The 244,172-nt window shown below is 42.1% G+C and overlaps 1 protein-coding gene, 3 long non-coding RNA genes and 1 pseudogene across 15 annotated transcripts in view; 2 read left to right on the top strand and 3 right to left on the bottom strand.

Moving 5' to 3' along the window:
- Positions 1-66,148: 66,148 nt before the first annotated feature.
- Znf438 (zinc finger protein 438) lies at positions 66,149-207,540 on the bottom strand. 9 transcript variants are annotated; one of them, XM_040755345.1, is made up of 8 exons: positions 207,442-207,540; positions 169,805-169,881; positions 166,655-166,741; positions 131,558-131,775; positions 105,534-105,601; positions 68,205-70,002; positions 66,801-66,966; positions 66,149-66,545 (listed from the first exon to the last, which is right to left on the bottom strand). In XM_040755345.1, exons 5-8 carry the CDS (start codon positions 105,568-105,570, stop codon positions 66,393-66,395), a joined length of 2,154 nt encoding a protein of 717 aa, XP_040611279.1. In that variant the 5' UTR covers positions 105,571-105,601; positions 131,558-131,775; positions 166,655-166,741; positions 169,805-169,881; positions 207,442-207,540; the 3' UTR covers positions 66,149-66,392. The 9 variants fall into 9 exon arrangements, with proteins under 9 accessions (XP_040611279.1, XP_021091653.1, XP_021091654.1 ...); XM_021235994.2 differs by adding an exon at positions 130,012-130,143 and having other exon boundaries at positions 66,149-66,966; positions 207,442-207,539; XM_021235995.2 differs by adding an exon at positions 130,012-130,084 and having other exon boundaries at positions 66,149-66,966; positions 207,442-207,539.
- On the bottom strand, positions 79,862-105,041 carry LOC121143487. Its single transcript, XR_005880694.1, has 3 exons — positions 104,603-105,041; positions 91,063-91,067; positions 79,862-79,872 (listed from the first exon to the last, which is right to left on the bottom strand). It is a non-coding gene; the product is annotated as an uncharacterized LOC121143487 (long non-coding RNA).
- Positions 102,200-104,417, top strand: LOC121143486 (annotated as a pseudogene).
- Positions 207,541-232,805: 25,265 nt separating the features above from the next.
- LOC121143485 overlaps positions 232,806-244,172 on the top strand; it is a 25,317-nt gene continuing 13,950 nt past the window's right edge. For both annotated transcript variants that reach the window (XR_005880693.1, XR_005880692.1), the window contains exon 1: positions 232,806-232,898. This is a non-coding gene — a long non-coding RNA (uncharacterized LOC121143485). The remainder of the gene's footprint in view (positions 232,899-244,172) is intronic.
- Positions 234,314-244,172, bottom strand: part of LOC106022416 — a 10,733-nt gene continuing 874 nt past the window's right edge. Inside the window, exons 2-7 of one of the 3 annotated variants that reach the window (XR_005880689.1) lie at positions 243,954-244,070; positions 240,668-240,730; positions 240,158-240,239; positions 238,649-238,732; positions 238,504-238,535; positions 234,314-234,821 (exon numbers count right to left, since the gene is read on the bottom strand). This is a non-coding gene — a long non-coding RNA (uncharacterized LOC106022416). The remainder of the gene's footprint in view (positions 234,822-238,503; positions 238,536-238,648; positions 238,733-240,157; positions 240,240-240,667; positions 240,731-243,953; positions 244,071-244,172) is intronic. The other 2 variants (XR_001197410.3, XR_005880690.1) reach the window with 2 other exon arrangements.

Genomic DNA, 244,172 nt, shown 5'->3' with positions numbered 1-244,172 from the left:
TAGACCTGGTGGCCAAGAGGACGCTCACTTTAGTTTGAAACTGAATATTTTTTAAAAGATTTATTTAAGTGTTATGTTTAGTGTTCCACCTGCATGTATGCCTGCAGGCCAGAAGAGGGTGCCAGATCTCATTACAGATGGTTGTGAGCCACCATGTAGTTGCTGGGAACTGAACTCAGGACCTCTGGAAGAGCAGCTAGTGTTCTTAAACTCTGACTCATCTCTCCAGTCCAAAAATGAATATTCTTGATAGTTATTGTGAGTACCATTTTTTTTCTTTTTAGGACAGGATCTCCCATAGCTCAGTCTAGCTTGAAAGCTCTGTGTAGCTAGGATAACTGTGAACGTCCTTTCCCTCTTGCCTCTACGTCCTTAGTATGGGGGTGAGAGACTATGCCTTTTCTGAAATGCAGCTGGGGAGGACCAAGGTGTGCCCTTTCTGTTGATAAACAAAATGTGTGATTCTGCTTCCCTGCTTCTGTTCCACAGATAGCGGAGAGGCATCTTCTCCCTAGAAGCCCGCCTTTTGCCCTGCTTCAGGTAGGGCACACTTTCTGCCTGAAGCATTGTTACAGGGACATGGCAGCCCTTGGTGAAGCCGTGGTTCCAGAGCCCACACGGGTCCAGAGCCTTCATGGGTCCAAAGTACAGTCTCGCTCTGCTCCAGCCCTGGGAGACAGCCACTGCTAGACACACTGTCTGACCCTAAAAGCAAGAGGCCATCCTGGTTTGTGACAACAGCAAGTGCTCTGTGTGCAGAGTGTCCTGAACAACAGTTACCCAGGGTTATCAATGCCCCTCCCTCTATATGAGTAGATGGTTGCTTTAGGAAAACATTGCACAGTGTCATCTCCTGGCTGTAGTGGATCCTATCCTATCCTCTCTATAGTTCTAACCGGCAACCACACCTTTATTAATGCCAGTAAACTCCCGGGTGCTGATATCTACCCCTGTAGACTGGGGTAAGTGTGTTCTCAGAAACACAGGCTTGACTCTGTCTGGAACACCACTTGGAAAAAAACTCATAAGTTCTATAGAAAGACATTTGCTCACTTAGGAAAAAGTTATGAATAGCAAGTAAAAAACAAGACTGTGCGCCAGCTCCTAGTGCCTGTGGCCCCCACCAGGGCTCCCCACTCGCCTTCCTCTGTCTGCCCCTGAAGGTTCCTGCTGTCCTAGTTCCAAAACTACTAGAGACACACAGCCATGAAGAGGGACGAGGCATTTGATAGCCCCCCAAAGGAGCTATCAGTCCCAGACCCTCCAAGTTTTACTTTCTTTGCAGAGCCTCTCAATGTTTAATTCAAGGCAGTTGTGATTGTGTCACGTAATTCTTTTAATGCAGTTACTTAAAGGGAGAGTTGGAGAAAAGACACCGAGTCACCGTCAGAGGGTGAGAGCGGGGACACAGAACCCCCCAAGACAAGTGAGACCACGTTTAGGGACTCTTCCACATGTGACCTCCTCTACACAGTGGAATTCATGTAGAACCTGACCATAGGGCTTCAGTTATTTTGGTTTCACGTTTATCTCTCTATTTTTATATCCCGACTACAGTTCCCTCCCCTGCTCCTCCCAGTGCCTCCCCTCACCAACCCCCCTCCATGTCTCAGTTTCTCTTCAGAAAAGGGCAGGCCTACCATGGAGATCAATCAGCCACAGCCACAGTATTGTATCAAGTTGCAGTGAGACTAGGCACCTCCTCTTTTATTAAGGCTAGATGAAGCAACCCAGTATTAGGACCAGGGTCCCAAAAAGCAGACGGCCAAGTCAGAGACAGCCCCTGCTCCCACTGTCAAGCTGCACAACTGTCACAAATTTCAGAGAGCCCTGGTCAGCCTTAAGGTCTTAGTTTAACCGTCAGTTCTGAGCTGTCCTTTGGAGAAAGGGCACATTAGTCTGGGTGCCACCAGAGAGCCACAAGAGAAGTGCAAGGTGATCTGCAGAACAATGGGACTGGTACACTGGGCCTGTGGCAGGGTCTCCTCACCCCCAGGCCACCATCACATGATCCTTCCCCCTCCTGTGGATATGTCACTTCCAAGATAAGCCCGCTGGAAGGGGAATTGCCACTGTTTCTAAGCCACTTCTAGAGCTTGTCCCCGGAGCCCATGGAACCACTCAGGGAAGAAACTGGAAGCCACAAGATCTCTCTGGCTTTCTGTTACCAATGTGCAGTCCCGTCCCATGTATGTCCCTGCTCACAAATGTCTCCTTACCCAAGGGTCACAGTGGATTCCACACAATGCACTCTTTCCTGCTAGGAGCAACTACTATAGTCACAACAGGAATCTCTTTTCCTAGCTGGTCATGCTACAAGCTTCTCTTCAGGTATTTTAGGAATCTGCCACTAGAGTCTGGTACTGGTGGTGATAATGATGGTAGTGTGTGTGTGTGTGTGTGTGTGTGTGTGTGTGTGTGTGTGAAATTATGGCCTCCTGTATTAAAATAAAGATATTTAAAAACACAAGCCCATCCACAATCAATTCTATTGTATAGAAATCCCATTTCTTTAATTTTACACTGTATTTGTCTTTCTAGTTCAAAACTGATATGACTCCTTTGTTTTGTCCTATTTTATTTTGCTTTTATTAATATTTTTTGTTTAGATACCTGCTTATTTTCTAATGAGAGAAAGAAAGAAAGGGTACGGATTGGGGTGGGTGAGAAGGTGGAGAGGATCTGGGAGGAATTGGGGAAGGAAAAATGGAAACCAAAATATATTGTATGAAAAAAATCTATTTTTAATTAAAGATATGAAAAAAACAAAACACAAAACTTGAACCTAAAAAAATAAATAAAATAAAAACATTGTGGGTTATACATGAAGCCATGGACGGATGGCCAAGTCCATTAGCCTGGGATCTTATTTCTCTCCTAATTAAACAACTGGTGGAGGGGTTACACTCAGTGCCCTAAAATTCTTGTTTTATTCAACAGGGTTTCATGTTGTACCTCAGTCTTGACTAGAACTCACTATTTAGCTCAGGCTAGTCTCAAATACACAGCACCCCTCCTGCCTCAGCTTCCAGAGTCTTGGGATTAAACATTCAGCTTATTTTTTTATATCTAAGTTACATTTTTATTTACTTGTTGCGTGTATGTGTACGTGTGTGTGGGCATGCATGTCATGACACACGTGTGCAGGTCAGAGGACAGCCTGCAGGAGTCAGTTCTCTCCACAAGAGTCTCAGAGATCAGATTCAGGCTGTCAGGCTTATTGAAGAGCACGATAACTCACAGCAAAATTGTTAAAGCCCCGTTGTCTGCATGAACAGATCCATGAGATGTCCTGTTAAGACTCTCGAAGGCCCCAACATGTGCAAAGCTTTGGTACTCAAAGGGTGGGGAAAGTCTTACAGCCACGCCCATGAGAGGTTCGCCCCGTGTTGTCGTCGTTCCTTACTGTGCTGCTTTTGCAGGCGAGGGCGTGAGAAGCATCCATTGCTGCCTTTGGAAAGCCCCGGTCCCTTCATTCCTCAGTGCTCTGACACCCACAGGTCCTCTCCCTGTTCCCCTCTCCCTGTAGCTAAAGAAGATCCTGGTGCCCCCTACCTCCTGCCTGGGTGTCCTCAGCCCAATCCGTGTATTCACTAGCCACCTTTCTAGTTTCGAGGCAGCTAAATGGTCAAAGTGTGGCGGACACGTTGCTGCAGCCCAGTTCTGCCCCACGGAAGCTCCTGCCAACAGTAACTTGGAGGCTCATTTCAGCTTCCACTAAGAAGTCTCTCAGGGTCCTTTCAGGATTGCCCATGCTCCAGTGCAAAGCCAAGGCTAACGTGTGATGTATTATGGCAGCTGTCCACTAGCAAACACTGACATCTGCTCTGTCACCTATTGCTGGAAAACTGTGTTCAGAGTTCCAGAACATTGTGTCTACAACGATCTTTTTTTTTTTTCTTGCTTTTCCAACATTGTGGATTGGAAACTTGAAGAGAGCTTTTTATAGTCTGGGTCTGAAATGTTGATGCCAGGCTAATGTTTTAAACTCTGGGTTCTCAGCTCATGGCTTAGGAACATTCAAAAGGAGGGGTCTGGCTGATGGAAGTGGGTCACTGGGGAGTGGGGGTGACAGTTATACCTGCCCCTGGTTTCAGTCTAACTTCTGTTTCCTAGTCTGCCACCATGTAGTCTCTGCCGCTACACCCAACTGCCACGAACAAAGATACTCTGGCTACCCACCATGTTGAACTGGAATCCCTGTGAAACTGGGAGCCAAATGCCTCCTTAAGTTGTTCCTGTTGGATATTTTGACCATAGTGATGAAAAAGGAAGACAGAGAGCTCAGGTGGGTAGCACCATGCTCCCTCTCCTGTGGCACCGGGTGGTACTCAGAAGGTAGCTTCATTTACACATACAGCACTTTGGAAAATGGCAGGAAGGCATGGCTCGACTAAGGAACCCGGCGTCCCTGACATGGCCCCTTTTTATGGCAGCACAGTCAGGTGCCCCTCATGGTTCAGTGTCTGTTCTGAATGAGTGCAGAAGCTGGCATTTTCTCAAGATTTGGTCTAGAAACTTCTATAACAGCCCTTCTGCTGTCTTCCAGAGGGCAGAATAGTCGCAGACTCGGGGAAGGGGGCAACGGCCATGCTTCTCAGTGAGAGAGCTTATATATTTTTAGTCTTCCATATTCCCATTCCAGCTCCTCCTTCTTCCTGCTTGAAGGGACAGTATAAACGCTGTCTCAGGCCATGAGAACTTGTTGACTATAAAAGATACACTGCACAAGAACAAGTTAGAAGTCACAGATCTCCAACTATAAGACATTGTATACTTCCTAAATTTCAATGTATGAGAGAAAACCATTTGAAGGCACTTGTATCCTAACACCTCGCCCTCACGGTAGCTTTGGGGACGGTAACTTCTGCTATCACAGAGTCAGGAACTGAGGGACTGTTCTAAACTTTTACATCATCCTGTGCCTCGGAGTCAGAGTTCCTGAAGCCTCACATGTGACAGAAGGCCTTCCACTGTGAGTATCCTAGATGCACAGTCTCATCACCAAGCCTAATCCGTCAGATGAAGGCAGCTACCAAGGGGCAGCCACCCAGACCCTGACCCATCTCTGAAGCTGTGCTCTCTCCATCCCTCTTGTACACTGTTTGCAGGTCAATCCAGAGCCCTGGGGCTGCTGTGCCACTGAATGTGCACGCGCGCGCGTGCGTGCGTGCACACACACACACACACACACACACACACCTACTTTTCAAATTCTTCCATGTCTGTGCAACAAAGCTCAAATCTCAATGCCTCTGTGACAGATTTTTAGGATTATAAAGTATTAGGTCACAGACTCTCCAGCTGCTGGGCTTTCCCTGCAAATTGGGCCATGCCCTCTCCCACCCCCAGCCTTTCAACCACCTTCCCACAGCTTTTTCTGCACTGCTGTGGCATGCCACAGCCCACCAGCCACCTCCCCTGATCCCCTCTGGCACACCTGCCTCCATGTCAGGCTCTTAGCTGCTCAACTTACAGACTCCCTAATCCTGTCCACTAAACCACTTCCCCACAAAGAGTCCAGCTTGCTGACCCATACACAGTCCTCAGAGCTTCAGATGACTTAATTTCTGGGCTTAGGGATGAGGGCAGTGTCCATGCTGCTTGATTTTGTGTTCCCACAGATTTTGTCACATAAATCAGGAGCAAAGGAAGAAAAAGTACAAAAATGAGACTCTCAGCTTGGCTTCTTCAGGAGGGAAAAACAGCAGTGCACCCTGTCTCCAGCTCCCTGAAGCAGCTTGCGGGACACTCAGCTGTGACATACATTGATCCACAAATCAGAAAAGTGGCCTTGAGAGGGCCAAGATCCTGGGTGGGAATTTGCTCAAACTTAGCATCGCATCTGTGGGCACTAAGCATCTGATGCTGAGCTATGCAGACTCCAAGCAGGCCCCATTAAAGGAATTATCTGGCAGGGGCTATTTCTGATACAGATTCTAAATCACTTCCAGTTATTTCTGAATGGAGTTATTAATCCACAGGCTTGGGAGCTGCTGTTGTGGAATGGTATCTCCACTGTCCTCAAGACCCACACTGAGGGACAGGTAGGTTCTGCCCAAGGCTGGCTGGCATTTCCCAAAGAACAAAGAAGGGAGCCCTGCATCCCCTGCCTGTGGTGACTGAGGGGCAGATCTAACCCGTGTGTGACATCAAAGCACCATGCAGGAGCTGGAAGGGGAAGGCCCCACAGCAAAGCCAAGCCCGGCAAACCCAAACCCTGACTGCAAAGCCATGTCCCGCAAGCCCAAACCCAGACTGCTTCTCTTCTGGCTCAGCCTTGGTTCTGGGTCTGATTTTACCCCATCTATTCCAGCACACCTGAAAAATCTGACCCGGCCCACACATGCTTCACCTGTGTAGGCTAGACCTTGGTGCAGCCAGCTACAGAGAGGCAAGCCAGAAGGAAGCAAAGGTGAGGACTTGGCCGCTTCCAGGCCGCAGCTGTCCCAGCACAATTGCCCCAGCACACCTGTCCTAGCATTCTTTCTCAGCACAACTGTGCCAGCATACCTGCCCCTAGAACACATGCCTGCCCTAACACACACGCCTGCCCTAGCATACCTGTCCTAGGATTCCTTCTGAAGTTTACCTGACCCAACACACCTATCTAGAACATGTTCTAGAGTATCTACCTCAGTACAGCAGCCCAGAGAGCAGACGAGGCTCCTGGTGCCAATCTGTCATCTGAAACCTCCAACGGCAACACCCTGGGCCTCCCTGGCCTACAGGCATTTCAGTTAGTGCTGCAGGAACAAGCAGGTTACACACATGGTAACTTGGTCGAACATCCATATGGGAAGGAGCATAGACCATCACCCCTGGTCCCCGCATACCTTCCTAGTGATGGAGAGGAGGGGGCAGCTTTCTCAGCCCTTACTGCTTAGTTATTCCTCTGACAGTGTTGTTCTTTAGAAAGTACAGCATGCCTCCCCCACAAGGGCATTTTCTGATGCACTGGTGCTCCTCTCAGGAGTAGCTCTGTCTCACACACGCCACGGGCAAGCACCATGACCTGCCTCCCCGTTCCTATGGTCCTCGCACTCAGCTCAGTGTGTGGCATCTGGAAGGTGCTCAACAAGTATTAGGTTAATAACAACAGATGCTCCAGGGCCGCCTGCCATGTGCCTCATCTCAGCCCAACCAGCTATGGTGTTTCAGGCCCCAAGCCCCATCACCCCACTCTGGGGCCACTGTCACGGAAGATGTGGAAGGGAGGGATGCTGTCCTCACGCATACATCCTTTTGATCCTCATGTATTCCCAGTTGCCTTGCAGGTTGGGATTACTTTCCCAGAAATTTCACGCAGATGTTTCAGTAGCTGCTCAGCTTCAGTGTGGGGAAGAGGATGGCCCCGACTAGGTAACTCTTAAAGATGTGTTGAGTCTCCATGTAAAGTGGGGTGGAATTGTGTCAAAATGAAGCCTCTGCAACTGCCTGGGTGTGGGTGGACGCTTGAGAGGCAGGATTTGCTTGTCCCTGGTCACCCAAAGGGAGACGCCTGAGGCTGCAAGAGGCCATCTCAGTCTCTTGAGTGTGGGCCTAAAATGTCCTCCAGCAAAAGGCTTGATGAAGGTGAAATGTCGATTATGGCCTTTGAAAAGGAAGCTTCCACATGAGATGAGGACACATTTTAAGGCTGTAGTCAGTTCTGTGACTGGTACCTGAGGTAAGGGGGACAATCTGTGTGCCAGGTTAGAAGGTGGGGCATCATGTGGGTCTCCTTATTTTCCTGGAGCACAGGCTCAAGGAAGACTGTCATGGTGACCTGAGTCCATTCCTGACCACTGACTCAGATGACCTCAGAGACATGGGTGATAACCAGACTCACACACGGCCTCAGCTTATCTGGGTGTACACTAGATACCTGGAACCCCAGCCTTTAGAGCAGGCTTGTCCCTCCTGGGGACACATGGCTTTGGAGCTTGGTCTGTAGTCACACATCTTCCTACATCCCTCAAGGCTTCAGGACTCATATACCAGGCTGGCCACGAACTCACAGAGATCCTCCTGCCTCTGTTGAGATTAAAAGAGTGGATCACCACTGCTGGACTGATTCATTCTTAATATCAGATATTGGTTGAAGTTTTGTCCTTTAATTAGTGATGTTCTAACTGGCAAACAATGATTTTCATTTAGATTATGGGCGCAACTATGGACAGACTAAGGAAATAGATATTGGCATTTAGGAGGCTTGGGGTCCTGTTTTAGCTGCTATCACCTGGCCAAATGACACCACACAATATGTTACTATTTAGATCATTGCTTCCACACCAGCAAAATGAGAGCCCAAACAGACTTTTGTCTTTGATTCCCACCTAGGCTTACATGCCATGGAGCGCTAACACAATAGCACTGGCTTCAACACCCCCTACTGGTGGGCACATGAACTGCTCGCCCACCTTCCAAACAATGGCTGGTTAATGGAACAATTTTTACTGTCAGGCAGAAATGAGAACGGAAGAACACTAACAGGATGTCCTGGAGAGACGGATCTATTGCTTTAAACCCAGCTGCAGCCAGTTCACATCTGAAGCTGCACACAGCACCTCATGAGCATGCTCATCAACATATGCAAAGTTCAATCTTTTCAGACCTCTGAGGGATGTGCCAAAGGGTCCACACCAGCCTTGGGAACCACAGACTGGAAGGTAAGGTGTAGCACAGACCTCTGAACATCCTTCTCCAATAGCAAACTGGTCGTATGGCACAAATACCTGAGCCTGAGACCCACTTACACTCAACACCTCGGTCATAGCAGGGCTGTGAGAGCAGTGCCTGCTGGGAGGGAGGGTCCACTCTCAGTCCCTGGTCCTATTCATCTTCAGCACAAATGGTCTTCGTGGCTGTTGTTATCACTGCTTCCAGCTTGGCTCTTACGTCTTCTACCACGGAGATGGTGTTTATTGGTACCAAACAATGCCCCAGCTGCTATGCAGAACATCTGTGCAACAGCTGCCGGGCCCCAGCTGAGATTTTTGTAATCGTTTGGGGATGATTCGTGAGCACAGCACATACAGTACATGTTCCGCTACTCAAAAGGATTTGAGATAATTGGAAATTTCAGGCTTTTTAAGGCAGTTGTTGGGTGTGGGTCCAGGAGGGAAGTATTTCTTGTTTAGGGGTATGTGTGGATCAACTGGAAACTTCTGTAAATGTCACAAAGATCCATGCACAGGTTTCCCCTCCTGGTGCCTCCACAAACCACCTAAGCATCATTCTAGAGAAGTGTGCCTTCCTGTGGCACCCTCAGTTGGGCATTGGAAGGGGTTTGTTCCTTATCGCCACCATCCCCTTCATAAGTACTACTGCCCTGGGTCTAGAGGGGGTGTCAGAATGGCAGCCACAGCTGTGGGTCCATGAGAAAGAAAGAATACTGCATAATAAAATGCTCCCCACAGAGAAGATACCTCTTCAACCCCTTAAAATGCGCAAACATCTTCCTCCTTTCCCTACATTTGTTGCTGGAGAAGAAACTCAGGAGGACCCAGGACTTGCTCAAGGCTACAGAACAAACCAGTTGTCTTGACCCAGTTGGGTTGCTATGACAAAATACTGTAGACTTCACAATTTATAAACAATGGAGAAGTTCACTGCGCGTGTCCAGAGGGAAGGAAGCCCAAGTAAGGGTCAGCAGCCTGGCGTCTGGGGAAGGCTCATTTTGTGCTTCAATTTTTTAAACTTAAGTTAGTTTTTTTTCTGACCATTCTTTATTTCCCTCCCACGAATATCATCCTCCCTTCTCTCCTACCAGCATTTTGTTCCTTTCTGGGACCCATTTAACTTAAACAGAGCCATCGGTGTGACCACTGGCTTGGGACTGCCCATGGCACTTCACACCCGAAGGCAATCCCTCCAATTTTTTCCTGAATCTCTCAGCAGCAGGAGCTCAGGAGTGAAGGGGGGTTCCGTGAGCCCCTCTTCCATCCATGTCTGGCTATTGCTGGGCCCACTTCCTGCAGACCCAGCACAGACATCTGCAGCCGCTGCGTGTTCATGATTGCAATGGCTCTCTTGCCCAGGAGACAGTGTTTTGCAGCTGGGATTACAGGTGTGCATCACCACACCAGGACAGGACTGCCAATAGCTACTTGGGAAAGAGGCTCTAATCCATTAGCAGGGTTAGCACATCACACTAGCTATTATGTTTCAAGCCCTGGGTGGCTTGGATAAGCAGCTTCTGTGTTTGACCCCTCCACTTTCCACAGTAGTTTGACCGTCAGTCTTCTTTAAGGCACCCTGACAGAAACCTTGATGCCTGCAAACAGCCCACACTTAGTGCTTCATGATTTGCGTTCTGATAAGTGGCCAGAGCATGCCCAGAACATTCCATCCCCGGTGCTGGAGCTGTTGATGATCCTGTGTTCATGACTGCAGAGCTCCTGTGGACTGGGCCTACAGTGGCAGATGTGATGTCAGTAGGGTCTCTTGGTTCTCCTCTTCTTGGAGAAATGAATTCAGGCAGTTTAAATTACAGGTAGTTTAAGCAGAAGTTTGTTCAACAGAGAGGAAGTTTAGTTAGTAAAGCTAAGCGGAGCACCCCACAAGAGAAGGCAGTAGGCCATTGCAACACCTTGGTAAGCAGCGAGCTGGGTTCTAAGCTGTAGATTTTAAAGAAGAGTATATGAATATTTTTGCAGTGGGTAGCATATTCATGAAGTAAAATGACCTATTTTCTCTCTCAAATCATGGTGGATGAGATCTTCCTTCTGGGGTAGTTCCTTTCATGAGGTCCACAAAAGGGCAGGGGTATCAAAACTAACAATATAAATGATGCCAGGCCTTAGAGGATACAGGCTTTATATTAGTCATGTGTGGGCAAATGTGTCTAGCTGTAAAGAGGTATCGAACCAATTGTCTGGAGACACAACTACCAAGGCACACCTGCATTACCTTGGTTACCTCATCTAATTCCCTGTCTGTGGGGCCGTCTTAGAGTGGTCTCCTTCCTGGAACAGGTAGGTGCAGGCTTTCTTAGAAGCCAGGTTTCCTCAGCATTTACTCTCTTGCCATTAGCTGCATTAGCTGCAGGAGTGTGTGAGGAGGCAAGGTGCCAGGAAAGGTTCCTCAGGGAGGTCGCAGGGGCACCCGCCAGAACCTGCCAAGACCAGGACTGTCCAAGCCCTGTCCTTCCTCTTACTGGCCAGCTTAGCTCTCTCGTACCTAACGCAGGCCCTCGTCTTTACCTTCCTGGGGGTCTCCACCTCACCATTCTGACCCTAACATTCATTTTAACTCAACCATTTGTTTCTTATCGTAACAACACTGTATGCCAAGCATTGTGTTAGGGACATAGCAGCAACCAAGACAGACAAGGAAGGCCCTGAATCTTTAAAAAAGTGTCATGGAGTACACATACATGTAAAGACAGCCAACAGTGACAGGGAGGGACATGAGAGTGCAAAACTGAGGAGAAATGTCTGGAAAGAGAGTAGGGACGGTGGGGAGCAGAAGGCCGGGCTCTGTGGGCATCTGCACCGAGACCTGAACTGCAAGAAGCAGAGGACTTGGAAGTTGAGGAGACATGTTCTAGAGAGACAAAATGTCCTAGCATTAGGAGAAACTCAGCTCGGTCAGGGTCCAGGGATTGGAGCACTGTGACTGGGTGCCCGCTGATTACAATAAGGTAGGCAGAGCTTGGTGAGCCAGGGTTGCCAGCTTGAGTGTAAGGGCAGGCCCCTCATGAGTGTGGAGCTGTGAGGTGTAGTGCTCAGCAACTCCTTTCTGAAGAGAACCCATCAAGAGCCATCAGTCTCCAGCCCTAGTGCCAACGCCATCCACGCCTAGTGTTTGACTCAGGGCACACTATGCCTCCACTGGCCTGTGCAGGGTTGGAAATGCTGTGGCCTCAGTATGGGGCTCCCTCTGGACTGGCCATGGCTCCTTGGTTGCACTACAGAGCAAGGTTCTCATTATCACCTTGCTCCTGCCTTCCCCTAAGAGGTGTCATTTGCATTCTGGTCTGCTGTTTCTGCTCTCCCTTGCTGACTCCAGCACTCCATCTTTAATACCACCTTGCCTCCTACTTCCCAGAAAACTGGCCCCCAAGAGCAGGTTTTAAGGAGAAGAGTGCCATATTCTAACTCGGAGCTGCAGAGAGGACTTTGGCCAGAACCCGGACAGCCCCAAAGGGCAACCTATGGACTTGGTGTGGTTTCTGGAAGTAGAGCTGATAAAGTGTTTTGAAGGATTTGATGTGAGGTGGTGAGAGAAAACCAAAACCCACGTCCAGATTTTACCTAAACCTCAGAAGTGGATGGGGACAGAGGGGACACAGAAAGGGACACATGTGGGGACAGATCCCCAAGTTTGTCCATGGTCTGTTGGAAAGGCCTTTGGGATGCATGGCTGGAAATAAACGTGCCATCTGGCCCACGGAAACCCTCCTGGATGCTGCTGTCAAAGAAACAGGGCTGCTCTGCTGTGAGTAGCAGTTCTGCAAGGGAAGCTCACCTACAGCTTCCCTACTCTGGCTAACTCGGGTGTTAAGCGCTTCCCGACTCTGGCTAACTCCCGTGTTAAGCGCAGAGGTGTGATGCAAAGGTGTTCTCTCTCCGGGTATTTTCAGTCTCACCGGCACTTCTGTTTTAACCCCTTTCCACTCCAAACAGCTTCTCGCCCCATCTTCAGACTCTCCAGTACCCATCGCCAGACTTTGACACAGAAGAGCCTAGACAGTAGCAGAGTCCCCAGCAGCTGGGAGCAGTTCTCCTTTTCAACCAAGAGGCTGCAGATGCCAGCGTGAGCCCTCGGGCCCCCCCCTCCCCGCTCCCCCCCCCCCCCGCCCTGCGCAGCCCAGCTGCCTTGTACAGTGAGGATTTCTGAGCAGTTCCCCAGTGCCTCTTTTCTGCTTAGCTTTCCTCTCTGTTCTCAGGAGCCGTGTAGCCTCATGGGAGATTGCTAATGAGCCTCTGCCTAGTGCAAACAGGGTATGAGGGGACCTGCAATGGCAGTGACCCTTAGGTCCTTTCTCTTCCAACAGGAGGAGGAAAAGGAAGTCTCCAGGCACCACAGACCTTGGCAAAGACAACTTTTCACCTCCTTGAAGGAGAGTTGAAGCCCACTGGCCCCCGGAAGCCTCTGGAAGCTGGCCTGGAGAAGCTGGGGCGTTTTGGCGCCATCCTCCCCGGAAGAAAGCTCCCTTGTTCCCAGTGCACAAAAGATGGACTCTGGGCGGGCGACAGGCCCTGAATGCTAATGGCCAAGGGCGCTTGCAGGCCCTGGCTCTGCTCGGCGGGGAGGCCAGCCTGCTGCCATGGCTCCCCCCTACCCCCCGGGCCTGCCGGCCCTATCATTCACCCCATGTACTGGGGGTGGGGGCTGGGGGGAGCTTTCCAGGCATCGGATCCCCAAGCCGCTACAGCCTGCTGAAATGGGCCTGCCCCCATTCACGTGGAGACACCTGGAACCCGGGTGAGCATCTGTCGCAGGCAGCGTAAACGGCTAAACATCCGTGCAAACTTGGACCAACAGGTCCTGCAGGAATGTGCTAACCATCTGCTTTTCCTTAGCCCTTTTTGGGAGCAAATTATGTTTATTATGCTAATTTATTTTACTGTCAACAACACCGAAAGACACAGTTGCCGCTAAACAACATCATTATATATCTCGTTCTGGCTTGTTTCCAGCGACGCTTTTTTTCCCTACTGTGAATGCAACAGGAATAAATACATATCAAAAGGTGGATTTATGCACAGTTGTGCCCAGGATATAAACCCCTGGGTTCAGGAACTCAGGAGTGCCTTCTCTTCCAGAAAGCACACTGTGGCAGAAGGAAAGGCCATCTGGGTGAGGCCCCAGGCAGCTGTCAGCTCAGGCCCTTAAGGGATATCCTGGTCACAGACCTTCACTGATGTCTGTGCATTCCAGGGGAGAGGCCCTCGGGCATGTGCTTTTCTTCCTGAACTCCTACTCTCTGAAAAAAAAATCCTCCCATTCTCCATATGATCCAGCCAAGGGGACCCTGAAGAGGACTGAGAGGGCCTGTGCCCACTCTCCCTAGGAACTGCCCTGCCTTCTCCAAACCAAAGGTGCTGGAGGTGGAGCGTGCTGTGATTACGTTTATTATGATGCCCGTACCCCACTCCACGGAGACCAATAACATTCGCATTTCCTGAAAGGTGGCACGGAGACCAATAACATTCGCATTTCCTGAAAGGTGGGCGGAAGAGGAGGGCTTCTGGCTGAGGCTTGGCAGCGAGGCCATACCCTTCACAACACCCCACCTCATTGCAGTGGGCACAAGGGAGCCAAACACTCTCCACAACCTCTCATGCCCTGCCACCAAGCTGAGGGAGTGCCAAGTAGCCCTCTGCCCACTCAGATAGTTCATCAGTTAGGTAATAAGGCACGTGTTGTTTCCTGGGAGGAGAACCGGCCCTGCCGAGGCTGGGAACAGGGACCGGAGGCCACCTGCAGGAAGGAATAGGATTCTTCATTCAGCTTCCTGTGAATACAGGAGCAGATGCGGGTGCCTGGAGGGACTGTGGCCCCCCGACCCCCAGGAATCCCAGAAAACCTCCAGGTGGCCTTTCCACAGCAGAGATGACAAACTGGCTAGATGGGAAGATTCTGTAGCCAGGGGCCCACCGGGCATCCTTGCAAATATTTGGTTTCAAAGAATGGGTCTTGTTACAAGATTTAATATTTGGAGGCTGAGAGGATTGCAGGAGTGAGCCTTTGTCCTCCACTAGTAGAGAGTCCACCACCAAGCAGGTTCATGTTCACAGGAAGGACTGTAGGTTTTATGGCTTGGGGGAGAAGGGGAAAGATGACCAGAGTGACCTGAGTTGTAGGGAAATGGGTCTCAGCTGCTGGGAACACGGTGACCATCAGGACCCACACAGCTCTTGGAGACCCAATGAAAACCGGGCATTTTTCTCCATCCCTGAAATGTGTGCAGGACTCTGTCGTTGTGTCCTGCCTTTCCCCCTGACCACCCCCCTCCGCCCCCGCAGGGCCATCTGTGGTCCCAGGAAGTGAGTAGCACTGCCCTTCAAAGACTAAAACTGCCTGTCTTGTGTTTCTGCCCCCTCCATCTCTGTTCTTCCCTCTCTCTGGAGTCCTACTCACGCTAGGGAAAAGATAATTAACCAGTTCGCTGTAAAATAGGTGCCTGGATCATTTAATCCCGAGCCAAGCCTTAACTAAAAGGATTGGATATGTAATTGTAGGGTGTTTTAGGAAAGGAAATGAAGGGAGAGCCACAATTCTCTGGTGTTTTCGGATCATTCCAGGAGGAAGAAAGGAGGCGGGCCTCTTCCAGCCCCCTCCCCGGCCCCCGCAGGGGCTTCTGTGCTGCGGTGAATTCAGTCGTGGACAGGTCCTAGAAAAAGACTGAGTAGGAGCTGGGGGGGGGGGGATGAGTGATGGCCACAAGGTGGCGCTGTTGCACAGGACGCACTAGTTATCCACGGTCCTAGGGTGGAGGGTGAGGGCTGGAACCGCCACAGGAAAAGCTTGGGAGCCGGCGGGGGGTTGGGGAGCGCTTCTAGCTCGTGGCAGCCCTAAGGCACGAATTGAAACCCATATCGTAATTCCTTCCACGTCATTTTCAATCTTTGTTAGTGCCCAGCTGTTCTCTGATGATTGCTGGGGTGACGTTTCGGGGTAGGCTGAGAACAGATTTGGGGAGTGTGACTGAGTGGCGAAGACTTTTGCTATAGTCAGAGTGTGGGCGGCGATCTTAGGGCTCGACGCTGGCAGTAATTCCCAAGGTTCGCGTTCAATCTGGCAGGGTATTTCTGCCTCTTTCCCCTGCGTGCCTCGGGAAATGGTTCCCACCCCAGAAGGGACCCTGCTCCACGCCCGGACCACCCCCGCCTTTCTAGGCAGGCTCCTTTGCTGGAGAAAAGCAAAAGTATCTATTGGCACCGGGTTTGCTTCACATGGAGAGATTACCACGTGTCAGAAATAAACCACGTTTCTCTTGTAATCACAGCCCACTTTGGAGAACAGTGACTTGGGGATCAAAACAGAAAGCTATTTCAAAAGCAAATGCCGCAAGCTGGTCTTTTCTCCTTTTTCTTCTTTTTTTGGGGGGGTGTGGTGGGGTGGGAGGAGGGAAGGATTTTTAAAAAAATAAACAAAAAAAGTGAGTCAGTATCTTCTCACAACTGCAGCTGATTTCCTGTGTAAACGAAGACCATGTGATGTTCCATAAACGCTTCCAGCTCCAAATTACAGGAAATGAAAACCATCGTGGAAGAGGGAAGGGTCCAGAACCCATTCCCAGAGCAATAGCATCGCAGCGACATTTCGGTGGGAGGCACGGTGGGCAGTCCCGCACGTACCTGTAGGTAATTAGGCCCTGCTCCTGGGCGGCCTGGTGGCCGAGGGTAGCGGCCCCAGCCACTGTTCCCTAAGCGCACAGAGCCTGGGCGGTGGCGCGATCACACCCACCGCGCGCAGTCTACAACTCAGCCTTTCAATTAGGCGGCGAGCTGAGAAAAGTCCTCTTTTCTTTCTGTGCGCCTCGCCGAGGTCAGGTTATGACCTCTCAACCGTTTTAAATCGGCGGTGGCATCCATATTCATGAGGGCTAATTAACTCTGAAAGGCGCGGCGGGCGGGGACCCCAAGCCCGGGGCCAGTCGTGTCTTCCCGGGCGGCCTCGGCCTCTGCAGCTGCTTCTGGGGCGCAGACCCGCGGTTTTTCCTCTGCGCAGGGACCAGCCGGGCGAGAAGAATTAGCTGCGTTATTTGTTGCCAGCCTAGCAACACGTGCTTACTTAGCCTGATCGCCCGCCTGGCTCCTGCGCTTGGTTGACTAAACGAAAGAGGCTTGGGGTTTTGCTCAGCCTGGCAGCTGGGAGGTTCTGGGAGTTCAGGGTTCTAGACCCCAGCCCCTCAGGCTGTAGGATGCTAGGAAAGTCTTCCCACCTCTCTGCTCTCACAACCTGAGATCTGACACAAGGTGAGTTGTTGGATCAGAGAGTCTCTCAACCCCTTCACTTGTAGACCAAGAACAGACTTTCCAGCCTCCACCTTCTCAGGAGTTCTCAGTGTTTTTAGGTTTCCAGTTCTCAACAGTCCACCGGTGCTGAAGTTCCCTGGGGTGCTGAAGTATGAGTTCATGTTACCTACTTCTTCTGTAGTCAGTTAAGGCCTTCACACCCCAGGTTTTACAGGCAAGCTGGGTCGAGCTCCAGCAAGCTAGAGAAAATGTGTTTTGTGGATGGAGGGTCTACTCAGTACACAGAACTGGACCCCAGTGGCAGCTTTGCTCCCTTTTTACCTTCAGGGATGCTGCTTTCTTTCTTCACAGGCTGCCTTCCCCCTAGGCCTGTTTCCCATGAGGTACATTATGACTATGTGCTTGCTACAAGACCTACCCCTTAGTATCAGCACCTAAAAATGCCCTTCAGAAACTGGAGGTCTGATCACATGGTACAAACTTACTACTGCCCCAAGCCTGCCTTTGAACATCCAGGGGTGCTTTTCTGCCACTAGAACCAAGACTTTCAACTCCTGATGGAACCAAGGCTTTCAACTCCTGATGGAACCAAGACTTTCAACTCCTGATTGGCAGCTGGCTTCACATTGTCATAAAGGGCAGGGATCATGTGCCTGATACACAGTTCAGGGGACTGGGAGTTTGGGCCTGTCTGCCAGGTTCCAGCAGGGAACCAAGAGGGGGAGCAGAGACCTGCTGGGTCACCAGAGCACCAAGAAGCTGCAGAGAGCTAACTGTCTCTCAGGCTTCAGAAATGCAGGGCTCAGTGAAGTCTGGCTTGTCTATGTGGGCCTCTGGCTCGATCCTACTCCATTTGGAGGGGGAGATAAATTAAGGCCTGCGCCTCCAACCCTGAGGGAACCATGGCCTATGTCACACCTGCATGTGATAAATTGTGTTGGAGAATAAAGCATTGATTTCAGAGTCCCCAAAAGTGCAGTCACTTTTGCTTATAGACAGAAGGGACAGTCATTGTGCACTAGTCAGCATGTCCCAAGGGTATCATAAAGATGGGGCCACCTGGGACCGTGGGACATTTAGTTCCTGTTCTTGTCGTCTGGGACTCCTTCCTTTCAGGGATCTGTTTGTCTTCCACCATGTCCTCTATGCCTGGATGGAACTCAGGAACATAGAAGATTGCCCCAGAGTTAAAGGAGCAAGCCTGGAAGTCTGTGTGTCACCTTTCACCGCCTGCTCTTAGAACTCAGTCACATGGTCATACCTAAAACCAAGGCTGGGAAAGGCCTCCTCCTCCTCTCCTTCCTTCTTCAAGACATGATTTCTCTGTCACCCCAGCTGTCCGGGAACTCACTTTGTACTCAGAGATCCACTTGTCTCTGCTGGGATTAAAGACGTGTGCCACCACCCTGTGGCAGGCCAGGCTTCTTGCTCTGGGGTGCTCAAGGCAGAAAAGAAAAACAGCTCTCTGTGGGTTCGGGTGACCTTAGGAAGCTCAGACGGTCACAGCAAGTGCGACTGAAGTGGAGGCTCAGGTTCCAGGAGTGGTCCTTAAGTCGTACCAGGAAGCTCCAGGCACAAACGAAGCAGCCCCCGCTCCTGGTAGGCTCTAGGTGCCCGCACCTGCTCCCTGGCAAATGCCAACAGTGCTGGAATTAAGGAGTGCTGGCGTCTGAGCTCTAGGTTTTACTGTGTGAGGACTGACACTGTGAGCCTTTCCTGTGACAAGGGGCTAGAAGATAGCTCTAAGCACGGGCAGTGTCCATCCCTGAAGGCAAGCAGCCCTGCCGGGGCTTCTCTAAACTGTCATGAGGAAGGATCACAACAGATAGACCCGAAGGAGAAATGTCAAGTGGTAGAAACTGTCAGGTGGAGGCCTGAGGCTTTTAGTCTCCAACGTAACACCAGGACCCTCCACCAAAGCTGCCCAATGGTGTGGTGGTACATCGTTTATGATTTAATAAAGCCACTGGGATCAGCAAAGCTAGACACAGTCATACAGCCAGGCAGTGGTGGTACACACCTTTAATCCCAGGACTCGAGAGACAGAGGTAGATGGATACCTGTGAGTTCAAGACCACCCAGGGCTACATAAGAGTGAATCAGCCAAAAAGAATAACAGAGCTCATGCCTTTAATCCCAGCACTAGGGAGGTATAAAAGGAGAAGCCAAGGATTGCAGTCTGAGATACAGTTTCCACACAGGGAGAGCATTGCACTCTGAGGGGTTGTGGGGATGGGATCACCCATTTCAGTCTGAGGCAGAGGTAAGAGCTACTTGCTTGACTGCTTTGCTTTTCTGGTCTTCAGCTTGAACCCCAATATCTGTCTCTGCGTTTATATTATATGTGTTACACAACAGGTTGGGGGTGTGACTCAGGGGGACAGCACGTGTCTAGCATGCACAAGGCCTGGACTCCAACACTGCAAAAGCAGCAAAACAAATGCCCAGCACTGCTGTGATCTGCCAGCTATCTTGCAATTCTCATATAGAATAGTGACCTTACAAAGCAGCCTTCCGTTGACTGACTTTTTTATTCTTTAGCTATTACACACACACACACACACACACACACACACACACACACACACACACACACAGACACACACAATCTGTCTCCTGCCACCAACCCAAGTTTCGAGTTCTGCACTGGGACAAATCTGTCCTTTGTGTACATGACAATGTTTACATTCAACCAATCTGTCCTCATCCTGTCTTCTCTGGTTCTTTCTACCTATGAATGACCAGTAGACACAAGGGAGAAAGGTGTGTCAGCTCTCTGTTACTATAACAAAATACCCAAGGTGATCACTTTGAAAACGGAAATGGTTTGTTTTAGTTCATTTTCAGAGGCTCCAGCCTTGTTGCTGTGAGCTAATTGGCAAGTAGCGTCACCACAGGGAGAATGTGGTGTGTCATGGTGGCTAGGAAGCAAAGGAGACATGAAGAGAATGAGGCTCTTTATATCCCCGGAAAAGGCACATCCCCAAAGACCTCAACCCCTCCACCCCAACTCTCAAGGTTTCCTTCTACCGCCTCCTCAGAGCCTCAAGTAAGGCACCGAGGTTTGACACAAGGTTCATACCATAGCATGTCCTCAGTGGTAAGGCTGAAGGTGTTTCACTGCCCCTTGAAAATACCGGGATGGGTCTGGCAGCATTCCACCAAGGCAGACGGTGAAACTGAGGTACTGAGGAAGCCAGCAATAGAAGACACCCAGAGCACATATCGAAGACTAGACACCCTCTGAGCTGCAGATGCTACTTCCATGAGGTTCCCTCCTCGGGCCCATCCAAAGGCCCTTCCCTGTGTGCAAGTTTCAGAGCCACACAGATCTCAAGTGCAGGGAGTCCCAGCTGTTACCAGCAGTAAAAGATGCTAGAGGGACAAAGAGGCAAGCATCCTATAAAGACCTTCCGAGATGTTACCTGGGACATGGAGTGTGGAGTGGGGGCGGGGAGGACTCATTCAGTCTGCTTTTCTGTTAAGTAACATAGATTTATTTTCCCTCCCTGTCATCTCAGCTGCACTCAGTCTAATGGGTCCTTAAAAGGAAGGAAGTGCCATTGCCCGGTCACTGATGATTGCGCAGAGATGATCTGGAAGCAATGGCTGTAATAGACATGCATCATGGCCAAGTTCAAATGTGGCTATTTCTCAGGATGCTTCAACCAGTCAGACCCTTGGTTCACGTTACAGTTCATTCCAAAAGGCCCGTATCCCATGCTGTCTCCGTGTGTCTTACTCACCCTCCACAATTATAAAGGAAATGGGTGGTTATTTTTACATAGCTGGAAAATATATTCATACATAGAGGAAAAAATAAAAGTGGCCATGACTAAGCCTGCGAGCAATTTAGTGCCTCTCATCTGGGCTTTTCCACATGTGCTGATAGGGAAGAATATTGCTGTTATGCTGTGCCTATAATTTTGCAGACTCTTTTCTCATTTAAGACTGTGTTGTTGAGCATTTCACCATATGGGTTCTTGGAGAGTACTGTCGAAGACTGGATCCTAGGGCTGGAGAGATGGCTTGGTGGTTAAGAGCACTTACTGTCCTTCCAGAGACCTGCGCCAGGTTCCCAGCACCCACACTGGCAACTCCCAATCACCTGTAGCTGCAGTTCCAGGGGCTTTGATACGCTCTTGTGGCTCCACAGAGACCTGTGTGTGTGCTGTACACAGAAACGCATGCTATACTCCCTTCCTGTGTTCATTCCTCTGCAAGGGAAGCAGCCTGCTGTGTTCTGGGCACTGCCATGCCTTTGAGGACATGATGGCAGACAAGGCAGCCAGCTAGTGTCTCAGCCTCATTGGAGAGAGTGGTCTGCTTCTGAGACAGGTGGCAACCACAGGACTTGCCTGTTTACGGGATGTCAGAGAAGAGGCAAGGAAAGCTTCAAGGTTGAGGGGCCAGGCAGACAGCCGGGTGCCAAGTTTCTCGAGGCTTTCCCCATCTTCCTCTTTGTGCTAATCAGAATGCTGCAGTAAGTGTCTTTCTGCACAGACCCAGGAGCACCTTCATTGCACATGTCCTCAGGGAAAAGGGATTGTTGGGTCAGGGAAAGACCAAAGGACTTTTAAATATAAATACTTCTGAGTTCCCTTCCCAAGAAGCGCTCCACCCACAGCAGCATATGAGCTGGCCCCTGGCTCCTTCTGTGATACTTCAGTTATAAGAGCGATGTAATGATAGCGGTCAGAGTGCCTGGGATGGACTTGGTTCACCCAGCAAGTGTTGCAGCCAGCTCTATACGGCAGGCACTGTCATCCCCTCTGGGGACAGAGCCCAGCCCACTGCCCCACTCCAGCACGTGTGTTTCCAACTATTCTACTCTGCTGCTCAACTGTATTCATGTAACCGATTCACAGTTTGAGTTCCCCTTTCATTTTACTGACTCTAGGAAGTCGGACTACACATTCATGTGCATGCGTGAACGTGTACATGTGAGTGTATGTAGGTGGGTGCATGTGCATATATGCACGAGGGGGATGGAGCATATTCTCAGACGTCATCTTCACGACAGCCATCTACCTCTTTTGAGACGAGGTCTTCCATTGGCATGGAACTCACCAATTTGGCTATATTGGCTGACCAGCAAGCCCCAGGGATCCTCCTGTCTCTGTCTCCCCAGGTCTGGGATTACATACATGTACCCATGGTTTTTACAAGTCTTCAGGAGACTGAATGTAGGTCTTCATGCTTGTAGGTAAGCACTTTACCAAATGAGCTATCTCCAGCTCAAATATGAACACATTTTGAACAATCATTTTTTCTCTTCTGTTATGTTTTGGGGAAAGTATACTATACACATGTGATGAGGTGTTGGTGGTACTTGGTGAGGTGTATTATATGAAGGTGTGTGTTGGGGGTATGTATGTATATGAGAGACCTTTGTAATGTGCACATATATGAAGTACATATTGGCAATATGTATAATTCATATGTCTGAGTGCATGTATGTAGGTGTGTGGTATACATAGTATGTGTGCGCATGTGTGTAAGAGACATTTCTACATGCCTTTAGGGAGTCCACATGTGTATATGTAATGTAAATATCTATGCTCTGTCTATGTAATGTATATGTGCTATCCATGTAGATGTGAGGACTAGGGGCTGCATGTGTGTGTGTGTGTGTGTGTGTGTGTGTGTATACAAGTATGTGAAGGAACTCAGTGGGAATTTAGGAAAATTGCTTTATTTCTTAGGGAGTTTCTCCCTTTGTGAACTGTGACAACCGAATCCCTTTGGGTTCTAGAAGCCTACAGGGGCCAGGAGACATGTGTCTAGCTTGATCCCAGGGACATTTGCAGCCTCTGTGACCTGGGGCTTGGAGCCCTCTGGACACTGCAGTTCCACTCTCTGCTGGGGTCTGGCTTCCAGGGAAAAATTTCCTCTGCTTTATGGGGAGCTCTCAAGGACAAGGGGACAAACGTGCTTCCTCATATTTAGGAGTCTTGCCAGAGACAGGCTCCCTCTCTCCCTGAGCTGTGCTCACAATGGCCTTGGAGGGGTGCCTGTCCCTTCCAGCTGTCTCCCCACTGAGGTACCCAAGGAGCATGTGCAGGTATCTTTGCCCATGAGTTCACTGTATGCCTGAGCTTCAGCATGGGTGGAGGAGGCCAAAGAACACCTGGCAGGAGCCACACAGCACAGAACACATGTGTCTCCAAGATGATGCTGTCTTAGGTCCTCATAAGGCTGAACAACTTAGGTACCTCAACAGCCCACTCTTGTATGCAGACCCCTGGGAGGTTTATTGACGCAGGCTCAAGCAGGTGACCTTAGATGGTCTTCTGCCTATGATGAGGCACCATTCCATCCTGTGGGGAGGAGACTGCAAAAAGACCTGTGTCCCTTCCACCTCAGCTGCAGAGAGCATGGCTGGTGGGGGGATTTCAGGGCTGGACAAGAAGTACAGCCATAAACTCAGTGCGCCTTTTTACTTTACCAGAACCAGATGTATAAAAGTACCAGGGAAGACAGAAGCCAAAGGTTACAAAAACAGACCACTGCCATCAGGAACAATGAGATTTTATTGGCCTGCTTGTCAATGCTGTAAGAGTTCACATGTTAAAAAGCCTGGCGACATACTGCAGGACACAGTAAGTGTCTCCTGCTAGGAAGAGCAGAGCCACTGAAAGGTGACAGACTGTGTGTGAGCCTAACACTGAGGCATCCACTGGGCACCTGGCTCTCTCCACCTGGACCATCTCTGCAGTCTGGAAACTCACCTGCACCTTGACTTCCCCACAATCAGCCCCGTCTCTGTGACAAGGTTGCCTCACTATCTACACTGCATCCCTGCCTCCTAAGGTTAAATTGCTGTATCCACTGGACCCAGGAGCATTCATGCTGATGTGGGAGTATGCACAGAGTTCAGACACAACACCCACATCACTTTAAGCTCTGTTCAAAACTAGTGACCCCCTGCATCCCCACTCCTAGCAAAGACAGTCCTATGCCTCTTAGTAATCCCATTGTGTGGCTCTTTTAAGCCCTTGGCCTGCCTGGACCTGGATCCGGACATGTACATATCTCCCCTCTGAGTCTTTCCTTGACACCCCCTTCCCAGGAGGCCCTCCCTGTGATCATGCTCACAATTCAACCCCTCCTGCCTGTGGCCCCTCCCTGTCTTCTTATCCCTTCATATTTCTCCATAGCACCCCTTAATTTCCTAGTTTTCTACTTAAAGTCATTGTTCTATTTTCGATCATCTTTAACACCCACCATGTAAGAAGTTTTTTTCTTTTTTGACCAATGCTTGTTCTGGCTAGTTTTTGTCAATCTAGACATAAACCTAGATCTATTTGTGGAGAGAGAACTTCAGTTGAGAAAAGACCTTCACCAGATTTGCTTGTAAGCAAGCATGTTGGGCATTTTCTTGATTAATGATTGATGTGAGTAGGCTCAGCCCACTGTGCTTGGTGCTATGCTTGGGCAGGTGGTCCTGAGTTGCATAAAGCATGCAGAGGAAGCCAAACAAAACAAGCTAGTAAGCAGTGTTTCTCCATGATCTCTACTTTAGTTTCTGCCTCTAGGTTCCTGCTCTGAGTTCCTGCTTTGGTCTCCTCTGATGATGGACTGTAACCTGTAAGCTTAAATAAGCCATTTCCTTCCCATGTTTCAATAGAAGGAAAAAAGACATTGCTATAATCTGGATGTAGACAAGCTCTTACCTGTTTAATGGATGAATTATATATGAATTTTCCACACATGACGTTTAAAAATGCAGATCATAGGTCTGGGGAGGCAGTTCAGTTAGAAAGTGTTTACTATGTAAGCATGAGGACCGGAGTTCAATCCCCAGCCCTTGTATAAAAAACTAGGCATAGTGGCTATGCTTTTAATCCCAGCACTGGGGAGGTGGAGGTAGGTAGATCCCTGAGGCTTACTGGCCAGCCAAACCCTGTCTAATCAGTGAGCCCCAGATCACAGTGAGAGACCTTGTTTCAAGAAAACAGGCATTTGGTCCTAAGAAATGTTACCCAAAATTGACTTCTGTCCTACACACACACACACACACACACACACACACACACACACACACACACACACACGTTACACACATGTTACACTTTCCTTAAATCCCAGTTTGGCTGTCTGGTTGTACTTGGAGAATGAATTTCATTTAATGTTATTCTTTTTTAAGTTTATTTTTATTGCGTGTGTGTGTGTGTGTGTGTCTGTGTCTGTGTGTGTGTTTTTCTTTGCACCACATGCATACAGGTGCCTACAGAGGCCAGAGGAGGGCATCAGGTCCCTTGAGACTGGAGGCAAGGATGATTGTGAGCATGTGGGTGCTAGGAACCAAACCCAGGTCTTCTGCAAGAGCAGCAGGTTCTCTTAACTGCTGAACCATCTCCCCAGCCTCCATTTAATGTTATCCTGAACCCAAAAGAATTGTAAAAGTCAGGAGTTTTAAAAAAGAAGTGCCAAAGTAGCCTCAGATCAAACAAATCTGTTGTTTGTGATGCTCTACTTACCTAGCTCCATGCCAGCGCCTTAGCACTTTTGTGTGTGTCACTTTGCATGCTCTCAACCACACATACACCCAACTGCCTCAGCTCTGTGGCAGTGGCCAGTTCTTTGTACAGCTTGTCACCTTTTATAGCTTGTAAATGTGAGAACTCAATTCCTGTGGGTCTATTCACAATAAATGTGGACAGGAATTAGGGAATAAAGGCCTTTCCCTTTTGTCTCTTGGCAGATAGCAAAGAGCAGAATGTGCTGAAAGTTAGACCCATGATCTAATTGTGAGACTGGTCAAACCACACAGGACATTAAATGTATGGCTTGGAGAGGTATCCCTCAGCAAATTCAGAGTCCTGATAAGGAAATTCTAGAACCTTAAAGTCTGGGATTAGGACAATGCCCCAAAGTCTTAAACCCAGGTTATCCACTCTGACTCTCTCAAGCTCCCATTTACTAGAGCGGACTAGCCTCTAGATACCTGGGAATCTTGCAAAGACCTTAACTGGGGATTGTAGCTAGCAAGGGAACAACTTTCATTTCCTTTTAAAGACTCACCTCAAAATCCTTCTTTTCCTTCTGGGTGCTACTTATGGCTAGATCTCAGCCTCACCCAAGTGGGAAAGCAGTCTGTGCATCATGAAAAAATAGCTTACTTAGCAGAGAAATTCTGAAAAAAATCTTACAGAAACTGGGGGAAATGGTCCTGAGGGAGCTTGTGGTGAAGTTAGACTTAGTGAGTGGAGCAAATGCCTTAGGAGAGGCAAATTCATTGGATTAAAGGTGCCATTCAAGTCTGACATTCAATTCTCGGTAACATGCAGATCCAGTCCTCACAGAGCCAGGACAGGGTCTAAAGATTATAAGGGTGGACTTCAGTAATTGAGGTAGAGATGCTAAATGGTCTTTTCATGGTACTGAGGAAGAAGCTGGAAGGGTCATATGTGTGGGAATATTAGGATGGACTTATTAGGCAATGTTAGTGAACTGATCACTGGCTTGTGTGCTCTGGGAAGGCCCTGTGAGCACCCCATACGTGTAAGCAATGAGGATTGCCCTGGGGGCAGGTGGAAGTGGCTGGGTAGAAGATTGACAAGTTTGAGACGTTCTCTGATAGAGCTCCTCTGAGGGCTGTACATTGCTGTGGATCTTGGGTTCCTATTGATAACAGGCTTGCTAGGATTCTAAAAGTATGTATGTAGATACAATGTGAATGTAGGTACAATGTGACTGTAGGTACACTGTGAATGTAGATACAATGTGAATGTAGGTACAATGTGAATGTAGATACAATGTGAATGTAGATACAATGTGAATGTAGGTACAGTGTGAATGTAGGTACAATGTGAATGTAGATACAATGTGAATATAGGTACAATGTGAATGTAGGTACAATGGGAATGTAGGTACAATGTGAATGTAGGTACAATGTGAATGCAGGTACAATGTGAATGCAGGTACAATGTGAATGCAGGTACAATGTGAATGTAGATACAATGTGAATGCAGGTACAATGTGAATGCAGGTACAATGTGAATGCAGGTACAATGTGAATGCAGGTACAATGTGAATGTAGGTACAATGTGAATGTAGACACAATGTGATCAGAAACTGCAATGGAATTTCACAGTCCCTTGCAAAATCTCTGCTCTGAGTTGGCTCACAGTTTGCGATGGCTGTTCTTGATTGTCAACTTGACTTTGTCTGAATTAACTAAAACCCAAGTTGCTAAGTACAACTGTGAGGGATTTTTTTTCTTGATTGGACTGTTTGGGGTGGGAAGACACACCTCAAATTCAGGACACCCATTCTGGTGACAGCCTATGTAAAAGACATGGGAGAAGGAAGCTTGCTCTCTTTGCCTGCTTGTCATCACTCTCACTGGCAAATCCAATCCTACACTGTATCAGAGTCTACTTCTGGATTCTGACATACACAGAGGATCAACTGAGACATTTGGCCTCATGGACCAAACAACTACTGGATTCTTATACCATTGTTAGAATAATTGGATCACAACCTATAAGCCACTCTAATAAACCTCAGATTTATATTTATTATCTATTATTATATATTCATATAATCACATGGATATTATGCTTCTCCAGGGAAGCCTGACTAATACAAGACTCAAGCTCCAATAAATGAGGATAAGAACAAATATTGGTTGCACTGAGTCATTGCACCATCACTATTGATACTATTGGTGGTCCCTTAATCATGCCTCAGAGAGACTTTTACCAGAGTAACATGCACTGGGGAGGGAATTACTCAGTCTTTCCCATGAATATTGGGTATAAGAGCTAGGTTGATACTGACACCAGGGAAGTAGAGGGCCATTCTGTTCTCCAGCTAGACTGAGGAGATAGGACAGGATGAGTGAGTCCCTCGGTCAGGCTGATTTATCAAGTACACAGTACTCGTGGGTCAGCTCTCCTAGGCCCGCAGGTGTAATTGTGATAGCTACTCTTGGCAGCTGGCAAATGCTTCACATAAGTGCGAGGACAATGTGGGCATCTCTCACCCCAAAGTCAAAGCATCCTAAGAGAAATTTCAATGGCTGTGGCCAGCAGTGAAGATTTAAAAAGTAGCTCAGCATGTGTGTGTGTGTATGTGTGTGTGTGTATGTGAGTGTGTGTGTGTGTGTGTGCAATAAAAGTCCATGAGCAATGGTTCCATTATTTTCCATTCCACTCATCTCTTTAGAACATGTGAAAAATGGATGGACCATGTAGATGGCAGTTCTTAAAAGTGCTGTCCAAGTTGAATTACATGTTCAACGTAGTATTTAAAAAATTATCTAGCTCTTGGTATGTAGCTCTTTCATCAGAAAAATTGTGTCCCTTTTCATCATTACCAATTTAGAAGACCAAGACCAAAGATAGAAAGGAAGGATGGAAGAGAGAGAGAGAAAGAAAGAAATATAAAGGTAGATGACAGATATGGACAGACAGATAGATATTGATAGATGATAAGACAGACTAAAACCAGAGCTGTGTTAACTCCAGCTGTCTGTCTACATATATGGATGTCTTGACAGTCCATGCTACAGATCCTGCTGGTCCACAATGGGTCCATCTTGCTATTGATAACTGCACTTGGTGAGCAGTGACAGTTATTCCAATGTTTGCTGTGATATTTCCTGTAAGAAGATGGAAGAACTGAAGTACGCTGGCATTAGGAAGGGACACTGTGTTTGGTGGATCAGCAAGTAAGCTGCTTAGATGTTGGCAGTGGTGTCCTCTGCTCTTGGGAGTCCCATTCCTGTAGTCACCACGGGTCTTGGAAGGCTGCTAAGTCTCAGCAGCAGGTCTACATTGTGTAGCATGTGTCCTGTGACATTTGAGGACTTGGACCTAGCAGATTGGATGCTACTGAAGATTCTGGGGTATAGTTGGGGGAGTGTTTATAGCATCAGGAAAGTTCTAATAGGAAAAGCCAGGCTTTATTTTACCCCAATCTGTCTTATTTCCTTCATTCCCAGAACCCACCCCTCACCTCCTTACCCTCACCAGAACCTACCCCTCACCTCCCCACCCTCACCAGAACCCACCCCTCACCTCCCCACCCTCACCAGTGCCCACCCCTCACCTCCTCACCCTCACCAGAATCCACCCCTCATCTCCCCACCCTCACCAGAACCCACCCCTCACCTCCTCACCCTCACCAGAACCCACCCCTCACCTCCCCACCCTCACCAGAACCTCACCTTCCCACCCTCACCAGAACCCACCCCTCACCTCCTCACCCTCACCAGAACCTCACCTTCCCACCCTCACCAGAACCTACCCCTCACCTCCTCACCCTCACCAGAACCCACCCCTCACCTCCCCACCCTCACCAGAACCTCACCTTCCCACCCTCACCAGAACCCACCCCTTACCTCCTCACCCTCACCAGAACCTCACCTTCCCACCCTCACCAGAACCCACCCCTCACCTCCCCACCCTCACCAGAACCCACCCCTCACCTCCTCACCCTCACCAGAACCCACCCCTCACCCTCACCAGAACCCACCCCTCACCTCCTCACCCTCACCAGAACCCACCCCTCACCTTCCCACCCTCACCAGAACCCACCCCTTACCTCCTCACCCTCACCAGAACCCACCCCTCACCTCCTCACCCTCACCAGAACCTACCCCTCACCTCCCCAACCCTCACCAGTGCCCACCTACCTTTTCCTACCAGACCTCACCATTGCAGCTTTGCTGCCAATTGATATTGAGCCTCTTTCCCTCCCTCCCTCCCTCCCTCCCTCCCTCCCTCCCTCCCTCCCTCCCTCCCTCCCTCCCTCCCTCCTTTTCCTGTCTAACTATAACACTGGCTTGTCTCATTATCATTGTGTAGCCTACAGTGAGTGCTCTTACACTCATGATCCCCCTGCCTCACTTCCCAGGAGCTGGGATTATAGGCTTGGTCACCACACCCAGACTTGGTCTATCTTTGGAATAAAGCCATCAATGGACTATAAACTTGGTCCCTGTCCACAGGACAGGCCCCAGTCTCTGTGGAGGTCGAGCAGACCTGGTGTCTCTAGAAGACTGTTAGGTCCCCCAACCCCCCAAAATGACAGTGCCACTGATAATGTCCTAAATGACAGGTAAACAGGATTGCTACTTAAAGTCAATATTCCTCAGAAACCTTGGAAAGTAGGTTTTTGTTTGTCAAGAAAAAACATTACTTCCCTTATCTACCCCCACCCCAACTACCCGGAAATGACAAACAAACCTCCAGCAGATCAAAGCTAATCCCAGCTAACTCATCGATCTCCTGCCACACATAGTCCCGTACAACTGGCAAGACTCCTGCGGTTTTGCTTTTCTGCCTCTCACCTGAACAGTTTGAATAAACTTTTCCTTTTTCCACCAATGGAGTAGCCTAGTTTGACGGTTTAACTGCACCCTTGCCTACAAAGACCAGGGGACAATTTAACAGCTAGAGCTGATTGCATAGTCTGTGACAAGTGGAGGGTGCAGCATAGGACATGGACATCCAAAGACATCCAAGATAACGTTGCTTAGAGGGGGTCCTTATGTCCTTGGATGCTTCAGGCAAGAGGATAGCCAAACCTCATGTAGCCAGCAGGTCCGAGGAGAGGGTTCCAAACTGACTATGAGCTGCCTCAAACCCGAGCTGTCCTGGCTACAGCTGCCATTTCTGGTTCTGATGGGCATATAGTGGAAGCAGATGCTGATCACGTGGAAGGAAGCCAACTAGAAGCTGCTACTGAGTTCACAGTGCCAGAAGATGAGTGGGCTAAGCCAACAGACACAGCATCCTGGGAGCCCCGTCTAACCTTAGCGAGGGTGGGTACGCAGGGGATGGGTGGTCAGCTTGGACAGAGCTCCCGTGACTTCCTGGTCACCCATGGAGAACCTGGCTCTTGACTTAGTTTTCATTCTGCTTCACATCATGAGTGTTATTATTACGGTTCTGGATAAGCTCCACTTGCTGCCAGGCAGGGCTGAATGTGGACTGGGTTTTGGGGTGTGTTTGCTCACTCCTTGCACTCCTGGGTATCAGCCCAACCTGAGAAGCCACACACAGGGTCTCAGTCAAAGCCTGGGGCGTGGAGGTGAGGGGCATTTCTTTAATGTATCAGTGGGATGACTGCCAAATATCCCGATAGTGCAGAGAGCAAAGTCTATACTGCACACCACTTTCTCTCTTTTTTTTTCTATTTTTAAATTTAAATTAGAAACAAGCTCGTTTTACATGTCAATCCCAGTCCCCTTTCCTTCCCCTCCCCCCTCCTCTCCTGCTCCCCACTAACCCCCTATCCCATCTCCTTTCTGCTCCCCAGGGAGGGTAAGGCCTTCCATGGGGGATCTTTAAAGTCTGTCATATTGTTTGGAGCAGGGCCTAGGCCCTCCCCCATGTGTGTAGGCTGAGAGAGCATCCCTCCATGTGGAATGGGCTCCCAAAGTCCATTCTTTTGCTAGGGATAAATACTGATTGATCTACTACCAGAAGCCCCATAGATTGCCAAGGCCTCCTCACTGACACCCACATTCAGGGGGTCTGGATCAGTCCTATGCTGATTTCCCAGCTATTAGTCTGGGGTCCATGAGCTTCCCCTTGTGCAGATCAGCTGTTTCTGTGGGTTTCACCAGCCTGGTCTTGACCCCTTAGCTCATCACTCCTCCCTCTCTGCAATTGGATTCCAGGAGTTCAGCTCAGTGTTTAGCTGAGGGCCTCTGCTTCTGCTTTCATCAGCCACTGGATGAAGGCTCTAGGATGGCATATAAGATCAATCTCATTATCAGAGAAGGGTATTTAAGGTAGCCTCTCCACTATTGCTTACATTGTTAGTTGGGGTCATCCTTGTAGATCTCTGGACATTTCCCTAGTGCCAGATTTCTCTTTAAACCTATAATGGCTCCTTCTATTAAGGTATCTCTTATCTTGCTCTCCTCTATTCTTCCCCAACTCAACCTTCCTGCTCCCTCATGTCCTCCCCTCCCCTCCTCTTCTCCCCTTCTCTTTCTCCTAGATCCCTCTCCCCTCCCGCTATGCTCCCAATTTGCTCAGGAGATCTTGTCCCTTTCCCCTTCTTTGGGGGAACATATATTTCTCTCTTAGGGTCCTCCTTGTTTCCTAGCTTCTCTGGTGGTGTGGACTGTAGGTTGGTAATCCTTTGCTGTATGTCTAAAATCCATATATGAGTGAGTACATACATGTTTGTCTTTTTGTGACTGGGTTATCTTGCTCAGGATGGTTTCTTCTAGTTCTATCCATTTGCCTGTGAATTTCAAGATTCCATTGTTTTTATTTTTTCCTCTGAGTAATACTCCATTGTATAAATGTACCACATTTTATCTATCCATTCTTCAGTTGAGGGGCATCTAGGTTGCTTTCAGGTTCTGGTATTACAAATAATGCTGCTATGAACAACACAATACTCTCTTACTGTGGCTTTCCAAGAACCATTTATCCCGCAAGAACCAGCGTGTGTTTGGCATTTGCATGCCCAGCATTGTGATGGCATGCAGATGATTAGGGATTTCCTCTTCTAGCTAGTAGAGAACTGTAGGAGAGACACAAACACCAGAATCTCACGGAAGTAACTGAGTCAGGATGTGCTTATGGGAGCCAGTTCAGAATGCTCTGCTCATGTGTGATGTTAAGTAGGCATGTCCCTCCCTGGGACACAGAAGGAAACAGCTCTGTGACTTGCCTGGCAGTTCTCCATATAGTCCCAGGGTCTAAGGTTTTTGCTAGGGGCTTGAAACATGAAGTCAGAACAGGGCTGGGTGCCTGCCCTCGGGGACCACTGTCAACAGAACAGACCACAGTCACAGTCAACAGTGTCATGTCCCTAGAAACTGGGACAGAAGGGGGGTGCCCTTGATGTCTCCAAAAGTTGAACATGCTCTAATAAGAACACTCTCCTTCTCCTTTCCCTCCTCCTCCTCCTCCTCTTCCTCCTTCTTCCTTTTTCCCTTAAGGGCTGGATGACCACCAAGAGGCAGTCTTTTGAGTAGGATTTCATGGCTGGAGAACCACTGACCCAAGTGCAGCCCTTGGCTCCTGCTCTCCTTCCTGTTCACGCTGTTGCTGCTAGGGACATATAGGAGGAGGTAGGTTACTTTGAAAATAGAGACAAAGCATGTAAAAGATGTAGGAAGTCTGCAGCAAGGGACCTAAGACACCACAGTGAAGGCCTTTGTTCTGGCAAGGCATGAGGGCCCTGTAACAGGCCAGGATCACAATGGTCGCTCATCAAAGTCACTCATAGGACATCCTGACTGTATCTCTCAACCCCTTTGGGGATGAGGAAGGGAGCCAGGCATGAGGGCTATATTAGGCAAGTGCCACTGGGGGCTGGAGGGAAAGAAAACTTTAAAGAATTCCATAAAAACAGGTTTCTTTTTCTGGACCTAACGATATTCATTAGAGGCCAAGGTCAATGCACCCTGGTTTAAAATGTCTAAGTCACAACTCATTCATTGTAATCACTCATTCAAAAAGAGGGTTTACTTTGAAGTTTAAATCTGGTTGGTTTCTGGGACTTCCTAAGACTTTTGAGTTGTTTAATTACCAAGTCTTAACAAACCTCCGTTTTGTACTTCCTGAGTGTCAATGAGCGTCCCTTCTGGATGGTATGCTTCAACTCAGAGGATGTTGGTACACAACGCCCATTATTCTTCTTATTCTCCTTCCATCCTGTTTCTTCCTCATTCTCTTTCCTTTCCTTCCTTTCTTCCTCCCTCCATCCCCCTATTTCTTCCCCACTTCCTTTCCTTGCTCCCTCCCTCCTCTTTCCTTCCTCTCTCCTTCCATCCCCCTTTTCCTCTTTCCTTTTCTTCCTTTTATGACATCTGTTCACATTCTTTTGACTAAATGTGCATCTCCTAATTGCTGAAGCCATCCCTCTGCACCTTTGGATACCTGTTGGATTCTACTGCTCAGAGCCCACAAAACTTGCTGTTGTGAGAGACACATTAATAGGGCACAGCTTCTTGTTTCAACTAGTTTGAAGTTCTTATTTTCAAGTTGGTAGGTAAAAAGAGATTTATTACCTCAGCCTATCGAGAGCTGTCTCCAGTCCCCTTTAGAGAGCACAGAGGACTCTGGTGCTGCTGGTGAATGGCCATGCCCATATTTCTTGGAGAAGAGTTAATAGAACACATTAGAAATATGTTACAGATGTTCACTCAATAACCTCACACATAAGAGCATCATCGCCTTGGAAAGCAACCAGAAGTTTGCTCAAAGGTCAAGTGCAATGACATTAAAGATGGGGTTTATAATGTTAAAACAGACAGACAGACCAACAGACAGACAGACATGGCACATTCTTAGACTAGCATCTACTGCAAAAATAAAAGTCATATTTTTACCAAGTATCTCCTGACACAGAAGCCTGGCTAGGCAAACTCTCAGTCCCAGGAGAACATATACAATCCACTCTACTTCCAACATACAGAAGTGATTTTAGGCCATTTACACTTATTCCTTGACTTCCCCAACATTTATTTAGTTGTGTGACACTGGAGCTTAACCCTGGGCCCTCGTGAGGTAAGTGCTCTGTGGTTGAGCCACTTCCCCAGCCCTGAGTAAGTTTTAAAATTTGGAATTGATTTTTCAGGTTAAAACACACAACCACAGATTTCACTCTGGCACTTTCATATATATGTGGATTGTAGTTTGCCGTAACTTATCCTTCTACATAATTCCTTTAAATGCTGAAAAACGAAACTGCTGGGGGACAGCTGCGAGGCAGGTAGAGCGTGTTCTCTGCTCTTAGTGTGGGCAAGGCCCTGGACTTGATTTCCAGCACTAGTACATAAATAAATAAATCTAGAGAAATCATTATTTTGTAAAATTTTTTTTTACTCAGAGTGAATTTGCTAAGGCAAACACAGAGAACCAGGGCTGAGAACGAGCCTGAGCCATCATATGCACCCCAGTGTGGACAGCAGAGATATCTTACAGGTCAGAATCTGGGTGCACTGACCAGAAAGACAGAGTGCTTTAAAAATGGCATCTGTTGAATATTGTTGAATAGTCATTTGGTTGCTTAGAAACTTGTCATGAAGGAAAGAAAAGAGACCAGTATACTCCAAAGACTTCAAATCACATGCTCAAGACCAGAGAGAGTCATAAAGATCTGAGATGTCGAAGGCAGGAAAAATAAGGCTCAGACTTACCCGAGGCCCAGGAATAGGCTGGCATTATAGGCTGGATGTGGCTCTCATATGCTGCAGTTCTAGTCTCCAGGTCCTCCAAACATGACCTTATTTGGAAAGTGTCCCTGTAGATGTAATGAGCTAAGGTGAGGTCATGAGGATATGCCTAATCCAAATGACTGGCTGGGTGTGCCTGGCTTCCTGTTAAGAAGGTAATGTTGGGACACAGATGAGCACCCAGGGAGCATGCCATGCAAACAAGAAAGCAGAGACAGGAAGATGGATCCATGAACTCCAAATGACCACAACCACCAGAAAGCTTGGAGAAAACACGGAGCTTTATTGAGACCCCAGCTGAATCCTGCTGCAGGGAAATCAGGACTATGAAGCAATGAATGTGTGCTGGCTGAGCCTGGGTTTGTGTGCACCAGCAAAGGTACAGGAGTACCAGCTAGAGCTGGAAACATGTAAGCTAGCTCTAGGCCAACCATCCCCAGCCTGAACATCAGGAAAAGCCTGGGGAGAATGAACCCACAGGCCTCTGGAGGATGTCTTCATGATCTTCATGTTAGGAGAAGAACCGAGCTCCCAGTGGAGGTGTGGTGGGTGCTTGGACTGGCAGGGAAGGGGTTTGCTGTCTAGGCTACAGAGGAGTGGAGGTAAGTCCTGAGAGTCCTGACTGAGCAAGGGCCTGGTGAGCGTAGGACCTGGGGCTACATACTGTGGGATTAAAGGACCCATGTTGGTCATGGTGGTGATGCATCCTGTAATCCCAATATTCAGGAGACAGAGGGAGGAAGACTATGAATTCAAGCCCAGCCCATGTTATATCATAAGATTTTTATCTCAAAAAGTCAAAATGATCCATTGCACTCGAGTGTCATACATGGACATTTTTTATTGAAGTAGTAGATGGTGAGTTTGGGGCTGATACCTTTAGCCCAAGCATTTGGCCTGTCTTCCTGCATTCCTCCTCCAGGCCCAGAGGTCTGAAGCAGGAACATTGGGTCCTGAACTTTTAACTCACTCCAGATGGTGTGCTGTGTCTGCTTAGAATTTAGGACAACACAAAGAGAGAGAAGATGTGCAGGGCTTGGTAAAGCTTCCCTTCTCTGTGTGAGAAAAGACATCCCAGAGCATGCAGCAGCCACACAGCAATAGAGACTTTCACCTCCCACAGAGAAGAAGAAAAACCCAAAAGAATGAGGGCTGGGTGCCGTCAGTAGAAAACTCTCCCACCCACAGCCAACCTGTGACAAGCTGTTCGGTGTTCACAGCTCCCTTCTAAGCAACTGCAGACTCAGAAGGTCAGAACTTGAGGGCACAATGATCACACTAATGCTTTAAGATAACCCCAGTCAAGGAAAAACAGCAACAACGTTGGACTCCATTTCTTTAAGAAGAAGTCCAGGAGGTAGGGGTGTACAGAACCACAGTGCTGCGCTATTTGAATTCTGGGCTGTCCCAATGTGACCCGGTCCTCGCCCAGCAGCCATCTCTCACTGGGGAAGACTTTCTTCACAGATGGGACCCCTTACCCTCAGCCTAAACTTGGGGTCACCTGGATGGCTGCCTCTCAAGGCTCCGCAGGACTCCCAGCTGCTTCAGAAGCCCTGAACCTTTGAAAGGATGCACTTCCACTGAGCAGCATTAAATGAAAACAAAAGCATCTCCTAGAAGTCACTGCCTGCAGCTGTTTGGGGGAAAAAAGAAGAAGAAAAAAACCCTTAACTCTAAATACATTTTGTACATACTTTGTGGTTTTATAGTCACTTTAATCTTTTTCTTTCCCCCAAAGATTCCAGCACTGGCTGGGCCAACACAGTTGTACTTCTAAGCAAGACACTTGTAAACCTGGCTCTGGACCTCATCCATCGCAGCTCTGTGACACCTCCAAGGCCAAAGGGTAACATGATGGATTGAAACGGATCCAAGGAAGCACTGGTGTGCTTTGTGTCAAAGAGTCGCTTTGTTGAAGTCCTGCGACTCTAAGTCAGGCCAGCTGGAGTTGGGCATGCCCCAACTCTCCATGCCCCAGCTGACACGATGTGTTCTGAGGGTCCTGGAGACTGTGTCCTGCCATCCAGCTTCTTGCCTGCAGGGGCTGCATGGTCCCGGAGTTTGGCTGGCTGCTGAGAACAGCGTGACTGCGAGGCTGGGAAAGCACCTAGAGGAGCATTCTGCAGCAGCACCTGGAAGCTCTGCAGGATTCCCCAAGTCAAGCAGACAGTTCTGGGATTAGCTGCTCCCCTGCCTAAGAACTCTGCATGCAATCCGAGCACCCTTCAGCTTCTAATGGACTGTTTCTAATTCTGCCATTAGTAGTTTGTTCCTGGTCCAACTCTTTGTTCTAGTACAAAAGCACCTGAAAATCTCTGCAGGTGCCCTCCGGGTGGTGCCCTCCGGGTGGTGCTCCACTCCGTTGGCCATCAATGCTTGCAACCATTGAGGAGATGCTCTGTGGGGAGAGATGCTGCAGCTGCAAGGAGGTAGAACTGCAAATCAGGAGGCGCTGGTACACGAGGGTGGGAACCACGCCACAGTGATCTGGGAAAGGGTCAAAGTACCTGGGCAGACTGGATCTCCACCATTATTTGTCCCTCCAGGGATCCTGAGTCCTTGGTGAAAAGGTACCTTCTCTGCAGTCAAGTCTACTGGTGACATCAGGGCTCTGTGTCAGGCTAACGTGTCCCATCATTCATGTGACCAGCAGAGACAGGCCCCAGAGCTGAATTTTGCCAGGCTACATGGCGTTGTGGTGGGGCAAGGCTGTGGAGGGCCACAGGCATTTGTCACACTTGCATTTATTTTCTCAGTGCTAGAGATGGAACTGAGGGCCCCTCTGCACACAGGGCTCACACACCACCGTTGAAGCCCCATCATTGCTTTGTAACTTTAAAGCTTTATTGAAATAGAGTTGACACACACAGAAGCTGCACTTATTTGTTGTATGTACCCTTTGAAAAGCTTGGACCATGCAAGCCTGGAAGCATCCCGTGCCAGGCAATATGCACCCATCATGCCCCACAGTCTGCTGTATCTTTCCTTATTCTCATAAAGTTCTGTGCTACACACTTAAAGTACACATGGTGTTTTACTACACATACAATGAACTTATTTCTATTGCCAAGCTCATGGCCAGAGTAGTCATTGCACGTAGCTCCTATATGTGTGCTTATCTTGCCAAAGTTCTCAGGAGGAGGGTGCTGAGCCTAGGGACTGGGGACTCCCTGACTTCCCTGGCTCTCAGAGCTTGTCATGAGAACTACAAAATCACCGTGGAGAGTGTCCAGCTGTCTTGAACCCTCATTCAGGGCCAATAATCTGATTCACACCAGTTCATGGGGTATGGCAGTTGGTACTGATCATAGGACAATATCAGCAATGTGAGGAAACACAATGCTGGTCCCTGTCCCTTGGTGTCAGTCAGTGTGACAACCTGGTAGCTGGGCTACTCTCAACTGTAGCCCTTGGGCTGTATGTGGATGTCTAGTGTGAGTGAGAATGGCTGCCATCAGTGCGGGGACACAAGCCCATGGTTCAGATGCAGGAGCCGTTCACGTATGCAGCAGCAGCGGAACCGAGAAAAGACAGACTGGACAGTAACACCCAGACACAGGGTGACATAGGGCAGTCCTCTGGGGCTCTCTTCACCCCTGGAGAAAATAAGACGTGCCCAAGAGACTTGCAGCGATTTGTATTCAGCCTCAGGATAAAGTGCCACCAAAGAGTGTCTGATGCTGCCAGCAGAAGCTGTGACCCCTTCACTGCTTCCCTCTCTTCAGGCAGAAAAACCAGAGCAATGATGTCAGTGCAAAGCTGCTGTGCCCAGGGTTTGGGAAGAAACCTTCAAGGAGCATCAGGTAGCTCATGGGACTCACTCAGATTAGGTCTTAGATATGGAAGGAGTTACCCTACAGTCACCAAGGCTGTGTGCTAACTCAGTCACATCCTTGGGGTTTCTACTCTCTTCTTCTTCCTTTCAGCCTGGAGTTTGAGAGCAAGCCTCTCAGGAAACTGTGGAATGCAAACCATGGCCAGCACTAATTTCCTGTAGAGTGTTTTCCAAGCATCCTTCCAGGGAGTCCTGACCAGTCCCCAGTCCCCCTGTTGTCCCCTCTGAGAGGACCAGAGTCCAGCAAGACCACACTGACTACGCCAGATGTGTGAGGAGAGGACACTGGGGTGCTCCTTGACTAGAACTTATTCCTGAGTACTTTGCTCATGTGGAGATGGTTGCGTGTGAACTACACTGCATGGACTAAGGCGGAGAAGTGGGAAAGGAGCTCCTGTCAGGACATGGAGTGCCACGTGACCCCATCAGACTTGGCCCTCGTGACACTTGTTAAATGGACAGATTGCACTGTCCAAAAGGAGCTGATGTCACAGAAAGGCTTGGGCTTCCGGGGCAGGCCAGCATTTGATTTCCAGCTTATGTATGCACCAGGGGAAACAATGCCCCCTCCTTGATGCTCCCTCACTCAGAAGATCCTTAATAAGTCTAGAGTCATCTTTCACTGCACACAGGCATGGGTGCGGCTGTGACGTGGTCTTCCACTGTCACTGACACCCAGATGAAAGAAATGCAGACTCTCTAGATTGGATGCTCACAGGTTCCAGACTTTCTGGCATCTGTAGGCAGAGGAAGAACTGGCACCGTCATGTGGACAGCTACAGAAAGACCAGCTTCTTGCTGGGACCTGGGAACACTGCCTGCAGCGTCCCAGCTGCCTGTTCCCCACCTCAGGTGATTACCCTGCCCTTGCCACCCAGGCAGTCGCTCCCAACTCCTGAGACCATCGAGGATGGAGGGGGAGGGGGAGAGGAGGCCTGTGAGGATGGAGGGGGAGGGGGGAGAGGAGGCCTGTGAGGATGGAGGGGAGGGGAGAGGAGGCCTGTGAGGATGGAGGGGGAGGGGGAGAGGAGGCCTGTGAGGATGGAGGGGGAGGGGGAGAGGAGATCTGTGAGGATGGAGGGGGAAGGAAGATCTGTGAGGATGGAGGGGGAGGGGAGATCTGTGAGGATGGAGGGGGAGGGGAGATCTGTGAGGATGGAGGGGGAGGGGAGATCTGTGAGGATGGAGGGGGAGGGGAGATCTGTGAGGATGGAGGGGGAGGGGGCCTGGATGCATCAGTCAGGCCTTGTACTGCACTGCAGATCCTACCCTGAGAACTTGGGGTGGTAAGCAGACAAAAAGAAAGGGAATTTCTTTCTCAGAGGGAACAAGAGCGAATGAAGGAGGCTCTCTGGTATCCATGTCCAGAAAACAGAGACAAGAGCCTCTTTGGAAAACACCTTAGGAAGGAACAAACTCTCAGTTAACACTTCAGGAATGATTGAAGAAAGGTCTCCTGGACTCAGGAGAACCTGTACCCTGAGCTGAGCACTTTGGACACTGGGAATCCGTGTGTGCCAGTAAAGACCAGTCAGGGACTGCATATGTCTTGTTGCTGTCACTTGGAGTATCTGGTGCCATTTAAATGCTGATCGAGTCTAAAGATGGCTTTGGAAGCAAAAAAGACTTCTGAAGGTCAGGCTTGTCATTGCCTGGCTTGGGTCTGGTCAGGATGTGGCCATGAGAAGTCACACACCAAACGAGTGCAGCACTCACACACACACTGTCCTGAGGCAGAGTGCACAGACAGTACCAGGCTCAAAGCTCAGCTCCACCAGGGACCAGCCACAGGGTGCTGGGTGAGTTAACTGCCCTGCTTGCCTCCCTCCTCTGCAAGGCGGCACCGTACTCACAACCTTCCTTTCAGGTTACTACTAATCTAAAAAGAGACCATCAATCTGACACCAGTTCACCTCAGACAGACCATTGATGAGACTGAACCTAAAGTAGCACCCAAGACCAGCTTGGTTGATTGGGTTACTTACAGCAGCATGGGATAGGTTTATTTATAGAAGCAGAGGTGATTCAAAGACCATTACATCATTGGAAATATCACCCTAGTGTGACAAGTCATAGAGTTCATCCTAGCACCCCCTGCTCTCACGTTGCAGGAAGCTCCACCAAAGAATGCTTCTTCTCCCCTAGCGATTGCTTACTGTGTATACAACTTTGGGGAGAGGCCTGGTGAGTCGGGTAATTTTCTCTAAGTTTTATGAGCTTCCTCAGTCCTGGACGTTCCCTTAGCCTGAGCATCTCTCCTTCCTCCAGGAGGGAGTGCTCTGATTTGGAAACATGACACGAGGTATATGAGACCATGGCCAGTGCAGCCTGGCAGACCAGCAAATGTGTAAGAACAGAGCACTCTCACATGATGGTAAACCAGACATGGTGGAGCCTACCCATCATGTCAGCACCTGGAGGGCTGAGACAAGATTACAAGTTCATGGCTAACCTGGGCTACATAGTAAAACCCTGTTCCAAACCACCATAGACTGCACACAGTTGCACACTATACTAATGTAATAGGATTGCCAAGGAGATGGGTTTGCTTGCATCAGCATCTCTAGGCTACATCCTTGGGCAGCAGGTACATCTCTGCTCCATATTGTCCCACTGGCATATGTACAGGCCACGTTAGGCCTAAATGTTACATGGTAACACTGCAGTTCATGGATCTAAAATATGCTCATTTTATTGTCATCATATTAGTAGATAAATGTAATTACACCCATTTTACAGAGAGGAAACAGGTTAAATGGCTGACCTCAAGCTAACCTCAGAACAATTCTAATTTCACAGTCTTTTCTTCCCTTTGTTTCCCTTTCAGTTAATCCAGTCTCATCTGAAGGCCCTGTGTTCCCAGATGCCTGGACACTTTCTTCTCTTGCCACCCTTCTGGGAAGAAAAATGCTCTGCAAAGCACCAGGAATGCTGCTGTGAGATTTCTTGTTGTTTTTTCTCACATTTCTTACTGCATTTTATTTACTCAGTGTGTGTGTGTGTGTGTGTGTGTGTGTGTGTGTGTGTGTGTTTGTGTGTGAATGTCAGAAGACCACTTACAGGAGTCAATTCTTTCCTTCTACCACGTGGGCACCATGGATCAAACTCAGGTTGTTAGACTCAGTGACAAGTACCTATTCCCTCTGAGCCATCTCACAGGCTCCGTTTCCTTGTTTGAGCAAGGCAAATCTTAACGATTGATTCCTCCTCTTTATAGATCCTGGCATCAAGACCAAAGAAACGGAAGTCCAGTGATGTCCACAGAGGCGAGGTGGTATGCTGACATGCAAACACCTAGCATTTGGTAGACCAGAAACCTGGAAGCTAAATTGTGAAGGGACCAGCCATCCTCAACAAGAACCTCTCTGATCCAAAAGAACATCCCCAATGGGGCTGTAGTGAAAGGAATGTAAGGGACATAGAGGGAGGTTGGGACCACTGAAGAGGTGTATGAGAGGGCTCTCAGCTGCTTATGAGACAGCCAAGCCAAGCAAGCAAGAGGAAGTCAGAGCTCTGGGCAGACACAAAGCCAGGCTTCAGTTGCTCCAGCAAAGCTCCCCACTGAGGTACAAGCAAGGCACCACCACTGTTTCACATATTCTCACAACTATCTCAACAGAGGAAACCCCAAATAAAGGCAATTCTAAAAGGCTTCCACCTATTCCCAGAATGAGACCACCACAGACAGCCCCCATAGACAAGGATACTAGATATGGGGTAACTGAGAAAGCAGAAGCTACATTCTGGCAGCAGGGCTTGGTGTTAATTCCCTGGCAGCTGTAAGAAAGAGGATCTATGGTGAACTACAAGCTAGCCATGCAAAGATGGATGCAAATGAGTGTGGTTAAACCAATGGCTAGCATATCCAACCAAGGTTGGGGCTAGTGGTTCCTACCAAGGTCAAGTGCTAACAGACCCAGCCAAGGCCAAGAGTTGATAAATCAAGACAAGGTCAAGATGTGGTCATCTCTCTGGTTGGACAAAAGCACACACACTGAGCATGGGTCTTGAAGTACAATGCACACAGAGACATAGATAAACCCCAGACAAGATTCAATGGAACCCCTCAGATCCTCTCCTTGGAGTACAATGCACACAGAGACATAGACAAACCCCAGACAAGATTCACAAGATTCAATGGAACCCCTCAGATCCTCTCCAGCACAAGAGTCTCCTGACTGCTCTTTATTTTTATTTATTTATTTTTTTGGTTTTTCGAGACAGGGTTTCTCTGTATTGTTTTGGAGGCTGTCCTGGAACTTGTTCTGTAACCAGGCTGGCCTCTGCCTTCCGAGTGCTGGGACTGAAGTCGTGTAGCACCAACACCGGGTTTGACTGCTTTTTTTAGAACAGTGCCTGCTCTCACTTTGCCTGCTCTGGTATCTACAACCTTCACCATCATTGATGCAAGCTCAAGGAACTGGAGAGTCAGTGTCTCAGGTTGACTTTCGGTGACCACTGAGTATCCAGTACCTTTCTTTGCCTTTGGGTCAAGCCGTCTGGACCGAGACAGAGCCCTTGTCATTCTCAAGGACCTGAATCATGTTCCTCAGGCCCCACAACTGCTGGTGTTTCAGACAGAGTACAGCCAGTGGGTGGAGTTCCCTGGCTTTGTACCACCTCCGCCCCGAGCACACACTCTAGCACTGAGCGACACCCATAGCTCGCCTTGCTCTTCCTCGCCTGCCCCGTTCAGTCTTGATTCTCACTCTGCCTCCAAAGTGAGTCCCAGCTGTGGTTAGAGGTCGCTTGTTGCTCTGATGGAAGTCCAGAGCAGACCTTGAACCGGTGTCTAGTCCCACCACAAACCCCCACTTTTCCTGTGAACAGCTCCCCATGCCCTGTAGGACAGAAACGGGATAAATGCCGGCGGCCTCCATGCTGAGTGGAGGAACCCAACAGAAACAAAGATGTTGCTGACCCTAAGCCTAGATAACTCCCAGGTTTGTAAACATGTTACATTGGGTCTTTCTTTCCCTCTAACTATAAGGGTGGAGTTATTGGATTCTTGCGCTGTTGGGAATGGAACCCAGGGCCTTCTACTTCATGCTGTCCATACTGAACTGAATCCCTCATGCTGGGACAATGAAGGAAACCCACAGCCTCTCCGAGGTTCCTTCCATGTTGCATGCCTGACAGACACAGGTTTTCTTGTGTCCCTTCAGCAGGAGCCCTGAGTGTACCCTTACTAGTGACCCACACGATTGATTCTCAGCACTTGCCCCAGCTGGCTGTTGAGGGCACTCCTGCTTACTGTCACAGCCATCATTACCTCCATCCCCATGACTGCAGACCCGGGGGAGGAGCAAGGAGTACTTAGGCGCTAGCCCTGTGGTGTGATTGCTCATGGCTACTTCAACCACGCACTGAGGCACTGAGCCTCCTTCCCAGCATTCCTTCCTCCCCTGCTGCTGGTTCTGGTAGAGACCAGGCAAGGACTGGATTTTACTGGAGAGTCCAAGCACAGGGCACCACTGGCTGCAATATTCTGCTAAGAGTCATAGCTGGACTAGAGCTTGAAATGTCCAGAATGATTTTCAAGACGCTGCCTCCAGGGATTTAGGATGAGCCAAGAGAGGAAAACAGACCCAGGAGCAGGCTCAGGGCTCCCAGCCCTGCCTCTTTGATGTTAATGTGTTTACAAATCCCTGGAGGTGGGCTGCCAGCACAGGCTGGGCTCACAGAGTCTGCCCTGGACAGCCCTGGTCTGCTGTAGCACACGGGCTTAGCCCTAGGCCCTGGGCCACCTTGTTTAGAAACATGGCCAGGGCTTTCCAAAGATGCCTTGGGGCAGGCCTGGGAGCTGTGAGTTTGACTAGGATTTCTCTTGAAGAAAAGATATTTTCTTTCTGCACCGAGACAACCACAGCCCTAAATAAAACAGAGAGATTTACTTGTGTGGCAAGAAATTTCTGTCCCCAAAGAGAAATTCCTTCATGTACTCTGCTGACTCAAGAGAACTGACAGCCATATTTGGACAGCTGGCCTCGGGTTGACCTCCCTGCTACCTAATGGAAAAATGTTGAGGGAACTCTACTTAGAATAATTATATTTACATAGCCCCTGTTCATTCCTCTCCCACCCCTCCCCCTCCCTCCCTCCCTCCCTCCCTTCCTCCCTTCCTCTTTTCCTCCCTCCCTCCCTCTCTTTCCTTCCCTCCCTTCCTCTCTCCCTCCCTCTCCCCCTCCTTCTCTCTCCGAGGGAAAAAAGGACACTTGATTCTGGAATTCATCAACACCAGCTGTTTACTTCCACTTGAAGCCAGAAACATATTTTTCCTCTTCTGTGTTTTAGTTTGGGTGGTGAGGAGCTTACAAGATGGCAATCACAGCATTGTCACCATTGCGGGAAATCAGTACATTTGTCTCAGATGTTGAATGAGAGCTCACCACAGACCAGAGCAAAGAATGTAGTCAGGCTTGGATAGGAACAACCTGAATCCTGTGATTTAGGAGGGACTCTGGCCACGTGTTAGGGGACTGCTGTGCTCAGCGAGTCTGCTTGCTCTGTAGCATATTTTCTTCTTCTTTCTTCATTATTATTGCTATGACTATCATTATTATTATTACTGTTACTGTTATCCTTGGTGCTGAGGAGGTTATTGGGGCCTTGCACATTCCAGGTAAGTGTTCTATCCCTGAGCTACGTTCCCAGACCCATATGACGTTTCCTTGAGCTTGTTATATTTTGGCTCTACCTCTCCACAAGGCAATGATAGTTAACAATGTTTCCAAGACTTCCCATGGTTGCACAGAATTTGCTTTGCACGGGACATTTCAAAGGTTGCTTCAGCTTCATGGAACTCAATTCTTGGGAGCTTGATAGGCTGCCCTGGAGCAGCTAATTACGTCCTTAAACTTGGGAAAATATCATCCCTTACATCTGGGTTGGTCCTCCAAAATGAGCAGATACTAAGCTCTTCTATCTTTGGAATTAAAATTCCAGAAAACTCTTTGTTAACACTCTTGACCAGGTTGGTCTAGAAATCTATAGTTCTGTGACACTCTTGGGCTCATGGAGAGCCATCTACAGGTGTGAGAGGACAAGCAGGAAGATGACCTCTTTGGAGTAAGGGACAAGTTCTCAGACCAGGGAGGGGCAGAGCAAGTCTTATGCTCCTGGGAGAGAAAGGAGAAGGTTTGCTGGACAGGCCGTGGTGGAAGCTCTCCTTAGGGCGTAGCTGGCCGTTCTTTTCATCTGTGAGTGGCAGTCTGCTGAGATCTCCAGTAGGGCTCGGCACCATGTCTTTGGGCTTCTTTGCATCTGGCAGCGGAAGCCTCCGGCGTGGCTAGTCCTAAATGCGATGCCATCGCTCTAATGGGAGTTGCTGCTTGAAGTGGCTTGGAGAAAACATGTTGTTTCTTTTTGTTGTTGTTGTTGCTATTTATTTCCTTGATCATTTTTTGCTTTAAAGAAGAGTGTGGCCAGAGACCACCCATTATGCCTTGTGGAGGCTGACGTTTCCCCGTGCACCTGACTCCCAACCATTCGCACGTTAGGGCCGAATTGGTAAGAATGGTTGCAGATATGGTGTGGATTCGGGAAACAGTGAGGCTTCAGGAGGGAGCTAGGCACGTGTGGCCGGCTGCCCTCCAACAGTGAGAGAACTGAGGACCTGTAAGAAAGCCTGGACGTGAGGTGGTAACAAGGGAACATGTATGGATGCCTGCTCATTCACCTGCTTCTTGTCCCTTTGGATTTCAAAATCTGAACTTCGTTTGCTGTGTTGCATTATCTGAATTTTTACAGCGCTCAAGGACACTTTTAAGCTAAAATACAGGTGACAGCTCCTTCCTTTAGCTCAAAATAGGACCCTGTTTCACCCTGCAGGTGAAAGTGACACGGGCATCCGCATGGGAAAGTAGCTGGGCTTAAATAATGAATCACTTTCCATTTCCTGACGACTCCAGCCTAGTGCAAACCAGAGGTCTCTCCATTTGTCACTCTTGTCCAGGGGATAATAATAGTCCCTGGAAGCGAGTGAGGACTTGTGACATGGTGAGCACTGTTCTATGAACTTGGGGCTTGTTAACTCACTGAACCCTGGGGATCAAGGTCTGCTATTTATGCCCATTTTATAGATGACAAGAGCAAGGCATAGAGAGGTTAAATTATGCTCAATGTCACAGTCATTAACTTGCAGAGATGGGATGTGTTTAACTATTGTGCCACCAGGGTTAAAGTCCAGGGCCTCTATTCTTTCTGATCCTGTGCTCAAATAGGAAACTCTAGGTATATGGATTCCCATGTATCTCCTCTAGAATGAGGTGGGAATCTGGGGGTCCCTGCAGGGATGGTTTTAGGTAAGAACCACAAAAGACTAGGAACCTGGGGTGGAGAGCGAGAACTTCGTTCCTAGGGTTAGAGACAAGAAAGAGGATCAGCCCAGGATGCTCCAGGGATTCCAAGAATGTGTACTGTGGGCCAGTGGAAAGCTGGTGTGACTTGGGGGTGTCTTGTCACCCTCGCTGCTGCTGGCTGGGCCCTTACCACTCTCATCCACTCTGCCTCTCACTGTGAGACTCGGGTCAAAAGGCCTCCACTTGTCCCGTCACTCTGACTTCAGCTTTTCTGCCAATCCCACATAGACCTGAGCCCAGCAGGCTCCTACGACAGAACTCCTGTACCTGTGCTGAACCAGCGTCTCCCCAGGAGAGCTGCAGGGCTTGCTTCTTTGCTTCTAAATTCTAATCCAGTTACCTTCTATTCTAGTCCAGGCCTTCTTGGTCCACTGTGTGAATGACACTCTTACCCGGTGGCGCCGCCTCTCCCTTTTCACTGGTAGCCTCTCCCTTTTCACTGGTACTTCTTTTCCACAGCCTTCCATTCAGGACTTCACAGATGTGTCCCCTCTGTGGGTGGTACGGAATCACAGCCGAGCACCTGTGGAAGTCTGCGCTGGGACACAGGGACTTTTGTCACCTCTCCCTGGGGTCTTATCCAACCCTGGGAGGCCAGGAGCACCCAGGAAGGGGGCACTTTCCCCAAGAGTCCAGGGAAGGGGGAAGTTTGGAACTTGCCACCCTCAGATGGGTAGACAAGAAGCAGAGGGCAAAACAGGCACCCCAGAATCCATGAAGCCTCCCAGGTGCTCTGTGAGCCCTGAGGGCAGAGTCAGACCTGACCATCGTCTTCAAAGTCAATGTCCCACTCAGACAGTGGCTTACAGCAGGCTGAGTGTGGCAGTAGCCCCTGGGCATACTGCTGGTGTTAAAACTGTTGCCTGCAGGTGCTTGGATGAGAGCTATGGGTGACCTCTCTGGGAGTCACATTGGGGAAGGAGTGAACCAACTCCCTTGAGTTGTCCTCAACATGTGCTGGGGCATCTACCACCCCCATCTCCACTACAGATGAACGAACGGATAGAAAAGCGCAGAATCCTGGGAATTCCCAGCAGGTCAGCTCTCCTCATCAGCCCTCTGCAGTGGCATGGGCACCATGCAAAAGCAGGTGTGTCCCCGTTTCCCCTGCTCAGTCTTGTATGGGGAACCCAACTCCTCTCCCTGACAAGCTTTGTTCTTGTCTCCTTTCTCCTGTTAGCCTGAAGCTCTGTGTGTGTGTGTGTGTGTGTGTGTGTGTGTGTGTGTGTGTGTGTGTGCGCGCGCGCGCATGCATATGTGTGCGCATGTGCATGCCTCTCTGTCTGTCTGTCTGTCTGTGTTGGGGGTTTTAAATGCTAAGGGCTGAAGCTAGGGTTTGGCTTGGGGCCTTTGCTGGTGACCAAAACTGCCCAGGGCTCTTCTCCGCCTGGGACACTCTTCCTGGTTCATCAGATCTCCTCTCCTCCAACCCCCAGCCCTGGAACATGGAGGATGGTGTCCAGCTTGGAATCCCAGACACTCTCAGCGGCACCCAGCTCTGCTTGGCTTGACAGCCAGCTAACTCGTGTATCTCTAGAAAACTGCCTTGCTGTAAAGAGGCTAGAAGAGATTGGTCTTTGTTGCTATTTAAAATGACAAGTTCTGGCTTTGTGAACTTGGGTAAAATTAACTCCTCGTTCTTGAGGAAAAGCCCAGCTCTCTGAAATAGCAGGTTAGTGGGAAGGGCTGCTTTCAGAGCAGAGCTGGCTCCGGTTTGCACATTCCCTCTTCCGCGGCTGCGTATGTTCTGCATTTGATAATAAGCGTGTTACAATAGTACACTGCCATTTCAGAGCATGTAATCTCACAGCCACAAGGCTGCAACATCTGCTGGCCAGTTGTGACCTGATTGGATCATTCACACAGCTTCTAATTTTCCCCTGAGTTCAACATGAGAAGTTCGGCTAAGCACGTGCAACTCATACTCTCCAGCATCAGAGGGTCCTAAGGAGAAGCCCAGTTTTCTAGAACCTGCCTCCCAACCAACCGGCTCTCTTTGCACAGCATGCCCACCCCACAGTCCTCCACAAACACTGCAGCGAGGCCTCTGGTCTGCATTTCCCTTCCCTCCATGCTGGAGCACGCCCCCATAAACTTCATGCTCATGTGCTGTGGACATATGCTTGCCCCTTATTTTGAGACTAACCTGATGGTGTGAACCTACGTTCCCATCTATGAAAACAAATTAGAAGTTGGCAGGAGAAACTCAACCCCTGAGTCATGTTGGGAGAATTCCATTTTAAAGCCTGTTCAGGTTCTCCTCCCTGATTTTCTTAAAATGAGATGGAGTTAGTAATGGTGTATTTTTTGCTAGTTCAGTTCATGTTTCTTCCTGCCTTGGCCAGGCCTTCACCTCCCAATAGGAGAGAACCACATTTGACCAAAAGGCAATCTGGGAGTCAACCTTTTGATTCAGGGACTTGCCTCTCTAAATATATTGCAGGGTGGTTTTTCAGAACAAGTTCCAACATGCCATAGAGGAAAAGCCCAATTGAATAACATGTGTGTCTAATGGGACCCCCCCACCCATTCCCACAGCTGTTTTAGCTCTCGTCAAGCTATGGGACCCCTCAGAGGGAATCCTCATACTGTCTTGGTCTCCTCTTTGGAAGCCTTCTATGTTTTGGAAGCAAAAGGCCTAGATCTAATTTAGCGAGGCTCGCTGACGCTTGTGGGAAGCCTGCCCATGCTTTGCTGGCACCGGTGTCTCTGAAGGTACAATTCTCCCACCTTCTCCCAGGGAAAGGGGGCAGTGATGCCCAGAGTGACTAGATAGGAGATAGGAGATGAAGAGGATAGTGTCCCTTGATTCTCTGTAGTTGAGGTACACTCAGAAGCAGGGTTACAGTCTAGCACTGTATGTGAAAAACTTGCCTAGCTGTGTAGCCAGAGATGAGGTGAGGCAGACAAGCCGGACTCTAGCTGAGATAAGGTTTCCTACATTGTATTAATCAGCTTTCTGGTACTGTAATAAAACAGGTGAGAAAACCAACTTACAAAGTAGCAAAGTTTCTTTGGGTTCACAGCTTTGGAGGCACCAGTCCACGCTCAGGAAGACATGTGGGCTTTGAAACCTGTGGTGAGCAGCACATCATGGTGGCAAGTGGGGACCACAGCGAAAGCCACTCACACCATGACCAGAATGAGAGTATGTTGGAAGAAACTGAAGCTGAAGCCTCATAGTCCCCTTTGGGGGAATACAGATGACCCAGGACTCCCCCACTATGCATTACTCTTTCACCTTCCAATGATGCCATGGAGCGGGGATCAAGGTCCCTTCTTTTAAACTTCAATGATAGAAAATAAACTGAGGGCTTCATACACTAGGCATGTCTTTTTTTTTTTTTTTTTTTTTTTTTTTTTGGTTTTTCGAGACAGGGTTTCTTTGTCGCTTTGGAGGCTGTCCTGGAAGTAGCTCTTGTAGACCAGGCTGGTCTCGAACTCACAGAGATCCACCAGCCTCTGCCTCCCAAGTGCTGGGATTAAAGGCGTGCGCCACCAACGCCCGGCTGTTAGGCATGTCTTCTAAGCTATACAACACCCACAGCGCCTTTGTTTCTTCTTCATCATCATCATCATCTTCTTCTTCTTCTTCTCCTCCTCCTCCTCCTTCTCCTTCCTCTTCTCCTTCCTCTTCTTCTTCTTCCTCCTCTTCCTCTTCTTCTTCTTCTCCTCCTCCTCCTTCTCCTTCCTCTTCTTCTTCTTCCTCCTCTTCTGCTTCTTCTTCTCCTTCCTCTTCTTCTTCCTCTTCTTCTTCTTCCTCTTCCTCTTCCTCTTCTTCTTCTTCTTCTCCTTCTTCTCCCTCTCCTCCTTTCCTTTTCTTTTTCCTTCCTTTTTTATTTTTGGACAGAGTCTCACTTTGTGCCCTGACAATTCTGGAACTTACTCTATAGAGTAGCTGGCTTCACACTCACAGAGATCTGCTTGCCAAGGTCTCCTGAGTGTTGAGGCTAAATGCCCCTCCACAATTTATACTTTTGGCTCCATATGGACTTGACACTGGTGTGTTTGGCTTGCTTTGATCTGCTGGTCACTTCCCAGGGGAGCAACAGAGTCCATCTGACGTTGTGCAGGTGCTGGGTAGGAGGGCCCTGCCAGTTACTGGCATTCTGGGAAGCAGCATTGGGTGGAAATTGGGAGCAGGGGGCAGCTTTGAGCCAGGAGATATGTTCAGCACTTCACCAAGCCAGGTGCTAGCTGCAGCTGCTGTGATACCTCTGTGGCTCTGTGGCGACTACCCTCTTCCACTCTGAGGCTGTCTGCTGACTGTGACAGTCACTGCCTAAGTGGATTATTCCTTCACCGGTACAGAAAAACACTGCCATATCACTTCCAAATGGCTAGCCAAGCCAGACTGTTGCCAGGGATTTTGGTGGAGAAAGGATCTGCTCCATTCCAAGTGCCCCAGTTTCAAACCAACATTACCCACTTAGCTGAGAACTGACTTTCAACACTGGCCCAGTGAGGAAGACTAGGCTGAAACTGAGGACAACAGGGACACATCACAAAGGCCTTTGTGCTGCTCTACATGTTTCTCATTGAGGCACGGTGAGCTTGGGTTTGCTGTGGGTTTAAGAACTCTTTGATGCAATCACCTTGTAATTAGCAGACATCATTGAGGGGCAGCGGCAGCTGCAGGAGCTTTCCTCTGCTGGATTTCCCCAAGCAGTTAACCATGGCTCCTAGGATTAAGCGCATCTCATCCACACGTGCACATGTGTTAAGGGTTCTGGTTGTCTAAAGAGGCTTTAAGGTCCTTCTTTTCAGATGCAAAGGCAAACTGTAAGGGACAAGGTGGTGGTTGCTGTGAACTTTTGATGTGATCTGCTGTGCTGGGCAGATTTGCTTGCAATGTATATTATCTCTGAGCATCCTCTTCCGTGGGTACATCAGCCACTCAGACTGGCAGAGACATCACAGCCTCCTGTGACTCCAGCTCCAGGGTGCTGTCTTCTGGTCTCCCCAGGGTACCTGTATACATGTGGTATGTGTGTGTATGCACACACACCCACACACACACCCCCCAAACACAGGTTAAAAAACTAAATTTCTGTACATGTCACTTAGATGCAGTCACAGAGCTGCAATGATCCTGGTCAATGACACCACTAGTTGGAGTTTGAAAACATTCAAGTGCTCTAATATGCTCTTAGGGGCCTCAGTGGGTAAAAGGCTTGCTGTGAAAGCATGAGGATGGAGTGTGGATCCACAGTACCCATGTAAAAGCTGGGCATGATGGCATGTGACCATAACCCCGATGTGTGATGTGTTGGACTTGCTAGTCAGTTAACCTATCCTCAACAGCAAGAAAAAGATTCACTGAGAGGCTCTGTCTCAAAAAGTAATGTGGAGAGCAATACAGAAAGACACCCCATGTTGACCTTTGGCCTCCACCACTAGGCATATAGGTGAGCACACCTGAACATACACGTACATATGTACATAAATGAAATGAATGTGCTCTTGGCTGTGTTTTCTAAGTAGAGCCATGGAGGAACACTAGCAGACCAGCTGCTCTTTCAGGGAACCTGAGCTCAGTTCTCCATACTTACAAGCAGGAACATACATACATTCTTCACCAAGGAGCTTCAGCCACCTATGGGAGAACACGGGATTAAGGCCAAGAACATCAGGGCTGCTCCCTTGGAAGACAAATGCCACCCAGGGGTGTGAGCAGTTGTTCTATCCAAGCAGTTCATGGAGATGAGGGGGGTGGGTGGTGACAAGTACTGATCCAATTACAGAAAGTGGGCCTTGGGCAGTGGTTCAGTCTCTCTCCAGTGCCAACAGAGAATGACAGTACTAAAACTAACAAAATAAAAATGACCCTTCGAATATCTACCAGCACAGAGAGTTGCTAGCTGTGACTCACCTTTAGAATGCAAGCAAGAAAATTCTGGAGCTTGTCTCATTTAAAGACTCCAGAGAAACCCAGAAAGCCAATGAGATATCTGGTCAGATAGTTCGAGTTCATACTGGAACCCACACTTAAAACCTCATGAAGGAGAGCCCTGGCCAAGAGTCCTCTGTGGTAACATCTGTGAAATGACCCAGTGCTGTCTTTCCATCAGCAGTATTAATAACATTACCATTCCTATCTCGAATGTCTTTTTATAATTGTGTAATTACACACCTCATTTATCCAATTGTTAAGGCAAGAGACTGATTAAATATTAACCACTGCTTGGTTCTTGCGGTGTCATTAGTTGGAACACAACCCTGTAATCTCAGGTAACACATGATGGTAATTATCCTTTGCATTCACATTCAGCTGAAAAAATGGAGCAGTCAATCTAGATAAGGGCCAGCCAGAAAATGCATCGCCTCTAAATCCCATTTTATCTCCTAGTCCGGAGCAAGGTGCATTTCAGGCTAGCTCAGGGGTTTTAAGAGTAAGCCCGCCATTGGTCGCTGGGTGATGGGTGGGAGAGTGAGGCAAGGCCCGAATACCAAACAGCTCAATTCCCACATACACAGTCCTCGCCGGCCATAAATCCCACCAGGCTTCACAAGTTGTAATGGGAAATTTCTCTGAGGCACCAAGATGGAGGATCTGGGCTAGGTCAAGCATCATTCATTGTGGGAGCCAGTGCTGAGGCAGCAGGGTTGCTTTTGTGATTCTTCCTGGACAGAGGAGGGGTAGGACCCAGGCTCTGGGGCCTATCTGGACCAGGCCCTCAGGAGGAGCATGGCCCCTCCCATGACCTATGTGCTTTCTGTACTTTTGTTTCTTCCTTCCCATACCTCTGTCCACCTCTGCTGGGGACATATTACCAGTGCCTGGCTTAAAGAAAACCTTAGGTATTAGGTCAGCCTGGGCACTCCAGCAGCCAGGGATAGCCCATATTTCAAGATGCTGCAGTTTAGAGATGCTAAGTCAGAGCATGGCTAAGAGGGGCCAGGTGTCCTGTGTGGCTTGGCAGTCTCAGTCTCTAAAGCCTTCCTTCCCTGGACGTCTGTTCTCTTCTAGAATGGGTGACTAGTCATGCCTCCTTCTGCCACAGGCTACAGCAGACTCTGTTCTGATACATGACTATGTGGGGACCACAATGCTGGGGTCAAAGCTTACTCTGGAAAGTTACTAGACCACAGCTCAGGCAGGGTGAGACAGCTGGCCCTGTCAATACCCCTAGACTGGCCAGTGTCTGGAGGAGCTCTGGGTCCCACAGAAGTGCTCTTCTGGTGTGAGGCACAGCTGGCAAACATCGGGGGGGGGGGACTGCTGCGCTGAGGTGGAGGACAGCATCAGAAGTACCCACAGAGGATGCGGTAATGCACTCTGCCTGGCTCCTGATGAGACGGATTCATGAGAAAGCAAAACAAAACAAAACAGCTGACTATTAATTACTCAAGAATACTATTTACCAATCTTCAAGGGACCATCTAGAAAGATTTGAGCTCAAGGAGTTATTCATTTGTGGCTGAACTGTATGAGGAAGAGAAGAGCAGATGATGTGGAATAAACCAGCAGGGCAGGGCCTGGATGTTCAAGAACCATGGGGGGTGGGCAGCAGGTCCCTTAGAACCTATGCTTGATTGCTGTGGGAGACTGGAGATGATGAAAGACCTCGGCTTCTGTATTACATGTCAAAGATCTACTTTAGGTTGAGGAAGAAAATGAAACAAAGTCTCCTTGGTAAAGACCACATCTGTGCAGCAAATTTGGGGTTTGCATTTATTGTTCAGCAGGGGAGAGCCATTTAAATTCTCTAAAACAAACAGACTGGCACCATACCTCCTGGGAGACACAGGCAGTGCTCTTTTGACAACTCATTTGCTAGATCCTAATTACACTGTAGGCTTGGGCTGTCGTGGTGGTTGTTTGTTTATTTAATAGCCAAGTGGGGGGTTGTAGAGTGCACGAGATTACCCATCATGCCCCTCTCTGGAGGTTAGAAACCCAGGGCCCTCCAGAGGTTGTGTGCAGCGTCTGGGGGACAGTTAAGACTGCCTTTCAAAAATAAGGAGCCTCCATTACTGGCCCCTGCTTGCTAATTTCTGGCTCAACAGCTTACCTAAGAACCCATTCCTGCATTTATTCAGCCCAAAGGCAAATTCTATTGGGCAGTCTCTCCCCTTCTGGCGTTTAACAGAATTTATTTCTCTCAGGACCTGTGCTTAGCCAGTTACCCCTTCTTGGTCATCCCGGTGTGAAACCCGTGCCAGGAGGCAGGGTTTACTTAATGCTGCACCCCGGAAGGCAGCACCCTGGTGTGTGCCTTGGTGAATCTATCAATTAACTCCCTTTCCTTTCAAGTCTCAGTATCCACAGAATACCTTGCATGGCTCGCAGTAGCCCCATGGTGCTCAGAGGTGCTGAGCCCTGGAGTCTTGACAAGCCTGCTTGAGCCTTGCTGGAAAATGGGCGTGGTCTTGCTGCAGTGGGAGAGCAGTTTAATTGGCTCTGACTTTGGTATTCAGCTGGTCCTTTCCCCTGGAGGGTAGCGACACAGGAAACAAACAGCAGAAATTAATCAAGTTCCCTCTATCATTTGTAATGGGGAAGGAAAGGGAGCATTCAGATATTTAATTACAATATTTTGTAATTGTTAAGCCACCAGCGACACACAGGATGCTCTTGCTGAACAGACACATATGTGTTTTGTGAGGAGGCTGACACACTCAGCAAAAAGGCAGTGACTGTAGCCACCTCGTCTCCTTTATCTTCCCTGAAAGGGACCAATTCTAACAGATGATGTGACTACATTGCTTTAATTACATTGTATACATTTCATTAAAAAATTGTGGGATAAAGGTGATCCCATGTCAGTTGGTGATAAAAAGGTCACTTCTTATTCTTGGATGACAGATGAAATGAGTTCAGCTCCGTAGACAGCAAGGATGTTTAAGATGACAAGCAACTGAATTCAATTAGCAGGCCTTGTTCAAACTGGCTTGGAAACCATCGGGACAAGGAAGCCAGGTCACCTACCTACTGCAGGGCTCGGGACAGCATGTGCCACAGAGCTGTGGAGGAGCCATCCTGGTGCTGCTGCACGTCTGGCAAGCAGATCCTTCGAGAGAGTCAGCTGCTAGTTTTCAGCCCTTCACCTTCCATACGCACTTAATTCATCAGGAAGGCATGAGTGAGGAAAATACGGCCAAGTGTTGAAAGATGGCCTGCTAACTGCACTGCTTTCAAGTGCAAGGAAATTCTTATGTTCAGTTCCAAAGGTTGGGGGTGGGGTGTGTGCGTGGCTCCTCCAACTGGAGACCGAGTCCCCGTAGGACACTTGGGCTGACCTGTGGAGCAGGGATGGTTTCTTTGGAGAGGAATATTCAGTTGTTTTGCCCACTGAGGGCCTTTGTTGAGGTGTGCAGGGGAAGCTCCTCCACCCTCAGCTGTGACTTTCTCAACCTTCGAAGGAAGTGCATCCATGGTGAAGTTCACACATTTAATTGCTTTGACATTTGGAGACAACTGACCTGGGCAGCAATCACCTGGGCCAAGCTCATACCAGCTCCCCCTTTGTTCAGGGAGTTGTTGCTTCTGTCTCCAAGAGCAAGCAGTCCAAGGGGAGGAACACAGTGTGCCTGGATGTTAGGACTGTAGCAGGATTCCTCAGCCCTGGAGGACATATCTGCTATGACTGGCATTCCTCAGGCATTACCCTACCGCAGGAACAGGGTGTTAGCATAGACGTGGATCTGAGTCCCAGCCACATGCCTTAGTTTCCAGTGTTCCAGGGCAAAGAACGGGAGCAGCGATAGAGCCCACTACTAAGTGTGTGCAGAAAGAGAGTAAAGAGGGAGTAAAGCCATTGTAAGGGCCACTGTTGGAGGGGAGGACTCAGTCTCATGGCTGGGTGAGCAGGAGGGCTTTCGTGGGCCTGGCCTAGGGACTGCATCATCTTTCATAAGGCTGGGAAGGTACGGTTCTCTCTCCAGAGGAGGGTGCAGAGAGGTACGGGCAGGGCAGGAAGGAAAGGAGGTCACTGAAGGGCAGTCTTAGTGTGGGCAAGGACTACCATTTTCACTCAGACTCCCTGATGATGGGTCATCTGGATAGGGTGGTACAGGCTGGGAAAACTGTCACACAAGAATGACTGGCCTAACAGGGAAATACGATGGGCTGTGTACATGAGGGGTGGGTACGTCGTGCACTCCAGATTCAGGGATCTTTTTGGTTACTATCCATCTTTTCTGTCTTATTTTGTCTTTTGTCTACTTTAGACATTTCTCCCAAGAATGCCAATGAATCCAAGCAGAAGTGGGGGATGACTTCAGGGTCTGCTGTGGGTTGTGCTTGGCACTAACCAGAGACGGTTCTTAAAAAATTGGCAAGTGCCAGACAATGATTGGATGACATCCAGACTGCAGAGCTCCGATGTAAAAGGCCCAACTGGAACTTCACTGAACAAGGTCCCCGGTGAATCTACAGGGCCCAGAAAAGTATCCACACGTGCACTGACATGTAGTGAGCTTGTGCCCCACAAGGCCCTTGCTGTTAGAACTATGACTATTTGTTTGTGGATGCTCACATGTAGAGGTCAGAAGTTGTTATCCAGTTTCTTCCTCAGTTGCACTCCACCTTATTTTTTTGAGGCAGGGTCTCTCGCTGAACCTGGGGCTTGTGGATTTGGTTAGGTGGGCCAGTCAACAAATCCCAGGGGTCTCTGATCTCTGCTTCCAGAGTGCTGGCATTTACAGATGCGTCCTGCTGAGCTCAGCCTTTATGTGGGTGCTGGGGATCCAACAACAGGATTGTGCAGCAAGCACTTCCTGAGCCACGCCCCCTGCCATACTCAGTTTCATTGCCACAGCCACTTCTCTCCCCTGCCAACCTCGCTACTACCATACGTGACTTCTCACTTAAGGTGAAGTATTGAGGTGGTATTTCAGCACACAGGGAAAGCAAGGCAGAAACACCCAACTGGAGTTAAACTCCTTCTTCTCCCTCGTGTCCTTTATTCTCATTGCAAGAGCCAAACTTTATTCTCCAATCTGAGCAGAAGTGCAGACCCGCCCTGGTTAGTTATACTGCTTGCTGTGTCAGCCTGGCTCTTTGAGGAACACTGAGGGGAGGAGTTCTCCACATGAGGGGTAATGCCCAGGACCTTTGTGCTGATGATGGGGGAAGGTCTTGGGGGACCGGTGGGGTTGGTCACTCTGTAGTTTTTTGGCACCTGGGAATAGCCTTAAGCTGCTGTAAAAATGGAAAGCATGGCTGTTTACTTTAAGCCATCATGCTAACCACGAGAGAGGGACTGTGGAGGCGTGCGGAGAGCATGTGGGCTGCCTAGGGATTACATTGGGGCCAAGCAGCAGCTAAGCAACAAGGAGGCATCTTGTCACAGGGCTCCCAGCACCATACAGGCAGAGACAGCAGCATTTAGTCTCCACAGAGACTCAGTTTAACTCCAGAATCTTCTCTTGGGAAGAAGACTGAAGATGGAGATCACTTTGAAATGCAAGAGACCTTTCCTTGAAACACACCCTGCAGGCCTGGCAGCAGGACACTCGGCCCAAAGGCAGGGGTAGAAGGAGGGAGGCAGACCCAGCCCTTAGAACTTGGGGGTGGGGTGGCAGAGTTGTAAAAAAAAAAAACAGATGGGCTGTGGACCCAACCGCCAGAATCCTGTCTTCTACCATGTCATTTGGAGTTAGGATGAACAATGACTTCAAACCCCACCCAGAGTTGGCAACTGTTAACAGGTGGAATGGTGTATGGCTAAGCACATCCACCACCTCTCTTGGTCCCCAAGTGATGGTTTCACAGGTGTATGACAGGGCTATCAGGACACTGTGAGGTAGTGGTGTTAAAGGCCTGCTAGCCACAGGCATCCCCTATCCTGCTGTGCCCAACATTCAAGTTTGTAGGGAGACAAGCCACTCATCAGGGTCCCAACAGAAGGACTGAGAGCCCAGCAAGGCCATACTGCCCTGGAAGAAATCAGAAAGCCAAAAGTCTACAGCCATCTACTGAGACTGTAGCTGCTCACAAGTGGGTTGTAACATCCATCTAGAGCAATTTGTCCATTTAGAGCAATTCATCCTTCTAGAGCAGTTCAGCCACCTAGAGCAATTCAGCCTCCTAGAGCAATTCGGTCACCTAGAGCAATGAAACAGAATAGAAAGTGTCAGCTGTGTGTATTATTTTATGAAGCAAAATTTTGTCTCTGTGTGTTCTGGGTTGAAATCTGCCCTTCTTGTGAGTTGTTCTCTGTGGGACAGTTATGCAGTGACACACAGGGAAGATACACAGGACCAAAGCTGAATGGCAAGTGACTTCCTACCTTCATAATTTTGCTGCCTTGATGATGACTATACAGCTAACCACCAGTCAAGTAGAGTGATTTGGAGTTTTTTAAAAGTGGGTTTTAGTTTGAGTGTGTGTGGTGTTTGTACATATGCACGCAGTGGTTAGAAGTTAACATTGGTGTCCTTACCCAAGCATACCACACCTTATTATTTGAGAAAGGGATTCTCATTGAACTTGGGGCTCACTGATAAGGCTGGACTAGCTGGCCAGTGAGCCCTAAGGATGTATTGATTGTCTCTACTTCTTCAGTGGTGGGGTTTACAGACGCCACTGTGTTCACTCTTGTGAGTGTGGGGATCCAAAGTCAGGTCATCATGCTTTCACAGCAAACACTCTGACCACTAAGCCATCTCCCCAGCACATAAAGCTATTTTTTAAACTGAAAAAAGTAGCAAAAACATTCCAACAGAGTAAAAGAACATGTAGCCTCCCCTCCATCATCTCCCAGAAACCCTTTCCTGAAGTCACCCTCCATAAATTTTCTGTGCAAATTAAGCACATATGTATTTCTTCCTCCATTTAAAAATGCAAACACATTCTGGCCATAGAACAAGAAAAAGATCAAGCTAGTACTGACAAAGCAGCTTACCACTGGCTAGCTTTCAGAGCACTGGCAGGCTGCTTGGCAAGAAAATTCATCAATAGTCCTATGAACATTCTGAGTGACAATAACGACATGCATGGCAAGGCATGCCCATGGATGCAATAGTCACATGAATGTCATGGGAGAACCAAATGCTCTTTGATTGGATTTAAAGCCTGTTCTACAACAGGGAATATGCCTGGTGCTGTAAATCTGACCGAGAAAATGTTTGGGGAGCTCCTAGGCCTCAGGGGTGAACCTACAACTATTTTATTAAATGACCTCACTTCTCTAAACTCACAGTTGTGTGCAGCTCTCAGATCTCATTAAAGAAGGCTCTTCGTGTAGGAGATGGCATGAACCCAGAAATTCACAACTGTTCAAAGTGCAGACAGTGAGTGACTACGGAGTGCTCAGCCACAAACTGGTCATCTACAGCATCCCCCTCCCCACAAGGCTCAGGAATCATGTGGGAAGAGGGGGCAGGCAGACTGAAAAAGCCAGAAGCTGGGAAATAATGGACCACAGCTGTCATTTGGACATGACAGAACCAGTGCACTCATAACATCACAACAGTTGTGGTTGCCTGCACATGATCAAGGCAGTCAACAATCCAACATGACTCACCAGGGTCCGCCCCAGCTGTGGAGCTATGGATATCTGATGGATCATATGGGAAAGAGAGGCTTTTCTTTAAGGGTTTGACACCTGCTAAAGTGACCATGCTCTAGTGAAGGACCACATGCCCATGAATATATGGGTAGCAAAAATTGGACTTGGTGGGCTATTAAAAAAGAGAGAGGACATGAGGTTTAGAGGGGGTGTGGTATAACCTGAGAGAAGCACTATGAAATTTTCAGAAATTAAAATGTGATGTTAAAAAACAATCAGGAAGGCCATATGCATTGCTTCTTTCCCATAACACACATCTCAACACGCAATGTGCTACTTCAATTTTCTACACCAAAGCATAGTGTGATGACTATTCTTGGTTGTTAACTTGACTACACCTGGAATTAACTGAAATCCAAATGGCTTTGCACTCCTGTGAGGGATTTTTTTCTTAATTAAGTCATTTAAGTGGGAGAACCCACTTTTAATCCTGATCTTTGAGGTGAGAAGATTCACCATTAGTACAGATCTTTTGAGGTGGAAGGATCCATCACCTTCCCCCTGGACCACACCTTCTGCTGGCTCCTATATAGGACACAGAAGAAGGGAGTTTGCTTTTTTTCTGCCTGTGTGCTCTCACTCTTGCTAGCAAGTTCAAACCTTCATTGGAATTAGAACCTACTCCTTCAGGATTCTGGCATATACTGAAGATCAGATGAGATACCCAGCCTCATGGACTCAACAACTACTGGACTTGGACCTTTGGTTGGACTAGCTGAACTTCAGCCTGTAAGCCAGTGGTTACCAATCTTTCTAATGCTGTGACCCTTTAATATAGTTCTTCATGTTGTGGTAACTCACAACCGTAACATTGTTTCACTGTTGCTTCATAACTGTAATTTCGCTACTGTTATGATCATGATATAAATATCTGATATGCAACCCCTATGAAAGAGTTCAGGTTGAGAAACACTGACACTGGTATAAACCATTCTAATCAATCCCCTTACCCTCTTACCCCCCCCGACTCATTCATTCTATAAGTTCTGTTCCTCTAGAAAACCCTGACTAATACACATAGTATTCTACTATATGTAATATTGCAATTTTTGGCCCATTCTGATGAGTTATACCCAGTCTTTCACTTACAAACAAAAATTCAGGAACATATTGTTCACCAATTTGTGTCCTCATGTACTGATTCTTAGAAGTGGGATCTTTGGGTCAAAAGGTCTATGCCTTTTGAATTTTGATGCTGTATAATTTCTTTCTATTGATAGTAGATCAAAATATTCATGCCATTTTGTTGTCTAGACACTGGGGTTGGGTTTACTCTGTACTCTCAGTACCAGATTTGACCCATTATTGTCAACAAGTTACTTGGTCGCATCATGACATTATACTGTTGCCTTGTTCTTTCTTCAAACACTGTTTGGACTCAACTGTGTATCAGGGGTAGAACATTTGGCTTGCATGTGTTAGGGCCTTGGCTTGATCCATAGCATTGCAAGTGAAAAAACAAACACGTATGAAAGACAGACTTCATGGGCATTACAGGGTAACTTCTTGAGTCTAGCCACTGTCAAAAGCTTGGCTCCACAAATGTCATGACAAATGGTCAGGCTTCACCGAGGACAGGGTGGGAGTGGAGACAGGCATCATTGCATGCTACCCCACAGTCAGAGCCTCAGGGTGGTTGGGAGCACCTCTGTCTGGGTCGTCCTGTGAAAAAGTGACATTGACACTTGGGTGGCAATGGATTAGACTGCCCTCATTGCCCTGCCTCTGTTGAGGCTTGCAGGCTGTCTAGCTGTTCTTGCCAGCCCTTAGGTGTGAAGCCAGTTCATGCTTCATGACATAAAGCATTTAATTTTTTCTTTTTTTTTGAATACTGAATAGGTATTTGGTTTCACAAAAATATGACCTATTATAATGCTAATAATTGTCATTTGGTATTTGGAACATACACCGGAGAAAGGTAAGTGAGTTCTTGACTGCTAAGCTAATAGCAATAGGGACATTCTGAGGATAGAACTTGCTTAACCTCACACGAAACCTAGAACAAGGGGTTCTGACATCACTTTTAGCTGTCACCTTTGGTTTTTCCCACCTTTGGCATTTCCTGAGGTTAAACAACACACCGAGGCATCTCCACAAGTCAGAGTGTGACCACTATGATGTGTTCCCAAAATGGAGTCTGTATCCTGAGTCTGACTTCACAGTACACCCGAGAAAAAGGCATTGTGGTCACAATGAAGCCGCCACTGTCAAGGGCAAGCGTGAGACACAACAGACTTCTGCCCCTAAAGTATCACTCCCGGTGAAAGTTCATGCAGCATGGACGCCTAGAGCGATCAGCTGCTGCCTGTCCAGGGGGACTTGAAGCTGAAACCCTGTGCTGCTAAACTCGGTGACTCCTGACCAGGGCATATTCTCAGGAGCTCAGTGAAAAGGGAAGGCTCTATAAAACATGCACCTAACAAAGCATGTCAGCAGCTTCAACGAAGCAGGCCTGTCCAGATAGGAGAACCCTAATAAATAAACGAAGCACAACATTTATTGCTAACAATCATGTCACAGGCCCACAGAAAACTGGAGCCGAGCAGCTAGGAGAGGAGGAGTCTGCAGCCAGAGAAGGCCATGGAGCACACCCAGGCACAATTATTTACGGTGTGCAGATGAAGACACAGCCTTTCCATATGAGGAACAGTTCAGCAGAGGAGGGTGGGCTAACCCAGGATGAGATCCAGAGAGCCATCGAGAGCAACGAACGGGACATGAATAAAAATGGCAAGCAATAAAACAGTACAAATCAAAAATGCTGTAACTTTCAGAAATAATTTAGGGCCAAAAGAGAAAGGGGGGAAAATCTGGCTTTGGGACAATTTTCTGAGAAGCAAAGACATTAAGCAAAACGAAAGTGCTGAGTTGAAGACACAATTTACCTTGATGCCATCCTAGTTATGAGCTTGGTGTTTTATTAAAAAAAAAAAAAGCAGCGATTTTGCATTTAGCTGATGCAGACATGTTTTTGTTGCTATTGTTGTTCACCTAGTAATAATCTGTGTGCTACTCCCTGTACAGCAGGGCTCCAGGCTGACAAAGGGCTATCTCTGTCCTCAAGAGGCTAGCGGTCTTAAGCCAGCTTCTGGATGATGTGTGCATATCACAGCAGCTTCACCAGGGAAGAGCAGGGGGCAGTTGCAGGAGAAAGATGCAGATCTGGAATTTCAATCTCCATAAATGCACTTTTTTTATACAGAGATGTGCATTCCTCTGGTTCTCTGTAGTTTCTGACCTTGCAATCTATATCTAAGGGTTATCTGGGCCGTTTTCAATGACTTTTATATGCTATGATGCACCTCCTTCAAATCTGAACCGAAAGATAATAAATATCATCCACCTGCTGCTTTATGCTTCAAGAACTCTTCCTAGCCACTTCCTAAGGTGGGATTGCATGTTATTTTAGAGAGAGGCTGGAGTCCTAGAAAGAGTCTTTCTCCAAGTCACTGGGAATAAGTGACAGAGTACTTTATTCCACCTGTTTGGGCTCTGTGGGAGGACAGGGTGGAACTGTGCCAGGACCCAAGGGTGGCTCTCCCAAGACTACTAGCTCAGTGACTCCCTCCCACAACAAGAGCCCTCTTCTGTTCTCTGAGAGCACTGATTTAAAGGGCAGAAGCCCTTTATCTTGGATGGCACCAGGACAGTTTGCACTGTTACACAGGTGTACTTTACAGAGTGGCATCTGAAGGAGTCCTTACACGCAGGGACTTCAAGCCTTCACTCTTCAAAAGCAATGGGAATTGAACCCAGGAACCTGTACTCTACCAGTGAGCTATGTCCCCAGGCCAAAGAGTTTTCTTATAGATGCTCAGCGATGCCTCTCTTCTACCAGTCCCTCTATGCCATGAATCAGTGTCCTGATGACATGGTTCTAAATTTAGTCAGCAACTCCAGTCACTGCCCGGAAAGACATTCTAGAAGGAAATTTAGAGCTAAGCATACCTTTGCTCACCTCTGTTTTCTTCTCTACCTCCGTTTTCCACCTATTGGTAGAGACTGTCTATCTCTTACTATACCAAGAGCTTTGTGGCTGAGTGGGGGGTCCCTACAAACAGAGCACCATCCAACTTTGCTCTACCTGCCGGGTGTGCACCAACCAGAATGGACATATTGTCCTTGGCCAGCTGACCAGCTTTCCTGAAACCCTGTTCTGTACCCTATGACTGGATGGTCTACGAATCATTTCAAAGTGTGATTTCAAATACTAGTCTTTGGTCGAGTATAGGTTTTATAATCTTTAAAATAAATCTAAAAACTAGAAAATTCATTGAGTTGTAGAGGCAGACTATTTCATCACTAACGGAAGGGGGTCTAAAACCATCAAGCACTTGTTGGCTGCTGTGATCTCTTTGAAGCCAAGTTGAGGGTGATCAATGGACAGACCACAGCAAGATGCTTTAGAAGAATCTAAACCAACCCTCTTTATCATGTTTGAAACTGTCTCCTTCCTGCACGGCTACAAGCCACCTATGAATAGCTAGACATTGAAAAAGGTGATGTTAGGCCCAGTAGCCTATCCATCAAAATTCCCTTCTTCCTTCCTGGTAGCCTTCTCAAGTCCATGCCTGGCAAACAAAACAGGCCTGGCTGCATGCACAGAGCTCTGGTGGGAAGGCAGCAGGTTTTGGGGCAATGAGTGTTCAGACCCCACTTCCCAGAAAATGACTCACAGACAGGATGGCCAGAAACTTCAAATGGCAACTTTTGTGATTCAAGGTAATTGCCAAGGAATTTAAGAGGCCATCACTTACTCTTGACTTTCAAAGAGACTCTGGGCTTTAAAGGCACAGTTGTATCTAAAATTCATCAGCTAGCGACAACCCTCTGAAGTTCCTGAGAGGGAGAGAGAGCAGGAGGCACCGCCACATCTGGATTGCACCATGTTCACTTTCCAGGTTGTAAATTTTCAGGTCACAAAGACTTCCTGAAAATAACTTTCTACCATGCAAGTAGATTTTTTTTATAGGCTGAAGTATCCATTTTTCCTATTATTTTGAGATAGAACACTAGAAGACTTGCTGGCTACTCTTCAAAGAGCTGCACATTTAAAAAAATAATACAATTATTAAAAAAAGTCTTGAAAATACAGGTTTTAAATCGTGGTAGAGAAAACATTAAAAAAAAAACAGTTCTAGAGCATATTCAGATAAACCAGAGACTAATAAATATGAACATTTAACATGTAACTATATACTATGGTTGGGAGTACATTCCACAGTTGTAGAATTAACTGTTGATAAATATAATCAAACAGTATCAAAATAAGATACATGTACACATACACTTAAAGACATATCCTCTCTCACAGACACTCAAAAACTTGCTATTGAAAACACGTCTTCTCTACATTTCAATTTACTAATTTTAATGTTTTTATTTATTATGAAATAAAGTCTATGATATTAGAGAATGCATGGAATTTTAAAGTGAGACTACATATGTTAGAAAAATGCATCCAGGGCACATATTTTATTTCTTAAGAAAATAAAACTACCCACAAAAGTTACCTCTGTACACTGGTGTTGGCCCTGGAGTAGTGGATCCTTACCATTAAATACTAACAGAAACAGTGCGACAGAAAGGTGGTGTGAGGTCTCTTCAGCTGGGTGGCCTCAGTGTCACTGCTTCACTGAGGAATTCAGGAGCTCCTTGGTTAGAGATGGCACCCAGGATAGCCCAGAGTCTGTCAGGGTCCTCACAGTTGTGCTGGCGTCCCCAGTGGAGAAGCAGGTCTTCCTTCTTCCCCAGCATCTGGGCACAGAGCAGGCAGTTAAAGCCTGAGTGGGAGCAGAGAAGCTTGGTGGGCTGCTGTGGGCTGCTCACTCCCCATTGGCCACCTTCCCTTCCTGCCTGCACTTCCTCCCTGTTCTGATGACAGGGTGGCTGCCTTTTCACTCTAGGACATGCTGGGGAGTCCGCCACAGAGGCCCAGGGCATGGCCTGCTTCCTTCTCTCGCGGTGCTGCTTCTGGTGGGGAACCCCTGCTCTGCTGCCTGGTAAGATCACCTCCTGAAGTCGGCCTTGGATCTCCTCCCCGTGAACGTGAAGCAAATGGAACTTTATTTCAGCAAAAGACTGGGCAGTGATTTGACAACGGGCGCATCTGATTTGCAACTTGACTTCATCTGCCTGGTTTAGAAGGAAATCTTCTTCCAAACTTGACTTGGGTTCCCTGGAAAGGGGGAAATAGTCTTAGTAAGATTTCCCAGGAAAATGCAACTGGATCTCTCGCTGTCAGGTCTTGGCCTCGAGGGATATAAGGCACCCTTCTATGGAGAGCTCTGCAAAGCCTCCAGAGGTCCTGTATTTCCCCCTAATGAACCGCCTCCCTGGTTACCACAGGTGTAGTCACCATGAAGATTAGGTAATACGATAGGAGCTGCCACGGTGCACTGTGGCACTGCTGGAGATGACCGCCCCACATCATCCATGCCACCCCCGTCACTTTGGCAGTCTGACATCCTATTTCAGATGATCTGAGTACATGAAGGCAAGTGAGAAGGGATGTTCTGTTTCATGGAGTATTAGTGGAAAGCACAGTAATGAGAGACCCAGGGAATTACTGGAGATGAGGGAAGGCGAAAGACAAGAAAAATCTAGGGCAGACATCTTGTTTTTATCCATTATGATAATGAATACAAAATATTTAGAGCAGCTGGGACAATAAAAAACAAGGAGTAGAGAACTTAAGGTGTTGGGCAGGGTTTCCTTCTCAGCCCTCAGTCACCTCAGTTGTGGGCATGGACCACACTACAGGCACTTCCCTGGTCATTATTCCTCAAGAGCTTGCCTTGCCAGCATCCAGATTATGGAGCTTATTGTTGTTTTTATGAGGTCAAGGAGCAGCGCTTACAAAACTGAAGGACACAGAAAAAACTTACTCTGGCCTGACAGGTACCAATGGGTACACGCAGAGGTGGAGCACCTTGGGTCTGGTGAAGGTGGTGCCTCACAAGGTGTTGAGAGATAGATGAAGCTGTTTAGATAAGAATTCTATGAACAATAATTTGGGGGAAGCTATTTTATAAAAACTATATATGATAATCTATTTTAATTTTTAGAAGCAATAATAATCTGTCACCCAACTGTCCCCAGCATACTCAACCTGATATTCATGCCTTGACTTACACAAGTTTGAGTAATTAAACAACAAAAAGTGGGTTAATATTTCAGAGAACTGAGGAGTGGGATCAGGTGGCTTATTTTACCTTATGGCATCTTCCGTTGTTGCTATTTTGGGGCAGGGTCTCACACAGCCCAGGCTGACCCTGAATTCCTGATCTCACTGTCTCTATCTGCCAAGGGCCAGGACTGTAGGTGTGTACCGCCACTCCTGACACACTTTGAAATCTCAGTCTTCTTAAGTCACAATAGACTGTCTTGCCAGGCTTCCCTTCCAGGAGCACTCACCTCTCCAGTGGGCCATCGGGTCCTTGCGTGTCAGCATCTCTGTCCCTGGTCCTTGATGTGTCTCCTGGCTGCTGTTCACTGCAGGAGGGCTCTGTGCTGATCACAACCCTGTGCACCTCCTTCAGATGACCAACATAGACTCGAACATGGCCAAATACTTTTGCACAAAACTCACAGCACACCAGTTTCCTGGGGCGATTCTCACCATGGTGCAGTTTCATATGTGCACTCAGGCTGCCAGGACGAACGTAGGCCTTTCGACAGATCCCACAACTGTAAGGCCGTCTGTTAGTGTGTGTATTCATGTGATCTAGAAGGTGGTGTTTGAACCGGAAGTGGTGGTTACAGACGGGACACATGTGCCAGGGCTTCTTAATGCCCGAGAATCCGTTTCTGAGTGCACAGCTGGACTTTGGGGCAGGGCTGTCATTTTGCTTGGAACCAGGGCATTTTGGAGGCAGTGTATTATTCAGCAGAGCACCCTGACCTAAACTGCTGGGGGCCTGGGACTGCAGTGCGGTTGCAGGGGACGCCAGGGGCGCCAAAGCAGACATGACAGTGACAGGCTTGGGCATGATGCTACGATACTTTCTCGAAGCAGCCTTGGGCTTCTGGTCTCTGGGTTCCTGAGGACTGTTTCTCCCCCTTTCTACGCCATCTCCACACATACCAATAATGTGTTTCCTCCTTTTGCCCTGCAATGCTAAAATCTCATCTGGCACTCTCCATTTTCTTCCTTTTCTCTTTACTGCCCCACTGCTTGGTTTTACTTTGTGGCTGAGATCGAATTTGGCGACAGGACTGAAGGCACTTTCACAAGCATTCTGCTTGGACCCATGCAGAGCAGTTATCCTGCTGGGCATCATGATGGCTGCATCAAACCTTTCTGCGATGGACAGTCTCTCATCACAGTTTGCCCTGCATCCAGATGAAGATAGTTGGGCATTATCAGTATCTGATTCCACTTTGCCCATCTCTGTGGCTTTCACTCTTGAGAAGGGCAGGATGGGCAGTTTACCCTTCGGTACTAATGAGACCAACTGAACCACACTGCTGAAGACAGTGTGTGCAGGAGTCCCCTGGTCTTTAAGTTCTTCACCAGTAAAAGCAGGCTTAGTGGGCACCTCCTTCCTGGCACAGTCTGCCTTCTGCATGATTGCTGGAAGGCTCTGTGGGGAAGAGGAATCCTCTGTAGCACATGCAGGAAGCTTCAGGTCTCCACAGCTGTTGGTCATCGGAGGATTTGAATCTCCTTGGGCAATACTGTTGGTCAGTGTAGTTGTTTTGATGGCGGAGGAAGGGTTTAAAGTGGGCATTTGCTTCAACGGGCTGGTCTTATGAGGCGGTTCAGGATGGGCTTGTGGGGAAGGGGACATTTGGCATGTCTGAACTGGGCCAGGAGGTTCATTCCAGCTACTCTTGGGAGAGCTCAGGTCCTGTTTCTTTCTTAACCCTTTGTTACTTGGTGGTTGGTATCGAGGAATAGGCAGTTTCAGGTTTTCATGCAGGGACATTCTGGGCTTCTGAATTGGCTGAGTTGAGGCAACATTCGGTAAAGCAAAAAGAGAAAAAGTGCTCTCCTGGCCAACCACCTGCATCAGAGCATAGTTCTGGGTGGCCATGCCCAGAGGCTTGGAAGTTAGAGCCAGACACGCTTGGTCAGAAAGTGAGGAAGGACAGGGTAGCACTCTGGATGTTAAGACTTTAGGCACAAGTTTTGGTGCAATGGTCCTAAATTGACTCTTATTCTGTAAACTTTTCCCACTCTGCGCTGTTCCAGAAGGGATGTTTGATTTATCTGTAATGACAATACACAGATTACTACAGTGCAACTGTCCTAGTACTGAAACTTCAAATCACATCTGATTTGGGATAGAGACCTGGTTCAGCAGTTAACAGGATATACTGCTCTTGCAAAGGACCCGAGTTCATTTCCCTGCACCCATGTTATGTGGCTCACACCTGCCTTCCAGTGGCAGGGGATCCAGTGTCCTGGCCTGCACTCATGTGTATACACCCACAATACCTATCATTTAATTTTTATGTTCAGACCAGGTTCCTTGGCCTGTCCCCATCTTCCTAAGCAACTGCCTATGTCCTTCAAGACAAGGTTTACAGGTCACCTGCCCTGCATTCCCAAGGACTGTAATTCTCCAACGTTGCAGCATAATTCTCCTGTTAGAATGGCAGTCATTAAACAAAACTCCCAGAGAGCTGGGACTCTCGCCTGATCCCTGTGCTCTGTAAGTCCTTCGTCCAACCTCTGTCTTACCCATCTTCCCAAGCCAGAGCAAGCCCGTTTTCCTTCCTGATCTCCAAAGCTGCAAAAGCATCTTCTCAGGAATATTCTACTGTGACTTCTGTTTGATGCACATGCCTTGCTTTCCCAGAACACCTCAGCCTCATGAAGGCGAGACATACCAAGTTCATCTCTTATCACCACGGCATGTTGGTCTGAAACAAATGCTTTTTGTATCAACTGGCTTTTCACTCTGGCTTAGGCTGCGCCATTTGGTGCTAGCGGTGCAGTTTGCTTTGCAAAGTGAAGAATTCCAGATTGCAGGTGGCTCTGGTGCTGTTCCCTGTATGACTTGTGAAATTTCTTCTCACACCTTTCAAACTGTTTATGTATGCTTTTGCAATTAAGTCATCAGCATAAAAAAAAACACTGATGTGACACTTAAAAAAATGTTAAACATAACCAAAGAGACACAGGATGATAAAGGTTCAGAGCTGAGGGGGGCCGGGAAATGAATCACACAGAAAGCACCTCCTAGGATACTAATAGGGACAATTTTAACTGACAGAATAACGTTCCAGTCATCCCAGATTTATTGGCCTGACCACAGAGCAATTACTACAACCTTAAGAGAACAATTAAGGAAACATTTTAGCTCCCCATTCTAGGGACTGAATCATCTATTTTACTCCCCAAGGCCTCAAGGTCACAAGGCCTGGCTGTGGAGAAGTTTCTTTTTTTAAGTCTCATATTAATCAAACTTCGTGTAGGCTCACATGTATTAGCTGCATGAACTTGTCTAGGAACTCGGTATTGCAAGCCCATAATGCTTTCTGAAAGTTATGGGGTCACACGAGGGTTGGAGTTTACTTTCACATTCTAGGAAAGTAGTAAGAGGGAAACACTCTCTCTCTCTCTCTCTCTCTCTCTCTCTCTCTCTCTCTCTCTCTCTCTCTCTCTCTCTCTCTCTCTCTCTCTCTCTCTCTCTCCCTCTCTCCCTTTCTCTCCAAATGTCACACAAGACCCCAGCAGAATCTGCAGCAGGTCATCCATAATTAAACCACCCACTGCCACACCTGCAGCAAGCACTTTAGCATTCACAACACAGCAGGCAAATAAAGTTCTGAATGGTTTTATTTCAGTTCAGAGGTTTGCCTCTGAATGACTTAGGTACCCAATTTTTGATTTTTGATTTTTGAAGCTTTGTGTAGAGGGTTTTAGAAACAGTTGTTTGCAGTGTACCAACTGTTTAGTGGGGGCTAAAAATCCATTGACACCCAGAGTAAAATCTTTAAAATCAGCCCTTATTGACTGTCCACAGTTGGTGAACCAATAATTTGACTAGAAAGTTGCCTGTTAACACTATGGTAATAGGCAACATAGTAGGAATAATTTGAAAAGTATGACAATTTAGAAAGTTCTTTAATATTTGGTTAAGAAAAAAGGATGTCCTATGTGGTGGCATACACCTTTAATCCCAGCACTGGGAAGCAGAGGTGGGCAAATCTCCGAGTTTGAGACCTGATGGGGGATTGTCCTTCTGTATGTTGTGAATATATGTTTCCTTATTAGTTGACGAATAAATATTGATTGGCCAATAGCCAGGCAGAAGTATAGGTGGGGCTACCAGAGAATGCTGGGAAGGAACAGAAAGGCAGAGAGAGAGAGAGAGAGAGAGAGAAGAGAGAGAGAGAGAGAGAGAGAGAGAGAGAGAGAGAGAGAGAGAGCCATCACAGAAATGCCATGTAGCTATTGGGAAGATAGAATGCCGGGCATTCTCTGGTAAGCTAAGACCGTGTGGAAATACTTAGATTAATAGAAATGGGTTAATAATTAAGAGAGAGCTAGTCAATAAGAAACCTGAGTCATTGGACAAACAGTTTATAACTAATATAAGCTTCTGTGTGTTTATTTGGGAATAAAGGGCTACAGGACCATGCAGGAAAGAGACTGTCTACAGAGTACAGCCTGGTCTACAGAGCCAGGGCTACATAGCAAAACCCTTTGGGGGGGGTGTTAGGAATCACATGCTTCTTGCATTAGAGTAAGGAGGACACTTCACACAGTAATTCAGTAGCTGCATTAGAGTGAGGAAAGCGCTGTGCTGGAGGATGTTGGGAAACATTTCACATCCTTTAACCAGGAGGAGAGGTGGGACTAGTTGACTCGACACCAGAGGAAATGATAATGGGAACAGTACATTAGGCCACTGGGGTTAAACTGAAGTAGTCAGAGCAGCAAAGAAGAAACTGTAAGAAACTCACACACACAGAAGAATGAGTGTGAGGGGAAGAGACGGTTGAGAAGAGACACAGACTCATGAGAGCTGACTCTCAGAGGCAGGGCACAAAGCCATCAACCAAAGAAAAGCAACCAATAGTCAGTGTCGAGGTTTCCTGAAGGCGTCCAGAGACTGAAGTTTGAAAAGGATTCTTACTTTTATAACAAGGCATTAGATAGCAAGCTTCTGAAAGGTTGGGTTTCAGAAATGAAACCTGAAACACTGATACAGCCATACCAAATGGGAGTGAACTATGACACACTTAACTTGATCCACTGCTCCTCAGCTATCTCCCTAACATGGTGGAGACAAAATTGCACAGGAAAAGCAGTGATTTCAGGGGCAAAGGAGGCTGTGATGACTTTAGAGTTGTCTAGGAGATGGCTTCTGAGTATGTCTTGAGAGCTTTCTGAAGAGGTTTAATTAAGGGGCAGACCCACACGGAATGGGCTGGGGTGCTGGCTAAATGAAAAGGATGAAGGAGTAAGAAAGCTGGGCATCAGCATTCATCTTGCTCTGCTTCCTGACTGTGGCTGCAATGTGACCTCAGTCACCTCATACTGCTACCACCATTCTTTCCCTGACATTAACCTGCCCTCTTCCCTCCTTGCCCTACCTCCATGTTGCTTTTGCCAGGTATTTTGTCATAGCAGTCTGGAGAGCAACTAACCAGGGGCCAACTGTGGATGAGAACAAAGGCCATTCCAGGAGGTAGCCAGCTCTGCCCCAGCAGGGCAAACTCTGATCATCACAGTGAGCAGTGTGGGCAGCCTGAATGACAGGCCTAGGTGATAGGCAAGTGGTAGCCAGTGGAGCCCAGTGTTGGGGATGAAGAGCGTATCAGTTGGTTCATGACCATTAATCCCAGCTATTCACATCTGTGGGGTGAAGAGCAAGCCTTGCTAAGAATATTGAAATTAGGTGTGCTGGCATACATCCATCAGGAAGTACATACAAAGATGAAGTTTCTCTCATAAGTGTGCTCTGGTGTTCCATTGCCCAGAGTCACTAACATAGTACTATGAACTCTGGGATTACACATGCAAATCTACCTTTGTGGGGTGGGATAGCTACAGGAATGAGAAGCCAAGAATCTGACAGCAGCTTACCATTCACTTGCCACCCTGTCTTGCTCTAGGGAGGTACTCAAAAGTAATCTGCTCAGTGAACGAGACTCTTTACCTAGATTTATCTACTGAGTGTGCAGGCATGTGCATGCCATGGTAAGTGTGTGCAGGTCTGAGGACAAATTGCAAGAATGGATCTTTCCTTCCATGACAAGGGGCCTAAGGGACTGAACTCAGGTGGTCAGGCTTGATGGTAGGTGCTGATACCCACTGAACCATTTCACTGGCTCCACTTTGGTATATGCATGGGATTCTGAAAGTGAGATCTTTTGGGCTAGTTGTGAGTGTGCGCTTCTGCATAAATGCCTGCATCTAGACACATAAAATGGCTTATGCCCTTTATTTTCTTTGACAGAATTGATGACCAGAGAGGTAATTTAGTAACCCGACTGGCAGCACATCACCATCTCTTGAAGCTATACATGGAGAAGTATGAGAACTCATCTCTCCGCAAGGACAAGCAGGGACCTAAGATTTCTTCCTCCAAACGTGTGCAGCAAAAGTCAGTTATGCTAGAATAACTGCTACAATTTTAAAAACTATTTTTGGAAGGGCAGGAGTCCTCAGAGGAGATGAAGTGTCATTACATGTTTTAAACTCTAACGGGCTAGGGAAGCACACTGTGGCTAGGCTTGCTTGGCAGCACAGTCACAACAGCACAGCGCTGCACTAACAGACCTGCTGCAGACGGCCGTCTATAGCCCTCACCCGCACTGAATAACAAGAGGTAGAAATTTCCACTGGCATTCATAATTTCTTAAAATCAAACAAAATTAGCCATAACAGAGTTAAAAAGACTCACAGGACCCTCAGGTACTAAACATGGACTTTTAATAACTAAAAGCATAAAAAGGCTCACTCAGTAAAGTTAATTTTGTACAATCATTCAAAGAGAATACTTAATATTAGAACTTTAAGTGTGGGCTGTTTTAGTATTTTAAGCATATTAAAGTAACCACTTTGAAAAGTGACATCTACAGTTGGTGAGAACTGATCAGACTGTAGAATAAAGGGAAACAGGAGGTGCTGAGTACTTTATGGCCTGGAATCTATAGCAGGTGTTTTAATTGAACCCTCATTTAACTCCAAGAAAGTATTATTGCTCCCCTTTACAGATTAGGAAAAGTAAAGCCAAGGAGAAAGCAAGTCGATGGACTGTGTGACCTACTCCTTTTGAAGGAGCAACTTTCCTTCCCTTTATTCTCCTGCATCACCCTAAACTAGATTACCATTCCAGAATGTTAAAGAGGAAAACAGAAGATAGATTAAGCTGAAATGGCAAGTCAAGTCTGTATCCAAGTTAATGATACTCTTAGGAGGCTCATTATTGGAGCTAATTTTGTCAAATTAAGCTGTGCGACAGGAAAGAAAGCTAACCTTCGGAGATGAGTTTGCACTTAACTACCATAGGATTATGACACACCCAGAAAGGCTGGAGACACCTGTGTGGAGATGACAACATGTGTTGTTCTTTTCCTCTTCCATCGGCAGGAGGCTGGATGTGCTGGGCACTATTCACATGTTAGTGGTAGGGAGTAATCAACCAGGGGGCTCAAGAGCTCTGGTGTAAGTAAGTGTCTACCATCATTATTAAATCCATCTCAAAATACTTGCTGTATTCTGAAGAGACCGGCCCATGGGGTGATTTTCTAGATTGGGGTAATACATTCCCTTCCAGGTTTACAGAGTAGAACTGGGTGGGTGGGCCCTGCTTTGTTGAGGCTAAACAAGCTGGCCTCCCCCACTATGCTCTTGGTTTGGGCAAAGTTTCATTATTCTATCTGTAGAGTCGTCAGGGTGCAGGCAGAGAGACAAATGTTCCTGCTCTGGACTTAAGACCCTTGGACCCAGGCTTAGAATAAATGAGCTGTCAAATCAACTGGAAAAACCAAAACTTTAGAAACTGTTCAGGTTTTAATTTTATTAGACTGAAAAAATCAGTTTCAATTTTATTTGTTGGGAATCTAGATTCTCCCTCTTTCATTTGGCTTTGGAATTGTAACTTCAGTTGGAGTTCAAACTGTTTCTCAAGACGGTCTCTGCTTAAAACAAATATGTTAAAACTGGGAAGAAATCTAGGATAAAGAAATGACTCAAAACACCAATGACTACAACTTAATTTTGTTGAAAAAATATAATAAACGCACCAGCAGTGTGCTCAATAGCATAAGTTTTGTTTGAAGGACAGGATGTCAAACACATTTTGAGTCCCTACACTTTCACACTATGACTGCTAGAGTCATCATTACTTGGACCCACATTTCAGGAAATTGGAAGTAACACAATGAAAACCATTTCCAGGTGGAAACTGAGTCTGGTTTGCTCAGTCTCCCTACACACTTGCCCTGCCCTGCTGAACTGAGCTTTCAGGTGACACCCTCCTTTCCAATGACAACACCCATAATCAGGCTTTTTCCACTTGGCTACACAAGTTGACTCATTGCCTCTCTTACCAAAAAAGAGAATTCTCATTATTTGAGCAGCTGCGTTTCTTCATCAATACTGTTTCTTAGACATTACCCAATACTGAGTAGTATTTTACATGCCAGCTACTCTGTAAAACACATGTATTATCTTATTTGTTCCCCAAAGCATGGCGATTATGAGCAATTTTCTGATGAAGATTTCCAAGCTAGTAAATAACAATGGTGACTCTTAAATTCTGGCCTCTGGATGCTTTTCCATTTCTCCAGGGGCAGCTATGAACACCTTCACAACCTCTGTTAGAACAATAGAGGAGCTCATGGTTCTGTTAGAGTTGGTGTCACCTAATATATTTATGTATACTTATTATTTATATTTATTATTCTGAAACTTATTCTCAGTAGGAAGAAAAAAGACACAGAATTTAAATTCTCATGTTATGGACTAGCTCTCAATTTTAAACCAGCATTTCTTTTATGAGAGGCAACTAAGAAAAGAAAGAAAAATGATGCTTGTTAGAACCCAACAAACCTGCCTCTCCTTGTGTCTGTGGCAGTTCAACCTTGGCCAACATCTGATCCATCCTGTCAGATTTTATTCCCAGTGGTCCCCCTTCGTAGTTTGTCAGTTGACTAAGTGTTAATTGGATTAACAATTCAGTGTGAATAGGAGTTAATGTGTGCATTTTAAGGAGGTGTGTTGAGGGGATAGTGCTCTTTGCTTTTGTTTATACACAACAAGGCATTCAAGGGCTTTAAGGCTGCTTTCCAGGCCACCAGGGAGGAAGGCCACTGGTGTGGTTTATGATGCTCAATGGCCTCCACATTTCTATAGGATAGCAGTGAAAACTGTGGCCAAGGAGTAGGGGAAACAGAGTGCTTATTTGCAGACTTAGTATTTTACTAAGTAAGTAAGTAAGACATTAGTTCAATGGAGCAGGAGAGATGCCCAGTGCTGCACAAACCTCACCTGAGTTCAATCCATGGAACCCATATAATGGTAGAAGGAGAAAACTAACTCCACAAAGCTGTCCTCTGACTAACGTGTGCAGTGGCACTCATGCCAACACATACGCATTATGTGCCTGCAAACACAATAGTAAATTAGAAAGTAACTTTAAAAAAGTTTACTTAAGTACAGAAAGAAAAGTAGGGCATCAAAAAGGAACTGCCGCCTACAAAACTGAGTAAGTTAGATAAGCCCAAAGACCACGAAATAAGAGGAAGCAAATGTTCTTTAGGGAAGAATTTAAAAGTTAATTACCTCAAATATTAATGGTCCTAAAAATATTTACATATTGTGGTTCCCCAGACTCAAGTAACTATTCTTTGGGGGAGTTAAAGCTTGTGTTCCAAATGAAAAGGAAATTTAAAAGACTTTTTTAACTTAAAATACCTTTTGGTAATTTTCAGTTTCAACACATTTCAAGATTCTCTATGCTAGTTAAAACTTTTATTAGTTCTTATTTAAGAGCTTCAGATAAGAAACACTAAAAACCATATGAGGAACACATTTTGTTTTTAACATATCTTTTGGCAGAAATAATATGTAGTATGCACAAAAACTTACTACTATTACACAACAGTCAAGCTAAGTGTTTCCCTAAAACCTACAAAGAATTGGACAGTGTAGTGATTTAACAAAGTGCTAATAACCTTCCAACTCTATGCAAGACAACTAGAGACTTCCGACTGTTTCCAGACCTGCTAATATTGCGTCACTTATGAAATTCAGGCCCTGATAGCTGAACCTCAACAGTGTAGGAACAGCAGGCATACACACAGCATCTTGTCACCTATGCACATTGTCTTTCCAGAGCATTCTGACATGTGCTAAAGGAGTGGGAACTATGTCCCGAAAGAACTAGTGCCCAGCACAAATGTCTGCGCATGAAATCTTCCATCAGCCAATGAAACTGTCCATTTCTTTTAAAATCATATTTTATTGTTTGCTTACTTTAAAGATAGGATTTCAGCCAGGTGTTGGTAGCTCATGCTTTTAATCCCAGCACTCGGGAGGCAGAGGCAGGCAGATCCCTGTGAGTTTGAGACCCGCCTGGTCTACAAGAGCGAGTTCCAGGACAGTCTCCAAAGCCACAGAGAAACCCGGTAGTGAAAAACCCAAAACACATACATACATACATACATACATGCGTACATACATACATAAAAGATGGAGTTTCATGTAGACTGAGCTGGCCTCAGGTTCACCCATCACACAGTGGAAGCTGAGCTTGAACTCTTGATCCCAGGGGGTCCACTACTGTCTTCTTATGGCCCCCAACCCAACAGGGTCCCACCTGTACTCCCCCTCCAAAGGCCAGGATTACATCATCCTTTTAATTTTTGTATTTCGATAAAGATGAATAAGATGACACTTATGAGAAAAACCTTTTCTTTAGTGGGTTAAACTTAAGATTAAGGTTTCAGCACCAAGAAGTCTATTTAGCAGGATCTATGCAGAAGTTGATAAAAACATCATTATATAACTTAAATGGTTAGGACTATAACCTTTTAACACTGGCACCCCAAAGATACAACTTTTATTCTGTAATTTCAGGAGCCAATTTATACAGAAGGGTCACTTTTGGGGAGTATACAAGCTGCATTAAAAAGGGCTGGAGATAGGTAGCTTAGTGGTGCAAGTCCCTGCCCGACATGCATCAGAGCCTGGACTCAACCCACAGCACAGCATAAAGGAGAGAGGGAGGGAGGATGGGAGGAGGACAGGAGAAGGACTATGTTTTATAGTATAGTCTTACAGACGCTTTATCTTTGCTTCTGATCTATCCTCAGCTCACAGTGATTTACAACACTTTTTGTTGCACTTTTCCCCACAGCTCAGCTTTTATGCCAACTGTTTATGATTTACAAGTACAAATGCACAATTTTGGGCAGCTGTGGATCTGTCACCGGAAAAGCAATCCCTTGTGACCATGTTACTGTTTTCTAATACTGGTTGTTAAGTCTTGTCTGCAGCTCTTCAGTCAAGGCACACGTTTCTTTAGCATGCAACTCTAAGACTGCAGGCAATACAGAAGACAATGATGTGCCAACACAATCGACTAGCACAGAGAGAACGGGGCCTGGAATATTATTTGGTGGGAGCTGTCAGGCTGGCTGTGTTAAGAAACATCTACAGGCTCTGAGCTACAACTAGTCACATTCTGCCTGCATATATGGCCATACTATCCTGAATGTGCCCTAGATCAGATTCTTTGAGAGCTATTACAGGGAACAAAGTCACTCAGGTTTGAACACTCTGAGCACTTTGGATTCCTTTTTCTTTTAATTCTGTCTGGCTTTTCCCCCATCCACGTCTTTATTCTCCTTTGATGATGTGAACATGCTTCATCTCCTGGTTGGGGTCCCGTGAGCGCTCCTTGTTTCTACAGGAGATAGAATGATTATGAGGTCCATCTGTATTCTCCTTGCCCTGTGGGCTTGCTTGTCTGTGTGTACATGCACATAGGCACACATTCTGGCTCCATATATGGCTTTATGACTGGCATCCACAGACACGATCAGCATATCTAGATTAGTACCATCTCTGTCTTCTTATGGCACCTACTCTAAGTAGCCCACCATGTGCTCTTCACTCATACTGACTGATTGGAGCTGCAGAAATTGACCCTCCGTGAACAGTGGCCAACATTAGAAGCTTAAAACTTCTGGTCTCAAAAGCTCACCACAATCTACATCATTGTCCGTTTGTTGTTCCTGGGCTGCCTCTTCACTGTGCCCACTCAAGAGTCTCCCGTCTTTCAAGGCACATTTACCATGCCTCCTTTACACTCAGGGATGCTGTCTCTTGCCAATGGTTGACATTGATTCATGGAAGAAGCGGCCATTATGTGGGAAATCATTCACTATCGGCAGGCTCTTTTGTTTATAAGTTTCTCTTCTGTTGTTAATTATGTTCCACAAGTAACACCTCTTCCAGGATGGGGCAGAAAGCACTGACAACTCATCTGTCTCAATAGAGATGCAAGACTGCTAACGCCATTCTGCACCCCTTCCTCTGTTCTGCAACCAATGCACAGTCGGCTCCCAGCTCTCAGGAGGCCTGCCTTGACTGTCTTAGGTGGCACTGCTTGACCCAGAGCCACTACTGGCTATCCTCCTTTCCTGTTTAATTGGCTATCATGACTTTTATCACTCTGATATATCATCTGTGCCTCCCCACTATAACCTAAGTTCCATTAAGTAGGAGTTGTTTCAGCCACTGCCAGACCTCAGCCCCTAGATTAGTATCTGGCTTTGCACAATATAGTACTTACTAATTAAACATGTGAAATCTGAATTCTCAACTAGCTTGTCTTGCTTTCTCTTATTTCCTTTCTGACCATATACATATACATATACATACACATACACATACACATACACATACACATATACATATACATATACATATACATATACATATACATATACATATAAAAGCATAAGGGTAGTGAGCACCCAGCCTACCTTTTGCTGCATCTACAGCTCTGCCTCCTTCCTTCATGACAGCATTTTCTGGAGGTAGTGTATACATTTCTTGTGTTTGCTTGTGGATCTTCTCCCCACTTTTCCCTCTACTCCCTTCCATCCTTTAATTCCACTATGAAGTACTAAAATGCACATGTCAGGGGTAAGACTGAGGGCTTAGCTTGACTTCACTTTCCACTCTACTTTTAAGTTAACAGCTAATCTATGGCTGTGGAAACTGAACATTTCTTTCAATGCAGAAAAGACCTGTATTTGAATCCAGATCTATGTGGTACCAGGACATTCCCCTTGTTCCAAACACAATGAACTCACTACATCCTGCTTCTTACTTGGGTTCTGGAGACTGAATTTGGGCTCTTGGGCTTGGTGGCCATCTTCCTCAGTCCAAGACAGCTTCATAAAGCAGAAATTTCATGGTGTTTTAAAGCACTATGTTAGCTAGCCTTTTGCTTGTATTATCAAAATACCAGACAGGAAAAAACATAAGGGAGGGAGGATTACTTTGGCTCACAGTTTCAGAGGGTTCAACCCATGTTTTCTTGGTTCCATGTGCTTGGGTTGAACATCCTGGTGGTGTTAGCACATGGTGGAGGAATTTCTTTTTTTTTTTCTTTTTCTTTTTATATTTAAATTTAAATTAGAAACAAGGTTGCTTCACATATCAATTCCAGGTCCCTCTCCCTTTCCCTCCCCTCCTCCCACGCTCTCCCACCAACCCCTCCAATATCCCCTCATTTCCCCAGGGAGGGTGAGGCTCTCCATGGGGGTATCCATAGTCTGCCATTTCATCCAGGGCAGGGCCCAGACCCTCCCCGCAAGAGTCCAGGGTGAGAGTGCATCTCTCATTGTTGGATGGGAGCCCAAAGTCCATTTGTATACCCGGGATAAATACTGATCTACTACCCAAGGCTCAATAGATTACCTAGGCCTCCTCACTGACACCCATGTTCAGGGGTTCTTGATCAGTCCCATGCTGGATTTCCAGCCATCAGTCTGGGATTCAAGAGCTAACCCTTGTCAGGTCAGCTGTTTCTGGGGGTTAAACCAGCCCAATCTTAACCCCTTTGCTCATCAGTCCCTGGTGGAGGAAGTTCTAAGCCTCACTACAGTCAGGATGCAGAGTGAAGGCCGAATATTAGAAGGGGTCAGGGCAAGGCATAGTTCTAAATACCTATCACCACTATCTACTTCCTCCAATTAGGACCTACTTCCTACTTTTTATCACTGCTCAATAATGCCAAATTAACCCATGGATTATCTCAGAACCCTCATTAGCTTTCTCTGGAAATATACAGATACACCCACAAGTAGTGTGTTTTATTAACCCCTAGGTATTTCTTAATCTAACCAACTTGAAAGTGAAGATCAACCATCACAAGCATGAGGAACTGTTTAAAAATTGGTACTAGAATCTTTTATAATTTCTGGGTAATATGAATTACCCAGAAAATTTCTAATTCTACAATACTACTCTGTAAACTGAGGTCATTAAAGAAATCTAGGTGTAAGACAAGAAGTACAAGAATTTGACTAGGCTTTCATGTGAAACATCCTGGTGCATGGTAAACTTTAGCATCCCCTGGGCTGTAATATATAGCCTGATCTGAGAGAGTTCTGCCAAGACAAGAAAACAAAGTGTGTATAAGACAGAAACTGGGGTCTGTCTTTGATCCTTCCACATTTCTAGCATGAATCTGGGCAGGACAACAACCCTCACTGTTTTGGTCTCAGTTTCCTCTCTGTAGCAAGTGGTGATTAGGGAGAATCAGTGTTTCTCTAGTCAGCTCTGCAGACATTGGGGAGGGGCCCAATACCATTTGACACTACTATAGTCCTCACAGGCCAAGGATGTGTTGGGCAAACCACCTGAAGCTATCTCTACCTGAAGCCATGCTGACCAAGCAGTCCTGTCGGTACTACTGTGTTCACATAGGAGATCTAGAAGACAGCTCTAGATTTTGGTTCTGCTAAGCCTTAAACCTTGAGTAAAGCCCCTTTGCTACTTGGTGTGACGAAATGGTGCACACTCACAGCACACTTCTGCCGCAGGGGCTGGCTTTAGGAAAAGTGAAACTGAGACAGCTGCTTTCCCCTCTATCTAATGGACATTTGCTAAAAGAGCATAGATTTGGGTATGAGTGGAGCTTTATTTACAAAAGGAAAACACTCAAAGTATTGGTTGCCATTGGTATAGATAATTTTTCATGCAGCAATTGGAATTTTGGAAGGTGAAATTTATGAACTTAGATGGCTCCTTCCTTATTATGATGGGCATGGGTCCTGATAAATCCATTGGTAAATTATAAAAAAAAAACAAAAATAGACCTTGAGAGCTTGTTTGGAGGTTCTAGCACGGGAGTGCAGCTACTCGTATACCCTTGACCGAAGACCACCGGTCCTCCTCTATTCGGGGAAGGCTGTCCTCTCCGACCAAGCGTGACGCTTCGGGAGAGACGCACATGGAGCAGTGAGGGAGGAAGGGGACACCTGCCTAGCCAGCCAGATCAGCCGAATCAACTCTGGCGATCAATGGGGAGACAGATGTCGCAGCCATATCGCCCTCACATCCCAGCAACTCTACTCTTAGGCATATATCCAAAAGATTCACATTCATAAAACAAGGACATCTGTTTCACTATGTTCAGAGCAGCATTATTTGTAATAGCCAGAACTTGGAAGCAACCTAGATGCCCCTCAAACTAATGAGTGGATAGAGAAAATGTGGTACATTTACACAAAGGAGTACTGTTCAGCAGAAAAAACCAATGGAATCCTGAAATTTGCAGGCAAATGGGTGGCACTAGAAGAAACCATCCTGAGTGAGGTAACCTAGTCACAAAAAGAGAAACATGGGATGTATTCTTCTCATATATGGATTTTAGACATAGATCTGGGGAGTGCCAGCCTAAAATCCCATGGCCAGAGTGTCTGGGAAACAGAACCTTCATTCAATGGCTGATGGAAGCAGAGGCAGACTCCCACAGCTAAACACTGAGCTGAACTCAAGGAATCCAGTGACAGAGAGGGAGGACTGATGAGCAAAGGGGTTAAGACTGGGCTGGTTTAACCCCCAGAAACAGCTGACCTGACAAGGGTTAGCTCTTGAATCCCAGACTGATGGCTGGAAATCCAGCATGGGACTGATCAAGAACCCCTGAACATGGGTGTCAGTGAGGAGGCCTAGGTAATCTATTGAGCCTTGGGTAGTAGATCAGTATTTATCCCGGGTATACAAATGGACTTTGGGCTCCCATCCAACAATGAGAGATGCACTCTCACCCTGGACTCTTGGGGGAGGGTCTAGGCCCTGCCTTGGATGAAATGACAGACTATGGATACCCCCATGGAGGGTCTCACCCTCCTTGGGGAAATGAGGGGATATTGGAGGGGTTGGTGGGAGGGTGTAGTAGGAGGGGAGGGAAAGGGAGAGGGACCTGGAATTGATATGTGAAGCAACCTTGTTTCTAATTTAAATTTAAATTTAAAAAGAAAAAGAGAAAAAAAGAAGTTCCTTCAAAGATGCCAAAGATACCAAAAAATAGTTGTATTTTTTTGTTACTGTTGTTTATTTGCTTTTGTTTTTAGTGAAAATATAACCACGCCATTATCCCTTCCTCCCCTTCCTCTTCGTCCTTCCTCCCATGTCCTTCATACCTCCCAAATTCATGGTTTCCTCTTTAAATCTTATTGTTACATATAAATAAATAAATATTTTGTTTTGGAGACATGGTTTCTTTGTGTAGCCTTGGCTGTCCTGGAACTAGCTCTGTAAATCAGGCTGGCCTCGAACTCACAGAGATTCACCTGCCTCTGCCTCCTGAGTGCTAGGCTTAAGAATACATTACCACCTCCCGGCATGATCCAAGAGCTTTTAATAGGAACCAGGGCTAAGTGGGGAGCCATATTTAAAAAGTGTGTGATGTTTTTATTTGCAAGTTTCTTAAATAACAAAGTTTATAAAAACATAAAAGAGTTTTCACATGAGATTGATGGATAATGAATATGATTCTTAAAATACTATATGATAAGTTCCCTGGGGAACTGAAGTCTTCCAAGTGATCACTGCTGCATATAAAGACTCACCCAAGTGCAAGCTAACTGAAACTACTATTACTATCTATAAGAGTACAAGAAGTCCAGACATGGTTTCACAGTTCACCTTATTTTAACATGGCACCATTTGATAAATTTTTGTGTACTATAAAAACATTCCTAACTACCTGTAGAAGTTATTAAAGGAGTTTTCCCCTATTCACCTACTATAAAGCTGATTTCCCTTAACTATTTCAGCATGGACAAAATCACAACAGATTAGAAGCAGGACCAGATATGAGCCTCAAAGCTGCCTCAAGTCTAGGAGATGGCTCACTCAGTCAGCAGTGTTTGTCGTGCAAGCATGAAGAACTAAGTTTGGAAACCTAGCATCTATACAAAGGTCTGGTGTATCTGTAATCCCAGCACTAAGAGAAGAGATGGGGAGCAGGAAGAGGCAAATCCTTGAAGCTCACTGGCCAGCCACCTTAACGTAACCAAAGGAGCTAGAGGCTCAGTGAGAGACCCTGTCTCAAAATATGGGAAAGCAATAAAGGAACAAGTTCAACACTGATCTCTGGGTGTACACACACACACACACACACACACACACACACACACACACACACACACACACACACACACAGAGGAGTTTCCAGTGAACACAGATTTCAGAAATACTGCAAAAGACATACATGGATTCCTTTTTCTTTCAAAGGGTTTTGTTTGGAAAATAAAGTCCATTTCATTTATGTTACGATGTAATGAGCTATTTTGAATTGACAAGTACATAGTTCAGACTTCTAATCATTAAAATGGGAAGTATAAGAAGATATACCTACACTAATGCTCTGTAAGCTCATCAGCAGGGCTCATCACTCCCTGGCCCTTGGGAAGGTCTGAGACTGGGGCCTTCCATGGCCCTAACAGGGACCTCTCCGAGTGGGGAGGTGAGCTTCCAGAGAGCAGGGCTCCACAAGTGGGCAGACTTGGCAAGAAAGTCTTCAATAACTTTTAAGGAGTACAAAGGGTTCCTGAATCTTGAGAAATGCTGAAGTAGTTGAGTGACATATAGACTCTTCTGAGATTCTATAATCATGTATATAGGGGATGGGTGACAAAGTCTGAAAGTGTTTTGCCTTTTCAGTTACGTTTTCATTCCCATTACCTTTGTTTCCTTAGGAATATAATATGGTAGAGAAATAGAAAAGGTTCTGACACTAACAGAAATTCATCTAGATAAGTACAATTAAAATATTAGAAATTGGCAATGTTAAAACAAATTAAATGCTCAGCAAAAAATTGTATTAACATGTAATTCTTCAGAAACATATTACCTAATTTGAATGGATATCCAAGGAATATCTGATAAATTGTTTTTAATTTCATGACATTTATGTTTTCCCCCAGTTTTAAAAAAAATCTCATGATTCTGTTGATAGTCTTAACCTTTCCAAAAAATAGAGCAGTTTCTAAAGCATTAAGAAAAACAGGAATGTATTCAAATATATCAAACTAGTTTATCAAAACCCAAACAATCATAAATCTCTTTCTGTCTTTGTAGCAACCCAGCATCAAACTCAGGACCTTAAGCACACTAGGCAAACACAGAATTCTACCACTGAGCTAGACCTCACCCTGAGTAGTACTTTCTAACATATGCTGGATACCGGGATTTCTGTAAATATCTTTAGGACTTTGATGTCAATTAATTTGAAGACAAGAAAAGTGTGTCAACTCTATTAAAAGCACTACCAGATCTGCAAGTCTCTAGTCCTATCAGTATTATACTTTTAAGACAAAAATGCCTATCTTATATTCTTGGCTTACTAGCAACCTAAATACCTCTGTCAAACTACTTGGCATTTATCCCTGCTCAACTCATCACACCAACCATCTGCATAAATAAAGATGCAGGCATCTGCTATATGGCAAATGGTCTCAAGGGCAGATGTTTCCAACCTTGTGTTCATGTCACCAGGGCTGGATACATTATTTGAACAGATGTACACAATCTCAAAGTGTTGTGTCCCACAGTGAAATGTTTCCAACTGCTTTCTATCAGAATACATAACTGTTATTTGCACTTGCATTTATGATAATGATAGAAAGCAGCAGGGGTTCTGACAAAGTGAGATGTGATGATATGAAATATATTTACATGGTTAATTGGAATTCCTGGAGACTAGACTGCCAAGCGGCCACACTGACATTAATGCATGCATGCCCAAGTAAACTGTCTGCTCATCATCCACATTTTTAATATAGGTACTTCAATAAAAGTACTCATAATAGAATTTACTCATAAGAACATTTTAAAATCTAGTATTTTATCCCAAAATAAAAATAAGCTTCCTGCTATGGTCGGTTCCATTATTTTAGGCCATTTGGTCATTTCCACTTGGCTGTACAAGGGTATAAAACTAGGTGTGCATGTTTCCCATTTGTCCTTCTGTCAACATAATAACATACTGATAATGTACAGCAGTGTTGTGCAGAAGTTACTGCACTGGAAAGTCTTGATTTCCAACATTAAATAGTTAACTAAAACCAGCTTGAGAGTGTCATTTGTATTTGGTAGGTAGCATAAAATGGCTCAAAGGTCTAAGAGCAACACTGAGATCATTTGTTAGGATCAAAATGTTTCCATATGAATTTCACATCTTTATAAACAAAATATTGGTAGTACATAAGAATGAGCTCCTTCCCCACCACCCAAGGAGGTCAGGTTACAAAGAAGTGTTAACTGCCACTAGAGGATACAAGGGCAGGAAAGCCAAGCACTTACAATAGTTTTGTTTAAAGCTTTCATTAAGTACAGTCAGTGCTGTGGTTACTATTACAGATGCAAGATCTACTTTACTAACTTGCAATTTAAATGTCCCAACCTTCAGTCATTATCCAAAATAACTTGTGTTTGTACATGTCGCGCGTGTGTGCATGCGTGCGTACGTGCGTGTAGGCAGAGGCACCATATGCCTTTTTTGATATATATTTTTTTCTCATCCACTTCTGGCAGGGAGCTGACTAAGTAGGATAAACTGGCTGTTGGTGAGTGTAAGCCACTCCATTTCCCCAATGCTGGGTTTACAATTGCATCCCACCACTCCTGGTCTCCCTTTTATACATGGATTCTTAGGATTCAACTCAGGTCCTTATGTACTTTAACCTTTGAGCCCTCTTCCCTTGACTAAATAAGTTTTATTCTGTAAATTATCTTAATATTTCTATTGTGTTCTAAAGGAATTCACATAGAACATTTGTAAACAGTTAATTTTTGTTAAAGATTTTATATTCACAAATTTGCCCACGTGGTAAAATTTATTTGTAATCCTAAATCCAATGCTTATGACATTTTCTTGCTCATTCACAAACATGTGCAGAGCATGGAAAAATCTGAGCTACACAACGCTCACTGTACACAGCTGAGGTCAGGTAAGGTGATGATTTGCCTTCATGTTTCAGCTTTCATGCTATAAATAAGAGTTCTTTTCATGGTCTATTTAGCACCATGGCTTTTGTATTTTGTATTTTTTCTTGGTGAGTCACCATTTAGAATGGCTCTCAAGCACAGTTCTGAAGCACTGCCTTTTGTTCCTACACACAACAAAGCTGTAGTGTGCCTTATGAAGAAAGTATGAATGACAGAACAATCTTTGATCCAGCATGCATTATTCTGCTGGCTCTGTGAGTTTGGTGTTAATGAATTAACTGTACTAAAGTAAGCATCTTTACACTGGAAACTGATAAACAACATTATGTATTGATTGGTGACCCAGACCCACAGAAAGTTAACTCTTCATGTACAAAGGGTGGTGGTTCAGTGCTGGTGAGTGCAGTGTTCTAGAGACTTCAGGGAGTACTGGACTGCAAATATCAGCCTACTGTCTGTATCTCCTCCCACATACCCATCACCAGCCATGTCTATGCTGCCCCTGCAGAGGACTGCTGCTAGCCGAGGTCACAGAGCACAGAAGAGTAGACTCGGTGGAATGCTTCATTTTTGTTCATTGGACAGAGAGCAGAGGGAGAGAGGAGGCAGGAGGAAAAAACATCCTAGAGAGGAGGCTAAGAAAACTTTCCTTTTTTTGTAGCATGTTAAAAAAGTATATAGTAGATAACGAGGCAATCAATGGCTTTTAGGCAAAACCCTCACAAAGGTGAACTCATGCTGGACGGCAGCTGGGCTCCTAACAAGAATAGACGGAAGCGCTGAGCCGACGTTGGATTTGCTCTTGACTCCTTGTGTACTGCTGCTCTGAAGGCAGTCAATATTTGTAGAAAGAGTATTTGCTTCCAGTGACCTGAGAACTCTATCCAGTTTGGTGTTTCATTAAAAACAAAGATTGACATTTTCACAAAGTCTGCTATGATTTACAAACCTGTTTGGGGACCTGAGCATCTATAACATAATTTAGTAAACATCTGAGAGCCTATTTCATGCCAGTAGACTTTTAATTCTGCTAAGGACAGAGAATTCATCAGGAATTCTATAAACAATTTGAGATGAGTAACATCTTTTTTTTTCTTTTTCTTTTTCTTTTTTTTTGGTTTTACGAGACAGGGTTTCTCTGTATTGTTTTGGAGGCTGTCAGTCCAGCCCAGCCTCGAACTCACAGAGATCCGCCTGCCTCTGCCTCCCGAGTGCTGGGATTAAAGGCGTGCACCACCACCGCCCGGGGAGATGAGTAACATCTTTTATGTTCAAATTTTAAAAGAGTCAAATATTGACTAATTACCCCAAGTGTTTCTTATATTAGTTCTAAAATGCCATATCCACAAATATCAAATTGCTTATGTCTGTAAAATTTATGCAGTCATTAATGTAGATAAGATGAGGATATCTCTTTTGATACTACCACAGCATGTACTATATTTTATTTTACTTATTTATTAGAACACTGTAACTCATGTTATTACTTACTCTGTAGTTCAGGCTGCCCTGGAATTCACTACCTAGCTAATTTACTTTAAACTCATGGTAATTTTTCTGTTTTCACTTTTCCAAGGGCCAAGATTACAGGTGTGAGGCACCACACCTATCTATTATTTTAAAAAATATTTATGATGGTGGTGGTGGTGGAGGTGGTGTGTGTATGTGTGTATAGGTCAGAGGTTGATACTGGGTATCTTCCCCAATCATGTTTCACCTTATTTTCTTTTAAATTTTATTTATTTCTATGTGTATGGGTATCTTGTCTGCATATGTCTGTGTACCACATGTATGACTGGTACCCTTGGGAGGCTGGAAGAGGGTGTAAGATCTCCTGGAATTAGAGTTGTATATGGTAGTGAGCCACTATGTGGGTACTGGGAATGGAACCAAATGCTCTGAAAGAGCAGCAAGTGCTCATAACCACTGAGCCATCCTTCCATCCCTTTAGCCAACTTCTTTTTACATGCATTCTGGGGATTGAACACAGGTCAAACTGCATGTGCAGTAACTACTATATTTCCCTAGGGCCTTAAAGGTATGTTACTAAATCAGAAAATCCAGCTTCTAAAGAAAAAAAAATTCACATATGGATTCACAAGAAAGACAGTAATGGCAGTGGCTCTGCAGTTAGACAGTACACTAAAGGTATCTGGACAGCACATGCTCAGTTAAATGCAGTGGTCCTGAAGGGGACCACTCAGACCCATAGTTCCTGCCTCAGGGCATCTGCTCTTTTCTCACATACCCCTCCTATTCTCATCGAGTAGAACCAGCACTCAGAGTTAGGTTAATCTAATATCAGGACAGAGTTCAGAAACGCACACAAGACCATAGAGCAAGGGCTTTCTACCTGCAGTCAACTTGCCTAGAAAACAGCAAAACCAAATCATGAACTTGGCAAATGACTGTTCTTAGAGATTTCCGTAAAATAGAGCCTCCGCTGGGTGTAAATGAAGACAGAACTCCAAGTTCCTCCTGCCTTATCCAAAGTGTGGACTTTAATCCTCAGTGGGTATGACCACAGTGAACTCTTCCCAGCACACAGAGTCTACCAGTCAGGGAACTCTTTGGCAATATGGTATGTGTCTGTGTGAGTTAGCTAAATAAAACTAATTAAATGCACTTGTATTTTCTCTCTCCCTTTCCCTACTGCTCTGATTTCCTGTACTGCCCAGTGGCTCAGGCTCCATCTAAGTCATCAGAGCATGTGACTCAGTTTCTAGTGAGAACCACCTGGGCCATCACTGAACCTGCTCTCAACAGGAACCTCCTTAAGTGAAAGTATGATAATGGAACACTTTCCTTACGTACCACAACTCTGCTAACGATATCTTATGAGTTACATATTGAAATGTGTGCATGTTTATGGAGCTGAAATTCAAAAATTCCATATTTATTAGTCGCCATCATTGGTTTGTTAACTCCATCAATTAGTATTTACTTAATAAATGGCATGTGCCCAGAAAATGCCTTATGTCACACAAACTTTTTCAGAGACAAGAATATAAGCAGAGTAACAATTACAAATGAATCTAGTATTTTTCTTTGCTAGAATATTAGTATTAGTTAGGAAACATTTGAATAAATGAGTAAAGTTAATGAAAAAACTGGGCAACTTTTAGGCTTCAGTTACTTAAAATTGCTTTTCTTTACTCGAGTAATTCTCCATAACTCAATTTCTGTTTATGTTAATTTGAAAGATCTTAGTAATTCAAATATGTAATTTAGTACTGACAACAACAACAACAAAAAAGGGATGATCAACAGTTATTTTGTATGTTTATATGAAGACAATGAAGACAAACAGTAACTTCTGGGTTGTGACAGATCTGGGCTCAAATCAGTGTCTTACTGGTTGGCAAACTTTTTTCATTCCTTGAGCCTTTAATAAAGATTACATCCAACCTATTGTGCGACCTTAAAAAGATTACATCCGACCTATTGTGAGGTCTTCAAAACAAAGGGTTGCAAGCTGTAGTAGAGTGGCTGTCACACCACACACTTAGCTGTTTTGTTAGTTTGTTTCCTCTTTCTCTGTCAAATTCCAGGGTTGGGGTTTTAGCAAAGACTAAGGAGGAAGTTACTAGGGTACTAAATCTCCAGGAGGTCCAATTGGAGGCTGCACAGGGACAAAAGTGAGGCCAGGCAAAGCAGGCAGGAGGTGAGAGGAGTGGCATGCTGTGTTTCTCCATGAGCTACAAGGCTTGCAGCTCACCGGTTAGATATACCTCACAAGGACTTGTAGCATCTTAAAGCTAAAAAGGAATGTTTGACAGTCCTGGACTTCCTAATCGGAAACTGAGGTTTAGGGACAAAAATAACTTGTCTGATGGAATTGTAAAGCCCAAATTATTCAACTAGAAAACTCGAAAGCCTTACAAACAGAACAAATCAAGCAGAAGGTAGATGGGACTCAACAATAAAGTAGAGGGTCTAGACCAAATAAGAAAGGATTTATGAAAAATTTTTAAAAATCAAAAAAGGAACAACCAGAAAATGTGGGAAACTAGGATAAAATAAGCCTTCAAACTATAAGCACAAATGAGGAAGAAGAATCCCAAGTCAATGGTATAGACCAGAACTTCAACAAGAGCACAGGAGAAAATTTATCCAAACTAAAGAAAGACATACTTACATAGATACAAGAGAGTCCGGACCCCTAAGTTGTCTATGATCAGATCTAGGAGGTCCGCTGGAGGGCAACCTGTGCTTGATGTCCTCACACTGCAAGTGACACAAGGGCAGCTAACAACCAAATGTCCCCCCTGATGTCACCTTGGACATGTCAATGTGGTTTGGGAGGGCTCAGGCACACCCAGTGACCCTCCTGTCCACATATGAGGCATGGATCTGGAGGTCCTTGGGTTTTGGAAAGCAAGGGAGCCTAGGCAGTTGCTATGGCCAGCTGAAAAGGCTTAGCTAGCAACAGGTATTTTTGTTTTCAGGCCTTTTTCATCTCTCCCATGGTACTCCTTGATGGCCACTGCTAAGACTTTTGCCTTTGGAATTAGAGGCTTCCTCTATACATGCTTAAGCTTGGACCTAAGGTCAGAGAAACTCTGCTTTAAGGGCAGGCTTACAGAGACAGGCCAGGAGGCAAGTGGTCTGGACTTCATCTGCACATTTCTGGTCCCAGACTCACCTGTGCTCCTTGGGGAGAAGGTTGTTGTTGAGAATCATATAAATGCCATGAAAAGTAAGGTTGTAAGATTGGGTAATATACTGGAATTCTTTAATAAAGGTGGAGGAATTAGGGGTGTAGGACCCTAATCCTTTTATATTTGAGAGTGTTTACTTAATGAGTAGGCGACTTGTACCCCGACAAGCTATCCTCTGGCAACCTCCTGCAAAGGGAGGACAATGGCTAGTTTAGACCATGGGCGGGAGTATGGTAAATGGGGTCCCATGGTGGGATGGGAGTGAGTAGCAGTAGTACTAAGGGCTGCCAGTGAGCTGTGGGAACCTGGGAAGATAGATATGGGCAGTTTATTTCTGAGGAGGGAGAAAGGGAGACTAAGGAGGCCTAAGACTGTGGGTTGAGGCGGATATGGGGGAGGCTCATTAGTGTGGTTGAAAATAGAGGAGGAAACATCTCATTTGAGCCTCATAGCTAGGAGGAGTTTTTTGGTTTTGTTTTTTTTGATTGGCTTATACCATGTGGTCACTTTTCATCAAGAAGGAAGTGAAGTCATATGGCAAAATCCATCTTTTTCAACCCTAACCTGTCACGTGGCTGCCTCTATCCCAATGGGGAACAGCAGCTAAGATGGCAGCAAGTCACATGTATCCTTAAGATTACCTATGCATAGATTTTTAACTATCAACCCTGGTGTTACAAGTTTTAAGTTACAGATTTTTACAGATTTCTAATCATATCCAATATGCCTACAAATCTTGAGGTACAGAGAATTAATACAATAGTCTTACAAATCCTGAGATAAGATTTACACCTTAGCAAAAGCTTTAGAGAGTTAAACTAGAATATGAGATGAGGAGCAATCTGGGAATAGTCTGTCCCTTTATATTGTTTGTCTTTCCTTTCTCTGTCACATAGTTAGGTGGCTTGCCTGATATGGGGCAGAGATTTTGGAGAAAAAAATTTAACAAGCATCCTTGGGTCTAGAGGAGGGGGAACAATACCCCAACTCCACAGTCAGCTTTTAACTGAAGTGGGACAGCATAAAACAACAGTCTAATGACACTTAGTTAAAAGGTACCTAAAAGATACTTGAATCCAGTAATCTGAGAAGGAAGAATACTTAGAGACAGGAAATTTTTGAGCCCTAGCTACAGAGGATGCTACAAGAGGGGGCTGAGAGACGCACCAGCCAGGGAGGAGTATATGCAGGATATCTGCACATTGTATCTGGCCTATTCCTTTGCTTTCTACTCCCTCCTGCTAGGTCCAGTTTTAGACTCCCACTTTGCAACAAACTTACAGATCCATCAAGGGTAACTTAAAAGACAGGATATTTACACAATGTGTCTGTGTGTGTCTGGGGGGTGGTGGTGGTGGTGGTGGTGGTGGTGAGACCAGTAAAAAAAAGGGGAGGGTGGTAAGACAGGTAAAACAAACAGCTTGAAGCAGAGAAAAGAGAAAGCTTGAATCCCTTGGAGAGTACGTAAAGGTCATAAATAATATTGGGATCTAGGGTGCCATTTGGATTGATTATCTAAGGGGTACTGAGGTCAAATTTTATTGCAAGGACAAATAAATTTAGAGCCCTTCAGGTTGGGTGCCAGATGTAGAGGCTTGAGGTTTTCTACAAGGTATCCCAAGGAGGGAATGAAAAGGTACAGAAGGCATGATTCCCATGGATGAGAGATGGGGTGTGGAGAAAAAATATCACTGCAGCCTGTAGGCATGGGCATACCCAGTTCTCAGGGAGGACCAAATGAGTACTAAGCTTTTTTGAGGGTTGTCACCTCACGCAGTGGCGGTCAGGGCTAATAGTCTGAAGAGGATACTCAGCACTTGTCACCAGGGCTTTCAACCGGTCACAAAGGCCTGCCAGAAGTCAATGAAAAAGCTGAGCTCTTAAATGAGGTCTCAACCACGGGAAAGTGTTGGAGAATGGAGTCATAAAAGCCACAAGAGTCTAGAGAAACTGTGGAATTATAGGCAGCTTCAAAGGGAAGGTGGGAGAAGAAGGCAGGAAATGTGCATTAGCCCAGTTGGGTCTAAGGAAGCTGCAGGGTTGCAGCTCTAAGGATGGGGCAATGGGATGAGATGGAGAGGGCCAGCCATAGCCTTAGAGATCATGACGTGGGATACCAGAGAGGTATAGGACCTTCAACAACCACTTCTTCGGACCCAGGGAAGCATTTACACTGACCAAAGGGGACACTTACCTAATTGTTGCTGGTGGATGGGGTGCTGAGCAGTCAGTGAGCCAGAATGTGAGTCTGTTTCAGGTGGACTAGAGATGAAGGATAGGATCCCAGTGTGGCTCAGACCCCAAAGGGGGTACACAGACACCAGGAGAGCCTATCTGAGTCACAACATCAACGTAAGTGGTACAGCTCTGAGGGGAAAGGTATCCTGGCAGTCAGGAGCCACAAAGTCACGCCGTGTAACAAACTTCACACAAGAGATTTATTGGGAAGACACAAGAGGGTGACTGCCTCTGCTAGGGCAAGAAGCAGCAAAGAACTGAGCAGAAGGCAGGTTTTATTTAGAGTTTCTTAGGGCAAGCTCAGGGATTGGTGGGGGCTTTGTGATCTGATCTTGGGCTTTTTACTTTGTAGGGTAGAGCTTGTTTGCCTATGTCTTGAGGGGCTGGTTCTGTCTATTATGACCTTTATGGGGTTCTGTAGTCAGAGCCTGGTAATTGGAGGTCCTCAGTTGTCAGGGCCTGGCTACCTACTTGCCTCGAGGAACTTACAAACACATCTCCAGCAAATACACAAACTCATGGAGATTAAGCAGCTCATTACTGAAAGATGAATAGGTCAAATGAATCAAGAAAGAAATTAAAAATTTCCTGGAACTAAATAAAAATGAAAACACAACACAACAAAATCACTGAAGCAGTCCTATGAGGGAAATTTATAGCCTTAAGGGTTTACATTAAGAGACAAAACAAAACAGAAAGCAAAAATAAATGGTTTGATGGTGCAACTCAAAAACTTGAAAAACCTGGAACAAACCAAATTCAAACCCCAGTGTACAGCAAGAAATAATAAAAATCAGAACAGAAATTAATGAAATAGAAACAAAGAAAGTAATACAATGAATCAATGAATCTGAGATCTGGTTCGGTTTGAAGATAAACAAGATTGACAGACCCTTGGTCCAAGTAAGCAACAGAAAGAGAACCAGAAATGACCAGGAAGACACTACAATAGACACCAGACATATTCAGACTATTAAAGGGGAGTACTTTAAAGACCTATACTCCACTAAAAATATTCAGACTATTATAAGGGAGTACTTTAAACACCTATACTGCATTAAAAAATATTCAGACTATTATAAGGGAGTACTTTAAGCACTTTTACTCCATTAAACTGAAAAAAATCTAAAACAAAAAAATGGATTAACTTATAGATTTAGCAAAACCCACCAAGAAGTAAACAACCTAAACATACCCAAAACAAATGAGGAGATTGAAATAGCAATAAAAAGCCCTCCTGCTATAATAAGTTCAGGACTAGATAGACTCACAGCAGAATTCTACCAGACTTTCAAGGAAGACCTACAGCCAGTCCTTCTTAAACTATTTTTAAAAAAGATTTATTTATTATGTACACATCATTCCTCCTGCATGTATCCCTGCAAGCTGGAAGAGGGCACCAGATCTCATTATGGATGGTTGTGAACCACAATGTGGTTGCTGGGAATTGAACTCAGAACCTCTGGAAGAGCAGCCAGTGCTCTTAACCTCTGAGCCATCTCTCCAGCCCCCTTCTTAAACTATTAACAAAATAAAACAAAACCAATCAAACAAAAAGCAGAAACTCCTCCTACATAGCCAGTATCACTCTAAAACAAACAAACAAACAAACAAACAGAGCAACAAGCAATCAGGAAAAGATACAACCAAAAATGAAGTCAACAATAGTGAACATAGACTCAACAATGCTCAATAAAATACTTATAAGCAGAGTCTTGCCCCCCTTCTACTTAAGGCCCAACTCCCCCCATCCCCTCTTTGGAATTTTCTGGGTATACTCTGCTTAGTGGACCTGCCATGGCAGCCTAGACTATCCAGAGTCTGCCTACATGGTAGTCTTGGGACCCCTACACCCTCTGGTTGAGGTGAGTCTGGGTTCTATCTAGGCCCAACTCCCCCCATCCTCTCCTTGGAACTTCTTGGGTCTGTTCCACATGTAGTGGACCGGCCCCATCAGACCAAACTATCTGGAGTCTGCTCGCATCACAGACTACAGACCAGTCTCCCTCATGGACATTGATACAAAAAATACTCAATAAAATACTGGCAAATCAAATCCAAGAACACATCAGATAAATCATCCACCATGATCAAGTAGGCTTCATTCCAGAGATGCAGGGATAGATAAACATACAAAAATCCATCACTGTAATCCACAATATAAACAAACTGAAAAAGAAAAACCACATGATCATCTCACTAGATGCTGAAAAAGGCTTTGACAAAATCCAACACCCCTTCATGATAAAGGTCCTGGAGAGATCAGTGATAACAGGAACATACCTAAACATAATAAAGGCAATATACAGCAAACCTAAAACTAAATGGAGAGAAACTCAACGTGATTTCTCTAAAATTAGGAACAAGACAAGGCTGTCCACTCTCTCCATAGCTCTTCAATATTGTAATTGAAGTTCTTGCTAGAGCAATAAGACAACAAAAGGAGATCAAGGGGATACAAATTGGAAAGGAAGAAGTCAAACTTTCACTGTTTGCAGATGATATGATAGTTTATATAAGTGACCTGAAAAACTCAACCAGGGAGTTGATAAACACCTTCAGCAAAGTGGCAGGATACAAGATTAACTAAAAAAAATGAGTAGCCCTACTATATATAGATGATAAATGGGCTGAGAAAGAAATCAGAGAAGCATCACCCTTTACAATAGCTACCAACAACAAAAAATATCTTGGGGTAATGCTAAATAAACAAGTGAAAGACCTGTATAACAATAACTTTGAGTTTTTAAAGAAAGAAATTAAAGGAGATACCAGAAAATGGAAAGATCTCCCATGCTCTTGGATAAGTAGGATCAACAGAGTAAAAATGGCAATCTTGCCAAAAGCAATCTATAGATTCAATGAAATCCTCATCAAAATACAGGCACAATTCTTCACAGACCTCGAAAGAACAATATTCAATTTTATATGGAAAAACAAAAAACCTAGGATAGCCAAAAACAACCCTGTACAATAAAGGTACTTCTGGAGGCATCACCTTCCCTGACTTCAAGTCCTACTATAGAGCAATAGTAAAGAAAACACCTTGGTAGACCAGTAGACCAATGAAATTAAATTGAAGACCCTGATATTAACCCACACACTTACGAAAACCTGATTTTTGACAAAGAGGTTAAAAGTATACAATGGAAAAAGGAAAGCATCTTCAACAAATAGTGCTGGCATAACTGGATGCAGACATGTAGAAGATTACAGATAGATCCATATCTATTGCCATGCACAAAATTTAAGTCCAAATGGATCAAAGACATCAACATAAATTCAGCCACACTGAACCTCTTAGTAGAGAAAGTGGGAGGTACTCTTGAATGAATTGGCACAGACACTGAGATCAACAATTAACAAATGGGACCTCCTGAAACTGAGAAACTTCTGTAAGACAAAGGACACAGTCAACAAGATAAAACAGAACTCAAGAAAGCTAGTCACCAAAATACCAAACAATTTAATTAAGAAGTGGGGCTCAGAACTAAATAGAAAATTCTCAATAGAGGAATCTAAAATGGCTGAAAGACACTTAAGAAAGTGTTCAACATCCTTAGCCATCAGGGAAATGCAAATCAAAATAACTTTGAGATACCATTTTACACCAGCTAGAATGGCTAAAATCAAAAACACCAATAACTGTGTTAGACAGGATGCAGAGAAAGGGGGATACTCTTCCATTGCTGGAGGCAGTGCAAATTTCTGGAGCTACTTTGGAAATCAGTATGGTGGTTTCTCAGGAAAAAGGGAATCAGTCTACCTCATGATCCTGCAATTCCACTCTTGGGAATATACCCAAAGGATGCACATTCATACAACAAGGACATATATTCAACTATGTTCACAGCAATACTTTTTGTAATAGCCAGAACCTGGAAGCAACCTAGATGCTCCTCAACTGAAGAATGGATGGAGGAAATGTGGTACATTTACACAACAGAGTATTACTCAGCAGAAAAAAAAAAAAACAATGAAATCTTGAAATTCACAGGCAAATTGATGGAACTTGAAGAAACAATTCTTTGTGAGGTTACCCAGTCACAGAAAGACAAGCATGGTTTGTACTCACTCATAACTGGATATCAGACATAGAGCAAAGGACTACCAGCCTACAATCCACACCACCAGAGAAACGAGGAAAAAAGGAGACCCTAAGAGAAAAATAAATAGTCCCCCGAAGAAGGGGAAAGGAACAAGGACTCCTGAGCATATTGGGAAAACAGGGGTGGGGCGGGGGAGGGAAGGGAGGTAGGAAAAAGAGAAGGGGAGAAGAGGAGGGGGGGGGAGAACAAGAGGGATCAGGAAGACTGAGACAGGGGAGGAATAAGGGAGAGCAAGAAAAGAGACACTTTAATAGAGGAGCCACTATAGGTTTAAAGAGAAATCTGGCACTAGGGAAATGTTCAGAGATCCACAAAGATGACCCCAGCTAAGAATCTAGGCAGTGGTGGATAGGCCGTCTTTGATGCCCTTCCCCTATAATGAATTTGTTGACTATCTTAATTGCCATCCTAGAGCCTTCATCCAGTAGTTGATGGAAGCAGAAGCAGGAACCCACAGCTAAGCACTGAGCCATAGTCTAGGAATCCAGTTTTAGAGAGGGAGGAGGGATGAGCAAAGGAGTCAAGACAGTGCTGGAGAAACCTACAGAACCAGCTGGCCTGACCTAGTGAAAGCACACTGACCCCAGTCGTAAAGCTGGGGAACCAGCATTGGACTTAACCAAACCCTCTGAATGTGGGTGCCAGTTAGGAGGTCTGGGCAGTCTATGGGACCTCTAACAGTGGAACAAGTATTTATCCCTAGTGCACAAATGGACTTTGGGAGCCCATTCCCTATGGAAGGATACTATTTCAGCTCAGATACATGGAGGAAGGCCTAGGCCCTCCCCCAAAGGATGTGACATACTTTGGTTATCCCCCATGGAAGCCCTCACTGTCCTTGTGGAGCAGGTGGGGGTATGTGTTGGTAGGGGACATGGGAAGATGGAGGGAGAGGGAACAGGGGGGATTGATATGTAAAATGATTATTTCTAAATGAAAAAAGAAAAAAATACAAGCAGAATACAGACATATATCAAAAAGGTTATACACCATGACTAAGTTGGTTTTGTCCATGAAATTCAGGGATGTTTCAACATATACAAGGCCATAAATGTAGTAAACTAAATAAATATACTTAAAGACAAAAATCATCTTAATAGACTCAGAAAACAACAAGGATGTCTGGGGAATAAGGAATTACATAAATCATAAGGAATCATACTATTAACTATTTACTTAAAACCTGTAATATGTGTCATTCTTTCTATAAATATACATATGAAGTTTTAATGAACTTTATCCATATGGGCTGGCAATGCTCCCTTCAAGAGCGAAAGACCACCGAACAAAAAAGCTCAATACCACAGATGAGATACACTTATTTTTGAGTTGTTAGCCAGGGCTGTCCAAGAGATTCTTCAAACACACAGCTAGTTACTTTTACCCTTGGTTGCCACCCCAAGAGGTAGAAGGTAATTCTAGATTGTTGAAGACACCATGTGCTTCCAAACAGGGTTCAGGGACCTCTAAGCTGGAGCTAACCTGAATGATTCCTCTCCAAAGACTTGCTTTCATGGTATTAGAAGGTATCATGCAAGCTTCCAAACAAGGGAAGCAACTAATAGTCCTACACAGCTAAGACATGTACGAACCACATCAATATCCAGCATGTTACAATAACCCTATGGGTGCAGTAGTGGTATGCACTCCTTGGCAATAATCAATAGTTCTCAAATTGGACTTAATATCTGCTCAACAAGAGGGAAACTGTGCCTGTTACTGGAGACCTAGCTAAGTACTCAGTGCTAGTGAAATCATAGAACCTACAGCCACTACTTTATTAAACCAGTATAATCTCTAGCATCAATCTAAGCACTTGTCTTAATAGTCAAAGATATGTTTAGTCTTCACTCCTCATCAAGGAAACTTAGACAAAGTCTACTAGGGAAAACTACAGTCAACCAAAATGCAAGAGTTAGGAGCCCAGTTCCAGTGGATACATCTACAAAACATTCCTGCACAAAGGTTCAGGGAACATGGCAGAAGAATTATAGAATACTGTATAAGAAAAGGGGGTAGAAAGATGTAAGAACCAAAGTATAAGGGAGTGTGCTATGAGACTGTGTCTAGTAATTGTCAGAAGCTACATAGTCTTATTAACATGACCATACAAACATGAGCTAAACAAGGACAAAAGCACTAGACATGCCCAAGTAGGAGAAATCATCTTCCCCAAGGAAAAGCAGACCAATTATCCAATACCAAATGGTCAGCCCTCAATGATGGGAAATGTTCTTCTGTGTATATGCTTATGAATAAAACACTGATTGGCCAAGCAGGGTGATAGGAAGGACTACAAGACAGAGAGGATTCTGGGAATTGTAGGCAGAGAGGAGTCGTCATGTTTTTCCCAGGAAGTGATGTAGTTGGGCAGTAACTGTCACTAGCTAACCACAGAGGTCTGGAGGTCTATACAGACAGGCAGGAAGTGATGTAGCTGTGCAGAATCAGAATATAAGCAGGGACAAACAGGAAAATACGCTCTTCTCTTCTCTGCAGAGATGTATCAGGCAAAGGAGTTGCAGGTCCAGCATTCCTGGTAGGCCAAGACCACATGGAAATACTTAGATTAATAGGTGATGGGTTAATAATTAAGTCAGAGCTAGCCAATATGAAACCCAAGTCAACGGCTAACAGCTTTATAACTAATATAATGTCCGTGTGTTTCTTTGGGGCAGAGAGAGGCGGCAGGACCAGAGAGGCCAGAACATCATACAACACCTCAATTCACACATACCAATAATATCATGCAGACTGAGGTTATATTTAGGAATATACACCTATACGCATGTAATGACAATTAATGAAAGAAGAGGCCATGAATTTGAAAGAGATCAAGGCGGGGTATATGAAGACTTTGGAGGGAAGAAGGGAAGGGGAACATGGGTGTAATTATTTTATAATATCAAAAATAGGTGCCAGTTGCTTCAGTGTCGTGGTGCGGCTTAGACATGTCTCGCGCATGGTCATTCAGTGAAGATGCCTGAGGAAACCCAGACCCAAGACCAACCAATGGAGGAGGAAGAGGTCGAGACCTTTGCCTTTCAGGCAGAAATCGCCCAGTTGATGTCCTTGATCATCAACACTTTCTTCTCAAACAAAGAGATCTTTCTGAGGGAGGTCATTTCAAATTCGTCAGATGCTCTGGATAAGATCAGATACGAGAGTCTGACAGACCCTAGTAAACTAGACTCTGGGAAGGAGCTGCACATTAATCTCATTCCCAACAAGCAAGACCGTACCCTTACTATTGTGGATACTGGCATTGGAATGACCAAGGCTGACTTGATCAATAACTTTGGTACTATTGCCAAGTCTGGCACCAAAGCCTTCATCGGGGCTTTGCAGGCTGGTGCAGATATCTCTATGATTGGCCAGTTTGGTGTTGGTTTTTACTCTGCATATTTGGTTGCTAAGAAAATGACTGTGATCACCAAACATAATGATGATGAGCAGTACGCCTGGGAGTCCTCAGCCGGGGGCTCCTTCACAGTGAGGACTGACACAGGTGAACCAATGGGTCGTGGAACAAAGGTTATCTTACACCTGAAAGAAGACCAAACCGAGTATTTGGAGGAAAGGAGAATAAAGGAGATTGTGAAGAAACATTCTCAGTTTATCGGCTCTCCCATTACTCTCTTCGTGGAGAAGGAACGCAATAAGGAAGTCAGTGATGATGAAGCTGAAGAAAAAGAAGACAAAGAGGAAGAGAAGGAAAAGGAAGAAAAGGAGTCTGACAATAAGCCAGAAATAGAAGATGTCGGTTCTGATGAAGAAGAAGAAAAGAAGGATGGTGACAAGAAGAAAAAGAAGAAGATAAAGGAAAAATACATTGACCAAGAAGAACTCAACAAAACAGCCTATTTGGATCAGAAATCCTGATGACATTACTAATGAAGAATATGAGAGTTCTACAAGAGCTTAACCAACAATTGGGAAGAACATTTGGCAGTAAAGCATTTTTCTGTTGGAAGGACAGTTGGAATTCCGGGCCCTTCTCTTTGTTCCAAGACGTTCTCCTTTTGATCTGTTTGAAAACAGAAAGAAAAAAAACAACATCAAGTTGTATGTGCGCAGAGTTTTCATCATGGATAACTGTGAGGAGTTAATCCCAGAGTATCTGAATTTCATTAGAGGAGTGGTAAATTCTGAGGATCTTCCTCTAAATATTTCCTGTGAAATGTTGCAGCAAAGCAAAATCTTGAAAATTATCAGAAAGAATTTGGTCAAGAAATGCTTAGAACTATTTACTGAACTGGCAGAAGACAAAGAGAACTACAAAAAGTTTTATGAGCAGTTCTCAAAAAATATAAAGCTTGGAATTCATGAAGACTCTCAAAATCGGAAGAAACTTTCAGAGCTGTTGCAATACTACACATCTGCTTCTGGAGATGAGATGGTTTCTCTCTAGGACTATTGCACCAGAATGAAGGAAAACCAGAAGCACATCTACTTCATCACAGGTGAGACCAAGGACCAAGTTGCTAACTCTGCTTTTGTGGAGCATCTCCGAAAGCATGGCTTAGTAGTAATCTATATGATTGAGCCCATTGATGAGTACTGTGTGCAACAGCTGAAGGAGTTTGAGGGCAAGACCTTGGTGTCTGTTACCAAAGAAGGACTGGAACTTCCAGAAGATGAAGAGGAGAAAAAGAAACAGGAAGAGAAAAAGACAAAATTTGAAAACCTCTACAAAATTATGAAAGATATTTTGGAGGAAAAGGTTGAGAAGGTGGTTGTATCAAACCGATTGGTGACATCCCCTTGCTGTATTGTCACAAGCACATACGGGTGGACAGCAAACATGGAGAGAATCATGAAAGCCCAAGCTCTCAGAGACAACTCAATGGTGGGTTACGTGGCAGCAAAGAAACACCTGAAGATAAACCCTGACCACTCCATTATTGAAACCCTATGACAAAAGGCAGAGGCTGACAAGAATGACAAGTCTGTGAAGGATCTGGTGATCTTGCTGTATGAAACTGCACTCCTGTCTTCTGGTTTCAGTCTGGAAGATCCCCAGACACATGCTAACAGGATCTACAGGATGATCAAGCTTGGTCTAGGTATTGATGAAGATGATCCTACTGTGGATGATACCAGTGCTGCTGTAACTAAAGAAATGCCACGCCAGGAAGGAGATGACGACACATCATGCATGGAAGAAGTAGACTAAACTTCACCAGAGCTACATGTTTGATGCTTACTTTCATTCCTTCTGATAATATATTTTTGAGGATTTTTATTTATTTTTGTTAACATTCAAAACATCTGTGTGACATGAAAACTAAGGGGAAGATAAAATTCCTTCTACTTGTGATACTGTGATACTCTAGGTTTGACTCAACGGCTTGGTAGAACATTTGTTGTAAGACATAATATAACCTATTAACTTTGTGGTCTGAAGTGTTTATAGCTGTTGAGCTGGATTCCTTAGTAGACCAAATAATTTGTCACTTGGAAGTGTTCTAAGATAGCTTCATGTTTAAAAGGAAAAAAATTAAGATGGCTTAAGTTTCATCTTAAGAATTTTCATCCCCTGTAGTTAATTCTGCATGTACTAGTCTTAAAAGTAAACACTCACGCTAAAACCCCTGAGGAATTCCCCATGTAGCTTGTTTTCAAAGTACTGAGAACAAAACTCTGAGATTCCCTAGTCTTGTAACTCAGCAAGGCTTGTGAATGGAAATATAGTGCCCAATCACATTCTGTTTTAAAAGAAATACAGATGACATAAAAAAATAATCTCAAAAATAAAAATTATGGTATATATTTTTGTAGGTTTCATGAAGGAGAATAATTTTTTCTTATTAATTTCATTTTGAATGGCATGAAACAAAACTGGTACATATATAAGCAAACATCATCTCTCTATATGTGTGTCCTTGCGTGTATATGAATAAAAATATGTATGAGGCATGAACGCAATACTTATTAAGATACCTGGGTCATTCTGACAGTGAAGTTACATCCATAATCCCAGTGACATCTATTACCTCCAGCTAACTGGCAGTGGTGGGCTGGCCTCTCAGTTCTGTATGGAATGAGTTGGCTTGCTCTAGGGGCTTTTCAGCCTAGGAAAGGAGACAGATCCTTATAATGTCCTGGCAACCTGGGAATCCATAATACACCAGATTAATTTATCAAAGGAAATGAACTTTTACATGTAATTGGAGATTTTGCTTTTAATTCTAGGAAATATGTTACCTCATGACTGGAGGGTGGAGGCATAGCTAAAACTGCTATATTATAATGTATACAGTGGTATCTTCTGCAGCATGGCTTTTCTTACCTTGATCTTTTGGTGATACCGATGAAGAATTCAGCATTATGATGTATGTGACTTGAATAGTAACTTTCCTAAAATATTCAAGAACAAAGAATAATTAGAAAGCAGTTGAAATATTATGTTAATACACATTAAGATATGAAATATAAGAGTTTTTGAAAAAGTTTCCCTATTTATAACTAAATGAGTGGTAAGAAATGGATCTTAAGCTATTAATAATCGATGTTATATATTTTCTGTTCATTTTTCTACAGATAGTATTTTGCCAAATATACTGAATTGGACTTGGGGAAGAAACTATAATGCTGTATGAGGACCTACCTGCACCTCTGCTCTCACAGTTATATAGGAAGTAGGCAAAGTGAAGATCCTCTGAGAATGTCCTGCCTAATAACTGCATTTCATATATATTTTAAACAATAATTACAAAGATAAATTATAAATGATAATTAAAACACTAAAATATAAATCATAAGCTGCAAGAGGAACATAATCTAATATAGTCACTTGATAGAATACAGGCTCACCAATGTAAAAGGAGTATGAAACCTATGTAGGAGCATAATAAATGCTGATACAATCATCCTAAAAGACAAGGGCCAGTATTACAGTCATACAGGAAAGTGCATGGGGGCAAATTCACAAATGTGTCTGCAATGTGCTAGGTTATGGAATTATAAGTTTTCCTTTTCAAGTTAGCAAGTTTCTAAGCTGTCTACACATTGACCAGTAACTCAGTATTCATGGGGAATGGTGCTGGGAACCCCTCGGAGATAAAAAGTCAGTACTTTTGGTGTGCTGTTTGCAAATAATCCATACACATTCTCCTGTATATTTTAAATAATTTCTAAATTACTCCAAAATTTGGGTTCAATGTAAATGCTATATAAATAGACACTGTATATGAGTATATCCAACCAGAGACCTAACTATGCATGTGGTCAAACACATTTGTAGATGAGTCATGTCACAATATCAAAACATTAGTCACTCTGCTTGTCTAGGGAATGATGAAAATAAACAATTCACTACATTTTCTATATAGATGCAGCTTTAATCAATTATAGTCAATTAATTTATTTGTTTGAGACAGGTTTTACTTTGTAGCCCAGCCTGGTCTAGAACTCACAGTAATATACCTGCCTCACTCTGCCAAGTATGAGCAACATTCTCAGCTATAGATGCAGCTTAAAAAATATCTTTGAAGCAAGGCATGGTAGTACAAGCTTGTAAATCCTAGCACTTGGGGCTGGAAGCAGGAGGATGAGGATTCAAAGCCAGCTTAGGCTACATGACAGCTGTCTAAAACAGCCTGAAATGTAAAACGTATTATTGAGGTTATTTTGTGATAGGGTCACTATGTAGCCATTGCAGGCCAGCTTTGAACTCACAAAGTTATGTGTACCTCTGCCTTCCAAGTGCTGGAATTAAAGGCATGTACCACCACATGGGCTAAAATTCTTATTTTGAGAATGTAAAAATGCAGATAAAGAAAGGTGACTGTGTTTGAATAAAAAAAAACAGTTAAGATCTTTGTAAAAATATTGACGGTTATATTATATATATTAAGCTCTTAAGTACAGATATTTTTCCAAGTAATATCATCAACTAAAACCATTGAGTTCAAAACTGGTGTAACTTTCCACTTTAAATAAAAAAAGGAAAATGGGTAAAATTAAAAGGAACAATTTTCACTTTTTATCAGAACAGAGTAACAGAGATCAAAATTATCCTTCTACATAAAACAATAAAAATAAGGATGAAACAGATAATCAGATCTTTCAAAGACACCAGAAATTAGTTCTGAAAAATAGATCCCAATGAGGATGGAGAGATGGCTCAGAGGTTTAGTACACTGGTTGGTCTTCCAGAAGGTTTGGGTGGGATTCCCAGCACGGGTGTGGAAGCTTACTACTGTCTCTAACTCTAGTTCCACACAATAGGATGCCCCTTTCTGACCTACACAGGCACCAGGCATGTGAGTGATATGCAGACATACCACAGGCAAAAAATCCCACACACACATAAAATAAAAACAAATGATTCTTTAAACAAACAACAACAATAAAAATATCCCAAAGAGACAGGAAACCACAGTAGTGAGCTGGATAACTACGATGGAGGGGGCAGGGGCCTGACTCTGGCTACTATGGAGGAAAAAGAGTCTCCATTGCGTTTCTCCTTAATTACAATTATTGAGCATGCAAAAAAAAACTATAAAGTATGATTCACACCGAAGAAAATAAGGAAAAGTGACCGAGGTATTAGAAATAATAGATAAGAATATGGGGTATTTATTCATATTAATTATTTACTTACTAGGCATTTTGGAAGAATATATTAACAATTTTTAAGGCATAGCAATAGATACTACCCAAAATGAAACTGAGAAGTGGAGTTAAATAAAAACAAACACAGAAACGCAAAGCATCATGAGCTGAGCTATAGGAAAAATTAGAAGCTCATTTCAATATCTGAAGAGGAGAAATGGAAAGACCAGAATGCTTAAGAAATAATAGGTCAAACACTGTGACAAAACTGTAAATACACACATCCAAACATGTAAAAACTATAATACACAAAAAGATAAAGATCACAGGAAGGACTATCATTGACCAACCTGCCCAAAACGAGAGAAAAGAAGAAAAACTAGAGATAATGTATTACAAGAGAGGAAGCAATGTATTATGGGTGACAGGAGACACCTTATTACAAACAAGTGAGAAAACAGCAAGCATGAAGAAGTGAGGGAGAACCAACCCTGTGATCAAAAATCCTATGTCTGTCAAAGAAACATTAAATCCAGACGGCTTCCTAAAGGCTTTCAGTCCTTAAGGAAGAAATGACTCCAAGCATACACAAATTCTTCTAGAATATTGGAAAGGTGGATTTGGGCAACCACTCAGTTGGTAGAGTGCCTGCTGTGCAAGCATGAAGATCTAAGTTTGGATACCCAGCACCCATGTAAAAACTTGGCATGATGGTGCATGCCTGTGATCTTAGCACTGGTGGCAGAGACTGGAGCTTGCCAGGTAGCTAGTATAGCAGAATCCTATACTAGGTCAAGTGTACCTGCACACATAAACAACACACATACATACACAGAGAAAACCGAAAAGAAGGAATTTCTCACTACTTAAGAAGTGAGCGCTATCTAGACACCAAAGCTAGACACAGTCTTTATGAGAAAAGAAACTAAAGACACAACTAAGAAAGAAAACTACAGACCAATTTCCCTCATGAACATGGATGCAAAAATACTCAATAAAATACTAGCAAACCGGATTCAAGAACACATCAGAAAAATCATCCACCATGATCAAGTAGGCTTCATCCCAGGAATGCAGGGATGGTTCAACACTAGAAAAATCTATCAGTGTAATCCACCATATAAACAAACTGTGAAAGAAAAACCACAAGATCATCTCACTAGATGCTGAAAAAACCTTTGACAAAATCTAGCACCCCTTCATGATAAAGGTCTTAGAGAGATCAGTGATAACAGGAACATACCTGAATATAATAAAAGCAATATACAGTAAACCAACAGCTAACATCAAACTAAATGGAGAGAAACTCAACTCAATTCCTCTAAAATCAGGAACAAGACAAGGCTGTCCACTCTCTCCATATCTCTTCAATATTGTACTTGAAGTTCTAGCTACAGCAATACGACAGCAAAAGGAGATGAAGGGGATACAAATAGGAAAAGAAGAAGTCAAGCTTTCACTATTTGCAGATGATATGATAGTTTACATAAGTGACCTGAAAAACTCTGCAAGGGAACTCCTAGAGCTGATAAACAACTTCAGCAAAGTGGCAGGATACAAGGTAAACTAAAAAAAAAAATCAGTGTCCCTATTATATACAGATGATGAAGTGACTGAGAAAGAAATCAGAGAAACATCACCCTTTACAACAGCCATAAACAGCATCAAATATCTGGGGATAATGTTTACCAAGGAAGTGAAAGACCTGTATATCAAGAACTTTGAGTCTTTAAAGAAAGAAATCAAAGAAGATACCAGAAAATGGAAAGATTTCCCATGCTCTTGGATTGGTAGGATTAACATAATAAAAATGTCAATCTTGCCAAAAGCAGTCTACAGATTCAATGCAATCTCTATCAAAATTCCAGCACAATTCTTCACAGACCTGGAAAGAACAATAATCAACCTTATATGGAAAAACAAAAGGCCCAGGATAGCCAAAACAACCCTATACAATAAAGGAACTTCAGGAGGCATCGCCATACCTGACTTCAAGCTCTATTATACAGCTATATTCCTGAAAACAGCTTGGTATTGGCACAAAAATAGGCAGGTAGACCAATGGAACCGAATTGAAAACCCTGATTTTTAATCCACACACCTATGAACACTGGATTTTTGACAAAGAAGCTAAAACTGTACAATGGAAAAAAGAAAGCATCTTCAACAAATGGTGTTGGCATAACTGGGTACTGGTATGCAGAAGACTGCAGATAGATCCATGTTTATCGCCTTGTACAAAACTTAAGTATGGAGATTCCTCAGGAAAATGGGAATCAATCTACCACAAGACCCAGCAATTCTACTCTTAGGTATATATCCAAAAGAGGCAAATTCATACAACAAGGGCATCTACTCCACTATGTTCATAGCAGCATTATCTGTAATAGCCAGAACCCGGAAGCAACCTAGATGCCCCTAAACTGAAGAGTGGATAGAGAAAATGTGGTACATTTACACAATGGAGTATTACTCAGCAGAAAAAAAAAACAATGGAATCTTGAAATTCACAGGTAAATGGATAGCACTGGAAGAAACCATCCTGAGTGAGGTAACCCAGTCACAAAAAGACAAACATGGTATGTACTCACTCATATATGGATTTTAGACATGGATCAGGATAGTGCCAGTCTACACTTCCACTGACAGAGAGTCTGGGAAACAGGAAAGAACCTAAAAGATATGCATGGTACCCAAGAGAAGAGGAATGAGGCAAGATCCTCTGAACAGATGGGGAATACAGTAAGGGGGGAGGAGTGGGAGCTGGGAAGAAGAGAGGGGGAGAAGAGGAAGAGAGAGTAGGTCATGGGGGAACAGGAAGGTTGAGTGGGGGGGAGTAAAATAGGGGGAAGAAGGAATCACAGGTTAGAAGACAGATCAGGCACCAGTGTGACCTCTAGTGATCTAAAGGTTTGACACCAATTGGCAAGCTAAGCAATAGTGGAGAGACCACCTCGAATGCCCATTCCTGATAATGAACTTGATGTCTATAACCAGCCTGGAGCCTTCATCCAGTGACTGATGGAAGCAGAGGCAAACACCCACAGTTAAACACTGAACTGAACCCAAAAAACCCAGTGACAGAGAGAGAGGAGCAAGAGCAAATTGGCACAGAATGGGCTGGCAAAACCAGCAGAGACAGCTGATCTGAACAGGGGAGAGCTCTTGGACCCCAGACCGACAGCTGGGAGGCCAGCATGGGACTGATCCAGACCCCCTGAATGTGAGAGTCAGTGAGGAGGCCTGGGCAACCTATGGGGCCCTGAACAGTGGATCAGAGTTTATCCCTGGAATACAAACAGACATCGTGTGTCCATAACACAAAGAGGGATGCCCTCTCAACCTGGACTCTTAGGGGAGTACCTGGACCCTACCCTGAGTGAAATGACAGACTCTAGATATCCCCTTTGTGGAAGGAATTGGCAATAGGGTGGGAGGCTGGGGGGGGGGAGAGGGAACTGGGACTGACATGTAAAGCAAGCTATTTAAAATTAAAATAATAAAAAAAGAAACTAAAGACCAATATCCTGGCATGAACAACATGTAAAACTTACAAGCAAGATTTTAGCCAATTAAATCCAACAATTTGATACTATATTGTGATCAGGCAGGGTAGCCTCACCAATACACTCTTGGTTTAACATTCAAAATGAATGCCATTCACATACTAATCACCTAAAAAAGAAAACAATGTGATCATCTCAATAAGTACAGAAAATGCATTTGATATGATCTAAATCAATGCCTGGTAAGAGCTTTAAGAAAATGAAGACAGTCACCTTGGTAAAGAGATAAACCACAAGAGCTGACTGTTTTCATTCCAAGCTGGCAACTGGGAAAAGGGTATCCATCCTTAGCCCTATTACCCAGAACTTCTGCAGACAGCCACTTCAGTGAACACCCAGGTGCAAAAAAAGATAATGAAAAACTGTGAGCTAGCTCACAAAATTTAGCATGCACCACATACTTATAAACCATAAAATCCCTAAATGAAAAAATATGATCTTTATTATTTATTTACAAATTCATTTATTATTTTCCCAACCCTAACTATAAAGCCCTAACCTTAGGAAACACTGTTATCTTTGGTCAGACAAATTTAAAAGAGTATATATGTCAATTGAAGGATATTCCATAGACTATCAAGCTAAAAGGATAGAATTCCCTCAAATTAAAAAGTCACAGAGGTAATATTTTAAATAATAGATATAATAAATAGCATTCAAAATTAAAATCTCTCTTAGCAATGAGCAAACAAACCAATTCACAAAATCTGAATGTATATGTCACTAGAAAAGAGACATGGCTTATAAGTAAGGACAGGAAATATGCTGGGTATCATTAGTTACAAACCAAAACCATAATGTAAGGATACCACGCATCTATCAGAAAGGATGTGGTAAACATGGACAAGTAAGTATGTGGGAGAAAGGGAGAGAAAAAGAGCACGGGCATACAAACAGAAACAGAACACTTATCACGTGACTCTACTTATGCAAAGTTTTATAAAATGCAAATTGGAGGGACAGGAAACTGCTGGCTGCCTGAGACAGGGTAGACAAGGATGTTGGAAAGAAAGGCTAAGTGCGCATGAGGAAAATATATCCATCTGAGAAGACGAAAGAAGTATTCACCATCTTAACGTTAGTTAAAGCTTCAGGGATATGCACACTTCAAAACTGATCATTCCTCACTCTACACATGCGTACCTTTCTGTGAATCAAGTATAGCTTCATAGTATTTTTAAAGACTTTACAACAGACATGGACACCAATTATTTACACTCACGTCTTTGCATAAAGCAAGCTGATGAGAAGATATTCAACCATAAAATCATTAATACTTAGTTCTTAAAAGAAGATGTTAAAGTAGGACTTACTGGAAAGAAGGTTATATCTTATTTTAAAAAAATCAAAGAAATGCAAAAGAAAACTACAAAACTGCAAAACTTTGTTTGCTTATGAGTTGTAAAAAATATAGAAACAGCTGGATGTGAGGGAAGGGTGCCCAGGTGCTGTGGGTGTGGTAGGCACTTGCTGTGTGTGTGCTGTGCACAGTACTCCTGGAGGCTTAGAGGGCTCGCTCCTCAGGGCCATACCTTCCTTCCACTTTAGGAATTAATCTCAGTATCATCCTGGCATTCAACATCATTGTCATAAACAGCACTGTCTTGAAACCAACTCAATTCTGTACAATGAAATTAGACATTAATAAGAATGGCTCTATTTTAAAGGCTATTTCTTAAAAATATTTCAACATAAAAAGTGATTAAGATACTTTGGATTAAAAAGGTTGGGTATAGAGCAAGTGGTTCCTTTTTTCATACATACATACATACATAAGAAAACTATACTAATTTGATTTTTTTGTATGCACATATTTGGTTCACTAATGAACAACTGCTACCTTTACAATCACAAGAAAACACAAGTTACTGTTTGTTTTAGAACAACATATTAGAAAAGGAGGGCCATTTTTAATAGTGCTTGGCTGCTTATGCTTTTATTTTGTATGGAAAACACAGCAGGTGGTTCATATCCATAAGGACTATGAGAGCTGGCAAGTAGATAACCTGATTCAAAACTTGTTGTAGACCTACTATGTTTGACAACGAGGGCTGTTTGGTCACTAGAATTTTCAGTATATTTTGAAGTCACATTTTTTACAAACCTCCAGCTTTGTTCTTGTACTCAAGATTGTTTTGGCTTCTTAGGATCTTTAATATAGCTTTCACTGTACCCCAACATGTTGGTATCTAGAGTAGAAAGCCTGAGAGCTGTAGTTGACTAATGTGTAAAGTGTGGCTGGATTTCAGGCAATTTAATTGAATAATAAACGCATTGTGTAAAATTTGTATACTAACACTGAAGAAAACACTGGACTACATTATGATGTAACATCTTATATTATGGCTGAGAGTTCATTATTAAAAATAGCAAAGGCAAAGAGGCATTAAACAATAACATAAAACCCAACTGTAGTTCTCAAACCTCACACATGGAAAAGTACCAGCCTGCACACTTCCTTTAAGATATAAAAGATCTGTGAAAATCATAATCTGACTTTTTAAAAAATTTGAAAAATTGAAAAGTATATTTAAGTAGAAAAATCTATCAGGGAAAAAAAAACAGTGAAACCATCACCTACAGCAAAATCTATCATGAGTTTAGTAAGTCACACATATAACTGCTCTTAATATTATCTACTATAGTGTTTAAAGAGAGTTGACTAAACATAAAAATGGATGAATTGCTAACTTGAGAAAATGACTTGATGCTAGAAATGGAAAATTTCCATTTCCTTCTTATTGATGGACTCTCACGGCAGGCACTGCTTGTCTTTGTTACTCTTCCTTGCCAATTTCCTAAAAAGAAATTTAGATAAAGAACCTCAAAAGGGACAGTCTCTTGTTCCATGCCTCAGGGCTTGTTGACATTAGCCCACACTGAGTGTCGGTATGGCATGCTCTCCTGTGTTTGTAAGAGCACTGACCACAAGGTTCAGTTTAGTTGTCCATCTAGATTAGTATTTCCAGAAAACCATTTCCTAGGGAATAAACACATCATATATCACCAGACAGACATGCTGTAATCAGGATAAATGTCAAAATAAATTTGGCTTGTAGATCTCAGAATGTGCAAGGATTAAATTGGAAATATAAAAACAGAAAATGAGCCTTCTGGTGTCTTAAAACTGGCAACTTTTGAGAATGTGTGTGTCCTGCTGCATGGGACAGAGCCGCTGAGGGTATGTACTCTCTCTACCTTTGAACTACCTCCCTAGTTTGTTGTTTGAGACAGGAGCTTGCTATGTAGTCTAGGCTGGCCTCAAACTTGTGATGCTTCTCATCGCTCCAGTGATGGGCTCACAGCCATGAAGCATGTGCCCAGGCTCTTTTCTACACCTTAGCACATGCCACAGACCTAGCCCGTGGGGCAGCTGATCCTCTGACAGACCTTCTTTCATGTTTGATTATGTTGTCATCTCATGCTTCCTAATTTTAACCTGTAACACCGTGACGGTCCTGCAAGACTTCAGATTTGATGCTAAAACAGTCAGTGAATGCACAGGTGACAGCTTCACCTGGTGTGCAATCTTCACTAGAACTCTTTTTAGTTTGGTGACAATATTCCATTTACTGGGCATTCATTCACTAATGGGCATTTGCCAATTTTAGGTTATCAAAAATAAATGTAATATAATGTATGTGTTCAATTTCTGTGCATTTACATGTTTTATATCTGTTGGGTAAAAACTTAGGAGTAGCATGCTATTTAACTTTAAAGCAACTGCCTATTCAAAGTGGGTGTGCTGTATTTCATTGTTTTAAAGGCATAAACTTCTAAGCAGTGATGGAATTCAGATTTTCTCAAGATTAAGGGAATCTAAATACCTTGATGTTTAATTTTGTTAAAATAATGAAAGTCCATTAGTAAAAAAAATCTTGACTAATAATAGTGCTCCTCATATATTCAACTGTAGCAATGTTTGTTCCTATCTTAATCTGTCTTATGTAAAAAGCAAATAACTGGAGACATTGCTCAGTGCTAGAGTACTTGCTTGACATGCACAACACCCTTGGTTCAAACTCCATTCTGGAAAAAATAAAAAGGTAAAAATAAAAATTTCAAATCATAATGAATTGGTATTAAAGGACTGGATAAGCTAAAACTTATCTATATAATATTTTTTGAACAATTTGGACATTTAAAATGCTTATATTATACTATATATTACATTATATATTATATATTAATGTTTAGATTAGCACTAGTATTTTCTTCTAAATAGTTGCATATTAATATTAAGTTCAATGCAAAGAATTTCTTTACATTTCAATGATATTTCCTCCACTCCCCGGACCTGTTAAGAAGGCTTCTCAGAGGTACATGACTGCTGTTCAAATAAAAAAATGCTAAAATACCGGACTGACCCTTAATTTTTAAGGTTAGGCCAATCCTGTGGGCAAAACATTACAAACTTGCTGGATCAATAGAATGAGTAGGAAGATGACACTTGTAACTGAGTCACTATATAAGAATCTGGGCAAATTAAGTCTTCATTTTAAAATATCTACTTTTACTTCATCTATATGAGTGTTTTTCCCACATGTATGTATATGTATTACATGTATGCCTTGAGTCCACAGAGAGCAGAGGAAGGCACTGAATTCCCTGGAACTGGAGATACAGATGGTTGTAACCTACCATGTGGATACTGGGAACCACACCCAGGTCTTCTGAAAGAGTACCAAGTACTCTTGAACTTGGAGCTACCTCTCTAGTCACTATTTCTTCTTATTATAATGCATCATCAGTTTTTACAACTTAGGAAAGGACAAAAATATATTTAACCCATTAGTTGAAGAAAACATTAAATTGGATTCTGTGTGTTACACTTTGTAGAAAAATCAGTATTTGAAAACAGAGTGCTAATATGTCAGCAAAGTTTTCTAGAATTATTTCAAAAGAAATGTTCATTATATCTTTGATATTTAAGAAATAATAATACTAAAAATTATAGTAGAATACACTTAGAAGGTAAATGCCAGGCTTCCTGTTCTAAGATCTGTCTACATTTATAAAATGTGTACACACCCAGGTCTCTGTGCTCCTTAAGTGATGCCTGTGTTCTCACTAGACAGGTTAACAATATATTGAAATCATTTTCAGTCTCAGTAAAGGCAAGAAGTTCAGGAAAATTACTTCTAGCTCAGACCCTCACTTCTTTACCCTTCACAAGTGTCTTATAAATTTCCTTCTAACCTTGGTGGCTCTAAATACAACATTAAGTTGTATTTTTCACTCTGGTTTTATTTCCTTTGGTTCCAGGGGAAAATATTCACTGCTTACTGCACATTACATATGGATACCTACAAACAAAATGTTGCACCTCCCTCTAACAGAGTCACGCTTTTGTCCCATCCCCATGCTGCTGTCTTGGCCAGGAGGTCTTATCTTCCTGCCTCCTAGAGTTCTCTCCTGCCTCCACTCTTTATCTTTTGAACCAACTCTTTCTGTGCAGCTAGAAATAATGTTTTCCTTTTTAATGAAAACTTTTAACTCAAAGCTATATTTAATATCTCTATTTTAAAGATATAGACATCACATTCTCATGCTCATAGAGAAGCACGTTCAAGTCTTAGCACTTGACGCTTATTTGATTAGACATCTGTACACCCACATGTGTTAACTACACACTTAAAATTTTATTTCTGGATTGTTCGGTTTTAGGTAATATCTACTGCTGTCTTTCCATGAAGAGTTAAAAATGATTATCTCTCAACCAATAAAATGATGATTAATGATTATTAATAATAATCTCTAGGTATAAAATTCTAGAACTTAAATAAAAAATATAGATCAAAATTAAAAAGCATTATTCCAGGCTCCTCTGATTGACAATATCAGTATGAAGACAATGAAGATTTCTTTTCTTTATAAATTTTATTTAAATTGGAAACAATCTTATTTTACATATCAATCTCATTTCCATCTCCCTCCCATACCCCCTAAAGATCCCCCCATTCCATCCCCCATCTACTCCCCAGGGAGGGTGAGTCCTTCCATGAGGGATCATAAAAATCTGTCAAGTCATTTGAGGCAGGGCCTAAACCCTCCCCTGTGTATCTAGGCTAAGAGAGTATTCCTCCATAGGAAATGGGCCCCAGAAGTCCATTCCTGCACTAGGGATACATCCTGGGTCCACTGCCAGAGGCTCTATAGACTGCCCAGTGCTCCTAGCTGACACCCACATTCAAAGATCCTGGTTTGGTCCTATGTTGGTTCCCCAGCTGTCAGACTGGGTTCCATGAGTTTCCACTTGCTCAGGTCAGCTGTTTCTGTGGTTTTTTCCAGCATAGTCTTAACCCCCTTTGTTCGTCACTCCTCCCTCTCTGAAACTGGATTTCCAGGAGTTTGGCTCAGTGGTTAGCTATGTGTCTCTGCTTCTGCTTCCGTCAGCTACTGGATGAAGGCTCTAGAATGACACTTAAGGTATTCACCATTCTCAGCATAGGGGAAGGGCATTTAAGGTAGCCTCTCCACTATTGCATAGATTCCTAGTTGTCATCCTTGTGGATCTCTGCATAATTCCCCAGTGCCAGATTTCTCTTTAAACCTATAGTGGCGCCCTTTATTGATGTGCCTCTTTTCTTGCTCTCCTCTATTCATCTCTCCATTCAATCTCCCTGATCCAGAATGTTCTTCTCCCCACTCATCTTCTCCCCTCCTCTTTCTCCTACCTCCACCTCCTGCCCCCATGCTCCCCATTTGTTCAGGGGCTCTTGCCCCTTTCTCATTCACTGGAGGACCACATATTTCTCTTTTATGGCCCTCTTTGTTTCCTAAGCTTCTCTGGTGGTGTGGATTGTAGGCTGGTAATCCTTTACCATATATGAGTGAGTACATACCATGTTTGTCTTTCTGTGACTGGGTTACTTCATGATTTCTTTTAGTTCCATACATTTGCCTGCAAATTTCAAGATTCCATTGTCTTTTTTTTTCTGCTGAGTAGTACTCCTTTGTGTAAATGTACAACATTTTCACCTTTATCATGAAGAGGTGTTGGATTTTGTCAAAGGCTTTTTCAGCATCTAGTGAGATGATCATGTGGTTTTGCTTTTTTAGTTTGTTTATACGGTAGATTACATTGATGGATTTTTGTATGTTGCACCATCCCTGCATCTCTGGGATAAAAAGTGGATGGTTTTTCTGATGTGTTCTTTGATTTGCTTGGCCAGTATTTTATTAAGTATTTTTTGTATCAATGTTCATGAGGAAGATTGGTCTGTAGTTCTCTTAGTTGTGTCTATGTGTGGTTTGGGTACCAAGGTAATTGCAGCCTCATAAAAGGAGTTTGCCAATGACCCTTCTGCTTCTAGTATGTGAAACAATTTGAGGACAATTGGTATAAGCTCTTCTTTGAATGTCTGGTAGAATTCTGCATTGACACCATCTGGTCCTGGGCTTTCTTTTGGTTGGGAGACTTTTTTTTTTTTTTTTGGTTTTACGAGACAGGGTTTCTCTGTTTTGGAGGCTGTCGGTCCAGCCTGGCCTCGAACTCAGAGATCCGCCTGCCTCTGCCTCCCGAGTGCTGGGATTAAATGCGTGCGCCACCAATGCCCGGCTTGGTTGGGAGACTTTTAAAAGATGACTGCTTCTACTTCGTTAGGGGTTACAGATGTAATAAAATTTCTTATCTGTTCTTGACTTAATTTTGGCAAGTGATATTTTCCAGAATGTCCATTTCCTGTAATTTTTCCAATTCTGTGGAGTACAGGTTTTCAAAGGATGACCTGATGATTCTCTGTATTTCTCCAGTATCTGTTATGTCTTCCTTTTCATTTCTGATTTTGTTCATTTGCATGTTCTCTCTCTGTCTTTTGGTTAGGTTGGATAAAGGTTTGTCTATCTTGTTGATTTTCTCAAAGAACCAACTTTGCTTCATTGATTCTTTGTATTGTTTTCTTTGTTTCTACTTTATTGATTTCAGCTCTCGATTTGATTATTTCCTGGCATCTACTCCTCTTGGGTGAGTTTGCTTCTTTTTGTTCTAGAGCTTTCAGTTGTGCTGTTAATTCTCTAGTTGTGAGTATTCTCCAGTTTCTTTACGTGGGCACTTAGTGCTATGAACTTTCCTCTTAGCACTGCTTTCAGAGTGTCCCATAGGTTTGGTTATGTTGTGCCTCCATTTTCACTGAATTGTAGGAAGTCTCTGATTTCTTTCTTTATTTCCTCCTTTACCCAGGAGTGATGCAGTTGAGCACTGTTGAATTTCCATGTGTTTGTAAGGTTTCTGAAATTTGTGTTGTTGCTGAATTCTATTTTTAAGCCATAGTGGTCCAATAAGATACAGGGGGTTATAAAATTTTTTTTGTATCTGCTCAAGTTTGCTTTATTGCCGAGTACATGGCTGATTTTAGAGAAGTTTCCATTTGGTGCTGAAAAGAAGGTATATTCTTTTGTGTTTGGATGGAATGTTCTATAGATGTCTGTCAAACCCAATTGGGTCATAACTTCTGTTAGTTCCTATGTTATTTTGTTAAGTTTTGTTTGGTAGTTCTTCCCAGTGGTCAGAGTGGGGTGTTGAAATCTCCCAGTATAAGTGTGTGAGCTTTAATGTTTGAGTTTTAATAATGTTTCTTTTATGAATGTGGGTGCCTTTGTATTTGGTGCATAGATGTTCAAAATTGGGACTTCATCTTGATGGACTTTTCCTGTGATGAATATGAAATGACTTTCTGCATATCTTTTGATTGATTTTAATTTGAAGTCTAATTTGTTAGATATTAGGATGGCTACACCAGCTTGCTTCTTAGGGCCATTTGATTGGAAAATCTTTCCCTAACCCTTAATTCTAAGGTAAGGTCTGTCTTTGAAATTGAGGTAAGTTTCTTGCATGCAGCAGAAGGATGGATTCTGTTAGCCTGTGTCTTTTTATAGGTGAGTTAAGACCATTGATATGAGGGGATATTAAGGGGATATTAATGACCATTGATTGTTGATTCTTGTTTGCTTTGGATTTGTTTTTGGTGGTGTTATTGTATGTGGATATTTCCTCTTTTCTGGCTTTTGGTAATGCAGGATTATCTATTGCTTATGTTTTTGCGAGTGCAGTTAACTTCCCTGGGTTGGAGTTTTCCTTCAGCAATGAAGATTTCAATGTTTTGCATTATTTATGTATCTATAGAAATCATGTTTTTGCTTCTGTTTTTGATTTTACATAGGGTCTCAATATTGTAGCTCTGGCTGGGCTGGAACTCACTCTGTACACCAAGCTGTCTTAGAACTCATAGAGAACTGTCTGCCTCTGGTCTCTCAAGTTGTGGGACTAAATTAAAGGTGTGCCATGCCTGGCCAATGTTAGAAAAATTTGCAGTGAAGTATCTCAATATATCTTCATCTATTTATCCAATGTTTAGTAGGCTCTTTCAGCCTAGACTATATAGCAAGATTCTGTTTTAAACAAGTAGTCTTCATCTCTTGATGTATCAGTCTTGGGGAGAAAGTATAAGGACCTGATTCAATCTCCATCCCCACATAAAGAGCTGATTGCAAAAGCAAATCAGAAAAATTGAAGAAGACAGGGGATGGTGACTTCTGGCCTCCATGTGTACACACACAAGTGTATCCATGTTCAACTGTTGCTTTATTCACAATAGTCAAGTACTGGAACCAAACGAGATGTTCATCAAATGATGAATAGATAATGACAACATAGTCACACACACACACACACACACATACACACACACACACACCTGAATTTTGTTCATCTAAAGAAAAAGTAAATTGCAAAATCTGTAGCAGAATGGATAGAAATGGAAAATAATATCCTAAATGAGATAATATAGAAGCATGAAGGCAAATACATTCACTCTCATATTCTAGCTTAAATTCTCAGGTTAGTGTATTTTTAACTTGGAGAGTTTGCAGAGACCAAGGGAATAGAAATGGGAAAAAAGGTCTTAAGGGAGGGAGTAATAGTGAAGACATATGACATGAAAGTAGGGGTATAACTGTAGGTAGAAAGGTTTAAGTGAAAATGTTGTTGGAGAGGATAGAGAAGAGGGGTTAAGGAGAAGTGTTAACCAAAACTACGAATGTATGAAAAAGCCACATGAAAGCCTACCAGTTTGTAAGCTTATTAAAAATAATTACGTATAAAAATTGAACACAGGTACCCCTTGTTGGTGGATAACATATGGGGAGCCATGGGTTATTAAACAAAAATTTCAGTGCTATGTAGGGGATACCTCCCTATAAGGGGCTGATCAGGGAGGCCCCAGAGGCCCATAAACCAAAATAGGTTATTGCCAGTGCTTTTGATTACCCATCACAACTAAGACATCACATTTTCATTACACGACAGAGTGAAATCAATCTGGAACTGACCTGGAGACTTCACTGAGATTTAACATTCATAGTACTATCAGGCACTATATAGGATGTTGGAGGAAAGAAGTCATCAACAACAATCTCACATAACTACTGCAAATCATATAAACTATAATAGTGATGTGCTAGACGAGTTATGTACAATGGTTACGGGACAACCAATTGCTTTCTGACTGGATCAAAGGCTGGCCCACAGGAGGAATTCACACCTGCTATCTGCAGAACTGGTCAAAGGCCCATGGCTCAGGAGCTCACAGGCCCCATAAGAGAACCTACTATTGTTTTACTAGATGAACATGTTGACAAGCTGCCTCATAAACATTTATGTTTATATCCAGAGATAAGTACTGCTCTCAACTTTGGTGAGAAAAGCTTAATTTTGTAGTGAGCAGTGTTTAATGAAGAAACTCATAACTGATAAAGGTGCTAAGAATAAGTTACTGTTGAGTGCTCAGTTCAAAATGAGACATCTTTATCAAGCTCTTCTAAGGCTTGATGCCCATCATGAATATACAGATCAAAGAATAGGAAAGAATGCCAAATCACAATGTCTTGTAGTCATGATAGAAGTGTTGTAGTCATGAAGTCAGTGAAACTGGTTTCCTGCATAAGGTCTGAACAAGAGGAAGCCTATCAACATTCTAGCAAAGATGGAGAAGGGGCTCTTAGGCCCTACCTACCCCTCCAGAGGGACTACTGTCAGCTAGTAAGTACTGGGGGTATATGTAATTTTCTTTATGGTACAGCTACTGGCTGATTTTTTTATGTTCCAGTAAATAATTTCCAACCCATATTCATGCAAACAACACTAAGTAAACTCAGTGGGTCACATAGGCACCAAAAAAGGGCCTTGGGAATGAAGAAAGGTTTCAGAGTAGTTATAGGGCTGATAATGACCAAAGTACATTATATACATATATGGAATTATTAGAAATATTTAGAAATGAAAAACTATTAATTTAACTAACGACATAAGAAAATACCTTAAAACCACTATTTGTGAAAATTACTGGCATTTTTTTTTCAATTAGCTACAAAAGCTTTACAGACTCTAACATTTGTACCTCCATGTTTCTCTTGAGTTTAGCTGGATGTCTCAACAGTTCATTTTGTTGATACACAAGCCATGACAATGGATGAAAAGCAGGGTTCAGAGCCTGAAGGTTTACAAGAGTGAGTACAGAACACCAGTTGTAGGACAGTGTGCTGGCCATACCCCTGAAAGAACGTGGGCATTAGTGTTCAAGATGCCTGCACTGATGGTACCAGAACATTCTTGCTATGAATAAAAAAGGCAAAGCGATTTCTTAATTAAAACTAACTAGATTAAAACAAAACCCTACATATTTTATTGAAGAAAGTATTCTTTAAGTCTTTTTGTGTAGTTCTGAGGTAATTTTCTAATTATAAAAATCACAGTTCCTTGACTAGAAATTCTATGTTGACTGAGGTGTGGCCTAGCTAAGTACCAGGTGAACTCAATTAACCCAATTTTATCTTGCACATCCTAAGTGGTTTATTTTCGATGTACAATGCTCCCTAAGTCCTTTACAGCCCAACAAGAAAAACCCATAAACAAGCTCTGAAGGCCATGACATTAATTTTGCTGTCATTCTTATGCCTTAAGTGTATATCCAAGACTACAAAAATTCTTGTCCTTTGGGAAAGAAGACAAATCTGAAACTAATTATGGCAGTTATTGTCATAATACTATTAAATCAAACACTATGACCTTAGTGAAATTTATTGTGGTACAATTTTTGCTAATGAACACATCTTCTCAAACGAGATTAGCTCACTCATGCCTAAAGCAAAATGGTTTCACAGAGGCCTAGTAGAACAAAAGTACCATACAAAACTTGGAATTTCCATTCTCATAAGGCTCAACTGGAAAGTCTGATGTAATGAACTTGGCACCCCTGGACTTGTTTTACAGAAAATGTGATATCTGTTACACCGTTTTATTTAAGAGGCAAAAATTTCAAACACCATTGGGTGAAATACTGAACCAAGAGACTTATCTGTCACAGTTATACCCTATGGTCACTCATTACTACTTTCCTATTGTCATCCATCTGCTTGCTGGGGATTTTCTTATAATCATCATCACTATATATTTAAACTTAATAGAATGTTAAGAGGCAAAGGAAACACACTAGTATTTCAACAGTTTTTTTCTGTGATTAAGTTTTTAAAAACTGTGTGTGTGAGTGTGTGTGTGTGTGTGTGTGTGTGTGTGTGTGTGATATGAATGTGATACAGTGGGAATGTGGAGGTCAGAGAGCTACTATGGATGCCAATCCTCATCTTCACTTTGCTTGTTGAGACGAGGTCTGTTCTTTGCCACCCTGTATGACAGACGAGGGGGCTCACAATCTTGTGGGCATTCTCCTGTCTCCACCTCTCATTCTGCCACATGAGCGCTGGGATTATCATTCTACTAAGCCTGGCTTTATATCGGTTCTAGGAATGCAAACTATGGTCCTTACATTTATGTGTCAAGTGCTTTTATCCACTAAGCCATTACCTCAGCTCCTATACCTAAGCTTTTAAGAATCAAGCTGTTTTATGCATTGGGAAGACAAGATGGACCAGTGACAACATCCAAGCTCCATGAGGTCTCGTTAGTTCAGATTCCTAGCATCTTACCAACATCTGCAATGAGCTTCAGGCAGGAAAGGAAGCCACCAGATCTGGCATGAGTTGGCCAGTGCTCTGAAATTGTGTAGATAGCCACAGATGACACATGCTTGTTTTTAATGCTTACAAATGCTCAAGGACAGGGATTAGAGCTGAAGCAAGTGAAAGATAACTCTGATGGGCAATGAGGGAAAATTAGGCAAGTAACACTACTAACCTTTTTGTTAAAACTGATGAGCAGGGAAAGCCGATGAAGTTGCAATCACAGAAGAGACAATGCAAACAGAAAAGAAGAACACTGGCAACAGAAATAGAATGTGAAGAAATAAATTCCTTAAATTCTATTGAGACACTACAGCACAGGAAACCACTCGAGTTGGTTCTTTGTGTACTTTCCTGAACTCAGTAGAGATGTTTCTAGGCACCTTGCTCACTGTAGAGATGTTTCTAGACACCTTGCTCACTGCCGATGGTTTTGAAAACCAATAATTAGCAACTAGTATAAATGGTCCTATTTCTGATCAGATGCAATCATGAGTTGAGATAACATTAAGTACTTTAAGAATATCTTTTATTTGTTTAAATTTGAAAGTTAACTTCAGTATAAGGTTTCAAGTGTCTGTGTTGGGAATATTAAAGGAATATGAGACACTAGGTCACAGAAAGGTGAGAAGAGTGTGGAAGGCAGCAAAGGACCATTTCCTTATAAGGATTTCCATATCAGCTCACTGTGGACACTCAAAGATACAAACTCAAAGGACACTGTGAGGACAGCTTTCCTCAGCCTCCATTTTCATTTTTTGTCCCATTTCAATAATCTATTTCAACATATAATTCAAACTGTAACATTTTGCAAACTTTTAACCTATACTAAAACTTTTTAAAATTAATTTTTAGATTCTCTATTATATTTTGTACTTAGTATCATAGAGAAATAGTGAAGACTAAATGATCAAAACCAAATGTAACAGATATGACATGAAAGGTAATGAAAAGAGATAATATATAAAATTAAATACTTCTGTGAATCAAAGGCAATAATAAAAAGGCAAATGACAGTAAGAGTTATTTTCATATCATATAAGTTTACAAGATACTAATATCCAGAATTTGTAAAAATATTATTCAAACTAAGAAAAAACAACCAGGTTTAAAAATGGGAAAAAGTCACTATAACTATTGTTGAAGACATCACATATTTTAGTTGCTAGAAATAGAAAAACCAAGCTGGAACTAACCTGAAACTTTCTCCCTTCTGGATATCTTTCATTGTACCAGCAGGTATGATACAGGCTCATTGCAAATTAAAGTCACCAACAATCTTCTTACCTGATGTGGGATGCCCTTCTGTATGCTACAAATATGTGCTGCTTTTATTGGCTGATGAATACAGCTGCTTTGGCCTATGACAAGACAGAATATAGCTAGGTTGGAAATCCACACAAAGATGGAAAAAGAAAGAAGGTGGAGTTGAGGAGATTTCATTCAGCCACCCAAGGAACATGTCTGCAGACTAGTAAAAATCATGACCCATGTGACAATACATAGATTAATAAAAATGGCTTAATTTAAGTTGTAAGAGCTAGCTAGTAATATGCCTGAGCCATTGGCCAAACAATTAAAATTAATATTAAGCCTCAAAATGATTATTTAGTAAGTGGCTGTGGGGACCAGCAGGGAGGAGAGAAACTGGTCCAGTAGGACTAGGCAAGCCAGTGGAAAACTTCTGACTACACTTTAACCACAGTGAACATGTGTGTCACAATAATGGCATGTGAGACAAGATACGCCCATTAGTATAACAGTGGTATGATTGTTGTGTGACCAACTGCTTTCTGTCTACATTGAAGGCTTGCTCCAACGGAGGGAATTCATGTCTGGTTACTGCTCAGCTGGTCAAATACTCATGACAGGTCATAGGTTCATTAGGGAACCTACTACTATTTTTTGCTAATATTTTGTTTCATTAAACTGTATCCCAAATATTTATGTTTATAACCAAAGATCAGTGTTTCTCTAAATCTTGACCAGAGGTTAATACACAGACTCAAAGCTGGTCAAATTACTGAGATTAGCAACAAGGGACAATCAAACTTTCCCTCTCCAGTCTCAGGGAATATTACAGAAAAAGGAGAACACAGAATATAAAAACCAGATGACAAGAGGAATGCTGAGACATACGGCCTTTTGGATGTGACATGGCATATCATGAAGTCATACCAGCTGTAGTTACCTGTCCAAGATCAAGTCAGTTAACACTTCAGTATGGATTGGAGGGCCTTATGAGGTCCCAACCCTGGTTGAGGAGTTACTGACAGTAGATGACTACTTGGGAAAGCAAAGTAATTTTTCTTTGGGGCTTGTGGATCATTCTTTCTCAGGAAGACAGCCCAGAACCCAGGCACATGCAGGTAGCACTAATTTGATTCTGTGGGTAAATATTTAAAAAGGTCATGAAGATTGGATGGGTACATGTTGGGAATGTTGTTAGAGGAGTGAGAGGAAAATCTTGAAGTGGATATGATTAAGATACATTATATATATATATAATTATTAAAAGAATAAAAATACTCAAATTAAAAAAATGCCCAAAGGATTTTAAAGAGACATTTCTCCAAGGAAAGTATGGAATTGTCAGAAAACACATTAAAAAGATCTTCAATATTACTAATTACTAGCAAAATAGATATCAAAGCCATAATTATTCCACACTTATTAAAATAGCTATTACTTGGAATAAAAACACAAAATAAGTTCTAACAAAGGTAAAGGATATAGAGAAATTAAAAGTCCTTGTGGATGGTAGAAAGATCTCAAAGAAAAAATATACACACCCTGTTCATTCATTATTCACAACAGCCAAGAAGTAAAATAATCTTGTTTGTAACAGAAGAAAAACATGGATAAACAAAGTGTGGTATGCCCATACAATAGAATATTATTCAGTCCTACAAAAAAGGCAAACTTCAGCACAGACTAAAATACTACAACATGGATTAAACATTGAGGCCAGACACAAAAAGACAAATGTTGTGAGAATCTATGTACATACTAGAGTAGTTAAATTAATAGAAAGAAAAACAAATGGTAGTTTCTGGAAGAAGAGGAGACTGTTTGATGGGTGTAGAAGTTCAGTCTTACAAGACAAAGAAGTTGCAGACTTGTTGTATACACCTGGCAATGTTCAGCTATACATTTAAAATGTTTAATATAGTATGTTCTGGTAAGTGCTCTTTTTATTGGGAAAATAAAAGGTACCAGTAGTTAAGAAGCAAAGATCTTAAATAAAGCACACAATTAAGCAAGGAAGCCCACTAGACAAGTTAGACATGAGATTAATAAAATGAGATTAAAGACTATTTATAAAACATGCATTACTCATGTTTTCATGGATCTATATAAAATAATATAAATTTTACACTGTTTCTTTAGAAATGGAACATCTTTTTATGAGCATGAATTAACTGCAGAATATAATAGGTTTCTTTTTTTTTTTGAAAGAAAAGATGGCTTTTTTAAAATTTTATTTTCCAGTTTAAATTTAGATAAGAAACAAGGTTGCTTCACAAGTCAGTTCCAGGTCCCTCTCCCTTTCCCTCTCCTCCTCCCGTGCCCTCTCCCAACCCCCCCTATAATGGGTTTCTTTATTGGGAGACAGGCTTCCCTATATAGCCCAGGCTGACCTTAAACGCACTATGTAGCAGATGATGCCCTTGAACTTCTGAGTGCTGGTAATATAGGCACCATCACACTGGTGAGCTGGTAATCAAACCCAAGGTTTCACATACACTATGCATACATTCTACCAAAGCTCCATCCCTAACCCCAAAATGAGTTTCACTGTGACATTTTCATACATACACAGAATGTACTCTGACTTACCCAGCAATGACATTGGGCTATTTTTGGTACAGCATATGCCAATTTTTCTGTTTATTGCTATACTTCTACATTTTTGAGAAAAATATTTAATACAAAAGTAGTAAGTATAAACAGGAAATTTATACTTCAGGACTTGCTTATCAACAGTGTCTCTTGAGTCACTGTGTTGGATCTGGTTTGTTTCTTTCCTTCTGAGACACGTATCAGGCACTTCTCTGAGCAGCTTACCAGAAAAGCTGCCACTTTCAAGGTAATGTCAGCAGTGGAAGAAGATTCAGGTTACAGAGTGCTTCATTGAATAATATTAGCTACAGGCTCTGGCAGAAATCCCCCAGTACCCCTTCTACCACCGCCCAGATAAACATCCACACATCAGGTTCAAGAGATACATTGAAGGAATCAAGTTAATCAAAGTAGCTTCAGATTCAAACAATTCAACTAAAACATGCCATCACAAAAATTACATAGAAATTCTTAAATTCTATTCAAGACTGAAGAGCAAGGCCACTGATTCCTGTGCTCTCCAAGGCCAGGTATGCATGGACACTACCATGGGGAGAACAGCAAACAGGAATGAAGGAGAGGGGGAAAGTGCTCTGGGGAGCACACGTAATGTTTAGGGTTTCTTCTGAAACACCTGAGTTAAGTTATGGCTTAAGAATCTAAAATGTGGAGAAAGATGGTTCACCTATAGACAGTGCTGTCTAAGACTGAAACAGAAATACAACTAATGGATTGAAATTTCTTTTTATTTTAGTATCCAACTAAATGTCAACATTACAAAAATCAATCAGCTGCCACAATGCAGAGTTGATTTTTCTATGAATTGGCTGGATGAGGAAGTTGATTTTAGTTTAAGGAAAGGCTTATTAAAACAAAAATATAACTTCAAAAGGCTCAAACAACAACAAAGTGGGGATCTGAGGAAAGAACAGGGAGACACACTTCAGTAGGAGCGTGATTTCCACTTTATACTCTTCCTGGAAACCTTCCAAATGTTTTGTCTTAAAGATATACTTTATGACTATCATGAATAAGAACAACAGGAATGATGAGAAACTACAGAAACAGTACTCAGTAAGTACTGACAGGGAAAGGCATCCACAAGATTATCTCAAGAGGTTGTGGGACATTGGGCAAATTCCAACTAGGTTTTAGAGAAAGAAAAACAGTTGTCACAATCCCAGAAATACTAAATCAGAAACAGAGACGACTTATAGGGCTTGGGTTCACTGTACTTCCTCCTTTTCTGTGTCCAGTGTGTGTGTGTATGTGTGTGTGTGTGTGTGTGTGTGTGTGTATGTGTGTGTGTGTGTGTATGTGTGTGTATGTATGCATGTATGTGTGTATACTCTCTCTGTGTGCAATATTTGCTCACAACTCTAAGTACATAATACATACATGTACTGGATAACAGCAGGTTGACAACAGACCATACATGACAGTGGGTCTCTGTCAGCAAGCTCTTGTGTTGTGACATGAGAAAAACAAGTTAAAGGTGGAAGGATCTGTTTGGCTCTGATTTCAAAGGTGTAATTGCTTCATGGTTGGGAGGGAATGATAGGACAGAGAAGTTTACAATTTAGTGCTCAGGAAAAACTACAGGAAGGAGCAAGAGAAAGATATAATACTCAGGGACAAGTCCCAGTGACCTGGGCACCTTCCATGTAGCCCTCCTCCCAATAGTGTCATTGTATCATGAATAAAGGAATTGTCGTGCATTAGGTCAAGGCCTCATGATCCAGTGATCTCTGGAAATGCCCAACAGACACACCCAGAAGTGAGCCTTACTAATATCTTAGGTATCCTTGATCCAATCAGGTTGATGCTGAAGATGAACCACCACAGGTTTCATGACTATCTCCTAGAAAAACCATAGCACAGAGTCTGCAGTGAGCTGGTATGAAGAAACCTGCTCAAGTCCTGTAGAGACAATACACAGTCATACAATGTCTAGGACTTGGTAGTGACAGTCAATCCTGACGTTACTGGGTCCAGCATCTACCACATTACACTTATGGCTATTTCAGAATAGATTCCTTCTACTTACTAACAAAATATTACTTTCACAGAATCGTTGCACAGTTCTTTGTGGAAGGATTCCAGAAGACATTGTTATCATAAGAGTGACAGGTATGTGTGAGTTATTGTCCTTGAAGACCTTCTAATGGGACATAGTGTACAAGTAGAGGATTGTACTATGGGAGATCTTTATCCTGTGTAGGTCTAGGCTAATGTGTGTGTTTGTCTTAGTTTTTAACAAAATAGTTAAGTAAAAAGATATTTTAAAAATTAAAAGGAAAGGCTTATAGAATAACACTATTAAAACACTTTTTTAGCTGTATTATTAATGTTCTTGTGCTTTACAGAGTTATCATGAGTGACTAAATTTCTAAAACATCATGAGATGGCTCAGCAAGTAAAGATGACTGCGGCTAAGCCTCATGACCCAAGTTCAGTGCATGGGATCCACATTGTGGAAGAGGAACCAACTCCTGTTAGGTGTCCTTTGACTTTCACATGTAACGTGTAAAAAATTTAAATTTAACAAAGTAAAAAGGTAGTAGTATTAATAAATTAATTAGAATAAGGGAATAAACTAAAGTAAGAAATAAAGTATTAAAAGTAAACTGAGTTTCTCCTTAGAGGAGAGTCAATCAGAGGAGACATTCAGGCCAGGTTTTCTTATGCCCCATTTCCATGCTGACTAGGAACACCTTCAGGTAGGTTATGTAAGTTCTATTCAGACGGCTGCGCTATATAACTTTACTTTTCCTGTACTTTTTCCAAAGGTAGATATACACATAGCATCGTATTAAATGTCTACAGTTAGGTGATGTGTTGCATGGGTTTGTAGATTAGGGACAATAGACTATGCCATATAACACATGTGTCCAGATTTGTATAAGAAAACTATACATTCAACAACCATTTGCTTTATGCTAAAAGCAGTCAGTAACTATTTTAAGAGAGGGGAAGCCTGTTAGCTAGAATCTACTTTAAGATACTTTTCTGTTCAAGGGAAATACTTATTTTGATTTTCAAGTAAGATATACAGAGTACTTAAAAATTCTTTTGTGCCTTCATCATTCTAATTTCACAGTGACATTATACTCAATACTTTCAAGAAAAATCAACTATGCAAAATCTATCAGCCATTAAATAAATTTAGTACGTTGTAGTTCTATTGAAATGACATTATATGTAAGTTCATCAACTTACTCTCTTTCTACTATTCCTAAACTGAAAATAATTTCAGTTTACTAACAGATCAATTAAAATATCAGTATAAAATTCAAAAGAAAAATAATCTAAAGAGACAAGTATTCTGACTTACTTAGATGAGCTGAAGTCCTGAGATGCTATGTTGCCCTTGTACAATTTAGTTCTTTTCTCCCAATATAGATCATCTTGATATTGATGTAATTTAATGTGTGTCTTCCTCAACAGACTCAAGACTCCACAAGGGAGGGTTCACATCTGTCTCGATCCCATTACTCCACGGGCTTTTGAGAGTCATCTTTCAGATACATTTGACAAATCAACTTTATAAACCTAAGGAAAAGAAGATACAAGATTTTATAGATATTCTAGGACAAAATTCTTCCATTTATAAAGGTTACATAATCAACCAAATAAACAAAAGTCCACATAGTTAAACACAGGATGAGACAGGAGCAAAGATTATTTGCTCAAATGACTGACTGGTGTGACGAAATTGAAGCATATGTCTTCTAAGCATAATGCTCAAAGCCTCCAGCTCTGGCCTCCTGAAACTAAACTGGGTCATAAAGGCAAAGCCTTTAACAGGACAATTAGTAACTTCAGAAAAGGATTCTACTACTACTATATTCTAAAGGCATGCTGTTACTAAAAACAATTACAGCTAGATTACATCAAATTCTATCATGAGCAAAAATAAAAAAAAGACTTAAACTTCCTTACACACACACTTATACATTCATATATCAGCTTTTGCTCTTGATAATTAATGAGAAGAAGCTAAATCTTAACAATCACTAATGAAAATGTAAGGCTTTGGACTCAGTCAATATTAGCACAACTGAATTAAACTATTCATGAACTTGCATTCTAACTTCAAGGCAATCTTAAGCGAGACAGAAAGTTTTCTAAATCATATCAAAATAGAAATTTCCTGGGGCTAGAAAGATGGCTCATCGTTTAAGAGCATTATTTGCTCCTGCAGAGGACCCGAGTCTGATTTCTAGCAATTTGGCAGCTCAAAATTATAACTCCAGCTCTAGGGGATCCAATGCTTCTGGCCTCCCAAGGCACATGCATTCCTGTGTAAATTACCACACAAGACACATAAATGAAAAAACAGAATAGAATTTTATGAGCACAAAAATGGCTGGTGAAAGTCATATGCTTCTGTATGTACATGCTCATCTTTTATCATAAATAAAATCATGAGTTTATTTGTTAGTTAACACAATCAATGATCACACAAAGCAAATGTTGAGAACTTCTGTAAAGGCTCAGAAAGGATTTTCAGTTTTGTGGTTCTGAGATGCCTACTGTCTCTCACTACTTCTGCTATTAAAACAATAAAAAGGATATCTACAAAATAACCCCAACCTTTTCCTGAATACTGAAACCAAACTGTCTAATTTTCATTTGTCACAAGCATAATCTTTTAGGTTTTTTTCTGCCCAAAATAATTCAGAAATGTAAAAGCCCACTGGTTATGCATAATGGCATAGGACTTTAATCCCAGCACTTGGGAGACAAAGATAGACTCTGAGTTCCAGGCCAATCTGGCCTACACAAAGAGTTCTAGGTCAGCAGGGAGACATAGAGAGAAGCTATATGAAGAAGAAGAAAAAACCATATAAAAGCAAATCAAAACAAAAAAACCCACATTCTTAGATTGCAGGCCTCACAAAATCAGGCCTAAGGTGGCCTGGGAATTATAGTCTGTTATCCTAAGTTAATGGTTTAGAACATCTGATTCATACCACTTAGTATAGCAGTTCTCAGCCCTTGGGCAGCAACCCCTTTGGGGTCACATATCAGATATCCTGCATATCAGATGCTTACATTATGATTCATAACAGTAGCAAAATTACAGTTATAACAATGAAATAATTTTATGGCTGGGAGTTATCACAGTGTGAGGAACTTTATTAAATGGTTGCAGCATTAGGAAGGTTGAGAACTATGGACTTAGTAGCTAAGTATCCTTATCTTTAAGGCCATCCTAGCCCCACCCCCACAAATGAGGAAGTCTACCACTACCACTAGAATGGAACTAAAACCTCTCATGTATAGGCAGGATTAAGCTGGCTATATTACTAACATACCAATTGTAGCAAAAACAAACAAATCAATAACATTAATATTTGAAATTAAATGTACCAAGCAGTATTCTTCAAAATGTGTTAGTTTAATTTGCATCACGGTTATGGGATGAGTATTTCTATGATTCCTATTTTATATATAAAGAAACTTTGGCACAAATGGCTTGTGTCAATTATCTAAGCTTACACAGTGAATAAATATGTTCTTGAGGCTCATGGACAGTCACAATGTTTTGTCCTTTAAGTTCATCATCTGTTCTTTTCTTGCAAAATTTCCATTTCATGTGACAATTCTCAGCAATTAAAATGGATAAGCACATGTAGAAGACAATGTGATACACTTGACAGTTAATAATAAACAGCTAAGCCTCACTGAGCCTCTCTGGACAGTAACAAAAGGTGAAGGACTCAGATGGAGGGGACTTCATTATTCCCATAGAAAGACTGAGCGCCAAATCCCTATTCCTCCTTGTGTGCTTTTTACTGGAATAAATGTTGATGACACTGCCCCAGGAAGAGGGTGGCAAAAGGTAAGTTACTACTGCTATCTCTAAACAACTTCTGAACTTTCTTGCTTAAATTTCCTTCAGCTTTGCTGTGCAGAGGGCATTGACCCACCTATACTGTTTGTCCCTTAGTGGTATGCTAGTAGCAATGTTCAACAGCCACAGTACAATGAACTTAACCTGCACTCATTTGCACACTGTTCTTGTTTCTACCATTTTGTTGGCCCTGAGGGCTGGTGTTCCAAACCTAGCAACACAGAGAATAATGGATTCTTTAGTGGGCATCTGAAAAAAGTTGGGGTTATTAAAATTATTTAACTAAATACTTAAAATTTATTATAGCATAGTGTTAAATTGCTAAAGTGACTTTTAGAAGTTATAATGAAAGACTGCAACTTCAAATAACTTCAGAATAAAAATACTGAAGAACTTGACATTTGAGGACTTTGGCTGGCCAAGGAAATAAGAAATGGCTAAAAGTGAGCTTATTCCAAAGAGCTGTCACTGGAATGCAGCTATGTGCCAGACAATTACTTCAGAGTCCACTTTCATTACTTACAGAAACATGAAGAAACTTACATGACAGATGATCACCATAGCATTGGGCCAAGGACATAAGGCATTTGGGTTCTTACCGGGACAGGGCTCAGAGCAAAATTAATCTGGCCAATGTTATAAAAATGTACTTGCCAAGTTTTCTTAAATTTGTACTTTCCCAAATGCATTTGCTATCAGTAAACTGCACAATTCTATAACATGTATGACTAGCATAGTAAGAAAATGATATTTCTTAGCAGAAAGCAAGCTGTCATTTTTCCTGGGGTGGCTTAAAACAAGGTGTACTTCAACAGAAATCATCTGGCTTAAAATTGTACTTCAGCATTTTCATTTTCAAAAGTCACATCTCAGAGCTGTGAGCTACATGCTTCCTCTCGCCTCCTCTGCCTTGGAGCGTATCAAACTGTCTTGGTACTATCTCCTACAAGCCCTTTCATGTCTGTGTTTCCTCTTCTCTGCTGCTGACCTCCTGGCACACGCTACATCATCCCCTGCCTAGAAAACCAGACACTCTTAGCAGGATTTGCGGGGTTTCATGGTCTGCTCTTGACTCGTTTCACCCCCACTTCTTGCCTCAGCTTTGCACCCCAGTTATAGCAGCCTTCCCTGGATTTCCAGAGTATGACAGCATCCTCTCAATGGAGTCTTTATATATGTTGCACTTGCTCACTGTAATGGCAAAAAAGCCCAAGACAATCAACATAATGAAGGATTTACTTTATTCATGGTCTCTAAGGTTTCACATGATGTTTGGCCCAGTCACTGTGGGGCCTGTGGTGGGGGAGTACATTTTGTGGCAAGAGGCTGCTCCCCTCATAGTGGTGAGGAAGCAAAAAGAGAGAAAGAAGAAGGGTGGGGGATCTTTGGGGATCCCTTCAAGTGCATGTCCTCATAGTGACCTACCTTATTTCAACTAGGATCCACCTCTAAAAGGTTCTCCTGTCTCTCAATAGGGCTACAGACTGGCCAGCAAACCTCAACACATGAGCCTTTAGGAAAACTTAACATTCAAAGCATAAAAAGGCCTCAAGGCAAAACCATCTCCTCAGAGCCATCTAAACCCAGATTAGTTCAGATACCCTTTTAATACATGCAGCAAACCCTGCATCTTTCTCTCATATTACAGTGATTTTATTTTCTCCATGGAAACGCTGAAAGCCAGAAGGTCCTGGATAGATATTCTACCTACACTAAGAGACCACGGATGCCAGCCCAGACTACTATACCCGGCAAAGCTCTCAATCACTATAGACGGAGAAAACAAGATATTCCATGACAAAACTAGATTCAAGCAATATGTGTCCACTAACCCAGCCCTACAGAAAATTTTGGAAGGAAAACTCCAACCCAAGGAAGCTAACTACAACCAGAAAAACATAAGCATTAGAGAATCTCTCTCTACCAACAACCAAAAGAACAAAGGGGTGAAATTCCACACATAATTCCACCAACAACAACCATCGCAAATCGAAGAAGGATGAGCAATCATTGGTCATTAATATCCCTCAATATTAATGGCCTTAACTCACCCATAAAAAGACACAGACTAGCAGATTGGATACGAAGACAGAACCCTTCCTTCTGCTGCATACAGGAAACACACCTCACCCTTAAAGACAGACATTACCTGAGAATTAAAGGTTGGGAAAAAATTTTTCAATCGAATGGACCCAAGAAACAAGCCGGGGTAGCAATCCTAATATCTAACAAACTAGACTTTAAAATAAAATCAATCAAAAGAGATGAAGGAGGTCATTACATACTCATCACAGGTGAAACCCACCAAGAGGAAGTGTCTATTCTGAACATCTATGCCCCAAATACAAAGGCACCCACATTCGTTAAAAAACATTATTAGAACTTAAATCTCATCTAAAGCCCCACACAGTTATAGTGGGAGATTTCAACACACCACTCTCACCACTAGACAGGAATACCAAACAGAAACTCAACAAAGAAGCAAAAGGGCTAATAGAAGTAATGACCCAACTGGGATTAACAGATATCTATAGAACATTTCATCCACATAAAAAAGAATATACCTTCTTCTCACCACCACATGGAACCTTCTCAAAAATCGACCACATACTTGGCAACATATCAAACCTCAGCAGCTACAAAAAAATTGGAATAACTCCATGCATCTTATCAGATCACCATGCTTTAAAATTAGAATTCAACAACAACACAAATTGCAGAAAACCTACAAACTCATGGAAATTGAATAATGCTCAACTGCACCATCCCTGGGTCAAAGAGGAAATAAAAAAAGAAATTAAAGACTTCCTCGAATTCAATGAGAATGAAGACACAACATACCCAAACCTATGGGACACTTTGAAAGCAGTTCTACGGGGAAGTTCATAGCGCTAAATGCTCACATGAAGAAACAGGAGAACAGTTATACCAGAGAATTAACATCACAACTGAAAGCTCTAGAACACAAAGAAGCACACTCCCCCAGGAGGAGTAGACGCCAGGAAATAATCAAATTGAGGGCTGAAATCAATAAAGTAGAAACCAGGAAAACAATACAAAGAATCAACGCAACGAAGAGTTGGTTCTTTGAGAAAATCAACAAGATAGACAAACCTTTGTCCAAACTTACCAAACAGCAGAGAGTGAACACGCAAATTAACAAAATTAGAAATGAAAAGGGGGACATAACAACAGACTCTGAGGAAATCCAGAGAATCATTAGGTCATACTTTGAAAACCTGTACTCCACAAAATTCGAAAATTTAAAGGAAATGGATGACTTCCTGGACAGCTATCAGTTGCCAAAACTAAATCAAGAACAGATAAGCAATTTAAATAGACCTATAACCCCTATGGAAATAGAAGCTGTCATCAAAAGTCTCCCAACCAAAAAAAGCCCAGGTCCAGATGGCCTCAGTGCAGAATTCTACCAGAAATTCAAAGAACAGCTTATACCAATTCTTCTCAAAGTGTTCCACACAATAGAAGCAGAAGGGTCTTTGCCAAACTCTTTCTATGAGGCTTCAATAACCTTGATCCCCAAGCCACACAAAGATACAACTAAGAAAGAGAACTTCAGACCAATATCCCTCATGAACATTGATGCAAAAATACTCAATAAAATACTGGCAAATCGGATCCAAGAACACATCAAAACAATCATTCACCACGATCAAGTAGGTTTCATCCCAGGAATGCAGGGATGGTTCAACATACGAAAATCCATCAACGTAATCCACCATATAAACAAGCTGAAAAACAAAAATCACATGATCATCTCACTAGATGCTGAAAAAGCCTTTGACAAAATCCAACACCCCTTCATGATAAAGGTCTTGGAGAGATCTGGGATAACAGGGACATACTTAAACATAATAAAAGCTATATACAGTAAACCAACAGCCAACATCAAACTAAATGGACAGAAACTCAATGCAATTCCTCTAAAATCAGGAACAAAACAAGGCTGTCCACTCTCTCCATACCTTTTCACCATGGTACTTGAAGTCCTAGCTATTGCCATACGACAACAAAGGGGGATCAAGGGGATACAAATTGGGAAGGAAGAAGTCAAACTTTCACTGTTTGCAGACGATATGATAGTTTACATCAATGACCCAAAGAACTCTACCAGGGAACTCTTACAGTTGATTAACACCTTCAGCAAAGTGGCAGGCTACAAGATCAACTCAAGAAAATCAGTAGCCCTACTATATACAGATGATAAAAGGGCTGAAAGAGAAATCAGAGAAACATCACCCTTTACAATTGCCACAAACAACATAAAATACCTTGGGGTAACGCTAACCAAACAAGTGAAAGACCTGTATCGTAAGAACTTTGAATCTTTAAAGAAAGAAATTAAAGAAGCCCTCAGAAAATGGAAAGATCTCCCATGCTCTTGGATAGGTAGGATCAATGTAGTAAAAATGGCAATCCTGCCAAAAGCAATCTACAGATTCAATGCAATCCCCATTAAAATCCCAGCACAGTTCTTCACAGACCTTGAAAGAACAATAATCAATTTTGTATGGAAAAACAAAAGACCCAGGATAGCCAAAACAACCCTGTTCAACAAGGCAACGTCCGGAGGCATCACCATCCCTGACCTCAAGCTCTATTATAGAGCTATAGTCCTGAAAACAGCTTGGTATTGGCACAAAAATAGACAGGTAGACCAATGGAATCGAATTGAAAACCCGGGTATTAACCCACACACGTACGAACATCTGATCTTTGACAAAGAAGCTAAAAATATACAATGGAATAAAGAAAGCATCTTCAACAAATGGTGCTGGCATAATTGGAGACTGGCATGTAGAAGAATGCAGATCGATCCATGTCTATCACCATGCACAAAACTTAAGTCCAAATGGATCAAAGACCTCAACATAAATCCAGCCACACTGAACCTCTTAGAAGAGAAAGTGGGTGGTACCCTTGACCGAATTGGTACAGGAGACAGCTTCCTGAACATAACACCAGTAGCACAGGCAGTAAGATCAACAATTAATAAATGGGACCTACTGAAACTGAGAAGCTTCTGTAAGGCAAAGGACACAGTCAGCAAGACAAAAAGGCAGCCCACAGAATGGGAAAAATATTCACTAATCCCACATCTGACAGAGGGTTGATCTCCAAAATTTACAAAGAACTCAAGAAGCAAGTCTCCAAAACACCAAAGGACCCTATTAAAAAGTGGGCTGCAGAACTAAATAGAGAGTTTTCAATAGAGGAGTCTAAAATGGCTGAGAGGCACTTGAGAAAGTGCTCAACATCCTTAGCCATCCGGGAAATGCAAATCAAAACAACTCTCAGATACCATCTCACCCCTGTCAGAATGACTAAAATCAAAAACACTAATGACAATTTATGCTGGAGAGGATGTGGTGAAAGGGGGACACTCCTCCATTGCTGGTGGGAGTGCCAACTGGTTCAGCCACTTTGGAAATCAGTGTGGAGATTCCTCAGAAAAATGGGAATAAACCTACCACAAGACCCAGCAACTCCACTCTTAGGCATATATCCAAAAGATGCCCATTCATACAACAAAGAGGTCTGTTCCACTATGTTCATAGCAGCTTTATTTGTAATTGCCAGAACGTGGAAGCAACCTAGATGTCCCTCACCTGAAGAGTGGATAGAGAAAATGTGGTACATCTACACAATGGAGTACTATTCAGCAGAAAAAAATAATGGAATCATGAGATTCGCAGGCAAATGGATGACACTAGAAGAAACCATCCTGAGTGAGGTAACCCAGTCACAAAAAGAGAAACATGGCATGTACTCTCTCATATATGGATTTTAGACATAGATCTGGGGAGTGCCAGCCTACAATCCTATGGCCAGAGAGTCTGGGAAACAGAAACTTTATTTAGTGGCTGATCGAAGAAGTGGCAGACTCCCTTGGTTAAGTACTGAGCTGAACTCAAGAAAGCCAGTAACAGAGAGGGAGGACTGATGATCAAAGGGTTTAAGACTGGGCTGGTTTAACCCCCAGAAACAGCTGACCAGACAAAGGTTAACTTTTGAATCCCAGGCATTAGCCTGGGAAGCCAGCATGGGACTGATCAAGACCCCCTGAATCTGGGTGTCAGTGAAGAGGCCTAGGGAATCTATTGAGCCTTGGGCAGCAGATCAGTACCCATCCCAAGTATACACACGGACTTTGGACTCCAATAGAACAATGTGAGGTGCACTCTCACCCAGAACTCTTGGGAAAGGGTCTAGGCCCTGCCCTATATGAAATGACACACTATGGACACCCCCATGGAGGGCCTCACCCTCCCTGGAGAAATGAGAGGATAACGGGGGGGGGGGGGAGGGGAGGGCACGGGAGGAAGGGAGGGAAAGGGAGAGGGACCTGGAACTGACTTGTGAAGCAACCTTGATTCTTATCTAAATTTAAACTGGAAAATAAAATTAAAAAAAAAAAAGAAAAAAAAAAAAAAAGAAATATACCTGACCTCTGATCTCAACACGTATACCCCCCTACCCGAGACACACACACACACACACACACACACACACACACACACACACACACACACACACACACACACACACTGTGACCACTCCTATGATCAGAACCAGGAAGGACCCACGTGGGTAAGTGAGAAGAGTTGAAAGAAAGAGGCAATGACACTGGGCACAGTGGTCTGTATTCTCTAATTCCCTGTTTTCACAGCCTTCATAAAACACCATCTAGGGCTCAGAGTAAATGCTTATTGACACGTGATGATTACTTAGATTATAATAGTCAATATTTCCTTAGTAGAAGTCTGAGTGAAATGATAAAAGTGACAATGTGCTGTTTCAGTTCCACTGCTTTAATGTCATGAGACAGACACGGTAGAGGGTCACATGGTCTGAAAAACAGATCTTGGAGGAGATTGAGCCATAGCTCCCTGTTTAGTAAAGGAGAGGCTGATGCTTGGATTAAGAAAGGGATTGGCTGGTAGTTGCCCAGCTTCTTGGGAGTGAGATGAAGAACCTGTGTACCAGTATCCCCAGAACCAGGTGAACAGGCTGAGGACACAAAGCAGGCTTGGAGAGTCCTCCCAGCTGGAGCCAGGCAAATGAGAAGGAGCCTGTTAGTGAGATCTGGAAGGATAGACAGGATCTGACAGACTTGGACAGAGGATGGTCCAAAGCAGACGGACAGAATAGAACAGAGGGAGGGAATTTCAGAAAAAAAAAAAAAAAAAGAAATGCTGAAGTCCTGTAGCCCTCTAGTGAACAGCGAAGGATAAGCTAGCCCCTCAATCCGCAGCTGGGAAAGACCTAGTGGAAAGATGTGCAACACTGTAAAATCTCTCCAGACAGAGTAAGAAAGAAACTTGTTCTCACAGGGGCTGCATGGTGGGAAAAGGGAGCAGAAAGGGGCTTTATCTTAAGGACTAAAACCTCACTTCCATTTGAGAACTGGAGGCTTTAACATAATCTTTCTTTTTATGTTGGCAAGGAAAAAATCTCCAGAAATACATCATCCTTTCACCTACAGTGTTATTCTTAAAACTAAATGACAAAAATTAATCTCCTTTTTAGCATTTTATATAACAATTATGCTGTTTTCTAAGTCAATTCTCTTTATTCTAAGCCAACTTCAAAGTAATAGGGTTAAAACTTAAGTTACACTAAGCATGTTTTCTTTCAAAATTCAGAAGTAAAATCTGATATATTCTAGAATAGAAAATATCTAAGAGAGTCACTGTAAAAACTGATTTTAGGATATCTGAGTATAATGTAATTTAATAGAAATTTTCATAACAAAAAATATGAGCTGGCAGTCAGAAGAGTACTTGCCACACAATCACAAGAACCTTAGTTCAATTACAGAGACACATATTTCAAGAACATCAAGTATTTCTCTGACTCTTGACAGGAACATAAAGGCATAGTTAATTTAACCTTTTACTGTCTACACAGTTTGTGTTTCCTGTTTCCTGTTCTGGATGCTACTGCCAAATGTCCTGGTACTTAAGAGTTGGGATACCACTGACCTAGCAATGCATCAGCCTGTTCTCTACAATTGGTCATAGAAAATCACTGAGTTTCCAGGCTTCTAGAGTCATTTCAGCACCCTCATGGCCACCTGACTGAAGCAATGTAGAGGGGGTCTCCAGTCACTTCCCTGTATAGTTCTCTGGGAAGGCTATATATTTTGGTTATTGCTTTGTGCTTTCTGCTGCATTTTATATCTTGTACTTATCTTCAGATATATTTCGTACATTTTTGTTTTGCTTTCCTAAGCAAAGAAATCCATTTGTGTACATAGACTTGCATGCTAAACTATAGTCAACATGAAGTTCCTTGAAAGGTTTTACTGCTATCCAGTGTGCTTACTAAATCATTGTGACTATATTCGACCCATTTATATTCAGCCCATTTCACATGCAAATAAACGAGCAACATCTGGCCTTTGAGTTTCTTCCAGAGAGTTATTGGTGGGTCTCTGACATCATGAAGTTTGGGAAGTGACTCATTACTGGGACAGGCAACAGAATATTGTAGAATTCCTTCCATTGTCATGAGGCAATTTCAAGGCCAGCCTGGCTTACAAACCAATTTCCAAGGCAATTAGGACAGGGGAGAGGGGAAGGAGGGGGGGGAGAATGGGAGGGAAGTAGGAAGGGAAGGAGGGAGGGAGGGTGGGGGAAGAAAAGGAAGAGGGAAAAGAAAATAGAAAAAAGAAATTCCATTTGAGATGACAAGATGGATTAGTGGGTAAAGATACTTGATGCCAAGCCTAATAACCAGAATTCAGCCCTTGGGACCCACCTTGTAGAAGGAGAAAATCAATGCTCGAAAGTTTTCTCTGATCTCCACATTTGTACTGTAGAGCACACATGTTTGTTCTTGCATGTGTTTGTTCATGCTTGTGCTCGCATGTGCTCACATGCACCTACTTTAATCAATCAACCAATGTTATAAAAAAATTAGAAAAAAAACCAAGATTGATGGTTCCTAAAGAATGATGGGTGAGGCTGACTTCTAACCTCCACTGGCATAGGCACGCAGAGACCTACACCACATATATGTATACAAACATAATTAGCCAGGTGTACTGGGTCACCAGCCTGTAATTCCAGCACTGGGGAAGATCTACTGCAGGCTCCAGGCCAGTCTTAGATGCCCATCAACACTGTCTTAAGACAGCAACACACATACACACACGCACACTCAGAATATTTCATTTATGACAGGTACTTTCCATTATCTTAAATAAAAATTCTAATTGGCTAAGGGAAAGTAATTCTCTTGGCAGGTTATAAAGAAGAGGCCCATTGCGAAATTATAATTTATTAAAAAAATTCCTGACCAAATAAAATGTGTCGGAAGTATTTAACACTTTCCCTACCATTTATCTAACGAATAGGCACACATACAGAAGCATGTTAAGCAAGGTAAAAATCTGGTCCTGTAAAAGTTGTTTGAAGAGTCCTACTGGTGGAAAAAAATTCCCTAAAACAAGTATGTGGTGATATCTTGTTTGTACAAATAAAGTGTGTCTGAAGATCAGAGGGTGGCGCTTGCCACTAGCTAACCATAGAAGCCAGGCAATGGTGGTAACACACCTTTAATCCCAGCACTAGGGAGCTAGAGACAGGAAGTGAGATGGCTGGGCAGAGGAAGGAATATAGATGGGAGGAGACAGGAGCTCAGTCTCTTTTTGGCTGGGAAGTTGAGCAGGTAGGTGGCTGTGGTTTTGCTCCTTCATCTCTCTGATCTCTCAGCATCTCCCCCTGTATCTGACTCTGGGCTTTTATTATTGAGACGTATTAGGACTCGTGTTACACAAATACAAATCCAGATTCACATAAAATGTCAGAAAATTAAAAGAAATATGTATGTATATGTGCATGTGTATGTATCTAAGTGTGTGTGTGTGTGTGTGTGTGTGTGTGTGTGTGTGTGTGTGTGTGTACATGCATATGGGTGCACTGGAGTGACAGGCTGCTGTGAGCTACTCAACGTAGATGTTTGGAACTGAACATGAGACCTTTGCAAGAGCAGCAAATGCTCTCATACACTGAGCCATCTATCCAGGACCAAGGAAACTCTTTTACCAAAACTAAGGTAAAATAAATAAAGCATTGCAAGTATCTGCTTTAGGATATGATAGCAGGGCTAATGAGATGGCTCGGTGGGTAAAGGCGTTTGCAGCCCAAGCCTGATGACATGGGTTTCATTTCATCCCCAGAACTCAAGGTAGAAGGAGAAAACCACTGTTGAAAGTTGTCTTCTGACCACATGTGTGACATAGTTTTTAGACTTTTCTACTGCTGTGTTAATACAGTGCCAGTGGCCATGTCAAAGGAGCAGCAGATGACAATTGAAGTTCAGGAAACTGTCCATTAGGAAGCAAAGCTCTGGTGGGCGAACCTAAGATGGGCAAGGCCCTGAGGGCTTTGGCCTTAGGATGTCTCTTGCTACTGCTGTGCCTTTACGTTTGCCATGGTCATTTTTCCTTGGTATCTGGCATGATATGAATGGGTGGGGGGGACTCCCACACATTTAATACAGTGTGATTATCTCATGGAAATATTTCCTTCTACTGGCATTTTTACTTGTGGATTATTATGAAGATGATTTCCTCTTAAGCTGTGCTGTTTAACTGAGGCAATGGTTTTATACAGTAATAGTGATAGTTTAAATAGGATTTTGATGACTGAGGAGGGTCTTTAATAAATAGAAAGGGATTATGATAGCAGTTAGCTTAATGGGAAAATTACTAAGGTAAAAGCAAGATATGGTGTTGACCCCACCCCTGATAAAGCAGGAGCTACAGAGGATTGAACATAAGAATGAGGAAGTGTCATGTAGTCAGGACTTAAGAGTTTCTTTTGAGGACAGACAGAGACACTAGCTGGTTGAGCTCTTATTCTAAGAGCACCTTTCCCTTTATTCAAGTTGGGATCAGGCCTTGCATTAATTTCCTTATCTCCTCTGGCACAAACCTTAGCTTCAAGTATTGATCCTTTTCTCTCCAAGCTGTACATTTTATATTTTGTTTTGTCCCACTTGCTCTTTTTCATTGTAGACATGCTTAACAGTGATTATTAATAACCATGCACCCAAAAACAATATTACACCATCTTGAAATTTCCTCCAAAGAAATTAGTTCATTACTTTTGAATTTAGCTTCAGGCAAGTTCTTAGGAAGAGGACAAAATGCAGCCACATTCTTTTCCAGCCTCTCACAAGAATGATCTCTAGCCCAGTTGTTAAAATTGTTCCCCTGTGAAACCTCTTGAACTGGGCCTCTAAAATCCAAGCTGTTTCCAGCACTACCTTCCAAGTTATACATTACAGTGATCAATCACTTTTCAAGTCCAAAGTTTGAAAGCCTTCTATATTCTTAAACAAACAAAAACAATAACAACAAAACCCCAAAATACATGGGTAAGTCTATCATAGCAATACTACACTCTTGGTATCAACTTCTCTCTTAGTTATGTTTCTATTGTTTTGATAAGACACGATGACCATGGTAATATATTGAAGAAAGGATTTGTTTGTGGCTTATAACTCCTAAGAGTTAAGAGTCCATTACCATCACGGAGGAAAACATAGCAGCAGGCTCACATGCTAGAGCTAAGTGTTTCCATCTTAAAACAAGTAGAAGAGAGAGAGACAGAGAGACAGAGACAGAGAGAGACAGAGACTAACTCAAAATGGTATGAAATCTTAAAGCTAGTCTCCAGTAACACACCTCTTCCAACAAGACTACACTTCAGGATCCTTCCAACAGTTCCACCAATTTAGGATCAATTACCCAAACACACAAGCCTATAGAGGCTATTCTCCTTTAAACCACCATACATAGCACTGGTATGCTCATACTCACATATTCAGTTTTAAAAAAATATATTCCCCGTTTTCTACAGTACAACATTTTACTTCTTTCTCATTTGCAATGTCCTCCAATGGTAATATCTACACACTCTAAGGATTCAATGTTGTGCCTTAACATTGAGCTCATCCTCTGGAAAATGGGTACCATCATAAGATATAGGTCTGACTTGAATCTTTCCCTATATCCAAAACACCTCTGTTCCCTAAACTTGCAGATGCTTACCTACTCAGAAAAGGAGGTCTATGATGCAGTGTGAAGGTCACTGCTCTGCCTCTTCTGAAAACAACAGAGCCAGGCTTCCAAATGACTAGCCTAAACTTTCTCCTCCTCACTCCTCAAACCTGTACTACACACTCCTCTATGTGCACCATTTCTCCCCTTTTCCCCATAGAAATACTAATTGCTCAAAGGGAGTTTGCTGCCTTCCCAGTATTATTCACAGTCTACAGAAGGCCCTCTCCTGCCTGATCTGTCCTGACACTACATGGGGCTGTCTCTCCTCCTTACAGAGACTAGACCCTGAGCTCAGGCTAGATTTCTACATGCTCCTGCTTCTTCTACAATACAGAAACAGCATTCCTCTTGCCTTAAGCAGACCCCTTCCTTGCACTGGCTTTAAATAAACCCAAGTCTCTACTGTAGCAACAGCAGTAATATCATGTGGCCTTACAACTTCCTGCAGCTGTAGCCCACAGGCCTGTTTAAATATTCCCTATTGCAAATAAACTTCTGTGAATCATTGCTTAAGTGCTCTTATTAATTTTAGTGTCTTGTCTCCTGTTCATTCTCTAGACATCTGCCCTCATTCTCCAAGATGGTTTCTGCCAACACCATTCATAGGGTCTGCTTTGTCTTCATCATACCTGACCTTTTAGGACTAAATGACTATGGCTCTCAACCTTTGCAGTACTGCTTGCTTCTCACTGCATATGAATGAGAATGCTGAGGATCCTCTAAGTAAACATCAGACCTCACTGTGTACCTTCTCTCTGGGGAATCTCACCCAGTTATGGTTTTATTTACCTCACTGACCGCTTAAACGCCAGAAGCTTGGTATTCTTACTCTGTAGCTCAGATGCCTCTTTTCTGAGCTCCCAGCCCTAAGCTTGTTGGCTCCTGTCTGTCTGCATGACCAGCATGACCCTTAGGGACAAGATCCTTGCACTCAAAACCTATCTCCCCTATTTACTGTCTGACGTCAGAGAACTTTCTTAACACTGTGGTCTCTCTCATTCCCTAAACAGCACAGCAACACTGGCCCCATCCAGTTCCTGCTACTTACCTTGTTCTCCTTGTCACTGCATAGTCCCTCACCCCTTCCTCTGTTCAAACTGCTCATTTCCTAGTCAACTCTAAAACAGTTGCAGAGTCTTGCTTAACTCACCCTCTCTAGGGAAGCAGAGAAAGGGAAAGGGCATAGAAAGAAGAAGGGCAGAAGTATTTTAGTGAGACAAAATTAAAGAAAACAATCATTTAGACAAAAAAGCCAACACAGACACACAGGTAGGAGACTGACGTGGAGAACCCTGGTCTTATGAACGGCTAGCTGAGTGATCACAGGCTGCACACAAGGAAGCCAGAAGGAAGAGCTGCCAGGTGCTCCCATCCCTGCAGGTTTTTAATCTGGATGAATATGGGAGTAGAAAAGTTGCTCCTCTTTCCCACTGGAAACTGTCTCAGTATACCAACACTGACTCATCTGCTCTTAGTATGTTCAGACAAACCTAATCTAAATGACTAGCACGTCAAAATTCAATTAACAAGTCAGATTCAACAATGTAATGTTTTTGGTACTTTTAAAGTGACACTACATTATTTTCTCACACATATAAACAAAAAAATCAAAATATATTGTGACAGACTACTACTGGATAATGAAAGGAATGAACTCTTGATACATGTAATGATTTGAATATCAAAGGAACTATGCTAAATGAAAATGTACTAAAAGGTTACTCACTTAATAGTCTACTTATGCAATACTGAAATGTAAACACTATGAAAATAGATTAGATACCAGCAATTGGCAGGGCTTATGGATGGAGGGAGACAGGTGAGAGGCTAAATGAACAGGGCTATGAAAAGGCAATGAAGAACCTCTGTGATGGAAACCTTCATTTTTAACATAGTTACAAATACCTGAAATAAGAATCACACACACACACACACACACACACACACACACACACACACACACACACACACGAGTTCAAGAAAAATTAGAGACTTCTGAAAACGATACAGGTTGCATTAATATTAATACTCTAGAGCATTGTTTCTCAGTCTTCCTAACACTGTGACCCTTTAACACAATTCCTCATGTTGTGGTGACCCCTCCCCCATAAAATTTTCATTGTTACTTTATAATTTTGCTGTTACAAATTATAATGTAAATATCTGATATGCAGGATATCTGACACATAATGCCTGTGAAAAGGTTGTTTGCTATCCCCCACAAAGGGGTTGTGCCCTGCTTCCATTCCCCCCCCCCAGAGAACCACTGCTCTAGAAAGTACCACTGAGAAGGGCATATAATATCATGTATATTACTTATTAAAAGTTCATGTGCATTTATAACTGCCTCAAAACTAAGTATATGAGTGAACAGTGGTGGGGACAGAGAACTCGTTTAGCATGTGTAAGACCCTGTGTTCCATAGCTGGTACTTTAAAAAAATGATAATCAAAACAGATAACTCCTTTAAGCTTTGAAGTTTAAAGCATTTCACCACTATTCCAGTGGTTTAAATGTCAACTTGACATAGTTTAGGATAACTTGGGAAGAGAGTCTCTATGAGGGACTATCGAGATCAGGTTGACCTATAGCTATGCCTGTGGAGATTATCTTGATCATGTTAGTTCAGGTGGAGCGAGTGGGAAGATCCACTAAGATCATGGATGGTACCATTTCATGGGCCAGGTCCTGGGCTGAATGAAGAAGAAAGTGAGCTCATCACTTGTAGGTATGCACCCATTCACACACTCTCTCTCTCTCTCTCTCTCTCTCTCTCTCTCTCTCTCTCTCTCTCTCTCTCTCTCTCCCTCCCTCCCCCCCCCTCTCTGACTGTAGATGTGACGAGCTGCATCATGGTGCCTTCACTTCCTTACAATATGGGCTGTAACCTGGAATTGTGAGTTCGAATGACCTCTCTCCTTTAAGCTGTTTTTTTAATCACAGCAACAGAAACAAAAGGAATAGAAGCACATTCTTCAAAGTATTATACTCCTCATCCCTGCTACAGACTTGAATCTTTTCACAGGTAGTCTCAGTTCCTCCACATCCCACTTGTATTGGGGTCACCTCATGAAGAAAGGACACACAACATAGACAGATGACTTGAGGTCGTACTGAACACAATAGAGAAGCATTAGCATTTTAGAGAGAAGGTCTTAAAATGAGCTTGAAGGTCTGAGGTCATTATGACTCAGACAACTACTTATGACCTAAGAAAAACAGCCTTCCTTGGCACTTTGAAGTGTTAAAAAAAATCATGTGGAATTAAATTACAAAGTTTGCACACTTGTTTATGCAGCTGGTCTTTTTTAAAAATTGTGGTACTTTAAGTCTACAATTCTAATGGGCTCACTGGTGACATTCCAATCCTTTGAAAAATAAATGAAATATCGTAAATCATTTGACAGTTCTTAAGCTTAGATTTTTATCATCACTCTGACTCTAAAAATAAAAAGCAATATGTAAGGATAGGATCTTGTTATGTGCCCTATAAAGCTCAAGACAGAAAATAAATCATACTATTACATGTCATTTAAAACCCTAAATTTAATACTTGGGATTAAATTGGCATGATGCCTGTGGTCACTCCCATGAGAATCCATACAAGTGGAACAGCTTTTCTTCAAATATTGCATAAGTCTGGTACTTCCTGTGATAAATGGAGCAATAAGGCTTGGTGACTGCACTTGTGTATACTCAAATACTTCATGTCCACACCCATAAGTGTATCCTGCTAGATAGCTAGAAGGTCCAACTTATTCCTCAGCACCCAGAGGAATGCTGGATTACTTATAAAAAGTAAAATATTACGGTTAGTCTTTTGAATTAAAAAAAATGTTTTGCAGCTGGACATGGTGGCTCTTGCCTTTAATCTCAGCACTTGGGAGGTAGAGGCAAGTGGAGCTCTGTGAGTTCCAAGCCAGCCTGGTCTACAAAACAAGTTCCAGAACAGCCAGGGCTGTTACACAGAGAAAACCTGTCTCGAAATACACACACACACACACACACACACACACACACACACACACACACACAGAGTTTTGTATGTATATTTGTTTGCATTATATATGTGTTCTCAAGATTGTAGGACCTTTTTAAAATTTTTCTATTAGTTTCTTGACTATGGTCATGTTATTTTATAAAGCAGAGTTTTTAAAATTAATGTTCTATAACATAAAGGATAATTCATTTATTGTAGTATTTTAAATTTTTAATTAATTAATTTACTTTACATTTCAATGGCAGTTTCCCCTCCCTCTTTTCCTCCCCCTCACTCTCCCCAGTCTTCTCCTCCTCTGTTTCTGTTCAGAAAAGGGCAGGCTTCCCATGGGTAACAACAAAAAGCATGGCACATGAAGCTGTGGTAAGACTAAGAACCTTCCCTTGTATTAAGGCTGGGAAAGGCAATCCAGTATGAGGAATAGGTTCCCAAGTGCCAGCCAAAGCATTAGGGACAGCCCCTGCTCCCACTGCTAGGAGTCCCACAAGCAGACCAAGCCACACAACTGTCACATACAGTAGAGGGCCTAAGTTGGTCCCATACAGGTTCCCTGGTTGTTGATTCAGACTCTGTGAGTTCCTATGAGTCAGGTTAGTTGTTTCTGTGGGTTTTCTTGTGATGTCCTTGACTCCTCTGGCTCCTACAATCCTTCCTCCCTATCTTCAGCAGGATTCCATGAGCTTGGCCTAATATTTGGCTGCGGGTCTCTTCATCTGTTTCCATCATTTACTGGATCAATGCTCTCTGATGACAATTGGGGTAGTCACCAGTCTGACCACAGGTGATGGCCAATTCCGGCTACCTAGCCACTATTGTTAGAAGTTTCAGCTGGGGAATTTTATGGGAGTTTCCCTTGCACCAGGTTTCTACCTTACTCTGAAATGCCATGCCCACTTCCCAGCCCATCTCTTTCAGTACTCTCCTGCCCATCTGCCTCTCAACTTGATCCCTCAGGTTCCCATCCCCACCCGCCCCCAGGTCACCCATGAGATCTCCTCTATTTTCCCTTCCCAGGGAGATCCATGTGGCCCCTCTTAGGCCTAATGACTGTAGCATGGTTCTCCTTTACTTTACGAGTGAGAACATAGCATGCTTGTCTTTCTGGGTCTGAATTACCTCACACAGGATGCGTTTTTTTTCCTGAATAGAATGCCAGTAGCACAGACAATAAGATTGACAATTAACAACTAGGACCTTAAGAAACTGAAAAGCTTCTGTAAGGCACAGGACACTGTTAACAGGACAAAATGACAGCCTACAGAATGGGAAAAGATCTTCCCAACCCATGTCTATCTGACAGAGGGCTGATCTCCAAAATACATAAAGAACTCCAGAAACTAGACATCAAAAAAAAAAAAAGTAACAAAGAAATGTTCAACATCCTTAGCAATCAGGAAAATGCAAAATGACTCTGAGATTCCATCTTATACCTGTCAGAATGGCTAAGATCAAAACCACAAATGACAGCTTATGCTGGAGAGAACTGAGCAAGGGGAACACTCCTCAATTGCAAGTGTGAATACAAACTTGTACAGCCACTGTGGAAATCAATATTGCAGTTTCTCAGAAAATTAGGAATCCATCTATCTCATGACCCATCTATACCACTCTTGGGCATATACACAAAGAATGCTCAATCATGCCACTCACTCACTCAGCTATGTTCATAGCAGCCTTATTGGTAATAGACAGAAACTGAGAACAACCTGTATGTCTCTCAACCATGGAATAGATAAAGATAATGTGGTACATTTACACAATGGACTATTACTCGGCTATTAAAAATAATGACATCAGGAAATTTGAAGGCAAATAAATGTAGGATAGTCTTGTTCTTTCAGAGTCCCATAGAACCTATAGAATTGATTTACTACTTTACAAATAAACAAAATAACCACCACCAACAATAACTGTGTGAAGATGATAAGGATTAGGCAGAATTAATGGATCAATTTGAGGGAAAGTGTCATGAAACTGAGTTTTCTTTTCCTTGAACAAAAGGTCTCTTCACTTACTCAGATGTTTTGACTTCTCAGTTATGATTTGCTGGTATCACAATACATATTTTGTTTGTGTTTCTTTAAAGCATATTTCTAAACACTCTATTTTATTAAAAATAAGAAAAGCATATATTACTAATCATCATAGTCATACTTCAAAAGCATGTGTCAAGACTGCTGTATCATAGTCTCTCTGGAAATGTCTAATACATCAAACTTATAAGCTATTTTAATAGCACATTTCAAAAATGGGACAGGGATTCTAAACTTGGCAGAAAAAAAGCAGATACTATCTAACAAGACCAGACTAGACTGTTAATGTAATCAGGTAGCTGTGTAAGCTGCTCTCACTTTCACTGTACTCTAAGGAACAGATATTGTTCAACAGGGTAACTGAGACTTAAGTGTCACCCATCCCTGAAGCAAGGGACTCATATTGCCTAGGTACTCTGAAGCCAAGTCCTGTAGTTAAATTTCTGCCCAGTCATGACCAGGAATTTCAAAGAGAAGATCAAAGCAAGAAGCAGTCATAAAGCAGCATTTTGGCCTATATCCAGAAACTGAGCGTTCTAATTGGCTCTCCTCTTCCACTTAAGACTGTCAATCTCTTCTTTCCCCTTCCCTCTCTTCTTATTCCTCTCCCTGCCTCCTTCTTTCTCTGTCTACCCTTCATTCTTTTTAACCTATCAAGACAAGGTCTTGCTCTGTGCACTCCAGGGTGGCCTCAATCCTGCTCAGCTCGCCTTGTCTCTGGCCTTTGCTTGTCTTTTGCTGGCTTCTTTTCTGGTTTCCCTTTGCAAAGTCTTCTGTGCAGGCTTTGCTTTGACTTTATTTCAGTCTTTTTGATCAGATCTGTTCTCTTCCTGAAGTTCTTCTGCTTGGTCAAGGTTTATTCCACTGCTGTCTTCTTCCTTCCTTCGTCTCCTTTACAAGGGACTTTGACACTGGAGGCCATTGCTACACCTGCTTCCCTCCACTGATAAGCACCAATTTCCTGTTTATGTGAATGTCCTTTTAAAAAAGACCTTTTAAAAACTGGAGTGAGCTCTCATGCACGCCTGTGTGTACATGTGCATGAAGGTGCCCACAGAGGTCAGAAAAGGGAGCTGCATTCCCGGGAGTTACAGAGGCCTGTAGTTGTCTGATAGGGGTGATAGAAACCAAGTCTAGGTCTTCTGCAAGAGCAGCAAGCATTCTTAAGTGCTAAGACATCTTTTTGATGTTTTGTGCTTTTTGGTCACCTTTTTCTGTCAAGAGATCAAGGCAATTCTTTTTTTTTTATAATGTATTTGTTCTAACATCCAACTTACACACACCATTTCTTAAAGAAATCAGCATCAGGGCTGAAGAGATGTCTCAGCACTTAAGAGCACTAGCTGCTCTTCTACAGGACCTGGGTTCCAGTCCCAGCATGCACATGGCAATTCACAACTGTCTGTAGCTCCAGTCCCAGGAGATCTGATGCCCTCTTCTGGCCTCCATGGGTATCAGTCATGCATGGGCTACACAGACATATATGCAGGCAAAACATCCATACGCATATGATTTTTAAAATTATTTAATTAAAAAAGGCATCGCAGCCATCTTTGCCCTCAGCTGTTCTTACAAACATCGTAGGAAACACCTTGATTCTGAGTGCCTCAGCAGAGTCAGGTGCCGACTGAGCCAGGCTTCGCTTCGGCCACTTCTCCACTACCTCCTTCACCTGCCAGCTCTCTTTCCCTGTCTTTGTTCTGACACAACTGGCCACCTTGGACCATTGCTTTCCTGCCTCCAGTCTTTCCACCTTAAAGGACAGACAATTCAAAATTTCAAGTTCCTGATAAGAGATGGGCTTGCTCATATATAATTCTTCCATCAGTTGTTTCCACAGTCTATAAAAACATTTTATCCAAGGCATTACAGTAAGACTAGAGACACAGCAGTCAGGTAAAGGAAGTTTGTTCAATTCCTACTTACTTAGCCAGATGTAGGGACACAAACAGAAGCAGACCTTTGAGGCCCTTCATTTAATTCTCCATCTGTCTTGTTCTGCGTGTCTACAGCCTTTTCTAGATTCATTTTCCTATCATAGGCACCCTCCTCTTAAGGAATTTAATATTTAATACATCACTTTTTACTCAGAGTCCAACTGTTGTGTGCATGGGCTGGCACCTCAGAACTAGTAAGATGAGGAGTGTAGTTCATGCCTGTAGTGTCCAGCACCCCAGCTGCCATGCTAATAGTAATGATCACTGACAATTTCACTCAGTCTTACTATAGATATCTTCCTCCCTCCCACCCCCAGGTCATCACCCACAGGGGGCCAGAGCAGGAACTGGAGGGTAAAGGCAGTCAGAAACTTGAGGAAATGCAAGTGGAAAAAGAAATATGGTCTCCTCCAAGACTTCTCCAGACTGAATGGGAAACATTTCACCATAGGGCAACACCTGCACAGTTGTGTTTCAGGGTTACAGGCGTGCTATATTCCATTCTTCTTACCAATCCAAAGGTGTTTAGAGTCTTCAAACTCAAGGGTATAAGATATCTTTAACAAACTTAATTTGTTCTACACAGAAAAATACAAAGTTAATGTTTCTTGGGCAAAATGTTGGCAACAACCTGTATGGTTTCAAGCAAAGCCTCTGCCCATGATCCTGTCAACTCCATGAAAATTGGTAAGAAACACCATTTTATCTTGTGTTGAGATCGAGCCTGTGCACTGACTACCGTACTTAAGGGTCTGGTCCTCAAGCAACTTTAGACCCTTAGACTGCTGGGAAGTCCTGACCTTTCTGCTCTGTGGCAATGGCAAGGCCTCAGAAACAGGCCAGTTCTAGCGTAAGAAGCATTAGTCAAAGAAGCTACTGTCATCCACCCATCCACGGTTCACAGCAAGTGATCAAAAGCTTTCAGCACTGAGACCAGGCATCCTGGCTGCATCAAATCTTCATCTTGAAAGCTATGCTTAAAAAGTTTGTTTTCCAGTGTTGGCTCAATGATAGCTTAAGCATTCCTTTAAATTGAAGAAAACTTGCTGACTTAATACTGGAGAGGCTGTTTTGATGGACACAGTGAAAAATTCCTTTCCTTAAAATCTTATAATTAGGCTTCATTACTGTGCATTAAACAAAATGTTTCTTGTTTTTTGATGTCTCAAATCACCTGCCTAGTTCCTCTGAGGAATCTCCTTTACCTCCGAGGTCCAGCAACTTTACCAGGTTCTTTCAATATTTACATTTACTCTATCTTTTTATCTCAATAAAATTTTATAGCTAAAAGTTGGTTTAATTCCACGAGTTTAGGTATTTTCTTTTGTCATTAACTCCATATATGTATGATGGACATATTCTACTTACTTCTTTGAATGTAGAAATTTCCAAGATGATATAAAAAGGGAGGAATTAAAACAATGTTACCCCTGAATCTACCTTTCATAGATCATTGCACCAAGGTCCTGCTCTTTACCTCTCATGTATATTCTGCTAAGAAATAGAGTATTTGGGCACATAGAATTTTATTCTATCAGGAAATGAAGCAATAAGTGTGGATTCTTTAGTTACACAGTTTACCTCTTCCACAGCTGTGTTACTTATAACATCATCTATCTGGAAGTTTCCTAAACACAAAGGAAGAAAGACTTTGGGAATAGTATCTTACTGTATCTAGGCAACACATGGTATGGCTCTGTGCCCTATTTATTTCTATTAGAATTAGAATTCAGTCATGAGATGGTTGTCATGGTGACATATATTAACACATTTGAGTTATCAAATCAAGTGGACTTTTAGTGAAAAATGTCTGATTTGTAAGATAAATGTAAAAATGAAGGCTAACTAGTCTTGGTAATTAGATTAAGTGATAGACATTTTCCATAAACTGAGTGATCTTCACTTAAAGGTACAAGGGTTTGATAAAAAATATAAGACTTTAGAGATTATCCCCAAGGAGGGCCTCACCCTCCCTGGGGAATGATGTGGGAATTGGGTGGGGGTTGGGGAGCTGGTGGAGGGACAAGGGAGGAGGTGTGGGAGAGGGATCTGGGATTGACAAGTGAAGCATTCATGCCTCTAATTTAAATAAAAACATTACCAAAAAAAGAAATATTCTGTCCTTTGAAATTTTGGTGGGGGGGGGAACTAAAAAAATATATTCAAAACATATAATTTAAAAATCCTCTAAGAACTATTAGGAAATACATGTCAAAATAAATAATATTCCTTATCACCTTTTTTATGCATAATCCTGGGTTAATGAAAGGTGCCATTTATACAGAAAGTAAGAAGTTGAACTGTCTCATGGTGAATCTTAGTTAAACCTTTTTGAAACTTCTCTGGGTGGGAAAGAGATGGCAAAAACCTTGCCGAGTCAAGCCACTTCTTGTCTGGTGCCTTCCACAGGACAATCGACCTGGCAATGAGGGATCTTTCCTGCTTTACATCTCTGGTTTGTCACATATAAGTCAGCAGCTCGAGAAATGCTCAGCAAAGGCACACTTCCTGCCATGCTGTGAGTGACAGGTCACGTAGGACACCGACCTGATTTACTCTGCAGTGCATGCTCCACTCACTCCTTCTGGTTGTCTTTTTGCTGCTGAGCTCCTTCTATTGTGTTTTAATTTCTTTTGGCAGCTGTGTACTGAGTCTATGTCTTTCCCGAGTTGTGCTTCTATAGATTTATAATTTCTAGTTTCCTGACTAAGTTTAACTGTATCTAAATTAAATTATAATTTAACTCCTTCCACAGTTATGTGTAGAGAAATCCCATCTCATTCCCTTTCATATGGACAATCTATTGTCCCAGCACCACACACTAAAACTGTCCATTCATTCTCCCATTGATTTACATTTTGTTATAAAACAAGTTTCCACATAGACATGACTCTATTTATCAATTTGTTATCTTTTCTACTAGTAATTTTGTATACTCTTATACCATACATAACTTTAATTACTATGGTTTTATATTAAATCAAGATACAAAAGCAGAAAAATCAGGTCCTTGACACAGGGTGCAAAGCCCTGTAGGGTTACATTTATAACTTTTGAGGACACCTCTTACCTAAGTTCAAAATTATAATGTTAAAATTAATTTAAACTATCAAAATAAAAATAAAAACACAATAGTATTTTATTCTACTAAGATGTTAATAGTAAGGCCAAAATCCCTGCCCCCAGATCTGTTAGAGATTCAATTTTAAGAACACCGGAAAAAATTAGCGTTTTTTCCAATGGTAAGTCTTTTTTTATAAAAATTTAATTTGTTGTGGTCTCACATAAGCCAGACTGACCTTGAATTCCTAATCCTTCTGTCTGCACCTGCCACCTGCTGGGATCACAGGCCTGGGCCACTTAGCTTGGTTTATGTACTATGGAGATGTGAACCCAGGGCTTTCTGCAATGTAAGCAAGAACTCTGCCCACTGAGCCCTATCTCTACCCACTTCAAAACCATTTCCTTAAGGGCTTCTGTACATTTAAATTCTATTTAATGCCAGTCAATGAAAATTTGTAACTTTTCCAATAACAATAAACTCTAATTTTTTTTAAATTCAAGTCAATTATATTGTGTTACTATAGAAATTGTACCTTTTAATATTATAATTTTTAGCACCTCCCTTGACCCCATACTGTGGTTTTACCTTCTATGGTTTTAGTTACCCCAAAATAAACACACCTTAAGTTTTCAATTGTATACTCTGATTCCATGCATTGGGATGGATTCTTCCTAAGCAACAGCATATGCACACTGAAGATCCTGCCTGCCTGCTAGTCAGACATACCCTGCTCATTAGATTCACTGCTTATGATGACAGACGCAAGTAGCCCTTCTTTCAAACAGTCCTGTCCACAAAACTTAGGAATACAGCGATGTTAGAAACTGGAACATGTCAAAGCTGTAAGCACTTCCTATGAGTAAAAGAGTAAAAGTTCCTCACTAGGAAGAGAATAGCTGTGTGCTAAGAATGCTGATGCATAAAGCAAGGACAAATCCTCAGAAGGACAAATCATGCCTGCTTTGCTGCTGTGCCTAAGAACTGCCAACTGCAGAAGCTATAGTGTGTGAGTACTCAGTTAAGAAGACAGCAGCTGTGTGGGAAGCAGATGGACAAGATGTACTCTTGGTGAGAAGTGCCAGAAAGCACTGAGTCCAACGAAGATTCGAGCAAGCATCTCATCAATGGAGCAACAACAAAACACTGACTGGAAGTAAGGGATGGTTTCTACACTCCAGGGCAAGTTTGGATCAAAAACATGGAAATTCTGGAGGAAAGCCACTGTAGACATTTCTGCCACACCTGTGCAGAGTTAAACAGTTGGTTCTATGGGGCAAACACAGGCTCTTCTTGAAAGAAAGTACACGTGACAATGCAGGCATAAGCCTGTGCATGGGCACAGGGCAAAGGAACCTGGGAGCACGTGGTAGAGAGCAAAACAGGCATCGTGAACAGAACCCATGCACTTGCAAATGCAAAAATTAAAATTAAAAATTTTTTAAAAATGGTACTGAGACAAGGAGGGGCCATATTCATACCACTTTCGTTATTTTAAATTATGTTTATCGTTAACTATTTCTTTAAAAGTCTTTTACAGTGCCTAACTTGTAATTGAACTGTTTTGTATAGGCACATAAAGTAAAAAGCATGGTTATTTCTAGGGTTCAGCACTATCTGCAGCTTCAGACTGACATCTACTGGAAGATGAAACATACTCCCCAACAATGAGATCCACTGTCATTCATTCACTATGAAGAAACCTGGCAGAGGCCACCTTAAATTTCACTGTACCAATAATAAGTCATGTTGTTATCCTTTACCCCTGGTCTGATGTGATACAATATTGAGAAAACATTAGACAAATCCCAATTAAGACCCATTCTACAAAATACATGATCACTACTCTTCAAAAATCTCAAGTCCCCAAAGACAATAAGAAGGAAAGGAAAGGAAAGGAAAGGGACCAGAAGGGAAGGGAAGAGAAGGGGGAGGGGGAGGGAAAGGAAAGGGGACGGGGTAAGGGAAGGGGGAGGGAAGGGAAGGGAGGGAAGGGAAGGGAGGGAAGGGGGAGGGAGGGGAAGGGGAGGAAGGAAGGAAGGAAGGGGAAGAGAGAAGGGAAAGGAAAGAAGAAAGAGAGAGAAAAGAAGAAGAAGAAGAAGAAGAAGAAGAAGAAGAAGAAGAAGAAGAAGAAGAAGAAGAAGAAGAAGAAGAAGAAGAAGAAGAAGAAGAAGAAGGAGTACACAATGGAACATACTGAAGAGATAGACACTGGATGTAATGTGAGACTCTGAAATGGATCCTTCCTAGAAGGGCACTGTTGAAAACAAAAGCAATCAGAGTGCAGTTTCAGGAAGAGTTGTATCCCACTCAATCATAGTCTGACAAGTAGCATGGCTTTGGGCGCTGAGTCCCACCATTTGTGCTGTCTGGCTGTTGCCACTGGTCTACAGAAGGGCAGCTGCTGTTCTTCTACTGACTTTCTGTCAAAACTCCACTCCACCAAACTTACCAGTTCATGATATAAACATAGTTGGGGAAATTCTGAAAGGTTTTTTTAATTGCTGTTGTTTGTTTTATCATAGGCAATTTATACCATATGTTCACAATGGTATTTTACTTTCATTTCTACATCTTTTCTTATAGTATCCTTCCCTCATCCTAGCTTGCTTTTCTGGACAGACCCTTTGGTACAAGACTGAATAAAATGGTGATATCTGATACATTTTCTTTATCTATTCATGACCACAACTCATTTTAATTTCATCAGGATTATGGAGAAATAAGGTCCTTTTGGTTTGACTATTTCTACCACAGAGACAGAGATACCACTTTGTTTTAGCTTTTAATGCTGAAATGTTAGTCTAGAAAGCACAAAAGGATATATAGCACAAGAGGAAAGAAGTAACCTGAAGACAAGTACAATATGATATTGTTATTAAAGCAGAATAAAAACTATGATAATAACCCACCCATACCTCATTTTCTCCTGGCGTAGTAGAAAAGCTGTCACTAGAAATGTCCAACTAAGGAATCACATTTAAAACCCTCTTCTCAGCACCAGATGTAGCCTTGTGAATGGTTCTTCCCCAAAATCATTTCAGTTAAGTAAGTGAATAGATGTCAACTCCCAAGCAGAAGCTTTTCAAGCACAGGGGAGGTATTTCTTGGTTTTCTTTGAGTGCTGAAGCATTCAAAGGCCCGTTGCTGAAAGTCACCCATTAACCAAGCCTGCCTCTAATACAGTTTTACTAGCAGTAAATAAATGTAGTAACCCTAAATTGGATTTAATCTCTTGTGCATTTTGGAGGCAATTTATCACAGCAGTAATTAATACCAAAACCCAAATATAAAACCACAATATCTTTCAAGAGTTGCTGATATAAGCAAATGAATGGCAACTACTCAAGTAGCCAGAGATGATCAGAATGAAGACAGACAGAAAGGCAGCTGTGATGTGTGGTCACAGAACATGTTTTAAAATACTGCTTCCCGGTTAATTCATGGTAGCATTGTGAAAAAAAGCTATTAAAATCCTTTGGAAACAAAGCTCAAGCCCAATGAAGCACAGATCCCCTACTGTCCTCATGAGCATGGTCTTCTGAAATAATGGACAGGAAGAACCTTCCAGAAGACAGAATTAGTCCCAGAAGACAGCAAACAGTGCAGTTCCTCTAATTGGACAGAACTGGAGTTTGATCAAGGGTATTTCATCATGCTCCCTGCTACCCAGGTTCTATGTATTATCTGGTTTTAATCCCACAAGCCCTCAGTTTCAGGACATTATACACAAACTTGTAATTTGACAACTGGCCCAAGTGCAATAAATTATGGATCCTACACATAAAATGACGTTGGAGAAAAGAAACATGCAGTCTACTATAGAAATCACTAAGCTGACGGTCGGGAAGCCCTGCATCTCTTCTGACCCTCACCATTAACTATAAAACACAGATAAATCAAGGCTTCTTGGGACTTCAGTTCCTTCATTTGTAAGATGAGTAAGAGGTATACCTTTTAGTTCTAGAATTCTAATTTAAAATTTTTTATATCACAGAGCCAAAGAACTCTACAAAAATAACGTATAAAATGGGACCACAGTATAGCAACTACTTGAATTGGGTTCCCAGCAAACCCAACTCAGTACTTAAAACAAACAAAAAACATTGGCAAAAAACAAAACAAAACAAAACAAAAAAAAATCCGAAGAGTCTGTCATTCATTTTCTGTATTATTTCTGACTCACCATTTGCACCTACCCTCAGAACCCTCCCAATGCTCTCAGTTCTGATCCTGAAGTTCCAGCCTAGGGCCAACCCTACCCATCCCACCCTACCCCACCCCACCCACCCACTTCCATGTCCCAGCCCCCACCTCTGGCAGATATCCACTGCTCAGGTGCAGGCCATGCCAGTCAGAATAGCTACAAACTGCACCACTTGGAAGAACAGATTCTGGTCACACCAGCCAGAAAAACAGACCACACAAGCCAGAATAACAGGCAAACACAGGCAGAAACTCCCTGCTGAACCAGAGACCACACTGGTCACCAGACTACAGATAAATGGCCCACCCAAAAACCTCCTCCAGTCTCTCAGTGCCCCCCCATCCTCCCACAAGTTTCTCCAATCTCCACTTCCCTCCTCATCACAGTATCCTGCCCCCAACTCTGGCAGAGGACCCTGATGGACCAAATGCCACACTAGTCACCAGAAGTTCAGCCCCCAATTCTGACAGAGATAGCCTGCTGGGCCAGCGGTCATACAAGCTGCCAGAAATTCAGGCCACAAAGACCAGAAGACCAAAGAGGAAACAGAAACCAAGGAACAAAACATCCATCCAGCAAAGACAAATTCAGAAATTGGCACCTAGACCTATAATCACCTGGAATCCAGATGCCTAGACCCCAGGAACACAACCAACAACAGGCAGAGTGATACTTCACCAGAAATGAACCCAGACATCCTACCACAGCAAGCCCTTAATATTCTAACACAGCTGAGGCAAAAGGAAACAATCTTACAACCAATTTTATGAAGATAGAGGTCCTTAAAAAAGAAATGAATACATCCCTCAAAGAAATCCAGAAAAACACAAACAATTGGAGAAAAGGAGCAAGCCCCTTAAAGAAGGCCAAGAAAGAAAAAAAAAAAAGCAAGAGACAGATAAAACTGGTTAAGACCGGAAATTGAAAACAGAAGCAATAAAGAAAACACAAACTGAGGGAATTCTAAAATGAAAAATCTAGGTAAATGAAAAGGACTATAGATCACCAACAGAATATAAGAAATGAAGGAGAGAATCTCAGGTGTTGAAGAATGATAGAAGAAATAAATACATCATTCAAAGAAAATGTTAAATCTATAAAATTTCTGACAGAAAACATCCAGGAAATCTGGGAAACTATAAAAAGACCAAACCTAAAAATAATAGGAATAGAAGAAGGAAAATAATCCCAGTTTGATGGCACAGAAAATATTTTCAACAATATCATAGAAGAAAAATTTCCCAACCTAAAGAAGGACATGCCTATAATGGTACAAGAAGCTTACAGAACACTAAATAGATTGAACCAGAATAGAAAGTCCCCTCACCACATAATAATCACAGCAGTAAACATACAGAACAAAGAAATAATTTTAAAAGCTGTAAGGGAAAAAGGTCAAGTAACATATAAAGACAAACCTATTAGAATTATACCCTACTTCTTAACAAAGACTCTAAAAGCCATAAGGGCTGGACACTAAGAGCCCACAGATGCCAACACATATTACCATAACCAGCAAAACCTTCAATCACCATAGATGGAGAAAACAAAATATTCCATGATAAAGTCAACTTTAAAAAATATCTATTCACAAATCCAGCCCTATAGAAGGTATTAAAAAGAAAACTCCAACCTAATGAGTTTAAATACACCCATGAAAACACAGGAAATAAATAATCTCATACCGGCTAAATCAAAGACGGGAAAGACAAACACACACTACCACCACCACCAATAATAACAAAATAACAGGAATTAACAGTCACCAACTATTAATAGCTCTCAATATCAATGTACTCATCCCCCCAAAAAAAGATACAGGCTAATAGAAAAACAGGATCCATCCCTTCTGCTGCATACAAGAAACACACCTCAACATCAAAGATCGACATTACCTCAGAATAAAGGAAAAGATTTTTCAAGCAAATGGACACAAGAAGCTAGATGGTAAAATTATTCTAATATCTAACAAAATAGACTTCAAACCAAAAAATAACCAAAAGATATGGGAAAAGACACTTCATATTCATCAAAGGAGAAATACACCAAGATGACATTTCAATTCTTAACATCCATGCCATAAGCACAAGGGCACCCACATTTGTAAAAGAAACATTAACAAAACCTAAATCACACAATAACCCTCACACATTGATAGTGGGAGACTTCAATACTCCACTCTCACCAGCACATACATCATCCAGACAAAAACTAAACAGAGAAATACTGGAACTAACATACATTATAAATCAAATGGGCCTTACAGATATCTACAGAATATTTCACCCAAACACAAAAGAATATATCTTCTTCTCAGCACCACATGGAACATTTTCTAAAAATGACCATGTACTTGGTCATAAAGCAAGGCTCAACAGATGAAAGAAAATTGAAATACCCCATTGTATTCTATCAGGCCACCACGAATTAAAGCAGGATATTAACAACAGAAACAACAGAAAGCCTATAAACTCATGGAAACTGGACAACTCTCTACTGAATGACTACTGTATCAAGGCAGAAATAAGGACATGAAAGACTTCTAGAATTCAATGAAAATGAATGCACAACATATCCAAACTTATGGGACACAATCAAAGTGGTGCCCAGAGGAAAATTCATAGCACTAAGTGTCTACATAAAAATATTGGAGAGATCTCATACTAGTAACTTAACAGCATACCTGAAGGCTCTAGAACAAGAAGTAAACACACCTAAAAGGAATAGATAGCAGAAGTTAACTGAGGGCTGAAGTCAATAAAATAGAAACAAAGAGAACAATACAAAGTATCAATGAAACAGAGTTGGTTCTTTAAGAAAATCAACAGGACAAACTAAAAGATGAGAGAATATTCAAATTAACAAAAAAAAAAAAACAGAAACAAAAGGGGGGACATAACAGACAGTACACCAAGGAAAGCCAAAGAATCATTAGGTCATACTTTAAAATCCTGTGTTCCACAAAATTGGAAAAATTTTAAAAAGGACAATTTTCTCAATAGCTACCACTTACCAGCATTAAATCATGATCAGATAAACAATTCAAATAGTCCTACAGTCTATAGTCCCGAAGAAAATAGAAGTAGTCATTATAAGTATCCCAACTAAAAAAATCCCAGGACCAAATAGTTTTAATGCAGAATTCTACCAAACTTTCAAAGAAGAGCTAATGCCAATACTCCTCAAATTATTCCACACAATAGAAACAGTAGGAAGATTGTCAAATTCATTTATGAGGCCATAGTCACCCTGAAACCCAGACCACACAAAGTCTCAACAAAGAAAGAGAATTACAGATCAATTTCCCTCTTGAACATTAATGCAAAAATGATCAATAAAATACTCACAAACTGAATCCAAGAACACATCAAAAAGATAGTCCATTATGATCAAGTAGGCTTCATCCCAGAGATGCAGGGATGGTTCAACATGTGGAAATCTGTCAATGTAATCCACCATATAAACAAACTAAAAGAGAAAAAGCACATGATCATCTCTGTCAAATGCTGACAAATGCTGTCAAATGCTGACAAAGCCTTTGACAAAATGCAATACCCCTTCATGCTAAAGTCTAGGAGAGACAGCAATACAAGGAACATACCTAAACATAATAAAGGCAATTTACAGTAGCCTATAGCCAATATCATCTTAAAAGCAGAGAAACTCAAAGCAATTCCACTAAAATCAGGAATGACATGGCTGTCCACTCTATCTATTCAATATAGTACTCAAAGTTCTAGTTAGAACAATAAGACAACTAAAGGAGATCAAAGAGATACAAATTAGAAAGGATGAAGTCAAAGTATCACTATTTGCAGATGATACAACAGCTGTCCGTGGGAGAACAGGACCAGGTACAGAACTCATCTTCCAGCTTTCATTAGACTCCATCTAGATATATGCATTAAATTAGTTAACAGTTAAAATAACACTACTTAATAACTAACTGATGTTTTGAAAACAAGACAAAAACCAGGGTATAGGTCAAATAAAATACATTTATGGACCAAATCTGGCTCCAGGTGTCATACCTGGGAGTCTCTGTCTTACATGTTTTGTTGGCTTCCTAAATCCATTCCTACCCTGCATGTCACCTAGCCTGGCCCTAGGAGAGACATCTGTCCACTTGACCTAGGAAGCAGGCAGTGCTAGCATTAGGAGCCAGGATGGAGTTAGCATCTCAAGATCAGGGAGTGCTCTTTGCCATGGATTAGTATGGTAAATCTCTCAGGAACTCAAGACTGAAGAGGCTTACCCTTTTAGATTCAGATTTGATGTCTAAATAGCTCTACTTTGACAGGCAGTAACCCAGCGGAGACTGAATCTTAATCAGGTAAATGTTTTATTTAAGTCTCCATATGACCCTGGCATGTCTCAGAATCACTACCACTAGAGTCCTAACACTGTCCTTACAATTTAATGGGTGTCCCAAATTTCTCACCTCTTTCATGTATACAAGAAGGGAAAACAAATGGATTAGAGTAGTGGTAACTACGTTTCAACATGTTCTATCCTGTAAACTATTAAAGCTTCCCAGAAACCTGAAAATGTTTTTGAAAGCAATTTTGTGAAAACATTTACAAAAAGGCAACTTTGTTCTAAACCTTCAAATTACAGGCACAATAGTTCAGAGACTGATGACATTAACTCTAGTCCAGTACATTATACTGCTACTTAGTACCTTACTACTTGCATTGGCAATGAGCATGTACCAGAGTTCAGACCTATTTGATGCAGCATAGGTGCTAATGGCTGCTTCTGGCAATACTCAGTGCATTGCCAAAATATACTCTGGCCAGCGAGGTGGCAAAAGCATAGCACTGCATTCTGATTCACTAGTGCTGAGAACATGCAATATTAACCAGCACTAATTTTGGAAAGTTTGTAGCAAGGGGATGCACTAGTCACAGATATGTGTGGAAAGAAAAGCATATGTATGAGGAAGACAGGTGTTAAGGCTGAGAAGCAAATACAGATCTGTCACCAGGAAAGTAAGTGATTGCCCAATTTAGCTAACCCAAAACATTAAAATGCACAACATGACTTAGAATATTGCTTCAAATTTCAACTTAACACTGAAGAACAGTGTGCCAACAACTAGCTACCTTATATGCATGACTCTGACTCCTGGAACCTGAAAGATTGAGGTTATGTTAATGCATATGTGGAAGGTTATTAAATGCTTCATAATGATTATGCTAAAGGTCATATTCCTCATACACATAACCTCACTTACTATTATGAGTTAGGCATGTACATGAGCAGACAATGGTCTTCTTCCATTAAATGCAAACTGGTTGAAATTACTGCTGAAGTTGCCTGGCTGTAAGAGAAAAAGAGATCAAATTAATGAGGATGAGGTTGTATAATCAGTTTATGATACAAATTATACTGGGGTCAAGGCTGATATCACCAGCTCCTACATACCAAAATACACTTTAAACTGTGACTCCTCTCCTTTTCTCATACTACGACAAACTCTAAGTCAAGCTGTTTCTTACTGCTCTTCCATTCAAATATACCTGAAAAATCCATGTATTTTAGCTAACTCTACTTTGATCATGCCACCAACTGCAGAAACCTCTGAGGGCTGGTTCCACACTGCCAGAAGGACAGACACCTCCTTGGCAGGGCATTCTTGGTTCTCCTAAGTTTGGCCAGTACCTCAAATCCAAAAGTTTTCAACCTTAGCTGAATATCAAAACCAGCAGGGAAGATTTAAAAGAGAAATATGTTGTTAGCCCATGCTCTAGAAACTATTTAACAGTTCTCAGGTAAGATTCTAAGACTTGCTGCTTTAGGAAATCTGGGTGACACTTCTGATCTGCCGTGACTGAAACACTTAACTAATTTCCCACCTATTGTTGTACACATCATAACCCAACACATCTGTTCCAGACAGTGGTGAAAGCTTGCCTGCCTCTAGCCCTCTATTCAGGCAGATTAGCTTCTAGACTATCATTTCTTCCCCAACTCTAGTTATAGCTCCTCCATTCTTCTGAAACACAGTGAACCTCTACCACCATCTTTAGAAATATGGCAATCACAATGGGGTTGCCATTCTGAGCATCCTAAACCCACCACTAATTTCCTCTGTAAATTATTTTATGGCAATGATACTGAGGATGCTTCTTTAACACCTTGAGCCCTGTATTTCAGGTCCCTAGGGGGAAGGTAAACTTTCTCTAGCATTTTTTGTTCACACCCCCTGGCCTCTAGCTTTAATAATAGTATTAGGCATAAATCAGGTACTCATGTGTGTAACACTTAATGATCACTGAATAAATTAAATCCTCTTAAATTTATGAAGTGATTTTTCTTACAGTCTGACAACCTTAGCTGTCAACCTTGAGGGTTGTTTATGCACACAGTGACATGTTTTTCACTAGAAGCATCATTATACCCATGTAGAAATGATAATCACTTGTTCACAAAACCTGACGTGATGTCAAATATCTATTAATGTGTTTTCCCTGTAGATAGAATGATTTCCATGTTTATGTATTTTCTATGCATATGCATGTATTATGCTATATGTGAATGAACAGAAAGGGATAATAAAACAGCTCATGTCTCTATGCCTGCTTAAAAAGGCCTTCCCAAGCAAAGAAACAGCTGGGCCCATCCTAATCCACCATGGGGAGGACCAGTAAGCCAGAGTGCTTCTCCCTCAGTTTAAAGAAGTGCTTCTCAGCCTTCTAATGCTGAGACCCTTTAATACAGTTCCTCATGTGTGGTGACTCCCAGCCACAAAGTTATTTCACTGCTACCTCATAACTGTAATTGTATTACTGTTATGAATTGCAATGTAAATATCTGATATGCAGAATATCTCATTTTCAACCCCTGTGAAAGTATCATTCGACACCCAAGGGGTCATGACCCACAAGTTGAGAACCTGTGGTTTAGAATGTCAGGAGCCTATAGGCCAGTGTCTATGACACAGTCCCCAAAGCCGAGTTGTACTGGAAGGAGAGTAGCCAGCATGACTACCAGAGCTCTAGCTCGGCCCATAGAGTTCGTGATCCATCTTGAGAGCCTTCCAGACACAGAGGTACAGCTTCTCCACAAAACGGCATAATACATGGCATCTGCCTAGAGGTGAAGCAGCAGCTTATGAGTTAAACAGTCCTGCGAGTGCCGGCTGAGACACTAACCACTATTTATAACATTGTTTTTGTGGAAAAATGCCTTCTGCATTCCAAACACAGATCAGACACTAACTTCTGGGATAAAGATTATTTCTGAGGTTGGGACTGACTGTATCTTGTTAATTGCACTATGTTCAGTATTTTCCTAGGCTAAGACAGCAGTCAGGAGAGCATAACAAGAATAACTAGCTGCCATGAACATGGGTCAGAAGTATCCATGAGAATGAACACCAGAGGGTAAGATGGGAAGAAATCCAAGTACATTCTTAGTTTGCTAAATGAATATTAATGAACACTATTAAAGGCTATGCTAAATGTTGTGGGAGACAAAAATTAGGAAAGATCTTTGATTTGTAACCTTAATCTAGGGTGGGGCACAGCAGATAGAAACTTCATACAGAAAGCTATGTGGTAAAACATAGGGATACAAACATTAGATTCAGGCAGCAGAGAAAGGAGTGGGGGGAGGAGCGAAGTGCTTTCAGCTGGAAGCTGAATCTTCATGGAGGTTTTATGGGGTATGGTAGTTTGAATGAGAATGGCTCCTTCCTTAAGTCTCAAGCACTTGAACAATGGGACCCTGGTTGGGGCCTCTGTTTGGGGAGATCTAGGAGGTGTGGCCTTGCTGGAAAATGTATGTCACTAGGGGTGGGCTCTGAAGGTTCAAAGCCTCACTATTCTCAGTGCTTGCTCTGTCTCTCTGTCTGTCTCTCTGTCTGTGTCTCTGTCTCTCTCTGTCTGTATCTGTCTCTGTATGTCTCTGTGTGTCTGTCTCTCTCTGTCTGTCTCTGTCTCTCTCTCCCTCTCCCTCTCCCTCTCCCTCTCTATGTCTCCATTCCCCCTCTCTCTCCTTTATGCTTGTGGTTCAAGGTGTGAATTCTCAACTTCCTACTCCAGCTTCCATACCTGCTGCTGCTTCCACCTTGCTGTTATGGACTCTAAACCCCTGGAACCATAAGCCAAAATTAGCTCTTTCTTGCGCAAGCTGTCTTCATTATTTATCACAACACAAAATTAATACACATGGGATTTAAGACATAAAAGAAGCACCAAGTATAGTTTAACAGAAACCACCACAGACATCAGAAGAGTACAAGTATCATGAATAAAAAAAATCACACCATAGATTTAAGAAGTTATTGACATACCACTTCCCAAGGCAAATTTCATATACAGGAGAACTATATGTACTCTGAGAAATTTGAGAGTCAAAAAGTGGCAAAGGTGTCAGTCACCTTTATTCTTTGCTCTTAAGTCTGTCTTCTAACTTCCAAAACTTTCATACTGGATGATGCATAACATTCATCTTTATCTGAAATCAAATGGAAGTGTTAAAACAGAAAGAATTTAAAAAAAAAACAGAAAGAACTGATAGGTAGCTTATAGAAACTAATTAGATGATTGCACCTGAAAAGTAATAAAATTTATATGAAGCACTATAAAATTGATATCTGTGATTCTATGAGTCATTGAAGAACCTAAAATAAAACCCTAAGCCCTGCTCAGCAACTTTTAAAGATGAGATATATAATATTCTTCTTCATTTATTTTACTTCAGAATAATAAAACTTTGAGAAAAAATGTTATTCACTATTTAAGTCTGGTTTAAAGTGACAGACAATCAGGAAAGGCTTCCATTGAAGTTGGTCCAGTCAGTGCTACAAATAATACAAAAATAATACAAGGCTTCTGGAAGTTCAATTACTACAAGATGAGGGAAGGCTCTGCCCTCTGGGAAGAAGATAGAGGTGAGCAACAGAAAGCTGACATGCAATTAAAGGGGGGGGGGGATTTGGGGTTGAGATTTATTTTAAGGAGTTAATTACTAGATTCATTACATGGGGCTTCAATTTCTTCCTTCACTTCTTCAATTTCTACATAAAATAAGCCACAAAAGTTTTTTAGTCAAAATCATATTCAAGTTTATATTTTAAAAGCATGGCTATTGGGCTGAAGAAATAGCTCAGTGGGTAAGAAAATGTACTGCACACATGAATCTGGATCCTAGCATTCATGTAAAACACTAGACATGGGCATAGAGTGTGCCTCCAATTGCAGCATGATGAAGAACAAAGACAGGTCTGGGGTTGGAGTCAGGAGGATTACCTGGGCTTGTTGGCTACTACAATAGCTCCAGATTCAATAAGAGACCCCATCCTAAATGAAGAAGGTAGAGAATGACAGAGTAGAACACCTGATGTTTGCCTCTGGCCTCTACTCATGTGCTACAGGCATTCACATACACACCCTATATTTACATGCATACATAAGTCACACTCTCTAAATGAATTTGATTATTTGTATTCTAGAACATGGATGAGATACTGTGAGAGGACTCCATAAGCAGGGAATCCCTGTTGTTACTGCAGTAGCCAAGCTGAGAAGAATCTGGCATAGCTTCAATAGAAGTAAAATGTTTAAAAACTCACTGAAGATGTCCTTCAGAGGGGGAATTAGATTAATGACCCCATCATCACCCCAGTCTAACAACTGGAACCACCATCAACCTTGCCACACAATGACAAACACAGGTGATCTGGGCTGTAATAGTTTGTCTTTCTAATCAGAGTCATTAACTAGAACCATAAGAAATCTGTTCTAGAACATCAGAGCCCAATCTGACCAATAGACACAACACAGCACACTCATCTGTCTGAAAGGTCAGCTACAGAATGGTCATGGGGCTGCTTGCACTGCTCTAATTTAGTGTTTGTTCATCTCATAAATATTTTACTTATGTGAGGATGGGATTCCATACAAGAAAACTATCCACCAATGAAAGAAAGGCAAAGGGGGTGGGGGATGACCTGCTCTGTTCTGTCTCCTTAGGGAAGAAAGCTAAGATGAACTCTATGGTCACTTGTGATCTAAGAAATTTCAGAAAGGCAGTGAAAGAAAATAAGAAGCTTCTATGAATTGGGAGATTTAGAAGAAAGCAGTGGAATTAGTAAACTATATTATGTGTATTTATTATTATCACTTAAAATCTTTTCTTAGGGCAGATACAAATTTAAAAATTATTAAGCTATATTTTAAAGCTATTATGGTTACCTAAAACCAAATGCTCAGTCCTGAAAACATGCGTAGGAATAACAGGTTACTGAGCAGGTTGTAGTTAGAGAAATACACACACACACACACACACACACACACACACACACACACACACACACAATTAATTTAAAAGAGGCTATGACTGTGAAAAAGAGCAAGGAGGGGTAGATGGATGGGTTGGAGAAAGGAAAGGGACAAATGATGTAATTATATTATAATCTCTAGGGAAAAATAATTAAAACAACAAAAAGGAAATAGTTCTCTCATGGGCTACCACTAGTTTCAGTATCTGCTTAGGGCACAGCAAATACTACTCTCAGCCTAAAACAGAGAAACTTTTCTATGTAATGAATGAACTTCTCTACGTAAAGAGATGCATGGCTGATCAGTGTGCTGAGAAAAGTGACAGTTGATGCTCAGCCCCAAACAGGACTCCAAGACTCAGGAAGTAACTAGAAAGAAGAGGCAGAAGGAATGTTATAAGCTGAACGATGGGGAGAAGGGCGGTGGGATGCTATCTTGTAGGCACATCACAGTCAATGCCATCATGATATCGCAGAAGCTTCAGGTGACTGCAACAGGCCTGCACAAGACTGGAGCCCTACCATCCCGCTTGAACTACTAGTCACTGATGGTTTCTGGAAGGGTAGCCATTATCTTCAGTTCTACCAGGTTTCAGTCAACGGTGCAGCTCCACACCCATCGTGATGGCTATTGTTGGTTGCCAATTTAACTACATCTGGAAGTTATCTAAAACTCAAAATGGTTGGGCACACCTGTGAGGGATTTTTTTTCCTTAATTAAATCATTTGAAGTGGGAAGATTCACTTCTAGTTAACATCTTTGAGATGAGAAGTTACACCATTAATCTAGCTCTTTTGAGGTGGGAAAATCCACCTTTAATCTGGGTTACCGTCTGTTAACAGCATATATAAGGACATGGAAGAAGGAAGCTTGCTCTCTCTTTGCCAGCTTGCGCTCTCTCTCTCTCTCTCTCTCTCTCTCTCTCTCTCTCTCTCTCTCTCTCTCTCTCTCTCGTTAAAAAGCCTTCTGTAAGTTCCGTTCCTCTAGAGAACCCTGACTAATACACCCATGAGAACACAACTGGCCCCAGTTATAAAACAAAACAAAACTTGAATGGAAAAAAGGGACTTGAAAAGAGGGGAAAAGTGCTTATAAGGGGATCTAGAGAGGCTAGAGAATGTAATCATAATCTGTCAAAGAACAAATTCAGTAAGTTATATAAGAACAAACAGAAATCCCCAAATGATCTGACAGTAACCAGTATTAACACATTCTTTGGGAACAGCTGTGCATTTGTCTCTCCTCTGTATCTTCACTAAAGGAGTGCCTGCTGGATTTCAGCCACAGTACTAAGAGGTGGAAAGACACAGTAAGATACAACTGCTCCCCCATACTCATGATGAAAATTCAAGCAAGGAAGAGCAGTGTATTGACATCAGCCAAGAAGTATGTATAGGACACAAGAAAGCACAGTGTGAGATAGGAATTTTATCAATTAGATTTCCTTTACTGCATATCACCAATGGATTTCGGAAACAGTCATTTACAAATCTTGGTATTTTCTAAACAAAGTGAGTTTACAGATGTCAGAGAAGAAGCTAGTACTCATAAAAGTTTTAAGTAAGTAATCCTTCATAAGGAAGATTTTTCTTTTGTTTTTATTCATAAGGTCACAAAAGGAGTTTAGACTAAAGGAAAAAAACATAGAAACAGTAAAATAAAACAAAACAAAAATGCAAAACAAACAAAAAAATCTGTCTCCTATTCTCTCCTACCACCTCAACCTGTCCTTCTGATACTGAGATAACTTTTAACATCTGGTTAACTGCTGATCATTGGAAGCAACATGGCAACAAGCTTCAATGACATTGTGTGTATCTGCATACCTGTGCAGTGTGTGTGAGACACACTTCAAAATCTGCTCTGCAGGAGATTTTTTGGGGGGATTTAAGAAATATATATATATATTTAAATATAAAAAATGTAATATCAAAACTAGCAAAATAATTTTGTGTGTGCCTTAGTATAGCATTTTTGCATAGTGGAGATAAAATGTTTATTTAAAATCTATATAATGATTTTTAATAAAGGGGGCTGGAGAGATAGCTCAGTTAGCAATGTACTTACCACAACCATGAATACCTGATTCATGTAAGCATAGGGCACAACTGCATATATCTGTGACTCTAATTATAGGGGCTTGGGAGACACTCAGAGTTCATAAGGCAGTCAGCCTAGTCAAATCAATAAACTCCAGGCCCAGTAAGAGACTCTGCTTCAAAAAATACAGGAGAGTGGTCAAGGCAAGGAATACTTCCAACATCAACCTATGGTGGCATCTAGATGCACAAACACATGTGCGCACACATAGGTAAGCACACAATCACACAGACAAATATAAACATGCACACAGTAATACTAATATGAAAGAGAAAATAATGTGAGCTTGCAAATCTAAATACATCCTCCAAGTCAGCAATCATTTTTCAAGACCTGAATACAGGCTTGTGTATAAACACAGTCCTTTATTTTAATAAACATGGCAAAGTACATATAACCTAATGTTCTGCATTCACATTGCTGCAGGCATCTATGCACAGAATGTTTCCCATCTTGCAAAACTGCAACTCTGCATATATTAAATAAGCCTCTGAACTTTACTTTAAAAATCATTTAACAGCAGGTGTTTTACTTGTGGGTCAACAATCTTTTAAGGAATTTAGAAGCTAAAAGCTCAGGGATACCCAGTAAGTTGCTGGCTAGATGAGAGAACCAGCACCCAAAAGCAGGTCAATGGGCACCCTCTGTAGTGATTATGATTTTCACTGCTTTTTTCCATAGGTGATCTGCAGGAGACTTTAATAAGCATTTCTAAAAAAGAGGAAAGAAATTAGAAGGATAGAGTGGGTGTGTCCAAGCTCTCATGCAGGAAATCTGGGCTATAAAAAAATACAAAAGCACACTGTGATTACTCTCAAATCCCCTACAATTAGGCAACAAACCCTTTAATCATGGAATACCATTTGATCATGGAATACCAATTGGCATCTTGAAAGACTCTGGATGGAATACCAACTGACATCTTGAAAGACTCCAGATTGTTACAAAACAGTGTGGGAAGTTAGATGGTTCACGTCTCACTGGCAGCAACACATGCAATTGGACAATGGGCATATCCAGAAGCAGGCATAGGCCATGTGAACTCAGGCCGTCAGCAGACCTAAAACCAAAGCTGCAGGCTGTCCGAGTGTGTCACTGCTGAGAGTCCAGTGTGGTTTCTGTGCTGCTGTCCCCATAACCAAGCAATGGAAACATTCATCTGCAAAGTCTGATGCTAAAAATAAATGCACTGGGTATTTTTGCTTTTTTCAAGTAAATACAATCAAGGCTCTCAAGAGAAAAAGATTAACTTTGTTTCACAAAACCAAAAAGTACACTTAAATATTTTGTGAGACTAATACAATAATTGCATATTATAAAAGAATCAGAAGTGAATAAAATTCCTAGGGTATTATAATTTCAGTTCCATATATATGCAAAAGTAGTGAATTTGGAAACATTTCTTTTTATGTTCAAATACAAATCAAGACATCACTCCATTGTGTGCAATTGATCTTGCCAATGAGGTTAAATGGGCCTTTATGTAGTCATAAATCCTACTTCCCAATATTTCTTCCTAGCTTTCAGTTGCAATGCTTAACTGGGAAGGAGAATGTGAGATGGATTTCCTACTGAAATGAACCTAAAGGAGCTGCTGTATGTCATGGGTAGAGGCATTTCTGAATTCTACTGCAGAACAAGTAAGTCAAGATGGAGAGAAGTCTAGCAGGGAGCAGGGCATGTGTAACTATTCCCCTGCTATAAATGGCCTTCCCACTTCTTTACATGGAGACCACAACTGTTTGTTCAATGTCCTATTCACACTTCCTCTACAAATCTTTCACCACTCCCTAATCCCAGTCCAAATGGTGTTCCCTCCCCTCAGCCTCTCACTTTGCACATAATCATACCTAATTTACTTTAGGCTAGTTACCTTTGGACTGGACCATTTACTGAAAGGTGTAAGGAACCTTAGATGAGGAGTAAGATTTCTCACATTCTTGGGGAGGCCACATTGGGAGGCACAATGCTCACATTCAGCCAATACCTGCTGATTTACTGGTACTGTTATTCAATGTTTTCCCTAGAAACAGTTAATCCTTGGGAGATGCTTTCCTGTGCTTTCTATTGTGAAAATGATGAGTTTGCTCATAGCTTAGGCAATGTTCATAAGTTGTACCTGAAATAAAATAATTGTTCACTATACTCTTTTTGTTGTCATTTTGTGTTGTTGTTATTTTTTTTTTCTGTGACAGAGAGAGCAGTATCTTGACTAGGCCAGTGAGATACAGACCACCTAACACTAACAATTATACAGAATGTTAGGATGGGATTAACTATTTTGTGGTAAAAGGATTCTAAGCAATGTCTACCATTTGAGGCTAACAGAAAGGGTGAAGGCAACAGATTTAGATATACACATAAATGTGTACTAATGAACCAAGAATCTACAAAAAGCAATTTATGGTATCATTCATTCAAAAAACTTACTACTGACACCTATTATGTAACAGCTTCATATTACACCAAAGAACTAAAGACAAATGAGAAGTATCAAGCATTCCTGTTGACTCCCCAAAGATCCAAACATAACAAATCTAAGGACTTATCTACCCATGTCCACATAAAACTTCACTACTTGTGGTTACAAACAGTTTATCACATTGTAAACAGCTGATTTTGCCAAAGTGACAACAAAATGACATCACTCTAGAAATTCCTTTGCTTTAACTTCTGTCCCTAAGTCCTTAGGCTCCAAGATGCTGAAAGAGAACAAAGGTCTGCTTTTAGCAGTGGGAGCCAATATGCCAAGAGAGCTATGTCCTAGTGGAAGCTAAGATGGGGCAGAATGGTCAGAGACTTGCTGTCCTCTGGACATATTTAGACTTCGTGATGTTAAATTTCTTCTAAAGCTTAACGGAGAAAGGTAAAGATAGAAAACATTTTTTCCAGTCACAAAAATGCATATATTTAAAATTATGAAATCAAAATGGGCTGCTATATACTTTTAAAACTAGAAGGAAATTAGTAAGTACCTGCTCTCCTGAACTGTCAAAAAATTAGGAGTGTTGCTATGTGTCTGATGCAACTTCAGACGACTTACTGACTAACTGGCTACAAGTGTGATGGGAAGGTCACAAAGTGCTCCTTTAGAACTGAAACTCATTTCTCTAGTGCCTTTAGGAGGAAGAATGTTGAGTCTAAAAGACAACATGTTTGCATTCAAGATAGGCAGAGTGAACTACTTATAGAATTAGTCTGACAACAAACGCAGTTGCTAGACACTAGTTTTAAAAACTAGCATGTTACTGTTCTGTTGTTTAAATCAAAGGCTTCCTTCTGGGACTGCAAAGCAGGGAGCATGGCCTATCTCATGGAGAAAGCGGTTGCTACTCTTGAAACAGGAGGTTGCTCGCCTACATAATCACCTGGGACAAACTTGGCCAGTGTAAACAGGCCAGAAGGCTAAAGGAGCCTGGGAACATTTAACATCGTGAAGGAATTACAGCACAGGAAGATCAGAGGGAGCTGCCCAGGAAATGTGAACAGTAACCCTTTTATATCTTTGAGCCTCTTTCTATTGCCTGTGATAAATGGAGTCCTACTGCTTAAACATACACAAGCCAGGAGCAGAGTGGACAGGAAAGAGAAGGAGGCATTTTCTCCACACACATCAGAGCAGAGCATAAATCTACAATGACATGATGACATGATACTGCTCAAGAAAACAGACATTGGCTTTTAATTCTAACTGCCACATATGTGTTGTATCACTGCCTTATCCAAGAGAAATGAGAAGAGTGGGCGGGGAGGGAGGGATGGACAGCTGGCAAGCTCATCACAAGTGGGGAAACATGGAACCTGAAAGCTGACCAACAAATAGGCCTCCACCCTGGCTGATGGTTAAACATCTTGTTCCCAGTCAGTCTACAGGGAAAGCATTCTTTCCATAATAAATAATATAAGACCTAATCTAACATCTTTATTCCATCCTTTATCTACTCTATGTAAAAGTTTCTTCAATATTCTAAGCCAGGAGCTTGACAATTCAACTGATTATAAACCACAGCTTAGCTAAAAAAGCTGAAACATTTCTAGCTAATTTGGAAAAGCAGATGAGACTGTGCAGGTCTTACTTATCTTTATAAAGCCCTAGGATGGGATTTCTTCTTAATGTATCTATCTGCTTTTGGCAAAGAGGAAGTGCTCAGCTTAAATGAATAGGTACAACTAAAAGATACTAATTAAACATAACATGCACAAACACACACATCCTTCAGATAGTAATGACAACAAAATAGAGGGGGAAAAAACATCTATTTCCAAATGGGTATTCTCAAATACCCTCTGGAAGAAATCTCACTTTTTTCACTGGTTTAACTTTAGGATAGATGATCTCTTATACAAATCAGGCAAACCAAACCAAATGTGAGAGTGAATATGGAGATGGCAAAGCGAACCACTAAGGATAGTCACAAGAACTATCCAGAAGGGTGAAGATTAAAGCCAGAAGACCTTTTCACAGCAAAGTGCCTTCTTCATGGCCAACAGAGGTTTGTTGTTGTTGTTTTCCTAGTAATTACTTATATCCATACATTTTCACACAATAAATGCCAGAATGAAATTCAAAATAGCAAATGAGACAGAAATGGCAGGCTTCTCAGTTGCTTTAAACAATTGTCAATTTCTGTAGTGCTGGCTCTCAGACATGTGATTTCAGAAACATAACCAAGCAAACAGGGCTTGCCCTTTCCCAAGGTGCTGAATTGCTACAGCACCTACATTAGGGAAGTGTAAGTAAAATAAGCTGGAGGAGAGCAAAACCCAACAGTAGAGGAGATGTCAGACTCACCTTCAGTCCCCTTTAGAAAGTGGACCCTGAGCTACACACATGCAAACCAAGAGAGCCTTGTCTCCAGTGGAGACAGTCATGTTCTATGGACGTTGTAGCTTGTCACCATGTTAGCCCATGTGCTCATTATCACAAAGCCCTCATGCCATTCTTGACGACTACTAGAGATTTCAAAGAGTTAAGAATTATAACCAAAAGAAAGCCAAAATAAGACAAACGGATTTTTTTTTAGTGTTCCAACACAACAGAATTTACTGACACACACTGAAGTTTTTAAATCTTGAAGACTAATCATCAAAAGGCTATTCAGTAGAACTTTCAGAACACACTTTCTCCTGATGAGTGTTCCTGTGAATGGTCCTGTCTAGTACCCAACCACAAGAAACTCTGGCAGATGCATAATTGACATTTAGTATTTGTTCAAAAACACAGCAATAGGGCTTCTTTTTCTATTCTGAAAAGAACAGAACCACACAGTAATCTCTTTTGAGTAGTAAAGCATGAAAGCAAGCAGGTTCAGTCCTCTGCATAGAGGCACTAAGGAGGCCTTGACAAGTCACGACATGCACAAACAAGTATGCCACCTGCTACTGGCACTTTTGAACAGCACTTAGTGACGCATCCATGTAATCTCAACCTGGCCACTGCATAAACTGAATGCTACTATCACTTGGCTAAAGCAGTATAACAAGGCTTTTCAAAGTCTGTAGTTGGTTAAATAGCAGAGAGAAGTTAGATATTCCTGACAGCTAGACCACTCAGTAAAAGATCTTTTCCATGGAATGGATGTTGAAATATACACAACCAAACTCCCCCAAACCAGTTACATATAAGCATTTTTCCTTCTCAGTCTACCTAATACCACTCCCTCCCAACAGTTCCTGTAGCAATTCTGAGTTCCCTCTGCAGCAATGCTTCTCTGTTCACACCAGTGTGACTGTGCCCCACAACAAAAGGCACCTTTCAGAAACAAACATCCCCCACACTGGCCTTATACTTCCTACAACTGTCTCCGAAATAAGGATATCATCACAGGCACAGGCTTGAAAACTATCATCTACTAAGGAAATGTCCAGGGTTGTATCTCTCCTTAGAATGAGGCAGGCTATCTCATTCCTGAATCCCAGCCCTCCTATCTCCAGCTTCTGCCCCAGCACACACTGAACTCCATGAACCTGACCTAGCAGTACACAAGTAACAAAAGGCTCTCTTCTCACCAACTTCTAAAAGGCATTCTTTTTAAAAAGAAAACTTTAATTAGAATATGCAATATTAGGTTTCATTACAGCACTCCAAAGAAAATTTGTTTGTTTATTCCTTTCCCCCATCCCAGATCCCAAGCTTCCTTTCTGCTTTCATGTCACTTTATAAAAAGGCATTCTAAAAGTTTCCGACTTAAGATACAAAGTTTCCAGCATTAGTAATGTAATATAAAGGAAGATGAAGGTGAAATTTTACTACATCTCAAGGTTTTTATGCAGATCATGAGACTACACTCTATGAAGAATGATAAATGCCCTGCCCTAATATATAGGGACCACCATACAACAGATACCAGAGGCTACTTGCTACTAGTGATAGTTAGAGTAGAAAAATTAAAACATAACACAAATGGTCTTCTAAAATGAAGCAGCAATGGACACAATCTGGTTCCCTGTCACCATTTATTTAAAACATATGGTATCCCATGGTGCTGTGCGTGCACATGTGTGCGTGCGTGCGTGCGTGTGTGTGTGTGTGTGTGTGTGTGTGTGTGTGTGTGTGTGTGTATACAAGTATTCATATGACTTGGAATAATAAATGATAAAATGATCCCTGGGAAGATAGAAGGGTCATGGTCAAAGGGAACTTTGGTCTGCTGCTCTATTATGCTTAGGGGAAAAAAAAAAGCAAAAGCATTTTATCTTTCTAAAAGAAGTAACTTACAAACTTTTGGTTTTGTTATTAGTCTCAGTTTTACATTTTTAAAAAAGGCGTATTTGTTTGGTGCTGGATCTCAGTTTCTAAAACCCCACTCTTTTTTTAGCAGTGCCATTCACAGTTGTTACATAATGCTCAGTAATCTTCTTAGTGGCCCCCCTCGTGCTGTACTAACAATACCCACTTGTACCCAAAAGAGCCATGCACACGATTTTATGAAGTTTTAAAACTACTGAACCCATTTAATCAAGGAAGAAGGAGGATTTCAAAGTCCAGAAAACCATAAATCAAAATAGTTACATACTTCAAATCATCCTAACAATTTCAATGTCCTGAAGGTTGTTGTAATGAAAATCCTCGTCTCCTAGGCTCTTCCTCACTTCTTAACTTTGCTGTATCATATTGGTACTGCTTCTTAAAATTCTAACTTTCCTCCTTGTTCCAGGCCACAATTGACTTTTCATCCCATTCCTTTTTCCTTCAGATCATCTAGATTTGGGTTCACAAAGTGGGGACAAAGAAAACCATCAAAGCACATATTATCTTCCTAAGAACAGTGAGGAGAGGGTCTCCTAGGGCTCAGACATGGATATAAGTCACATGCTCTGCCAAATAGGCCCAGCCTGGGCCCATCAATTTACACATCTGGTGTATAATTTAAAGACTTCTTGTACAAAAAGACACTGACATTCCAAAAGATAATGGCTAGGAAAAGCAGCCTCTGCCTCAGATAAAAAGACATTTGTGGGCGCAGGAGGTTAGATTAGATAATCTTTTTAGGTGCATTTAAAATTCAGGGAAAGCCTCTATGTTAATTAGTGAAAACAATGTTGATCAAAAGGCATCATTTTTTAATTTCAAATTAAAAATTCTGAATATAATTCGTAGGCATCTCAGGGACCTCACTCATGACCATAATCTTTGCCTTAAATTTTATTTCTAGAAAATTAACAGCACATGTATCATTAATCTCTTCTCCCAGGTGATAAAACAATGAATCTGATGAATATTAAGCAGCTACAACACAAAATTATCAAACACAGGTTCCTCTATCAGTTGACTTCCTTCATTCTATAAGGCTGAGTCCTAATGTCTTGCAGAATCAGGAGATACAGAAGTTTGAGGATGCTGGGTTCTAAGAACACATCCAAAGCTAGCTGCATCGTAAGTCCTGTTTATTTACACTATTTTACCTATCGACTCACCTCTGCCTGGAGAACACCTTGCAGTTCCATCAGCTAGTACAGTGCCTAACCGAGAGTAAATGCCTCACGAAACCTGGATGACACCTACCACACATTTGGTATTTACCTTTCTGACTCACTCAAATTGCCCAGACAGACATTCTTGGCAGAGCACCTCAAATACAAATGGTCCTTAAAATCATATCATATACACCTGTTCATCTAAGCTTATATTTTACTTGACTTGTTTTAATTTATTCCTAATAAACTTTATTAAGACAAGATAGATCCTGAAAACTTTCCACAGACGCTCTTTCAAGACAGTGAACTAAAATGATTACATCTCTTTTGTCCTCATTGCGATGACCAAAGAGAATAGCTAAAACATCTGCATGGTCCTTTTTTTCTGTGCTGCCCTGGACAGGTTTTCCTGACAGCTCTTCCTCCATGATCTGGCTGGAGCAAAGACTCAAAAAGAATCACCCTGTGACTGCTGTGGGGCTTTCATTTGCCCAGCACTGGGTCAGTTCCCTTGCAAATGTGACATCTTTATCATCTGAAAGTTCTGCCACTCGGATGAACTTTGAATAAGAAATCAGTATAGGTAGCATCCTCTCACTGCTTCTGTGAAGCACTCTCAGAGCTATACTCCGCTCCAGCTCAGGAGCTCATCAAAGAAACTTAACTGTGCAGCAGGACCTACAGTCTGATGTCTGTCAGCACTAGGAGCCTGTCTCCATCCTAATATAGTACCCCCCATCCCAGTGGAATCCAGACCAGCATCTTTTCTCCTATTCTCCAGCAAAGATGACATGTTAACATTTCTCTCAGTCGCTCTAGTATGAGATCACTTGCAGATGTTATGACTGGGAAGACCAACTAGAGCATGTTCACTTGGCTAGTTTCAGGTCAGAGCATAACGAGAAGACTCACATGTCCCTTCTTCTAACCATTCTTATTCAAAACAGCAAACGAGTTCTTCCTCTTGATGCATACTAGATCTAACTGGAGATCCAGAAAAGATAAATAATTTGCCATAGTCTCAAGAGAATAGTGAGCAAAGTCAGGTCTTCCCCCCCTCCATAGCCATGCCACACCAAATTGAGTCTCCTGCCAAAAGCCTCACCCTGACCTAACATCCTGGTGAGGCTGTTCCCAGCATTGCCTCTGCTATGGAATAATCATGTACACTGTGAAAATGTGTTGCTCTCATTGTTAATAAACTGAATAGCAGAACAGTATAAGTTTAGGAGGGCGAGCCAAACTGAGAATGCTGGGAGAAAGAAGGGTGGAGTCAGAAGAGTCGCCAGCAGAGATGCAAAGAGAAGCAAGATGGGCATGCCATACTGAGAAAAGGTACCAAGCCACAGTGCCAATGCATCAATAAGAAATATGGGTTAATTTAAATGTAAGAGTAGCTAGTAACAAGCATGAGCTATTGGCCAAGCATTTATAACTAATATTAAGACTCTGCGTGATTATTCGAGAACACTGCAGGACAGGAAACTCCACCAACAGCCTCCCTCTTATTTTGGTAACTCATCCACATATCACTTGCTACAAAAGATGAGAAATTCATATCTGGAAATAACTCAGTGATGCTACCACTAATAGCTGCATATACACTGCATCTTTTCCCACTCACTCCAAGACAAGAATACTTATCCTCAGAGATCCTCCTCCCCTAAATTGTCTCCCAAATGGTCTGAAAAACCCAGGAAAGCCTATTGAAGCATTTTTATGATAGAGAGAAAGTTTCCCACTTGCAGAGGTCACATGGCTAGGTAGATGCAAGACGGGATAAAAGTACACCAAAGATTCAAAGCAGCAAGAAGACGGTTCCACTAAACAAACATCAACAGAAGTTTCAATGCAGGCCACAGTGCTATCTTGAGGATGATACTGGCAGGGACACCCCAGAAAAGAAGTCTTCAGTTTATTAAGTAACTGGTACTGCTTCTCATATAATCCACTCCCATAACTCTGACAACCCAAACACATTTCAGACCTTACATTTCACTATAGAAAACATCAAATGCAAAATTTTAATTCTAAATCTTTTTCTACTTATTTTCTGAGTCTAATGAGGAAAGAAACAGCATGAAGGTGGGCAACAAAAAAAGAAAAACAATGATCTTTTGAAGGTATAATACAGAACAGATCAAGAAAATGCTAAGGACTAATAAGGAACAAGAATAAAATTTTAACAACTTTCTTAAAGTTCATTATGGTATCTATTTGGAAAGACTAGCAATTTATTTAAGACTGTGACAATATTAGGGCTTCATAATCTTTATGCCCATAGAAAAAGTAATGAAAAAAACTTATTAAAAATTGCAATTGTAACTATCTAAGATTAAAACCTCATATCATATCAAAGAAAACCAAGGAGTATGTAAAATTCTTAAACATTTAGAAAAACTAAAAGGTAACCATCTGATCCTGCTTTTTTTGTTCATTTTTATTTTTGGCAAGGGGATAGATACAGTCCAGGGCCTTATATACTAAGAACGATCCCAACCTCATGTGATTCTTAACTGTTAAATTAAAAACTTTAAACTGTACTAAGCAAAGATAAAACTTAATAAAACCCTCAAACACAAGGGAAACAAGAATTTTTAAAATTTTGTTTTTGTTTGTGTTTAGGTGTGTTTCTTGTTTGTCTGAATGACAGCAGCTTGAAGAGGATATCTGAACTCTTGGAACTGGAGTTATAGGCAGTTGTGAGCTGCCTGAAGTCGGTGCTGGGAACCGAACTCAGGTCCTCTACAAGGACACCAAGCCACTCCAGCCCTGGAAACAAGGATTTAAATACTCTTGTGCATACTGACACATACCTGTAACTATAGCACCTAGGAAGCTGAATCAGAATGACTGTGAGTCTGCGTCCATCCTTGCTTGGTTATACAAGATCCTGTCCATGTACATGTAGATAACCCTATTAAATGTGATAACCCTATTAAATGTAGCAGGTCACAAAATGAAAACGACAAGAAAATAGGAGAGTGATCTGTTAGGAAGAAGGGGTTTGGTAGGAAGGGGAAAGGGATTAAAAATGATAAGGAGGAAGAATATGATCAAAGTACATTGTGTATATGCAGTGAAATATAAATGAAAAAAAGTACCCAACACATTGTTTCTTACTTGTGTATTTAATGATTTTCAACTTTAGTCCCCACAAACTAGTAACTGACTTATGTAATTATTAAAAGAAAAAAATCAATAGGTTTTTTTAGAGACAATGAAAATAGAAAGCATGTGATAAAGTTTCCTGTTAAGCTATTAGAACTTAAAATGTTAATAATTTTAACAACTATATCTACTAGAAATATAAGCTCACTATTAAAAATGGAAAACTTCAGATACATAAGAGTAAAATGAATGCAGTCTTCAAACCCATCATTCAGAGGATGATAAGTTACAGGCTCTGAGCACCCAATGGTACAAGGTGAGAGGCTGTTGTGGCGAGAATGTAGAGTAGGATAAGGGTGAACTTAGCTGTGTAAAATGGACTTGAAATGTCTAAGAACAAAAAGGCAAGCACTTCTAGAGAAAAGTAATCAGCAAGGCAGAGTGGTGTAAGAAACTGACAGTGAGGGCTGCGGCCTTGAAGTAAGTATGACAGATGGTATGGACACATCTTGGAAAGGTGAATTTTAGGAACTGTTTAACACACTTGTACCATTTTGGCTCCCAACCAATCGCCTGAGACTGCATGGCTGCATCCTACCTGTCAGATGTGCACCCAAACCATTACTTATATCCTAATTTCTGAATCCAAGTCCCAAGCTGAGTAAGAGTTTCCTGTGGTCTCACAATGACAAGGTCACAGGGTGAGCATGTCTCTAGAGCTGTTTAAGAAGTTCATGACATATAATCAGTGAGCAAATATTTGGCAATTAGTGGAGAAAAGAATAACTAAAATTTTGGGATATCATAGGATGAGCCCAATTAAGGCTAGAACAAGAATCAGGAGACATTACCAAGGAGGGGCACCCCAAGACAATCTGTTCTGGGTCACTTGATGTAAACAACCACTTGCTTAAGAAAAGGTGAAGTTATTTGAAGTTTGTCACATGTCAGCATATCCCAGAAGCTATATCAGCACAAATCAAATTGTGGGTTACACAGAGGGCCCTTGTTTTCACTCCCTGAAGTCTCAAGGACAGTCTTAAGGATAAGCCTGACACCTGTCACTCTTCTAGGCTGATATGTGAAGGGGGCTTCAATTTATCTCACAGCTGTGGTGAGATAAAACGAAGTAATAAACATAAATGCCTGGTAACAGGAAATATATATTAGCTATTCTCATTTATACTTTGATGATAACAAAATGATAGCCAGCAGAACGGTAAGAAAGTCACCAAAGCAACATTTTAATACTCTTTGGTTGGTTGGGTTTTGTGAACTATTATATAATTAATGGAATTGAGAGTTGACCTGGAAAAAATAATAAAACTCTTTTTTTTCTGAACTTTCATGCCAAGATTAGAACAATAATATTTTACAGCCAAGAAATAAGTTGTAAATTGTATTAACATGAAATTAGTAACACCAGTTATGGATAAAGACTATCAAGCAAAAATAAGAAAACTCTAAAACCTGACAATTTACTCTGGTTCTACTGTTTTAAATAAGTATAACATATTTCCATTTCACTTTGTGAAATTTAACTAAATCATTACAGTTGGCAACAAAAGCAGGAAACCATTTACATGACCAGCATGGCTATTTTACTCCGATTAATGAAAATTACATAATAGTTTTTGGCAAACTACAGAGTGTTCCTTTTAGTCTTTGAGAAGTTACCATGCTACAAACAATTTTGGAAAGTGAGAACTTCCACTACCTGGAAGCAATCAATTCTGTATTATTTTAGTACAGTTCCAGAAATGACTATGAAAGGGTTATGCTCATCTTCATTCACACTCATTAACAACAGATGAAGTGTGTCTAGGTTGGGAAAGTTTTCCTCTATGATTTTGCTGAATATGTTTTCTGCCCCTTTGAGGTGGTTTTCTTCACCTTTTTCTATACCTATTATTCTTAGGTTTGATCTTTTCACGGTGTCCCATATTTCCTGGATATTTTGTGTTAGGGATTTGTTGGACTTAAGATTTTCTTTGGTCGATGAATCTATTTCCTCTATTGTATCTTCAATTCCTGAGATTCTCTCCTCCATCTCTTATATTCTGTTGGTTATGCTTGCATCTGTAGTACCTGACTGTTTGCCCAGCTTTTCTATTTCCAGCATTTCTTCAGACTGTGTTTTAATTTTTGCTTTGTCTTTTCCTCTCTTTCTTGCATTTGTTGGATTTTTTGGTTTGTCTTTTCTTCCATTTCTTGGTTTTTTTCCTCCATTTCTTGCATTTTTGGTTTGTTATTTCTTTCAAAGATTTTCTCATTTCTTCTTTTAGGGTCTCTATCATCTTCATGAAGTTGTTTTTTAGGTCATTCTCTTCTGTTTCATCTGTGTTGTGATGTTCAGATCTTGCTGGTGTAGAGTCCCTTGACTCTGGTGGCGTCATATTGTTTTTTCTGTCATTGAATTTGCTCTTGTATTGTTGTCTTCCCATTTCTTCTTTCAGTGGGTACAGGTGGGGTCTCTTCCTTTCCTGGTGGGTATGGGTCCAAGGTTCTGTTCCAGTGGGTGCAAGCAGGTCCAATTCACTGACGGGTCTCACAGTGGGTGCAGAAGGGTCTCAGATACTCCCTCTCCCAGTGGGTGGGAGCTCTGCCCTCTGTACTCTGCACTCTGCCTTCTGCCCTCAGTGGGAGCGGGCGTAGACAGGCTCTCTCAGCAGGCTCCTGGTAGTGTATCTAATATGTGATGGAGAAGTTCAAGTACATGTTACTGTAAAGAAATGATTCTGAGGACTCAATGCCAAATCACAAATCCTCCCACTGGCCTTTTTGTGCCCAAAGCATACACTAACAAAGGAAAACACAAATAAAAACAACCCAGTAGAGCATTAGGAGCCATTTTCAGGACCTCCTTGTATTACAAGGAAGTATAACAGAAAACAGAGAACAAAACAAAACCTATACCAGTATCTCCCCTTTAAGGAATCAAAGAAGAAGTAAGCACAAACATCACTATAATGTTCAAAATCTAAAACCCTACACTAGAGCTGGAAAATGAACCCTATGACCACATACTTCCTGGTTTCTGTATTTCATGAAGTTTAAATTTTTAAGGCAATTAACAATTCAAAAAAATGTGTCAAGCCATTACACAGAAAAGAGACTTCAAACCTGTAATTCTCAACCCAATAATCTTGACATTGTTGCTTTAAATAAACTTAACTTTTTAGTAACTTTAGATTTACAAAATAGTTACAAAGATAGTACAGTTAGTTTCTATACACATTTTACATATTTCCCCTAAAGGTAATAATGATACACTTGTGAAAACCACAAAATTAAAGCTGATATATTACTATGAACTCAACTATAAACTTTAGCTTTTACCTATATTTTCCACTGGCATGTGTTTCTCAGTCTCTATGCACTGCCTAGGGTACCAAGTCACATTTAATAATTTTTCAAATGCTGTAAGTTTTGTTACATGCCTCAGTTCTGTCTATTACCAATATACTAATTATAGTTATTAGACAAAATTAAACATAAATTTTCCTGGAGAAGACAATTACTAAGCATTCAGGGAAAATTACAAGAAAATTCTTGAAAACACTGTGTTTTTTCTAATGTTCTATCTGAGAGAAAAGCAAACAAATCATTGGGAAAAGGTATGCCACACCACCTATTTTGTCAAGAACTTATAATAACAAATTACTTATATTTTTGGTTGTAAGCCTAGCCTTTAATGGCTGAGCCATCTCTCCAGCCCCCAAATTACTTAATGTACCAAGAATATCTCTTCAAAAACATGTTGTCACTAATCTATTTTATGAGGCTCTTATCATTATAAGATATATAGTAAATTTTAAAATTAATTCTGTAATAGAATATAAGTTAAATTAGACTCATTCAGATAATCTACTTTTATCAAGTATAAAACTATTTTCATTTTCCACTTTCACTTTTAATTACCTTGTGATATTTATAGTAAAAAAGCAAAAGGACTAATTTAAGAGAAAATGATTACTTATTACTAATGCAATCTTTACTTTGAAAGGAATAGAATATAACATTGAGGGAATGTTTTAAGATGAACAGAAAATGTCCCAGAGAAAAAAGAGCTATCACAATGAATAAAGCTGGAAAGGAGGACGCTTCACATTCTTTTCCACATGTGTAACACAGTGAGGATTACTCACAGTCACAAACAAGCAATTCACACAGAGGGCAGAGACCTTTCCGTGGGAAACAGTAACCAAAGGCTTGGTGCTGGTACTGTTTGATTTCACTGAGACAGGGTTCTGCTAAGTGTCCCAGACTAGCCTGCCTTAATCTCCCACTGCTAGGATTACATGTGTGCAACACATCATAGGCAGGCTTTGGGAGCTTCTGAAAATACAAATGTGTGATACTATATGCCCGAGATGGTCCTAACTTATGCCCACTGTTGCAGTGTCCCACCTAGTATAGCCTTATATTGAACTTTTCATTTTCCAATGAGTTTTTACATACGTGCATTAAAATTAGCCAGGACTTATTTATACACTTTCAAAATCTGCCATGGCTCTGTAGAGTCACAGTTCTCAACATGCAGTTATATCTAGAACATAATAGCAATAGCCCATATCTCTGCATCATAACTGACACCTTACTCTCAGACAGTCCTCAGTACTCTTGCAGAAGAGGGGGACTAAATACCCGATGCTGCTGCACTGCTTTATGACCAGCTAGAGAAAGACACGGATGTAACAGAAGCAGAGAAGATGTTTTACACAATACTCAATAAAGCATAACTTCACCCAGATCAGTAAGTTCTAAAAAATTTACTCAGCTTCTATTTAAACCATCTTATGTACACAAAGTGTAGTGATGCTACTCTGCTGGCTCTGTACATAGAAAAAATTCAAAGTTCAATGGTGGGAGCTTTCTATCAGTGTCAGATGTGTCAAACACAAAAATCTGATAGTTACAATAATGGTTTGACTGTTTTGTTTAATTCATGAAATCAAAGCAAGTTCACCCTGGAAACATGAAATACCCATTTCCTGTGCTTGCTTACTAACATTCAGTTAAAAACAGTCCCAACAGCAAAGATAAAACTACAGTCGGTTTTCACTTGTCACAAGAATTCAAGGTTTAGAAAACTACCATAAACCCTGAATTAGTGGTTCACTATTGATCTTAGAGTAGCAGTTCTCAACCTGAGAATCATGACACCTTTCAGGGTAGAATAGCAGATATCCTGAATATCAGATATTTACGTTACAATTCATAACAGTAACAAAATTATAGTTATGATGTAGCAATAAGTTAAGCTTATGGTTAGGGGTCACCATAACAAAGGAACTGTATTAAGGGTTGCAGCATTGGGAAGGTTGAGAACCACTGCTTTAGAGGATCATGTTCCTGGGAGGTTCTGTCACATTTTCAACCGCTGATCAAACTGACCACTATTGTTTGTGCATTTTTATTTCTATATGGTTTGTTTAACATCATCAACAAAGCCACAGCTTAGGTCTGAATGAAGCCTACCCAGCACATGTGCTTTTTCTGTTAAGGCGCATCCTGGCCTTCGTCCACCAAGAACACAATACAACACTTCAGTTCTGTATCTGACAGTCATTGTAAACAGCAAACCATTAACATGCCTCAAAACACAGAAACATAACACTGAGTAAACCACATAAAGGCAGTAGTTACAGTACAAGCCTAGGCAAAAGGTGCATGTTCTATTGGAAGTGTATATAGCAAGCAACCTAAAATCCAAACTCCATGCTTCCAAAAGGACTTCAAAGTTATGAATAAATTTTAATAATACAAAGGTTTACAAAGTAAAATCTGTAAATAATAAAATCAACTGTCTTCATTTTCATGGTAATAGCAAAATAAACACTGGTGGGGCATGGCATCATAACAAAAACAATGTTCTGACTAAATTAAAACAATTGCAGAACAGAAACAAACATGGACCTGGTTCACAAACAGCTCATAATTCTGTCATGTAAATTGCAATATAACACCACCAGTCAAAATGCAAGCAAACTGTTACAACTGCCTCCACAGAAGTGTGTGAACTCAATCAAAACTTATAGACATAGACAATGATACTGAAATAGTAGTTTTTATGTTGAGTCAAATGAAAATACTCATCATCGAAGGACTTGCTTTCATTTCACTAAAACTGAGTGGTGGGGGTTTATGTATGTGTATATGTATGTATGTGAGCATCCAAGTGTTAGAGATAGGTTTTTTTCACTGAACCTGAATCTCTCCATTTTGCTTAGGCTGGCTGTTGAGTGAGCTCTCCGGATCTTGTCTCCTCCCTGTGACACTAAGACCACAGGCAAGTGCTGCCATGTCCAGCTTCCTATGGGAGTATTGGGGATTTAAACTCAGATCCTTGCCCCTGGGTCAGCAAATGATAGGATCTACTGGGTCATTTCCCAAGCCTTCTTTGAATCTTCAATAAGAGTCACTTTATAAAACCATCAATGACAATTTCCAATAACCATACAATCTAAATCTCAGTTTCATTTTGGAAATTAAGAAAGCTAGAAATACAGACTAAGTCTCCTTCAAATTCTTTTGCTGAAGTGCTTAACTCCCATTGCAATGGCCTTTGAGGCAGGTCTTTGGGGGAGGGACATAGAATTAGAATAGGTCTTTTATATAAGTGAGTCCCTATTCAGATTCATTTTTCTCTCTCCCTGCCTCTTTCTCCTTCTCTAAGAGAAGAAGCCTTCCTCAGACTAACACTCTGTCAGCACCTTTATCTCACATCCTGCAGCAGTAGGGAGATACAGGTTTCTGTCTTTTTGTAGTCAAGATTCAGCTTTTAAAGAGAATCTACTTCTTTATTTAAATAACCTTTATTATGTAGCAGGATAAAATGAACCTAAGAATGTCCCCAGAACAGCAGCATGTAAATTTAGTAACATTTTCAAGACTTCTAAAGGAGATATCAATGAAGGTATATGGCCTGGAATATTTACATATTTAAGTGTTTTTAAAATCTAGTTTATTTGAATTTAGCAGATACCTCAATACATAAAAAAAATTTGAAATTATATTTTAATATTTAAAATTCTGGTTTATAGGGGTAAAATTGAAAACAATCACCAATTTCAAATTTAATAACCATAAAATACAACTTGGAAACACTCATGTTGTATGGAATAATCGAAAAGAAGACAACCACATATATAACTGCATCATTTTAATATATAAATATTCACACTTACAGTTAAGAAACTGAAGATGTGGACATGGTGATCCATCCCACAGTCTCAGCACTTGTGAGGCTAAGATAAAAAGGTGGTAACTTTAAAGCCAGCCTGAGGTGCACACTGAGACTCTATCTCAAAGAGAAATAGAAACTGAATGAGACATGCCAACTTTTACTGAGAAATGTACTTATATTCTTTTTGACTGTAAGGAAATTCAACAAAATAGTTTTCATTTGGCTTTAGCAAACACATATATTAGTACTCATAGAACAAACTTGTTTTTAAGATAGGTCTTTTTAAAAGGTTATTATAAAAGAAAACCTGTACAAAAGTAAAAACATCACACACCAAAATTAATCAGATTTAAAGACCAAATAACTTAATATACAGTTAGAATTGGCATTCAAAATGGAGACAGGTTTGTTATACAGATTGTCCATCAATATTTTTGACTAAAAAACCAATTTTAGTTTAATAATAAAATTGTATTATTTTATAATATATAACTCTATTTACTTATAATTTGTAATATGATAACTTATAATGAATTGTTCTTTATTCTCTATATAATCTCAATTTGAACAATAAATTAAGTGATTAACCAAGATACATAGTTAACCTTACATAACAATTTATCTGGGATTTGATGCCCAGAATCTGCAGAAGGGCCTCCTGTGGACATGACTAACATTTATCATTAGTTATTTTTAAATTATACAGATCACCCTCCATAGTATCTCTCTAACCAGGTGAAGGCCTTATTAGAAAAGGCTAGTATTTCTTAAAGAAACTCTTCTTCAAGACTGTAACACATACACCCTGTGTTGGTTTCTAGACAGCCAGCTCATCTTAGAGTCATGTGAGCTACTCATACTAACTCCTGTATACTATCTTCCCATCTATCTGCTCATCTCTTTGCTGGTTCTCCAAGCTCATGCAGTAGGGATCCAGCTCATTATCCTAACATCAGTACAACAAAGTGGGGGAAAAGGCAAGAATTTATTCCACCTCTGTGAACTTCTATCACTGGGTAAACAAACAGGAGACAAGGGCAAGTGTCTATAAAATATCCCAACTGCTAAATGAGAAAATGAAAGAATTAAGAATCACAATAGGTGTTTTTCTTTTTAATGAATGAATGTATACAACAAGCACAACTGTCAGCTAAGATCACAAGATACCAGACCAGAAACCTCCACACCATTTAGTTGCTTGGCAGGAACTCTCAGAGCCTCCCTGCCTTGATATATCAGAATGTGGGCATGGGACTCTGTAATTTGTGCAACAAGACCACCAAGTGACTCAGACCTGTTTGCTAACTTCTATGCAGTGCTGTTAACAGAAAGAGCATCAATGTGAGTTCCCTTCCAGACAGCTGCCAATTTGACCTTCAGAGATCAAAGAAACATGACTGTCTATACCACTGGAAACACTGAAACTCAGAATGGATCAAGGGTCAAAGCCAAACCTTCCAGGTTCTTCAAACTGTGTGGACACTAAAGAGCTAGCACAGTGATCTAACATCAGGAAACTATGAAGTCTGGATCCTATAATGAGAATTGTCACAGAATTCTCCAATAAACATATTCACACACATATAAACATTAAAACTAAAATCTTTTTAAAAAGAAAGGAAGAACAGATAGACCAAGAGAAGAGGGTTCTCAATGGGTCAAAAGAAATGAAGAACTCATGGGGATAATTTGTCCTTGAAAGTATGAGAACAATAGACTCCTAAATCCTAATCACCCTGGGACAAATGAGGAACCATGAATCTTTACTAGTTTAAGCCAAACATATAATTTTATACTGTTTGCCACTCAAAAAGGGAAATAAGATACAAGTCTGACCAATAAGGGCAGGTCTTCCAGGAGGTCTTGTAAAGTTCCCTCTCCACTTAAGGGAAAATAAGAGAGAAGGGGGAGGGGGAGAGAGAAGGGAGGAGAAAGGGGGGAGAAGGAAGGGAGAGAGGGAGGGAGGGAGGGAGAGAGACAAGGAGGGAGGGAGAGAGAGGGGCATTCTTTTTCTTCCTACACTTCTCCTACAGATCTCCTATGATACAAAGATAAAATTCCTACAGCTAAAACTGTAGACCAGGTGGGTTCTAAGGGCAAGGTCAAAAGGTCACTCATTCAAAGTTGTGGAAAAGAGAACCAGTCTAACTAACCATAGCTACACAAATTAACTATAAACCAGATATTACAGTTAGATAATCAAATATACTTGCTTTAATTTCATTTCTGTTGCTGTGACAAATACCCTGATAAAGTAACTTAGGGGAAAGAAGGGTTTATCTGACTTGCCAGGTTATAGCCCTTCCTTTATTAGGGGAAATCAAGCAACTAATCACATCATACCACAGTCAAGAGCAAAGAGAGAATAAACACAGTTTGCTTGCTTGCTATTTATGCTTAGCTAGCTTTTCTGATTCTTATAAAGTTCAGAACTCAGCCTAGGGGATGCTGCTGCCTAGAGTCAAGCTGGGTACATTAACAATCAACCCACACACCCCCAACATGCACACATGCACACACACACACACACACCTACCCATAGGCAGCCTAATCTAAATAATTCCTCATAGGTTGTGGGAAGTTGACATTTAAAATTAACCATTATAATCTACCAACTGTCAACTTGACACACAAACACATCGCTTTTAAACCATAACCTTACATTCCTGGTCTCCAAGGTCTCATGCTTATCTCACAATGGGAAAAAAAGAACAATGTTAAAAGTCCCTCAAGTCTTTAAAAACCCTAATACTTTAAATGTCCAAAGCCTCTTAAGAGTGAACTCCTGCAAAAGAAAATCACATATGGAAACATTCTTATTACAAAAGGATAAAAAAGTCATTGAAACAGGGTTTCATATAGATCAGGCTAGCCTCAAATACTCTTCGTAGCTGAGGATAATCTTGGGCTTCCAATTCTTTTGTCTCCCCCTTTTGAATGTTGGGATTATAAACCATACCAGAATGCCCCATTTATGACATGCTGGGAATCATGCTAGACAAGCCCTCTTCTAACTCAGCTATATCTCAGCCCCCCAAATCAAGAATTTCTGATGCTACAGCAACTACCGAACTCAGTTACTCTTTTTAAAATCTCCTATTTTAGACTTTTATTGTTTATTTTCTGCATTCCACTGACTTTAACAGTGAAGCCATACCAATATTTTACTACTTATAACAATTTCTAAGTTGGTTTCATTTTTCAGAGTCATGACACACAGCGTAGTTTACTGATGGGATCTTTAACTCCAAAGAATATTTTGAAAGCCATATAATTTATTAAAACACTTCTGTGTTTTCTAAATCTGCTCAAGGAAAACAAATTTCAGTGACACCTGTGAAATAACATCCTTGATTCATATCAAATCAGAAAAATCAACACCATGGCCACATAAGCACCAAAAAAAAAAAAAAAGCACATTTAACACAGTAACAAAAATCCTACAAAGTGTGCTTATGTAAGCAGTCTCAGCACAGTCAAAGCTGGCTAACTTGTAAGACAGCTTTTAAGGTCAGAAGCATGTATACTGCAGAAATTCAGAAATATTAATCCTGAGTCACCCAACAGGAGCCAGTTCATCAACATCTTGTGACACTGTGAGATGAGAACTGCCATCTGAGCTACACCAAGTCAGGAAACCTGTTTCCTTTGAAAGTACAATCCCTCTGCCCCAACACTAGCGCCAAGTCCCAGGGGGACAGCTCCTAGTCATGGATTTTATTCACTCTTCCGAGGGCATCCCATCTCTTACTTCCTAGCTCAGTGGGTCAGCCACACTGAACTTATCCCTGTAGGGTCTTCCCACTAAGACACTCATGTCAGAACCATTCCCTTCCTGCTTTTGGAGGTGACCTCCACTTATCTCTCTGGTCTCAGCCAAAGCCTCATCAGGAATGCTACAGGGCTCCTCACTGACCTGCTACTCCTGCTAAAGGTGTTCTCCCTACCACAGCATGAATCATACTTCAGGGTGACCATTTCTGTCAATCGCCTACTTGAGCTCCACTACATGAAGGATTTATTTAACCCCAAACCTATAACACTGTTTGGCATTTTGAAGATGCTTAATACATTTGTTTATATGAAAGGATTTACATAGAAAAAACTTATGCTCTTAAATTTAGTCTATTGAATCTTTAACCTGACCTATGGTAGCTACTAAGGAAGTGACTTTTCTAATGACTTCTCCACTCTTGAATTTATCCCTAGAAATTATTCTTGGGGTGAAGACTTTGAGTCCCTTCCTCACTGCTGTTTTATAGTCACTTAAGCAAGTATTCAAATTCTAGCAATATTTTCTATACTAAACTGATCCCTTTTTTACAGATAGAACCATTAATTCCCATGATATTTACTAAAAGCAACAAAATCCCAATCCCTAGATGTGTACCTCTAGGTATGATTTTCCTCTTGACCTTAATAACCACATTTCCAGCTGTCAACAGTGTTATCTGGGTGTTGATACTCATCTATATGCCAAGACATCAATCATTTTCAATGTCAAATAATATTCCATTGCATAGATACAACATTCTGTTCATCCAAGTCACTCATTGGTAAACAAATTTGGGTGGACTATACTGACAGCTACTAATATGACTAATATCACTATGACTTTTTAAGTACAAGTTTTATGTGGCTGTGTATTTTTATTTATTATGAGTAACTACATGATAACAGAATTGCTAGGAAACCGATTGCTACTCCAGTGCAACAAACAACTTGAGTGCAGATGGGAGACCATGTTAAAAACAAAATCTGTAATCCCAGCACTCCTACTTCAAGGTAAGAAGTGGAGACAAGAGAATCCCCTGAAAGCTTGGGGACCAACTAGCTTGCAGTATGCAGCATAGCAGCAGAGAGAGAGAGAGAGAGAGAGAGAGAGAGAGAGAGAGAGAGAGAGAGAGAGAGAGAGAGAGAGAGAGAGACCCTCCAGAAAGTTGTCCTCTGACCTAGACACACAAGCACACATAAAAAGAAAATATCTACACTTTTCTCTTTAGTCTGAAAAGCCTAATGATTCAGAGCATACACCATGGCCAGGCTTTCTTATGCTGTATAAATATGTTACAATAGCTCTATTAAATATAAAAACAAAACCAGAATATTTCAACTCTGGGAAGTTAAAACAAGTATTTCATACTAATACTATTTTCAAAAGTATACCTTGTTTCTTGTATTGTAAAATATGCAAAATACTTAATTAGGATTAATAAAGAAGGTACTGATGGAGCCCATGTTCTGTATTTAGAACTCTATTAATTTTTATTGTATGATTTAGTAAGAAAAGGGCAGTGAGTCAAAGTACTGTTGGGCAGGTACACTACCTTGTGCCCTGAGTACCCTCTGTACAGTGACACAGAACTGCAGGGTGCACTGTCATTTTTGGCAAGCTCCATGCCTAAGGATTAAAAAGGTATAAGCTAGGCTGGGAGAGTATAGCCTGAGGTGACCCCAGAGATGTCCAGCTCCAAGAACGGCAGTGTCTCAGTTCAATGTAGGGCTCTTTCACACTGTGAATTTGAGCAGTGGGGGTCTTTGGGCGCAACCCTCTAAGTTGCTTCAAGGTTCAGAGGGCAACTCAAACACTGTGCTATGAAGATAAATTTTCTGAAAATTGAAAAACATAGGAGACCATAAAACAGATCTGGAGGGAGTTGTAGCCAGGAAGACCATATGTATCAGATCTAAAAGACAAGGTGAAGAAAAAATGGGAGAATGAATAATGAAGCTGGGAAGGGTCAGAGTAAAAACAGGAAAGGGTGCGGTATATGGCAATGGTCTGGGTCAGGCCTCTATGCACAAAGAAGAATGCCTATTGTGCAGTGGGTGTGTCTGCTTAAAGGAGAGGTGGCAGCTAGGGCTTCTTTACCTAGAAGCACCCAACTGCATGAGTCAGAACTCTGGTGGCCTCCTTTGAAGGCCACAATCTCTTGTCTTTCTAGCTCTCTCAGTTCCTTAATCCCTATTGCCAATCATTTCTCCAAAAAGCAGCAAGTGTTAGCCTTCAGAAAAGTATGACAGATCTTGTCATGCTTCTGATTCAAACCTTCCAATGGTTTCCCCAAGACACAGTAAAATCCTAAATCCTTTCAGCGGCTCTAACTGATTACCGCTCCTCTTTGCACACTCCCTAATAACAGGGCTGCTTCAAGGCTTCACAGAAGTCAGTGCTGTCTCCTGACCTTGGGATGTCCATGCACATGTCCACGTAGTGTTATGCCCCTGGATACTGTCCAGTGTCTGCTCACAAGTCATGTCTTCCAAGAGCCTTTTTTTCTAATTGCAGTATTTAAAATCAGCATCTGTACCACTCTATCCCTTCCCTTCTTCATTTTTCTTTGCAACATTTACCATTTGGAATTATATATGTGTATCCATATATGTGTCTATATATATATACATATATATATGTATATACTGAAAAATCTCTCTCACACACAGACACACACACACACCCCATTTAACATAGAACTAATGTCTATCAAGACTGACACTGTTTCCTCAACAGTATCTAGAACAGTAGATAAATGCTTAATAAATATTTAAGGATGGGGGTGTTAGTGAGGAGGCCTAGGTACTCTATTGAGCCTTGGGCAGTAGATCAGTATACATCCCGAGTATACACATGGACTTTGGACTCCCATCCAACAATGTGAGATGAACTCTCTCCCTGAACTCTTGTGGGGAGGGTCTAGGCCCTGCCCTGGATGAAATGACAGACTATGGACACCCCCAAGGAGGGCCTCACCCTCCCTGGGGAAATGAGGGGATAATGGGGAGTTGGGGGGAGGGCACGGGAGGAGGGGCGGGAAAGGGAGAGGGACCTGGAACTGACTTGTGAACGAACCATGTTTTTAATCTAAATTTAAACATAAAAATAAAAAAAATTAATAAAAAAGGATGAATAAAAAGAACAAACCAATTTAAGCTCCCACTTCATTTATCTACTCCCTTGTCTATTTTCTTCTCATGAATTAACCATGTTGCCAGCTTCAAGCCTTGTCCAACATAAACATAACTTAGGAACCGACTATACTCCCTGGACTTAGTTCAACTTTGTTTGTCTTGGTCTTCTACTACACACCTAAGTATCTACCTAAGGATCTCCAACACTGTCACACCAAATCTGGAAATCAATGTCATAGAAAGCCTCAAGCAGAAGTGGGGACCCGTAAGTGCACGGCCCGCCACCTGGTAAGTCCTTTCACAGCTGTTCATCAATTCTTTCTTGGGTTCCAATCAGGTCCTTCCCTGACTTCCCACAGAGTCAATTCCAAACTCCCACCCCTTTTTAGCAGATTACATCACCTCTACAGAAACAAAGGAAAGGTTATTAGGTCAGACTCTCTTGGTTTCCTCTCCCTAAACAACAACCATATAAGAATTCTCCCTTCCTTCCTGGTAACACAGAGGAAGCAATGTCAGCACCTGTCACCAACCTTCAACCAGTGGAATGCCAGCCCTTTTAGAGATCTGATGTCATTTACCCACTTACCCCTCTATATCTTCTTTCTCTCTTCTAACCCTCTAATGACCATGCATCCCTAAAGTGCTTGATGCACAAACTCCAGGATCTAAATTATATGGGAGAGCTCCCCCACTGCACTAGCCAAAAAAGCCAGACACAGTGGGGGTTGCCTAATTTCCAGAGCTGAGGAGACAGAAACGGGTGGATACTTGTGACTCTTTGGCCGGCCATCCTAAGAATCAGCCAGCCCCAAGCCAATTAGAGATTGGAAATCCTATCTGGAAAAAATAAAAAAATAAACCAAGGTGGGAGTCAGCGAGATGGTTCCTCAGGCACAGGCACTTGTCACCAAGCTTAACAAACTATGGTTCAGTCTCCCAGGATTCATGTGGTGGAACGAGAAAACCAAATGCAAGCTGTCCTGTTCTGTAGGAAAGGAGGAGGCAGGGAGAGAAAGAAGAAAGAGGGCGGGTGGGAAAGAACAAGGTGGATAGTGTGTAAGGAACAATATCCAAGGCTGTCCTCTGGCCTGTGCACATGTACCTAGACACACACATAGGTACATACACAAAGAAGTTACATCAAAACCTTACTTTTTCTTCTCTAATTTCTAAATGAATGTCCTGTAAGTTTACTTCAATATCAACACAGGAAAAAAAAAGCTCTAACTAAAATATATTAATGTAAGAGATCAATTCTGATAAACAAGTGCTTTATAGTAACTTCAATAGTCATGGATAGGTTTTCATTTCATTCTGAAGAAACATTATAAATATTAAATAGCCGAGATAATATAGTGTTATAACATAATAATCATGAATAAAATTCAGATATTAAAATGATCATGCCATACAAAACTCATGCAATAAAGCCATTAACCTTCTAAGCCATTGATAAACAATGGCTAGCTAACTTTCTGAAAGTAGTCAATTCTAATTACATCTCTAACGAGGGCAAAATTAACAAGCTTTTAGATCTGTATGTAACCATGTATCGATAAAGACTGATTTTGGTGGGTACAAGTTGCAACCCACTTCCTCAAGAAAGGAAGGAGACAAAAAGTAATACTTCCCAGGATTTTTAAATAACTAAGTATTTCTCAAAATAATACGTCATCTTTAAATATTCCCCAAAGCAGCCTGGCTCTCAAATATAAAATAATCCTGAGATTGGCAAAGAGAAAACATCTTATATTTGTTACACACATTTTTTAAGTTTCAAGAGAAAAGCAAAATCACAAATATGTTATATTAGCACAGTCACTATCATTAATATGCTAACATAAATGTCAATAAAGAGTACATATTCTTCAAGAAAGGAAGATTGTTCTTTGGCTGAGAATAGGTAATCACAAACTGGTTTCAATCTGCCACGATCAATCAAACTTTAGAGTCTATTCAACATCTCTATTCCATGTACTCAGTTGAGAATTTCAGCCAGTCAGCAACTGGCTTGCTTTGGAAACCTCCTCAAAGCCAGTCAATCTGCAAATTCCAAATTTAAAGTCAGCCAATGCTCCAGTTATGTCACCTCTGAAAGTAAGCCAACTTTAAAATGCCATGCTTCCTTAGACAGCTGGGAGGACTGTGTTCTCCTTGCTTAAATAACAAGCAATCCCAGCTTAGCTTTAGCTTTTACAGTGATCTCTTCATGTCATAGTACAGCAAATATCATGGCTATTTGACTATTAATTTTTCTTCTTGGGAGTAAGAAAAAATATTTGTTATAATAATCCAGTTTCATAAAGGTAGAACTCTTTAAAATCTCTTAAGTATAATTATAGTAATCCTCATCCACAATTCTTCCCACCCTTAAGACTTACAATCTCATAACCAATGATCCCAATTCCAGTCAATGGATGTACTAAATAAAATATTAAAACATCTGACCATCAAAACTTATACCAAAATCAGAGGCTATAAAACAATCTTCAAACAAAATAACTGCTTAAATATTTTTAGGTAGATACCTTTTTTATCTAATGAAATGATGGCCCAGCTTGGTTTTTATAAAATGTAAAAATCTTTAATCCCTGTACTCGGGAAGCATATGTAGATGGATCTGCTTTGTGAGTTTGAAGCCAGCCTGGCCTACAAAGCAAGTTCCAGTACAGTCACAGCTTTTACAAAGAGAAACCCTGTCTCAACACTGCCCCTACCCCCCCCTCCAAAAGTGTTAAAATGTAAAAGTCAAAAGTTTTATACTGTATTTATTGGGCAAACTGATCAACTCTTGTTTATAATTTAGGAGATAAGTAGCTATCACCTGCTCCTAGGATCACAAAAGTGAAATCCTCAGCTGGACATTGGTGGCACATGCCTTTAATCCCAGCACTTGGAGGCAGAGGCAGGAGGATCTCTGTGAGTTCAAGACCAGCCTGATCTACAGAGCAAGTTCCAGTACAGCCTCCAAAACAATACAGAGAAACCCTGTCTCGGAAAAAAAAAAAGTGAAATCCTCATCAGACTAGGTAAGTCTGCCTCAGAAGGAAAAGAAATAATTTCCATACCATCACTTTGTCTGTCGTCAAGTCAAGTGTGTCTGCGGATTAGATACTCAGCATAGAAATACCCTCAAATCTGACAGGAAAGATGACTAATCTTTCTATCTCTTTTTTGAATGTGAGTCCACACTACCAAGAATACTAAACACCAATGGGAGTCCTATCCCAAACATGAATCAGTCAGACTAGCAAAGTGACTGCTCCCACACAGACTTCCTCACCTAGCTACAGACAAATACAGCTCGGAGTTATATTTGTAGACTGCTTCTGGACTTAAGTCTTCTCAAGAATGAAATTCTACATAGCATATCTTGTTACTATACAGTTTAACAAAACTCAGGAAATCCCCCTCAAGTCAAATCTGGGCAGGATCACAAACACTGACTTTACCAAGTGACTGGAGTCGCAACATCAATGTAAGTCTATGTGCCAGGAGACCATTGTAGTCAAAGTATAAATTTGGTTAATTTAACCAAAAGTTGCAAATCATGTCCTAGAAATATCTGGAAAGGCGTATAACTCAGTGGAAAGAGTCAAAAAACACATATCAGAGTTGGGGTACCTTGCTGGATGACTTAATATTTTAAGCCAGTTTCTTCTCTGTAAGACAGAGATATAACAGCTTCATTTCACAGGACTCTTAGGAAGATGAACAGGGTAACAGCAACAGGTAACTCTAAAGGAATCCTAGGTATTAAGACTTAACTCCAAGTTCACTTTGCTTTTTGTCATTAAATTGTTCTAGTACATAAGAAAATCATTTAACCTGCAGTATTTTCTTATCTGTCAAATTATGAAGATAACATATGCCCACTACATCTTACAGATACTGACAAAAAATAACATATGAAAACACATACAGAACAGAGTTTTGAAAAATTAGCAAATATGTAACTGAGGTAGTTAATTCAGTATATATAAAACAAGAAAGAAATTTGGGGCTGAAGAGATGCTCAACTGTGAAAAGCACAGCTGCTCTTGCAGAGGACCTGGGTTGGTTCCCAGCACCTCCAAGGTGCTCACAACCATCTGCAACTCCAGTTCCAGGGGTATTCAATGTCCTCTTCTAGCTTCCATGGACACTGTGTGCATACACATAACATGCAGATAAAACACTCATATACATAAAATAAGTAATTTCTTTAAAAACCTGCATTGCTAAAGCATTAATTGAAACAAGAATGGAGAGAGAGTGAGAAATGAATGAAAGAAAAGCAAGTATTATGGTTTGGAGCTTAAATGTCTTCTAAAGGTTCATATGCACAAGGTTTGGTGGCCAGTCTACAGGACTGGACTTTTAGGAGGTGGGACTTACTCAGACCTCTCCTGCTGTAAGTTCCTCCCCACAGGTGCTACCTCAGGCCCAAAACAATGAGGCCAAATGTGTGTGCATATCAATCTCAAGGAGCTGGTTAACAGAAAAGTAAAATACTAATGTGTGGAACTTGGGCAGGACACACTCATAAACAGTGGAAACCTGCCTAAGTATTTCACACATGGCTCCTCCATTGCCCTCTGTTACACAAGCAGCAACATTTCAAGCCAGTACCCTTACTTCACAAGTGAGCCCTGTCAACACTGAGGTAACAGAACTGGAGAAAGTCATCACTCCACAGAGACAGTCAAATATCAGAAGTTTTCATTTGGAAAAAAATTTTATCAGTGCCAAATAAAACTAATGCAAATTTAGTAAAATATGCAAGACTTTGAGTAGTTCTTTTGTTGAAAAGGACTCTTGGGGAGCTTGCAATCCACCAGGCAATTGTGTAGGCCCTCTCTTGCTCCTTTGTCCTTTCCACACCCATATCTCAAGTGTGGGGCAGGGAGAAAAGGGTGTGGGAAGCCAGAATGAACTAATCAGCATGTATTTACATATTCATTCTACTCTAAATCTACTCCCACACGTCTTTCCTCAAGGTATGCACCTCCAGCAAGAGAGCCATGTTTATTCATCTCCAAATTATCCAAACCTAACCAATATCCTCATATAAAGTCACCCTTACCAGCTATCAATGACAGGCAATGGAAGAAGACTAGAGACAGATGTAAGAGACAGACATCCCATCCACACTGAACCCACACTGTTGAGAAACGAAGAAGAATGGATGTTAATGAGGAAGAACCAGCTAGCACAGGCCTACCACATGTGCTATCTCTTGCCTCGTATTGTCAACCAAGGATTAGAAAAGAACAAAAGCAGTTGGTCTTTTCAAAACCCTGTGTGTTTCCATTCCTGACCACAGTCATTCCATATTCACTCAACATGTCCACATAACCTAGTTACAGAGATTAACCTGTGTGGACTCCAAAGCCAGAGTACTCTGGGTGTGAATTCCACTTCTAACACAAACCCATGGCAATGGGTAGGGACTTGAGATAATTAGTCAGAAGCCTTGCCCTGCTAGATAACTTAAGGCAGGCAGTTCTCTGTGCCTCCATTTTCTCATCTGCAAAATGGGAACAGTAAATTCTTAGCACATGCAACTATTTTAACGATTAAATGAATATATGCAAAACTACTTAAAGCCTTGCCTGGAATATGGTTCATGTATACAATATGCTAATTATTGTCATTGTTACTAGCACTCATTATTACTATTTTTAACAAGTATCTAAATCTTAAAAGTAAAACTGGACTTTTATTTTTCCTCCCAAACCTATCATTTCAGAAAATCGCACTAGTATTCTCCTAGTTCTTCTGCCCTAGCCCTAAAAAGTTATTACTTCTCCCTTTCTCTTAGCAACCCCATCAGTAAGTCTTGTTGACAGAGCAGGAGTTCCACCTCTTAATGTCACCTCCACAACTGCCTCTACTAGTCTAAGGTATCACACCATCTCCCCTCTCAAGGTACAACACAACAACAGCCTCCTACCCCCTCATTTTCATGGCCCCTCCGCCACTCCATGACTCTACAGTTAATTCTCCATTAAGTAGAAAACAGATACTATTCCTATAATGGTACTGTCTTGTGGTTTTTCCAGTACACTTAGGGGTAACATGTCTACTTTGACACAGACTCCAAGATCCCACCAGAGTCTATCAAATGTTTCAGGGTTACATGTCAACACTTCTTTCTCCCTCTTTATTATACTCTGAGACAAAATAGTAATTTGGAACACAGCTTCTCAAATCAAATGAGCTAATTCAAATGTTAAAAATTATAGCAGTGCCAAATAAAACTAATGCAAATCTAGTGAAATATGCAAGACTTTGAGTCTCTTAAGCACTTAGCTTGAGTACACATCTAATATGTGTCAGTTTCCTCATCTATAAAAACGGAGGTAGTTCTCTTAGCTTAAAAGGTTATCATACAGCATTAGGTGTTTAGAACTGTGCCTTGCACATGGTAAATTTTCCAGGCCAGGTGGCTATACTACCTCCATCCACCACTCCCAAGTGGAAATTGAACCCAGGGCCAGAGTTCTACCACTAAGCTACATACTCCTCAGACCTATTTCTACCCAGGCTGGCCCTAGACTCCATCTGCAGCCAAGGCATTCCTTGATCTTGTGCTTCTCCTGACTTGGCCTCCCAAGGAACTTGAAAGCCACTAGCTGGGCTCCTGCTGGGCTCCCACACCACCTCAGAACAGCTCAGCTGCTACCTCCTTTGAAGGGTCTTCCCTGACAGACTATTTAAACAACTCCCACTGTTCCCTCACCCCTATGTGAAGCCATTTTATGTGCCTATTCCCTGTTGCCCATTTCTCCACTGTAACTGAACTCTGCTAGGGTGCAGACGCTGTCTTCTTCACCTTTGCCACTCTATTTCTAGTCCTGACTCAGAACCTGACTTCTGAATGCAGTATCTCATCTTGGGTAGTGTCTGATGCAAATAACATGCCGTACTTAGAAAGCTGCCTGTGCTCTTCATCATGGTCTCACCTGATCCTTGTAAAAGTAACAAAAGCTACACTATCATCTCCCATTTAGAGACAGATTTTAGAAAAAAAAAAAAAAAAACAGGTCCCAAGACTTAGATGACTTGTCTTTGGAAAGTTACTAACATAACAAAGCTCAGAAGCCCTGCTTTGATTCAAAGGGCCCTCAGTAAGGATATAACACACTCCACTGAATTCTCAAAAATGTGACCTCTTAATCTACTTTATAAATCCACCCTAGTGTGTGTATATTCCCTCCGAAGTTCCTGACGAGTTCTTGTCCCACTCTTGAGAACTGTTAAAATGTTATATATAACTAAATCTTTAGTAAGGCAAGAGTTGGCTAAACCATGTACGAATACAAGTTGATTCTACCTACTTGTGTTGAATATCATCTTCTAGTTCTGGGCTGTTAAAACATTTTTCTGTAAAACCAGATGGGGAGAAATAACATATTGCTAAGATCTTGGTGATAGTAATTATTTCTTGATCCCCGATCAATCAATACAATAGCTGAGATACCTTCAGGTTCAAAGTCATGATAAGATGGGTCTGAGTAAGAGGTGTGGGAAGGTGGCAAAGCCATGAGAAAGATCCTTACATACAAATGGATTACCATATTCCTCAGAATAATCAATACTGCATAAGCGTTGCATAGCCTGGACCAGCTCACAGGGTCTCAACGCATTGTGGCCCTTTGGAAAGGAAAATACGGAAAGCTGGAGGCAACACAGCATGTAAGTTGTCATCAGCCACCTGGGCATCTGCAGTATGCCAAAGGAAGATGGGCACAGGGCTGCTGGTCTTTGAAGGGACTCTCCATCCCAGGCTGACCAAGCATGTCTTACTGCCAGATGAGAATGGAGACTGGGAATCTAATCTCTTTATCAACGAATTTTAAGGAGAGCCTCGCCAGTTCCCCGTTCCTTAATCACCCGCTCTTAGCTGTCACAGGCCAGCGGGAAAGGGGCTGGCAAGGCTCAGGAGCAGCCTCGCTTCTACATGCTGGCGGTCCCGGGAGAGCGCGCTCTCACTTGGGGCGATCACCGGCCCGGCGTCACATTCAGTGGCTCCCGGGTCTCCCGAGGCTTCCCGGTGCCCGTGGCCAACACCGCGACCGTGACAGCGAGCAGCCCGCAGGCCCCGCGAGCCCCGCAAGCCAAGCTACTGCAGGATCCTCGCAAACTTACAGTTTTCCTACTGCGTGCGCGTCACGGCGGGGTGACGTCACGGGCGGCGCGTTCAACCAGGTCAGCCCGCGGGCGCGGCGCTCTGGCCCAGGCCCCGCCTCCAGCCAGCGACGGGAGACGCCCCGTCCCGCCCTGCCGGGGCGGCGCGCAAGCGCACAGGGCTGGTGCCGCGTGCCCATGGGCTTCGCAGGCAGGCGGACCCCGGTAGCCACTCTTCACCATCTTCACACAGCCCCGGGGGCGAGAAGGTCAGGGGTCGATGGGAGGGGAGAGACCCATGAGAACAAGCCACACAAATTCTCGCCCGGGCTTGGAGCGGGACGGAAGGGTTCTTACGTAGCTCTTCCGCAGACACTGCCTTCCTCCTCTCACCTGTTCACTAAAACTTCTACACGTTTGGTAACAGACACTTGCTGTCCACCAGGGGCCTATGGGTTCTCCGCCCGGGTCACAGGGGCAACTCTCCCATGGGCCCTTGCGCAGTCCCACTTCTACCCTCCCCCAGCTGCCCCTCCCGCCCGCCCGCGCCCAGCTAGACACACCAAGAGCGGACCACGCCCACTCCGGCCCAACCAGAGCGAGCCCCGCCTGTGCACGGCCCGCCCACGTCCGGCTAAGGCCCGCCCCCGAGACCCGCCCTTCCGGCCCAGGCTTGTTGGGCCAACTGTTGGGGAGCGGCCCCTCCCTCCCAGTGCACTGTCAGCTTCCCTCTGCTGGAGCAATTTCTTCTACTCTTCCTACTGCTTTTCCCTTTTTGGCCCTAGGAAACCTTTTACTAGTCACCTGCTAAGTTTAACAAGTAGTGACCCGAGTAAACTTTCAAGCCTCCCCCCAACCACGTGACGAAAACCCAGCTGTCTAGCTCTGGCTAAAAGACTACTGCAAAGAAAGTGAAGGCAGAGAGTGAACCACAGAATCTGAAGACGAATTCAGCTTCATAGGAGGCCCACATTACTCCTTCAGGCAGAAAAAAGGAAACCTTGTGGGTAAACAAAAGAGACAAGCAGTTCAAATTGTCTTGCAGCATACTAAAACGCCTGGGAGGAGGGGGAGAGTAGTGCCTAGAAGGGAAAGTATTGAAAATAGTGAGGATTGCTTTTTATTATTTAGAGACAAATAGCCGGGTCAGGGATTTTGTCGAGCAGCTCCTGTGAAAATTTAAATCTAAAACAGTGGTTTGTTTACACTTTTCCTTGAGAGTGATGACTGGGAAACTTGTAGCTTTTAACCAGAGATGGGACCTGGCTGAGAATCAGCTTCTAAGCAGAAGCAGGAGAGAGTTAATTTCAGGACGATCTGGACTGAAGGGATCTTGCCTCAAAAAATAAAATAATAATGTATCCCAGGTAAATCTATGAAGATAATTAGTTTTGAAAGAACCTAATCTGTGCAGCTAAATACTTTGCAATGTTTTGATCCTTATCAAATTATGTAAAATAAAATTTTAGAGCATACATAATTTAACAATACTTTTATTTTGTGCAACAATATAGAAAAATTAGCATTATAAAACTTCCAATAGTGGTGTTTATTTTTCATTAAGAACAACTTTAAGATTCTGTCTTTTCATTATTCACATGCTGACAAGCCTTCTATATCATTTCTCCAAACAGGAATTTTTTTAAGTGATCTTCTAGCTAATGCTTCAGATTCTCCCACAGGCATCTGTAATCTTTTTAAGAGTGGGAATAATATGTACCAAATGTTTTAAATATTTTTAGTATAGGGCACAATAAAATTATTCTTTGATCATTTGATTACTCAGTTTTTTTCCTCTAATGCCACAAGTTCATTTGTATATGTAGGATTTGTGTTCAAGTTGTGTGTATGCTGACCTATGTGTACTGTGGTATAGATGTGGAGGTCAGGTGTGGTTCCTACCTTGCCTTCCACCTTGTTTGAGCCAAGTTCTCCGCATTTGTTGCTGTGCTGTACATTAGCCAGAGATTCTTCTGGCGCCACCTCCCATCTCACTACAGGAGCACTTCCATTACAGACTCTAGTTAGGGCATGCAGTTTTACATGGATTCTCAAGATTTGAACTCAGGTCCTTACATTTATGCAGCAAGCACTTACGCACTGAGCCATCTCCCCAGTCCCACAAGTATATTTTTAGAAATCTGTATTGCTTCCTGCAAAAAAGAAGGAAATGTGATAAAAAAAAAAGACTGAGAAGGGAATGTGAATATCAAATAGAACTTTTCAGGAAATGGCTAAGAAGTACACTCTGTAGGTGAGGTATCTTTAACATGGCATACATTCACCTTTACAGAATATATTCACACAGAAGCACAATAAGATTTGGCGCTTCTATATGAACTGGAATTTGGTCTAAATGAATAATGAGAAGCTAGCACTGAAAGTATTCCTATTAGAGGAAGGAGCTGCAGGCAGAGCTGCCTTTAAGGAAATAGACAGCTGTACCTTCCAGGCTCAGCTCTGGAAGTATTGAACACTACAGTCTTGGGGTGTGGCTTTATCCTTGAGATTCTTTCCTTTTGATATATGTTGCCCTAGCAGTCTACTTCTCAGAATCTTTCACTTCAACACACATAATACTTCCTTTGGTTTTACTTAGCAACCTGAATAGAGCCCTACCCTTCCCTTGCAAAACATTACCTACTATTTAAGAGAAATTTAAAAAGTAAAGAAATACAATGGTTAATGTTTCCTAGGTGGTAGATAGCACAAATTGTAGTCACAGTCACTTAGAAATCACATTTGAAATAAGTTCTGTGGTGATATATCATTGAAGGTACTTAACAAATTATTGATGAAATTTTCTTGTTTCATCATCCAATAGGTTCTGATGATCATATTAGTTAGAATAAGATTTGGTTGGAAGCGGGGCGTTGGTGTTGCACACCTTTAATTCTAGCACTTGGGAGGCAGAGGCAGGTGGATCTCTGTCAGTTTGAAGTTAGCCTGGTCTAAAGAGTGAGTTCCAGACAGCCTCCAAAGCAATACAGAGAAACCCTGTCTCAAAAAAAAACAAAAACAAAAAAACAAAAAAAGAGATTTGGTTTGAAGCAACGGACAGTAAAAGCAAGACATTGGGCTTCTTCAACAAGATTGAAACTCATTTTGTTCCCATGTAGAAATACCTGCCCAAACATGGTCTGTGGCCAGTTTGCTTAGGAAATATCAGGAATTATGTTAATCAGTTTTCTGTCATCATAGAAAAATAGTTGATATAACCAACTTTAAAAGACAAAAGAAGTTAATATTAGTTCTAATAATAGATCTCAAAATTAGAAGTTGCATCACATGATTGGTCAGCACTGTTGCTCTTGGTCCTGTGGCAGGGCTGTCACGACAGGAGGATGTGCATAGGGAGCTGCATGACTTGTGGCACCTGAGAAGCAAAGAGGAAAGGAGGAGGAGGAGGAAGAACCAGGATCACAATATCCTCTTCCAATGACCTCCTGCCTAGGAAGCCCACTTCTTCAAGGTGACATTGTCTCTCAGTAGCATGAAAGGCTAGGGACCAAGTGTTTGATATCTAATGTCCTCTGTGGAGGGAGGGTTGCAACCATAGCAGAGACTGAGGCTTCCTATATACATATATTTCCAAAGCCACCTAGCAGTCTACTCCTAGTCATTCTCCAGCTGGTGGGAAGAAGATCTAGAAAAGCCTGGAGTGAAAGATTTCTCAGTGGTTAAGAGCTCTTACTGTTCTTACAGAGGATCCAAGTTTGGTTTCCAGCTCACATATCAGGCAGCTCATAACCAGTGCCCTTCTCTGCACACACACACACATAAATACACACACACACACATTAAAATAATAAAATAACTAAATATTTAAAAAGAGGTGAACTTTTCATTCCATCCTTTCCAAGAAGTTTTTTCAGATAATTAAATTTTGGGCTTATAATTTATTTTTCAAATTCTCTTAATATTTACCTATAGTAGATGTCAATATTGTAAAGACATTAAATTATCTTTTTATTTCACATACCATTACAATGTATTTATATTATGTCCATTTTTAAAAATCTATTTTCATCATTTGACATTTTTTAAAGTGTGTGTGTTTGTCTAAGTGTATTTGTGTGTATCTTTAATAGTTTGAATGAATGCCCCCCTTAGCCACATATATTTGAATGTTTGTTCCATGGTTGCTGGAACTGTTTGCAAAGAATTAGGAAATACTTAGACACAGACAGAAGAACTTAGACAAGGACCTAACACATCACTGCATGATTAAACTGAATAGGGAAGGCCCATGGTTATTAGAAAACCAACCTTAGTTTATCCAGTTACTATACAGAAACTACCAGGAGATGACAGGCACTACTGAGTATAAAAACATTAAATGGAATCCTATAGAAATACTAGATTTGAGGAGATTTAAGCAAGCAGTCATTTCATATGGTACGCATTCACCCTATATGAAGCAGACTTTAAATTCATAGGTAACTGAGAATAGAATTAGCCCCCCACACACAAGACAGGAAAGATTTAGCTACAGCAATATTGGGAGCTTTTCCTCAGTTACAATGGTGAAAATGGTAGAAAGAGGAAGCTACGGTCGAAGAAGAAAGAAGTAGGACTAGAGGTACTGATAGTTCCCAAGATCAGTTTCTAGGTGAAGACCAGCATACTGAATTGCAGACAGTTTGAGCTGGATGATCACACCTCGGTCCTATGTTATTCAGCAGCTTTGAATGCTTGGGACAAGGTTGAAGAATAAGGAAAGAGGTCTCAGTCATTTACCAAAATTATACAAGTTCTATAAGAAGCCTTCACTGATTTTTCACAAAGATTGCTTTCAGCTGTAAATAGAATAGTATCAAATCACAAAGTCAGACAAATATTGACTGAATCTTTGGCTTTTAAAATGCCAGTTCAGAATGTAAAAGGGTAATTAGACCTTTAAAGGCAAGGTCAGCACCAATAGATGAATGGATCTAAAATACAGCTGATATTGGATCCCGTGCTTACGATGGATCTCATGCTTATGGTGCTGCTTTGATAGAAGTAATCTCTAGAAATTTTAAGGAAAACAAACATGTCAGATATAATTGTGGAAAACAAGGTTATTTGAAAAGGAATTGTAGACAAGGCATTCCTAGAACAATGTTTTTTTCAAGAGATAGTCCAAACAAAAGGCCCCAGATTTCTGGAATACCCATAAGGTATGGCAAAGGGTGCAGCAGACTAATGGATGCAGATGAAGAAAGTACAGACAAGGTAACCCTTTGCCACTGGGAAATGCCTTAAGGGGCCTCTAGCAGTCCCCAATATCAAATTTGGTTCAATAATTCCCTGTCAGCATCAGAGAAACTCATCCACAGAGCAACTAAAAGACTTAATACCTGTCCTCAAAAACCACACTGCTCTGGATGTGATCAAGGACAGAACAGCTTCAGTAGATACAACAAAAAACTCAAAAGAGACAAAAAAGAAAAGTATTTTAGCAGACTACTATACATGATCAAAAACCAAGACTAAAAATACAAATACATGGCATTGAAATTATAGGTTTATGCATGAACAGACTTCGGGAGCCCATTTCCCATGGAGGGATACTCTCTTAGCCTAGATACACAGGGGAGGGCCTAGGCCCCACCCCAAATGGCTTGATAGATTTTAATGATTCCCTCATGGAAGGCCTCACCCTCCCTGGGAAGTGGATGGAGGATGGGATGGGGGTCAGTGGGGGCCATGGGAGGATGGGAGGGAGAGGGAACTGGTATTGATATGTAAAATAAGGTTGTTTCTAATTTAAATATATGTAAAGAAATTATAGACTTATTGAGCACAGGTACAGACATAACAATAATTTCACCAAAATCTTGGCATCCAGATTGTTCTCTTCAGGAGGTAAATGTTCAACTTCTAGGAATTGGAACTTTATCTCAGGTAAAGCAAAGTACAAGATGGTCTGAGTGTATAGGGCCAGAAGGACAGATAGGAAAATTAAAGCCATATGTGACTGACATAGTAATGAATTTATGGGAATGTGATTTGTTACAGTAATGGGAAACATAGATTAACATTCCTCCAATCTCAGAAACAAACCATAAAACAAAGAATACTTCTGAGAAAAATATTAAGAGGTATTATCAAGATAAGTAATAGATCATTCAGATTGTACATAATCAGGGCACAGTACCTGTTGGTCTTTCAAAGTTACCCACAGGCTTACTTTTAAAATGGTTAACTGAAAAACCTGTGTGGATAGAACAATGGCCTTTGATTTCAGAAAAATTACAGGTACTGGAACAGCTGGTACAGGAGCAGTTAAATGCTCAATGTATTGAAGAATTGACCAGTCATTGGAATTCTCCTATACTTGTCATTAAAAGGAAATCTGGAAAAGAGAATGGTAATGGATCAAAGAGCTATTAATAAGGTGATCCAGCCAATGGGCTCTTTACAGCCCGGAATTTCCATGCCTTCTTTATTACCTAAAGGATGAACTATCATAGTGATTTATTTAAAAGACTTTTTTAAACTATACTTTTACAAGAACAAGATAGAGGGAAAAAATTGCCTTCACAGTGCCTACTTTTAATAATTCCCAGCCTGTTAAAAAGTACCATTGGAAAGTTCTTTCACAAGGACTGTTAAGCAGCTGCATATTCGGTATCAAATGTTGTTTTGCTGCCCCTTAACTGCTGCACCTGAATCTACTTATATTTTAACTATTATCTGTGCCCCTAAGCCTCACAGTCAGCACCCTGCTGCTCAGAACATGATCTGGCTGGATTTCTGGTCCTGCCTGCCTAGAATTTTGCTGCGTAGAGCTCACTGTGGAGCTCAGGAATGTCCCAAACTCATGATTCTCCTACTTCTACCTCTCAAGCACCGCTATGCCTGCCTAGAATACTTTAAAATATATCAATATGTGTGTAAGGCTAGGAGATAGCTCAGATGGTAAAGCACTTCCAACACAAACTTGAGGACCTAAATGTGATCTCTCAACACCCATGTAAAAACTTGGGTAAGTGATGCATGCACAAAATCTTGTGTACATAACAGCATACTCCCATAGTGCATCTATAGGGAGGAAAAGACAGATCCCTGGGGCTTGCTGGCCAGTCAGTCTAGCCAAATGTATGATCTGTGGGTTCAGTGAGAGCCCTTATCTCAAAAATGAAAATGAAATGAAATTGAGGGAGGTACTTTATGTAGACCTCTGGCATCCACAGACAGGTAAACTCGTTCTCTCTCTCTCTCTCTCTCTCTCTCACACACACACACTGTGTGCCATAAAATTCACAATTATATGATCAAATTTCAACCAATATCTAGCCATTTACTCATCATACAATTATGATGTAGATTGAGGAATAGTCCCATCATTTAAAAAGCTCCCTGACACTTCTCTGGTGAAATTCTTGCCTACCCCAGGTCCTGTTACCATTGATTCTCTTGTATTTTTATAGAAGTAAAGTTGTGTGATTGTAGTCTTTTGTGTTTGTGATTGAGTACAATATTTTGGAGAAATTATATCAGGAGCTCAAAACTTCCTTACTACTGAGTACAATACAATGATATGGCTATATCAATATTTATGTATTTGAATGCTTGATAACAGACAGTAGGCTTTCCAGGTTTCATCTTACTATAAATTAAACTATTATAAATGTTAGAGTCAAACTTTATATTTTAGTCTATAGTATATTTAGTAAATTTGGTAAATATTTAGTAAATTTACTAAAAGTTTGGTGAATAAATATAGTATATTTATTATATACCTTGAATTGGAGCTGCATTTCATAGTACATCTTTATGTTCATAAGAAATTGCAGAATTGCTGCTTCAGGGTCACTGTACAACTTTACTTTCTTACTAGTGATGTGTAAGAGTTCTTGCCCCTGGAAATTCTCAATATCAGGTCTTGTCAGCCTCTGAGCTCTTATATTGCTAATTCTCTAGGGTTCTACCCAAAAAAGTGAAGACTAAACAAAGGGACCAGATTTTTCTCTTTTCATTTCTTCTAGAATTTTGTAGACAGATGAGTTCTATTTATGGGTGCACATGCATGCAAGTGCACACAGACCAGAAGTGTTGGATCCACTTGCGAGCTGCCTGCTGCTGGGAACTGAACTTAGGTCATCTAAAAGCACAGTAAACACTTTTAACCACTGAGTCCTCTCTTCAGTTGCTTTATTAGAAGTCTTAGAGCTTATTTGTGGGCCTGTTTTTAACCTGCACACATTATTCTAATTCTGAAATCATAGGTTTTGCAGAACAAAAGTGAAATTATTTGCAGTATGGTAAAGTGTGGCAGTGGGAAACTTCAGTCTCAAATCAACTTCCCCAAGGAGTTTGATGCTATGTATGAGGAAGAGGCAGCATGGGTTAAGGGGTGGGGAAGGTAATGAACAGGTGTGCAATCAAATGTCATTGCTTTTAGTGGGAGGTGTGGCCCCACTAGCATAACCTAAAGAAAGAGGTTTGGTCTTGACCTCAAAAAGTACAAACTCATCGCACTTTTGTATGGGCCTGAAAACTGGCCCTTAAGATGCTGTAAAGGCACTGAGGCAACCATTATCATAACCCACATGTCAAGGGTGTCATTCATGGCAAAGGTACTGGGAGTCTAATGCATTGCTTGGGTGTGTTACTTTTGGTCTCAGTTTTTAGCTCAATATTTGTTTCACTTATGTTGCTGTGGTAAAACACCCCAAGAAAAGCAAGCTCAGGTAAGAAAGCTTTAATTTTTGCTTATAGTTCAGAGGGATACACTGGGGGGGGCAAGCAGGACACATGGAGGATGATAGAGGACTGTAGAGGGAGAAAGACAGAGAGTATGAGAGCTGTGAGAACAGAAAGTGGAAGAAATGGGGCCAGGCTCCCAAACCGCCTCCTAATGGTTCCATATCCTGCCCAGACAGCACCACCAATAGAGGACCACATGCTCAAATACATGAGCCTGTGGGGGACATTTCTCACCAAAACAACCACACATACTCCAGTCCACTTCCGTTCTTTTTCCACCTGCAGGGCCACTGGTCTAGCTTTCTTTATCCTTTCCCTTTCACTTTTTTCCTGGTGAATGACGAAGAACTATGTTGTCAGCTTGGGCATCATTCATTTTCACAAAATTCCATGTGATCTTTTCTCCATACTGTCCTCACAATGCTCAGATTTAGACAATAAATATAACAAACAAACCAAAAAAAGCTAAGTTAGAAAGGGACCAGTCTGCTACAGTGAATTCTTTAATGACTGATCCGTTGTTGGTTAAACAGGAAGTGGTCATTTGACTGCTAGATTTGTTGGGTGGTGGTGGCTCACAGTTGGGTCCCACTGTAGGTGTTGCCCTAAATGTAGGAAACTTCCTTCCTAGGATCACCCCTCCTTAGTAACTGCAGACATCCAGAAACTTCTCAGTGTCTCAGGAAGGCTTAGCAGCTGACCCCAGGGTATTGCAACTCTGGACAGTAAATCCAGTCCCAGGAAAGCCCAGGGGAGGCAGTTGTGCTTGTGATGAGAACAGGAGCTGCTGTTCTTCCTACCCTCCCTGCCATGTGCTGTCTCTAAGATAATCCCCCTGAGATCTGCAGCATGCAAATCTCAGAGCTCTAACCACATTTTCTTAGAGAATCTTACCTGCCATTAATGCAAAGCTGATTATGTCATTCCTCTGCTCAAAATCCCTTGCCAGCAGACACCGTATCAACTCCTATGCTTGGCACAGAAAGTTTGACTCTGTTCCATGTCTTTCTCCTTTGTCACCACAGGCTGCCCTTCAGCAATACCACAGATGTATTTGCACATCTTCCATGGTTTCTTTGCACATGACTCTCCTTACACTCATTTTTCCATTTAATAATCAATTATGAATGGGTATTTACTCTGGGAGGTTCACTGTTTGACTTTTTAACTTTTTTTTCTGGTGTAACAGTGCTATGGGTTGATCCCAGGTCTCCTACAAGATAGACAAGTATGCTATACAGTTATGACCCCTGGTTTGTTTTTACTGAGTCAGGGTTTTCCTATTGTGACCCAGGCAAGGCTTGAACTCAACAATCCTCCAGTCTCTGTCACCTGAGTGTTAGAATTACACGTGTGCTCCTACTCTCAGCTAGGACTATGTAGCTCTTTACGTAATAATTTAACATCCAACATTGAAGCTTGTGTTTGCCCATCTGCCCTCCTTCTAATTGGGGTATCTTTAGGTAGAAATGTCCAACACCTAATGAGTTCCAATACATTTTTAAGAAATGAATGAGTCAATGAATTAATGAAAGAATGAATGAATAAACTTGAAAATGTTTGAATGAAAGAATAAAATATAATGAAATGAAATAAAAGAATGAATAAACTGTAATGGGTTATTATTCTAGGTCATGAACATTTGTAAATTTATGGTAGATGCGGTTCCTGTGTCATAGCTAAAATATTATGTATTGTTGATAGAGTCTACATTTTTGAATTATGAACTTTCAGGTTGACCAGTAACAAACCCAAGTACATACTTTGAGGGAAAATGAAATCCAAGCCTTAGATCTTTAAAACTGGCTGTTTATTAAAAACAAAGAGCTGGCTGTTGGGTGGCGGCATACGCCTTTCATCCCAGCACTCAGGGGGCAGAGGCAGGCAGATCTCTGTGAATTCTAGGCTAGCCTGGTCTACAAAACCACACAGAGAAACCTGGTCTCAAAAAACAAAGAAAAAAGAGGAAAGGGGAAGGCTGGGAGGGGCTAATAACTTGAGGGGAAAAGTGGAAAAAGATGCAGAGGGACTTGATTAAATAGGATTACCTAGAATGTTCTTCTTTTTCCCAAGAGGCTTATTTCTTATCTCACTTTTTCACCCTGTAAAATGTCAAATTAAACTGCAAAGTTAATTCTCATCACCGAGGATGGAATTCTAAAGGTATTAATTAAGGATTACTGGGCATTTAATTTTATTCCTTACAGATAAAACTTTTTAACAATTAAATAATTATTTTTACATCTGTTTATATAATTATAGAATGTTACAATTCAACATCAGGATTTTAAACTCTGTCTTCAGAGCCTTGGGAGACTATTTTAGTATGAGAGCTGTACTTATCGGTAAGTTTGATTTTGTGGTTTATCATACTAGGGTTCCTTTAAATAATTTTTCTCTTCAAAGGCTAAATCCTTACCAGGAGGAAAGCGCATCTTGCAGGAATTTGCTGTAGGATGGTGTGGGGCTGTCTCTGGTAAAATGTGAAGCATCTGTTACTCTTTCTGTCAGTGATTTATGTTGCCATGATGATTATCTTTAGCACTGTTCAAAACAGGTAAATATGTTTTTATGGGATTTGGAAAGGTTGTCTACAAGAAAGTTTGAGGGAAAGAAGAGAAATAACCTCTTTTTTTCTGGTAACATAATGATATGAAAACAAGATAAAATTAAAAATCATTTTATGTTTGAAAATTCATAGGTCATGTGAAATACCTACCTTCATGTCTCAGATACTGAAATATTCACAGACAAAGTTGGAATCATGATCTTCCTAACAAGTAAGGGCTGAGGACACTGTAAATTCTAAATTGCAAAAATATAACCTGATAAAATATAATACATTTTAAAATTAAGCAGTTTTGTTTTCTGGACTTGCTGCTTTTTAGTATTTCCTTTGGACAGTTCATCTTTTTTTTTTTTTTCTTTTTTGGTGAGCAAGTTACTCTAATTCAGAGATAATATTTAAAATTACACACACACCTTGGGGAAGGGTCTAGGCCCTGCCCTATATGAAATGACAGACTATGGACACCCCCATGGAGGGCCTCACCCTCCCTGGGGGAATGAGGGGATAACGGGGGGGGGATGGGGGGAGGGCACGGGAGGAGGGGAGGGAAAGGGAGAGGGACCTCGTACTGACTTGTGAAGCAACCTTGTTTCTTATCTAAATTTAAAATGGAAAATAAAAAAAATATTAATAAAAAAAATTACACACACACACACACACACATACACACACACACACAAATGAAACAGCAATGGAACTCACTTGAAAAGGTGCCAAATATCAGTGATTTTTAAATATAATCATGCATTATTGTCAAAATAAAGTTTTAACTTTTTGTATATAGATGGAGAAAATATTTGCATTGAAGCACATTGCCTCACTGTCACCCTAGTGGGCAGAGATTATTATTACCAATAGGGAGATACAGGCATCCAGAGAGACTAGGAGTCTGCTGTTAGGACTTAGAGCTTACCAGGGTACCAGCTGTTTTACATTTAAGAAGACAGGAGTTAGTTCACAGCATTTTGTAAGAAATAAACCAGCCTTCAGTACACTGCAATTTCTGGTAACCTCTGAACATGATAAACACTCTTCAGCAAGAAATCAAGATAAGAAGAACACCTGCAATGACTTAGTTTCTAAATAGAAAAGATGTCACTGTAGAATGTGGGTAGTGGCCGATACTTCTCCAGTGTTCTGGTTTTGTCTTTTCCCTCCATCTTTTTCTAATCGGTGCTATCTCTGAAGTTCAGTAATACTTACAAACTCTGAGATGCTGATCAAAATGAAGCAAACCACGATCTGCCCAAATATCACTGCCCAAAGTGTCAAGTTCCACTTTAACCCTGGCAAATGCTTTACTTAGTTTTCCACTATATGCTTGATAGAATGTTTTCCCTTTGATCTATGCTTTTATTTTCAGTGAAAACGGCACAATTTTTAAAACAGCCACACAAAAATCAAGATAAGAAAAAGTTGGGGTGTTCTTGAAGTCACGTGGTGAAGACTGCTGACAGACAACTCACTGATGAGATGTAGTTAGTGTTTCTGCTCCTTTACTGGCTTCTCAGAGAACTGGTAAAAGTTTGAGCCACGCCCCTCTTTAAGTCAACTGTGTAGGATTTTAAGCTCATAACTTTCTGGTACCTTTGCCAATCACATAATTGATATGGATGAGTAATCTTACACATCTTTGATTTAGGGTCTTGCTGTGTAGCCCAAATTGGTTTAATACTTGGGTTTATTCTACTTTAGCACCTCGAGTGTTGGGCTTATGGGAGTAGATCATCACACTTGGCTATTTATAAGACCAGTTCAAAGGAGTGACTTCTGCAAGTTGTCATTTGTGCTCTATTGTTGTGTCTATCACCCACAGATTATTATATACATACATATATGCATACACACACACGCTCTCTCTGTCTCTCTAAATCTCATTTTTTTGTTTTTGTTTTCATTTTTATTTATTTAAATTAGAAGCAAGCTTGCTTCACATGTCACTCCCAGCTCCCCCTTTCCCTCCCCTTATCCCCCACCCTTGCCACCAGGTCCACAGCCCCCCACCCAATTCCCACTATGATCCCTAGGGAGGGTGAGGCCCTCCATGAAGGAGCTCCAGAATCTGTCATTTCATTCAGGGCAGGGCCTAGGCCTTCTCCCAAGAGTCCAAGCTGAAACTCATTGTGGGATTGGCACCCAAAGTCTGTTTGTACACTAGGATAAATACTACCGAAGGCACCATAGATTGCCTAGGCCTCCTCACTGACACCCACATTCAGGGGGTCTGGATCAGTCCCATGCTGGCCTCCCAGCCATCAGTCTGGGGTCCAAGAACTCCCCCTTGTTCAGGTCAGCTGTTTCTGCAGGTTAAACCAGCCCAGTTTAGACTCCTTTGCTCATCAGGCCTCCCTTTCTGTCACTGGATTCCAGGAGTCAGTTCAGTGTTTAGCTATGGTGTCTGCTTCTGCTTCCATCAGTCACTGGATGAAGGTTCTGTATCCCAGACTCTCTGGCAGTGGGATTGTATGATGGCACTCCCCTGAGCCATGTCTAAACTCCGCATATAAGTTAGTACATACGATATTTCTCTTTTTGTGACTGGGTTACCTCACTCAGGATAGTTTCTTCTAGTGCTATCCATTTGCCTGCAAATTTCAAGATTCCATTGTTTTTTTTTCCACTGAATAGTACTCCATTGTGTAAATTACCACATTTTCTCTATCCACTCTTCAGTTGAGGTGCATCTAGGTTGCTTCCAGGTTCTGACTATTACACATAATGCTTCTGTGAATATAGTGGAACAGACATTCTTGTTGTATGAATGGGCATCTTTTGGGTATATGCCTAAGAGTGGAGTTGCTGGATCTTGTGGTAGACTGATTCCCATTTTCCTGAGGAATCTCCATACTGATTTTCAAAGTGGCTGTACAAGTCAGCACTCCCACCAGCAGTGGAGGAGTGTTTCCCTTTCTCCACATCCTCTCCAGCATAAACTGTCATTGGTGTTTTTGATTTTAGCTATTCGGACAGGAATAAAATGGTATCTCAGAGTTGTTTTGATTTGCATTTCCCTGATGGCTAAGGATGTCGAGCACTTTCTTAAGTGCCTCTCAGCCATTTTAGACTCCTCTGTTGAAAATTCTCTATTTAGTTCTGTAGCCCACTTTTTAATTGGATCCTTTGGTGTTTTGGAGACTTGCTTCTTGAGTTCTTTGTAAATTTTGGAGATCAGCCCTTTGTCAGATGTGGGGTTAGTGAATATCTTTTCCCAATCTGTGGGTTGCCTTTTTGTCTTTCTGACTGTGTCCTTTGACTTACAGAAGCTTCTCAGTTTCAGGAGGCCCCATTTATTAATTGTTGATCTCAGTGTCTATGCTACTGGAGTTATGTTCAGGAAGCGGTCTCCATACCAATTCATTCAAGAGTACCTCCCACTTTCTCTTCTAAGAGGTTCAGTGTGGCTGTATTTATGTTGAGGTCTTTGATCCATTTGGACTTAAGTTTTGTGCTTGGCAATAGACATGGATATATCTGCAGTCTTTTACATGTCAGCCTCCAGTTATGCCACCACCATTTGTTGAAGATCTTTTCTTTTTTCCATTGTATAATTTTAGCTTCTTTGTCAGAAACCAAGTGTTCATACATATATGGGTTAATATCAGTGTGTTCAATTTGATTCCATTGGTCTACCTGTCTAACACCAAGCTGTTTTCAGGACTATAGCTCTGTAATAGAATTTGAAGTCAGGGACGGTGATGACTCTGGACTTTGACTTGTTGAACAGGATTGTTTTGGCTATCCTGGTCTTTTGTTTTTCCATATAATTGTTCTTTCAAGGTCTGTGAAGAATTGTGCTGGGATTTTAATGGGGATTGCCTTGAATCTGTAAATTTCTTTTGGCAGGATTGCCATTTTTACTACATGGATCCTACCTATCCAAGAGCATGGGAGATCTTTCCATTGTCTAGTGTCTTCTTTAACTTCTTTTTTAAAATACTCAATGTTCTTGTGATGCAGGTGTTTCACTTGTTTGGTAAGCATTACCCCAAGGTATTTTATGTTGTTTATGGCTATTGTAAAGGGTGATGTTTCGCTGATATGTTTCTCAGCCCTATTGTCGTCTCTATATAGTAGGGCTACTGATTTTCTTGAGTTGATCTTGTATCCTGTCACTTTGCTGAAAGTGTTTATCAGCTGTAGGAGTTCCCTGGCAGAGTTTTTTTGGTCACTTATGTAAACTATCATATCATCTGCAAATAGTGAAAGTTTGACCTCTTCTTTTCCAGCTTGTATTCCTTTGATCTCCTTTTGTTGTCCTATTGCTCTAGCTAGAACTTCAAGGACAACATTGAAAAAGTATGGAGAAAGTGGACAGCCTTGTCTTGTTCCTGACTAAATCTCCTTTTAGAATCACTAGCCAGTCTGTGATCTCCCTGTAATACCTTCACCCACAGATGAACTGAAAAACTAAATGCCAGAGCAAAGATGTGATTCCCAGAACTTGAGCTAGGTATCATAGCACAGTGTCCAATAGGTTTGGAATAAAGATATAGTGACTTCATTAATAGCATATTTACTCTCAGTCAAAATTAGTGTTGAAGATTTTAACCAACTAAAGAAGGTCAAAAATCAATAGCAATATAAATACTGGAAAACAATAGGCAGTTTACACTTGATAAAGAAGATAAAGAAAAGCCAAAAGAAAAACTATATTAAAATACTTTTTTGTATAAGGGGATTGAGTAAAGTGACAAAATATAAGCTAAATATGCAAATGTCCATGAATTTCTCCCCCCATGTGATTGCAACTTTGATGTATAAACAAATACATCTAATTTTACAGTGGCTTAAAAGAGCAAACATTCATTTCTTATTAATACTACATAAGAGCTGAAGTTCCATAGGCCTCCCAAGCTCCTGTGTGTCTTTCTGGGTGTGCTAAACATACAAAAGTCTAATCCTTTCCTACATGAAATTTACTCTGGGTTGTGTTTCAAGTTAGCAATTTTGATGAAGGGGATTTTTTCTACCTCTGTGTTTAAGACCAGGCTTGCTTGCAATTTGACACAAAATAATGGGATTTCAAGTCCACTGTCCTGTGGTGGGGGATGTCCTTCTGTATATATGTTTCTCTTATTGGTTGGTGAATAAAACACTATTGGCCAGTAAGGCAGGAAGATAGGTAGGACAAGGAAGCAAGGAGAATTTTGCGAAAGATAGCCAGAAGAAGATCTCGAAACAATGACCATGTAGATCACAATGGAGTAACAGGTCTGGACATTCTCCAGTAAGCCAAGACCATGTAGAAATACATAGATTAGTAGTTTTGGGTTAATAATTAAGAGAGAGCTAGCCAATAAGAAACCCTAGACATAGGCCAACAGTTTCATAATTAATATAGCGTCTTTGTGTGTTTATTTGGGGCTGAAGCAGCAACAGGACCTTCAGGTCAAGAAAATTACAGATACGGTCCTGTTTCAGTCCACTATTTGTTGAAGCATTCACCTGGAACCATTCCTATCAGTACTGTGGGAATGGAGACCCAGGGCACTAATTCAGACATGACAATCTGGTTGTGACTTTTGCTGTACTAAAGAGTTTTGTCTCCAACCCAAGTGTCTTCTGTCAGTTATCTATGTATCTAGCAACTTTGCATGGTAGCTTGAATGCAAACTAAAATACTAGAACCTTCACAGTTCTTCACAGTTGGCTCTGCTCTGTACAAGCCAGAGCTTGGCTCCAAGTCTGCTTTACAACTATTCTCATTCTGGAAACTAAGCTGAAGGAGGGAACCTTTCCTGATTCCAGAGAACAGAAACTTGGAGACTAAGCATAACTAAATAACTGAATTTGAAACCTCTGCTTTGAATTATTTCATGTCCACTCACATTCATTGGCCAGAGCAAGTCATGTGATCAGTTTAAATGCAGAGAGGAAACTCTGGAAAAACTGTAAAATTTTATAACCTGCTTCCTCTGGAAGAGAAGTCAGTGTTCTACACCAACAACTGAGCCATCTCTATAACCCTAAAGTTTCTTCTTACCATGTTCCTATATTATTAATTAATATTGATGATATGGTATATGTGATTTTGGTTTATTTATTTATTGCTAAGCCATAGCCTTTACTGAGGAAGGTGAACCCATGTTATTTGCTGTATACTTGGACCTATTCTTTATACAAAGTATTGACAAATTTGGGTTTCAGCAACTATATTTTAGCTGCTTTGTCCATCAGTGTTCCATCACTAAGACAACTTATAAGGAGGCAAGGTATGTTTGGACTCACTATTTCTATCTATAATTGCTTGACTCCATCGCCTTTGAGTTTGTGGACACTATATCATGGTGGGATCATGTGGCAGGGGAAGTTGTGTATCTCATGGCATTCATGAGGAAAACACAGAGAAAGGAGGGTTAGAATTTCAGTAGTTCCTTTCAGAGCATGCCCACAATGATCTAACTTCTTCTAATTAGGCCCTATCTCTCTTTTTTTTTTTTTTTTTTTTTTTTTTTTTGGTTTTTACGAGACAGGGTTTCTCTGTATTGTTTCGGAGGCTATCGGTCCAGCCCGGCCTCGAACTCATAGACATCTGCCTGCCTCTGCCTCCCGAGTGCTGGGATTAAAGGCGTGCGCCACCACCACCCGGCTAGGCCCTATCTCTTAAAAGTTCACTACCTTCCATCTCCCAGAGATACTATGGACCTGGGATCAATACAAAGCACAGCAGCTACATTAGAGAAATAAATGCAAAGCAGCCTCTTAAAGTCGGACATGTTGGTTTTGAAGAGTAATGAAAATGCTGATGATGGCATTTGGCCCATGATTCCTTATCTTCTCATTATTATACAGCCCAGTGAACAGGATATTTGTTCAATTTGTATGTACAAGTTTAAAGCATGCCAGCTTTTAGTAAAAATGTAGCAAGATTTGAAATACTTTCATGACTCTCTTATTAAGATACTGTTGGACTGAACTCCATTGTCAAATACCAGCATGTATAAAGACAAAAGAATGATTCCTCCAGTCTACATATAAACTCATCCTTTTGGATGTAAATCAAGTTTTTCTTTATGCACTAATGCACAGATACATTTATATTAGCATACACATAAACATGTTGTGTTTTGTAAAAGAGTGTTGTATAGTTTCCTGAATTTTACTTCATTTTCTCATCCATATGCAGATGTATAATTCATGTTCATGTTAAATAACACCGCAAGCAGATTATGATTCAGCTTGCATTAGAACATATTAAGATGGGTCAGTTTGTTTTGTCTCTGAGTTAGAGTCTCACTATGTAGCCTAGAATGACCACAAACTTGTCATGTAGTTCAAGCTAGTCTCAAACTTGCAATTCTTCTCACTGACCCTATGGAAGAATGGAACTATGGGCAAGTATCACCATATCCAACTGGAAAAAAAAAGAATTTTTATAATACTGTATTTTCTTTTTTCTTTTCTTTCTTTCTCTTTATTTATTTTTTTTTTGAGGCAGGGTTTCTCTGTATTGTTTTGGAGCCTGTCCAGGAACTCACTCGGTAGACCAGGCTGGTCTCGAACTCACAGAGATTCACCTGCCTCTGCCTCCCGAGTGCTGGGATTAAAGGCATGTGCCACCAACGCCCGGCTATAATACTGTATTTTCATCCAGCCATATGGTATAAGTTTTAATATACTGAGGTTTCATGTTCTTCAAAAACAAGAGATTTTATTTTATACTTTTTTTGCTCTGAAAATATTTAAAATTTTAAACAAAGACTGGAAGGGCAGAAACTTTATCTTCACATAAACAGAAACACGTTCTGTTTCTGTGGAAAAGTCAGGTCTCAGAACACAGTAGCTTTAGCAAATGTAAAGGTAGTAGGAGCACATGACACACATTCATGCCAGTAGGGTCTGAATAGGACTGGGGATTCCTGAACCCTGGGGAAGGCAAAGAACTTCAAAATTTTAGTAATATAAATATTACCTTTTCTCAAGTGTATCCAGTTGGTACTTTTGCTTTATTTTTGCTATTGTGGAGAGGTATTTCCTTTCAATTTATTTTTAAGTAGTAATCATTAATACAGTAGACTAGTATTGGCTATTATCTATTTCTTCCCTGGTGATAATATAAATCTGTGCTTATTAAATATGCTTTGTTATTCAGGTTTTCATTATGTAATGAAATACTTGAGACAGCCTGGTTATGAAGAAAAGAAGTTTCTGTGGCTCACAGTTTTGGAGGGGCAAGGGCCTGATGCTGGCATTCGCCAGTTCTCATAAAGTCTCTTGGCTATCACATATGTTGAGTAGCAATGCAGGGTGTGTGAAGCTGAGGAAATGTTACATTTCAAACAGGAAGCCAGAGGGGCTGGGTGGGGTCACACTTTGACTTTTACAACAACCCTATCTCAAGAACTACCAAATGACCACACAAAACTACCTTATTCCCTGCCAGTGCCGTGTCTTAATGATCTATGGACCGCTCACCAGGCCCCACTTCTAAGTGACCCTGTCATCTCCCTGGGAACCAAGTTTCTAACACAAGAGACCTTGGAGGTCAAGCCATCAATTCCTAACACTCACTTGGCAGCTTACATCATCTGTAACTCTAGTTCTAAGGAATCTGACACTCTTTTCTGGCTTCCATGGGCACCAGACATGTTTGTGATGCACAGGCATACATGCAGGCAAAGTACTCATATACATAACATAAAATAAAATATTTTTAAAAATTTAATATGGAAACTTTAATGGATGAAAAGATCTTGTATAGAGTATCTTGTGTTTCATCCATTTTGATGGGTGCAGGGATTGAACTTGCTGGGTAAATGTACTACCCCTGAACTGTACCCTTTAACCCACACTCTTTTATTCTCTAGAGAACAAATCTTCATAAACCCAGGAACTTCTGAGGAAGCTGTGCCCTCAGCTTGTTGCCAAAGGTTTATCTGAGAGGCTATTCAGCAGTTAATCCAGAGCTATTCTCTCTTGGATCCCATGGTCAGCATGAGGATGTCTTACCTGATGTTATCATGCTAAGTTTTTCCAGAGATCAAAGCATTGTTTTCCACTAGTAGTTTGATGCATCTTATGATTGCCCCTAAGAACTTGTTGCTATCCCTGTGTTTGTACATGACTTGGGGCCAAAGGTGAAGTGAAAGAAAACAGCTGTTTTCTGAAGCCTTCGGGGCTACAACCAAAACCAATATCTTTGAAGCTCTTTCAAAATTCTTCTGAACAAATGAGGGGGGAAAATCAATAAGAATGTGCATTTAATCGTGTTCCAGCAACATGGAATTCACAGCAAGAAATTTGGCAGGACAAACAAGATGAGTTATTTGCTGCTAAGCATCCAAAACCCTGCTCAGAAATCTGTGAGAACTAATCGTAGCTCCTGAAGGTGCTTTCGTGGGAAGTCCCAGAAGTCATGCCTTACCCTGAGAGGATGTGAATGCTAACAACAAAGCTCTTCTAATCCACCCAAAGTCTGTTCATGACCATAGCTAAAAAAAAAAAAAGATCTTTGTGTACACAGCTCAATGGTAGAGCACTTACCTAACATACAAAATGTTCTGGGTTCAACCTCCAGTACCAGGAAACAAAAAAACAAAAACAAAGCAAAAAGAAGGAGTAAATATATTTGATAAAGAATGTGGGGACTTCCATTTCAGAATACCAAGAAAACTTCCGATTATCTCAGCTTTTCAAAATGAATACTTTTCATTGCTACTTGTTATGCTTGGCTGAAAATAGTTGGGATTTTTAAAAATGAATATTAATGTCAGTACATAATATGCATAGTTCAGGTGGTTGTAACTAAAATCCAGCTACAAACAGATAATCTAGTGGTAAAATGGGTCCCTTCCCTTTCCGACTTAATTTTTGAAATACTTTTGGGGGGCTTGTAAAAATATCATATAGTCTACTTGCAAAATAGATTCCAGTGGTAGTATTTCCCAAACACTACGGCAGAATATTCCATTAGGAAGTTTGAAAGGAAATTTTTTTCTCAAATTTTCTACTTCTGGAACAGTTGCCAAGAAGAGATTTGGGGAAATCAAATTCTATTAGATTGCAACTTCGAGAAAACAACTTGTAAAAGTTTTAGAGAAAATAGTTCTTGTTTCATCCAAGGTAATGGAGCAAGTCTTGTCCAATCTTACCTGATTTCCACTGGCTCTATTTGTAATGTCATCCTCTTGCTTTTACATTCCTGGCTAGAAAAGTAAAGAAACAAGATGGGATGGATATTTTTAAAAAATTTAAAAAGCAAACACCTTATCTTGTATTACTGCTCCACCATCTCTCCTTACCACTGACTCCCAAAGAAAGTTCCAAGACAGGCTGAGTGTGCACATAATACTGTGTAACACATTCAGATGTATGTGTGTGAGACACTCAGGGTTTTCAGTGCTGTGACAAATATTGATGGTTTAAAGGAGAACAGACTTATTCTGGCTCATTGTTTTGGAGGTCTTATTCCATGGCCACTTGGCTTGTTGATGTTGGGCTGAACATTGTGGTGAGGTGTATATGGTGGGACAAAGTAACTCACCTCATGGGGACAGAAAGCAAAAAGACAGACAGACAGGGTACAATCAGGGTAAGATACATGTCCCCATTGACTAACTTCCTTGAACCTCCTAGAAGTCCATTTAGCTTGAACTCATCAGTGGCTTAGTCAGCTGATGAAATTAGAGCCCTACTTATTTAATCATCTCTTAGTAATTGAATTCAGCAGCTGGAGACCAAACCTTTAATGTACAAGCCTTGCAGGATGGAGACACATCATACATACATACATACACATCCATAACACATACCTCAGGATAATAGTCATGTCTTACTTCTTTTGTTTTCTTTTGGTTTTTCCAGACAGGATTTCTTTGCATAGCCCTGACTGTCCTAAAACTTGATCGGCCTCAAACTCAGAGATCTACCTGCCTCAGCCTCCCAAATGCTGGAATTAAAGGCATAGACCACCATCACCAGGCCAGGTTTCATATCTAAATCAGAATTGTTTGTATTAACTTTAGCTGTGATATGAAAGCCAAAGGAATCAGGTTTTAAATGAGGGGAGTTCTTAGAATTTCTCTTTGCTTACTTTCTATTGCTTTTTAGAACACATCATTTTTTGCACCAATACTGACCTAATTGCCATCCCTACATAAGCCACGTACTCAATGCCTCTCAGATAGGGTTTTTTTCCCTGAAATATTCTCCTCAACTTACTAGCTGAGCTAATTTCTCCTTGTCTTTCCTATCTCAAACAAAGCAAGTCATGTCTTCCATGGAATAACCTCTCTATGAACCCACAGTTCCTTGCTCAACCCATTAACCCAGCATTTCCCAACAGCTATGCTGCCCATGACCGTTTTATATGGAGACCCACTCACACAGTATCCATTTCATTCTCTCAGTATTTGTCAGGTGTCTAGCGTTTATGTATAAGTCCATGTAGCTATGCATGTCATAGAGGAGTCAGTTTTACCTTGATAGTGGTGACAGTGTGCAGCCAGAAAAGAATGCAGAGAAGAGGTGACACTGAACAGAATAGTCAACTGAAGAGGCTGTTCTGTGTAGAGGGACGAGTTGAAGGAAACATGGAGGAAGAGAATCCCAGCCAAGGGATGAGACTGCTTAGGAAGGAAATGAAGAACATCGATTAAAAAAAAAAGGTAAAGAAGCCAAGGGGTTTAAGGCTACAAAGAGCATCAATGACAGCAGCAAATTAAAGTGCTCACACCTTTCTCTGAATCTTTGGCATATTTTTTTTTTTTTGTTTCAGCACCCATCCTAACTGGGGTTAGATGATACCTCACTACAGTTTTGATTTGCATATTTCTGATAGCTGATGCTATCAAGATTTTTGTTCCATATACTTTCAGGTCTTTATATTTCTTCTTTTGACAAATGTTACTCAAATTCTTTGCTGATTTTTAAATTGAGTTGCTTGATTTTCTTGTGTTGTTTTAATGTGTTTTTATGTTCTTTACCTATTCTGCGTATTCTAGATATTGTCTCTGCCAAATGAATAGTTGACAAATGTTTTATTTTACTCTGTAGGTTTTTTTTTATCACAATATATAATCAAAGAAAATGAAACCAGAACACCAAAGAGACACTTTAAATCCTTAAGATATGGAATCACCCTTGGTGATCTTAAGAGATTAATGCATACAAAAATGTTGCCTGTAAACACAGTATAGTACTACTTGGCCATAAAGAAACTGAAATCCCTAGAGCCAAACAGATGGCTCAGCAGTTAAGAACACTTGCTGCTCTTCCAGAGGACCCAAGTTCAGTTCCTAGCACCCACTTCAGGCAGTTCACAACAATGCATAAGTTAAGCTTCAGGGGATCCAATGTCTTCTTCTGTCCTCCAAGAGAATCCCCTCCCCCCCACACACAGTGAACTACAAAAAAGAAGTTGAAATCCCATCATTTTCAGCAAAATGGATGGAGCTGAAGGACATTCTTTTAAGTAGATTAAGCCAGATCAAAACCAAAATTATACCACTCTCTTTCATATGTAGAAACTAAGTAAATAAATATAAGAAGGCTGACCTAAAAGATGAGTAGGGATTAGTAAACAAAAGGGGCACATAGACATCTGTGGGACTATATCTGAATCTTATTAGTATGCCCAGTTAACATGCAATAAGAAGCAGTAAAATGAAAAATAATTTAGGGGTTGGATATGAAATATTTCAGATTTAAATACTGGCAAGTAATTTAAAGTCTTAATAGAGGTTAGAAACACACACCTCAGGGCTGAGTCTATCTGCCACATACCTTCTTATGTTTCTAAACTCAAGGCCAACCTCTGACAAATAAGCTATGGTTACAAGGTTGTGTGGGAATCACAAAGTTGTGTGGGAATCATGCGGTGACATCTATCAGGCACCCATCCTAGACGTTCGTTCTCAGCACATCAATGCTGTCAGATTTTTGGGAAACCCTGAAGGGTCTCACATCCCCGAGTGAAACAAGGTGTAGAAAAACTACCCTGAATCATCAGCCTGTGCTCATTTACTCTTTAGACAGTTGCTCAGTCTGTATTTCCATCAAACCCCTCCTGCCACAGCTTCTCAGGCTACCCTGGGCAGGGGGGAAGCTTGGAAAAAAAGGAACATAAAGGGGGGATAAACAAAGACACAAACATAAACCATGAGAGCTCTTAGTGGGTAAGAAAGGGAAGAAGGAAGTGGGATAAATAGAGCAAGGAAGCTTTGCCACGAAGCAGGGCATTGTGGCCAAGGAAGTCGTTTGTCACTGTAATCCTTAGTCTGTTTATTCAGGACATTTTCATATTAATAAGAAGACATGAAAAGTAAGTTCAATGCCTATTATTTCTGTGTGCGTGCGTGAGTGTGTGTGTGTGTGTGTGTGTGTGTGTGTGTGTGTTCTGAGGAGTTAACATCCTCTGACAAATAATCCGGTATGAAGAAAGAGATCCACATCTGCTTTAGGTTAACCTTTCTACACAGGAAAACAGTCCCAACTCTGCCCAGTTTTCAAACTTGGAATTGTCTTGCATGGAACTAAAAAGCCCTCACACACATTGAGATTAATCTTGTGGTGTTGAAACTTCTGGAAACCTGGCGTGTAATGTCCTTCTCAGATTAGAAATCCAACGGAAATAAGAGAGGTGTGTAGCTAGGAGACAAGTATAAGGGCATGCTCTGCCTCTGTAGGAATTCACAGTACACAAATAAGAGCAGCAACAGCATGCACTTATGAGGGTGGCCTAACGGCTTCTGAGGCGGGTTGCTTTGTTGTAATCTGTGTTTCTCAGTGTTGCTGGGAACTGTGCGATTTGAATGATCCCTAGAGAAAATCTGGCAGTGTATGTCAATAACCCTGAACTGTCTGGTCTGGCCTAGTACTTTCTGGAATCTAATTCGAAAGTAATAACATAAGAAGAAAGTCTGTGTGCATTAAGGTTTTTGTGTTAACTTTTGTCTTGAGATGTTCTTAGACTGGGCGTTAGTTCAGTCTACTCTCTTAGGTTGGACTCCTGTAAAGCAGCCAGAGCTGGAGGTTCTTTTACTGTGACTTAGGAATCTGGTGCTTATAGGAAAAGCTCCTTCAGGGACCAGGGATATAGACTGGGACTGAGGAAGAAGCTGGGTACGTATTCCAGCCTAGTTTAGTCTCACCACGATGAGCTCTGCTACAGCCTTGTCCTAGCTTGAAGCAAGAGACCTCTTGTCTAGTGTTGACTTTCACCTGCTTTTCCAAGCAAGGCAGCTTGTATCCATTCCAGAGTAGGGTTCATTCCATAGCAGTTGGGAGATGAAGGCACAGGCTTGGAAAGGAAGCCTGGGTGTTGGCCTTTTATCCAGGAGGATAACTAAAAGTGATATCATACAGAATCTCTCATAATTTGTGTCTGAGTGGAATTCGGGCAGATCTCCTAGACAAGAAGGTTGGGTTTGGTCCCTTTTTCTTCTGTAGTTCAGATGTCTCTTTGTTTGAGAAAAGTTCTTCCATGGGAAGTTGCTAAATCATTTCTCCAATAAGCCCCACCCCGTCCCTCTGTGCCACTCTCTGCTGGCACTCTGGCCAGAGGTGAACAACTGAGGAGATTATCAAAAACAAAAACAGGAGCTGCTGCCGGGTGGGGATCAGTCTGCCTTTACTAATTCACGAGGTGAGGAACTTGTCTGTCTTCCTGGTTAGCTCTGCCCGGCTGCATCACAGTTACAGAACGGGTGAGGTAGACGCAGGAATCTCTCATTCCGTCACATTTGTCCGGTTCTGGCCCAGCCTGGGGAGTGTAGGACTTTTAATTTAAAAAATGTGTTCCTCTGTACAAGCCTTTGAGTGGTGGTGAATCAGGCTGGTCTTTTGCATTTGATCTCAGCTTTCGTTTGCATTTTTAATTGTTTAATCTTCCCTGGGAGAATGTTAAAAGAGAAATTGTAAGGAATCTCAAAGCTGTCAAAAATTGCCCGTCTCCTGCCAAGTTCATTCAGGAGGGTTTTAAATAGAAATCAAAAAAAGAACTTGCACGTTTGAGGACTTTGAGAAGTCTTTTAAATGTGGGTCTTCAGTAGAAAGACTTTTTGTGTAAATCACATACCCTTACTTCTAAATGAAGTTCAGAGACAAATGATAAATATTCAAAGGTAAAAGTAATAAGTACAAATCACTGAGGTCTTTCTAATTGAATCTCCAAATATATTCCAGAGACAAAGGATGTAATAAGGATTTTGGAGACTGGACAGAGAAATATAGAATTCAGGAGGATCCCATCAGGTGCCCATTTTCAGTCTGAGCTGCTTCAGTGCTTAACAACCATGATTTGGGACACATTCTTAGTCCCTCTGAGCCTTGGACTCTTATTATAAAGTGGGGATGCTCTCTCCTTCTTAGAACAACGTGGTGGTGTGAGAGCGCAGTGATTATCCCACATGCTGAGTTGGCATGTCTGGCTTTCAGTGTTGACTGGGCTACAAACTAGCATTATGAGCTAGCACATGAGCTCTCCTGTACCTCAGTTTCATTTCCTGAAACTGAATGTAGGGCTGGGGAGACACTTAAAGAGTAAAGTACTTGTCAGGTAAGTGTGAAGACCAGAGTTCAGATCTCTAACATCCATGTAAGTGCAGTTTAGCCCTGGGTGGCTGCTTGTGATCCCAGAGCTGTAGAGACATGAGCAGGCTATCCCTGGAGGAGCAAGCCAACTTGACTGACTAGACTAGTCTCTCAGGGTTCAAATGAGAGGCTCCGACTCAGTCAATATAGTAGAGAGGAATCAAGGAAGACACCCAAGGTCAGCCACTGGCTTACATGTGCACACACATGCAGGCACATCTACATACATGTGGACATACATACACACAGGTATACCACACACACAGTCATGCAAAAAGAAAAGCTGAAACAAAATGGAGCTGGCAAATGGCTCAGTGGATAAAGCACTTGTGGCACAAGCCCTGTGCCCTGCATTCAATCCCTGGTAAACTAGAACAACTCAACAGTGCTGTCCTCTGACCTACATGTGTGGCCACACACACAGTAATAGTTAGTATTTTTAAGAAATGAACACAATAAGACTACTCATCTCCTGGGGATTTTTTGAGAATTAAGGGGTAAATACTGGGAAACACTTGGGAAAATATTTGGTACATAGCATGTTTACAACATTAGCTAATCAGTTTTTACTTTTTTATAATACTTATATTATAAAGTATATAATATAATTGTGAGTGTGTGAAGAGAAAGAAAATATGTTAAATGTATAACAATGCTGTAACAAGGATTTGCTCTATCTGTATTTCATAATAAGGGTCATGATCCTCATGAATATCAATTAGGGTGTTTGTTGCTGTTGTTGTTTTTGTTTTGTTTTTTATATGTCACCATTTAGGCAAAACCCACCCTAAGGTAAGGTAGGCTTTATGTGTGAACTCTCCAAACAAGAGAACATCTAAGTAGTTCTCAAGCTTCATGGTGTGGTATTCTTCTATTTCTTCTTTTTTTCTTTCTTTTCCCTTTTTCTTCTTTCTTTTCTTCCTCTTTCTTTCTTAGCATGGTGGGTCTTACTGACAACAGTGCGATAAAGCAGTCACTGAGAAACAGGAATTTAATAAAATTAGCCTGAGAGATACAGACAGAGTGAGCATGTGGGTCATGAAAATGAAATGTCACAGCATCAGTATTGCTATCATTTGCATCTTAGATGTCTCTTGAAAGACTTTACATTTACATTGAGATTGGAAAGGAGTCAACCTTAAGAGATAGACCCTAAGAAGCTAAGAAGACCCTAAGAAACAACCCTGGTTGTTTCTTTTCAAGCATTCTGTTTCTAGTCACCAGGTCTACCTGTCCCCATGCCATGATGGTCTGTCTGCCTTGCCACAGGCCCAGTGGGGCTAGCTGATCAGTTGAAGGACTGAAATGTCTACAACTGTGAACCAAAATCACTTTTTTGTCTCCATAACCTGAGAGCCTCAGGGATAAGTTACAGTGATGGAAGCCCAGTAACACAAATATATAGCTGAGAAATTGAAGTCTATCTAGGGTCATTAATTTTTCTTAACCAGGTAGCCCCGTTTCAATGCTGCTCAGGGTACAGGGTTATTAGAGCCCTCCCTTCCAAACAAATGAGCACCTAGGTTTTCTTTGCAGTATAAGACTAAATAATAACTAAGACAATGTAGACGCAGTGGAGTAAGTCTTCAAGGTAATAATGATCATGCGAGTATTCCTACTTAAAGACTTCTTTAAAAAACAATTGAAGCATGCCAATTCTTATACACATAGGCTAAGTCACTCTAGTAACTCAATTTAGGAAAAAATAAGGTTGGAGCAGGCCATCCAAAACTACAAAACTTGTGCAACCAGAGCAGTATAAAAACAAAATTGGTTCCTGGAACAATAACCCCTAGAGTCCAGTTTAGCTGTTATGCCGGCCAAGTGCTCAGGACAACAGAGGGGGGGTGGCTGGGGCAGTGGTGAAGGTGGGGGAAGGTGGTGCCAGCAACAGCTCTGGCTGTCAAATGAAAGCCACCAAGGCTGAGCTCTATGTCTCTAAGGTGCTTATCCTGCACATAGAAGAGCTTTGTTTCCTAAAAATGCTATTTATGGGGGTGAATATGGTCTTCAAACTGTCTTCCCTAGTTGATGGTCATATTCTGATCCTGCCACAACAAGGACTATTACTTAGAAAGAAAGGTCAATTTTCTGATATTACTAATCATATTCCCATCAAGAACCTTTGTATGTATGACTTGATTTGCATTTTAGTTTATCTGAAGGGACCAGACTGGGTTGGGATTGTTTAGAACAATTACAGATCCACTTACTGAAAAACACTTGCTTTTGGCCATCTGAGAGAGAGTTAGAATTTGAATTAAATTGTTGAGGATTCAAGTGAATACAGAAATCAGGGGGATGGCAGCAAAATAATAGGATGCGTTCTCAAATCATAGACAGTGAACATTCAACACATGGAAGCACTGTTATCGATACCTGTAGATTAGCCCACTTAATTCTCACAGTAATCCTTTTTTGGGTTGTTTGTTAGCATGTTTAAGATGAAGAAAGTTAAGCACAGAAAAAGCACATTCAGAGGCGTGTGAGGTGGGGCCACAACTCCTAAGGCTGCCCAGGCACCTTCTCCATTGACTAGCCTTTCAAATGAAGCCTCTGAGGTTGGCCGGATTCCTGGATGATACAGTGTACATTTGGGTTCATGGTGAACCCCTGAATCATGTATATAGCATCCTCAAGCACAGGTAGAGATAACAAACTCAGGTGCCAGCTGTGAGAGTATTTCTTAAAGCCAAAATGGGGAGGAAAGGAAAGCAAGATGGACAGCGTGGAGTTTCTTAGTGGATTTCTGGAATGGGCCATCATCAGCCATTTCTCGACTGCCCCAGACCCCAACCCTGACGTCCTGTTGTACTTTCCTACAGCCCTCGGTCCTGGAAGGAGATCAAGAGGCCTTCTGTTGGTTTGAAACAGAAGATTGACTCTGGAAGGGGCAGTCTACTTCTGCTGGAAACTTTCTTGGGATATTTGGGATCCATCACTAATACTATCCTGGTTCCCTTCTCTCCTGAGGAGGAGGCATGAAGTGAAATCAGTATCAAAACAAATCAGCAGGAAGAAGGTTTGCTGAGGGAGAGAGAGAAAAGAGAGAGAAAGCCAGGAGGATGAGCCCTGGGATTCGAGGAGGTAGACCTCTGAGGGTTTCCCAGAATACAGGATATCCAGGAAGCATCAGCCACAATTATGCAGCCAAATGCCTGATGGGACAAAGTAGCTGGAGAGATTTAACATCTATCCCAGGTCTGTTTGCTCTTTCTAGCCTCAGCCTGTTTCCAGCTGTTTCTAACTTCAAAAGGATTAAAGGATTGTGGCTTGCTTCAGGAGTCACTGAGTGGGATGGTATTTATGGTTGATCCCAAGACTTAGGAGCCAGAGAAGTAAGGAAACCTTGATCCCACAAAACAGGTGGAGATACTGAAAATCAAAGCAATGGGGCAAACCCAAGAATTTTTGAGAGAAAAGGAATTAATTGATGTAAAGAAATGAACTCCCCCATGGGGGTTCAGGGAGGCCATCTGGAGGCTGAACCCTTCGGTGATTGCCCCACCCCAAGAAAAATTCTAGGACCCGTCTACTTGGAACTGAGAGATTTGCATTGTCCAACAGGTTTGGGAGATCTAAGATAGTCTTTGTCTAAGAGTAAGTAGGTCTGCATTCGTTTCTGTTTTAGAACTAGAAGGCATTTTTCAAAAGAAATGCAAATGCACATGCATTCATTCTTTATGTGGAAACATCCAGGGTACCAATTTTAGCTTCATGTGGTGAAAATGGTGACCCAATGAAGAAAATAAAGGATGCCACAGAAAATATAGGGATCCAAGCATGTGAGAGGCAATTTCTGAGCTATGGGGGATAATGGCAACTGGGAATCCATAGCTGGGGCTCCAGAGTCTATGCTCACTAAAGTTTAAGATGTTGAATAGACAAGGTCTAACTGAGAGGCAGGTATTTAAATAATGGGGCCGGTAAAGGGGTGGGATTTAGGATAGTATATCTCTTGCCATGTCCTCTGCCACAACTGTCATCATCACCTCAGGTGCAAAATCAACAATTTAGAGTTTTCAGCTCCTCCCAGACCCACCAACCCACAGTTTCTGGGAGTATGGTCCAGGAATCTGTGCTTTAGCAAGCACCGTGAAATATTTCCTCTCTTCTCCACATTAATTTTGGTGGCTTACCATAGGTTTTGGTTTTATTAATTATTATCTAAGAACTTAGGTGCTCAGGCAATAAATGAAAACAATGATCCCATTATATTTCAGAATTATAGAGTCTGAGCAGCTTTGGCATTTGTAACAGGATAAGCATCAATACAAAGAAAAGGCACCTAACACCTACACAATAACTAGGGCAGAAATGTGGGTGGACTCACCTAAATCATTGCATTCATGTAGTTTATACAAATCTAGGTTGAAATCTCTGTGGCCATGGACAGAGAGGCTGGTACCAACAGGGTGTGGTAATGACACAGCTAAAGAATCTAGCTCCTCCCAGATCTAGGATAGGGAGCCAGTGATGCTGTTTTCTGCATCTGAGCTGCTAGAGAAAAGAGATGCCACAACTAGTGTCTTCCATTTCCCAGTAACAGGGGGAGCAAGCCCTGGTCTTGGCTTTCCTGTTCTGTGTGGATGTGCTCTTTGAAGCCCTGGCTTCCTGATTCCCTCCCAGAGGCCCAGAACACACATCACAGAACTTACCAAGTCCCTGGTTCCCTCTTCCTATGACCTGCCTGGAGTGGGAGATATGAATGGATTAGTCATCATGAGCAGTGTGGATGTTCAGGAAGATTCCATGCTAGGCATGCCTTCCTCCAGCTCTGCTCTGAAAATGAAGATGGCTTACTTGGGGCCACAGGCCCTGTGCAGGGCATCTGCACTGTGACTATTTCCTCACTCTGACATGCTGCTCTTCTGGTCCATCAGTGGCCTGTGAAGAAAAGGTAAGCAGGTGAGAAAACACTTGCAAGAAAACACTGGACCTGGGAACAGCTTCTTTCTACCTCCGCCTGACCCCCATCACCATGCATCAACTCATAGGAACCAGACCATTTTATTGGCATATTTCAACAATAGTCACTTAGGGTCAGTTTAGGTAGTGGGATCTTTTTAATCTCGTTCTCTATTTTGTTCTTTTTTTGTTGTTTTTTTTTTTTTGGTTTTTCGAGACAGGGTTTCTCTGTATTGTTTTTGAGGCTGTTGGTCCAGCCTGGCCTCGAACTCACAGAGATCTGCCTGCCTCTGCCTCCCGAGTGCTGGGATTAAAGGCGTGCACCACCACCACCTGGCCTTTGTTCATTTTTTAAAGACTTATTTATTTTACATATATGAGTGCTCTATTTGCATGTACACCTTTATGCCAGAGAAAGTACCAGATCCCACTATAGATGATTGTGAGCCACCATGTGGTTGCTGGGAATTGAACTCAGGACCTCTGGAAGAGCAGCTAGTACTCTTAACAGCTGAGCCATCTCTCAAGCCTTCTATTTTGTTCTTTAAGATTTGTTTTTTATTATTTTAAGTGTGTGTGTGTGTGTGTGTGTGTCACAGGCAGACATGCTTGAGTACAGGTGCCCTTGGAGACCAGAGGTATAGGATCTCCTGGAGCTGGATTTTTAAGCAGTTGTGAATTGCTAGACATGGGTGCTGGAAACCAAGCTTGGGACCTATGTAAGAGCAGATTAGGAAACCACTGAGCCCTCTCTCCAGGTCCTGTTCTGTTTTTGAAACATGGTTTCACTATATAACCTAGTTGGCTTTGAACTTACAATCCTCCTGTTTGAATTCCAGGCATGCAAAACCACACCTGGCTTGCTTAGGTGGAGAGGTCTTAAACACCTGTGAGAACTAGATGGCCTCTCTCTTGCTCTACTGGTTTTGTACAGTCACCGATTGTTTGACACCACTTTTCTTATTCTCGGTAGTCTTTAGCTAACCTTTTTTACTCCATATGCCTAAGGGGCCCAAACGAAGTCCCAGCATGGCTTGTAGAAACAATGAAAGACTGAGGTAATGTAACTGTAGAAATAAGGTAATGCCACTGGGGACAGGCAACTGTATCCGGGCCAGTTTGGTCTGAATCCATTAGCTCAAGTAATTGGGAAGGGCTGGAATCTTCATGGGAGACCAGACTTGGCCTCTTCCAACAGAACAGTATTCCCAGACAAGTTCAGAGGTAAGGACAACCAAACTTTTACACTTGTAAAAAAAAAAAGGTACAGAAGTTCCCCCATGAGAGTCTGTGGGGGAAGTTGGGGAAAAATAACCCATGCTTGGGTACCTCTCTACCCAGCTGCCAAGCAGCACAGGAAACCACAAGAGCTGCTTGCAAAGGCTGTATCTTCTTGGAGGTTACCTTCACTTCAGCATGACTGAGTGGGCATGAAGATGGCTTGCTGTCAGCTGCCATGGGTCCTTTACAAGAGCTCATCTTCATCCTGAAAACTCCCAAGGACAGCAAGTGAGTGTGCTTAGTTCTTACAGACCCATCCTCAACTGTTCTGTGGAAGAAAGATATGCCTCTGAGAGCCAGTGGTTTTTAGCCAAGTATGAACAATTTGGCAAGTTTATCAGAGCAGCCTGTTAGATCGTTCTCCTGAAAGTTGTTCCTGGAATGGTGAAAGATCCAACTCTAAAGGCCTTATCTAAGAAACCCCACTGGCCCCACTCCACTCCAGACTCTGTGTTTTTCATTTTGGAGCAAACAGATGAGCCTGTCAAGAACAGACCTTGTGGTTTGCAAGGAGAAGAGAGTGAAACTTTTAGTAGAAATTCAACCATCACTTCACTCCTTAGTAAGCAAGAAGGGAGAAAGGTGTTAGTGGCATACAACCAAATATAATAGTCTCAGCTATGTGAAACTCACCGTACGTCTTGGAATTTTTGAATCTGAAGTTGCCCATGCCAAGATACACTTGGGCAACACAACCTGAGAAAACAAAGTTTTAAATAAAGCATTCTGGCATCTTTTTCTAATGACACATACAGTTCTGTAATGTACCAAGCTATGTCTTTTCTTCCAACTTGAGAGAGTGTAACATCATATATGTCTGCCCCTAACCCAGGGGAAAAGTATGCCTTGGCCTCCCCCAGGTCCTCTGTGGCAGCTGACTCAATGGGCCTTGGAGGACATAGAAGATGAATATATCATATTCTTCCCCTAAGATGTTGAGGGGACCTGTCCACACTCCCTTGGTTTTAAAGAAGTGTATGACTTGAGCTGGGCATGGACATTATCTGTCCCCATTTCCCTCGGTTTCAAAGTATAAGTCTATGCAGAAGACTTAGGCTGGGCTTGGCAATGCCATTGTCAAGCAGTTTTGGACCCAAGGGAAGGATGGTTAAGTCCTCTTTCATGCTTCTAGAAGTGCCCCCAGGAAAACCAAATCATCTTTCTGTGAGCTGATCTCACTGAGAGTTGACTCCATCTCAGTTAGAAGAGTCAAACTCAGTGTTAATATGATTCATCTATTGTTTAAATATTCCAACCAAATATGTGAATTTATTTTTGTGAGAAAGCAAGCAGAATGTTTATTTCGGTCATAGCAACAATCATATCTTTGGCTTGTGTTAAGGATGGTTGGTCTCCTGTGTGTAGCTAGAAATTCATAACATGGGAATTTACAGAATTTTCATAAAAGCAATTGGAGTGATAGTGTTTTCATGGGCTCCCAGGGTGAACGTCTATTAACAAAAGATGCTTGGCTTTCCTCACACCTGCTCAGTTCTCCACAGGGACCCAAGCTATACACGTTCCAATAGAGCAGCGCCAATAAAATCAAATAAAAATGAGGTTCCCAGGATGAGAAAGGAGATTTACAATATTACCACAGTCAGTGCATTGGAGAAGGAGTGGAGCTTTTGGAACTGGCTTTTAAAGTAGAAAATTATTACAAAAAGTAGATTTGCAGCCATAAATCATGTAATTTTGACCATTGAACACTCTATTATACAATGCACATCTGCGTGTATGTGTGGAGGGTGGGGAGGGTTCAGAGGTGGAAGAAATTCAGAAGAGGTTGAAAGGGGAAAACATCTAGCAAAATAAGAATTCTTTTTCTTTTCACATTGCTGGAAAATTAGGGAAGTTTTGCAATATCTGCCTAAATTAATGTGTTTACACCCGACAGATTAATGTCTTAAGAAAGTAAGACATGAAAACCAACTAAATCCTACACTTTCTAAGAGGCCTCTCTCTATGGAAAAGCAAGGTAACAACTTAGTTCTCTTAATGACTAACACATTCATATTTAAGCACAATTACAATATTTCTAAGATTTTGTCATTTGGAGGAGAGTCACAAACATCTCTAGAATATTACATTAACAATTAGCCTCTTCTATGGTATTAATATGGTGTGCCTTGTGCTGAAACTTAATCACCACTGTGGAACACTAATAGGTTGGAGGAGAATGGGCTACATCCTCATGAATGTATTAATCTATTCAGTCAATGAGTTATCTGAGGATGGATTTTTTTTGAAAACCTAGTTTGGCAAGTTCTTCACAACTCCATCTCTCAGGGATGCCAACAAGAATTGAGGTTCCTGACGCTGGATGAGAACCATAGGTCAAAAATAAACCTTTTTTATTTCTAACTTATCCAGTCTGTGTCATTTTATTATTAGGAACAGAAAATGGACTACATATGCACAACAGGACACACACATTACAAATAAAAGGCAAGGTCTTTTGCCCTCCCTCAAAGAACTTACTTTTTATAAAAGGAGCAGAAAAAAATGACAAATACATAAACGATAGGAAAATTTCATAAGAGGAAGATGTTCTTCTTATAATCTCTGCTAGTGCAAGAGGAAGAAACATCTTGAATGGGATCCCCTTCAGCGTAAATATGGGTAGGAAGATGGTAGCTGGGGGACCAATGAGGACTAAGTCAACTGCTCTACCGGGAAGAAGGATGTGCAGGACAGTGGGACCAGTGAGGGAGGATCCTGATTCAGGAAAGGCCAGTGGAGAAAGGGCAGGAAAGGGCAGAATGAGTTGAGGCTGGCTGTGGGGAGCTAAAGAGACAGACACTCTAGGGAAGGAAACAGGCTCAAGGGGCATTTGTTGATTATCATTCATCCTGACATCAATAACAAACATCTGCTGGGTGTTAGTTTCTGCCAGGTGCTGCAGTCAGACTGACTGTGTTAGTTACCTTTCATCTCCAAGGCAAAATATCCAACAAAAGCAATTTAATGGAAGAAGGGTGCATTCTGGTTCAGAGGGTTTTCAGGTTCTAGTGGTGAGGAAGACATGATGGCAGAGCAGCTGTCTGTGGTGCATTCATGGTGGTGGGAGCATATGTCCTAGAGACCTCACGCTGCAGTGGTCCAGGAAGCAGAGAGCTGAACCAGAACCATGGCCAGAAATAACGTGCAAAGGCCCACCCTTAGTGACCGACGTCCATAGCCTGGGTCAACGTTCTAATGGCTCCACGGCCTTCAAAACAGTGCTACAAATCCAGGACCAGGTTTTCAAAGCATGGATAAGCTGGAGGGGCTATTTTACATTCACATAACAGTGACACCAACCCTCAGGGTCTTCAGTGATCCTATTTCTTTATGATGCCTCTTGGAAAAGATAGGGAAATGTCTAAAATTCCCCAAGACCAGCAGAGGTGAGAGCACAGGAGGCTGCTGGCAATGACAGTCACATGTGTTTTTCCAATTTCAGAAGAGCTGTTCATAAAGGAAAAACTCAGTATATTGGCTCTTACTTGTCATAATTGACTCTATGACCAGGAATTATAGGCATCCAAGAGTAGGAAGAACATGCCTAGCCGCTCAGGAATGTAGAGGGAAGGGAGTTATTTGCTTTGGATCGAGTTGGTCACTTCTCAGTGTGTTATAATGGTGCATGTTCAGTCAGCTGGCTCAGTCTGGAATGGTCTTCAGAGCTGGAGCCTACAGTGACGCTGTTCTCAGAGGAGGTATCTCAATAAACTTGTATGTCGGTATGAACTGTGAAGGATGCAAACATTTCTTATTAATCATCAAGATCCAAAAAGTGTACAAATGAATTCAACATAGTTTTTGAAATGAATGTTGAAAAAAATGTAGATGCTTAAAAATGGACCTCTGTCTCCACACACCTGAATTTCCCCTTGCTTCACTGCTGTGACATATATATGTGATAGTTGATACTTACGTGTTTACATACATGATCAAGGGGTGTTCCCAACTTGGTTTCTGTAACTCTGCTTTCAATCCTACTAAAGAAGGAATGCAGGGCTGCTCAGTAGGTGATGCCCACTACAATCTGTGTCTGAGAAATAGTCATACAGAAAAAGCACAAAAGTTTTTTTTCATTATTTGTACTAATAGAATATAGCATATTTTTATCAATAGTAAAAGTATCAACCAAAAT

The sequence above is a fragment of the Mesocricetus auratus genome, unplaced genomic scaffold (genome assembly GCF_017639785.1).
Source record: "Mesocricetus auratus isolate SY011 unplaced genomic scaffold, BCM_Maur_2.0 Super-Scaffold_100013, whole genome shotgun sequence".
NCBI classification, from domain to species: Eukaryota; Metazoa; Chordata; class Mammalia; order Rodentia; family Cricetidae; genus Mesocricetus; species Mesocricetus auratus.
The sequence above is the reverse complement of the archived record's forward strand: the minus strand, read 5'-3'. Positions and strand labels throughout refer to the sequence as shown.

Excerpts from the sequence above, each read along its gene's own strand:
- Znf438 (XM_021235994.2), bottom strand. The coding sequence starts at position 105,570 with ATGCTGAATTCTTCATCGGTATCACCAAAAGATCAAG. Across the intron at positions 70,003-105,533 it reads GGTATCACCAAAAGATCAAG|ATAAATCAAACATCCCTTCT; the intron begins GTAAGAAAAGCC and ends TTGTCATTACAG. Across the intron at positions 66,967-68,204 it reads CCCGATGGCCCACTGGAGAG|GGAACCCAAGTCAAGTTTGG; the intron begins GTGAGTGCTCCT and ends CCCCCTTTCCAG.